This window comes from Clarias gariepinus, chromosome 16, assembly GCF_024256425.1.
Source record: "Clarias gariepinus isolate MV-2021 ecotype Netherlands chromosome 16, CGAR_prim_01v2, whole genome shotgun sequence".
NCBI classification, from domain to species: domain Eukaryota; kingdom Metazoa; phylum Chordata; class Actinopteri; order Siluriformes; family Clariidae; genus Clarias; species Clarias gariepinus.
The window spans coordinates 3,563,442-3,851,799 of record NC_071115.1 but is presented as its reverse complement, the minus strand read 5'-3'; the positions used below and the strand labels follow the sequence as shown (position 1 = coordinate 3,851,799).

At 39.7% G+C, this 288,358-nt stretch overlaps 4 protein-coding genes and 2 long non-coding RNA genes across 7 annotated transcripts; 4 read left to right on the top strand and 2 right to left on the bottom strand.

Annotated features, from left to right (window-relative positions):
• The first annotated feature begins 2,257 nt into the window (after positions 1-2,257).
• On the top strand, positions 2,258-4,812 carry LOC128544938 (deleted in malignant brain tumors 1 protein-like). Its single transcript, XM_053515252.1, has 5 exons — positions 2,258-2,287; positions 3,047-3,176; positions 3,784-4,062; positions 4,200-4,523; positions 4,606-4,812. Exons 1-5 carry the CDS (start codon positions 2,258-2,260, stop codon positions 4,755-4,757), a joined length of 915 nt encoding a protein of 304 aa, XP_053371227.1. The 3' UTR covers positions 4,758-4,812.
• Positions 4,813-51,730: 46,918 nt separating this feature from the next.
• LOC128544936 (scavenger receptor cysteine-rich type 1 protein M130-like) lies at positions 51,731-61,567 on the top strand. The gene is made up of 3 exons (XM_053515249.1): positions 51,731-51,941; positions 58,631-58,759; positions 60,904-61,567. The coding sequence occupies exons 1-3, from the start codon at positions 51,731-51,733 to the stop codon at positions 61,092-61,094; spliced, it is 531 nt and encodes a 176-aa protein (XP_053371224.1). The 3' UTR covers positions 61,095-61,567.
• Positions 61,568-65,635: 4,068 nt separating this feature from the next.
• LOC128544935 (deleted in malignant brain tumors 1 protein-like) lies at positions 65,636-283,586 on the top strand. Its single transcript, XM_053515248.1, has 30 exons — positions 65,636-65,770; positions 75,775-75,804; positions 80,317-80,631; positions 82,254-82,568; positions 82,682-82,960; positions 83,086-83,385; positions 95,960-96,078; positions 98,548-98,743; positions 98,815-99,186; positions 130,103-130,115; positions 140,177-140,475; positions 140,562-140,840; positions 140,986-141,285; positions 167,531-167,845; positions 177,147-177,154; positions 239,808-240,111; positions 240,269-240,561; positions 242,533-242,587; positions 242,708-242,980; positions 245,165-246,488; positions 249,305-249,518; positions 257,223-257,475; positions 257,588-257,866; positions 257,986-258,309; positions 273,646-273,960; positions 279,641-279,955; positions 280,083-280,361; positions 280,900-281,199; positions 281,279-281,413; positions 283,281-283,586. Exons 1-30 carry the CDS (start codon positions 65,653-65,655, stop codon positions 283,370-283,372), a joined length of 8,013 nt encoding a protein of 2,670 aa, XP_053371223.1. The 5' UTR covers positions 65,636-65,652; the 3' UTR covers positions 283,373-283,586.
• Positions 217,164-218,771, bottom strand: LOC128544330 (uncharacterized). Its single transcript, XR_008365775.1, has 2 exons — positions 218,271-218,771; positions 217,164-217,520 (listed from the first exon to the last, which is right to left on the bottom strand). It is a non-coding gene; the product is annotated as an uncharacterized LOC128544330 (long non-coding RNA).
• Positions 241,949-243,701, top strand: LOC128544329 (uncharacterized). 2 transcript variants are annotated; one of them, XM_053514336.1, is made up of 6 exons: positions 241,949-242,099; positions 242,192-242,248; positions 242,369-242,428; positions 242,533-242,607; positions 242,711-242,980; positions 243,077-243,701. In XM_053514336.1, exons 1-6 carry the CDS (start codon positions 241,982-241,984, stop codon positions 243,223-243,225), a joined length of 729 nt encoding a protein of 242 aa, XP_053370311.1. In that variant the 5' UTR covers positions 241,949-241,981; the 3' UTR covers positions 243,226-243,701. The 2 variants fall into 2 exon arrangements, with proteins under 2 accessions (XP_053370311.1, XP_053370310.1); XM_053514335.1 differs by having other exon boundaries at positions 241,952-242,099; positions 242,708-242,980.
• LOC128544332 (uncharacterized) lies at positions 263,698-264,982 on the bottom strand. Its single transcript, XR_008365777.1, has 3 exons — positions 264,875-264,982; positions 263,977-264,023; positions 263,698-263,793 (listed from the first exon to the last, which is right to left on the bottom strand). It is a non-coding gene; the product is annotated as an uncharacterized LOC128544332 (long non-coding RNA).
• Positions 283,587-288,358: the final 4,772 nt, after the last annotated feature.

The window sequence follows — 288,358 nt, the reverse complement described above, 5'->3', positions numbered from 1 at the left end:
ATACTACTAAATTAGGGAGAAAATCCTGTAAAAAAAAAAAAAAAGAACATGTTGGCGCATCAGCCAACTTTTTTTATTTCTCATCAATATAATAGGCTGGTCTGACCTTCATGGGGATCCAGTCATCACATAACAACATGTCTAACCATAATTAGCTTGGAATGCTTTTGGAGATTTTGGGTTGAATAACAGTGCTCCCTGGAGACATGGGAACATTGCTTGATATCTCCTGGGTCAGTGATTTTGGTTTGGACAGTATGTTTTCAATGATATATTTTAATATAATAATTTTTGCTTCTGCCTAACTGAGAGTGCATGCCATAGGTCCTGAACCAAGTGTACGGGCATGTTATTCCACAAGTTCTGACGCGTATCTTTCTTGTTGCATTTTTACTCACGACACGGAAGTCCATGATCTCTTTGTCTCTTGTTTTATTTTTAGCATCAAAGATTCACACTTCATACAGTTGCCTTGAGTAAATCCACTGTGGTACAACTACCTATCCGCTGTATTTCATTACGGTTTCCTTAAGTTTACTACAACCTATTTGCTGCATCCTATAGATTACATTCTTAGCTTGTGGTCAAAAGCTTGTGTTCTCCACACTTCCGTATCTTAACAGCAACTAACAACTAAAGTGCGTGATAGACATGCAACTACACAACTGTGGGATGATGTCACAGAACAAGTTATAAAATTATGTCACAATACAACTTACAAGTACTGTATAATACTAAATGCTTAACTAATAAACTTAATAGACTTAATGTAAAATGCTTAACTAATAAACTTAATGTATAATGTTTAACTAATAGAATAAAGATAAACACAACAACAAATCACAAGAATGAAATATGGCCCTTACACTAAGCATTCATTTAAAAAAGTCATAAAAATGCTATGTTGTTCTGTGTCTCATGCCAAGCATGAAAGTTGTTCAGCACATCTATGAGAGAGGCTTCACCATTATAGGCAAGTGATGTTGTCCTGGTAAGGGGAGGAAAGGATTGTGAATTGACTCTGTGAATTGGCTCTTCTATGGCATTTTGGAGCAGCAGAGTGAATGCAAATGGGATGATGTGCTTATAGGTGAGCAAGCAGATAGACTGGCATTGTTGCTTGAGGCTGCGGCCCACCCTCTACATGGTCATCTACTTCAACACAGTTTATTCCAGTATGTTTATGACAGAAATCTGATGAGTTTTGAGCTGAGCTTTGCCAGACAGCTGTGTCAGAATGCCCACTGTGATTTGGGTCATTGCTACAGTGATAAAGCATACAAAAAGCCCAGTGAAGGCCTTTAGATCATTGAGCTTTTTGATCTTAGCCAGGGTAAAGGTGGTGATGGTTGTACCATCCATTGGAGCACTCTGATTGGTCCTGGGCCTAAGCATGAAACAGGGTCTGGAAGTGTAGATCTTTAAATTTTTGCACTTGATTGCACTTGTTAGCATTCAAAAAAAATCATAATAATGAATCAATATGATAAAAATCTTAATGTTTATGTATATGTCTACTCAAAATGGTCAAAACTGTTTGTTGAATGGATTATTCCGATTCGTAGTGCAGTTTTATATACTTAATAGATAGTGTCTGTGATGGTCTGTGAAACTCTAGTAAATCTTTGATGTCTGTAATGGTCTGTTAGTTCTATCCCTGTTTACACAGCAGTTTTAAGGCTGGAATATTGGATGTGGAATTTAGGGTCAATGTTGCCTCACTTTTAATTCTGGAGTGACCTGGTTGTGGAAAATGCCATTTCTAATCCGAACAGAAAGCCACATGCTGCACTGAAATCATGTGTTCTGTGTGAATTAAAAACATATGCAATATTGAGGGAGTTTTATTATCTTATTGTATGATATAGCATGATTTCTGTGTGAAAAGGGCTTCTGTCACCTAGAATACATGGAATGTTAGGAAATTATAATGAGAAATGTATAACAACATTCATTTTGCTGTTTGTCTTAGATGGCGCTAACATTCGACTCGCTGGTGGCAGTAACTCCTGCTCTGGTAGAGTGGAAGTCTATTATAATAACCAGTGGGGAACAGTGTGTGATGATGACTGGGACATAAATGATGCACAGGTGGTGTGTACACAGCTTGGATGTGGTAATGCTGACAGTGCTCTTCATGGTGCCACTTTTGGTCAGGGACGTGATCCAATATGGATGGATGATGTTCGCTGTTCTGGAAGTGAAAGCAGCATCATACAGTGTTTTCATAAGGGGTTTGGAAGACACAACTGTGGGCATGGTGAAGATGCTGGTGTTATTTGCTCAGGTACAGAAAACTCCTAAAACATGATCTTGTCATTTATCTGTGCTTGTGTGTTTGTGTGTGATTATGTGTATGTGTGTGAGCCTTTTCTTCTCATTAAAACAAATACAGTAATACAATAATTTTGTTGACAAAATTTGTTATTTTAGTACAGTAGATGGCAATCAAATTAAGCAGATGGAGTTCTTCAGAATTGGAAGCAAATAATTCCACCATGTGTTTTTGACAAATGGATAGATTATGTATGAAATATTTAAAATGTTATGCCAAATAAATCAATAAATACATACGTTTGTTGGTTTGGCTTGCCAACTGCTGTAGATAACAAGAATAATCACATGGGGGTGTGTGATTATTAATTAAGATACATTATTTAAGATACAAGTATATTTTAGCGCATATTTGACTGTTCAATTAATTTTGGGAAATAATAGCAAAATAGCATATTTACTAAACTATTTACTCAACTAATTTTGTTTTTATTATTGCTCCTTTTTATTTCTCATGAGCAAACTCATCAAGAGACACAAAAATCATACATTACTTAAACCTTTTCTACTTTTATATAATAAATCAGGCCATTATCCAATCAGGCTGGTGAATGGTCCGAGTAACTGTTGTGGTCGAGTGGAGATCCAGTTCAAATCCCAGTGGGGAACAGTGTGTGATCATTCCTGGGACTTAAAAGATGCAGAGGTGGTGTGTCGACAGCTTGGATGTGGTAAAGCAGTCAGCGCTCCTCATAATGCCCGCTTTGGTCAGGGAAGTGAACCAACCTGGCTGGATGATGTTCAGTGTACTGGAACTGAGAGCTCCATAGATCAGTGCTCACACAGAGGATTTGGAAATGAGAACTGTGGATATCATGAAGATGCTGGAGTCATGTGCTCAAGTAAGTCTTAGAGCAATAACCTGTTTGAGGTAAAGATCATTACCAAATTGTTAAATACACTGCATTTCTTCACTCTAAGATTTACAGAGTCCCACACTGACTCGGATCTCCCCAAACTCTGTGGTCTCACCTGGAGAAGTCCTTCAGTTTAGATGTTCCACACCCAGCCCAACATGCATCTCTGTAGACTTCAGTTTGTATAAAACTGGCTCATTAATAATAAATCAAACTGCAGAGACTACAACAACATTTACTCTGACTGTAGATGAATCACATCAGGGCCAGTACACCTGTGACTACACATACAGGGAAAGTAACTCTATATCATCCAGGAGCAGCTCCATTACCATCACTGTGGGTAAGAGCAGAGAATGTTCCTGTATACTCACTCTCACTCACTAATTGTTCTGCCAGTCCATTGTCAATTCCCACAATCCAGGTGCTGCTAGAGTGATTTTGGTAATTATTAGTTATAGTGTCAACATTACAGCTTATGGTTACTTACTGACAGTTTACAGTATTTATATGCAACAGAAAACTGCCTGAGCTGGAATTGGATATTTTTCATCTGTATCTTTATTTATTTATTTTTATTTTTTATTATAAGATTTACAGAGTCCCACACTGACTCAGATCTCCCCAAACTCTGTGGTCTCACCTGGAGAAGTCCTTAAGTTCAGATGTTCCAAACCCAGACCAACATGCATCTCTGTAGACTTCAGTTTATATAAAACTGGGACATTAATAAAGACGCAAACTGCAGAGACTACAACAACATTTACTCTGACTGTAGATGAATCATACCAGGGCCAGTACACCTGTGACTACTCATACAGGGAAAGTAACTCCACATCATCCAGGAGCAGCTCCATTACTATCACTGTGGGTAAGGGACATTTTTCAGAATTATTTTCCCCAATAATATATGCATCTCTGTTTGTCATCTAGTTCTAATTCTTCTTTGGTTTTGTAAGGCTCACAAAGACTGGCAAACCCTGAGAAACCCTGCCTGTTGTTTTCTAGTAACCTTACAGCAGCCCAGTATCTCTGTCAGTGCTGGTGGTGGATGGTTCTATTGCAAGACTGACGGACCAGAAGTTACAAGAGGCTACAGCTTCTCCATCATCTGCTCCACTGAACCTCAGTATCCAGGAGGTTCCTTCCACTTAAAGCTCAGTGGATCCAACATCACCAGGACTCAGTCAGCTGTTTACCACTCAGCTGTCTTTCTTTTTCCTGAGGCAGATTTTGTCCATCAGGGAAACTACAGCTGTACTTATGAAGTGAAGGTGTTTTTACGCACCTTTAGCTCCACTGCCACTGAACCCGTATTCATCACTGTAAAAGGTACAGTAAAACAAGCATTTTTTTTTGTTTCATTTTCTGTAGTATACATAGATAAAAGTTTGGATGATGATTTTTCTCTCAGCATCTCCAACTCCCTACATTGGTGCTGGAGTGACAGCAGGACTGCTTCTCATCTTAGTTCTAATCATCATTTGCATTTTGAAGACACGGAAAAGACGGAAATATCAGGTGCACGACAAGGAACAGTTTTTCCAAAACAGTAAATTTAAGTAAGCAAATTAATGCCACAATAATGTAAAATTCTTGATTCAAGAATTTTTTTTATAGCTTGAGGTCTGATAGCAACATCGCTAGAAATGGCAGCATTATAAAACTGACAGGTAATATTATATGACAGGATTATTATTATTATTATTATTAAGTTCATTTGAATATTTGAATTCTTTTGAGGATTTGTCACCATAGAACTGTTAACAGTTTTATGGAATGTGTTACACTTTCAAACCAGTTCTATTACAAACATCATGTACTATAAATAATAATAATAATAATAATAATAATAATAATAATAATAATAATAAACAGAACAACAGCAACAACACTAACCGTAATCAATGTTATAATGATAAAAAAAGAACAATACTATTAATTGCCATGAAGGATGAGGCAGGATGTAGTTGCTGTAAACAAAAAATATTTGGGCAGCACACAAGGCCGCCACAGGCATTTATGCGTTATGATGTATATAAAAATAATTAATTCAAAAAAGTATTTGTTACATGGTACGAACTTAACAGCCACACTGCGAGATTTAATAGTGACTGTAAGAGCACTAGTGCAGGGTTTCGGGGGAGCGTCTAATATATCCCTCTACTGTTATGTAAGCTTGCTGGAGTGATCATGAGCACTTTCTGGAAGATCTTCCCATTCAGAGATAACATGGGATTATTAAACACAAAACACTAAAGACTCCAAATGATAATGAAAATAAAGCTCTAGCACGAAACTCAAAACACAAGGTGTGTCTGCTCAGAACAGCATGGTGCATTTTACTGCGGATCTGCCCCTTGTGAGACCTACGTCATTAAAGTATCGTCTTACTGTTAGTTTATTAATTTCCAAATATATGTCGTCGGGCAAATACACCTCCTGTTCGGTAATCAACGAATAAATCACAGCTGAGAGATCAGATAAAGAAGTTTTGTCTTTAAACGACTCCAGGTCTTAAGTAAAAATTCACTTTTATCACTTCAGCACTGTTATTTTAGGGGTAAAAATATGAACTAATCCCAGTAAAAATATTTAGTTTAGCTTTTCTACTTAATACTGTATCTATTAGTGCAGAAGTTTGTTTAAATTGAGCAAGCAGCGCACTAGTAGCTTATAAAGTAGATTAAAGTAGATTTAATTTATGCCGCACAATCGACTTCAGGCAAATACTGCCAGTTTTAAGTTTTATTTAATTCTGACCAGCTAGTTTTGCATGTTGCTGTGATAAAATCTGGCTGGGCAGACAGACAGACAGACTGACAGAAAATTTTCTGAGACTCCAATTTATGAAATATAAAGCTAAAGAGCAAGTTTTGACAAATATACAAACAAATCCTTTCTTTTATTCATATAGATTCTCGTTTCACAAAAAAAAATGAAATAATTGTGCAGAGTCTGATGGATTATTAATACTAATTTATATTAATTATTAACTAATTATATTATTTATATAATAAACTGAATTAAGTCTAAGTTTTAAAAATATATTTTATTTATTTTTTTATTTAATGTTCATAACATCTATCTATCTATCTATCTATCTATCTATCTATCTATCTATCTATCTATCTATCTATCCAGTGTATCATGTTATTTAAATGTCATATTTGGTGAATAAAATCCTTTGAATTGTGTGTATTTAAGACATTTACTTTTATTTTCTTCTATAATAATAATAATAATAATAATAATAATAATAATAAAGCAATAACTAAGATCTATATTTTTATTATTGTGTTGAACCTTACATTTAAACAAAGTGGCCAGAAGTGAATGAACACTTGACTACTGTTTTTAATTCACAGCTCTTTAAATGATTTAATACTCAATTTTAAGTAGAATGCCAAACTACGCCATCAGGGGACTTTCACCCCAATATACTGTATAAGGTGCAAGGAAAATTTACTTAAATTAATTTTCCGGGTAAGTATAAACCAATAGAGGCAGAGGGATGTCTTGTAAGTTGACTTTTACTTTAAAGGCAGGACCCGAGGTTTCCCAGCAGAACATTGCTTAAACATACAGTACCAGGACCTAATCCCCAAACACAATTATGCAGAGCTAAAGCTTATATAACGTTAAGTGCTGACTTCATTCAGACTCTATATGAGGAAAAAAGTGTAAAGTTAAAGTCACAGAATTCTCACAGCTATTTTTGTACTCTCAATATCAATTTTTTTTTCAAAGCTGCATGGTGACAATGTCATTTATAATAAGTAGGAGTTAAATAAGGATTCAGCAGGTGGGGGAACCCTAACCCACAGTGTAGAGGTGCAGCAGGGAAAATAACTCACCTTAAAATAACTCCCATATTGATTTGCAGAGCCATTGCTAAGCATACAGCGCTAACTGGACACAGCCCACACCCCCACTCAAAATACACTCTTTTACAGTATGTCTTATGAATGTACAGTATAAAACATGCTAATATGTGCCATACAAACTTCCCTTCTTTGGCCCACAATTACTGCTACTGTCATACTGCTGCATAAACTGATTTATAATTGTGTTTTCTGCATTCTACAATAATAACAATTAATAAAACGAATTGGGGCAAAGAAAACATTTGGTAGACCTGTACATAAGTTAGATGAGCGAGTTATCTTGTTAAACACCAACTACAGCCATATGTTACTTCTCTCGCTTCCATTTCTCCCTTCTTGCTGTTTCTTTGTCTCTGCCTCGTCTCAAGAATTTGCTGATGTCCATCTACTGGAGTCAATATTATTTGACTTAAAATAAAATTATTATTCATATTGAATAAAACTTACTTCCCATCATGGGCTAATGTTTAATTATTCTTCTTTTGGCTACTGATATATGGTTAAGTGCATGCTTGCTTTACTTTATGTACTCAGTTTACATTTTGGGTCTTGCTTTGACATAAAAAAAATCTGTGATTATCAATATAAATGAAACAACTTCCAATTATTAGCTTATTAAAACTCAAATGTAAAATACTTGGGCACAGCAGATGAACACTGTGCGGTATAAGGGGTGTAGAGACTCCGATGGTTCAACCAAATAGTGTAGTGCTTAAGAATCTTTGACATGAAGTAGCAAAAGTTTTTTTTTTTTTTTTTAAACTCATTTTAACTCCAGGTAATGACCATAAGTTGTTCAAATCTCAGTTGATGCTGGAGCCTCTCGCAGATAGCTTATGATAGTGGAAGGAGTGGATAGGGCTGTCCTCTGATAGTCTTTGTCCATCCCTCACTCATTTTATGTATGGTTCTTTTAGTGTAATTTTTCATGTGTGTAGTCTCATGTATTACTGTGTTATTTTTATGGAGCACCATGGTCCTGGTGAACATTGTTTAATTTCACTACATACTGTATATGGTCAAATGACAATAAAAGCCACTTTCACTTGACTTTGACTTTGTGGTTGTATCTCTTGGAAACTCCAGCAAACTTCCTGGCCAAAGCATTGTCAGAGGTGCCACTTCCAGTAAACAGCTTGTCTCTTGTCACAATGCAAACAAAACCGTCTCCTTAAGCTGTCTTCAATAATTCCCTTCATAAACTCCAGCCGCATTCTTTCACATTCTGTATGAAAGGAACAGGGGTGGAATTGGTGGTTGTTTTTGGCTCACCTTTAATCCTGGAGTAGAGGTAACAACAGGGGCGAGATGAGATCTGTGTGAAAGGGAAAACCCTCCATCGTTACCTCAGGACAGGGGTCTGACATTTTGAAATGAGTAAATTGTGCAACACAATGTCAGGAAGTTTTTAGCAGCTCACTGTTAGCAGTTCACACGCTGATATCTTATATAGATCAGATATATCACTGCATTTAATTAGTGCCAAAGCTGTAATGCATCCAGAACAACAAACTGAGAGATCCGCTTAGATTGAGACTCATCAGCAGGGCCAGGCTTTAAAAAGTACTGCCAAACCATGTGCTCTGCCTGGAAGCAAACACTGAGCCAGCTTGGCACTGAATTCTTAGGTTCTGTGTGAATTACAAAAATGTGATGAAAAGTGCAATATTTAAGGAGTTTCATTGTCCCCTTTACAGCATGATATCTTTGTGAAAGGGTATTCTGTCATATCACCTAGAATCCATATGAAGGGGGATAATGGAATGATGCTTTTTTACAGTTGTGTTAGATTTGAGATGATTTCTTGACAGAAGTCTAAAACTAGTAATTCAAGTGACAAACCATCATCAATGCTTTGTTAAGGTCTTTTCTTATTTGTTAATTAGAACTGATATATTTTTTTCCTGGGAACACAAGATGTTGTATTACTTTGTTAGGCTAATGGATAGATATGCAACTTTATACATATTTTTCTCTAAGTGGATAAAATTGTCTTAAGTGATTTTCTATTTTATTTTAAGTTTTATGTATATATATATATATATATATATATATATATATATATATATATATATATATATATATATTTTTTTTTTTTTTTATATTGTAGATTGAAAGATAACATATTGTTTATAGAAAGACAGCTTGGTGTTTGGTTTATGAATTGCAGTCGTGTTATTTTATGTTGTCATTATGCTATGGTTAGAGTAATTTAATATTGTGTAAAGGTGTGTGTGTGTGTGTGTGTGTGTGTGCTTAAATATACATTCTGTCTTGGTTTAAGAGTTTGTGCACTGATCATTATGTTCTAATGTAGGCTTTTAATAATGTTGATCCATTTCTGGTGAAATTCCCCTTAAGAAGCAGTTGAGACCTCTCTGTTAATGTAGAGTTTGTCTACCTCTAGTGACAGACCCTGAGTGTCTGAACTTATTTTTTTTATCTCCCCCTTTACTTTCTTTTTTTGTCCCTCTTGTTAAAGTTGTTTTGTATTGTTCATTAAAAAAATCTTAGTGGTTTTATCATAATCAAAGTAAAATATTAAATACCCAGAAAATAATGTTTATTATTGTTATAATTATTTTATATATAAAGGAGTAATTTCTACTCTCTTGCTCTCTTCCTCATAGATCTGATATTAACATGTTAAATCTATCCTGCTGCTATCTTCCTGTCTCCTCTTACATCTGCTCTTTAAGGTGTGAACGCTCCTACGCTCACCTTCCCATTTTTTCTTTATGTCTCTCTCCCCCCCTCTCCCCCCCCCCCCCCTGTCTCCTTCCCCCTCTCCCCCTAACTCGAGCCAACATCTTGTGATCTGTCTCTGGACGGACACCTCTCTATCTTCCTCTCCTTTGATTCTTCAGGATCTCACCAGGACATTTACAATGGTTCATGTTCTTTGTAGTTACATATGTTTATAGCACAGGCGTTTGGTCAAACATATATAAACCCCATCTTTTGCTGTTCATAAACAGAGACCTTTCTGACAGACAACGTGTGTGTGTGTGTGTTTGACTGTCTCTCCTGGCGCCAGAGAAGCTTACCGAAGCACAGCGGACAGACCGAGCAACTCGCCTCTCCTACTACGTAACTTTAGAAAAACTTTACAATCTGGGGGCTCGTCTAACCTTTTCTCTCCAGGAAGGTAAGTTAAGCATTATTTTTTGCTATTGTACTTCCTTCTTTGGTCAGAAAAGTTTTTTAACCAATAGTTCATTTTATGTAGTAAATTGCTGTATATTTGGGGTATATTTTGGAAAAAGAAACTTTATGCATGTTAATTCGTTTTTGGATTGCGTTGTTTTTGGCATTACTCGCGTTGATTTATTGATTAAAATTACAGCGGCTGCGATTGTGGTTAATTGAAAGATATAGATAAAACTAGATGTTTAACTGAAACTGAACCGTTGTTGTTAGCAATAAGCTAAAAACATACACAGCGCTGTCGTCGCAAGTACCTATGTCATCAAACCGTGTCCCGTTAGAGGAGACGCGCTACTTCGGGTGTGTTTTAAAAAGTTCTACGTTCACTAACTTCTGTTGTTGACGTAATTTATGCATTACAATATTAGTAATTTAGTGAGGCATTTGTAGCGTGCACTTTGTGTATAAGCTGGCCCTGGCGTAGAGGCGCGTGGTTAGAAAATAAATAAATTAATTGGTTATAGCCATATTCTTTAGAGTGTTCTTGGGAACAGGGAGCGGTGTGCAGTTGCAGTTATACACGTGGGATGTGCATGAGTTTTATTGTCTCCCTGACGTAGAGGCGTGTAGACTCAGCCCTACCTCAGAGGTTCATTTTTCTGAAAGTGTTCTCAGAAACAGGGTAGATTGACCGAATGCCTTTATCGCCACCTGCAGCGGAAACTCTAATCAAACTCTTGCCGCTGTCTATGATCATGGTTCACGACAACATGCCAGGTGCAAACGCTGTAATAAACTAGCGCACTGGGAACGGCAATGCAAACAGACAATATGCAATTATTGCAATTCAGAAGGACATTGGGCATGTGCCTGTAGACAAAAAAAAAACAATATGGAAAATGGGTATGTCTCTTCTAGTTACAGGCTCACTAAATGCATCAGACCACACCATCAGATACTATGGGCCCAACCAGGCCTACACATGTTCAAACACAATGGGAATTTCGCCCATAGGGCTGCCCACAGAGCAGGAACCCCACAGTGAGTATGTTGAACTTGGTACTGAATAATGATCCACAAAACCTACACATTTTAATGTTAAATATCAATGATACTCCTTATGCTTTTATGGTAGATACTGGAGCTACATGCTCTTCTTTTAGTGGTTCTCAGTACCACGGACCTGTTTCAGCATCCACTATCAGCTCTGTAGGGATTGATGGGGTCCCAATTTCATGCCCTAAAACTTTTCAACTTCCTGTAACTAGCCCAGATGATCCAAATTTGCATTTCCGTCATCGATTTGTTGTGATACCCTCATCTCCGTTCAATTTACTAGGCCGAGATGTACTGTCTAAATTAGGCTGTTTTATATCTTTTGCAGAGGGCAAAACTGTTTTAAAGACCCCTAATAATCTGACTATGTTCTCTGATGTGATCTCACAGGTTGATTCTACTGGTGAATCTACTGTCATCCCATCCTACTTGTCTTCAGTACCTCCGAGGTTGTGGTCTAGTCATGCTAATGAAGTGGGCACAGTTTGCATTACACCATACACAGCAAAACTTGAAACACTGACACCTGTGTATTGTAAACAGTACCCTCTTTCACCAGATAAAGAGGCAGGCATTGAGAAAGTGATTTTTTCATTAATACAACAAGGTGTCCTAGTTCATACCTAATCTCCATACAATACACCTGTTAATCCTATACAAAAGGGCAGGTGGAAAGGTTTGGAGATTTACCCAAGATTTGCGCAAAATTAATGATATTGTAATTTCTGCCAGTCCTATTGTTCCAGATGCCCCATCCATCTTGACGTCAATACCTCCAAATCATCTTTGTGCCACACATAATCTAACTATTAAACCAATATCGATACCCAACACTCCGGCTGTACTCTTACACCGGGTTATGACACTCTATGGCCCAGATCAGACCCAACCAGAATGGGCTGATCATGACTGTTTACATGAGATCACCACTACCTCGGCAGTACGCTCCGATTAATCTACCACTCCCTTAGAGCATGGCACCCATATTTATGTTGATGGCTCTTGTTCGAGGCCTAATAATAATGTGACATATTGCGGCTATTCTATCTGTCAACTGCCCAATATTGTATTAGAAGCTTATTCGTTGCCTTTTCTTTCAGCGCAAGCTGCTGAACTTACCGCTCTTACTCGTGCATGCCTCCTATTTAAAAATCAACCTGTTACTATTTTTACGGATTCGCATTATGCTTATGGTGTCACATCAATTTTGGAAAGATTTATGCTTCGCGAAGTTTTAAATCAGCTGATGGAAAGCCTATTTCACATGCTACTCTTGTAACTGATCTTTTACAAGCTAGTTTGCTTCCCTCACAATTGGCTATAGTGAAGGTCAAAAGTCATGCATCTGGTGACTCTGAAGAGGTTTTGGGTAACTGTTTAGCTGATAAAGTTGCCAAATGGGCTGCTAAAGAAGCACCTTTGTCCCCACAGGTTTGTAGGGATACAGTATTTCTCTCTGACGTCCCATGTCTCCGTCCCAAGTTTCTCATCTGACATTGACATAGCCTTCTTGCAAACCCATTCATCACCCGAAGATCTACATTTTTGGTCCTCCCGTAAGTGTTCACCTGGCAGCGATATGCTAATTCGGGATGAGACCGGCCGTATAGCTCTTCCAGCATCTGTCCTCCCGTTATTAGTGCGACATTTTCATGGTATTTCACATGTCGCAAAACAGGGGGTAATCCGTACGATCGAGGACAGATTCTGCATTCGCGATATCAAACAGGCTACATTATTTTTATTAGATTCCTGTTTGATCTGTGCTCGCGCAAATACACAAGGACAACATGTTAAACATGATGCCTTGCCGATGCCTATTGCACCATTTCAATGTTTACAAATTGACTTTACACACATGCCACCTGTCAGAAATCTTAAATACATGCTTGTGGACAGATTTTCTAAATGGGTGGAAGCATTTCCATGCTCAAAAGAAAATGCAACAATAGTAGTTAAAATTCTGGCTAAAGAAATCATTCCTAGATATCGTATTCCAACATCTACAGTATTGACAGTGATAATGGCAGGCCCTTCGTCTCCAAAGTGACACAAAAATTGTGTAAATTTTTAAGCATTGATTGGAAATTTCACACCCCCTACCATCCCAAGTTCTGGTGTGGTAGAAAGGATGAACAGAACAATCAAAGATAGGTTGACCAAAGCCATGATGGATACAGGTAAGAACTGGGTTGACCTGTTACCTTCTGTGCTTTGTGAAATTAGAATGACACCCAATTCTACAACCAAACTTTCACCATTTGAGAATATAATGGGACGACCATTCCCCACTCCCTGGGTAAAAGGTAACCCTGGTGTTTCCCTTACAGGTGATCTGGACGTGATTGTCGGCGATTATACGCAAGCACTCATTGAAAAACTGAACAGTGTTCATGGTAATGTCTCTGCTTCTCTCCCTCTGCCTACAGACAAGCCTACTCATTCTTTTATCCCAGGTGATACAGTGCTGGTGAAAAGTTTGAATCCCAAGAAGGTGGGGGACGCTGCCTACAGTACACTTAAAACTGTAATTGCAGTGACTCGCACAGCTGTTCTCACAGATTCACAGCCACAGTGGATTTATGCCAGCCGTGTGAAGAAGGCACCGCAGATGACCCTGACTGCTTGAGATAATCCACCACTACTTCACAAGATCTCCTAGCCTGCACCAAGTGGCTAGTGGAGCGACACACGTCGTGAAGACACCTCAAAAGGGGGCTCTCGTCGCTTCTCACCTTTTTCACAAACACATATAAGTTCAACTTTGTATTAGCTCTTTTTCCACATTTTATTTTATTTCGTGCCAACGCCTGATGACCTATGTACTGTTAATTTAATTTCTACTTGTGATTCTAGTAGTGATTTAATCCTGACCATCTTCTCTATAAGTCTTCTATCTATTCTCTTTATCATCCTTCTTATCATCTTTGCTAACTTTACTAATTATGAGTCTATGTTTCTCCACGGTAATATCTTTTGCTATGTTGAGTGCAACAGTTTTGTCCCTAACAATAGCCAGCTTTCCTAAAAACTCATTTTGGCAATATGCGACTTTTATTGCTAAACAAACTAATGTCAATAATGGGTGCTTCGTTTGTACCTCTCTACCTCACTCAGCAAACCATCTATTTAAGCATAAACTGCTACCAAAGTCAGCTAACTACACTGTCTGTGCTGCTTCGTTTGCCAAACCAGGTCCCTTGTTTTTTTATAGACGGTCATATTTTTGAACGAACAGGTTATACGCGTGGCCCATATTTAACTAATAATAGTTGTATGGAAACCTGCAATAATGGTTCTTACTGTGAGGATGTCTGTGTTTCTTTCCAGGACAATTACACTGTCACTCTTCCTCTTAATTATTCCATGCCTGTTTCTGTCGTGACTTTAAAACCCACAATAGTTTTTCCTTTATGCTTTCAGAGAAATGGCACAAACTTTGTAGGGACTTTACCAGAATATATCTGCCAGACAATTTATATTCCCTGCACAGGTAGGGACTGTATCTGCTCCCCACCGTGTGCCCAATATAACTGTTCATTTACAAATCCTAATGAGAAAGGCACCCAGATGCTTGTAGACTGGTGGTGGATATGTGGTGGCCTTGCCCATGATCATTTGCCTCATGATTGGTCAGGTCGGTGTGCCCTGGCTCCTCTACAGGATCCCATTGCTCTCATTTACACAAATCCCCATAATAATCATGGAAGAATGAAACAATCTATCTATGACTCTTTGGATGACGATTTTCCACCACCTGAGCATCAACTTAAATCTAAATTTGCTAAAATTTGGGAGGCACTTTTTTCACAATATGGTATAACACAATTGTGGAATCAATTGGAAGTAACCCATTATCGCCTGCTATATTTTGTGAATGCTACCAGCTTCGCCATTTCTGGCATTAAGGAAGAATTGACGGCTCTTTGTTTGACCGTTATACAAAACAGAATGGCTTTGAATATTTTACTTGCTAAGGAAGGTGGTGTTTGTGCTATGGTTGGTAGCCAGCGTTGTACATACATACCCCCTAACGACGACGTTCATGGTAACATTTCTATTGCCCTTGAACAAATGCATAAAATCTTTAGACAACTAAACAATGATGAAAGGGTAACACAAACTGGGGACTTCTCTACTCTTTGTTTGGCTCACTTGCTCCTTACTTTGCAATGATTATTCCTGTACTTTTTGTCTTCCTACTTCTCTTTTTGTTTGGCCCTTGTAGTTTCAGCTGCCTACGGTCACTTATCTCTCGTTATGTTTCCGCCTTGCTTAATGGTTCTTATGTGGCTCTTCATGTGCAGGACCTTAATCACCTCGAAGATAGTTTAACTAACTGACATTCACAAATTCTTTTAGAATTTAAGGGGGCAACTGTTAGAATTATTTTATATATAAAGGAGTAATTTCTACTCTCTTGCTCTCTTCCTCATAGATCTGATATTAACATGTTAAATCTTTCCTGCTGCTATATTCCTGTCTCCTCTTACATCTGCTCTTTAAGGTGTGAACGCTCCCACGCTCACCTTCCCACTTTCTCTTTATGTCTCTCTCACCCTCTCTCTCTCTCTCTCTCTCTCCCCCTCTGTCTCCTTCCCCCTCACCACCTAACTCGAGCCAACATCTTGTGATCTGTCTCTGGACAGACACCTCTCTATCTTCCTCTCCTTTGATTCTTCAGGATCTCACCAGGACATTTATAATGGTTTATGTTCTTTGTAGTTACATATGTTTATAGCACAGGCGTTTGGTCAAACATATATAAACCCCATCTTTTGCTGTTCATAAACAGAGACCTTTCTGACAGACAACGTGTGTGTGTTTGACTGTCTCGCCAGAGAAGCTTACCGAAGCACAGCGGACAGATCGAGCAACTCGCCTCTCCTACTACGTAACTTTAGAAAAACTTTACAATTATTCATTATATAAAAATCCTAATTACAAAATAGTATAGAGAGTTATGTATATTAATTTTGCATTTTGCTGTTTGTCTTACATAACCCTAATATACAACTCGCTGTTGGCAGTCACTCCTTCGTCCACTTCCCAGAGTGGAAATCTATTATAATAACCAGTAAAAAACAGTGTGTGATGATGACTGGGACATGACTGATGCACAGGTGGTGTCTAGACAGCCCCTATACACCACCTGTCAGCGCTCCTCAGGATGCCATCTTTGGTTGGGGAAGTGGCTCAATATGGATGGATGATGTTCAGTGTTCAGGAAGTGAAAGCAGCATCACACAGTGCTCTCATAAAAAAAAAATATTGTGTTCATGGTAAAGATGCTTCTGTTATTTGGTAAGTTATAGGAATTTTCACTTTTTAGCTTTGGTAAAGAGGTGAATCTCAAAGAGTCTCTGGAGTACCTAGCAAATGTGCACTTTTGTTAGAAGATATCACACAGATGAACAAAGATAAAAATGTTGACCAGGGCTTGAAACATTGCGGGTGCATCGGCCAGTCCAAATGGCCTGACCAGATATTTGTAGTGGCCGTAAGGACTGCTGAAGGCAGTTTTCCACTTGTCCTTTTCTCTCATTCTGATCAGGTGGTAAGCACAGCAAATGTGCAGCTTAGTGAGGACTTGGCCCCTCGGTAGGAGGTCAAAAGCTGTTGATATCAGAGGCAGGGAAAAGAAGTTCTTCATTGTGATGTTGTTGAGACCTTGTCAACAAAAGAAAGTCCCATCTTGGCCCCAAAGAAGAAGGTTCCCCTGGCAGGTGATGATAACAACCAATGAACAGCTAATAAATTAGAGATGTATTTATCCATGGCGGGGCTAAACAATGATATAGGTGGGGAGTCCACAAACAAAGAAGTGGAGTGTGAGAAAAATCCTCTTGAATTAAATGACAAATTCGTGCATGGATGAAATGTGCACAATTGACAGCCCGATATTAATCCACTATGCAAAAAAGGATGAAAATGCCCAGAATAAAGTGGGTGCACTAAGTGAGCTTTCTCTCTTAAAATGTTCACAAATGCTTAAGCGCTTTACACATGGAGTTAGTGATACAGCATGTGCAGGTCAAGCAAAGAAGAATAATTAGTGTCCTCGTACCAGATCAGTCACAGGCACAGGTTTGCGGTGGAAAAAGGTTCAGCACGCCAAGAGAAACTACGGAGTGGAGTTAGGAGCTGGAAGTGCTGAGTTGATCTTGTTTGCTTCATCAGCATTTAAATTACACTGCCTTTTCCGTTTATACTAAATAACAATATTAACTAGTTTTACGTTGTAACACTTGGATTTAATTAAACCACTACTTACTTTGCTACGGGGTCGAGAATCAAAATACGGGTTTTTAAACTGCACTTCCGGTATTGCGCAATCCAGACAGGACAAGTAAAGACGCGACACAATAACTATGTATAAACCAAAACAAAGTGTATTAAACCCAACAAACCAACAAACAAACAAACAAGGTGCACCAAAACCAATATATACAAAATATATACAAATAGAAACAATGTGTGAGATGTATGCGGGTGTGTGAGTGCGTGTATGATTGTCCAGAGTTAATGATATTGCAGTGTGTGAAATGATGCACGGGAGAGATTGGCTCGGCCTCACCGGTATAGATGACAAATCCGGGAGCTCGAGCAACGGAACGAGAGGTGAATTGTGAGTGTCTATGAGGAATAATCCAACCGGGGAAAAGTACTCCTTTAGAATCATCAAACAAACTCTCTCTCAAAAATAAACAGCGCGCTGGGTAAATCTCTCCGTTTCGAGCCACTTGCCGGTTCCGGCTTTATACCGGCACACGTGACCCGACGCCGCTTCCGGGTTCCCTCGCGCTGCGATCGCGCATGCTCGCGAGAGCTTACCCTGTGACCAACACTGTCAATGGGGACAAATAAAACCAAATCGGGCAAATTTACGAGCACAGGTGAGCCGCATTAGCTCTTTAATCCATTTCCCTGTTAGTTAAAATGCCCTTTTATGTGGCTGCGCTACATAGACCCCCCCCCCAAGCCTCCGGCGTCTGAGGAGAACGTCCGTAAAAGCGCTTCAGATTAACCACGTTCATTATATCAGTTTTTTGTGGATTTCCCCAAGACACTGTGTAGTTGATTGGTCCTTTTTTGGTTTTTATTTCTGCTGGTCCCTCCCACTTGGGCGCTAGCTTGGCAGAAAATCTTTTCGCTGCGGAGGAGAGTGGGTGAGTTTTTATCCAAACTAGATCTCCCGGTTTAAAGTGCGCATCTTTTCTCCGGGCATTGTAGTATCTAGCTTGTTTGGACTGTTGTTGTTTTACTCTTTGTCTCACCTCCTCCGTGATAAGTCGTTGTCTGTCCAGTAGTGAGTAGGCGGTGTGATCAGGTGTTGGAGGGTGATTCATGAGCCTTTCGAGTGGCCCTTTTAGTTGCCGACCCAGTGTGAGTTCTGCAGGTGTCTTTCCCGTAGTTTCCTGTTGGGCTGTATTGATGGCGAATCTGAGCTCTGGTAACCATTGGTCCCAGTTTTGGTGATGGTCCCCGACGTATGAAGCGATCATTGTCTTCAGAGTTCGGTTAACTCGTTCCGTCAGGTTCGTTTGTGGGTGGTAGCTCGTAGTTAGCTTTTGGACGCTCCCCCAGGTTTGGCAGAGGTGTGCCAGTAGCTGAGACGTAAACTGGGGACCTCGATCAGAAACTAGATATTTGGGGACTCCCCATCTAGTAAAGATCTCCTCTCTTAGAACCTTCACCAGTTTTGGCGTCTTTACATCCCTGAGGGGAAACATTTCCACCCATTTGGTGAAATAATCTACCACCACCAGCAGATATTCATTTTGCCTTTTACTTCGGGGAAAAGGACCCATGATGTCCAATCCCACGGTGTGTCCTGGCTCTGGAACCTCCGTGCTCTGTAGTAGCCCACTAGGTCTAGTGTTTTCTGTTTTATACTGTTGACACACACTGCAAGTTCTCACATAGTGCCAGACGTCTTTCCGCACCGTGGGCCACCATGCCACATTTAGTAACCTCAGCAGGGTTTTTAGTTGCCCCAGGTGTCCTCCCAAGGGATTGTCATGATAGTAATGTAAAACGTTTTTTATTAATGACTGGGGGACAACTAGTTGAAATTTTTCTCCGTGTCTTACCGGTACCCGGCGATATAACGCCCCTTAGTGATGTTCGAACGAGACCCTCTGCTCCCTTGTTCTTCGTGGCTGGTCTTTAGAGAGCAGCTTCGTGATGGTGGGGTCCTCATGTTGGGCTTGAGTTATTTCGCACAGGTCGTTTGGTAAGTCGGATGAACATTTAGAGGTTGTGATGGCGAGACATGGAGCGGTGCCCACTTCTAACGGCGGGGGCGCCCGGGATAGCGCATCTGGTCCCAGATTTAAGCAGCCTTTTCTATAATGTACTGTAAAAACGAACTGTTGTAGGCGTAACGTCCATCAGGTGAGACGAGAGCTGGTTTTCGGGCAGTTGAAGGCCCATGACAGGGCGGCATGGTCGGTAAAGTCCTCGAAAGCACGACCTTCTAGATAGTGCCTCCATTTTTCTACAGCCCAGACCACGGCCAAACACTCCTTTTCTGATGTGGAGTAATTCTGCTCAGCTCCTCTCAACGTTCGCGAGGCGTAAGCTACTGCTCGTTCTCCTTCTGCTGAAGTTTGGGTGAGGATGGCTCCCAGGCCCACTTCGCTGGCGTCGGTGTGCAATTGGAATGGCAGATTTAGGTTTGGTTGTATTAGTACTGGTGGGTTTTGAAGTGCGTGTTTGATGACATCCATACTGTTCTGACATTCTTCGGTCCACTCCCATTTTACTCCCTTCCTTTTTAAATTATTTAATGGAGCTGTTATGTCGGCAAAGTGGGGAATGAACTTGTGATACCAGCCCGCGAGACCCAGAAAACGTTGAAGAGATTTTAAGTCTTGTGGGGGAGGATATTCTGCCACCGCCTTGGTTTTCTCCGGGTCTAACTGCACACCTTCTTCAGAGATGACATGACCGAGGAACTTCAGCCGCCTTTTGAAGAAATGACACTTCTTCATGTTGAGGGAGAGATTGGCTTGGGTGAGTCTGGAAAATACTGCGTTGAGATGCATTCTATGTTGTTCTAGTGATGGTGAGTAAATAATAATGTCATCTATATAGACGAAGCAATACTTTCCTCTTAGATCCGCCCAGACTTTCTCCATCAGTCGTTGGAACGTTGCAGCTGCGTTTCTGAGTCCGTAGGGCATGGACCGGAATTGAAACAGACCTTTGGTAGTGATGAAGGCGGTCTTCTCACAGCTGTCTCTCTCCATCTCCACCTGCCAGTAACCGGATTGCAGATCCAATGTTGAGAACCAGGAGGCGCCATCCAGTGATTCGATGATGTCTGGTATTAAAGGCATTGGATATGCATCAGGTTTGGTTTTGCTGTTCAATTTTCTAAAATCTACACAGAAACGGTAAGTCCCATCGGGTTTAGGTACTAAAACAACAGGTGACGACCATGATGAACATGAAGGTTCGATGATGTTGTCCTTCAGCATCTGGTCGACTTGATCTTCTATAATTTTTTTCTTTAAGGGTGATACTCGGTACGCTCTGGATCTAAATGGGGTGTCGTCAGATAAAGTGATTTTGTGTCTCTCTAATGCTGTTTTGCCCAAGATGTTGGAGGTGGTGCGGGGCCAAGCGGCCATTAGTTTCAGCAGCTCCTCTTCGTTGTCGGTGTCCCATGATGTCACACTTTTTAAGTTTTCCTCCGCACATAGGAGATCATCAGGAGTCACAGGTAAGGCTAGATACAGGTTAGCTGTAGCCAGGAGATGTGTGTGTGTCCTTGGAGCTGACTTCGATGGCGCCGAGTGGGGTTGGGACATTATGAAGGGATGATAAGTGACTCCCTCCTCTGTTTTCAGCCCGTACTCCCCGCGTGCGACGTCCAAGGTGGCTCCTGTGGCTTTTAAGAAGTCCAGCCCCACGATCAGAGGGAAAGCCAGGTGAGAGTTGCTCATGACGTAAGTGTCCAGCTCACATTCGATCGTGTGCCAGTTGTAACTCAGCCTTCTCTGGGTTTGCGCCTGGTGTGTTTTCCCATCAGCCATCACAAACTTCTGAGGAGAAGGAACATCACACCTGACTTCCCGTTCGCAGAGCTGCCTCCATAGATGTTCCCTCATCAACGTGTAGGAGCTTCCTGTATCGACCACAGCATTCACCTTCCTTCCTTGCACTGTTACTGGAACCAGGAGAATCGAAGGAGTTGCCAGAGGTTGAGCAATGGAGAGTCCCGCTGCGTGCTTTGAAGGAACTCGCTCACCTGCCTTCTTATGACTCTTTTCCTTGTTGTGCTGGGAGTCCACCTTCTGCCAATAGTCTTTGGAGCTCTTGCAGTCTTTTTCCACCCTAGAACCTATCTTCACAAGCTGTTCCACGGTGTTCACTGTTCCTCTCAGACATCCTGCCACTCTTGGGTTGATGTTATTCAGGATTCGCCCCACTAGTTCTTCCTCGGAGATATCAGGCTTCCACTTCATACAGAGGGCGCGGTAGTCATAGGCGAAGTCTCTAAGGCGTTGACTAGGCTGCTTTACCAGAGACCTTAAGTTTTCTTCAACTTCCGTAAGGTAGTCATCCGGTAAGAAAGCCGCCATAAATGCCTGTTTAAAAGACTTCCAGTCCTTCAACTTGCCTTTCTCCGCCTTCCACCAGCTCAGAGCAGGTCCTCGTAGCACCGTGCTGAGGGTTCCTAACAGTTCTGGGCTGGGCAGTGGTCTGATCTCCAGATAGTTTTCACACTGTTCGATGAAGTTAAGAACATCCGCCGTCTCTGAAGCGTCCCCAAAGGCTGGAAACTCCAGGCGGATGGGTGGTCGGCCATAAAAGGAAGAAGAAGAGGGTGAAACTGAGGAGGTAAGCTGGGCAGAAGCGTGTGGTTGGACACAAGGAGGAATGTCGTATGTTTCATGACTGCTTATGTGCTTTACCTTTGCCGTAGATGCTGTGATTGCCGTGCTGGGAGAATGTAGAACAGGAGATTGGGGAGATGCAGGGGTGTAGGCCTTTAACCTTTGGATGGTGGGCGTACTTGTGAGCCGTAGTTTTTTCATCTGGTTTTCCCAGAGTACGTCACGTCGCAGAAAACAGTCAGTGACAGCTCTTTCCAGTTTCTCCAGGGCCTCTTGGCAGTAGCGCTCCAGCCCTTCTAAGCTGGCGTCCACTGCGTCCCGAAAACTGGTTTCTCTGTTCAGACTGCTGTTTACGGATTGTCTAAAATCCTGCTCCAACGTGTTCACTTTGTCTGTAAGCGCCCCCATATCCTCCTTGCATTGATTCAGTTCAGTTTGCAATGTATGCACAACATTAATATCAGACCCAACATCATCATCATCATCATCATCATGTCTGTCAGATATATATAGTGAACTAATCAATGAGGTTATTTCAGCTGTAGGGTTACGGCGTGTAACAAATGCATCATCTACATCCTCCAGCACATTATTAGCTACAGCAAGGTCGGCCTGCACGGCACCACTAGCATTAGCAATGTTAGCATCCATTTTGTTCTGCCAAGACACACAAAACCGGAAAAAACCCGAAAATACCGATTCCCCGTACGTACGGGCCACCACTATGTAACACTTGGATTTAATTAAACCACTAGTTACTTTGCTACGGGGTCGAGAATCAAAATACGGGTTTTTAAACTGCACTTCCGGTATTGCGCAATCCAGACAGGACAAGTAAAGACGCGACACAATAACTATGTATAAACCAAAACAAAGTGTATTAAACCCAACAAACCAACAAACAAACAAACAAGGTGCACCAAAACCAATATATACAAAATATATACAAATAGAAACAATGTGTGAGATGTATGCGGGTGTGTGAGTGCGTGTATGATTGTCCAGAGTTAATGATATTGCAGTGTGTGAAATGATGCACGGGAGAGATTGGCTCGGCCTCACCGGTATAGATGACAAATCCGGGAGCTCGAGCAACGGAACGAGAGGTGAATTGTGAGTGTCTATGAGGAATAATCCAACCGGGGAAAAGTACTCCTTTAGAATCATCAAACAAACTCTCTCTCAAAAATAAACAGCGCGCTGGGTAAATCTCTCCGTTTCGAGCCACTTGCCGGTTCCGGCTTTATACCGGCACACGTGACCCGACGCCGCTTCCGGGTTCCCTCGCGCTGCGATCGCGCATGCTCGCGAGAGCTTACCCTGTGACCAACACTGTCAATGGGGACAAATAAAACCAAATCGGGCAAATTTACGAGCACAGGTGAGCCGCATTAGCTCTTTAATCCATTTCCCTGTTAGTTAAAATGCCCTTTTATGTGGCTGCGCTACAACGTTCTTTTACTACTGGACTTTTGCTTTTTTCCATTTTTTTGCGCTTTTTTGGAGATCACGTGTATCTCCTCATCTATGAACAACAAGCAGAATCCATCACCAAACAATTACTCCAACATAGAGGTACGTTATCATGTCTACAATTCAGCTTTTTCAATGTGTAGAGTGCAGGATGCTTAGACCTTCTTTCTCAGTCATTAGCAATAACTTTAATTGTAATAGGTGTGTTTTAGTGAGCACTCTGACGGAGAAGATATTAGGGTTGGAGGAGCGCATCCAGACTTTAAGGAGGGTTAGAGAGTGCAAGAGCAGCGTTATTCCCGTAGCAGAAAGTCTGGGTGCCGCGGTACTGAGGGACAGCAAAAAAAACAGAATCGTAAGAACGTAGTGCTTGCTAATTGCACTAAATCCGGCTGGCATCGGAGACCCAGTTGTATTTCGGTCTCTAAACATCCCTGATGAGATACGGAGGAGGACACCGAGAGGACGCAGAGGTGGAAGAAATCGGCGGAGGGGATGCAAAGATGAGGAGAGACGTAAAGAACAGAAAGAGAGGATAAAAAAGTACAAGCCGTATCTTCCGTCTCTTATCATGGGCAATGTGAGATCTCTGGACAATAGAATGGATGAGTTGGTAATGTGCCTGACTCTAATATTACACTGGATGGCTTCAGTGCTATACGGAGTGACAGGACGACGAGTGAGAACGGTAAGAGGAAAGGAGGTGGGCTGGCTGTTTACATCAACAACATGTGGTGTAACCCCCTGTCATGTGACTGTTAAGGAGCGTGTTTGTAGTCCGGATATTGAACTGTTGGCTATCGGACTTTGCCCATATTATTTACCCAGAGAATTCTCTCATGTTATAATAGCTGTCGTGTACATTCCTTCGTCCGTGAACGTCCCTGCCCCGTGGAAAACATCCTGCATTGTTCCTGTCCCCGAAATACCATGACCCTTTCCCAGAACGACTATAGGCCCGTTGCTCTAACATCACATATTATCATCGGACATTAAATATAATTCAGAATCATGACATCAACAGAAGTTCTCTGACGACTCTGTGGTGGTGGGATGTATTAAGGATGGTAACATCTCCGAGTACCAGTCTGTGGTGGATGACTTTGTTTTCTGGTGTGAGCATAACCACCTACAACTCAACATCAAGAAAACGAAGGAGCTGGTGGTCGACTTTAGTAAAGGTGGAACCACCGTGACTCCCATATCTGTCCAGGGAGAGACAGTGGACATGGTCTCTGAGTACAAATACCTAGGAGTGCATCTGAATAACAAACTGGACTGGACCTCTACAAGAAAGGACAGAGCAGGTTGTATTTTTCCTTAATTTTTATTTCTTTAATTTTATTTTTTCCTGTCTAATACACTCAACAAAAATATAAACGCAACACCTTTGTTTCTGCTCCGATTTTTCATGAGATGGACTCTCATGATCTAGAATTCATTCCAGATACACAATATTACCATTTCTTTTAAACATTGTTCACAAATCAGTCTAAATGTGTGATAGTGAGCACTTCTGCTTTGCTGAGATAATCCATCCCACCTCACAGGTATGCCACATCAAGATGCTGATCTGACATCATGAGTAGTGCACAGGTGTACCTTATACTGCCCACAATAAAAGGCCACCCTGGAATGTGCAGTTTTTTGCTTTATTGGGTGTCTGGGGACTCAGAACCGGTCAGTATCTGGTGTGACCACCATTTGCCTCATGCAGTGCACATCTTCTTCGCATCGAGTTTATCAGTTTGTCAATCGTGGCCTGTGGAATGTTGGTCCACTCCTCTTCAATGGCTGTGCGAAGTTGTTGGATATTAGTGGGAACTGGTACACGCTGTCGTATACACCGGTCAAGCACATCCCAAACATGTTCAACGGGTGACATGTCCGGTGAGTATGCTGGCCATGCAAGAACTTAGACATTTTCAGCTTCCAAAAACTGTGTACAGATCCTTGCAACATGGGGCCGTGCATTATCTTGCTGAAACATGAGGTGATGTTCATGGATGTATGGCACAACAATGGGCCTCAGGATTTCATCACGGTATCTCTGTGCATTCAAAATGCCATCAATAAAATGTACCTGTGTTCTTCGTCCATAACAGATGCCTGCCTATACCATAAACCCACCACCACCATGGGCCACTTGATCCACAAAATTGACATCAGCAAAGCGCTCACCCACATGACGCCACACACGCTGTCTGCCATCTGCCCTGAACAATGTAAACCGAGATTCATCCGTGAAGAGAACACCTCTCCAATGTGCCAGACGCCATCGAATGTGAGCATTTGCCCACTTAAGTCTGTTACGGCGACGAGCTGGAGTCAGGTCAAGACCCTGATGAGGACGACGAGCATGCAGTTAAGCTTCCCTGAGACGGTTTCTGACAGTTTGTGCAGAAATTGTTTGGTTATGCAAACCAATTGTTTCAGCAGCTGTCTGAGTGGTTGGTCTCAGACGATCTTGGAGGTGAACCTGCTGGATGTGGAGGTCCTGGGCTGGTGTGGTTACACGTGGTCTGCGGTTGTAAGGCCGGTTGGATGTACTGCCATATTCTCTGAAACGCCTTTGGAGACGGCTTATGGTGGAGAAATGAACATTCAATGCACGAGCAACAGATCTTGTTGACATTCCTGCTGTCAGCATGCCAATTGCACGCTTCCTCAATGCTTGTGGCATCTGTGGCATTTTGCTGTAAGACAAAACTGCACATTCCAGGGTGGCCTTTTATTGTGGGCAGTTTAAGGTACACCTGTGCACTACTCATGATGTCAGATCAGCATCTTGATGTGGCACACCTGTGAGGTGGGAGGGATTATCTCAGCAAAGCAGAAGTGCTCACTATCACACATTTAGACTGATTTGTGAACAATGTTCGAGAGAAATGGTAATATTGTGTATCTGGAATGAATCTTTAAGTCCATCTCATGAAAAATCGGAGCAGAAACAAAGGAGTTGCGTTTAGATTTTTGTTGAGTATATATATATTTTTCCCTAATCAAATTTTTCCTTTCTTCCTGGGATTTAATTTAATCAGAGCAAGTGTATTACCAAGACAAAGCAATTTCCCTCTGGGAATAATAAAGTTCTTTGAATCTTAAATCTTGAAAAGGGCATTACAGAAATCTATGCGAGATGAGATGAACGCATGGATAACAGTTTCAGTATCTTTGGTACTGATGAAGGGACATAGTTGGGCAATACGTCGTAAATGGAAGAATGCAGATTTGGTGACAGATTTAATGTGAGACTGAAAGGAGATTGTGGAGTCAAAGATTACTCCTAAATTTTTGATAGAAGTGGATGTTTTGATGTGAGAGCTAGCAATCTCACAGGTGAAATTGCTGGAAATGTTGCTGGTGAGTGCTGGGGTTCCAATGAAAATTATCTCAGTTTTGTTTCAGATAATAAGATAAGTTTCAGAAAATTTAAGCTAAGCCAATCTCTAATGTCCTTCATGCAAGCAGAGATTTTGTCAATTTGGGCAGATGGAGTATGTGTACAGATAGAATTAAGTTAAATGTCGTCAGCATGAAAGTAATAGTTAAAACCATGATGTTGAAGGATCAGACCGAGTGGAATTATGTGAATTGTGAATAATAGTGGGCCAAGAACAGATCCCTGGGGAACACCTCGCTTTAGGGGGATGGTGGGCGATCGAAAATCCTTAACAAAAATGTAAAATTGTCTATCTGAAAGATAGAAAGAAAACCAAGAGAGAGCATTACCAGAGATACCCAGACCTGAGAGACGAGAAATAAGTAAATCATGGGAGACAGTATCGAAGGCAGAGCTAAGATCAAGTAGCAGTAGAATAGACAATGAGCCAGAATCACCAGACAGCAGTAGATCATTCACTACAAGTGCATTTTTAGTACTATGGAGGGGGCAAAAAACAGACTGAAAAGGGTCAAAGAGATTATTATCAACTAGAAAAGACTGGAGTTGGGCAGCAATAGTACTTTCCAGTAATTTACATACAAATGATAAATTAGAAATGGGACAATAATTAGATAGAACTGATGGGTCAAGGTTGGGTCTCTTAACACTAGAAGCGCCGCGCCAGTGTCACCTACTAAAAACGCGGTTCAGCGGTCATTTGACCGCCTATTGTTTTGAATGGGAAGCTGCTGCTGACACACAATGATCGCTAGATGGCGCTTTCACCCAAAGCAAATAGTTTAGCTCCAAGATCAACTTGCACTTGGACAATGCGCCATTCATTCCCGCGTTGATAATAAGCGGTATCTTTTTTTCATATTCAACTGAGAAAACCTACTACAGAGTCTCTAAGGGGACAAAGGAAGAGGGAAAAAACAAGTCAGAGGGAAAAAACACGTCATGTTTGGAATTATAACCCAAAGTTTTTGACTTTTTTCTGCCGTTTTTCTCCTCCTTTGTCCATCTAGGGGCTTCGTACTATAACAAAAAGGAAAGCTCTACTTAATTTTATATCGTATGGAGAAAATGTTATTAGTTTGTTCATTCTATTCGAAGCTTCTGAACGTCTCGGAGCAGCGATTTAGTTCTGAACTCGCTTCCGTGAAATTATCGCTAAAACAATATTAAATTTAAATAAATCAGATCTACTACAGCAGATAATAAACTATGCTATGGCATAACCGAAGCAAACACCACGAATATGTCTCGTTTCGTTCAGTGTTGCTAGGCAACGGACCACGCGCCTAATCGGTTCACTTGGCCGCGGTGTATTATAAACCTGCGGGATGTTTCACTGCTTATGTTCATGTAATAAAAGCGAGGGAAATGTGGAGGTGATGTGTGGACACTGAATGAGAACTAAATCAAAGATTTCGGTAAGTACACTGAGTGTAACATCTGCATAGTGACACTAAACAGCTGAACAACTTCACTTTTTCGTTTACCTCTGAGCAAAAAAAGCTGTATTTTGTTTGTTTATATGTTTATAAAAGTACACGAAGTAGGCGCGCACACACACACACACACACACACACCTCCCCTGAGCCCTCGGTCAACATCTAATGACCGTCGATATGCAAATGAGTCAAGACGTAACCTAATGTGGTGTCGTGTCGGATTTCAGCGGTCACGGAGAGGAAAGACTTTGAAACAGTTGCAGCGTTTTTTTCAGTTACAACAAGCACAGCGATGAGTCCACATTGTTTCACTGGTTATGACATAGTGACACTAAACAGCTGAACAACTTCACTTTTCTGTTTACCTCTGAGAAAAAAAAGCTGTATTTAGTTTGTTTATATTCAGAGTAACACCTTCCAACCACCTCTCATAGTCTATTGTTAGTTTTAATGATTTGGCAGAAACTAATTATCACTACATAAGTACCCCAACACCATTGATCATGAGTTTCAGCTGAAACTAATTCTATACATGCAACAGAAAATGTAGATGCAGATTCCAAATGTATAAAGATACATGCTATATATATATATATGTGTGTGTGTGTGTGTGTGTGTGTTCGATGCATGCTATATATATATATATATATATGTGTGTGTGTATGTGTGTGTAATCGAGGCTGGCTCTATTCAGGGGAAAGAGGGGCAGCGCCCCATCAACTAAATGTCTGCACATGTTAATATATTCCTAAAATTAATATATTACAAGTTGATAAACTGATCTGAGGTAAACAGAAAAGTAAAGTTGTTCAGCTGTTTAGTGTCACTATGTCATAACCAGTGAAACAACGTGGACTCATCGCTGTGCTTGTTGTAACTGAAAAAAACGCTGCAACTGTTTCAAAGTCTTTCCTCTCCGTGACCGCTGAAATCCGACACGACACCACGTTAGGTTACGTCTTGACTCATTTACATATCGACGGTCATTAGATGTTGACCGAGGGCTCAGGGGAGGTGTGTGTATGTGTGTGTGTGTGTCTGTGTGCGCGCGCGCCTACTTCGTGTACTTTTATAAACATTCTACATATAAACAAACAACATACAGCTTTTTTTCTTTCTCAGAGGTAAACAGAAAAGTGAAGTTGTTCAGCTGTTTAGTGTCACTATGCAGATGTTACACTCAGTGTAGTTACCGAAATCTTTGATTTAGTTCTCATTCAGTGGCCACACATCACTTTCACATTTCCCTCGCTTTTATTACATGAACATAAGCAGTGAAACAATTCGCAGGTTTATAATACACCGCGGCCAAGTGAACCACGTTCCCGCCGATTAGGCGCATGGTCCGTTGCCTAGCAACACTGAATGAAACGAGGCATAATCGTGGTGTTTGCTTCGGTTATGACATAGCATAGTTTATTATCTGCTGTGGTAGATCTGATTTATTTACATTCAATAATGAGGCTTTATATCCTCAGGAGGGGTCATTACATATGTAATATGTAAAACAATATTGTTTTAGAGATAATTTCACGGAAGCTTCTAATAGAACGAACAAACTAATTAATTTTCTCAAAACCTTATAAAATTAAGTAAAGCGAAATTCCCTAAATGTCCTTATAAAATATCGCTGATTATCAACGCCAGAACGAATGGCGAATTGTCGATATTTTACGGAAGCATAAACTGCATATATGGAATGAAACCTGAGATAGTTACATATACGCACTGAATGACGCATAAATAGTATGCGCGATTCCTTGCGCCATCTGCTGAGAGAAATGAGAATCGCAGGTTGGAAAAGACAGGAAACGTCATGCCGCCGCGCAGCTGTCAGCGATTTCACGTAAATAAGAGCAAAATAGCTTTATACTGGCTTTTACTGGTGCGATTTAAAAAATTTAAGCATACAGGGTGATTAAGCTCACAGAACTAGGAAAAGTCATGAAAGGAGGGTCCTGAAAATTGATCGAGTGTGAAGTTTTTTTTTTTTTTTACCCCCTTGCGGTCAAATGACCGCTGCTCGGCGCTTCTAGTGTTAAGCACAGGTGTAACTGCAGCAGTTTTTAGTGGCAGAGGAAATGAAGCAGAGGTACTGTAAGAGATGCGTTGATGAAATGAGAAATAGGTGCAGAAATGGCAGAGTGGCAAAGTTTCAGGAGAGAAGTAGGAGCAGGATCAAGGTGACAGGATGAAGAGTTGGATTTCAGGATTAGCTTAGAGACGGAATCTGGGGTCTTCAGAGAAAAACAAGACAGAGACTGACTAAATAGATTTGTTGTATGGCTGAGCTCTCTATCAGTAGGGAAACATTGGTGGACAGCATTAGTTTTTATGTGTCCAACAGGTTTTCTCTCCTCAGTGATGCACCCTCTGAGAAACCTGAAATAGCTCTGGTTATAGGAGACTCTATACTGAGTGTCCATCCCACTCTGGTGTCCATCCCACTCTGGGAGGTGCTGCTCTTATTTCCTGTAGTATAGCACATAGTCTCAGAAGAGGCCTAGTTAATCGGTTAATCGGTGACATTGGAGCTGTGGTCCTTCCTGCTGGCAAGAACGACACCGGGCTGAGGCAGACGGAGATCCTAAAGAAGGACTTCTGGAGCCTGGTTGAGATAGTCCACAGCACATCACCCACAACAAGAATCGTCGTATCTGGACCACTACCCACATTTCAGCGAGGAATCGAGAGATTCAGTTAATTGTTTGCTTTTAACGAATGGTTACAATCTAGGTGTCAACAACAGAGATTACCTTTTGTTGATATCTGGAATGTTTTCTGGGAGCGTCCTAGGCTCTACCACACCGATGGCCTCAATCCTAGCAGAGCTGAAGCAGCATTCCTTTTTGACAACATCTCCAGGACACTACAAACCATCTGACTTGTGGTAAGTCCTTACCTTAGATTCCTTAGATATTGGCCACATTACATCTCACCATATTGATGGACGCACACACATAGCTTGCCCTATAGAAATTGTGTCTGTTCCCCGAATAGTGAGAAAAAAGAATAAATTTGTTAGATTCTTCCGAAACAATCTGATAATCAAAAAAACAGAAAAAGGCCAAATAAGTAATCGAAAACTACCTTTTCAGTTTGGACTTCTCAAAATCAGATCCTTTGCGCCTAAAGCACTTGAAATGATCTCAGATTATTGACATGACGCACTCTACCTCATCGAAACCTGGCTTAAACCAAATGAATATATTGGTCTGAATAAGTCTACTCTGTCAGGATATTTCTATAAGCACGAGCCCCGTCTAACTGGTTGTGGTGGTGGTGTCGCCACTATCTACAATGATGTACTCACTGTTACTCAGAGAACAAGTTCCAGGTTTAACTTATTTGAAGTCCTTATCATTAATGTTGCACTCAGAGAGATACATAATAAACCCTTGCTATATTTTACAATGGCCACCGTGTACAAACCCCCGGAGCCATATGTCTTCTTCTTCCTAGCGTTTATCCCGCAGGGCAGGGTCCGCTTTGCTGCAAAGCCGTCTCCATTTGGCGCGATCGAGGGCGTCGTCCGGGGTGGCGTTGACGGTCTTCATGTCTTCCTTTATCCGATCCATTCACCGCTTCTTTGGCATACCTCATGGGCGGTGGCCACCAGGGTCGAGTCGCATAGCCGTTTTTGCCACTGTGGTGTCGTCTGCTCGCACAACGTGTCCGTACCACCGTAGCCTCGCCTCGCGCCGCGCATTTTCTCTGTGGTTGGCGCGATACCAAGTCGCTTTCTGACGTCTTCGTTCATGACTTGGTCCCAACACGTAAGGCCTAGGCACCATCTAAGCATTCGCATTTCCATTGTGTGCAGGGCCTGTTCATGCTTGGCGGTGGCTGGCCAACATTCCGATCCATATAGGGCGACTGGGCGGACTACTGTCTTGTAGACTTTCGCCCTGAGATGATCCGACGGTCACACAGTACGCCTGTCACTTGACACCACTTCGCCCATGCGGCATTGACCCGGGCTCGCACATCCATGAGGGTGCCCCGTCACTGCTGATCGTCGATCCCAAATACTTGAAATCCTTGGTCTTCTTTAGGTCCTCTCCGTCGATGCTGATGGTGCCGTCGGTTTGGGGGCCGGCCTCCATATATTCAGTCTTCCTGGTGTTGAGTCTCATGCCGTGGTCGGCCAGGCGTGTCTTCCACTGCTGCGTGTGTCCTTGCAGCTCTCTTCTGGTTTGATTTGCCAGGAAAACATCATCAGCGTACAGGAGTGACCACGGATGTGGGGTTTGGAGATCGGCGGTCACAGTGTCCATACATAATACGAACAGGAGCGGTGAAAGAGCCGAGCCTTGGTGCACACCAACATTGATGGTGAAGGGCGGTGAGGTTCCCACGGGGCATCTGACTACACTGGTGACGGTTGTGTAAAGGAGTTTGATCCAATCGACATAGGCCTCTGGGACTCCGTGGGATCGCAGGGCGTGCCATATAAGGTCGTGTGGTACTCTGTCGAATGCCTTTTCCAGGTCCAGGAATGCCATATGGACCGTTTGGTTCTTCTCACGGTGTTTCTCCACAAGCAGCCTCGCAGCATGTATGGCGTCGGTGGTTCCGCATCCTTTGACGAACCCACATTGGTTTGGCGTGATCGTGGCGAGCTGTCGTAGGCGGGCGTCTAGGATTCTTTCGAATATTTTCATGGTGTGGCATAGGAGACGGATTGGCCGCTAGTTGTTGCAGTCGGTGACGTCGCCTTTGGCTTTCCAAATGGGGACGGTGATACTGGTTGTCCAGGCCGCTGGTATCCTGCCGTCCCTGATGATAGTGTTAAAGAGGGTGTTGAGGGCGGTGGCACCTTGCTGGCCAAGGATTTTCCAGACTTCGGCAGGGATATCGTCGGGGCCAGGCGCTTTTCCGTTCTTCCGTTTTCTTTTCTTCACAGCGGCCTTGATCTCGGCGGTCGTAATCGGCGAAACTGGGCCATAGACAGGGTCGGCGCTGCGAATTGGTGGGTGGGGGAACTCTTCGTTACTGATCTGGGAGAAATGCTCACTCCAGCGTTCGAGGAATGCGGGTGGATCACGCAGGACCTGTTGATTGGCGTCTTTGACATGTTTCACTTGGCCGATGTCTTGCATTGAACGTTGTCGGCTGCTGGCCAGGCGGTATATTTTGTTCGCCCCACCTGGCTCGTCCAAGTCGTGGTACAGCTGGTCATAGTGCGCAGTCTTCGCCACTGCCACTGCCTTCTTCGCCTTAATCTTCAGGTTCTTGTTCCGTCGGTAGTCCTCGCCTTCTCTGGATTGACGCCACTTCTTCAGTGCCGATCGTTTCTCTTTCACAGCACTTTGGACTTCTGGGTTCCACCACCATATCTGCCTGTCTACAAAGCGCTTTCCCGGCTTGGTCTTCCCCAGGACGGTGGTTGTCGCTTCTCAGATTCGGCCAGCTATGTGGTTCCACATGATCTCCACTGGCTCGTTGGGGTCGATGTCCAGGGCGGTTGTTTCCAGTGCCACTGCGAGGTCTCGTTTGCATTCGGGCGCCCGCCACCACTTGATCTTCTCGTCTGCGGTGTTTCTCACTTGTTTCTGCTGGCCAAGGTCAAGCTTGAGGTCCATGACTAGGAGCCGATGTTGAGGGCCTATGTTTGTCGATGGGATGACCTTCGTGTTGATCACCAGATTCAGGTGCCACCTTCGGATTAGCCAATAATCGATCTGGGTGTCTCTTCCTCCACTGGAGTAGGTGATTAGGTGCGCTAATTTCTTCTTGAAGAAGGTGTTTGTTCTGGTTTGAAGGAGTGTACGTGGTCGTCTAGACCACTCGCATGACGGCAGTGCCAGTGTCGATCTTGAGTGACATTAATCGGTCCAAAATGCGCGATACCTCAACCACGTTGTCTCGTAGCGTCTGGTTAACCACTATCCCGGAGCCATATGTCGATTTACTTAAAGAGTTTGGACATATGCTATCAGACCTATTGGTTAACTCTGACAAAGTGTTGATAGTAGGAGACTTTAACATTCATGTAGATGATTCTAACGGCGCTTTAGCACATTTATGGATTTACTAAATTTCTTTGGGGGTAAACAAACTTTGGGGTTTAAACAGCATTATAACCATTGCTATAAATAGAGCAACTCACTGCTTTATTCATACGCTAGATTTAATTATATCTCATGTTATAGATGTCTCTAATATAGAGATTTTACCTCAAAGTGATGATATCACAGATTATCACCTACTGATATATACTCTATCTGTAGAATAGATTAGCTGTGTCTCCCCACGTTATCTATTTGTTAGAAATATGAATCCGACTACTAAAGACAGATTCACAAGTAACCTTCCGGATCTGTCCCAATTTCTTATTAGACCCCTAAATGCAGATGGTCTAGATGAAGTGACTAGCAGCATGGGCACTATTTTAACCAGTACATTAGACAGTGTTGCTTCTATCAGATTAAAAAAAAGTCATGGAGAAAAACTAAATTAGAAGGTTTTAGAATTGCGTATAAAGACAGTATGTGCAGCTATAGACAGGCTCTAAAAGCTGCTAGGGCCGAGCATCTGAGCCAACTGATTGCAAGACACAAAAACAATCCTAGGTTCTTTTTAATACAGTGGCTCGTCTAACAAAGCCAAAGATGCCTGCAGAGAGTATCCCATCACAGTTTAGAAGTGAAGACTTTATGGACTTCTTCAATGAAAAAATCAATAGTATCAGGAAAAAAATAACAAAGGTTCAACCTGTAATAGTTCTCATAATCCAGTTCAGTCTAAAGCTTTTCACATTTAGATTTTCAGTGCTTTACAGGTATAGGACAGAAACAGCTGTATAAACTTATCACATCTGCATGCTTGTTAGATCCAATCCCAACCTGATTTTATTTTTTTTTTTTAAAGTGACGCATACGGTTGGAGAGCCACTTCTAAACATTATTAATTCCTCATTATATCTAGGTCACGTCCCTAAACCTTTCAAGTTGGCAGTTATTAAGCCTCTTCTTAAAAAATCTAATTTAGACCCGAATGCAATAACAAACTACAGACCGATTTCAAACCTTCCGTTTATATAAAAAATATTAGAAAAGGTAGTATCAGCTCAAAATGGCACATTTTTGCAGGAAAACAACATCCTCGAAGAATTTCAGTCAGGTTTCAGGCCCCATCATAGTACAGAAACTGCACTAGTTAAGATTGCAACTTTTTTTTAGCTTCGGACCAAGGCTGCATCTCAATACTAGTCTTACTTTATCTTAGTGCTGCATTCGACACTTTAGATCATAATATTCTCATAGATCTCTTACAAAACCACATAGGTATTCAGGGACAGGCATTAAAATGGTTTGGATCATACCTGTCTGATCGATAGATCTAAATGAAGAACTGTCTGGTGTAATGCCAGTGAAATATGGGGTCCCACAAGGGTTGGTTTTAGGACCTCTGCTGTTCTCAATATACATGCCTCCCTTGGATAACATTATTAGAAGATATGGGATTAGTTTACATTGTTATGCTGATGATACCCAATTATACAGTATATCTCAACTAAACCAGACGAAATACCTTAGTTGTCTAAACTAACTGAGTGTGTCCAGGACATAAAAGATTGGATGATCAATAACTTTATTTTACTAAATTTAGATAAGACAGAGATATTACTTATTGGCCCAAAAACCAGCACACAACAGCTTTCACAATTCAGCCTGTGTTTAAAAGGATGCACTGTTACTACCAGCTCACAGTAAAAGACCTGGGCGTAATATTAGACTAACTTGTCCTTTGAAAATCATATTACCAATATCACAAAACAGCCTTTTTCCATCTTAGAAATATTGCCAAACTTAGGTGTATCTTATCCGTATCTGTTGCAGAAAAGCTAGTTCATGCATTCATGACCTCCAGACTGGACTATTGTAATGCTTATAAGCTTCAGTTAGTCGAAAATGCAGCCGCCAGGGTTCTCACTAGATCCAGAAAATATGATCATATAACCCCAATATTATCATCCCTGAACTGGCCACCTGTTTAGTTTAGAATCAATTACAAAAAAAAGCTGAATTCCGCTTTATGATGGTTGGAGCCACACATGCTGCTTCTGTGCTTCCAGTGATCCAGACCCCATCTGCCCTTTGCACCTACCTACTCCCTCCTACATCCCTATGCTGACATGAACTTCATGTTAATTTAAATAACTTCTGTTATATTGAAATGTTATAACAGAATATACAGTGGTGTGAAAAACTATTTGCCCCCTTCCTGATTTCTTATTCTTTTGCATGTTTGTCACACAAAATTTTTCTGATCGTCAAACACATTTAACTATTAGTCAAAGATAACACAAGTAAACACAAAATGCAGTTTTTAAATGATGGTTTTTATTATTTAGGGAGAAAAAAAATCCAAACCTACATGGCCCTGTGTGAAAAAGTAATTGCCCCCTGAACCTAATAACTGGTTGGGCCACCCTTAGCAGCAATAACTGCAAACAAGCGTTTGCGATGACTTGCAACAAGTCTTTTACAGCGCTCTGGAGGAATTTTGGCCCACTCATCTTTGCAGAATTGTTGTAATTCAGCTTTATTTGAGCTGAACTGCCTTTTTAAGGTCATGCCACAACATCTCAATAGGATTCAGGTCAGGACTTTGACTAGGCCACTCCAAAGTCTTCATTTTGTTTTTCTTCAGCCATTCAGAGGTGGATTTGCTGGTGTGTTTTGCGTCATTGTCCTGCTGCAGCACCCAAGATCGCTTCAGCTTGAGTTGACGAACAGATGGCCAGACATTCTCCTTAAGGATTTTTTGGTAGACAGTAGAATTCATGGTTCCATCTATCACAGCAAGCCTTCCAGGTTATGAAGCAGCAAAACAACCCCAGACCATCACACTACCACCACCATATTTTACTGTTGGTATGATGTTCTTTTTCTGAAATGCTGTGTTACTTTTACGCCAGATGTAACGGGACACGCACCTTCCAAAAAGTTCAACTTTTGTCTCGTCGGTCCACAAGGTATTTTCCCAAAAGTCTTGGCAATCATTGAGATGTTTTTTAGCAAAATTGAGACGAGCCTTAATGTTCTTTTTTCTTAAAAGTGGTTTGCACCTTGGAAATCTGCCATGCAGGCCGTTTTTGCCCAGTCTCTTTCTTATGGTGGAGTCGTGAACACTGACCTTAATTGAGGCAAGTGAGGCCTGCAGTTCTTTAGATGTTGTCCTGGGGTCTTTTGTGGCCTCTCGGATGAGTTGTCTCTGCGCACTCGGGGTAATTTTGGTCGGCCGGCCATTCCTGGGAAGGTTCACCACTGTTCCATGTTTTTGCCATTTGTGGATACTTCTCTGTGTCAGGTAGCTCCTATTTAAGTAATTTCTTGATTGAAACAGGTGTGGCAGTAATCAGGCCTGGGGTTGACTACAGAAATTTATTTAATTTATGTTAATTATTTTTTAACAAGGGGGGCAATCACTTTTTCACACAGGGCCATGTAGATTTTGAGTTTTTTTTTCTCCCTTAATAATGTAAACCTTCATTTAAAAACTGCATTTTGTGTTCAATTATGTTATCTTTGACTAATAGTTAAATGTGTTTGATGATCAGAAACATTTTGTGTGACAAACATGCAAAAGAATAAGAAATCAGGAAGGGGGCAAATAGTTTTTCACACCACTGTAATTCAGATGCATAACACACATGATGGTATATAATTTCTATCTGTTATCACCCAAATGAGGATGGGTTCCCTGTTGAGTTTGGTTCCTCTCAAAGTTTCTTCCTATTACCATCTCAGGCACTTTTTCCTTGCCACTGTCGCTGTTGTCCTCAGCCTGCTCATCAGGGACAATCTTATCATTTTGATTTACATTTTTGATGCACATTGACATTTCATACAAACTTAAATATTTTTTTTGATTGTGTAAAGCTGCTTTGCAACAATGTCAATTGTTAAAAGCACTATTCAAATAAAATTTTATTTATTTCATTTATTATGCTTAGTTACATTGTTTTTTTTAAGTATATTGATAAACATGTGCACATTTAATCAGCCAGAGAAATTATATGTTGGTTTCATGTTCTTTTTTCTTTATAAATAATTCATTTGGTTCTCATTAAAATTTTGTTGGTGGTGCAGATTTCAATGAAGATGTTGGGGAACGGGACAGAAGTGATGACAATGTGATAGGCAGGTCTGTTTTTCAAAACAGGAATGCAGAAGGACTGGTGGTAGTGTAAAGAGGATGGTAATGGCAGGATGGTAATGGCAGTAGTGAATACTTTTATTCCCTTTTATCCCCCTACCAATACTTTACCAGTGATGGTAAGTATTGGTAGGGGAGAGTGTTGCCAGACACAATAGTATGGTGGTATGTAAAATGACCCTGGTGGTGAGGAAGGGGAAGAGGACTAGAAAACTATAGCTAATGTGATTAGGGAGACAGGTATGAGGGTACTTTGTATATCATCAGAAAAGGCGACCGTGGACAGGGAGACTTGGTGGTGGAACAAGGAATTTCAGGAGTGTATACAGAGAAAGAGGTTAGCTGGGAAGAAGTGTGACACTGAGAGGTCTGAAGAGAGTAGACAGGAGTACAGGGAGATGCAGTGTAAGGTGAAGGTAGAGGTGGCAAAGGCCAAACAAAGAGCATATGAGGACTTGTATGCTAGCTTTGACAGTAAGGAGGAAGAGGGGTTTCTGTACAGGTCGGTGTGGCAAAGAGATAGAGAAGGGAAGGATATGCAGCTGATTAAAGATAAGGATGGAAATGTACTGACATGTGCCAGGCGAGTGATGGGAAGATGGAAGGAGTACTTTAAAGAGTTGATGAATGAGCAAAATAAAAGAGAATAAAGCATAGAAGAGGTGACTGTTGTGGAGCGGGAAGTACCATAGCAAAAGTGAGTAAGATAATAAGCATGAATCTAGAAACTGCTTTGTTTGTGTTTTCACCTGGACATGTCTCAGCAAAGGCTCACGGTGGTTGCTTGTGTGTTTACATCAACATTCTTAGCTACCCAAAGCTTTACAGAGATCACATCTCTTGTAATAGTAATTCTAGCATGCATACCTCAGGTGCTCCGAACTAGTTCTGTAACAGGTCAATTCCTGGCCAACAGGAGCCACCTTTGCATTTGAGGCCTTTTTTTGAGCACATGACTGACACATGTTCATGAAAGCTGCAACAAATTGCAACTCCATTAATGGGGAGGTATGTATGACATCAGTGACCAGCAACAGCAGTAAGTTCCTTAAAGGTTCCCTGTTTATAAACAAGACCTCCATTTAATGCTGGAAACAGAAGCCATGGATTATAGCAGAGGTGCATGTGAACTGCTGAGAACTAAGAGATCTGTCTTCAGAGCAGGTGACAAAGCAGCCATAAGACTGAACAGCATTTTTACTTCCTTAACAGTGCCACATAATAAAAGGTCCGTGCTACAACATGAGTCAAATAATCACATTGTTACAACACTCATTAAATTTGGCAGTGTATGCAGGCCTTCATAAGCTACAAGACAAGTCTTAAGGATACGCTTAACAATTTCTTTTCTTTTCTTGAATTTTCCTTAATTTTCTCCTTAATTTATCGTATTCAGTTCCTCCCTGTGACTGGGGGCTCCCACAATAAGGCTACTATGAACATTCTGTTGGGAGGGCCGAAGACTATCACATGTTTCCTCCAAACCATGTGACGCCACAGACTGTGCCCCTGATTGGGTAGAGCCAGCTGTAGAGCCGTAATTAATGTGGGAGCATGAAGTGACTCCTATCCCAGCTTGGCCAATTAGGTCTTAACATTCCGAGCTCTGAAACCATGTACCGATTGCAGAGTTGGTCTTGGGAACAAGTCATGCGTTTCCGAGCATGGTAGGTGAGACATATGTATGAACTCATGATCATGTACATAAACAAATGCGGCTGCTAAAAAATCTCTGTGAAATAATGCTAAAGGAGTTGGGACCACTCTGTCCCATGACACCATCTACCTTTTTTTTAATCTGAACCGGACAGCATGGGGCATGGTCCAGCAGAGATCCTGCAAGCTAACAGTAAGTTAATATTAAGTACTAACATTATTAATGTAGTTAAAGAGTGTCCCCTATTATCACGGCATCTCCTGGTAATTGTTTGTGGATCTTGTGTTAACATTTTAAATACAGATAATAAGAAATACAGGATGATCCTTTGCAACCACTCGATAGTCTACCTGAGCCTTCAACAATGAACTGGACTCCATATTAACTTAAACACATTTTCTGTTATATAACGTCCAGCCTCCTAACACACAGTTTGACTGCAGATCAATCCCTGCTATCACCCAAATGAGGATGGGTTCCCTGTTGAATTTGGTTCCTCTCAAGGTTTCTTCCTACCGCTATCTCAGGGTGTTTTTCCTTGCCACTGTCGCCATCGTCCTAGGCTTGCTCATCAGGGACAGTCTTGTCATTTTGATTTATACACATTTCATACAAACGTCAATAATTCTTTTCATTATACATGATACATGATTGTGTAAAGCTGCTTTGCGACAATGTTAATTGTTAGAAGCGCTATGCAAATAAAATTAAATAATCTTTTTATGTTAGCTTGTAATAAAGTTAGTTTCAAATGCTCCAGATAATTTCTCTGTTTGAAAGAGTAAAGGGTGATGAACACAAGTGTTGTGGTTATGTAGCTATTAGAGTTTACTCTTTACTCATTATTTTATGTATAATAGTAATATAGTAGTATAATTTAGTTTATACTCCAACACATCTCAGAGACACTTATAAGAGACATGCTGATGATCCACACAAGCAACACATATAATTTCACAGTAAATGAAAAAAATAATTTAGACGATTTCATTTAGACTAAGGGAAAAAAAGAACTTAATTTGTGCAAGCTGTTATGGTTGCAGCCTTCAGTTAATTTCTTGCTTCTCGCTTCTATACTTTCTTGTAGACAGCCACTGGAGGAAATACAGACTGAAACCTTTGACAGTGACACAAGAGCAGCAAACAACCACAGAAAGAGCAAAATGTGATGTGCAAAAGCAAGAGCAGGAGACTCTTGATGCCTGGATAAAATCTTAAAATTAGACAGAGGAGCGCTGACTACTGATGCAGAGGAACAAAGATCAAGAGGTCGACTCAAACATCAAGAGATCGAATCGATGCAGTTGATGGACAAACTGTTTAATTTCATAGTGCCATTGTCTTAATTTTAGTAACACACCCTATTGCTATGCAAGTACAAGTAAATATAGAAATACGTTACATTTTAATGTTTTTTCTTGTATTTGACAGCTACTTTTCTGTTACAACACTTACTTAAAGGACATTTTACTTAAATCATTTTAAATAAAAGATTTTGCACTCTTTAACTAGTATTTCTGTTTCAAATTACTAAGATCTTGCCAATGTCACCCCATAGGCTCCCGACGTACAGTAGGTGGCACCCCCGTCTGCCTGTATGCAAAGGGACGGGGTTGCCTATTCGGGCAGGCTGGTGATAATCACCATTAATGGGATCTCGGGCTCCGCATTATAAAAGCAAGGAGTTGAGTCGGCGAAGTACGTGATGCGGTGGAGCAGGAACGAGTGGCATGCGAGTGGGGCGATATGACGCGCCACAGGGACTTTAAAAAGAACACTGGATTTCCGCCCTTTGATCTCCGCGCTGAGACGGCGCGAGAAATAACTGCGAGAGCTCCTGCGGCACCTTCACGCCCGCGCCGAGCCCGCCATCGCAGCCCCACCAATGAAGAGGAAAAGGCCGTGAGGTGGACTGCGGTAAGGCCCCCGATCCCAGCCGGGAAAGCCGCCCAGCCGGCGAACGTCAGCGAAAAGGACCAGAAGAACCGTTGAAGGAGCGTGTAGGAGCACTACCTCCGCGTGCTCCGTTCTGCCACTCCGCTCACCGCCACATTTTGCCAGCTGTGTGCCCGCATGCCAGCTGAGGACTACCCCGGACCTGCATGTGCACCTTTTTACTTTATTCCTTCCCTTTCCTTTCATCCTCCCTCCTTTAACCCTTACCTCCCCCATTTATCATAAATAAAATGACCCTTTTTCCCATAAGACTTTGCCTCGTGTTCATGTTTCATGGTGCTGCCCGTGCACATAGGGTCGCACCGTTACACCAATATCACTCGTGTAGGAATGTTGTCTTCATAGGAAAATTTGGCAACCATTCCTGGTCTCTCCAGTTAACAATGACATGCGGCCATCCACACCACCCATCTCTTGAACTCCGATGATCCTGGATAGAACAGAAAATACATGATTAAGTATTTATTATTTGAACTTTATTGCAGCATGCATTTTATTTATATGTAGCATTTCCTGTATTTCACTGTACTTAACTGTATTTCTTATATTTTTTACTCATTATTTACGCGTTAAAGTTACGCCGTATCCATGCAGCGCATGCTAATTTTCCCCTTTGAGCTGTGCGATAGATGTGGCAATAGGCATGTTGTTCACAGGGTCGTTGTTTTTGTCACAAAGGAAAGTGCCGCACAGTTTATAACTCGAGCGGCTTCTTCTTCTTTCTATTTACCATCAGGACAGCTTTACAGAACAGCCATTTTCTAACATCGTGCTCCCGGACTGATTCATTTAAACCGATGATGCCGACTCATACCCCCCACCACACACACACACATACAATATACCAGACATTGGACATTTTATGCATTCACTTACACACTGAAAATATTGTATTTATTTGTAAATATTGGTATCTGGTGCATTGCAGTGTCTATTTATTGTACAATATACGTGAGCTACTTCCGCAATTACAAATGTTTGTAGATCTGCGGTCCGTTCGTTTCTGCGGAAATTCATACCTCGAATGTTTGTAAGTCGTAGACTTAAAAATACAGTATGTTTTGTTGCACTTTTACTCACATCAGAAGGTTGTTGTATTGGTTTGTTCTGCACTTTTCCTATTGTCTTGCACATTGTCTTTTGTATATCTGGCATTGTTTTGTGCACACTTGCACTTACACTTCATGTAGTTTGGAGTTTTGTGTAGTTTATGTTGTTTTTTGTACAGCCATGGTCCTAAAGGAACATTGTTTATTTTCTCTATGACCTGTACCTAGCGTATACAGTATGAAATGATGATAAAAAAGCCATTTTGACTTCATATTTTAAAGTCCATATTTCCTAAAGTCATAGCTCTTTTCTCTTTGGCACCACTTTGGTCTTTACTGTCTGTCCACATTACCACCACTTAGCTTTTGCCCCTGAGATAGTACTTTTTCTGCTTTATATTTCTGTCATTTTAACCGCTTATATATCAGTAAATATATAAAGCTTATAAATATATGTAATATATATTGGTTATGATTTACATCATCAATAGTTCACACATCAAAACATCTAAGCCTTACACCCACAGGAGTTTTTTGAGATGTTGATTTTAAAATTTCACAATTGAGGCTATATCATTTGGAAGAATGGCGTTCAACTCAGTACATTTCCAGTGAGGATTTTTTTTTTTTTGGCACCCATCTGTGGGTACATTGGCTAATAGGAAGTACTACGGTAAGTGGTATTTTGACACTTCAGACACTGCCTTAATTTCAAAAGCTTCCGCTACAAAAGTGAGCTTTGGGCTGTTTTCCACACTTTTAGTATTGTATGTGAAGCAAATCAGTTTTAGGATTTCTGCATTTCATTAACAGGAACTGGTTACCAAAGTAACTCCACCTCTTTAGATGCATGCGAAAAAAAAAAACATCAGCCAACGTGACCTCACGGTAATTATCACCAAACTGAACAACACATCAAGGACCAGAATGCTGATACTTCATCTCACTTTAATGCTTGGTAATAATATTTATTTCTTAATATTATTACACACACACACATAACTACCTATGATCAATCTATAACGTACGAGTCAAAAGTTTGGATTTTTTTTTAAGTGCCATGACATGAAAAAAAACAGAAAATAAAATGGAATTTTGTTTTTATTTTTATTTTACTCAGAGGATCCTGAAATGGTCCAGCTTCTGACTGGTACTGTATAGATAAATATTTAGAAAAAAATCTTATTTTTATTAAAATTTTTAACGAAACACAAAAATGATTACCATTTAGTGAAATGCGAAAGTTTCTAAATAGAAATAGGAATGCCATTTTTATGGGACATAAAGTGTTTCTACTCTGGTAGATCATCTTACATAAATGCTTGGTAAATTCATCTGGCTTGGGTCTTAATATTATTATGCACACACACACACACGGCTCTCTCTCTACTTATACAAAGTCAGACACAGAAAATGTGTACACGCTTCAGGAAAAGAACATGTACAGTATAAATATTTTACACCACATTTATTGCAATGAATTATATATTAATATACTGTATATGATAATATTATAATGAAAATTATTAAATATATTTTTTTTAAGTGCGTATACAGTTTTTTGGCCGACTGGCTGTTTTATACACAGACTGATGAGACTGATACTGCAATTCATGTTTATTTTTAATTAAACATTCGAAGAAAAAAAAAACTTTAAAAAGCTTAAATTTTGTGAGTTTTATGTGAGTAAATTTAAATGTGAGTTTCTAAATAGAAATAAGAATGACATCTTTATGTGTTTCTACTTTAGCTGATGCAAATTATAAAATTTGTCATTTGTACAGGGGGATGGTATAATTTGACAGATACACCATATTTTAACTATTAAAGATGAAGAAATGTAAAAATGTAAAAAAAAAAAATAATAATTTAACCAGTCAGGCAGTGAGTTGTTATTTTAATACATATATATATTAATACAGAAAAAGAGAGAAAAAAAGGCAGTCTTCTGGAACAGTTCTTGCAGGACCTGTATTGTAAAATGACTTGCAAAATCGAACACGTATCATGATGAAACCTCTCCTGAAGTCCATATAAGGAAAAAAAAGAGCAACGCTCACGTCCCTAGAGGAGAAGTACGTGAGTTCCTTAAGATTTCAGTATAAAGCAGACAATACAGAAGAGGAACCTAAGACAATACAGAGAGGTTGCACTAAGACAGTTACCATTATAAGTTGTTAGGCGCTACACAAACAGAACAAAAGTGGGTGAACAGACACTAAACCTTAAAGATAAAGTAATGTAAGAGATAGAGAGAGTGACCTGCAATTAAATAATCTAATAATTAATCAGGGCCGAAATCGTATTAATCTGAGAGCATTAATTAAGTAATCTTTTTAATCATTTTGCAATCCATGCTCTTGATTTAGTAGTGGTTGGCTTTGTTTTTCTGACCATAACACATGCTAGGTTCCAAAGTAAGACAATAACAAATATACAGGCTGCACACACACGCACACACACACACACACACACACAGTAATTCTTCTTTATTTTCTCCCCTTAGTCAGTGTTCTTGCAGCTTCTCTGTTGGCTGGTAAGTGTATTTTTCATTTGAATAACTTTGATTCACTCTCTGCATCAAACTCAAATTCTGCATCAGGTCTCATCAGCAAATCATAAACCTTTATTTCATGGACTACATCTATTAAAGATGCATTACACAAGGTTAGTCAAAATAAGTCAAATATCAAGTTCAAGATCTGTGATGGTGCTTTTATATAACAGTCCCACAAAAAGCATATATTATAAACAAAGTATGATTTGTTTGTTTATTTAACCAGCTATTTTATTCCACCAACATGTGTCCTTCTGAGACGAGTGGAACCAACAGACTGCGACTGCAGAAGCTGTTAACTGACAGTTATCGGCCAACAGTTAGTGTAATTGACAGGGGTGAATATAGTTTTAAATTCTATGTGGGCAAAAAGTGAGAAGACTAACCCATGGAGGTGGTGGACAGTCCTGGTAACTTACAAGATTAAAAAAAAATATATTTCCACTTATTCCACTTTAGAATATCAGCTAACGCACATTTCGGGGTTAAATTGCAAATAGTGTTTAATGGAAATCTAAAAAAATCAAATCTTTGCTAAAGTGGCAAGAAATTTCACTTTTTAATTTTAAGATTTTTCTACATTAATTTGTCATAAAATGTGATTTTATCTTTTTATCTTTCAAGGGTATTGACAAATATAATCTTCTTTCATGTCTTTTTGAGAACAAGCATAAAAACCTCATAGTGTTAATGAAAAAAGTATGTGAATCTTTGTGTTAATGATCATAAAAAAGATAATTAAAGTCAGGTGTTAGCATACCTGGAGTCTTGTTAATAAAATACGTTTGGTAGTGTGGACATGAGCTAATTTGCTTAATAAAAAACACTCAAACTTTTTGAGTTTGTTCCAGACAAGAAGAATACGCTAATGTAAGACATGCTTTGCCAAAAAAGAGCTTACGATCAAGAATAGTTGATTTTCATAAAGCTGGAATGGGTTACAGAGTGATTTCTAAGACTTTTTTCACCAGTCTATGGTTGGGCAAATGGAGACACTTAGGGGCTGTACTCCAAACTTATTAATGAGGTAAAGAAACACCCCCAAATGACATCCAAAGACTTAAAGGCATTACTGGGAACTTCCGAACCGTAGTCCAATGCCTTAACTAACATCTATGTTCATAAGTCTACATTTCGTAAAACATTAAACAAGTAGGGTGTCCATGACAGGACACCACAAAGGAAGCCACTACTTATTATAAATAACATTGCTGCATGCCTTAAGCCAAAGAGCACATTAATAAACTTTTTGTGCATTGACTAAGATTGAACTATTTTGAACATGCAGCTTCACATCTGACATAAAAGGGCACTGCATATAATCATTAAATCATCCCAACCATAAAGTATGGTGGAGAAGCCATCATGTTTTAGGCTCAGGATCAGGGCCTGGCCAACTTGCAGTCACTGAGAGTGAATTTTCAGACAACTTCTTCAAAATATTATCTGTATGTCAGCTGAAACTCTGTGGAATTTGGGTGATGCAACAGGACAAGTCCACAACAGAATGGCTTCAGAAAAACAAAATTTAGAGTGGCCAAGTCAGAGCCCAGAACTCAACCCAATGGAGATGCCATGGAATGAATTGTCATACACATAAGATTTCCAAATAATATGACAAAGCTAAAGAAGTTCTACCAGAAAGATTGGGCTAAAATTTCTCTTGAACAATGTACAGGTCTGATCCACAGCTACAGAAAGTGCCTGGGTGAGGTTAGTGCTACCAAGAGGCAAGTGGTAGAGGTTTTTCCACCACCTTTTTGAATGATGAATGATTGGGTTAAATATAAACAGAAAAGCTCAGATCAGATCACATTTTATGACAAATTAATGCAAAAAAAAAGATAAAATTCCAAAATTTTCACATACTTTTTTCTTACCCCTGAATAAAAGAAAGTTTTTTTTTTAATATACATTAGTCAGAACTTGCTCTTTTAATGATAACTTAACATTTTATGTTTGTCTGTTTTTGTCTATAAGTTTCAAATCAAATTCAAATTTTATTTGTCACATACACAGTCATACACAGTACGATATGCAGTGAAATGCTTAGGAAACTGCTCATGACCTAAAATAAAGACTAATATGAGAATTAAAATATAGGGTACATAAAACTAGAAAATAATAAAATAAAATATAAAAACTAAAGTTAAAAAAATAAAATAAATAAAATAAAATAAATAAATAACTGTACAGCAAAAATACACAATATAGAAAATATTTGAAGAATGTATAATGAAATATAAAACAATAAGAGCAGCTGAACGGGCAGGTATATTTATGTAATTTTTGTATGGAATGGTAGTTGTAATGGTAATGTGATGTCCACTGTTTGTGCAATTCACATATTTAAAGTGACTAGTGCCGTGCAAAAAATGCTTAAAAAGTGATTTATGTAAAGTGACTTGTGACTTGTGACCACCAGGTGTAGTTGTGCAGTGGCCACTAGTGTAAACGAATGTCCAGAATGTCCAGTGTATGTGTGTAAAGACCATATGTGTGTCAGTACTGTGTGGTGGTGTGATTGAGAGACCTTATCGCCTGTGGGAAGAAGCTCCTCCTCAGTCTCTCTGTGTTGGCCTTCAGGGAGCGGAATCGCTTTCCTGACCTCAACAGAGAGAACAGTCCATTGTTGGGATGGCTGAGCTCCTTCACAATCTTCCTGGCCTTGGTGCAGCACCGCCTGCTGTAGATTGAGTGCAGGTCAGGGAGCTCGGTGCGGATGATGCGCTCAGCTGATCGCACCACCCTCTGTAGAGCTCGTCTTTCCTGCATGGTGCTGTTCCCGAACCAGGTTAAGATGTTTCTCGTCAGGATGCTCTCTATGGTGCAGAACTCTTGCAGGAGTGAATGTTCCTGAGCACCTTGGAGGGAAGTCTAAAGTCTCTCAAGCGTCTGAGGTGGTAGAGACGCTGCCGGGCCTTTTTCACCATGGTGTTGACCACGGAGTTTGTATGTCGGTCCAGCTGAATTTGTCAAAGCATCACGCAAAACTGCTGTAACAGAATTTAATAAAACTTTACCCGTCCTTTGGTATTTGCCTAAAGTTAAATCTGCACCATAAATGAAATAAAAATCTTGAGTAGAAGGGACATTATGAGCAGTTTTTTACGCAAGCACTTTTTTTGGATGAAATGGTTAGTGGTAAGGCTTTGCTCAATGTGGCATGTCTGTGCCATTGTCCTGGACTTCTTCTGGTGGTGTGGCCTCTTTGCAGTGCTGGCTCTGGTGGGAAAATGTTTTCTTCACTTTAGAGTAGAGGAAAAAAAAAAATTGCCCTAAATCTTTATAACTGGTTGTGTCACCCTCGGCAGCTACAACTGCAATCAAGCATTTGCCATAACTGACAATAAGTCCTTTACGTTGCTATTGAGGAATTTCGACTTACTTATTTTAATTGTTTTAATTCAGTCACACTGGATGGTTTTTGAGCATGAATGGCTTGTTTAATAGTGTCAACCTGATTTAAGTCTGGACTTTGTCTAGGCCACACTTTTTTTTGTTTCTTTTTAAGCCATTTAGAGGTGGACTTGCTGGTGTATTTTAGATTATTGTCCTGCTGCTTAAGTGCTTGAGCTTGAGGTTAATGAACTGATGGCCAGACATTCTCCTTCAGGATTTTCTGGTTGAGGACAGAAGTCAGATTTTATGAATTATGGAAAGGTGTCCAGGTCCTGAAACAATTACTTTTTTTCACATATGACAGCTTTTTTAACCTTATAAATGAAATTAGCATAAAAAAATGAATTTTGTATTTATCCAAGCAAATGGAGATGCATGACAATAGAGAGCAGCAGCTCATGCATGTGCACCTATGCTGCAGTAAGATAAAAATTTTGTCCGTCTTGATCAGCTGGGTAAATTTCCAGTGTTTTTATGCTAAAAGGATGGTAAATGGCTAGAACACGAGCAGAATAAAAAAATAAAAAAAAACTATAAAAAAGCACATATCGGCGTGCGCCTGTGATGGACATACACCTCACCCTGTTATCGCTCCTTGCTCACTCTGTAGGCTCACTTCGTAGGCTTTTTCCATAGGCTCACTCCATAGGCTCCCTATAATGGCTCCCTACGATCTGCTCAAGCTGCTCAAGCTTCTCGTGATCCCAGCTGGTAAAATCATTCAGCAGACATCCAGAGACTCCCTCCACTCTTTTACTTTCCTTTTTCCCTTTCTTCCTCCTTTAACCCTTTTCTTCCCAATTTGCTCCTAAATAAAATTGCTCCTTCCCATAAGACCTCGTCTCGTGTCTGTGTGCCACCTGTGCACAAAGGGTCGAACCTGTTACAATCAAATTATGACATTAAGTAACAACAACGAAAGTAAGTTGTTATTTAAGACATGATTGTCAGCTGTTCAGGAACAGCTCTTGCAAGTCTTGCACATATTTTTCCAATTGCATTTGTAAAACCCATAATTTGTTTAAAAAACCTTCCCAACCGTGTTTGACTGGTACTTAGTAACCTAATAACTCAGTGTAAGGATCTATGTAATGACAGAAACTTAAGCACTTTTGTAAGTCTGCCAAATGACTATATGTAAATCAATCACAAGATGAAACTAGTTCTCATGCAAACCTTGCAAGGAAAGCAAGACCAAAAACTACCTCTGGTGCTAAGGAGAAGTTAATTTAGAGTTACCAGCCTCAAAAATCACCCACCTAACGAACAGCACCTCAGATTAGAGTCATTATGGCTTTAAAGAGCTGTTATTTTTATTATTATTTTACTTTTCTGTTCTCTTACTTTAATAATTTATGCACATAAAGGTAATTTATAGTTCTAATATTATTTCTCCTTATATCTCCACAAAAAAAGTTATTACAAGCTTACCTTCTCCCTTTCATATAATAAATCAGGTTGTAATGAAATCAGGCTGGTGAATGGTTCAAGTAACTGTTGTGGTCGAGTGGAGATCCATCACAATAGCCAGTGGGGAACAGTGTGTGATGATGACTGGGACTTAAAGGATGCAGAGGTGGTGTGTCAACAGCTTGGATGTGGTAAAGCAGTCAGCGCTCCTCATAATGCCCGCTTTGGTCAGGGAAGTGAACCAACCTGGCTGGATGATGTTCAGTGTAATGGAACTGAGAGCTTCATAGATCAGTGCTCACACAGAGGATTTGGAGTAGAGAACTGTGGACATCATGAAGATGCTGGAGTCGTGTGCTTAAGTAAGTTGTTACTGGTTGTTGCAGCAAAACTCTGTATAAAATGCATACATTTAAGAGGCAATTCAATTATTTTCTTTTTTTTTTTATAAGATTTGCAGAGTCCCACACTGACTCGGATCTCCCCAAACTCTGTGGTCTCACCTGGAGAAGTCCTTCAGTTCAGATGTTCCACACCCAGCCCAACATGCATCTCTGTAGACTTCAGTTTGTATAAAACTGGGACGTTAATAAAGAAGCAAACTGCAGAGACTACAACAACATTTACTCTGACTGTAGATAAATCACATCAGGGCCAGTACACCTGTGACTACACATACAGGGAAAGTAACTCTATATCATCCAGGAGCAGCTCCATTACCATCACTGTGGGTAAGGGACATTTTCTGAATCACTGTCTGAATATTTCATGAAAACCTGGAAAATCTTATTTTAGTATTTTGCTTTATGTAGTAATTTAACTTTGATATACTCGTTTTTTTGCATGTTTATCATTTTTTATGTAAAAGGCTATGATACTGAGTTTTAAAAAGATTAAAGAGTGATTGAAATTGATTTATATTGTTTCAAGTCCTATAAATTAACTATCATTAGTTAATATTAACAATTTTCTGTTTGGCGCTTAGATGGCACTAAAATACAACTTGCTGGTGGCAGTAAATCCTGCTCTGGTAGAGTGGAAGTCTATTATAATAACCAGTGGGGAACAGTGTGTGATGATGACTGGGACATGACTGATGCACAGGTGGTGTGTAGACAGCTTGGATGTGGTAATGCTGTCAGCGCTCATCAAAGTGCCCACTTTGGTCAGGGAAGTGGCCCAATATGGATGGATAATGTTGGGTGTTTTGGAAATGAAAGCACCATCACACAGTGCACTCATAGGGGATTTGGAACACACAATTGTAACCATGGTAAAGATGCTGGTGTTATATGCTCAGGTACAGAAAATTTTAATTTTTAAATAGTAAAATGTAACAATTGCTCAGGTACCATAAACCATTTTAAGATCTTGTAATGATTGTGATAATATTTATATTGCATTGCGTATAATGCATTTTAATATATAGAGATATTGCTGATATGCTGCTATGGAAACTAATTGACTCCTTACAGAATACTTATCAGCACTATATTATCAATTACAGGTTTTTTAAAGACTTGTGTAGAAGGTGTCTGTGAAAACTCATTCCCACAAAAATTATAATACATTATTTTAATTGTATAACATAATTGTTTGTCCAAGACTCAGTTGTTTACTTTTAGTTTTCTTGTTTAAACTACACATATTCTATATTCTATATTTAGCATACATGGGTGGAAAATAGGGTTGGTAAAAGTTTCGTCAAATGGTTTTGCTTCTAATATTATTTCTCCTTATCTCTCCACAAAAATAATTATTATAACATAACCTTCTCCCTTTTATATAATAAATCAGGTTGTAATGAAATCAGGCTGGTGAATGGTTCAAGTAACTGTTGTGGACGAGTGGAGATCCAGCACAATAGCCAGTGGGGAACAGTGTGTGATGATGACTGGGAGTTAAAGAATGCAGAGGTGGTGTGTCGACAGCTTGAATGTGGTAAAGCAATCAGCGCTCCTCATAATGCCCGCTTTGGTCAAGGAAGTGAACCAACCTGGCTGGATAATGTTCAGTGTACTGGAACTGAGAGCTTCATAGATCAGTGCTCACACAGAGGATTTGGAGTAGAGAACTGTGGACATCATGAAGATGCTGGAGTCGTGTGCTCAAGTAAGTTGTTACTGGTTGTTGTAGCAAAACTCTGTATAAAATGCATACATTTAAAAGGGGAATAAAATTATTTTCTTTTTTTATAAGATTTGCAGACTCCCATACTGACTCGCATCTCCCCAAACTCTGTGGTCTCACCTGGAGAAGTCCTTCAGTTGAGATGTTCCACACCCAGCCCAACATGCATCTCTGTAGACTTCAGTTTGTATAAAAGTGGGACATTAATAAAGAAGCAAACTGCAGAGACTACAACAACATTTACTCTGACTGTAGATGAATCACATCAGGGCCAGTACACCTGTGACTACACATACAGGGAAAGTAACTCTATATCATCCAGGAGCAGCTCCATTACCATCACTGTGGGTAAGGGACATTTTCTGAATATTTTTTGCCAGTATCAGAAAATATTTGAGGCTCTGACAGCAGTCTAGTTCTGTAATTTATTACAATTAACAATTCGACAAGTTACGATTTACAATTGTCAGTACACAATTCATGTGTACTGGCATTTATATTTGAAGAAAAATCAAGATGGCGCCGGTGAGGTCGGCTGCCGTCACGACTGCTCCAACCACCTTTTCTTTGTTTTTGTTCTTTAAGTTAGTTTACAGCGTTTTAAAACCGGCAAAATTACCACCATGGGGTACATTAGTTATGATAGAGACACTCTTGTTTCTATTGGTATACAATGTACTCACAAGTCGACGTTTTTAACTCCGGATCTGAGCTGGCCGAGTGAGATCCTGAGGGACAACAAAGGACGCGACGCGAAGCGGCGGCCCCGAGGGAAACGAGCCGGCGTCAGGAACAGGCTGAGAGCCCGTGCACACCGCACACCTCTGCCTAGCATCCTGCTCGCCAATGTCCAGTCACTGGAAAACAAACTCGATGACCTCAGGGCCAGGATAAAGTTCCAGAGAGACATTCGGAACTGCAATCTCCTCTGCTTCACCGAGACATGGCTGAACCCAGCGGTGCCGGACCACGCCATTCAGCCGGCCGAGTTCTTCTCGGTTCATCGCATGGACAGGACGCGGGACTCGGGGAAGTCAAGGGGAGGCGGCGTGTGTTTAATGGTGAACAGCAGCTGGTGCAACAGCGCGAGCGTTGTTCCTCTCACACGCTCCTGCACACCACATTCCACCACAAGCGGACACGGACACTGCCTTATGCGAGCTGCATGAGGCACTCACACAGCACCAAACACAACACCGGGACGCTGCGCTTATTGTGGCGGGGGACTTTAACAGTGCCAACCTCAAACGCGCAGCGCCGAACTTTTATCAGCACATCACCTGCCCCACCAGGGGCGAAAGGACACTGGACCACTGTTACACTACAGTCAAGGATGGCTACAAGGCACAATCTTGCCCACCGTTTGGTAAATCCGACCACGCCGCCATCTTCCTCATGCCAAAATACAAACAAAGGCTGAAACAGGAAGTTCCGGTTCAGAGGGAGGTCGCGCGCTGGACGGACCAATCGGTGGCCGCGTTCCAGGACGCACTTGATGACGCAGACTGGGACATGTTCAGAAACAGCTCCGACGATGACGTCAGCGTGTTTACGGAAGCGGTTGTGGGATTCATCGGGAAACTAGCGGACGATACCGTAGAAAAAAAACTATTAAAACGTTTCCCAACCAGAAGCCGTGGGTGGATAAAACCATCCGCGACGCTCTGAGATCTCGCACTGCTGCCTACAACACGGGACTCGCGTTGGGGGACATGGAACCGTACAAGGCTGCGTCATACAGCGTCCGGAAGGCAGTGAAAGAGGCGAAGCAGCGCTACGGGAGGGAACTAGAGTCACAACTCCAACAGAGTGACTCTAGGAGCCTGTGGCAGGGATTAAGGACAATAACGGATTATAAAGCACCAATATCCGGTATGACGAACGCGGACGTGTCTCTGGCAGACGAGCTGAACACCTTCTATGCTCGCTTCGAGGCTGCAGCTAAAGACGCTAGCGATGCTAATGCTAGCGGCGCTAACGGCTGCAGACAGGAAGTCACTGCCAGCACCGGAAGCGCGTTAATCATCACCGAGCATGACGTGAGGAGAGCCTTCAAGAGAGTGAACACCAGGAAAGCAGCAGGACCAGACGGCATCTCAGGCCGTATTCTCAGAGCCTGCGCAGACCAGCTAGCACCTGTGTTCACTGAGATATTCAACATCTCTTTATCTCAGTCGGTGATCCCCACATGCTTCAAAGAGTCCATCATTGTTCCTGTCCCAAAGAAACCTCATCCTGCTTCCCTCAATGACTATCGCCCTGTAGCCCTCACTTCAGTAGTGATGAAGTGCTTTGAACGCCTGGTCAGAGACTTCATCATCTCTTCACTACCAGACACACTCGACCCACTACAGTTCGCTTATCGTCCAAACCGTTCCACGGACGATGCAATCTCTCATCTCCTCCATACATCTCTCACTCACCTGGACACTCAGAGGGGGAATTATGTGAAAATGCTCTTCATCGACTACAGTTCTGCATTTAATACCATAATTTCCTCCACACTTACCACCAAGCTGGAGCACCTGGGACTCAGCTCATCCATGTGTCAGTGGATCTCCAATTTTCTGACTGGCAGACCACAGGCAGTAAGGATGGGTGGACATGTCTCAGCCTCCCTCACTCTCAGCACTGGAGCCCCCAGGGTTGTGTTCTGAGCCCCCTGCTGTACTCTCTGTACACCCACGACTGCGTGGCCACTACCAGCTCCACCACCATCATCAAGTTTGCTGACGACACTGTTGTGGTGGGCCTGATCACGAACAACGATGAGACGGCCTACCTGGAGGAGGTTGGAAATCTGGAGAACTGGTGCCAGAGAAACAATCTCCTCCTGAACGTCAGTAAGACAAAGGAGCTGATAGTGGACTTCAGAACAAAGCAGGTGAGGAACTACCAGACCCCCGTCATCAACAGGAGCCCAGTGGAGAGAGTGGACAGCTTCCGATACCTCGGTGTTCACATCACGCAGGACCTGACATGGTCCTGTCACATCAACACCGTGGTAAAAAAGGCCCGGCAGCGTCTCTACCACCTCAGACGCTTGAGAGACTTTAGACTGCCCTCCAAGGTGCTCAGGAATTTCTACTCCTGCACCATAGAGAGCATCCTGACGGGAAATATCACGACCTGGTTCGGGAACAGCACCATGCAGGACAGACGAGCTCTACAGAGGGTGGTGCGATCAGCTGAGCGCATCATCCGCATCGAGCTCCCTGACCTGCACTCGATCTACAGCAAGCGGTGCTTGACCAAGGCCAGGAAGATCGTGAAGGACCTCAGCCACCCCAATAACGGACTGTTTACTCTGTTGCGGTCTGGGAAGCGATTCCGCTCCTTGAAGGCCAACACAGAGAGACTAAGGAGGAGCTTCTTCCCGCAGGCGATAAGGTCTCTCAACCACAACCACACCACTATGCAGAACTACACAATCCTTTCATAATTGATCAAATCTATCAATCCTTTTACATCCATGAACACTATGGTCAATCACACGCTCACCTTCCTTCATATCTACACTACATGTTGTACGTTTACATCCTGGACCATTGCACAAAGATACTTTAATAACTTTGCACACCTACCCTCACAACTACACTACATGTTTACGTTTACATCCAGGACCAGTGCACAAAGTCACTTTAATAACCTCTGCACAAAGACACTTTGTTCTACGCATATTGCACACCCAGTACAGTATATTTCAATTTGTACAGTATATTTCTATTTTTATGCACATCATATTTCTATGTACAGTATATTTCTATTTTTATGCACATCATATTTCTATTTTTATTTTTAGTTCTATTTTTCCTAGCACATTTCTACTTTTATTTTTAGTTCTATTTTTTCCTAGTTTAATTAAATTTTTTAATTTAATTTCTATCGTGTTCTTTATTTATATTTATTTCTTATTTGTAAACTTTAATTCTCTTTTAGGGTCAATGGCAGTCGTATAATGCATTTCACTACATTTCGTACTGTGTATGTTTGTGTATGTGACAAATAAAATTTTAATTTGATTTGAAGTTCCTGATAATCTGTGCGTGTTGGTTTTAGTGAATTTGCAGCAACCTAGTATCGCCTTCAGTGCTGCTAATGTATGGTTCTTCTGGGGGTCTGAAATAATTAGGGGCTACAGTTTCTACCTCATCTGCTCCACTTGGTGACCCTCACCATTCTTTCACAAAATAACGATAATACCTGATAAAACCCAAAAAAGTGGGCAGAGGCAGTTAGCTACCATTTTAGCTACTATCTGGATCAGTAAAGACATCTTATATGTCATGCCCAAGTTCCACACTTCCTGCTAAAAAACAGACATTTTGTGCCTCAGCCTTAAGCCATTCTGAAGAGGCTGGCCCAGCACCTAGGGTGACGTAGACTCGAAAAGAGATACTTACTGCAATGCCGGTACAACAGACTCTGGGCCTTATATACTGAGAACAGCTAAAAACATGGTCAAGTCATTTTGTATAGAAAACCCCCTTTCTAATTGTTCACATTCATCCTCAAAACACCAGGAACTTGAGGACATAGATTACAAGAGGTATCTTTAACCAACAGCATAACACACTGGTGAATAAACTTTTTATAGAGTTCAACATCTCACTCTAGGTAGCCAAAAGAGCGAATAGCCAACCGATTAACCACATAAGCCTCAATCTTTAATACAGTTTAATGTGTTCTTGACCTCACGGCTAAAGGATCTGTTAAAAATGCCTGCTGTGACTGTAGCCACCATGGGCATGGTATCTCAAACAACATATGAGACCATTTATATGTGGAATAGCTGTCAAAGGAAACAAACTCCTTGTGTGTTCAAATACTTGATCAACAAATCAGTTTCTAATCAATTAAAAAAATATGGACTCTCTCTTTATCAATCTCCCTGCCTCTCCCTCTGTCTCTCTCACATTCACTCACTTTCTCTCACACAAATGCACATGCACTTACATCTTTTGCTTTTTTTCCCAGTGAAATGGGCTGTGTGTGGGCTTTATGAAAGGTATATAGGCAGAGGTGATCATGTGGAAAAAGGTCTTTCAATAAAGGAAACATAGACATCTACATAAAGGAACTAAGGAGGAGCAATACGGGGCATACGAGAAACCAAAGGCTACACTTAACAGGATCTAAACTAATGAGCTTCACCAAATGAGAGCTAAGCTACACATGAATTACGCCAAACAAGAAGTCACGCCAAACAAGGAGTTACTTTATACTGGCTAGACACAACAGGCTAGGAGCTAAACACAAGAGGCTAAACCTTACACGGAGCTAAACATAGGCTAGGCTAAGGTATAACAAAGTAGGAATGAAAAATAACAGTGCATCAACAGAACAAAACCAAAGACAGGACAAACCAGGAGCTAGGGGAAATGGCGGGACACCGAGAACGAGGAAACATAAACACCCACTTAACTAAACAGATGCCAGACAAGGACCAATGGAACAAAAGGCTATTTATAGTTGAACTAATTAGCTAACTCTCGGTTCAGGTGTGCTCCCATTACCTGACCGAGGTGCACTCTGGGAACTGAAGTCCAAAACTAAAAGAAAACAAATAAAAACAAAATGGAGTCTGAGAGCATGGTGCCCTCTGGTGTTCAACCGTGACACTGGCTGAGTGTAATAATACATAACATAGTACATAGTATTTTTTAATGTACTAATACATAACCCAGTCATTTTATTTATTTATTTATTCATTCATTTATTTATTTATCTTTTTTTATTTTATTTTACACACGTCGATTTATTGTGGAGGGAAATTTCACATGTCCCCAAGACAATCTTACTCATGTGTGCTTGCAGGTTAAACTTTGAAAAGGTTAATAAAACTGATTTCTCTTTCAGGATCTCTGGCTCTCTACATCGGTGTTGGAGTGACAGCAGGACTGCTTCTCATCTTAGTTCCAGTCATCGTTTGCTTGGTGAAGAGAAGGAAAAGTCAGAACTTTCAGACAGAGAAGAAGGATACACAGTGTGAGTTGCAAAAGTCATAAAGTTTAACTATATCAAATAACATCTATTTAAAGAGAGAAATATGTTATTTTACATGAAATGTTATTTTACATCACACAGCTGTTGCAGTGGTAAAGGTATTTTTTTCCTTTAACAGAATTTCTCACAGGTTTTTTTATTTCCATCTTATTTATCCTTGTTTCTCTAGTTATAACCCAAAGAGTGACTTGTAAAGTGGACACTTCATATAAATATTTACAGCCCGAATTCCAGAAAAGTTAGGGCATTTTTTCAATATTAATAAATTCAAAACTAAAAGACTTTCAAATCACATGAGTCAATATTTTAATCACAATAGAACATAAAAAACATAAGAAATCACACAACGCAACGGCACTCTACAAGAAAGTACAGAGCCTGTTGTACTTTCTTCGAAAGCTCCGGTCTTTCCACGTCTGTAACATCATTCTACGGATGCTTTATGAAACCGTTGTGCGAGTGTTATTTATTACGCTGTGGTCTGTTGGGGCTGTAACATGGTGTATAACAAGGTGTCTGATTGGAACAGACTGGACAACGCAATTAAAAAGGCCGGATCTGTGCTAGGCATGGAGCTTGACTCTGTGAATGTAGTAGCGAAGAGGAGGATTCTGTCCAAAGTACAATGCATTTTGAACAATCTTTCTCACCCGCTAAATAGTGTTTTCGCTGACCAGAGGAGCAGTTTAGCCATAGACTGATCACCATCAAGTGTTCCACAGAGCGCCACAGGACATCTTTTCTCCCAACGGCCATAAAATTATACAACTTTTCTCTGTAACTTATACACACATGTATGTGGATATTCACTTACAGTAACACAACAGGACATTAATACTTACCTGTATGAATAATATGATAATTGCAATATTCATTCTCAATAAAATATGTAATACAATATTACATATAATAATACAATATTACATACATATATTAGACTACTGTGCAATATTTACAAATGCTCTTGGGTCATATTTTTGGCACTTTTTTTAACCAAATTTTTTTTGGTAGTTATTAATTGTATTGGTAGTTATTTCCTTTAGATAACAACTGTGAGCAACTGTAACCAAGAATAAGCAATTTCCCTCTGGGATTAATGAAGTTCTTTAAAATGTTTAAACTAAGAAATGTACAATATTATGCAGCAAATGAGCACATTTCACATTTGATGCCTGCCACAGGTTTTAAAAAAGTTTGTGCTAGTCTTTGAGAAATTTTTCGTTTGAAGATGTGGCAAGTGTTCTCTACATGTAAAAGATCTGGACTGTAGGCCGGCTAATTCAGCACCGGGGCTCTTCTACTACGAAGCCATGCTGTTGTAATAGCTGCAATATGTGGTTTTACCTCGTCCTGCTGAAAAACACAAGGCCTTCCCAGAGATAAACGTTGTCTAAAACCCTTATATGCTATTTAGCATTCATAGTGTCTTCCAAAACATGCAAGCTGCCCATACTGTATGCACTTATGCCCCCCATACCATTAGAGATGCTGGCTTTTAAACTGAATGCTGATAAAATGCTGGAAGGTCTCCCTCCATTTTAGCCTGGAGAACATGGCGTCCATGATTTTCATCAAGAATGTTAAATTTGAACTTGTCTGAAATGGAACACTTTTCCACTTTGAAACAGTCCATTTTAAATAAGCCTTGGCTTAAAGGACACAACAGAGATCTTTGCATGATAGAGCTTTAGTTGGCATCTGCAGATGGCACGGTGGACTGTGTTTATCGACAGTGGTTTCAGAAAGTATTCCTAGGTGCATTTAGTAATGTATTACTAAATAAAGGATTCCACAATTTTTTTTACAGATTGGAGAGCCTCTGCCCATCTTTACTTCTGAGAGACTCTGCCTCTCTAAGACATCCCTTTTATAGCTTATCATGCTACAGACCTGATGCAAGATGTTCTTACAGCTGAACCTTTTTTTTACAATTTCAACAACATTTGTTATGTTCTTTATGGTCTGTTGTGAATTAAGTTTTTTTAACTCATGTGAAAGTCTTTTAGTTTTCTTTTTATTCAAATAAAAAAAAAAAACATCCCAACCTTTCCAGAATTTGGGTTGTATGTATTTATTTATCTATGTATTATGTATTTATAATTGTATTTGGTAAAATTCATTTATAGGTGCTAAAATCACAAATCAGAGTCCCCAAGGACAGATTGGGACAGATGATGGTGCTTATGAAAACGCAGAAATCTTCTACCAGAAAAAGGATTCAGAGGACTCGGATAATGACTATGTTAATGTTGATGCTAATAAACACAGAGTTGACATGGACAATGACTATGAGGATGTAGATATCTATGAAAACTAAATGTAGTGTGAAAAACAATCCAGAAATGATAACATGGTTAGAATGAATAGTTTTCTATTGTCAAGATATCATTGTAGATTAAAGATTGTGTAATTTGTACAGACTTCATAAACAGCTTGATCATTACTAAAGGATGATTTACCCAAAACAGGCCCCCGAATATTCTGTAATAACTCTTGCTTGTCAATGTGTGACAAATTGCTCCGTCTTGCTGGAAGTAACGTTCTATCAACTCACGATCATCCCAGAATGTTCAAACATGTTCAAAACACTGTATGCTGTTTCGTTCAGATTGCTTCATCCTAACAAGACTTATTACAGAATATCCGCGGCCTCTTTTAAATGTTCTGTAATAACCTCTTTTCTCATCTGTTTAATAAAACTTTTCTCACATTTTCTTACTTGTTAAACTAACATTCATCTTACTACTGATGTTACAATTGTTTGATATCAAACAATTATATTAACATGAAATTTCCTATTGTAAAACACATTTTCCATATGAAATAATGTAAATGCAGATAATCTGTTCCAGCCACCCAAAAATATTAACAATATTATCAATTTCCAACACTATAATTTGATTATATTGTTGGAAATCATATAATTTTGCATGTAAAAACTATTGATACATTTTAAAATAAGATAAATAAGGTATAATATAATAAATAAGGTAAACAAAAGAAATAAACAGACGTTAATCTTCACTTAACCTTAATTTATGATTCCTCTTGGCACCGGCTGCTTGAAAATACTGAGTTTAAGTAAGAGCGGCTCCCTTTTCTTATTGCTGCTGTCCTTGATAACATTCTAAAGACCTGTGGTGCTATGTCTTCACTAAATCTTGCACAAAATAAAAAAGAATTAATTAGTTAATTAATAGCCTAATAAAAAAACCTACAGAGGCCCAGAGAGAGCTGATTGGCTGAGCTCTCTCACAGGGGAGGGATGAGAGGTACTCGTGCTCCCACATTAATCATGGCTCTACTAGCCAATCAGGGCGTCTGTGAGCTCACGTAAGCAGAGGGGGCGGATAGCGCTGTCCTCTGAGTGTGTTACTCCTCCCCCAACGGTACATGAGCGAGCAGTTCGAAAAGATGGTCGGTGACATCACGTGGGTCAGAGAAAACACGTGATAGTCTGCGTCCCTCCCGACTGAATGGTGGTAGAAGCTTAATGTGGGAGCCCCCTAGTGACTGGGAGGAATTGGACACCACTAAATTAGGGAGAAAATCTTGAAAAATTGTCAAATTAAAAATAATAATAATAATAAAAAAAACAACTTCCTTTGCTTGGTTTTGTGTTTGTTTTGGTTTTAAAGTGAAAATTTGCCTGAAGGGGCATTTATGAGGTACCAAACATAAAATATAAAATTTACGTACATAATGTCTATGTGACTTTATACAGTATATATTATATAATATAAATTTAGGTCATTGTTTTGAAAATGGAATTAAAATTTTATTTATTAAACAGATTTTGCATTTGCAGCATTTTGTTAATAATTTAGGTATTAATGTTTTGAAATAAGTCTTTTTAATTCAAGATATATTCTCTATTATATTTCTATACTACTTGATAATTCTTATAAATATCATATTGGGATTTTGTAAAATTTAAATAAATGGAAATTTATATTTTTATTAAATGGCCAGTGACTAAAATGCAACAGAATATTCCTTGTTTGCCATTTTAATTCAATTTTATACCTTCTTGCCAGTTGCATTATGCTACTATTTTTATTCATCTTTGCTATATACATTATCTTATAATTTCATGTATGGTATACTATACATACTGTATACAGTGGATATCTTACAATGTGAAATATATTTAAAATATATTAAAAGGGAAAAAGATTAATTGATCTGGCTTTATAGGTGTGCACACATGGCTATTGATCTCATGGCTATACTTAAAACTAACCAACCACATTCAAATTTATGTTTGAAAGTAATTAAACCTGTTATTAAAAAGTGATTCTGATTAACCCCAAATAAAGATTTATATTTAAATGAAGACATTTATATTTAATTTTCATTTTATCTTTCAAACTGCTTAAATGAGTAATTTATTGTTGTAATTCAGCCTTTTAACTTAAAATTTTAAGACAAATAGAAGAAATTTGATTTTATGCACCTAGTGTTTCTACCAGGAGTGGCTTCGATGTTGTTTCCTGAGCTGATCAAAATGTTTGTTCTTTTTGCAAGCCTTCCACAAGGCTTTGTTAAGGATAGGCATCTAGTCTATTTCAGATAAGAGTCGCTTATGAGACATGTGTACAAGCAGCAACCCACCAATTAGGTACATGTAGCACATTCCTTATGAATATTTATATCTGCCCAAAGCTGCTTGTTCTGTTGGACTGCACAGTGCATTTGGATTAGGGTAGAAATGAAATAGTGAATCACCTCCATCTGTTCAACTCACCTGATAGTCGTCTCCACCAACATCCTGTGTAATCTCAAGGGTTTTACAAGTAGTGCTACTTCACAAGTAGTATAAACCTTAAAGTGGGTAGTGATAGAAGCACTTTATCTGCCAGTGCAAATTTACATTAGTGTTGGAATGACAGCAGGACTGATTCTCATCTTTGTTCCAGTCGTCATTTGCATTGTAAAGTCACATAAAAGATGGAAATGTCAGGTGCACAAAACAAAAAGATTTTTACATTCATAAAATCACTTGCTGAAAATTCTATTTAACTAAACACATTAAAAGCACAATGAGGCAATTACAGTATAGCAGCAGCCCTGATAGCAGTGTCACTAAATATATAATATAACTATAATAGAAAAAAGATATATATGTATTATATATATATAATATTAATCTCTATAATTAGAAGGATTCATCTTTTTTTATCGTGCAAAGTACATATACAGAGCGAATGAAATGCACTTAGCATCTATTCAGAAGTGCATAAATGGCCTATTTACAATAAATAATAATGTATTATAACATTGTGCAGTAGAGAGACATGTCTAGAAGACAAAAAGGTAACATAATATACTGTACATATGTACATATATGAGTTCTGAATTATATATTATATATGGAATAAATACAGGTGACAGCAGGACTGCTTTTCATGGCCCTGGCAGTGTTTTCCCTTACGTTTTGTTATAGTTGAACCATCTTTATTCATATAGGAACATTCCTGAGAACTTTTTTTTTCAATAAAGGTTCAACATGAAACATTGTCTTTATTTCCATATGAATACTAATAACGAAAGGTAATGGTCAAAGGTAAAAAAAAAAAATTTAATTCAGAGTTTTTTTTACTTTCAATCTAAACATTTGTTTCATTTTATCGGTACAGTAAGCACACAACAGGCTATCCAATGGCATTCACCCACATTCTGTGGAACTGTCAACTTTCTAGCACTAGAGAGAGTGGATAGCCACCTCTTTATATATAACAACTACTGTAAATGTGCTGATAGACAGCATATGTTCCTACCAACTACTTGAGAGTGCAGTAAGTTGCACATACTGTATGGGTGCTGTACGACCCCCTTAAGTAAAAAAAAAATCATAAGATCCACTTATGTATGCTGTGCGAAGGTGCTCAGGCAACCTTAAGCCAAATGTAAGAACTCTTAGACTCCTGTATGATAGAAGTATAATAATAGTCAACTTTTATTCTCAAGAATGCATCAATTTGTTCTTAAGAATTCAACGACAACCGTACCAACTATGATCTCCACCACAAATGTTAATAAACTGCAGTAGGAACAGAGAGATTCGTATGAACCCGTCATTCTTGAGAATATTTCTGACCAAGGTTTACATGAAGAAGTACATGACATCAGTGAGGAGCTACAGCAGCAGTCTAAAGGACACACTCACACACTCACACAAACTATCCTTCTTATAATTTCTCTTTTTGCCTATTCATGGATTTAGGAGAAACAAACAAACAAACAAAAAAAGATCTGCATCATGGCTGTCAAGAAGCATATTTTCTTTTGCAGTTTTACTCACATTAGAATATTGGACTGGTCGGCTATGCACTGTCTATAATTTTTCTAATTGTCTTGCTCATTGTCTTTTGTACATCTGGCATTGTTTTGTACATATTTGCATTCATGTAGTTTAAAGTTTTGTTTAGTTATGTGTTGTTTTTTTTTGTATGTAGAACAATAGTTTTAAAGGAACATGTTTTTTTTTTTACTTATGACTGCTACATCTATCAGCAAATATATAACGATAATGTCTTCACATAACACATATGAGAGCATCTGGAGGTAATCATAAACATAATATGTCAAATTATCAATATAGTAATTTATGAAATATCTTTTGGGAGAATGGCATTCAACACTTCACTACGACTCCAAGGCTCTTCTAGCATGTTTTTTTTTTCACTGTTTTGTTGGTAGATTAGCGTAAAGGAAGTGATAAGAGGAAGTGGTTATTTTTGACACTTTATACACTAATAGCTTTCCTAAAAAAAAGTGTGCTTTGCGTTTTTCTTTTCACACTTTTAGTATTGTATGTGAAGCAAATAACTCCACCTCTTTAGATGCCTGAAAACATCAGCCATCGTGTTTTCATGATGAGAAGAGCTGAGTTTCATGGTGAAAAGGCAACAGCAGTGAACATGGGAATTATCACCAAACTAAAGACCTCAAGGAACAGGATTCTGAGTCTACATCTCACTTTAATGCTTGGTAATAATACTGATTTATTAATATTATTACACATATCTATCTATCTATCTATCTATCTATCTATCTATCTATCTATCTATCTATCTATCTATCTATCTGTCAGTCTGTCTATCTGTCTATCTACAGTCAAAAGTTTTGATTATTTTCTAAATGTGATGTCAAATGCAAAAAACATAAAATAGTGGGGATTCTAAAATAGTCAGATTTTGACTGGTGATGTAATTATTGTACATATTTTATATTATAAATATTTACAAAAAAACTTTAACAAATATTATATTAACAAAACACAAAAATTATTAACATTTAATGAAATATATATATATATTTCAAAAAACAAATTTCTTTTTTTTTGTTTAGTGATTTATTTTCTACATTCTTCAACAATACTGGTATTTCAAAACTATAAAATAACACATATGGGATTAGGTAATTACATAACAACAACAACAAAAACAACAGTTAGTTGTTATTTTAAGACACAGAGGTCGGCCTTTCTGTAATAGTTCTTGCAAGAACAGTATTGTCAAGTGCATTTGCAAAATCCGTTAATGCATTTTTTGGATGCCTTTAGCATTCCTTTACAATGTAGAAAGAAATAAAAATCATGAACCATCATGGAGTTAGAAAGTGACCCCAAACTATTAAACATTAGTGTGTATATATATATAGATCTACATCTCAAGGATTAGCATTACATGATCTCATAATTGTGACAATTCTAATCTTATTTTGACATGTATAAGAGTTGGCAACTTCTTTCACTTCATGTTTGAAGAATTGCTGATTGCAGTATAAAGCTGTCAGTACCGAAGAGGAACTTAAAAAGACAGTTACTGTTATGGTTTTTTTTGTTTGGACGGTGTCAAAGATACATACTAACAAATCTTAAAGATGACACAAGGTTGTGCTTAGAGGCCAAGGCATATCAACATATTACAATCCAAGATCAAAATAATAGCTTACTAAATCCAAGCAATCTGCATTTCAGGGTTAGAGAGGGGTGAGGTTAAATGTGATAACTCAACTCAACTCAACTTTATTTGTATAGCACTTTAACAACAAGAATGCCCCAAAGTGCTTCACATAAATAATTAAATAATACATTAATATAAAAAACATATAATTAAAATAACATCACACACATCTAATTAAACAGAATATATAAAATCAACGTTTCATGTTGGTTTAAATGCCAGAGAAAACATGTGAGTTTTAAGATGGGACTTAAACACCCTCAATAATGTGGCCTCACGAATAGTCAAGGGTAAGTCATTCCACAATTTTGGTGCCGCTACAGAGAACGCCCGATCACCCCTTAGCTTGCATTTGGTTTTAGGAACAGTCAGCTAAAGTTTATCTGATGATCTGAGAGACCGGGGTGGGGCATAGGGCTGAAGCAGATTCAAGAGGTAGGCCAGGGCAAGGCCATGTAAACATTTAAACATCACCAAAAGAACCTTAAAATCAATTTGGTACTGTACCGGGAGGCAATGAAGGGAAGCCAGAACTGAAGAGATATGTTCTCTTTTACGGGTAGACGTTAATAGTCGAGCAGCAGAGTTTTGGATCAGCTGTAGTCGATGTAATGCTGCCTGGGAAACTCCGAAATACAAAGCATTACAGTAATCGTATGAGTGGTGATAAAGGCATGGATGGCTATTTTAAATTGCTTAAGGGACAAAACAGGCTTACGTTTTGCCAATTGTCTTAGTTATAGGAAACTGGACCGAACCACAGCACTGATCTGTTTATCAATGTTAAGGCTATGGTCAAAAATAACACCCAAATTTGACGCTGTGGCTTTAACATACTGCTCCAAGGCGCCTAAATCCAGAGGTTAACCATGTCTTTGTCATTTACACATGGTTACAGAGGCTTGACAGAGTAGTCTTTCTTCTGTTTTAACAGGAAATAAATCTGTCTATCATCTGCATAGCAGTGAAAGGAGATGCCATGTTTTCTCAGGATATACAAAGAGAAAAAATGGGTTTAAGGATGGACCCCTGTGGGACTCCATACATTAGAGGAGCTGATGAGGACTCAAGATCTCTAAGACTAACAGAAAATGTTCTATCATTAAGATAGAACCAGTCTAGAGCTGTCCCCCTAATTTCCACCCAGTGTTCTAACCATGACAGAAGGATGTCATGGTCTACTGTATCAAAGGCAGATGTTAAGTCAAGGAGCAGAAGAATCACAGAATTACCAGAATCGGTAATACGATAAATGTCATTTAAGACCCTTAACAGAGCTGTTTCGGTACTGTGAAGGGCCTTAAAACCAGACTGAAAAACCTCAAGAATTTCATGCTAATTAAGATAACTTATTATTTGTGTATTTACTACTTTCTCCAGAATCTTAGACAAAAATGATAGCTTAGAGATTGATCTGTAATTAGAAAACACAGACGGATCAAGGTTTTTTTTTTAACAAAGGCTGCACAACTGCATGTCTAAAATTTCTGGGTACCATCCCAGATCCCAAGCTGCTATTTATAAAATTTAAAACTATAGGACCTAAAATGGGAGCCAACTCTAAAAATATGTGGAGAAATGGGATCAGCAGGAGAACCTGCAGGCTTCATAATATTAATAACCTTTAACAGAAAAGAAAGAGAAATGGGCTCAAACTGGTTAAAAACGGCAGAGCTAGAGCCAGAAATGGAGATAGATGGGTCACATGCAGGAGATGTAATAAAAGCCCTTGTAGAAAAAACCTTATCAATAAAAAACTGAAGAAATTTTTTACACACTGCATAACCCCAGTGGAAAAAAAATACACTTTAGTGTATTACAAATATATTGAAATCCTCGATAGTACATTGCAAATATACTGTGGCGTGGGCAACGTTTCGATTGGCAACCATCATGCTTTGCGGGAGGGGTTGTTATGTGTTCACCCTGTTGGGGAAAGGTGTTCACGAGCAAAGAGCGGCGACCGGAGCGGAGCAGCGTGTTTCATACTCCGGCACTGGACCTTGGAGGGGATTCCTACGGTGACGCAGCGCAGGCGTCAGGTCCGTGCGCCGTCAGCCGGCAAGGTGACCTGCACCGGCGCCTGCCTTCCTACAATGGCTTTCTTCCAACTGCCGGATTTAACTTCCGGTCAGGACGTGTAGGAAATTGCGCGGGGGTATACATGAAGTGTGGCCTGGACAACGTTTTGCTACGGGCGCTCGTAGACACCGGCTCTACAGTTTCGCTGCTGCACTGGGGATTATTAGAACAAGGCGAACGCGGTTGTATGCTGCCGGACTCAGCCGTGAACATTCGCTCCGTGTTGGGGAGCTATTTGGAGATACGGGCCTGTCGCACAGTGCGAATACAAGTAGGTGCAATCATTCTTTTTCATCCATTCTTTGTGACAGACATTGAGGATGATTGTATCTTGGGGTTGGACATTTTGAAAAGGTGGGGTGCGGTACTGAATCTCGCTGACGGAACTTTGCGTGGTAACTTCGGGTTAGCCAGGTTGCTAGTGCCCAAAGCGCAGCCGGACGTGTTAGTAGCGCGCACCAGGGGGGTGGAACTTCCTGTGGACGTGCCATGTAAACATCTGGTTCCAGACCGAGCAAGAATAATGGCCGAGCTTATGCAGCGTAGCAGCGTGGGACACAGACCGACTCAACTTTAAAGTTGACCGACACGACTCAAGTCAAACACAGACCGACACCGGGAAGTCCCTTTTAAACGAGTTCTCGGACATTTTCGCGGTAGATGAGCGCGAGTGCACTAATACCAGTTTGGTGCAGCACACGATCGATACGGGTAACGCAGCTCCTGTTCGGTTACGTCCGAGAAGCCTTCCCTTAGCTGCGTGAGATGGCCGACTCGGGCGTCATAGAGCCAGTGTCCGGACCGTGGTCCTCACTGGTTGTGCTGGTGCGTAAAAAGGACGAATCGTGGCGGTTTTGTGTTGATTAAAGGCGGTTAAATGAGGTGACGCGCAAAGATTCTTATCCGTTACCGCGAATAGATGATGCGCTCGTTAGATCTGCGTAGCGGGTACTGGCAAGTAGAGCTCGCCCCGGAAGCACGACCTAAAACCGCATTCTCGATCAGGCAAGGGCTATGGCAATTTCGGCGCATGCCGTTCGGCCTATGTAACGCTCCAGCTACGTTTGAACGGTTGATAGAGAAAGTGTTGGCTGATATTGCTCGCAACCGTTGTGTCGTCTACCCGGACGATTTACTGGTGCACGGCAAAGAGTTTGAGGTCGCGCTAGCTAACCTACTGGAGGTATTTTTGGCTATCCGGCGGGCGAATTTGCGGCTCAATCCCAAAAAGTGCCAGCTGTTGCGGCGAGAGACCGGTTTTCTAGGACACGTAATTAGTGCTCGAGGGATTGCCACCGATCTAGCCAAAATTGCTGCGGTACAGAATTGGCCTGAACCGACAAATGTGTCGCAGCTACGCACCTTCCTCGGGTTAGCCTCTTACTATCGCCGGTTTGTGAAGGATTTTGCCATGATTGCCAGTCCGCTGCACGGGCTCACGAGAAAGAATCAGCCATTTCGCTGGGACAGGGTGCACGCGTGTGCTTTTACTCGGTTACAGAAAACTCTGGTCACGTCGCCCGTTCTCGAATATCCTGATGCATCTCGTATGTTCATCCTCGACACGGACGCAAGCGATGTAGGGCTAGGGGCTGTCCTGTCTCAGGTCTCCGAGGGCAAAGAGCATGCTATCGTCTACTTCAGCTGCGCGTTGTCTGGACCGGAGAAGAATTACTGCGTCACACAGCGCGAGCTGCTAGCGGTCGTCGTGGCCCTTAAACATTTTAGGCCGTATTTATACAGGCAATCCTTCTTGCTGCAGACCAATCATGCTTTGCTGGTGTGGCTGCTTAGTTTTAAAGAGCCCGAGGGGCAGTTAGCGCGCTGGCTCGTATAATTTTAGCGCGCTGGCTTGTATAATTTTACTGTTCAGCACCGAGCGGGAAAACTGCATGCTAACGCCGATGCTTTATCCCGCCGGCCGTGCAGCAAAGAGCGTTGTCGGTACTGCGAGCGGGTTGAAGAGCACGTGGGTGGTTGCGACATCGAACACTCTACGAACCCCGTGAATCCGAACATTTTCCCTGCGCAGTCCTCCGGAGCCCCCGTAGGTAATCAGCCGTCCGAGCCGGCGTGCAGCCAAGTTACTGCGTCGTCTAAGCAAATGCCTGTAGTTGTTTCGCCTGTGCCACAGCTGGACTGTGATCAGCTAATCGCCGAGCAGGAGAAGTATCCAGCGCTGCAGCAGGTACTAGGTTGGGTTAAAGCGGGCCGGAGACCGGATCATACCGTGGTCGCTCACCTGGGCGTAGAGGTAAAAGCTCTCTATTGCAGTTTAACCGAATAGCGTTGCGGGAGGGTTTACTCTACCGCCACTGGGAACGGCCGTGTGGCGCTGGCGAATATTTTCAGCTGCTGGTGCCGCGGACTCTGCGGGCTTGTGTGTTAGGGATGGTGCATGGGCACGCAGGCGCAGGACACTTCGGAGTAACGAAAACTCTGCGGCGGTTGCACGCTCGCTTCTACTGGCCAGGCTGTCATACGGATAGCAAACTCTTTGTGCACAGATGCGACGTCTGCACGGCAAAGAAGGGCCCTACCCAGCGCTCGCGAGCACCCCTGCAAGACTTTCGGGTGGGGGCACCTATGGAGCGTATGGGCGTGGACATTCTCGGGCCGTTTCCCATCTCCGATCGCGGGAATCGGTATGTGCTGGTGGCCATGGACTACTTTACCAAGTGGCCGGAGGCGTTTGCTGTTCCTGACAAGAGCGCTTCCACCACGGCTCGAGTGCTGGTGGATGAGATGTTCAGCCAATTGGGCGCCCCGGAGCAGTTGCACAGCGATCAGGGGCGTAACTTCGAGGCGGAGGTGTTTGCAAGCACCTCGGGGTGAAAAAGACCCGCACCACACCCCTCATCCACAAAGTGACGGCCTCGTGGAGCGTTTCAATCGAACGCTCACCACCCAACTCGCCGTGCTTACCAGCGACCGGCAGAAGGATTGGGATGAACATTTGCCTCTCGTGCTTTGGGCCTATCGCACAGCAGTGCAGGAGTCCTCACAGTTTACGCCAGCGGCGTTAATGTTCGTTCGCGAGTTGCGCACGCCCGTGGACCTTGTGTTCGGGCCACCTCCCCAGTTGGATTTACCCACGAAGCCGGGGTTGGATTATTTTTGTTCGCTGAAAGACAAACTATTCCGTGTCCACGAGTTGCCGTGTAGACACTTGGTGAGCCGACGCCGGTGTTAAGCAGCGCTGCGTGTATGATACCCACAGCCGGGGCCGAGATTTTGCTACTGGGGAGCAGGTTTGGGTGTATTCCCCTGGAAGGAAAAGGGGGCTCTCGCCTAAGCTCATGTCTCACTGGGTGGGCCCAGTCATTGCCCAGCTCTCCGATGTAGTCTACCAGGTGCGGTTGACGGGGCAGTCGCGAGTGGTCGCTCCCTATTGCGAGCGACCGTCTCGCTCCCTATCAGCCCAACGCCAGTGAAACATCGAACTCTGTGGAGGCCGGTCCGCCTCAGGAAGAGGGCTGCGCCCCTCCTTCCCCAGCAAAAAGACTCCGGGGTTCACAACGCCAGCGCCGAGCACCGTCACGCCTCCTAGACTGAGTTCGCCATGGTGACCGGGGACGGTCACTGCTCAGGTGGGGGCAGTGTGGCGTGGGCAGGGGTTTTGATTGGCAACCATCATGCTTTGCGGGAGGGGTTGTTATGTGTTCACCCTGTTGGGGAAAGGTGTTTGGGTTAGTGGCTTCGGCCAGGTTGTGTGTGTGTGTTAGAGGTGTGTTATTGACTGTGGAATGTGCTGTTTGTGCTTTTTTGTGCCTTAGCTGAATAAATTACTCCCAGCCATTTGCATTGGGCAGCAGGGTAGCTCACTCGTCTCTCCAGGTTCCTTCTTAGTGGTGAAAAACGCTACAATACTAACAAAAAATTGTACCATCAGTTAATATATAAAAAGTATACTAACATCATGCTTTTACCAAATTTTGGAATTAAATTTTAAATATATCTAAAAATAATTGTATTATAGTACACTTTCCAAAAACATATTATTGGAAAATATACTTTAAGTGAAAGGTTGGTCTAATTTCCAAAGTATACTTATTTAAACTTGTTTTTTTAATTTATTTTTGGTATATTTTTTTAAAAATATGCTCGAAATAATCATTGTACAAATGTACAGAAAGTATACATTAGAAAACAATTTTTAATATTCGGTAGTCTCTGTATATTATCAGTTAAATTTAAAAGTACTTAAATTTAGTGCACTACTCTCTCGTGCTTTTAGACTCGTTTCTGCACGTTGAATCTCTCTCCCGCGCGCGATGTTAAACTCGTTTTTGTGCGCTGAAATTCTTTTTTTCCTGTTCAAGATAATTTATGTTTTCACTCTCTCACTCTTCTATGCGCTCACAGAATAAAGTGACACACTGCAGCAGTGTGATACAGTATCTCTGTATCTATTCCAGCCAACCATAGACTAGAATCGGCGCCACATCAGCTAATCAGAGATTGTAGGCGGGCAGATTCGGACTGTCCGCTTTCTGATTGTCTCCCCAGTCCTCCACTTCTAGTTTGAATTAACGACAGGAAGCTGCATCATCGCATGCGTTAGTTCGTATCGTTATTATTTTATTTTCATCGGCATAAGGTAAATTTAACGGTTTGTGTTAGGTAATTTGTAATTAAGTCCATACTTTAAACTATAGAATGTATTGTCTAATGTGTTGTTGCTAAATCTCATGTACTTTGCTTGTGGTATAATGGCTCCGTAGCTCTCGGCCTGTTTTCAGTCTCTGTGTAACAGAATCAACACACCAGGTTTAAACTAATACTGTACCTGTATACTCTAATACTGATGTCTGTCTGTGTCCACACACCAGGTTTAAACTAATACTGTACCTGTATACTCTAATACTAATGTCTGTCTGTGTTCAGACTACAGTTTAAATTTTAGTTTGTGTGTTTGTTAAATACAAATAAACTATAGGACAGTTTTTTGTAACCTTGTGCAAATTAAATCTGTTGAACTCATGAATAAAATCTTCCTCATAATTACTGTATTAATGTAATGTGTTTTAAAAACATGTTATAGTGTAGAAAATACATTTAGCATTTGTAAATTATCCTAAACACCTTTAGTGTACTGGTAATACATTTGCAATACTGTAATATAGAAGGTTTTATGTACTGTATGATATAATAAAGTATATTTGTATTAACCTCACGGTGTACTTTTTTAGTATTTGTAATTGACCAGAAGTATAACAGCTACTGCTGTAATAAAAATATATACTCATAGTATATTAATCATGTTTTGTAACACAGTAAAAATAGCTGTAATGTACTTATAACATATTAAATATATACTTAAATTGTATTAATTACTGTCAGGTATGTACGTTAGTACACACACAGGCATATACTTTAAGTGTACTAAGTATACTTAAAGTTGTTCCACTTTAGCACACAAAAGTATACTTAATACACTTAAAATTGTGCTTTTGTACAATTTAATTACAACTTAAATACACTTAGTACAAAATTAGTTCTTCCAAAATAGCAAACTTCAAGTATACTAGTCATTAGTCTGGCTGCAAGTACATTTAAGTATGCTTTGGCATGCTAGGATTTAATATACTTAGTATACTTTTTTTTTTTTTTTTTTTTACTAGGGAAGAGCTGTCAAAACTGACAATTTGGGGACCATTAAGAATTGCATTAAAGGACTGAAATAAATTAAAATTTGATTTGTCACATACACAGTCATATAAGTACAATATGCAGTGAAATGCTTAGACAACTGCCTGTGACCTTAAAATAAATTACTGTAAATAGGAAATAAATATGAAAAAGAAAATAGAAGGTGAATTTAACTAAGAAAGAATAAAATAACATAAAATAAAATATAAAATAAAATAACTACAAAATATAAGAAAAATATATAAAAAATTTAGAAAAATAAGAAAAACAGCTATACAATATAGAAATATAGAAAATGGAAGAAATATGGAATTTAGCAATCCACGCTCTTGATTTAGTAATTGTTGTGATTGCTTGGTCTTGTTTTTCTAACCATGACACCTCCCAGGTTCCAAACTTACAGTATGTGTTTCTCCTATTTTATATGAACATCTTTTATTTTTAGAGGAACCAATTCCTGTACATGAACAAACACAGGTCCATATACAAAAACAAGACAATAAACAGCATACTGGCTGCAAATTTCCAACAGACTGATCACACACACACTCGCACACACACTATAGTTTTAACAGGACTGTGTAACCGAAGCACAGAGCTTTTATTCCCCCAAACTGGATCAGTGATGTGTTTAATTTCTTTAGCAGAACTGCAGAGGTTAATTAAAACCCTTAAAACTCAAGTGGCACAGATGTGCTTATATGAAAGCCTTGCTGGTGTGTGTTAACAGTGTATTTCTGTTTTCGGATATTTCAGGTAAAAGGAAAAGTGTTATTACTTTTATAAAGGGTATATACCCTAGGGTAAATAGGGTATATACCCTAGGTAAATTTACCATTACCAAAATACGGCATTGCAAATACGGAATGGCATTGCAGAAATGTACCACTCTTAAATTATATTGTTATTATGGTCATAGAAACAACTAAAAACAGAAAGAAAATACATGATAATATATATCTGTGCTATTTCTTTGCCTATGCAACCTTTTTTTTTTTTTGCCCAGTCATGTTTGTGTAGTTGCTTACAATTAACTACAATTAACTTCATCATACTGCCTATCTAGAGCTAGTAAAAAGTATGTCACTCTATACTGCACATTCCTGAGCCCTTTATATTTGTATTAAATAAACAGCAAAACAAATTATGGCTAAAATGCTCAGTTTTTTAAGGGCTATAGTAACACTGGTGTTTGGGTTGTGAATAATATGAAAGCACAATCTAATTCTAACACAGCATTAGGTTTTTACACCATGATTTTAATGAAATTCTCCTTTTTTATTTGCTCCCCAGTCAGTGTTCTTGCAGCTTCTCTGTTGGCTGGTAAGTGCATCTTAAATAACTTAGATTTACTCTGTAGATCAGGTGTATCAAACTCAAATTATGCCCAGGAATTTCATAAAGATTTATTTAACATTTTATTTTATGTCGTGAACTACTGCTATTAAAGATACAGTACATAAGATGAGTCAAAATTGGTTAATTAAGCAATATCACAGACCTTGAGCATGATATTTCTTTCATACAACAGTTCCACAAACACCATGTACAGTATTATCAACAGACTATGATTTTATATAATTATTTATCCAGTTATTTTGTTCCTCCAGCACATACTGTAGCCTTCTGCAACTGGTGTAACTCACTAACCGCGACTGCAGAAGCTGCTGACTGACAGTTAGTTACTGAGAGCTGGTGTAATTAACATGGGTGAAATTAGTTTAAAATCTTTATGGGAATTATGTAGATCTCTGCCTAAAGTTTAACCTGCACCATAAGTGCATAAGTCAAAATGTTAAGTAAAAGCGATGCTATGAACAGTTATGTGCTGGATTTAATAATCGACTTAAAAATAAGCTACTAATGCGCTACTGTCTCAATGTAAACAAACACCTGCACCACTCTCTCTCTCTCTCACTCACTCACTCACTCGCCTTCTTTACCGCTTTATCATGTATTCGTGGTCGCGGAGTCTATCCCAGGAGGGATAACCTATCCCAGGAGGCTTAGGGCGCGAGGCAGGGGTACATCCTGGACAGGGTGCCAATCCATTACAGGGCACACACACATACACAAACTCATTGGCGATGCCAATTAGCCTAACCTGCATATCTTTGGACTGGAAACCAGATTACACCTGCACCAATAGATATTACAGATTTTTACAGACGCTAGGACATATTTCTCAATACTTAGGTCACTTTTGCAAAACTCTTCACACAATTCTCCTAACTGACTTTCAGCTTGGCAAAGCAGTTCATTTTACATTTAAAATGCACTACAACTAGCAAAACACTTTATTCAGGTCTCAAATAAACTCATTCTTCCCGGACACTAGCAAAGGTCGACAGCCGACAAACACACTGTCACCCACAAAACAATGATCTAAAAAACACTAACAACATGCAGCATTACACAATGTTTTCTTGTGTAAAATAAGGACACATCTCTGTTATAATTGCAATATTCAGCAATACAAACCTATTCAGCAGTTGTCTCCGTTTGTAATGAAATTAAAAGAGTAACACCTGTGTAGATGTTCATCTACAATGAGAATCAGCTGTGGCTGGTTTAACTGCATTTTTAGATTTAAAATATGTTTCAATAAAATATTGCTGTTGAATTTTGCTGTTTTGTTCAGTTTTGCATTATGTTATTGTTTTGAATATAAGTTTAACAGTTTTGAAAACAGTATGTAAGCACGTGCAAAATGTCCTGTACGTACAAAGATTTTTGGCAGTTGTTGTGTCTGAGTGAGAAAAGAATTCATGAAATTTGAGAGATGTAGACATTGGATGCATTTTGTGCCAAAACAATAATAATTGATCCTCAGTTTAGCCCACATAGACTCCTGTTGTGCTCACTGCGTGAAGAGTTTTGCAAAAGTGACCTTAGTATTAAGAAATGTGTCCTAGCGTCTGTAAAAAACTGTAATTAGAAAAGAGGTGTGTTTTTTTGTGTGTGTCTAATGTGTGTATGAGTGTGTGCATGTGTGTGTGTTAACATTTGTGATGTGTGTGTAAGTATGTACAATAGGCCGTAGATGCTGGGCAAAAAAGCATCACACTATGATATTCCTTAATGTGATGTCACTGAATGTCACTTGTGTATGTGTGTATGTGTGTGTGATGTATGAGATGTGTCTGCCAATTTTCATGTGTTTTTGCGCATGTTAAGACCCCTAAAAGCCCAAAAAGGTAGAAAAACTAAAGGCTATAGTGCTTGGGCAATAATATAGTTGTAAGCAACGATGTGACCAAGCACCCTGTGCCATCGCCACGTAACGGCTTGAACGCTTCACACATTATAGGGCTGATGTCAGTTTAGCCCCTAAATATTTGTTGAATGCGTTACTGTGTGTGTGTGCGCGTGTGTGTTTGTGTGCGTGTGTGTGTGTGTGTGTTTGAGAAAGAGAGAAAGGGTTAGTGTGTGTGTGAGAGGGGTGTGTGTGTGTGTGTCTGTGTGTGAGACGGGTGGGTGTGTCTGTGTGTGTGATGAGTAAATGTGTTTGTGCATGTGTGTGTGTTCTGTGTAGTCTGTGTGTTAAAATTTGTGATGTGTGTGTAAGAAATGTGACACTATGATGTTACTCAATGTGATTTTACTCAATTTGATGTCATTGAACATGTCACTGGATATAATGTCACTCAATATAATGTCACACAGGAAGTTATAAATTACTTTTCACCTTTTCTGTTAAGTAGAGCCCATGACATGCAGTGTGAAATTGTTTAGCTGAACTCTAACTGTGTACCTGGTTTCGTGTGCTATGCAGCTATGAGCTATGCAGAAAAATCTCTTGTGAGGGCCCCACGGGCGTAGCCTCTTATGCATCCCAATGGCAACAGATTCTACACTGTCTGCCAATTTTCATGTGTTTGTGAGCATGTTAAGACCCCCAAAAAGCCCAAAAGGGCTTAAATCCTAAGCAAAGCAAGAGGGTCCTGTGCACCCTATAGTGCTTGGGCCCTAATAATAATATTAATATAGTATCACTTATTTTATTGAAGCTGATCAGCTTATTTTAGGTTTAACCGTTTAACTCTCTCTACAAACTTTTTACCCAACAATGATGGATAATTACATAGTTTAGTGTGTAGTTTAGTTGTATAGTATAATACTTAATATAGTTCTCAGCGTGCCATATACAGTAGGTAATACTAAATACTCCAAAAATTAATTAGCTTGTAGAGCAACCTTTAACACCATTAACTCCCAGTAAGCATTTCCTGTTTGACCTTATCAGTCTCTTACATCATTTTTTATTTTTTTATTTAGACAAATTCTTCTTTTCAGCTTCGTTTCATTGAGGTTTTTGGGAATTTACATTTGCACACCTCTCTTAAGGTCCACAGCATTTACGTTGGGTTGAGGTCTGTGTTTTGACCGGGCCATTACAAAACCTTTATTCTTTTGTTTTTCAGAAACCATGATGTAGTTTTACTGGTGTGCTTTAGTTCATTGTCCTGTTGCATAACTTAGCTGTTGGACAGATGACCTCACATTTACCTCCAGAATTCTCTAGAATACAGAGGAGTTCATGGTTGGATTATTGACCGCAAGGAGCCCAGGTCCTGTGCATGCAAAACAAGCCAGAATCATAACTCCTCCACCTCTGTGCTTGGCAGTAGATACGAGGTGTTTCTGCTAAAATTCTGTTTGATTTTCCTCACACATGGCACTGGCCAAACAACTCTCCTTTCATCTCATCTGTCCATAAGACATTGTTTCAGATGTCTGGTGCTTTTATTAGATGGGGTTTTGCAAATCTTCCGTGTTTTTTTTAAACAGAACAGGTTTCTCCTTGCAACCCTTCCAAACAAACCATACCTGTTTAGTCTTTTTCTAATTGGGCTGTTATGGATTAAGATTTAGCATGGTGAGTGAGGCCTGTAGGGTCTGAGGTGGAACTTTTGCACAATGGATTGAATGTCCCAGCACCTTCACTGGAAACATTTTTAAATAAGATGTTTGAAGATGATTTTATAAACCTTTTTAAATTGCTATGCAGCAACAATTGCTTCTTTTAGACCATAAAGCCATTGCTTTTATTTTGAAGTTACCAGCCTCACAAATCACCAGTTAACAGCACGTCAGATTAGAGCCTTTATTTATTCAAATATAGTAAATTAATAATAATAATAATAATAATAATAATAATAATAGTAATAATAATAATAATTCTCATTATTATTATTATTATTATTATTATTATTATTATTATTGTTGTTGTTGTTGTTATCATTATTATTATTATTATTATTACCTGTATTAGTAGTAGTAGTAGTAGTAGTAGTAGTAGTATGATTAGTATACATTAATATATTTTTAAAACATTTATTTGTAATTTTTCTTTTCACATATTGAGTCTTTTATTTCTTTTCATTTCAATGTTGTACAGCATTTTGGTCAGGTTTTTCGCTTTTAAATATGCTTTAAATAATTTTGACATTGACTTTGTCTCAGCTTAGTAATCTGTGTTTGCAATTAAGATTTTAATTCCTCTAATTCATTCACATGGAATTATTAAACCAAGAGCATAAATTTAATACTCCATTGTTATTGTTATTCTTGTGCATGGTTTAGTGTTTTACAAGGCCAACTGTATAGCCAGCTAAATATTTAAAACTGGGAAATGTTATTTTAAATGTTAACTTTAATATATGTATTTAATCACAGGAGATAAAGTTCTACTTTAAATAATGTTCATTATTCATTATTTAAAAGCCCTGAAATAATTTTGAGAACAGTTTAGGAATGATAGAAATTGATTCATATTAGTTAAATTAGATTAGTTGTTCATTCATAATATAAAAATTGTGCCGTTTTTCTCAGATGGCGCTAATATACGACTCGTGGGTGGCAGTAACTCCTGGTCTGGTAGAGTGGAAGTCTATTATAATAACCAGTGGGGAACAGTGTGTGATGATGACTGGGACATGAATGATGCACAGGTGGTGTGTAGACAGCTTGGATGTGGTAATGCTGTCAGCGCTCATCAAAGTGCCGCCTTTGGTCAGGGAAGTGACCCAATATGGATGGATAATGTTCAGTGTTCAGGAAGTGAAAGCAACATCACACAGTGCTCTCATAGGGGATTTGGAATACACGACTGTGGCCATAATGAAGATGCTGGTGTTACTTGTGCAGGTAAAAAAAAAACAAAAAAACTATATAATGACCTTGTATGGCGTATAACATGAAATTTAATTCTTTCATTACCAAAAACTAAGAAAATTAATAAAATTATAGCAATAAAACATGAATTTTACATACAAATTACTTTATTTTTCATTGTATATAAGTGCCATCTTATCTTGTTTCTATTCTTGTTTTTTAATAGCACATGGTAGACACAAAACTTGATCATTAGTAAAAACCTTCTTTTTTTCACATAATAATGAAGCTCAGAGTAAGATCAAGCCGGTGAATAGTACACATAACTGTTGTGAGGAAGAGGAGATCCAGCACAGAGTCAAGTGAGGAACATTTCTAGGCCTTAGAGAAAAAAAATGGAACCAGAACACTCAATGCAGCACACACACAAAAACACACACACGTAAGAGTTTAGTGTCCTTTTGGAACTTTTGGAACTCAAAGGAGATCAAGCTGTTGTATTTATATCACCAAAATTGTGGAATAGTCTATTCCTCCTGATTAGGGCTGCACCAACCTAGCAACGTCCAGACTAAAATTACTGTACAAGAGATATTGTATTTTAATAATAAAATTATGTTTATAATAATAATAATAATAATAATAATAATAATAATAATATTTTGTAAAAACTGTGAAATATTTTTTTGTATTTTGGTTTAATGTAATAACTTTGTTATCCTTGTTTTTCACAAGTATCTTGTCTAAATTATGTTCATTATTCATCATATAAAAGCCATGTCATCATTTTAAGAACAGTTTAGGAGTAATACAAATTGATTTATATTAGTTCAAGTCCTGTAATATTGCAATTATATTAGAATCATTATCATTAATTGATATGAAACCTTTCTTGTTTGTCTTAGGTGCTCAAATACGACTTGTTGATGGCAGAAACTCCTGCTCTGGTAGAGTGGAAGTCTATTATAATAACCAGTGGGGAACAGTGTGTGATGATGACTGGGACATGAGTGATGCACAGGTGGTGTGTAGACAGCTTGCATGTGGTAATGCTGTTGGAGCTAATCAAAATGCCGCTTTTGGTCAGGGAAGTGGCCCAATATGGATGGATGATGTTGGCTGTTCCGGAAGTGAAAGCTCCATCACACAGTGCTCTCATAGTGGATTTGGAAAACACAACTGTGGCCATGGTGAAGATGCTGGTGTTACTTGCTCAGGTACCAAATACTCTTAAGTTAAAAGGCTAAAGCAAAAATTATTTATAGTGATATTTAATACTTTTCTTACAGAAAACTTTACCATGTCATCAATTACAGGTTTTTAACTTGTTCATGTGGTTTTTATTGAGAGTCTCTGTGTAAGTTGTTACTACAAAAAATATAACAGGCACATTACTATCTAATAAAAAAATTGTTTAAAGGGGCCACATCACTTTTTGTGTTGTATCTACCTAATTCATAATTCATTGTTTTTTATAGCTCATGATCAAACTGGTAGACACAAAACTAAATCATTAAGAAAACCCTTCATTCTTTTTATGTAATACTTAAGTCTTTTATTACTTAAATTTCTAATAGTTTACTTTATAACTCAAGAGCAAAACTTCCCAAACAAATCTAGGAAGGTAAAATACTTTTCTTTTCTGCTAAAATCAGTTCATGATGAGATCAGGCTGGTGAATGGTGCGAGTAACTGTTGTGGTCGAGTAGAGATCCAGCACAAAGCCCAGTGGGGAACAGTGTGTGATCATTCCTGGGACTTAAAGGATGCAGAGGTGGTGTGTAGACAGCGTGGATGTGGTAAAGCAGTCAGCGCTCCTCGTAATGCTCGCTTTGGTCAGGGAAGTGAACCAACCTGGCTGGATGATGTTCAGTGTACAGGAACTGAGAGCTACATAGATCAGTGCTCACACAGAGGATTTGGAGTACATAACTGTGGGCATGGTGAAGATGCTGGGGTGGTGTGCTCAAGTAAGTTGTTATTGTCTGTTGTAGAAGAACCCTGTTTGAAGTGAACACATTTACAAATACATTTAAATTACATATTTAATTTAGAGTAATTAAATATATTACTGCATCATAAGATTTGCAGAGTCCCACACTGACTCGGATCTCCCAAAACTCTGTGGTCTCACCTGGAGAAGTCCTTCAGTTCAGATGTTCCACACCCAGCACAACATGCATCTCTGTAGACTTCAGTTTGTATAAAACTGGGACATTAATAAAGAAGCAAACTGCAGAGACTACAACAACATTTACTCTGACTGTAGATGAATCACATCAGGGCCAGTACACCTGTGACTACACATACAGGGAAAGTAACTCTATATCATCCAGGAGCAGCTCCATTACCATCACTGTGGGTAAGGGACATTTTCTGGGCATTTTACTTGCACCTCTGTTTGTAGTCTGGTTTTGTTATTTTTATTACAGTTCATTTTTAACAAGATTCACACATTTATATTTGAAGTTCCATGTTATTTTCTAGTTGACTTGCAGCAGCCCAATATCTCCTTCAGTGATGCTGATAAACCAGAAGTAACAAGAGGTTACAGCTTCTCCATCAACTGCTTCATGGAACCTCAGTATCCAGGAGGTTCCTTCCACTTGGAGCTCAGTGGATCCAACATCACCAGGACTCAGTCAGCTGTTAACCACTCAGCTGTCTTCCTCTTTCCTGAGGCAGATTTTGTCCATCAGGGAAACTACAGCTGTACTTATGAAGTTAACGTGTCATCACGCACTTTTACCTCCACTGCTACTGAACCCCTGTTCATCTCAGTGAAAGGTATAGTAAAATAAAATTATTATTTTTTGTAAGTGAAACAGTGAAATCCTGAGGCAAAGAAGAATATGTGCCTGTAGTGGTGCCTGGTAGGAACATTGTTTAGAAAGGAACTGTGTGTTGTGAACCTCAAATGTACATCATGCACCAAGAAGACCGGCATCCACTTCCTACAAAGTGACCTTACTTGATCTTGTTCTTTGAAAGCCAATTGTGACAAATCCACAGCATCTATCTGTTCTTGTACATCAGGTGAAATTGATTACGATGCCTTTTAGTAGTACATGATGGGACTTAAGTGCAAAAAGTTAACAACATGTACATGATACAATGTTCCAATAAAAGTAGAGTGATAAAGCAACACATCATCAGTTCATACAATAACAGTGTGTGTGTGTGTGTGTGTGTGTGTGTGTGTGTGCAGCACAATAGAACCTAAATACAACAAGCCATTCTATCTTAGACTTTAACCTTCTTTACTGTTTCTTAATTAGCCTGTACACTATAAATATGACATTGTTGCAACAGACTCTTGGGCCCACATACTGAGAACAACTCAAACAATGGCAAGTCATCCTGATCAGGAAGGTTCTTTTAAAAGATCACATTCATTCCAAAAACACCAGGGATCTTTACCCACTAGCATCCCTCAATGTGGCATTAACCTTTAGTTCAACATCTCACTCTAGGTGGCCAAATGGGACAGTGGCTAACTGATTAGCCACCCCATGCCTCAATCTGTAATACAATTGAATATGTTCTTGACCACATGTCCCCCCACCCCACCCCCCCTACACACACATTCATGTGAAAATATTGGCATCTTTTGCTTTTTTTTCCAGTGCTCCAGTGAAAAGCTTTCTTTCAATACTGCCTTCACCTGGCTGAGTGTAATAATACAAAGCACAGTACATTTTAAAGGTTTTCGTTTTTTGAAGCCTGGTTGTGGGATGTCAGTTTATTGGGGAGGAGAGTTTCCCTCTTTCACACATTGACTAGAAATGGATCCTTGTTCTCCAAGGCAATTTCACCCCTGTGTGTTTTGCAGTTTAATGTTTGAAAAGGTTGCTAATGATGATTTCTATTTTAGCATCTCTGACTCCCTACATTGGTGCTGGAGTGACAGCAGGACTGCTTCTCATCTTAGCTTCAGTCATCATTTGCTTGTTAAAGAAAAAGAAAAGACAGGACTTTCAGCCAGAGAAGCAGGAAACACAGCGTGAGTTGCAAAAGAAATAAATGTTTTACAATATAAAAAACATCTATTTGAAAACAGAATTGACCCAAAGAGTGACTTGTAAAGGGGACACTTTCACAAGGGGATTTCACAGACACTTTCACAGTTAATTAATTAATTAAACTTTAGTAATGGTGTCATGGTGAAAGTTTCTTCAACATATTTCTTTAGTCTTTCTGGAAGGAATCTCCTGTGTCACCACTTAAAAACTCATGATTAAAACTATTTTGGCTAATTGACTTTTTTTTATTAATAAAACCTTCATGACCATAAGACCATAAGAGGGCAAAGGCATCTACAGGGCGGAGAACACTTTGTGCTTTCTCGGTTACATGACAAGCTGGGTTTGTTTTTTGTTTATTTGTCTTAATAATTACAAGAAATAGAAAAGAGAGGCTGGTGAGGAAACATCTGTTTTTAGTGGCTTTAACATACATGATAACAGGAACTAACTTGTGAGGCAGAACCTTTGCACAGCAAGTAACTATAAATAGATAAAACATAATAAATAGTACATTTCTGTGGCATTAGAGCAGTAAAAATATGTAAGATGTTATGTGCATTAATTGATTCATTTCATTTTACTGATTGATTGTATTTGTTGTTGAAATTAAATATATATTTTTGAATAGGAAAGCAATTTGTAAACTTGGGGATATTCTGACACAATTCATTTTTAGGTGCCAAGAACACATATCAGAGTCCCCAAGGAGAGATTGACACAGATGATGAAGCTGATTATGAAAATGCTGAAACAATTTTTCACCAGAAGGAGGATTCAGAGGACTCAGATAATGACTATGTTAATGTTGATGCTGATGAACAAAGAGATGACATGGACAATGACTATGAGGATGTGGATATTTATGCAAACTGTTTAATGTAGTGTAAAAATAACCCAGAAATGATAACATTGTTAGATTGGATAATTTGTTTAGACATCATCATTGTAAATTATAGATTATTTAATTTGCACAGACTTCATTAACAGCTTGTTGTTTACTCATTAGTCTTTTCAGACATAACTATAAAACATTTCTACTATTTTCTTACTTCCTACTGATATTACAATGCATGTTATTATGTTGTTAATATATACAATATTAAAATTATAACTCTGTGTAATGTATCATGTAATATAATCAATTAGGTCATTGTTTTAAAAAGTTACAATTTTGAATTAAAAAATTTAATTCAATTATGTAAAAAAATATTAAACACAAATGGTTTTGTTAATGATCATAGGCGTTAATGTTTTAAATTATGTTTATTTAATTAAATTTATATTCTCTACTTATATTTCTGCAATATTGAATCAATCATTCTTATGAATATCATATTGGAATTTAATGAATTTTAAATAAATTGGCAGTGACAAAATTGCAACAAAACACAATGTTCTTTATTTGCATTTTTCTCAAATTTTGCACCTTGCCATCAATTGCACTATGCTACTGTTTGTATTCAAATTTTCTATATAAATAGTTTTACATTTGCATACTATACATAATATATACAGTGGCAATTTCATAATGTGATATATTTTAAATGTTAGCAAACAACTCAAATTAAGGAAAACAAATATTAAAGTTTTAGGGTAAAATTTATATTATAAATATATATTTACATATATATTCACATGCACACATTTTTATAATTGGTAATGTAACTGTGCTTGATTAATTAATCAATCACATTCAAACTATGTTCTAAGGTAATTGACAATTTTCATCAAGGAGTGACTCTAATTAACCCAAAATAAAGATTAGCATTTTGTATTCACATTTACTTATCAATTTTTTTTTTTAATGTTATCTTACAAACTAATTTTTAACTTATTTTTACTTTCCTGTTTTCAATGTTTATTGTAATACATTTTACAAACTTTCCACAGGCTCATGTTACACAAGATTGGCACATTACTTAAAAGCCCGCAAGCCTCTGTCCATTGGACCACGTCTGGTGGTCCCTTTTTAATGCGTTCAGCCAGTAGCATAGTGACATCCCAAAAAATTAGGCATAAACCTCCTGCAGTAGTGAGCCAGCCCAAGGATCTGCCTCACCCCAGTTATAAGTGGAAGCCCTGATATCATACTTTCACCCATTCAATTGCACACTTCTTTGTGTTTGCCGTGAGCCAAAGTTTGTATCTTGTTCCAGCTGCATCCTCTTGGGAACTGTCATTGCCAGAGCCACAGAAACCTCCTCTGTTCATGGCTTAAATCAATGGGGCAGCTAACACATCGTGCATGTGACCTAAATGTTGTGCCCTGGTCAGTCAGAATATCATTTGGGATTACAACTTGGGAGATGAAACAAAAGAGTGCTTCCGCATCTCAACATGCATAAATGTTGTAAAGAGTTGTGCAGTCCACCATGACTAGCACAAAGCAATGCCCTTGTGTAGTTCAATCTAATTCTTTCAAAGGGGATCTCAATTGGGTTTACTAGTTGGCACTTGGGACACAATGTGGATCACTGGCATATATGCAGGCCAATGCCAGTCCAATAAATAAGGTTTAGTGTCTCATCCATGTCTATGTGCCCGGACATCAGATTTTAATGAGCATGGAAAACATTTTCTGGTGGCTTTTCAGTATTAACAACTGTTTCACTTCCTTTTGTGACCAAGTGTCCTGTGTTACTCTGTAAAACTTGTGGTGCCTTTTGCCCCCTGCCTACTCTTAGTGCAGGATACAGTGGTGTGAAAAACTATTTGCCCCCTACCTGATTTCTTATTCTTTTGCATGTTTGTTACACAAAATGTTTCTGATCATCAAACACATTTAACTATTAGTCAAAGATACCATAATTGAACACAAAATGCAGTTTTTAAATGATGGTTTTTATTATTTAGGGAGAAAAAAAATCCAAACCTACATGGCCCTGTGTAAAAAAGTGATTGCCCCCCTTGTTAAAAAAATAACTTAACTGTGGTTTATCACACCTGAGTTCAATTTCTGTAATCACCCCCAGGCCTGATTACTGCCACACCTGTTTCAATCAAGAAATCACTTAAATAGGAGCTACCTGACACAGAGAAGTAGATCAAAAGCACCTCAAAAGCTAGACATCATGCCAAGATCCAAAGAAATTCAGGAACAAATGAGAACAAAAGTAATTGAGATCTATCAGTCTGGTAAAGGTTATAAAGCCATTTCTAAAGCTTTGGGACTCCAGCGAACCACTGTGAGAGCCATTATCCACAAATGGCAAAAACATGGAACAGTGGTGAACCTTCCCAGGAGTGTCCGGCCGACCAAAATTACCCCAAGAGCGCAGAGACAACTTATCCGAGAGGCCACAAAAGACTCCAGGACAACATCTAAAGAACTGCAGGCCTCACTTGCCTCAATTAAGGTCAGTGTTCACGACTCCACCATAAGAAAGAGACTGGGCAAAAACGGCCTGCATGGCAGATTTCCAAGGCGCAAACCACTTTTAAGCAAAAAGAACATTAAGGCTCGTCTCAATTTTGCTAAAAAACATCTCAATGATTGCCAAGACTTTTGGGAAAATACCTGGAAGGCTTGCTGTAATAGAGGGAACCATGAATTCTACTGTCTACCAAAAAATCCTGAAGGAGAATGTCCGGCTATCTGTTTGTCAACTCAAGCTGAAGCAATCTTGGGTGCTGCAGCAGGACAATGACCCAAAACACACCAGCAAATCCACCTCTGAATGGCTGAAGAATAATAAAATAAAGACTTTGGAGTGGCCTAGTCAAAGTCCTGACCTGAATCCTATTGAGATGTTGTGGCATGACCTTAAAAAGGCGGTTCATGCTAGAAAACCATCAAATAAAGCTGAATTACAACAATTCTGCAAAGATGAGTGGGCCAACATTCCTCCAGAGCGCTGTAAAAGACTCTTTGCAAGTTATCGCAGGTTAAGGGTGGCCCAACCAGTTATTAGGTTCAGGGGGCAATTACTTTTTCACACAGGGCCATGTAGGTTTGGATTTTTTTTCTCCCAAAATAAAAAACTATGGTTTAAAAACTGCATTTTGTAATGCTAACTAATAGTTAAATGTGTTTGATGATCGGAAACATTTTGTGTGACAAACATGCAAAAGAATAAGAAATCAGGAAGGGGGAAAATAGTTTTTCACACTACTGTACATCTACAAGTATTCTAAGTATTTAAACCACAAAACTTGAAATATACCCAAGCAAATATTTGTGCACATCCCTGTGATTGCACCTCATAATCAATTCTGCATTCCCCAAAGCCCTTGTGTACACACTCTCACATCATTTTTCTTAATTAAGGATGTTTACAGCACACAAAGACTGGTATTTTGTATATTTTTTTGCACCTTATTCATACAGGAAAGTCACTTGCAATCTTCAAGCAAAGACTAAAGACCTATCTGTTTCTAAAGTAATTGGGACCACAACAATAAAAAAAAATCCTTTCTTACAGTGTTTGATTTATAGTAGTCCCCCTGGTAACTAGTGACCTAGTATAAGGATACAGGTATATATTTTATAATGGAAATTTCCAAGTATTTATGCATGTAAGCTCTATATAAAAGTGTCTGCCTTTGTAGAAAGAGAGGACATTAGATAAATAAGGAAAATAATAGTGAAGAACTAGTGGGTCAGGGAGATAAACTCTGACTTGGTGGGCTGGTGTCTGACTGGGGGACCCTCATTTCTGGGAAGTGGGGATAGGACAGGAGGAAGGATTTATAGAGAGGAGTTGAGGAGTGGCTTCCATGAACGTGCAAGGTCAAATGCAAGCAACACTGGATGATGAATTCTTCTTATTATTATTAAAAAAATTTAATTACTTTTATTAGCCTGTTTTGATTCCTTCTTCCATTTTAATAATGAATTGACTCCTGTTCAAAAATGTGTTTAAAAATCAGCAGGAAATATATTTAATCCTGTCACATTTGTATTTTGTTACTAATTAAAATTTTATGTTCTTTGTAGGATATGTGTTTTGAGGAATTAAATCTTTCGAATCTTATTTTTAGAGCATGTCAGTTAAACCTCTTGTTTCAATTTCAATTCAATTCAATTTTATTTGTGGAGCGCTTTTAACAATTGACATTGTCGTAAAGCAGCTTTAAACAATCAAAAGAATTATTTAAGTTGGTATGAGACGTGAACTTGTATGAATCAAAATGATAAGATTGTCCCTGGTGAGCAAGCCGAGGGCGACAGCAACAGTGGCAAGGAAAAACTCCCTGAGATGGTAGAAGAACGCAACCTTTTGAGGAACCGGACTCAACAGGGAAGCCATCCTCATTTGGGTGAAATGGATTGCAGGGATTTATCTGCATCATACTTCATTAAGTTAAAATTGAGTCCAGTTTGTTATTGGAGGCTCAGGTAGACTGTAGGAAACTACAGTCAACTATTACAGCACTACAACTACAACTCCTTAACTATCGAGCGACTGAAGTCACAAGTCCTCAGAGAACAGCTGTCTGCATCAGCCGAGGACAGAACCATTTTCGTGGAAAAGTAGAACCGTCCCAAGTCACCACATACATGCCAGACAGACCACAGGGGGGATTCATGAGAATAGATGCACAACAGCAGGACACTAGGATGAGTCAGACAGCTCCAGGGGGAATGGATCACTGGCAGATCACTATTATTTCTACCCCCAAGGGTGCATCTTTCATCTCAGTTTCTCTACCAGAAGTCTGTCACTGCACTCCTCTGGACAGAAAGCTTTTCTGGAGCTGCTCTCCAAATTTCACATTGAGTCCACTTCTTTTTCAGGCCATGTCTCTTTGATTTTTTTTTATTGATATTTGTTACTTATGATTGCTACATCTATTAGCAAATACCGGATATAATGAGGATTGAATTCACACCATCAACACTCAACACAGCTTAACCTAGTTTTACACCGCTGGGAGGGTATATCTTTTGGAAGACTACTGTTCCTCCCTCCAGGACAGTTTTAGAGGTTATGTCCTAGAATCTTGTCTTGGACAGAACCCTGACAAGTACCTTTACTGTTTCACTTTTTTATTTGTCTTCCTTTATTATGAAGTAATAATTATTAAATGAAGTAAAAACAGGAAGTGTGTATTTCGACACTTCTGACACTCTGGGGGTTTCAAGAGCTTTTACTACAAAGGGTTCAGTGGGCTGGTCTTTTACCACTGTTACTGAAGCGAATCAGTTTTAGGATTTCTGAATTTCATTACAAGTGACTCTTCTGTTCAGAGACATGAAAAAAAAAAAAACTTCATGACCTTGTGAGTTTCCATATAAGAAGACAGCAGCGGTGAATACTGTATTTAATACCAATCTGAACAACTTTACAAGGATCAGGATGTTGAGACTTCATCTCACTTTAATGCTTGGTAAGTTTATCCAATACATCAGGCTTGTTCTTAATATTATTACATAAACAGACTGAAAACAAACAAATTAACAAGCAAAAATAATATCACAATCATTTATTATCTATTGCTTATAATGATTTTTTTTTTACTGAACTTTGGGTGACTTTAGAATTTAAATATTTTTTTACTATAAACAATTTCATTAGAGAAACAATTTAATAATGCATGTTTACAGTACTTACTAAAACATTATCATAATTCAAATACAATATCAACATTTTGTAAAATTCTTGACATAATGACCTTCCAAAACAGGAATAGGAAGCACTTTTTCATGAAAACTAACATTCTGAAAGTGAGATCCGGAATATGAAAAAATGGTTGTACCTTAAAGCACAGAGCATTTTAGCCCTTATTGTTTTGCTGTTTTTTTTTTTTTTTTTTTCAATAAATATATTTAGGGCTCAGGATTGTGCAGTATAGAGTGACATTTCCTTTTTTCAGCATAATTTGAATTTTAGTTCATTTTAACCAAAAATTAAAAACTGGGTCATATAGGCAAAGGAATAGCACAGATACACATGATCATGTGTTTTTATAGCATTTTTTTGGTTGTTACTAAGACCCAAACTTAATATGCTCATTTGAGAATGATCTACCTTTTTTTTTACTACATCATTCCTATATTATGGTAGTGGTAAAATTTACCTTTTATAAAAGTAAGAAACTATCGTTTTACCTGACATAGCCAAAAGAGAAAAAAAAACAAATGCACAGTTTAAAGTCTTGAAGTCTGACACCTCCCCAATAACACACACCAACAAGGCTTCTAAATAAGCCCTTTTTTTAAATCATCATTGACCTTGCTGTGTTGCAGCACATATCTGTGCTACTTGAGTTTTAAGGGTTTAAAATTATGATGGTGTTTCTTGTGTTTCTACTCTGTATAACTAGTGCGGTTTCTCAAGGGATATGTATTTTTTCCATGCCAGTAAAATGAAAGATTTTATTTAGTATTTTAAGGAGAAATCTATACAGTAGCAGGTGGTTTTTACCTGTACATGGAATACATTTACAAATTTACTAGTTTACTTTATAGTTTTTATTTAACATGACTTATTTCATTTTTAACAAATGTCATTCCAAAACCATCAGCATACTATAACCATTGTCGAATGTTGCATTACATGGACATGGCCACTTCTTGGAATTCTACAAAAAGATCAAAAGGGGATTTTATTTTTAGTAGACTGTTTCCCTACTTCTAAGAGCCTTGGATATTCTCTCAAGACCTTTTCCAATGCCATGACTGTAACTCTCTTTAGCTTTCTGGTTTGTGCATATGGAAAACTAGCTAACTATAAAAAAATACACAGCCCTGTGCATAGTTTGTGTGGACTTCAGGGTATGAGTTAAATCCAGAATAATAATAATAATTAAAAATAAATAAATAAATGCTACTACTACTACTACTAATAATAATAATACATTTAAAAATGACCCCTATTTGGTTTGTATTTTAATCCCTATCTAAAAAAATAATTCATAGCGCAATGTCTGACAACTAATATGTAAAATATTTGAAACCCAAATTTGACTTAAAACCGTAAATATGTAAAAATTAACAGTCTGTAACTTCCAAAAATTTAATTAGTCAAACATACAGTACTGTGCCACGTGGTGTGCCATGTTTCTTAAAATGTTTAGTTAGGTATTCTTGGTTAACTTTGACGTTTCTTAATTTTATTGGCAATATTTTATAAACATTTGAATATACAGATTGTACAAAAAACTAGGCCACCCTTATTATTATTTTAATTAAGCAAAGTTAAAAAATAAGTATTTTAGATAAAGTATTCTTATTTTAATGGGCAAAACATGTTGATCTCAAAAACCATTTTTACCATTAAAAAAAAAAAATCATTTTTAAATTTTTTTTTAATTACAGCATTAAAGATAAAATATGGTGCACACTTATGTTGTAACTGGTTAGAAGGGAACTCTTAATGCTTCAACATACCAAGACATTTTGGCCAATTTCAATCTCCCAACTTTCTGGGAATAGTTTGGGGACGGCCCCATCCTGATCCAGCATGACTGCACACTAGTGCACAAACCAATGTCCATAAAAACATGGATGAGCGAGATTGGTGTGGAAGAACTTTTCTGGCCTGCACAAAGTCCTAACCTACACATACTGTAGAATGAGTACACACACAGATAGGACTAGTTGGTTTGCAGTATCTCAGTATTGTGACAATTTTGATCTCACTTTGAAATGTTTTTGCAATATGTTTGACTGTTTCACTTCTCGATTAAGGACTTGCTGACTGCAGTAAAATGCAGAAGAGGAACTTGCACACTGTTGTACCCAGACAGAAACCTTTAACAGTTGATACATTTTATTTCATGTTTAATTTTTTATTTTCTGGTATTTGTAGTACTTTCATTCACCCAGACGTTCAAGAAAATGATTTATCTTTCGTAATAACTATAAAAAAAAAAATATATTTGCCAAATTGTCTGCCAAACACCTGAAAGCAAAATGTAAATGTATTTATTTTATATTAGCAATAAATAAAACACGAAATGCATCACGAGCAGTATGCAGTAATACCTGTCTATATTCCAGTATAGCCAAGGTTTATTTAAATAATCTTTTAATTTAAGGTAATTAAAAACAACATAGCTTTAAGTTTTATATTACATGTTTAATGAAGTTTCTCATATTTGTTTCTTGTTTTCTTTAGATAGTCAGTGTTCTTACAGCTCCTTTGCTGACTGGTGAGTGTATTTATATACTGTATGAAAAAGTATTCATTAAGATTAACATTTATTATCCTGATTATAGTTGAGAGATTTTAAACATTTACATTGTGTAGACAAAATGCAAGCTGGTTTCACAAGCAACAAGAGAGAAAATGTAGCACACTTCTATTAATGTTTTTTTTTGGAGTGACCTCCTGGTTTACAGAAGACATACTGTATTTAGGAAGTAAGAACAAAAGCATGTTCAACTGGTCTTTCTTTCAGGAAACAGATTATTTCCTGCACTAAATGCAAACTGCACAATGTAGAAAGTCATCCTTTTGTGTTCTTTTTTTTTTTTAAATAATTCATAATTAATAATTCATAAGGAATTCATAATTAATTGACATATATAATTAATTAAACCTTTACCCTTAGCATGCATGATTTACTGAAAGTAAATTCTGAATAAGACACAAATACAAAACCAAAATACATAGTGTACAAAAATATATTCTTATGTAAAGGAATCTATTTTTTTTAAACATGTTATCCATTGGCACAGAATGGTGAAAAATGATCTTTATATTATTATAATTATCTTTATATTATTTTGCGAAATCATACAAAATTCACACAGATATGCCCAAAACTATTTCGACAAGTGGGAAGTGAGAGAGGACTCTCTCTCTCTCTCTCTATATATATATATATATATATATAGAGAGAGAGAGAGAGAGAGAGTTAATTAGTAGATTCAGAATTAGTAGATTCAGGTCTGTAGCTGACTTCATTTTAATTAAATTGAATTCAAATTCACATTAAAAAAACATGTTATTTATCACTAGGTGAAAATTACTTCCTCATTAATATTAGAGGATGTGGATATGAGGCAGTTTCAATCATCAGTGGCTTTGAAACATCCATGTAATCTAATAATTCTATCCCTAGTGAACTGTTTTCACTACCTTCTCTGATCTGCTATGCACTTCTGTAGTCTATGCTGGTGCAAACAGTATGATAGTCAGAAGATCTCAGTGGGAGGAGAGCAACAGATCTATACAGTATGCATTTGGAACTGAGCCACAGCATTTGTACAAAGTCTTTCCAAGGTGGGTTTTGCGTGTAACATAGGTGAAAACCTTTCAATGACTTGTCCACTGAGCAGTGATTGAAAGCTTCCAGGATAAATTTGGAAGACTTGGGAGATATAGTTTCTGTATAAATCTGTACTCTTTTAATATTGACTGTGGCTGTTACTGCATTAGCTATGTATAGGGTGTAAATAAACCAGAAGGGGAAAAAAAGCTGTGGAAATTCCCAGGAAAGATAAAATCCTGGTGGGGAAACCTGTCAGTTCAATGTCTGTGGTGCATAGTCTCTCCTTGATAATAATTGTTGAACACCAGTGTGTGTTTACATAATTTACAATGCCACATTGTTTTCCTGTGAGGTCTCTATCACAATCAAGTCTCAGGGGGTCCTGAAAACATCTATATGCAAATCTTTCTAGTTGAGCCAAGTCTCAGTAAATGCAAGGAGTGAAGCTGTCCTGTATTCATGCATGTACTTTATGTTTGTCTGAAGTTTATCTGTTTTATCACGCAGGAAGCGCACATTAGCCAAAATAACAAGGAAGCGGACAGTGTTTACCTCTCTCCCACTCGAGTCTCCACCTTTTTCCCCCTTATTATTTTCTTATTTTTGCAGTGAGAAGATTCCTCTTGGTATTAAAGGTCCAGTTGGTCCATGCTGGCCGCCAGCAATACAGTGGCCATTTGCCATGACAAGCACCAGGAATTAATTTATTAATCATGTTTTGATTAAAGATCACATTTACCGCCACATACTGTAACACTGCAGAACCTATATCTGAGCACCAGAGACTTGTACGGTTGTATGGTTGCATCGTGTCATGTGCTTCTCTTCATACCCTGACATGCACATCTTTCTGGAATAGGGTCAGTCTGCACTCATCAGATGACATTACCTTTTTCATTGCTCCAAAGTACACATTTTGCATGTGTTTAAGTGGTTCACTGATTTCACTTGACTGCATTTCCTCTGTGGTTGATAGTTTCGCACTATTCTTCTAGTTTTAAATAATGTTATGGACAGTTCTTAACCTAATTGCAGTCATTTTAGTGATCTCGCTACTTTTATGCACATGCAGACCAACAATTTGACCCTATTAACATATAAAAAAAATTACCAATCAGTGTACTACTGAGATTTATTATTGTCAATACTAACATACATTGTGCTGTTTGTCTTAGATGGCGCTAACATACGACTCGCTGGTGGCAGTAACTCCTGCTCTGGTAGAGTGGAAGTCTATTATAATTACCAGTGGGGAACAGTGTGTGATGATGACTGGGACATGAGTGATGCACAGGTGGTGTGGATGATGCACAATATGGATGGATGATGTTCGCTGTTCTGGAAGTGAAAGCTCCATCACACAGTGCACTCATAATGGATTTGGAACACACAACTGTAACCATGGTGAAGATGCTGGTGTTACATGCTCAGATAGACACAATGTGTCATCATTGTGATCTTTACTGTATATTGTATTGGATATAACACAAAGATTTAATGTATTTATAGACACATTTAATGTTGCTAAAATATTACTGAGATCTATTACTCTCTCATTTATACAGACAACAAGGTTTACACATTTTTAAGTTGGAGGGTTAATAAGTTCATAAAGTTGTTATCATAGAAATTGTAGAGATGTGTAAAATAAATAAATATATACATATAGTAAAACTGTAAAATTGCCATCTCTGTACTTTGAAAATATTGGTGAAAAAATTATTTAGGTGGACAAAAAATGAGTCATATAACACATGTTTCAAGATTTTTAATGAACATTATTATGCTTTTGTTAAAATTTTAGTGATTTTGGTAACTGCCATTTAACTTTAGTTGATACTGATCTTCAAATAATCATTTTGTAACATTTTATTTTCTCTTTGGTTAGTTAAATGAAGACACATTGCATATTTTATGTGTAGTATTTCAATTCACATTGAATGTTGTGGAATGTCTTAGAAGTTAATTCATTTAATCATATTATATTTCATAGCAGAAAAATGCAGTTTTTATTATTTTTATATGAAGGCACTTTATGGATAAAGTGTTATTAAGAAATGTTAACTGTAGATAAGGGACATTACTATAAATTAGAAAATGTATAAATGATTTAAGTCATTTATATACAGTTTTAGCCATTTTTTTGTTTTGCTGATGTTTTATTAATTATATATGCTGTATATAGGGCTTAGGATTATGTAGTATATGTAGTATTCTTTCAGTATACTAAATTTTATTTCATTTTTACCAACCATAAAAACAATAATAATAAAAAAAAATGTAAGGAATTGCCACTAGAGGGCACAGTTAACCAAGTATATCGGCATAATGCTTATGTTTTGTCCTATAGCCTGGGTATTGGTCAGTTATGGGTTGTAAAATTTGAGTGTTTGTTTCTTTGATTCCTGTTTTGTGTTACATCCTGATTAAAGACTCTTTTGTTGAAAAACACCCCTCTGCGCCTATGCCTTCCCTTTTTCTGCCCACGCATTAACAGCCGATACCACCCAATCATGACCCAAATCAAAAATTGCACGTATACACACAATCTCCTGTTTTTCCTGGGGTCTGTTCTTCATACGTCGCTTAACACATCCGAGATGAAGTGAGACATCTAAGATGAGATCATTGTGCTAATTACGATCCGGCTAAGTTGGTTCTTTGAACACACCTGTTAATGATTAGTATAGCTGGATTGAGTTGTCTAAGATTATTGTGTATTAGTTTTAAAAGGCGATATGCATCGACAGTAGAAACACTGATCACAACCCCTATGATTGGTTCACAAAAAGGCAAAAGAGCAGCTAAACTTCTTTTGTAACACATGTTATGCGCTGAAATGCCCCTTGTCATGTATTGCCCCCCTAACATAATCGCTATCAAATATTATATTAGAACAGAAATTCATTGGTTAATGGTTTACAAATCACATGGACAATAAAATAAGCAATATGAAAATATATATGTTGGATATTTTTTAAATACAACATGTATACTTTTATGTTGTTTGTTATATTAGTTTCGTCCAATTTATTATTATAAAAAATATTTATTTTTATTATATTTAATTATTTATTTGCATATTCATGACAAACCCCTGAAAAATAAATGTTATAAAATAAACATACAAGAATTTGTATTAATGGTCTTGACGGCTGTCACGTGCCTGGGGTTTATTATAATATAATATTTGATATTAATAAACTTATGAATTTATGTTTTAATATAATATTTGATAGCGATTATATATATATTGGTATATATGCAAGATACTTTTCTTTCCCTACGTGAGTCAGTTCACGTCAGTCGTGCTCTTTAACCAATCAGATGTGACCTCGCCATTTCAACCAATCATACCCCGCCAGGAGCGCAGGCTAAATCCTGTTTACATAAAATAAACCTGCTACCGAGCAGGTTCAAGCTTACGGATATGTTGCTATGACAACAAATGCTAGAAGCACATTGAAGAACAAAACAATCCAAGATCAGGACAAATCCACAACAATCAAATCCAGCTAACTGAGTTAGCAACGTACAAAGAACGGACCCCTGGTTGTTTTAGATTGTTTCTATAACCATAATAATATTAATAATAATATGCTAATTGTCTAATTCCCATGGTTCTCAGTAGTGATATATAAAATAAATGCTAACTTTTATTCTACCTGAAAAAAACACAAATTCACAGTTTGATGTCTGAAGCTACCCCTTCCATATAGGGGGAACAGTGTGTGATCATTCCTGGGACTAAAAGGATGCAGAGGTGGTGTGTCGACAGCTTGGATGTGGTAAAGCAGTCAGCGCTCCTCATAATGCCCGCTTTGGTCAAGGAAGTAAACCAACCTGGCTGAATGATGTTCAGTGTACTGGAACTGAGAGCTACATAGATCAGTGCTCACACAGAGGATTTGGAGTAGAGAACTGTGAACATCATGAAGATGCTGGAGTCGTGTGCTCAAGTAAGTTGTTATTGTTTGTTGTAGCAAAACAGTTTAAAGTAAACACATTCACTAAATAATTCAATATACTTATTTACAGAGTCCCACACTGACTCAGAACTTCCCAAACTCTGTGGTCTCACCTGGAGAAGTCCTTCAGTTCAGATGTTCCACACCCAGCACAACATGCATCTCTGTAGACTTCAGTTTGTATAAAACTGGGACATTAATAAAGAAGCAAACTGCAGAGACTACAACAACATTTACCAGAGGTTTCTTTCACTTGGAGCTCAGTGGAGCTAATGTTACTTGGACTCAGTCAGCTGTTAACCACTCAGCTGTCTACCTTTTTCCTGAGGCAGATTTTGTCCATCAGGGAAACTACAGCTGTACTTATGAAGTCAATGTGTCTTCTCATGCTTTTACCTCCTCCACCACTAAACCCCTAATCATTAGTGTGAAAGGTTAAGATAAAATGACCTACAAATCTGGCCTTTAAAAACGCACGTTTTGAGAAATGGGATCCCGCGACTTGCCGCGGCTGCGCGCGGCAAACTGTGAAAATGCTCTTCATTACCTGTAGGGGGCAGTCGTGTTTCAGGCTGAAGTATTGTGTGTCTACTGAAGCCGAAAATGTGTTGTGTCTCTTAGGCGCCCATTGACAGCAAGCGACAGAGCTCATAAACGTGTCAAGCTCAAACTGTTATGTATTTATTCTTCAAAAAGACTACAAAGATGTATGATATGTTAGCCTATAACATTATTGTTTTATTGTTTTTATGCGCTCTGAATATACAAGGGCACTGGTGGCTCAGTGGTAGGTGATTCGCCTGTCATGCGGAAGACCCGGGTTCTAATTCCCAGCCAGTGCTCAAAGTTCCAGTGTTATGCGCTAAAATGCCCCCCTGCCACCACCAGGCAAGTTGTGAATAGCTGGCACTCGGTGACAGCCAATGAAATTGAAGCATTTTTGCGGCTTTCCACGTGGTGTGGCGTTGCTCAACTAATAGCATAAAATCGTCCAGACCCTGGTTCGAATCCCGCTCTGGGTGAATATGTAAATTCTTTGTTTTATACTTTTTGCTTATGATTATTATAAAATTATAGTAAGGTGAGTGCTAATGTTTCATAGCTTAAGAAAAAAAAATCTCAATTGCAAACATGCATTTAGTACTGAAGCATAACTTGATAATGTAATGTCATGATTATATCCAAAACTCGGTTTGTGGCTGTTAAATAATAAGACTGACTTCACATATTCAGCCGAAACACTTTTAATTGAAATTGCAATTAAGTTTTTACAATCTCCACACTCATTAATTTATTTTACTTCTCACTATACATTATTCACTTTTCTTAATAAAGCATGCAGAAATTATTATACTGTATTTTAAACACTCTTGGCAACAATAACAAAAACTATAAAGAACAAGAAGAAGAAAAAAAATACACACTTAAGAAACCACGGTCAGTCTCCCCCTTTCTCACATTATCATTTCTGTCTTTTCCCATTTTTGTCTTTTCATCTCATTGAATTTATAGTCCTGAAATTCTCTCCATTTCATCTCCTTCTCCATGCCCAGATCCTTCCTTCTCCATAATTCTACAGATCCTTGTACAAAAAAATACCTTTGCAGTTCTGTAATCTACTTCCCTGCCATTCCAGTGTAACCCGTGTGTACAAGTCGGCTGTTTGGGATGAGAAGGAAAGATTTAATTGAAGATTTAGTTTGGGAAAACGACTTGTGGTCCCAGCGCAGGAGGACGTTTGGTTAGACAGCTCTTTCAGGTCCCGATGCCTGTACCTTCTCTGGCAGTCGATGTCGTTTGCGGCATAGCAGAAGCAGAAGCAGGAGCTGAAGCTAAAAGAAATATGGAAAAATTATAATAAAATAAAGACTACATAGGCATGCACATTTCATAATAGGCATACTGATCAGTTTTTAATTTAAAATACATGGATTCAAACTCGTTTGTGCATTTTACCGGTTACAAAGAAAAAATATTTTGTTTAATTAAGCATCACAAGCAAGCATAGTTTTTATAACATGTTATATAAATGCTCAGTGGACAACAAGGATTATAAAGATTAAATATCAGTACAGGTACTTTTACTGTCTGTACTATCTAATTCTAACTGTCTAGGTTCCCTTTTACACAAATTAAACAAACACACATTATCCGTAATGCTGGCAAAGGCCTGACACTGGCATGAAAATCCATCAGATACATAGAAGCTATCACAAAAACTATACATTTTTCACAATACAGTTTAACTTACTGTGCACAAACAGTACAAACAGTTATGGTTCTGTTATGGTTCCCTCCAAAGGACAATTCTGTGAAGACCATGGTACTACAGTGGGTATTTAATATGATACTGCCTGTGCTTTACCACACCAGCATTGTGTACAAACATACAGTATCCACTGTGGTACTGTATGAACAAAAATACCATATTAGGTACCTGCTGAACTGAAGTAAGTACCATGAAATTCACCCAAAGTGGATAAATATACTATATAACATTTCTTATGAAATAAACACATTAGAGTTAGATGTAACAGAATGAAATTTAGCGTTTTTTTATTATTAAATTTAGCGTTTTGTGTGTTGCTACTTCATCTAAATGCCCCCTAACTAAATGAATGAATGATGTGTTCAGTGTGTTTAGACGTGAGCACGAGCGTTCAGTGAATGATGATGGCGGCGAGAAATGTATAGGAAGAGCTAAGATAATGTCTGTTCATCTGTCAGTGTCTTATTCAAGTTAAAATTAATAATAATAAAAGAAAAAAACTTACCGATCAGCGTGGTCTCCGTCTGTCTCACTCAGGTTCCCAGCTCGACCAATCAGTGCGCGGAATGGGCGCCGGCGGGCTCCGCAGCGGCCACCGGCGGCCGAAAATATATCGCATCCGTAGTGGTTTAGCACTACCATTGAAAATGAATGGGAAACCGTTTAGGGATTTTTAGCTAAAGAATCCGCGGCCGTTCGATTCCCCGACTGGGAGACATTTTGCACTTTGCCGTGACTCGCTCAGGTCCCGAGGCTTGTGTCTGCTCCCCTCAGCACCAATTGCTCTGCCTTAGACCTCCATTTCAACACAATCTTTCCTACATGCTCATAATTTCTCTGCTCACAAAACACCCAAGTAAAATAATCCACTAATTAATGGCCCCCTTATTCGGAAGACTAATTTGGGAATGTTGAAGACGAATCCCCCAGCTGTATTCTGTATCAGTTCCAGAGTCTCAATACAACTGAGAGGCAGACCTGCCTGGAGCAATTTGCCCTGGTCCAGGTTTGAAAAGCCAACGTGCCGAAAGAGCAACCGACTGGTGAGTGTGGAAAGAAATGCTTAAATCCATTTCAGACTCAGAATATCAGAGGGTGTGGCACAGTTGTGTAGTGGTTAGCATTTTCGCCTTGCAACTCCAGGGTCCGGGATCGATTCGAGTTTGTCTTTTTAGCGTCCTGAATGACGTGCCGATTTGTATGGCCTTTTTCATTTTCCCTGAGAGGCAAACCTGCCTGGTGCAAGCTGCCCTGTTCCAGTCTCAAAAAGCCAATGAACTACGACGTTTGCGAGAAAGAGCAGCCCTGAGGAGAGGGCGTAGCCATTGCAGCTACAATCTACGAGGTTTGAGAGCAAGAGAAAAGCCAAAGTGGAGGACATAGTAATTGTGTGGTTTGGACACATTTTGGAATGTTAAAGACATTCCTAAATGTGTCCATGCAGATTAGGCCAATTGGGATTCAGTAATTTCCTGCAGTGGGTGAATGAGCATGTGAGTGTGTATGCGAGTGTGCCACGCAATGGATTCAACATCAGACCCAGGAGGCTTATAAACAGTTTCACAGCAAAATATATCATTTACAGGCTGTTAGAAAATATTCTGTGCATTGTCTTTTATTGAGTCACAAGGGTGCTAAAAAGCATTCATCATTCAAAGTTATTTATATCAGTGTAACGTTAGTGTGATTTTGAAAGTGCTATAACTCCACCTGGCACAGTTTCATCAGTGGAACAATCTGACTACATGTGAAGTGCCATTTGTCACAAGTATTTGCCCCTTCCTATTTTTTTTTTTTCATATTTGTCACACTTGTATAGGTGGAATTTCACCTAAACACTTTATAAGGAAAAGACAAATTGGCCTTTTTTTGTGAGTTATCATGAACATTTTGCATTTCGGGGGTATCATCTTGATGCATTGTAAGACAAAAAACTATTGTAAAAACAATGCAATTTATGCTATCATAAGGAAAATATCAATTTCTTTCATTCCAAGGATTAAAAACGGTAACAATGTCAACTTGAGAATCTAGAATCCAGAAGATTAAATTTACACAAATTTAAAAAGAGGCCTGAAAGTCTTCAGAAAAGCCTCAGCTTCAAGAGGTTTTTACAGTTTGGAGAGGTGCATTACAGATCCTCTAAATGTTTAGGTGAGAACAGCTGATTCACACTTGGGGAGAGTGAATAGTTTGCATTTGAATGTTGTCTGGCATTGTAAAGCTCACAGTGACACTAAATGAACAATAGGATTAATAGGAATAGAAGGCACTAAAGAGGAGGATTTTAATTTAGATTTAGAACAAATATTTTAATAGGAAAAAAAAACAATAGCCCACGTTTAGAAACCGTTTATAAATTCTTTTCCGACATGAGTTGGCTCGGTGTTATGCGCAGAGCGCCGGGAGATTTCCTGAAGCTCCGAAATCACTGGGGCATTTTTTCTAAATAGATGCTATCGTTAATAACTGATGGATGTTTTGGGCTGTATACACACACATTTTTAAAGGGGTTTAAAACGAATTAGTCCGAGCAGACCTACATAAAAGGTGAGAAGTGAGTAACTGAGCGCGCTGTCGCATTGTATATACTGTACAACACCGTTTATCAATCGTTTATCAACGTTTATCAACGTTTATCAACCTTTTAATAAAACGCTGCCTTTTGTAAAGAGAAAGTACTTTACAAAAGACGAACAGCTTTATTTCAGTCATAAATTCACAATCACATCACATTCCAGCTATTATTTCCAGCCGTGATTAAATAATGGATGAAATAATTATTCAATGCTGGACACAAACAGCAAATATAATGATTATTATAAAAAGTCAGAAGAACTTTGTGTTCTTAAAAAAATATTTACTTTATATATATATATATATATATATATATATATATATATATATACATACAGTGGTGTGAAAAACTATTTGCCCCCTTCCTGATTTCTTATTCTTTTGCATGTTTGTCACACAAAATGTTTCTGATCATTAAACACATTTAACTATTAGTCAAAGATAACACAAGTAAACACAAAATGCAGTTTTTAAATGATGTTTTTTTTATTATTTAGGGAGAAAAAAAATTCAAACCTACATGGCCCATAACTGGTTGGGCCACCCTTAGCAGCAATAACTGCAATCAAGCATTTGCGATAACTTGCAACGAGTCTTTTATAGCGCTCTGGAGGAATTTTGGCCCACTCATCTTTGCAGAATTGTTGTAATTCAGCTTTATTTGAGGGTTTTCTAGCATGAACCGCCTTTTTAAGGTCATGCCACAACATCTCAATAGGATTCAGGTCAGGACTTTGACTAGGCCACTCCAAAGTCTTCATTTTGTTTTTCTTCAGCCATTCAGAGGTGGATTTGCTGGTGTGTTTTGGGTCATTGTCCTGCTGCATCACCCAAGATCGCTTCAGCTTGAGTTGACGAACAGATGGCCGGACATTCTCCTTCAGGATTTTTTGGTAGACAGTAGATTTTTTGGTAGACAGTAGCAGCAAAACAACCCCAGACCATCACACTACCACCACCATATTTTACTGTTGGTATGATGTTCTTTTTCTGAAATGCTGTGTTACTTTTCAGATGTAACGGGACACGCACCTTCCAAAAAGTTCAACTTTTGTCTCGTCGGTCCACAATTTATTTCCCCAAAAGTCTTGGCAATCATTAAGATGTTTTTTTAGCAAAATTGAGACGAGCCTTAATGTTCTTTTTGCTTAAAAGTGGTTTGCGCCTTGGAAATCTGCCATGCAGGCCGTTTTTGCCCAGTCTCTTTCTTATGGTGGAGTCGTGAACACTGACCTTAATTGAGGCAAGTGAGGCCTGCAGTTCTTTAGATGTTGTCCTGGGGACTTTTGTGGCCTCTCGGATGAGTTGGCTCTGCGCTCTCGGGGTAATTTTGGTCGGCCGGCCACTCCTGGGAAGGTTCACCACTGTTCCATGTTTTTGCCATTTGTGGATAATGGCTCTCACTGTGGTTCGCTGGAGTCCCAAAGCTTTAGAAATGGCTTTATAACCTTTACCAGACTGTTAGATCTCAATTACTTTTGTTCTCATTTGTTCCTGAATTTCTTTGGATCTTGGCATGATGTCCAGCTTTTGAGGTGCTTTTGGTCTACTTCTCTGTGTCAGGTAGCTCCTATTTAAGTGATTTTTTTTATTGAAACAGGTGTGGCAGTAATCAGGCCTGGGGGTGACTACAGAAATTGAAATCAGGTTTGATAAACCATAGTTAAGTTATTTTTTAACAAGGGGGGCAATCACTTTTTTACACAGGGCCATGTAGATTTGGAGTTTTTTTTTCTCCCTTAATAACGTAAACCTTCATTTAAAAACTGCATTTTGTGTTCAATTATGTTATCTTTGACTAACGGTTTTTGATGAGCAGAAACATTTAAGTGTGACAAACATGCAAAAGAATAAGAAATCAGGAAGGGGCAAATAGTTTTTCACACCACTGTATATATATATATATATATATATATATATATATAAATATATATATATATATATATTGTTTATTCATGTCTTCTGATGGTGTCGACACATTTTTACATTTTAAATAAAATATGTTGCCATATTCACGAATCAGGACATTCGCATTGTTAACACTATCAGATAGCCTACTATCAAGAAATTTAATTAATTTCAACACCATTTAAACCGAGACAATGCCATGTCTTTTACTGTTTTGTCCCTGTTAAAACATTACAAAAACCTATATAAGAAATTTATTAGGAATTTTAAAGCATGAATTTGGTCATCTCATTTCATTATTATGAAAATAATATAAAGCACATATACACACATTTATCATGAAAGATCTGTTGTAAAACAAAATAAAATTCATGTTTGCTTCAGCACTGGAAACAATATTGTTTTGAGCTAAGTAATTATACACAGTTCTTTGTTGTACAGTACTTGGTCCGGCTTTTAGATAAAGTCCTTCCATGCGCCATCTGGCGGATACTCAGTGAAGCACAACACATTTATTTAAATTCCCGATTGTTGCTCACGGCAAGCTAAATTGCGGCATCTCGCGGGAAAACACACGCAGTCTTAATGGCCACATCTGTATTTCTTTTTTTTGAAGGTCTACAATAGTGAAATCCTCGGACTTCAGAGGGGACAAAGTGAAGAGTTACCTGTTACCTTGTGTGTGTTTAGTGATTTATTGGAGGTAGACAAGTCAAAATGTTGCAGAGCTTGTTTCTGCATCATATAGAAAATTTACTGATCATATATTAACAATTTTTTTTTACTTAAACTAAATTAAAATACTAACACCAATATGAGATTTATTAATTAAATGATTTAATGTTGAGATTAACACTGTGCATTTGAAATTAAAAGTTCAGCTCATAACTCATGTTTCCTTTATTTTGCCTAAAGGGATAAAAATGTTTTCACCCAGAAAATCTGTAACAGGTACAGACCTGGCCATTAAAAACACATGTGTCGAAAAAAGGGATCACGCGACTTGCAAGCTGTTAAAATGCCCTTTATTACCTGTAGGGGCAGTCGTGTTTCAGTCTGAAGTATTGTGTGTCTACTGAGCCAAAAATGTGTTATCTCTCTTTGGTGCCCATTGACAGCAAACGACAGAGCTCATAAACGTGTCGAGCTCAAACTGTAAATACTAATGTGTTTATTCTTCATTTTCTTCTCTCCTTAAATGATGGTACTTCTTTGACTGCGCTTTTTCCATTCAGTATTATAACTATTAGTAGTAGTGCTCTGAATTTATTATTGTTATTATTCTAATTATTATTGAAATGCACCCGCGCGTGTGTGCAAAAAGACTACGAAGATGTATGATATGTTAGCCTAAAACATTATTGTTTTATTGTGTTTATGCGCTTTAAATATACACTAAACAATAAACACTGTCTTGTGCAAAGTGAAAGTGAGTTACGCGTGCGGCTTTTTGATCAAAAGGCTGCTAAACGCGTGCGCAGATATAAGCAGATTTATCAATAAAACAACAGACATAAAATGAAAAAAAAAAACACAAAAATATGTACTACTCTTTAAATACAACGCGACAGCACGCAAAATCCCCGGGCTTTGACTGCACTTTCTCTATTCGGTGTAGTAAAAGTACTATATATATATATATATATATATATATATATATATATATATATATATATATAAAATGAAAATATTATGTATAAAGAAAATATAATTTGTATATTTGTGTTTAATTAAATTCCTAACATTTTAATGGCAAGATGGCGATGGCGCCGGTGAGGTCGGCTGCCGTCACGACTGCTCCGACCTATTTTACTTTGTTTTCGTTTTTTAAGATATCTTTCAGTAACTTTAAACCGGCTAAATCATCACCATGAAGTACATTAGTTATGATAGAGACACTCTTGTTTCTATTGGTATACCATGTACTCACAATTCAAAGTTTTTAACTCCGGATCCAAGCTGGCCGAGTGAGATCCTGAGGGAAAACAAAGGACGCGACGCGAAGCGGCGGCCCCGAGGGAAACGAGCTGGCGTCAGGAACAGGCTGAGAGCCCGTGCACACCGCACACCTCTGCCTAGCATCCTGCTCGCCAACGTCCAGTCACTGGAAAACAAGCTCGATGACCTCAGGGCCAGGATAAAGTTCCAGAGAGACATTCGGGACTGCACTCTCCTCTGCCTCACCGAGACATGGCTGAACCCAGCAGTGCCGGACCATGCCATTCAGCCGGCCGAGTTCTTCTCGGTTCACCGCATGGACAGGACGCGGGACTCGGGGAAGTCAAGGGGAGGCGGCGTGTGTTTAATGGTGAACAGCAGCTGGTGCAATAGCGCAAGCGTTGTTCCTCTCACACGCTCCTGCACACCAAACCTGGAACTACTGTCCATCATGTGTCGTCATTTGGACACGGACACTGCCTTATGCGAGCTGCACGCCGCCATCTCCCTTATGCCAAAATACAAACAAAGGCTGAAACAGGAAGTTCCGGTTCAGAGGGAGGTCGCGCGCTGGACGGACCAATCGGTGGCCGCGTTACAGGACGCACTCGATGACGCAGACTGGGACATGTTCAGAAACAGCTCAGATGATGACGTCAGCGTGTTTACGGAAGCGGTTGTGGGATTCATCGGGAAACTAGCGGATGATACCGTGGAAAAAAAGACTATTAAAACGTTTCCCAACCAGAAGCCGTGGGTGGATAAAACCATTCGCGACGCTCTGAGATTTCGCACCGCTGCCTAAAACACGGGACTCGCGTCGGGGGACATGGAACCAAATAAGGCTGCGTCATACAGCGTCCGGAAGGCGGTGAAGCAGCGCTACGGGAGAAAACTAGAGTCACAACTTTAACAGAGTGACTCTAGGAGCCTGTGGCAGGGATTAAGGACAATGACGGACTATAAAGCACCAACAACCTTTATGACGAACGCGGACGTGACTCTGGCAGAAGAGCTGAACACTTTCTATGCTCGCTTCGAGGCTGCAGCTAAAGACGCTAGCGATGCTAATGCTAGCGGCGCTAACAGCTGCAGACAGGAAGTCATTGCCAGAGCCGGAAGCGCGTTCATCATCACCGAGCATGACGTGAGAAGAGCCTTCAAGAGAGTGAACACCAGGAAAGCAGCAGGACCAGACGGCATCTCAGGCCGTATCCTCAGAGCCTGCGCAGACCAGCTAGCACCTGTGTTCACTGAGATATTCAACATCTCTTTATCTCAGTCGGTTATCCCCACATGCTTTAAAGAGTCCATTATTGTTCCTGTCCCAAAGAAACCTCAACCTGCTTCTCTTAATGACTATCGCCCTGTAGCTCTCACCTCAGTGGTGATGAAGTGCTTTGAAAGGCCTGGTCAGAGACTTCATCATTTCTTCACTACCAGACACACTCGACCCACTACAGTTTGCATACCGCCCCAACCGTTCTACTCCTCCACACATCACTCACTCACCTGGATGCTAGGAAAGGGAATTATGTGAAAATGCTCTTCATTGACTACAGTTCTGCATTTAATACCATAATTCCCTCCACACTCACCACCAAGCTGGAGCACCTGGGACTCAGCTCATCTATGTGCCAGTGGATCTCCAACTTCCTAACTGGCAGACCACAGGCAGTAAGGATGGGCGGTCATGTCTCAGCCTCCCTCACTCTCAGCACTGGAGCACCCCAGGGCTGTGTTCTGAGCCCCCTGCTGTACTCTTTGTACACCCACAACTGCGTGGCGACTACCAACTCCACCGCCGTCAAGTTTGCTGACGACTAGGGCTGCAACTAACGATCATTTTGATAATCGATTAGTTGGGCGATTATGTTTTCGATTAATCGATTAATCGGATAAAACCTAACCACTTCTTTAATTTGATATTTCGCTTATAACTATATATATATATATATATATATATATATATATAAATCAGGGTATTATTTATGTATAAAAATAAACTTTTAAAAATGCAAAACCACATATAGAGTTTAATAATCTTTAATTTTGACATTTTTAACCTTAAATAAAATCTAGTGTATATATATATATAGAGTTTAAAAAATACACTGATATATTCAGTTGATGTTACGTTATTAATGCCCCGGAACTACGACTTGCTTCAACTTATAATGTTTTTATTCCATAAGCACACACATTGTATTCCACTTCTTAGTCTGGTGCATCAATCAAAAACTGTCCGGTCTCCAACACCGAACCGGAACTCTAAATGTTATCGGACATAACATCATATCTTCCCCCCTTTAAATGTAAATAACGTTCCTTTGAAATCTTATGTTCTATCAATTTGTTCTCATGCCAAAAGTAACATTTCCATAACAACATCACACCAAAAGCATCACAGACTTTTGACAATGAACATTTTTTTTTTTTTTTTTTTTTTAAACAGATCTCAATTAACCTTTCAGGGGGTCTAACAGTGCGTTTTTGTCTGCAACCCTTCCCAGGTGAAGCAGTAACTTCTTTTGTCAGATCAGAGTCAGTATAATCCACAGAACATTTGTCAACCTGTTCGCTTGTGGAAATTTGAGACACATCATGTTCATTTGATAGCGACTCGACATCTTGAACAGTCACTTGTGGTCTTATGTCCCCTCTGTTCCTTCTTAGAATTGCACCATTCTCGGTCATAATCTTGTATGACCGTGGTACCATTTCTCTTTCAACACAACCTTGTCGCGTCCATGTCCCTGTTGCATGGTTCAGGATACGAACTTGATCTCCAGGATTGAGTTTTCGCAGGGTCTTTGCTTTCTTGTCATAGTTCTCTTTTTGTTTGCTTTTGAGTTGTTGTTTTGCTTCTTTGATTCTGTTTGCTCCTGCAGGTGTCAACAAGTCCTGGTGAATGGGTAAGTTAGTGCGTATCCGTCGACCCATTAGCATTTGGGCTGGAAACCCATTTTGAAGCGGAGCACTCCTGTAAATCATTAGGCTCTTATGGAAGTCTGTCTTTCCATCATGACTCTTCTTCATGAGAGCCTTCACAATCTTTACAGAACTCTCTGCCAGCCCGTTGGACCTAGGGTAGTTTGGGCTCGATGTAGTGTGTTGAAATCCACACTCTTTAGCAAAGGCATCAAACTCCCTACTGCAAAATTGTGGGCCATTATCAGAAAACACTTCACATGGAACTCCATGTCTTGCGAAGACTGTCTTCAGGAAAGCAATGACAGCCTGACTAGATGTCACCTGAAGTGTTGCAACTTCTGGATAGTTGGAGAAATAATCAGTAACTACCATGTGGCTCTTACCATTGCAGTCAAACAGGTCTACCCCAACCTTTTGGTATGGATAATCGGGCACTGGATGAGGCATGAGTGGCTCTGCTTGTTGCCTAGACCTGTATGTGAGACATATTTCACATGAAGCTGTAGTCTGACTGATTTCATGGTTTATTCTTGGCCAGTACATTACGTCACGGGCCCTGCGCTTACATTTCTCTTCACCTAGGTGTCCCTCATGAACCTTGTGCAGCATTTCCTTCCGCATCGATGCAGGGATGACAAACTTGTTTCCCTTGAATATGATGTCATTCACTACTGAAAGTTCAGCTCTGCATGACCAGTAGTCTTGAATTTGCTTTGGACAGTCACTTTTCTTTTCTGGCCAACCTTTCAGTATGGTCTCTTTGAGTTGTGTCATTGTTTCATCTGCATCAGTTGCATTTTTAATTTGTTCGGTTTTCTCTGGGGACACAGGAAGAGAGGTCACTATCATGTCAACATACGCTTGTATGTCTTCACCTTTCTCACTAATAAGGCTTTTATGCTTGTCGACAGCCCGAGAGAGTGTATCAGCTGCAAACATGAACTTTCCTGGTGTGTAGATCATTTTGACGTCATATTTTTGGAGTCTGATGAGCATTCGTTGGATTCTCATTGGGCAGTCATTTAAGACTTTGGACATTATGGACACCAGTGGCTTATGGTCTGTTTCCACTTCAAAGGACTGTCCGTAGACATACTGGTGAAACCTTTCACAGGCATATGTACAAGCCAAAAGTTCCTTTTCGATTTGTGCATAGTTGGTTTCTGCACTCGTCAAGGCCCTTGAAGCATAAGCTACTGGTTGCCAGCTCTCTCCATGTTGCTGCAAAAGCACAGCGCCTAGGCCGTATCGTGAGGCATCTGCTGAAATTCGTGTGGTCTTGTGTGGGTCATAATATCTGAGCACTGGCTCCTCTGTGATGATGAGCTTTAATTTTTGAAAGCACTTTTCCTGCTCGTGAGCTCACATCCACTCATTCTTTTGTTCGAGGAGACATCTGAGTGGAGCAGAATGTGTTGACAGCTGGGGAATGAATTTGGCCAAGTAAGTGACCATTCCAAGGAATCTCCTCACTTCTTCTTTATTTTGAGGCCGTTCCATGTTAACTATTGCTGAAGTTTTTCTTGGGTCTGGCCTGACCCCTTCCTCAGACAAAACATCCCCAACAAATGTTAAGCTCTTGACTGCAAACTCACATTTCTCCTTGTTCAATTTCAGATTTGACTGTCTTATTAGCTCCAGGACCTTCCTCAATCGTGCATCGTGCTCCTGCCGGTTAGAACCCCACACGATTATGTCATCCATCATAGTCTCTACCCCTGGTAAGTGTTCAAATATCATGTGGATTGTTTTATGGTATACTTCAGGTGCCGACAGAATACCATACGGTAGACGGAGGAAACGATATCTGCCTTCTGGTGTGTTGAAGGTACAAAGTTTAGAACTTGCCTCATCAAGCTTCAACTGCCAAAAGCCAGACGACGCATCAAGCTTACTAAACCACTTCGCTCCAGCAAACTGAGACATGATCCCTTCCCTGGTTGGCAGTTTGAAATGTTCACGTTTTATGGCTCGGTTGAGATCCCTTGGATCAAGACATATTCTCAGGGAACCATTTTTCTTGAGCACAATGACTAGTGAGCTCACCCAGTCTGTTGGTTCATCAATTTTCTTTATGACATCCAGCTTCTCCATGCGTGCTAATTCCTCTTTAAGTTTTTCTCTCAATGCAAATGGAACTTTTCTGCATGCATGCACCACAGGAGCTAGCGTGTCATCAATGCTTATTCTGTGCTCCCCAGGCAGACATCCGAGTCCTTTAAAAACATCTTTGTACTCCTCCATGAATGAAGTTTCATTTGCTTTGAACTGTGATGTCACTACAAACACTCTCCTTACTAAGTCAAGTTTTTCACATGTGCTCAGTCCTAGAATTGGCTGGACACTCTTTTCCACAATCAGCATGTGTATCTTTAACAGCTGCCCCTTGTGTTGCAGGGTCACCATGCAGCTTCCTTTGACAGTGACATCCTCACCTGTATATCCTGTTACTTTTATTTTTGTTGAGTGTATTTTGTTTTTAACTTTGAGAGTTCTCTAGTCATCCACAGACATCAGGTTAACTTGTGCACCTGTATCTAATTTGAATGGAATTATTGTCTCATTTACAGTCAGTGGTACAATCCATTCAGCTTTGTCTTCCATGTTTGTTTGAACAGAATCAACAAAGAATTCCTCTGGCTGCTCTTCAACGGTGTGTACTTTTTTCTTTGCATAATCAGCTTTGCAACACTTCGCAAAATGATTATTCTTCCCACAGCTGTTACAGGTTTTCCCATAAGCAGGACAAGATCGTGGCATGTGTGTCCCTCCACATCTGCTGCACTTGCTTCTTAGGGTTTTCATTCTCTGTTTTTGTTTTGTTGGTTGTTTTGTGTGTTGCTCCTCTCTTTTTACTGCATGCACTGCAGCATCATTTCTATGCAGCTCTTTGGCTTGAGCACGAGTTATTTCCGCAGCTCTACACATGTTGACAGATTTCTCCAGTGTCAAAGCTGGTTCACGTAGCAGTCTTTCCCTGAGACCATTATCGGGAATCCCGCGGACTATTCTGTCTCTCACTAGTGAGTCTCTTAAATCTCCAAAATCACAAGTCTTACTCAGTGTGTGCAGTTCAGCAAGATATTGATCAAAAGCCATTCCTTGTTTCTGATCAGCAGAGAAAAATTTGTATCTCTCAAATGTGACATTCTTGCTTGGGACAAAGTATTCTTCAAACTTTGTCATGAGAACAGTCAGTGTTAAATTTGCCTCGTCAAGTTGGAAGCTTTTATATATATCCAGTGCATCCTCACCTATCACGTGCAGAAAGATTAATGCTTTTAACTTCTCATCATCTCCACCCGCACCACTGGCATCAAGATAGATGTTGAATCTCTGCTTGAAACGTTTCCAGTTATCCGCAAGATTACCAACGAGCTGCATAGGCGATGGTGGATTTAACTTCTCCATGACGGGAAAAACACTCGTTCTACTCCTGCACTCGGCTCGCGGGCGCTCGTCTCCCGTATGCCTCTCCCCGGCCGCTCTCCGTGCAGCTGTTTCTCCGTGGGTCTCGCTGGCGTTTTTTTTTTTTTTTAATCAATCAATCGCCAATCCCTATTTCTGACACCATGTTACGTTATTAATGCCCCGGAACTACGACTTGCTTCAACTTATAATGTTTTTATTCCATAAGCACACACATTGTATTCCACTTCTTAGTCTGGTGCATCAATTAAAAACTGTCCGGTCTCCAACACCGAACCGGAACTCTAAATGTTATCGGACATAACATCACAGTGGATAAGATATAAACAGCTAAAATAATGTAATTTTGTATAATAAAATGATGTATGCATAAGTAAAACCACAGTTAATTACAAGTTAACTTTGTAGTGGACTATAAAAAAACTGTAGAAATGCAAAAATCTAATAGTCACAAATATACTGTTTTTGCATTCGCTGAAAACCACAACAATCACTAAATGTAATATTCCACTGTTATTCACAACGTGTAAATTAAGCTGATCTAAAATAGCGCCATTTAACTAATTACTATTGCTCATGAGGTGATTGCGCAATGTGATGCTCGCGAGTAGCTCGTGAACAGATCTAGCGCGACTGTCCCGAAGTCAGCAAACAGTTTAAACAAAAGCACTTCAACTTTTACACGATGGAGATACAGTTTTTACTGACCCCGCTGACGTTTCGCCATCCGTAACACCAACATGTTTTTTTTTAAGTATTCGTGCATGACATGTCATGAAAGCTCGGTCTTGCATAGCGTGCAGGTTACCGTCTTCTTAGAGGCGTTTAATGTAAATCACTCCCACACCTTGGAGGACTCGGGGCGCGCGCTTTTTCCTGCAGACGCTTCTGTAACCTCCATTGCGCGAGCGGCTATGTGTATTTGTGCATCTTGTGGTCGCGCGCCTCAGTGACGTGAGCAGCCCAACTAATCGATAACGGCATTCGTTGACAACGAATTTCATTATCGATAATTATCGATTTTATCGATTAGTTGTTGCAGCCCTACTGACGACATTGTCGTGGTGGGCCTGATCGCCAACAACGATGAGTCGGCCTACCTAGAAGAGATAGGAAATCTGGAGAAATGGTGCCAGAGGAACAATCTCCTCCTGAATGTCAGCAAAACAAAGGAGCTGATTGTGGACTTTTGTACAAAGCAGGAGAGGAACTACCAGACCCCAGTCATCAACAGCAGCCCAGTGGAGAGAGTGGACAGCTTTCGATACCTCGGTGTTCACATCACGCAGGACCTGTCATGGTCCTGTCACATCAACACCGTGGTGAAAAAGGCCCGGCAGCGTCTCTACTACCTCAGACGCTTGAGAGACTTTAGACTGCCCTCCAAGGTGCTAAGGAACTTCTACTCCTGCACCATAGAGAGCGTCCTGATGTGTATGACTGTGTACGTGACAAATAAAATTTGAATTTTAATTTTTGGTTAGTGATTGTCTTTGGGGAAGAGCTTGGCTTGTACAGGTTACTATACGCTGATCAGCAGTTGGCGCCCCGCCGTAACCAACAGATCAAAGGAGCAGTTATCGGCTATGACACGTAGCCTTCTGAGTTTGGAGGCCAGAGTTGGTTGGTTGGAAGCACGTTTGAAGGTGAAGATAACGTCACAAACATACACACAAACTCTACGTGCAGATACACCGTGCAGGGAACAGGTCTTCACTTTGTAACACACCTGGCCATAATTAAAAAAAGTACAATCGCAAGTAAATTATAAACTGCATGTGATGTTGTAAAATATGAATAAAACAGTATTAGACACAAATATATGATATATGGTAGTATATATGCAATGAAAAAGCTATTTACACATGAGTGCTCAAATGTAAAGCAAATGCAATTATTAATTTATTGTGTATATTTAACTTAAGTCAGCCAAGTTATAGGAAAAATAACGTTCCTACCAGCCCACTATTATTTTCTGTTCCCATTTAAAGATGCCCGCGTGTGTGTGCAAATAGACGAATTTTACAAAGAATACAAAAGTGTATAATCTTAAATAAAATTAGCCTAATACAATATTGTTTTCAATGCTAAAGCAAACATGATTTTGCTTTAGTCTATTCTTTGAATACAACGCAACACCGTGCTCCGAGGTGAAGCGCACCCACAGAACCCCTAGTTACTGTAATGCCTCTTCTCACCTTTCATTCACAATAGGTTTGTGTGTAAGTTATTAAACCGGTTTCACTGATGGGGGGGATTCGCAGACTTGAGGGGTTTAAAACAAATTAACAAGTCCAAGCAGAGCTACATCAAAGGTGAGAAGAAGGATTACAGTAACTGAGCGCACTGTCGCGTTGTATATACTGTACAACACGCATTTATCAGCCTTTTGATAAAAATGCTGCCTTTTGTAAAGTGAAAGTACTTTATAAAAGCTGAACAGCCTTATTTCTGTCATAAATTCACAATCACATCACATTCCAGCTATTATTTCCAGCCATGGTTAATAATGGATGAAACAATTATTCAATGCTGGACACAAACATGATGATTATTATAAAAAGCCAGAAGAACTTTGTGTTCATAAAATAATTTTTACTTAATATGATAATTGTTCATTCATGTCTTCTGATGATGGCGACACATTTTTACGTTTTAATGTTGGCATATTCATGAATCAGGACATTCGCATAGTTAACACTATCAGATAGCCTACTATCGGGAAATTAAATTAATTTCAAGACCATTTAAACCGAGGCATTGCCATGTCTTTCATTGTTTTGTCCCTTTTAAGACATTACAAAAACTATATAAGAAACTTTTAAAGCACGAATTTGGTCATCCCATTTCATCATTATGAAAATAATATGAAGCACATATACACACATTCATTATGAAAGATCTGTTGTAAAAGAAAAATAAAATTCATGTTGCTTCAGCATTGGAAACAATATTGTTCTTGGCTAACAAATTATACACAATTATTTGGTGTACTTGATCAGGCTTTTGGATAAAGTCTTTTCATGCGCCATCTGGCGGATATTTAGTGAGGCACAGAACCTTTATTTTAAAATTTCCGAATGTTGCTTACAGCAATTCGCGGCACGCCACGCGCCAAATTGCGGCATCTCGCGGGAAAACACTATATTATAATCATATTATCACATATATCACACACACACACACACACACACATATATATACATATGTATATATTGAGTTAGTGGCCGAAGCCACTAACTCAAACACCTTTCCCCAACAGGGTGAACACATAACAACCCCTCCCGCAAAGCATGATGGTTGCTAATCAGAACCCCGCCCACGCACATTCCACAGAGTTCGAGGTTTTGCTGGTGTTGGGCTGGTAGGGCGTGAGACGGTCCCGGTGGAGCACGACCACTCGCAACCTCACCCGGTAAACTACATCGGAGAGCTGGCCAATTACTGTACAGGGGCCCACCCAGTGAGACATAAGCTTAGGCGAGAGCCCCCTTTTCTTTCCGGGGGAATACACCCAAACCTGCTCCCCAGTAGCAAAATCTCGCCCCCGGCTGTAAGTATTATACACGCGGCACTGCTTAACACCGGCGTCCGCCAAGTGTCTACGCGCCAACTCGTGACCATGGAACAGTTTGTCTTTGAGGGTAAAAAAAAAAAAAAATTCAACCCAGACTTCGTGGGTAAATCAGATTGTGGAGGTGGCCCGAACACAAGGTCCACAGACGTGCGCAGCTTGCGGCCGAACATTAACGCAGCTGGCATCAGCTGTGATGACCCCTGCACTGCTATGCGATATGCCCAAAGCACGAGAGGCAAATGTTCGTCCCAATTCTTCTGCCGGTCGCTGGTAAGCACAGCAAGTTGGGTGGTGAGTGTCCGTGTAACTGTGTAACTGCTCCGGGGTGCCGAATCGGCTGAACACCTCATCCACCAGCACTCGAGCCGTGGTGTAAGCGCTCTGGTCAGGCACAGCAAAAGCCTCCGGCCACTTGGTGAAATAATCCATGGCCACCAGCACATACCGGTTCTTGCGATCGGAAATAGGAAACGGCCCGAGAATGTCCTCGCCCATACGCTCCATAGGTGCCCCTATCCGAAAGTCTTGCTAGGGTGCTCGCGATCACTGGGTAGGGCCCTTCTTTGACGTGCAGACGTTGCATCTGTGAACAAAGAGTTCACTGTCAGTGTGACAGCCAGGCCAGTAGAAGCGAGCGTGCAACCATCGTAGAGTTTTTGTTCCTCTGAAGTGCCCCGCACCCGCATGCCCATGAACCATCCCTAACACTTGTGCCCGCAGAGTCCGCGGCACCAGCAGCTGAAAATATTCGCCAGCGCCGCAAGGACGTTCCCAGTGGCGGTAGAGTAAACCCTCCGGCAATGCTAGTCGGTTAAACTGCAAGTGGAGAGCTTTTTCCTCTAGTCCCAGGTGAGCAACCACGGCATAATCTGGTCTCTGGCCCGCGTTATCCCAACCTAGTACCCGCTGCAGTGCCGGATCCTTCTCCTGTTCGGCACTTAGCTAATCACGGTCCAGCTGTGGCAAAACGACTACAGGCGATGGTTTAGGCGACGCAGTAACACGGCTGCACGCTGGCTCGGACGGCTGATTAACGACGGGGGCTCCGGAGGACTGTGCAGGGGGAATGTTCTGATTCACAGGGTTCGGAGAGTGTTCGACGTCGCAACCACCCACGTGCTCTTTAACCCGCTCGCAGTACCGACAACGCTCTTTGCTGCATGGCCGGCGGGATAAACCATTAGCGTTAGCATGCAGTTTTCCCGCTCAGTGCTGAACGGTAAAATTGTAATTCTGCAACCGCTTGAGCCAGCGTGCTAACTGCCCCTTGGGCTCTTTAAAACTAAGCAGCCACACCAGCGAAGCGTGATTGGTCCACAGCAAGAAGGATTGCCCGTATAAATACTGCCTAAAATGTTTAAGAGCCGCGACTACCGCTAGCAGCCCGCGCCGCGTGACGCAGTAATTTTTCTCCGGTCCAGACAACGCGCGGCTGAAGTAGGCGATAGCATGCTCTTTGCCCTCAGAAACCTTAGACAGGACAGCCCCCAGCCCTACATCGCCTGCATCCGTGTCGAGGATGAACATACGAGATGCATCAGGATATTCGAGAACGGGCGACGTGACTAGAGCTTCCCGTAACCGAGTGAAAGCACGCGCGTGCACCCTGTCCCAGTGAAACGGCTCGTGAGCCCATGCAGTGGCCTGGCGATCGTGGAAAAATCCTTTACAAACCGGCGATAGTAAGAGGCTAACCCGAGGAAGGTGCGTAGCTGCGATCACGTGTTCTAGAAAACCAGTCTCTCGTCGCAACAGCTGGCACTTTTTGAGATTGAGCCGCAAATTTGCCCGCCGGATAGCCAGAAATACCTCCCGTAGGTTAGCTAGTGCGACCTCAAACTCCTTGCTGTGCACCAGTAAATCGTCCAGGTAGACGACACAACGGTTGCGAGGAATATCTGCCAACACTTTCTCCATCAACCATTCAAACGTAGCTGGAGCATTACAGAGGCCGAACGGCATGCGCCGGAATTGCCATAGCCCTTGTCCGATTGAGAACTTGGTTTTAGGTCGTGCTTCCGAAGCGAGCTCTACTTGCCCTGGCCAGTCCCCGCTACGCAGATCCAACGAGCTAAACCACGCCGAGCAGCTAAACCACGCCGAGCCCGCAACGTGTTCCAGCGCATCATCTATTCGCGGTAACGGATAAGAATCTTTGCGCGTCACCTCGTTTAACCGCCCGTAGTCAACACAAAACCGCCACGATCCGTCCTTTTTACGCACAAGCACAACCGGTGAAGACCACGGTCCGGACGCTGGCTCTATGACGCCCGAGTCTGCCATCTCATGCAGCTTCTGTTCGGCGATAGCTCGTTTAGCTAATGGAAGGCGTCCTGGATGTAGCCGAACAGGAGCTGCGTTACCCGTATCGATCGTGTGCTGCACCAAATTGTGCACTCGCTCATCTCGCTCATCTACCGCGAAAATTTCCGCGAACTCGTGTAAAAGGGACTTCACGGTGCGGAACTGTAGAGCCGGTGTCCACAAGCGCCTGCAGCGAAACATTGTCCAGGCCACAGTTTACGTAGACCCCAGCGCGATTTCCTACTCGTCCTGTTGAATTCAGCAGTTGGGGAAACAAAGACAGCTATGGGAGGCGGCTTCCCCTCGGCGCCCCCTGGAGCTAGTTTAACGGCTGCTGGGGTACGCTGTCCTCAGGCCTGAGAACGTTGCAGCGGTAATCCGGCGGTCCCTGGCCTCGGCGCGAAATCTCGGAGGCTGGTTCGAGGCCTAGCCGCGACGGGTAGCCCTGTCCCCGGCTAGGTTCACCTACCGAGCGGCCCTGAGCCACGGGAGATCGCTCTGCTCTTCCGCCGTGGTGTACTGTCATGATGGGCTCAGCGCGCTCGGCCTTGCGCAGCGCCTCAGACAGGAAAGCCGGTGCCGCTAACCGGATGTGCTCACGAAGCCGCGACGGCCGAAGTCCCCGAAGGAACACACGATGAGCTAGCTTTTCCTGCTTGTCGTGCTCGAATTCCGGGTAGCCCCAGCGCGCGAGACACCTTAGGTCCATGGCGAACGCCCCCAGTGGCTTGGAGGCACGCCGCTCACGGGTTGCTAGCTCCTCGCACGCGGCCTCTTTACGGTCACCCGTGCCAAACCGGAAGTGGAGCGACTCCCGCAGCTTCACCCAGTCCCTCCGCTCATCAGCCCGGAGATCTTCCAACACCCGGAGCGCAACAACCCCTCCCATATATATATATATATCATATCCTAAAGTCTTTGTGTGTTTTGGCAGATTGAGAAGACACCGCAGTATGAAGCTGTTCTTTTGCAAGTGAAACATGCTTTATATGATGCCTGGGGTGCATCATATTTTTTGGGATGCATAAAAATGTACAACACATATGTTGCCGATTAATTCTCTACTGACATACACTTATATATTCATAGACTGTTAAAGTAACATCATATGTACATTGGTTGGTACATATTATGTTATCTGCCCATTGCATTCTTTATAGGCTACTCAGGTGCTTGTTCAGTCCCTTGTTTTTTTAAGACTGGACTACTGCAACTCACTCCTGGCAGGTCTGCCTCTGTCCACCATTTGTCCTTTGCATCTGATCCACATAGCAGCTGCAGGTCTCGTTTTCAAACCTTTCCAAGTTCTCCCACACCACACCACGTCTTCCCTCCCTGCACTGGCTTCCTGTACAGTATCCTTCTATGTTTTATTAATGGACTGGATGGTTCTTAACCTAAATCATAACAGCCAGACTTCTAGCGTGCCCAGTATGACTTGCACAAAACCGTGCACTCACACACAGACAACCATCTGTGTGGTTTTGTGTCATCATTTCATTCATGTAACCATCATCAAAAATGTATAACCAGGCATTTAATCTGTAACAAAGAGATTCATAGCCTATCCATGGCCTAGCAAAATATTCAGTAGGCTACATTTACTTAACACATGACTTGTGAACTCTGTTATATGAACAGGAGCCTTACCTGATTTGTTTATCCTATGATTTTTAACTAAGGGAATCCAATTTCACGAAAAGTGTAAAAGTGCAATACCGTGCAACACCACACATTCACCACATTGCCTTGAGGGGTCGCTGTTTTACTTACTGACAAATAGAGAAGAGATAGGCCAGCAGCAACGGCACAGAGGAGATTATTACTGCAACAAAATGGTGTGTTTTGAAGTTAAAATGCCATGTACTGTCACAGTAAAATTCACAGAATATATATTAAAATCACTTTTTTGGCAGCTTTTGCTTTATCTTGTATTTTATCTTCTATTCTAGCTTTATATTGGATTTTAGCTTTTGTTTTGTATGTTTAGATTTTTGCTCCTCATAAAAAAATTTAGTATTGCATGTAAAGATAATAATTAAAGTAAACAAATTAAATAGAAATGCCAATTAAGTGAAGGGGGTTTGGAGGGGAGCATTTATTTATGTATTGGGTGAAGCATCACTGCATATGAATATGACTTCAGTTCCTTATTTATTATTATTATTTATTATTATCCAGTGAAACATTTTTAAGTATTTTCAACTTGGTCTCTTCCAAGATGACTTCATCTCACGCTCTAAGTCTCCTGGGACAGGCTCTAGGCCCCACACAACCCCATGTATAGGATAAAGTAGTAAGACAATGATCTACGAGATATTTTGGGATAAAGTATATCTCTATCCATTCATTATACTTTCATCAAAGCAGTTCTGAAATTGTATCATAGTCTGGAACCTTGTTAGCACCCTTTTTTTTCTTCATTTGTCACACATCTTGAGGGCACTTGGTAAGAGGAAGTACTAAGAGGAAGTGGGTAGTTTTGACACTTTAAATATTCTGGGGACTGCAGTGGCTTTCACTAACAAGTGTACTTTCGGGTGTTCATTAGACTTTAGATGTTGTGAGTGCAGCAAAAACAGTTTTAGGATTTCTTTGTTTCATTAACAGGAACTGCTCAACTCTGCCTCTTTAGAGAATGCGTGAGAATAAAACATCAACTATCATGAACTTTAAGTTTCACATGAGAAGACAGCAGCACTAAAGACACTCTGAATGAAACTGCAAGAACCAGGATGCTGAGACTTCACACTTTAATTCTTGGTAACTTTAGCATTTGTATAAATTAACTTTTAATACCACATATTATTTCTGATTTAAGATTTGAAGCAATTTAAGATGACATAACACAGGATTGTACGAATATAGATAGAAATATTAATATTTGTTTTCATTTAAATACTTTCTTCAGAGAAAGACTTTTCCTGAGCATGTTTACTTTTACACCTTTTACACAAAATCATACATAATTCAGTACAATAACAGTCAACCGGTTGGAAAATGCCGATCTAATCTTTTTTTCCAAAAAAGAAAGAGGAATCGTCTTTTCATGAACATAGAAACTGAGTACTCACTTCTGACACTCTGATCCTAAAATAATAATAATAATAATTTAGTTATTTTTCACGTGATGGTGTGTTATGTTTCCATTCTAGCTATTGCTGTTTATAAAGGTATTAGTACAGTTTAAGATAAATATTGCAGTTGTCTATCCTAAAATGTGTTGCTTAAAATACAATAGAAGCAGTCTGCATTTTAATATAAATGATGATAATTTTATATATATTTCAGGGGTTGGTATTACATGATCTTAGGATTAAATAAGTTATAATCCTATTTAGAGACCTCAGAGATGTCCCAAACTTCTGTTTAAGGAAATGCTGACTCCACTAAAATGCAGTCAGGCCTAAAGAAAAACTGATACACTGTGATATACTCTTACAGTTACATTTAAAAATGCTTAGACTTATTTTCTGCATTCCTGAAAAAATAATGAATAAAAGTAAACAAAACAAACAAACACATAAACAAACAAACAAATAAATAAATACACATTTATTCAAAGGGTAGAGCATTTGCTTATCTTTTTATTAGCTTTAGAATGTGTAAAAAAAAAACTGTGATTTACAGCTACTGTCAGAGTTAATAAAAATCCCTGACTCTTAAATCCTTAAATCCCTTCTGACCAATTCAGGATTCAACAACCCATTGGTGTAAATAAAATAATACAATATTGCTCTATGAGCTAAAATATCACTTACTGCATGTGTTACTCTTTTAATATAGGGATGCTTAATAATTTTTAAAAATTGAGCAAGAATACAAACATACATACATATATGCAAATAATAAACAAACAAAAAATAAGAGAACAAATATCATGTTAAAAACACATTTTACGAGAACTGTCCGGGCTGTACGGGCATGTTATTCACAAGTTCTGACGCTATCTTTCTTGTTACACTTGGTTACTCACGACACAGACGTCCGTTGTTTTCTTTGTCTCTTGTTTTACTTTCAACATCAAAGTTCAACAGTTCTTACAGTTTCTTGCATAAATCCACTGTGGCAAACACGTTTGCTGTGTTCTGTAGCTTACGGTCTTGAATTATCGTTACACCAACTTATTTGCTATAGCTTTCAGCTTACGATACTATAGCAGATTACGGTTTCTTAATTGCGGTCAAAAGCTTGTGTTCTTCACACTCCCGCACTTAACAACAACTAACAACTAACGTGCGTGATAGACATGCATCTACACAACTGTGGGATGATGTCACAGAACAACTTATGAAATAATGTCACAATACAACTTACAAGTATAATATTAAATGCTTAACTAATAAACTTAATAAACTTAGTGTATAATGTTTAACTAATAGAATAAAGATAAACACAACAACAAATCAAAAAATTAAATATGGCCCTTACATTTCCAGCCCCTAAATGACAGGCTGTTGTTGTTTTGTTGTTTTTTTGTTTTTACAATAGAGCCACAAAATTAAACCTTCTTAACCTTTTAAACATTTTTGTTTACTATTTAACTTAAGGTATTTATATCTTTACGTACTAAAGAAAAGGAACATAACTACTTATAATATAATTCACAGTCTATTTCACATATGAGGCACAACTTGTCGATGGGTCTTTCCAGTGTACTGGTTTTAGTTTTGACCAGCACGCGTCTCAGAAGTCCTTTTTTATCAGGGAACACTTTCGTGATTCGTCCGATGACCCATGAATTTCTTGGAGAAGACTCATCAATTATTAAAACGACATCTCCAATCGAGAGTTTTTTTTTTACTTGAGACTATTTTTTGACGCCTCTGAAGCAAAGGCAAATATTAAGCATAAGTGTCCTTTTTTTTTAAAGTCCAGGAGGCAAGTTTGGCTGTTTTTTCATCAGCAGCAGGTGGTTAGGTGTCAGGGGCTCCAGGTCTGTGGGATCATCCGTAGCAGTGGTAAGGGGACAGTCATTCATTATTGCTTCCACCTCACACAGGAATGTATGCAAGCTCTCATCGTTTAGTGTTTGTTCTTTTAGTACGGATCTCAGGATCTTTCTGACTGATCTTATCCGCCTTTCCCATATTCCATTGAAATGAGACCCAGCAGGAGGATTGAATATCCATTGTATCCCCTTTTGCATGAGGACGCCTTAAATTTTTGACTGATTCCACTGTTGGATAGCTTTACGCAATTCAGTCTCAGCACCTATAAAGTTTGGCCTCTTCTGCACATAAAACGTTGAATAGCATTTAAGCAGGAGTCTGTATCTAATGACTGCGCGACTTCAATGTGCACAGCTCTTGTTGTCAGACAAGTAAACAATACACCATAACTTTTAACATTACTTCTACCTCGTTTGACCTCAAAGGGTCCAAAATAGTCTACTCCTACGTTAGTGAACGGGGGGTGATCTGGTATTATTCTATTACGTGGCAGTTCTGAAATTTTTTGTTCACTAGTCTTTGGTCTGATCTTTCTACATGTCACACAACTGGAAAGCAGTTTTCTTACCAGGGAGTTAGCAGTCGGAATCCAGTATTTCTGCCGCAATTTTAAAAGCGTGTAATTCCTTCCACAATGTCCAACCTCTTCATGAATGTCTCTTAAGATTAAAGTTGTGATGTGTGAGTCTTTGGGTATGATGACTGGGTGTTTTACATGCTCAGGCATTGCAGACCTACCAAGACGTCCTCCAACTTTCAGCACTTCATCCTGCAGTACTGGATCCAGTTTGGAGAGGCAACTGTTCCTTTTTACGGATGCATTACCTTTTTGCAACGTGGAAATTTCATCTTTGACTTTTTGGTTTTGAACAAACTTAATGACTCCGTTTTCTCGTTTTCTTCATTAAGTCCCTAATGGTTAGAGACTTATGGTTTTCTATTATTAGTTCATCTGTGCATTTTCTAGCCTTTTTTGTTCTCTGTTTAAGCATGTTCTTGATACGAAGAATCCAGGCGACAGATCTTTTTAACTTGTACCAGTCAGAGTGATAGTTAACCAGTTTACTCACGGCATCTGTGCTCTCTGTAGTCTTTACGAGATTCACTGAAGCTAAATGTTTAATCTCAATGTCATCCTCTTTTATTGACAGATCATGGATGTTCTCAGGCCATTTACACTCTGGTTCTTTGAGAAAGGAGGGACCATGGATCCAATTGTTGTTTTTCATACATTTTTCACAGGAAACTCCCCTGGATACAGCGTCAGCTGGTTTTTTTGAAGTGTTGACATACCTCCACTGCTGTGGCTTGGTTGACTCTCGTATAATGGCAATTCTGTTAGCAATGAAGGTTTTAAAGCGAAGTTTTTCATCGTCAATGTATCTCAAGACAGTTGTACTGTCGGTCCAAAACATAGAGTCCAGCAATTCTATTTCCAGTTGACTGTTCAACATTTTTTATTGTTCACAGCAACCACTGCCGCTGTCAATTCCATTCAGGTAATAGTGGTTTGTTTCAAGGGCGCTACGCGAGAATTTCCCATCATAAATGCACAGTGTGTAAGTCCATCAGCATTTACCAACCTGAGGTACGAGACAACTCCATATCCCATCTTACTTGTATTTGAAAAGTGATGAAGTTGTGCCGTAGCTGTGACTCCAAAATCAACTGGTTTTATGCATCTTGCTATGCTAAACTCAGACAATTGATGCAACTCTTGTAGCCAGGCCTACCATCTTTTTGTAAACTGTTCGGAAATGTCATCATCCCAAGCGAGTTTTTCTTTACATAGCTGCTGCATTAAGATCTTAGCTGGCAGTATGACTGGTGCAAGGAAGCCTAAGGGGTCATAAATTGAACTAGTGATTGACAAGATTCCTCTTCTAGTCACAGGCCGCTCTTTTAAACTAATCTTAAACTTGAGTGTGTCTGAATTGATACACCACAACACCCCTAGAGCTCTCTCGACATGGAGTGCGTCTTTACTCAAATCTAGGTCCCTCATGTCTTTGATTCTTTCATTCTCCAGAATGGAAGTTAGTATTGTATGACTATTACTTGCCAACTTGGTGAGGTGAAACCCTCCACTTGCACAAAGGTTGGTGAGATTGTTATATAAAGCAACTGCTTGATTATGACTAGAGACAGACTTTAAGCAGTCATCTACATAAAAGTTTTTAAGTACTGTGTTGACTGCCTCAGCAGATGCATTGCTGCGGTTTTCTTCTGCTGTTTTTCTAAAGGCGAAGTTAGCTATACTTGGAGATGATTTTGCACCAAACAAATGAACGACCATCTTATACTTGACCAAGTCCTGACTCACATCTTCATTCGACCACCATAGGAAACGCAACAAATCTGTGTCCTTTTCCGGAACTCCAACCTGATAGTACATGGCTTCCACATCTGCCATCATGGCAACTTCCTCTTGTCTAAAGCGTGTAAGCACTCCAATGAGTGAGTTTGTCAGGTCGGGTCCCTGCAGGAGCTCGCTATTTAATGATACTCCCTGATAGCTAGCAGCGCAGTCGAAAACTACCCTTAGCCTTTTCTTTTGAGGATGATATACACCATGGTGAGGTATATACACCACACTTGGCCATCTTATCGACTTAGATGAGGTGTAGGGACCTTGACTGCATGACCTTCTTCAAACATGTCGTTCATGAAGTTTGAATACTCCTCATGAAAGGAGAGGTTATTTTTAAACTTCCTTTTGAGGTTCAGTGCACGCTGCATGGCTGCACTTCGGTTATTGGGCATTTGAATAGCTGCCTTCTTAAATGGAAGGCCGATGTAGAAGTGATTATGAGTAAACAGCAGAGAGTTGGTTACAGAGTCTAAAAACTGATAGTCCTCTTGTGACAACTCAGCTTTGTCATCACAATTCCGTTCAGGAAAATCATGGTTGTACTGTTGTATCAGCATTTGCTCTACACTTTCAATGGAAACTCTGTTGACTGTAACGCTCGCTTGCTCATTGTCACACGTGCCTTCCTCAACCGACTCTAGAAGAGGTCCGTTTATGGTCCATCCAAGAGCGGTCTTTACTGCATATGGCCCATTGTGTCTGCTGTTAATTACGTGCCATGGTTCTAGGAGCTTGTGCTCTTTATTACCTATGAGAATTTCGACTCTAGCATTAATCTGAGGCAATTTTACTTCGCTGAGGTATGACCACTTATCAATGTCGTGCTGTTGTGGAATGTTTTCCACTGAGACTGGGATGCTCTTTTGTGTGAACACTTTGGGGAGTTCAACAAAGGTGTGTTCTTCCAGACCGCTAACCTCTAAGTCAGTAAGCACATAACTTTCTACTTGTAATGTCAATTTTTTTACCTTGCACGTTTAACCGTCTTGCTAATGACTCTGTTCAAAAAGTAGCAGAACTACCTGGGTCCATAAAGGCATACACTTCTACTGTCTTATTACTTTTCTCTGACTTTATTTTAACAGGTAAAATAGAGAGAATACAATCATCTCCAGCCCCAGTTCAAGCGCTTGTTCCATGACTCACTGTAACAGGCAAGGTAGCAACTGTTTCAGTCTCATCAACTTTTACTATCGCCTGAGCTTTATCTTGTGCGTCAATGTGTAGCATGCAAGGATGTTTCTTTGAGCACAACTGACATGTGATTCTTCTTGTGCAGTCTTTGCTTAAGTGTCCTTTTATTAAACAACCATAGCAAAATCCATTCTTTCTCAAAAAGTCCAATTTGTCCTTATATGTCCTATCGTTAAACTGGTGGCATTCGTCTAAGGTATGGCCTTTAGCGCAGAATGCACAAGGTTTAGTAAAAGCACTGACAACTAATGAGCCACTACTCTTTACTGTAGTTGAGTTTTTATGGGTTTCACCAACCTGTTTTATTCCCGTTGCGAAGCTGACCCCTCTTTTTCCTTCCCTTTTTTGCTTGAGTCCTTGGGGATATTTGTCACAGTGCTTTTTATCACTAGTTGAAATGTTCAGGTCACCAAAAAGTGGGTTGGACATTACCATTGCTTCTTGCGCTACGAATTCCATCAACTGCACAAACTTGGCTCTTTTCTGGCTGCACCTTTCGTGCTTGTATGCATGGTTCCTCCATATTTCACGCAATTTGTAGGGCAGTTTTGAGACAATAGTCCTCAGGTTGGTAGCATTATCTAGCTCATCCATGTAATCGATGCTTAACATAGTATTGTAGGGTTTTAACGTAATGATGACAATGAATGGCTGCTGGCATTCTTTATCATTAATATGTAGTGTTTACATAATAAAAACAATGAATGATGGTTGCATTGTCCACCAAAAAGTGTAGACATTTTACTGTGGACACAATGCTAACGCATCCTTCATCATTAATAAGTAATGTTTAGCTCTGGGTCAGAGTTGTTTCGAATCTTTAACAATTTGGGTTAATTTGATTAACTGAATCAAAATTTATAATGTACACTTTATCGACTACCCGTCCAGCGTTTCGCACATGGTCAACGCTGATAACACAAAATCTAGTATTTAGCAATCATGAGCAAGGTAACAAGATCTGGGCAAATGTTTAGACTTTAAAATACATGACCAAGACAACAGTTCTTTATAAAGAAACAAGAATTTATTTGACTAATCTACAATACAGTACATGAAACTACAGTTCTTAAACGCGCACACACACACACACACACACACACACATACCAACAGACACACATTCAAACACAAACAAACAGTTTGGCAAGTAAAAATGAATGAAGTTATTCTAGTACTGTTTACTAGATCAACGAAAGTCACTAGAGCAGAGTCTTGAGTTTAATCTTACAGTTTAGTCATGAAACGAGCACCGACTTCAGCAAGGTATGCAGCTTTGTTTGTTTACTTGCGCTATGTTTCGTTTTCATCCGTTGGTTCGCCTCCAGCAAAGGGAATCACGGCGTTACTGATTCGTTGGTGCGCTGTTGTAGAGATGACGTCAGTCGGGAAAGCCCTTCGGTGAGGCGTTGGTTGCCTGGTTACCGATGGCTGCGCTTTGGAACTTCTCCTGGGGTTTCCTTCGTTGCAGGACTTTGGAGTTCTGTTACGAAGTCTCGTTGAGAGTTTTTGAAGAGCGGATGATGCCAGCAGCGGCGCAGCGCCCGCAAGGGCGGGAGCCCGAGCTGCTTGGAAGATGTTGTAGGTTGCAGTTGTGATGTTAACTTCTCCTCTTTCCTTACTACTACATTTTCTGTAGACTTCCTTAGGGTTTTTGTCCCTTCAGGGTCAGTCCGTCCCACGGGTGATTGGTCCAATCGGATGTGGTTGCGGGGCTTAGCGGGGATCATTTCTGTGACTTCCGTCTGACGTTGCGGCATGCTCTAAAATTCTACTGTATCAGTATTATAAAATGAATGTTTGTTACCTTGGGTAGGCCGTTCCCTTGAGGTGCTTGTCATTATGGGTTTGGCACTTACGAGCACACTTAAGTGTGTTGCCTGGAGTTGTGATGGCAGTCCGAGATATTCCGTTGATGAACTGTGCTTGTAAAGTTCATCATATTTATGTGCACCACTCAGTTCGATGGTCACGTCCTGTCTTGCAAGACTTTGTCGTTTTTCACAACCCTGATACACTTTTATTTTTGCATTAATCTTTGCAAGGTTTCGATTTTCAGCTTTTCTTTTTCAGCCTTTAATTGTGCTTGTTTAGCCTTTAGTTGTGCTTCGTTGCGTGCTTCCTCCATTTCTAACGCCTGCCGTTGGTTTAAGGTTGCTGCTTCAGCCAACAGGTATGCTCTGTCAGCTTCTGCCCATTTTAGCCGAGCCAAGGATGCTGTAGATGTTGAGGACCTTTTGGATGCTGCCGTCACTATGCTTCCGTGCTTGTTAGGCGCAAGCGTCTTTAATTCCACCATTGACACACTGTCGTCTGGCGAAACTCCCTCGTCGAATGTTTAAGGCGGCTTAGAACGGTTCATAGTTTCCGCAATCCACATCTCTTTTCGTCCTCTTTTCGCTTTTGGTTTCAGTTGCTTGTCGATAATCACCGCGTGTGTTTTTGATATCGCACGCCACAGTACACTTTCACATGCAGATAAGATGCACTCTTAAGTCACTCATCTTCACTTGAACGACGGAGTAAGCTTTTGACTTTACATGTACATGCATGTTATTCAGCTGTGTTCTGTAGCTTACGGTCTTGAATTATCGTTACACCAACTTATTTGCTATAGCTTTCAGCTTACGATACTATAGCAGATTACGGTTTCTTAATTGCGGTCAAAAACTTGTGTTCTCCACACTCCCGCATCTTTACAACAACTAACAACTAACGTGCGTGATAGACATGCAGCTACACAACTGTGGGATGATGTCACAGAAGAACTTATAAAATGATGTCACAATACAACTTACAAGTATAATACTAAATGCTTAACTTATAAACTTAATAAACTTAATGTATAATGTTTTACTAATAGAATAAAGATAAACACAACAACAAATCACAAAAATGAAATATGGCCCTTACAATACAATACTGTAGCTGGCCAAAATGTAACCCTTGAGTTTAATATGTAAGAACCTTAAATAGAATAATTACTGCAATTATTTATGATTTCTTTGGAAACAATTTTAATGCTAGCAGATGCAGTGATTATCTTCTCATTATATAAACAACCATGTAAGAAGATGTATACTGTGGCCATGAAAAAGATATGAAGGGTCGAAATATTGTACTGTTCCAGCGAAGGAGATTGCTGAGATTACTAGCTCTGGGTTAAGCACTGTCATACTGGATAGTGCTAAACTGCCAATGTCACCTAAGAAAAGTGTTCAGAAAAAGGTTTCTTTAGTTGCTTAGGTCTACGTTCTCCACCTTATTCGGCAATAAAATGGAGTTAGCTAATTATCTAAATGTACTTTAAAACCAGGTTATCACATTTATGTAGTTTTTCTTCCCTGAGGCACAGCCATATTCCAGGATAGCACGGATTCCTTAGTGAATTTTTACACATAAAACGCTAACCTTTACCCCACTGAGACATGCTGGAGAGGACAGAATGCTTCAACTCTCCCTTCAACACTTCATCAAGCAAAGATTATCTGGACATAAGTAAATGTTTTGCACTTAATTAAAGCTGAAGGCAATTTAATTAAATGTAGAGCTATGTTTTAAAGAGAATTATATAGCAGAAGTACAAGGGTGTTGGCTGAGCAAAGTTGAATACACACAAGTTTCCAGTTTGTGTTACAGTTACTGTAGGTGCATACATTTTGGAACAAAAATATGTTTCTTGGCATTTGGTCTCCACCCCACATTGGATTTAAAATGCAATGGATGAAAATCCTTTTCACTCAGTAACTAACAGAAGTCTAGAACCCATGACTAAATGCTTCTACTTTGTTAGGCCTTTGTCAAGTGCTTTCAGTTTCTGCTTTTTTGTTTGTTCAGTCTACTCTTCAGTAAGTGCAAGGCATGCTCTATTGGGTTGAGATCAGGTCACTGACTTGACCAGTGAACATCCTGTTCTTAACCTTGGGTAGTTTTTACTGTACTGTATGTAGCCTTTGGATCAGGAGCTGTTCCATTTTTTCTACACATTTTTTTTCTTCCCATCATTCTGTTATAAGTTAATATATATATATATATATATATATATATATATATATATATATATATATATATCAGTCTAAAGAATCTGACAAGGATTTCTGGTAGAGTCTTCTATAGCTGTCATGTTCTTGAGCATTTTAACCCTGTTGTGAAGACTTTATTTACTTGCTAAAGCCATCTCTTGACTGTAGACATTGACGAAAACATGCCTACATCCTCTTGACTTGGCTAAATGTTGTGATGTTCTTCTTAGTTGTCTTCCATGGTTCTAAAAGCCCCAAATCGTATCTTTGTTCCAAAATAGTAGTGCGAACACAATAGAATATATCCCAATATAACGGATACTTACATATATTTTTTTTAGTTTAATTTAAGATTATCGGACAAGAGACAGCATTGAATTAAAAAAAAATCATTGTAATTAAATTTCTCTTCTTTATTTTTTGTCCCTAGTCAGTCTTCTAAGAGCTTCTCTGTTGGCTGGTAAGTGTATTTTTTTTTTATTTATTTTTTTTTATTAATTTGACTTATGACCTGTGGCAGGGGCATAAAATTTCTGTTTCAGGCCACATAAGCACTTTTTTTAAAATACTCCTAAACAATTAAAATATGCACAATAATAAAGGTTCATTAAGCTAATTAAAATGACTACATACCATTCCTCTAACAGTAAAGTAGGTGGATACAACAATGTTTCTATGTTGTTGTTTTTTGCCTCTTAAGTAAGTTTAATTTAATTACTTATAAGTCAAACAACACTGTATATACATGAGCCCCATCTCACACTGATTTAACAGAATGGCCAGGATAATATTTGTACATACTAACATATGAAACATAACCACAGACTAGTTATTAAAAATGAATAAAACAATGTCTACTGCACATTAAATTTAAAGTTATAAAATATAAATGAAAGAATACTTGGCCAGATCAGTTTATAACTTATTATGTTTTTTTTGGTCCAGGCTATTTTTTTAAGTGGTAAGATTTGGTTTTATCTTACCACATAAAAAAATAGCCTGGACCGAGAAAATTCTGCATAAAACACACAAGATAAAATCCAGCACACATTTTGTCTTGATCATTCTCATGACACGGAGTGAGACCACTTTCAGCTTGTAGAACAAAAATATTAAGCATGTAAGAATGTAAGCGTGTGAAAGAGCGTATGTAATTTGTCTTCCCCCCAGGAAATAGATAATTTCCTGCATTAAAAGCCCACCACGCAATGTATAAGGTCACATTTTTATATCTTCTCTTACCCGTAATGGTGATACAAATACATTACCTACTGTAAGCACCACAAATTGAGGAAAAGCAGGATGCAAGTGCAGACATTTCTTTAATAGTGTGAAGTAAATCATAATGAAGAGCTACACAAAAATCTTAAAAAATAAATAAATAAAAGAACAACAAGCTGAGGGCCAATGCACAATACAATACAACACAATACAAACTGGCAAAGCACTTCAGGAAACTGAGGAAATAGCAGTAAAAACAACAGGTGTAAGACAGAACAAACAGAAACTATGTTGTGTTCTGTTCAACAGTACATGAGCAGTACACCACACTCCTTACGTCTAAAATAATACCACGAAGAAATTCTGATATTTTATATCTTTATTGAACACACTAATTTAACTTTCAAAATGGTAAAAAAAAGTGAGTAAACCCTTGGAATTTATAACTACAGTAGTTAACCCCACCTCACCCCCCCCCCCCCCCGCACCCCCCATTGCTGCCTAAACTAATTTACAAGAAACTAAACCTGTTTTTCAGTGTTTCATTGTGTTTTATTACACAATGCACAAATCAAAAATGTATTTGTGGTCAGTTTAATGGTATTTGTTGATAGATTACATCTAAAATCAAGGTCATTTTTTCAAGGTTATTGCAATGGACCTAAAGATGTTTGTACACATCACTGGTTATAGTTTGGGCATAAAATGAAATTGGATTAAAAGGTGTTAGCATACTGTACCACATTTACTAAGATAAATATCCTACTGAAAATCCTGCTATTTACTGATTATATCCTGACATCATATTTGAGAAATGATTAGGAATGATAAAGATGAACTCATGTAAGTTAACCTCCTGAGAATCGGATCCCAATGTTGGTTACCTGATAATTCCTCCTTATGTATCTCCACTTGTTTCTGTTTATTAGCATTTGTTAAGGATTAGGAATTAACTTAAAGTTCAGAAAAAGAGTATTGTTGTAATAATGCAATTAAGTAATAAAATTAATTTACATTAATTAATATTAACATGCATTTTGCTGTTTGTCTTAGATGGCGCTAACATTAGACTCACTGATGGCAGTCACTCCTGCTCTGGTAGAGTGGAAGTCTATTATAATAACCAGTGGGGAACAGTGTGTGATGATGACTGGGACATGAAAGATGCACAGGTGGTGTGTAGACAGCTTAGATGTGGTAATGCTGTCAGAGCTCTTCAAAGTGCTGCTTTTGGTCAGGGAAGTGGCTCAATATGGATGGATGATGTTCGCTGTTCAGGAAGTGAAAGCTCCATCACACAGTGCACTCATAATGGATTTGGAAATCACAACTGTGGCCATGGTGAAGATGCTGGTGTTACTTGCTCAGGTACAGAAATCTCTTAAATCATGAACTTGTCATCAAAATGATTATATTTACTGTATATCGTATTACATATTGTCTTAACCTTAGGTTTCATGACCCTCTTACCCAAAATTCATAGTAAAGAAAGTCGTCATGCACCATGAGTTAATTGTTATTATTATTATTATTATTATTAGTAGTAGTAGTAGTAGTAGTATAAAAATTAAGTCTAGTTATTTTAATTAACATCACTATGTTTTTGTTAACATTATGATTTTGGTAACTGCAAATTAACCTTTGTGGATTCTGATCTTTAGATAATAATTCTATAACATTTTCTTTTCTTTTTGGTTACTTAAATGAAAACACATTGCATATTTTATGTGTAATATTTTTAATCATATTAAATGTTGTGGAAAATCTGTGAACTTAATACTTTGAATCATATTATATTTCATAACAGAAAATGCAGGTTTGTAATATTTTTATATGGAGGCAATTTACTATAAACTAGAAAATTTTATATAAATGATTTTAGTCATTTATATACAGTTTTAGCCTTTTTTTGCTGATGTTTTATTAATTATATATGCTGTATATAAGGCTAAGGAGTGTGCAGAATGGAGGAACATAACCTTTTTTCAGGACAACCTAGGCAATATGATAAACTGAATATAATTGAATTAATTTAGTTTTAATTTGATTTTTTTTTTTATTTTAACTAACCATAAAAACAATAAGCAAAAAATAGGTCACAAAAGGAAAGAAATAGCACGTATACACACAATCACATGTTTTTCCTGGTTGTTTTAGATTGTTTCTATGACAACAACAACAACAATAATAATAATAATAATAATAATAATAATAATAATAATAATAATAAGCATTCTCATACACTAATAGTATAACACACTATAAAATTAATAATAACTTTAGTTCTACCTGACAAAAACTCAAATTAACACACACTAGCACATATACAGGTGTATCTTAATTAATTAGATTATCATCAAAAGGTTGATCTATGATCCAACTTTTAATCCAACCGGTGGGTAAAATTGACACACACACACACACACATATATATTGTGGCGTGGGCGGGGCGGCGGCTGACGACCAGCATGCTTTGCGGGAATGTCGGTCTCTCCACCATTCCTTCCGGCGTAAAAACGCTACATTGGTGTCAGAAGTGGGATGGAGAGTAACGGGTTCGAGCGCACAACGGAGGACCTTCAGAAAATCCAAGCGGGCCGCCGAGTAGCGGAGCGACTACTCGCGCAGAAGAAGCGCTTTCCCGACGGCGCTAAAGCGAGCACACCACGGCAACCAACACGGAGCGGCCAGGTGAAAATCCCTCTCGGGGCGGAGGCTGGCACTGCGCAAGCGCCGGAGCAAGATACAGCTCTGTGCGCCGTCAGCCGGCAAAGCGACCTGCCGCTGCGCGAGGCCGAGCGCGCTGAGCCCATATCGGCGGTGCATCGCGGCGGAAGAGCCGAGCGGCCGCCCGCAGCTCAGTGGCGCTTGGTTCGTGAACCTAGCCGGGGACAGGGCTACCCGTCGCGGCTAGGCAACGAGCAACTCTCCGACGTTTCGCGGCGAGGCCGAGGCACGGGACAGCGTACACTAGCAGCCGCTAAACTAGCGCCGGGAGGACGCCTGGGAAGCCGCGCGGGGCTTTACATTGACTGTCTGCTGGATGGCGTCTTACTGCGGGCGCTCGTGGACACCGGCTCCACTGTTTCGCTGCTGCGCTCTGGAGTACTGGGGCAAAGCAAGCGTGTTCGCCGACGGCCTGATCCTGCCTTCAGCATCCGCACCGTTGCTGGGGGCTGCGTCAAGGTACAGGCGTGTCGCACAGCGCGAGTCCAGGTGGTTGGCCGAACTTATTCCCACGGGTTCGTTGTAGGGAATGTTGAGGAGGACTATATTTTGGGGCTGGACATTCTGGAGAGATGGGGTGCGCTGCTGAATTTGTCCAGCGGAACTCTGCGTGGTAACTTCGGGGTAGCCAGGTTGCTCGGACCCAAACCACAGCCGGACAGGTTAGCAGCACACACCCGGGGGGCGGAACTTCCGGTAGCAGACCGAGCGGGAAATCTGCGCGCTAACACCGGCGCTTTACCTCGCCGGCCGGGCAGCAAAGCGCGTGGCCGGTACTGCGAGCAAGTGGAGCGCCGTGTCGACGTAGAACCCTCGACGCAGGACGTTCCCCCTGTGCAGTCCTCTAGGTCCTCCGGTGGTGATCAGCCGTCCAAGCCAGCATGCAGCCGTCTTACTGCGTCACCCAGAGCGTCACCCGCAGTCGCTCCGCCGGGCTCGCCGGTCTCACAGCTGAACGGTGAACCGCTCATCGCCAGGCAGAAGGGCCCCACCCAGCGCTCGCGGGCACCGCTGCAAGACTTTCGGGTGGGGGCACCTATGGGGCGAATGGGCGTGGACACTCACAGCCAGGGGCGAGATTTTGCTGCTGGCGAGCAGGTGTGGGTGTGTTCCTCCGGAAGGAGAAGAAGGGGGCTCTCGGCCATGCGTGTGTCTCACGGGGTGGGCCCCTGTACGGTAATAGTTCGGCTCTCCGATGTCATCTACCGGGTGCGCCTTGCCAGCCGCACGCCGGGGAAACATTGAACTCTGAGGAGGCCGGACCGCCTCAGGACTACGTTTGCGTTCATCCCTCACCTGCCAAAGGACGCCGGCGTTTCCACCGCCAGCGCCGACCGCCTCCACGCTTCCGAAACAAGGTTCTTCATGGTGACCAGGGACGGTCACAGCTCGGGTGGGGGCAGTGTGGCGTGGGCGGGGCGGCGGCTGACGACCAGCATGCTTTGCGGGAATGTCGGTGTGTTCACCATGATGGGGAAAGGTGTTTGGGTTAGTGACTTCGGCCCTGTTGTGTGTGTGTTGAGGTGTGGGACGTGTGAAATGTGCTCCAGTTTAAGCTGATGCTGAATTGGATGTAGGCTCCTGAGTGAAGGTGTTGCTCATGCCTTTACATGCTGTGTGCTAAATAAAGTACTCCCAGCCATTGCATTGGGCAGCAAATAAGCTCACTCGTCTCTCCACCATTCCTTCTGGCGTAAAAACGCTGCAATATATATTTTTACCCACCGGTTGGGTTTAAGGTTGGATTGTTTTTTAACCCAGCAGTTTTTAGGCAAGGCAAGACAAGGCAAGTTTAATTGTATAGCACATTTCATACACATAGGTAATTCAAAGTGCTTTACATAAAAGAGAAGAAGATAGTTATAAAAAGACATAGAAAATAATAGCACTCAAACTTTTAAAATTATTTAAATTTAATTTAAAATAAAAATAAAAACAGCTCGGTATGACACTTTTAAAACTACTTAAAATTTTATTTAGAAACAGTTCAAAGAAAATTATATGATAATAATATTAAAAAAAGAAATAAAGTAAATATAAAATACAGTACAGTCAGTTTGGATGTAGCACAGTGCTTATTTACTAAATGCACAGCTAAACAGATGAGTTTTAAGTCTCGATTTAAATGTGACTAAATGTTCCAAGCTGGTTCCAACTGCGGGCAGCATAATGGCTAAAGGCGACTCCCCTTGTTTTGTGTGAACCCTTGGTATTTCTAACTGACTCGATCCTAATGATTTTAACGATCTGCAATGTATTTAGGTCCTAGGCCATTAAGTGATTTATAAACAAGTAAAAGTACTTTAAAATCTATCCTAAATGTTACAGGAAGCTAGTGTTAGGACCTGAGGACTGGTGTGATGTGCTCAGATTTTCTGGTTCTAGTTAGAATTCTGGCAGCAGCGTTCTGGATAAGCTGCAGCTGTCTAATGGTTTTCTTGGGAAGGCCGGTGAGATGACCATTACAATAATAGAGTGTGGCTTACAGATAATGAAAATCGAGAGTTCAGTATCACAGAAAATTATAATATTACTTAGAACTAATAAAAAAAATATTTTTAACACAGAAATTTTGGAATACTGAAAAGTACTGTATGAACATGTACAACACTCAAAACATGGTCAGGACTCCCTTTGCATGCATTACTACAGCAATGCGGCATGGCATTAAGTGCTCCAAAACTTTCTGGTAGACAGCTACGCTGACCTTGGATCTGATAAAACACAGTGGAACACCAACAGATGACAGGGCTCCACAAATCAACACTGACTGTGCAGACCTCAAGCAACTTGGATTCTGTGCCTCTCCTCTCTTTCTCCAGACTCTGGGATCTTGATTTCTAAATGAAATGCAAAATTTACTTTTCTCAAAAGAGAACTTCGGCCCACTGAGCAACAGTCCAGTCCTTTTTGTCTTAGCCCAGGTAAGACGCCTCTGATGTTGTCTCTTCTTCAAGAGTGGCTTAACACAAAGAAGCCTGTGTCCTGGATACATCTGTTTGTGGTGGCTCTTAAAGCACTGACTCCAGCTGCAGTCCACTACTTGTGAATCTCCCTCAAATTCTTGAATGGGCTTTGTTTCACTACCTTCTCAAGGAGGCAGGTTTACCTTTTGCTACCTAATTATTTCCTTACATTCAACTTTCTTTGCTTGGATACAGCACCCTGTGAACAGCCAGCTTCTATAGCAATGACCTTTTGTGTTCTGCCCTCCTTGTGCAGGGTGTCAATGACCATCTTCTGACAAGTTAGCATTCTTTCCCATGATTTTACTGAACCAGATTGAGAGACCAAAGATAACCTTTGCAGGTGTTAGTAACCTTTAAGTTAATTAGCTGATTGCAGTGTGACAGCATGAGTTTCCAATATAGTACTTTTACTTTTATAATATTCTTATTGTCAGCGATACAGATTTTTTGGTTTTCATTAGCTGTAAGCCATAATCATAAAAAAAAATTAAAAGAAATAAACACCTGAATATATCAGTCTGTGTGTAATGAATCTTTATAAAATATGAGATAATTGATTTTTAATCGAATTACTGAAATAAATCAACTTTTCGATGATATTCTACTTTATTGAGATGACTTCTGTACTTTTTATCTAATCATCATTGACCTATTCTGTGTTGCTCGGGTTTTCAGTGGATGGTAGTGCATTATTCAGATTATTATCTGTTTATTTCATTAATCTAAATGTCTCATTGTTTAATCTTTTTTAATCCTGTAAAAAATAATTTTGCATTAAAGGAAATTTAACTGCTAAACTTTTCACCAAGCCGTAGGACCAACCACTTGTCATTAAGCTGAGATATTTTGTATTAATGTTAGTTTTTTTTCATGCATAATCCATTGTTCGAATTCAGTTTTAATTTTTTTAGCTTTTACATCTTAATATTCTTAATCATCTATAGAAAAAGCTAACTTAGAAAACACAAAGATTTGTCATTAGTAAAAAACCTCCTTTGTTTTCATAAAAATAATCAGGAAGTAACGCGATCAGGCTGGTGAATGGTGCAAGTAACTGTTGTGGTCGAGTGGAGATCCAGCACAATAGCCGGTGGGGAACAGTGTGTGATGATGACTGGGACTTAAAGGATGCAGAGGTGGTGTGTAGACAGCGTGGATGTGGTAAAGCAGTCAGCGCTCCTCATAATGCCCGCTTTGGTCAGGGAAGTGAACCAACCTGGCTGGATGATGTTCAGTGCACTGGAACTGAGAGCTACATAGATCAGTGCTCACACAGAGGATTTGGAGTAGAGAACTGTGGACATGGTGAGGATGGTGGAGTCGTGTGCTCAGGTAAGTTATTATTGTTTGTTTTAGCAAAACTGTTCAAGGTTAGTATACTATGTACAAATGTATTAATTACATTTTGTTATTATAAGATTTGCAGAGTCCCACACTGACTCGGATCTCCCCAAACTCTGTGGTCTCACCTGGAGAAGTCCTTCAGTTCAGATGTTCCACACCCAGCCCAACATGCATCCCTGTAGACTTCAGTTTGTATAAAACTGGGACATTAATAAAGAAGCAAACTGCAGAGACTACAACAACATTTACTCTGACTGTAGATGAATCACATCAGGGCCAGTACACCTGTGACTACACATACAGGGAAAGTAACTCTATATCATCCAGGAGCAGCTCCATTACCATCACTGTGGGTAAGTAACACTTTCTTAGACATTTTTACAAGTACTAGACAATATTTGCAGCTTTGTTTGCAGTTCTAGTTCTATAATTTTGTCATTTATTAAGACTGACTTCTTTTATATTTAAAGTTCTTGACAAACCCTGCCTTTCATTTAGTCAACCTGCAGCAGCCCAATATCTCCTTCAGTGATGGTGATGGACCGGAGGTGACAAGAGGTTACAGATTCTCTATCATTTGCTCCACTGAACCTCAGTATCCAGGAGGTTCCTTCCACTTGGAGCTCAGTGGATCCAACATCACCAGGACTCAGTCAGCTGTTAACCACTCAGCTGTCTTTCTTTTTCCTGAGGCAGATTTTGTTCATCAAGGAAACTACAGCTGTACTTATGAAGTCAACGTGTCTTCACGCACCTTTACCTCCACTGCTACTGAACCCCTGTTCATCACTGTGAAAGGTATAGTAAAATAATGTAGATACAATTCCAGGAGCTATTGTGGAATAGAGGCACAATGGGACACCTCTTTTCCTCATTTTAACACATAGTTACAAAAATATGAGTCTACATATTGCATTACATTTCAGGCAGTGTGTATGTAAGTCAACCGGGCGTGGCTGCTTCTCTGCTCCTCCCCTGCACACAAACTCACTGACACAGAGAATGTTTCAAGCATAAATTTCAAAGCCATTACAACTGTGTTAGTTTTACTTATATCAGAGAAACCGTAGGTGCTAGAGCTTTTGTTTAAAAATTAGCATTATGATGATGATTATGTTGATAATTATAAAGATGGTTTCTATCTCAGCGTCTCTGGCTCTCTTCATTGGTGCTGGAGGAGCAGCTGGACTGCTTTTCATCCTAGTTACAGTCATCTTTTGCTTTGTGAAAACAAAGAAAAAAAAGCCATTTCAAGTGGAGAAGAAAAAAGATTCACAGCGTGAGTTGCAAATTTTTCTCATGCAAAATTGTATAACTGACTTGTCTGAGAGACTCATACACATTATTGATGAGGGAATATCTACGTATATCTGTTATACCAAGTGAAAATAGGAAGTATCCTGCAAAATCTTCCATGACAAGTAACAATTAATGAATTAAAAAAGTGTATTTGATTTGATTTAGAATAAAAAGGTAATCAGCAGCTATCTATTGCCAAAGCATAAGAGGACTAAAGACATTTGGCATGTAATACCCACTTATTGCTACCTTTCCCCCTGAAATTTCTTTCCAAGAGGCAGAGGTTTTATGTATTACTCTTATTCTTCTTATTGAAATTAAGTATATTGTGTATAAATATTAAGTTATAAATTTCTATGTGTTTTGACACAATTTATTTGTAGGTATGGGAAACGCGTATGAGAGTACCCATGGAGAGATTGAGACAGATCCTGAGGATGATTATGAAAATGCAGAAACTATTTTCCAACAAAAGGAGGATTCAGAGGACTCGGATAATGACTATGTTAATGTTGATGCTGATAAGCAAACATGGGACACAGCAAATGACTATGACATTGAGGAAATTTATGCAAACTGTGTAGCATGACAAGGAAAATTATTAAATCAATCTTCCAGTTAAAATACCTTTTCTTTGTTAATATATTATTATTATTCATTATAAAAGATTTAATTAAATGGATTTCAGAAACATTTTTACTCATTAGTCTTTTCAGATGTTTATTTTAAATACTAAATAAATACTAAATAAATACAAAAAAAAAAAATTCTCCTAACTGCTTTATACACATAAATTTACTACTAAAAGACATTAGTAAATGTTTAGAAAGAATATAAAATATGTTAATAATAGACATTGAAATGCATGAAGTAAAATGATTATGGTTTTTGCAAACTCCCAAAACACTTATGCAAAGTCTGTGGATAAATTGGTCAACTTTGGTCAACATCTGTTTTTTTTTTATTTTTATGTGCTATACATAAATTTGACTTGACTTGGGTTGTTCTGTAAAAATCTTTTTTTTTTTTTTAAATAATAATTAGCTCTTTTCTGGTAACAATGTGTTTGATAAAAGTATAATTCTCTGACTAACTATATTTTGAATTGGATTTAAACAAAATATGGAATTCTCTATTCAAAGAAAAGCAGTTCCTTAAGATGTTTGTATATATATATGGATGTATGTATGGATGGATGGATGGATGGATGGATGGATGAGTTGCTCCTGCCAGTGGGTAAACTGCATCAGAACTTATCTTCTTTTTTCATATTTTGTTTAGTCTTTCTTATTTTTTTCTGTATAATGCCTTATTTGATCCACTGTATGATTTTTCTCTTTGCCAAATTTGCCATGCATCTTACCTTATAATTTATTGTTTTGCATCAATATACTGTCCATACAAACTATATACAATAAAAATAAAGTCTACACTTATCTGTCATGATTCTGTTATGATTCTGGCTCCTAGTCTGAGACACCATTTTGTTCTTCTCCAGAGCACCTCTTCTCAGATGGTTCATCCTCTCTCCCCCAGGTCTCTACAAGCTATACTTGTGTCTTAACAACCCTTTTACTTAGGCTTCTCTCAGGTGCTGTTAAGTGACAGGCTGTTTAATATTCTGCTCTGCTCAGCCTTTAATGAATTTAAGGAAGAGGAGCTAGATTAACTTCTGGTATTCCCCGCTAACTGCTTCTGTCACATTACCTGTCTGTTCCTTGCTTGTGATTTTGGTTTTGTGTGTATGTAATAGTGATGAGAGTGATATGTAATAGTGATCTGCCTGATAACCTGGACCTATTTCTTTTTTAACCAGTATCTAACCAACATCTTATCTGTAAATTTGCTTGTCTGCCTGCTGGCCTGGCTGCTTATGCATAACTATCTGTATATCTTATAACTAACATAATATCTGTTCATCGATACTCTGAATTAGTTACTGGCCTTCATTTGACTGTATGGATTTCTGACCCTAATCTTTAAATACCATCCCCATCTGTTCCTGAATTCTCCCTCGCTCCCTGGCGAATTCTGGCTCCCTGACCTCTGTTTACTGTGACCTATCTGTTCTTGACCTGCTACCGGTTTGCCCCTAGGTGTTACCCCTGTTTGCTTCTTCATACTGATTGTATCCTGAAATATCCTTTGTATCCTTAACTTTTTTTTCTACTTTAATTTAAAAGGTAAAACTCTCATTCTAGGTCCATTACATACTATACAGTGAAACTGCAAATAGGCTATGACATTAGGTACAGTATAGAGAGCTATTTACAGTCAAACTGATATTGGAGAAATGGTATCACTGAATTTATGCAGTGAGCCAAACATCTTTTCACCATATTCACTGAAGATAAAAACTTTGACTATGTCGAAACACCTACATGTCAAAACCATGTGAACCTCGTTCTTGTTCTCATATATAAGGGCTTAAAAAACATCAACACCAACTATAAGTGTGACACTATTCCAATTTGCCTTCCAAAAATGCCCTACACCAGCACAATCAACTTCACAGAGTGTTTAAGGCCTGCCAAGGTTACACCCACTTTGCATAGTACAGCTTACTGTATGTACCTGCACTTAAAATATAAATATAACAATTTAATGAAATATGGAAGACTAACAGAAGTAACAGGAGGAAGTTAATGGTTTTGACACTTTAGATGCCATGTGGGCTCTAACACATTTTTTAAAAACTTTTTTTCCTCATCACTTGGTTTCCTCAAACTTGAGAGAGATCGAATATACAACATACAAAAAATTAGGTGTGAGTACAATAATTTCAAACTTTTTTAACTGACGTTGATGCTGAATATGGGGACCTGCTCTACCATTTAGAGTGTGCTAGCTAAGTCGCGGCTATGTGCTGCGGCAGTTTCATTCTCTGAGATCAGAGATCGACCAGTTTTTGAAAGAAAAGGACCGACCCCTTGAAGAGCTGAGTGATCCTCTATGGTTGGCAGACCTGGTGTTTTTAGTTAATCTTACTGGACACCTCAACACACTCAACAAAAACCTACAAGGCAAAGACCAACTCGTACTTTAGCTTCAAGCACACATGAATGTTGCACACTTCCCCACACTGTCCAAAATCAGATCTGCGTTTCCAAAGGCCGATCTCTCTGATAAAAAGGGGAAATATGTTATACTATATAAGGGGAAATATGAGCTACACATGTTGCTCCTGAGCTGCTAGTGATCCAGACTTCCTCTGGCCCCACTTCTGGTTGGAGATCTCATGACATGGATGCCCTGTGTGTCTATGTTGAAATGCGTTTGGGGTCTGGGAATGGTTCCACTTCACCTGCAGTGAGTGGCCTGGCTGTTTGTGTATTTTACTGCACATGGACCTTCGTGAAAAAAGTTTAATAGGAAATAGGGTCCCGACAACAAGTGATAAAAGTGCCTGATATAACTAAAATTGTTAGTAGAAAACAAACTTACAAATGTAGAAATAAACAAGTGTAGACATATTGGGCTTACAGGAATACCTAAATTTGGAAAAGCCATACACAAATTACAGAACGCGATAAAGGAAAGGATAGACAGTTTACTGCCCATTAGCAACATAGAGAACAACATGGGCCTGGGAGCGAAAGGAGAATTCAGGAAGGACAATAAACACCAGTTTAACAGTATAAGAGAAGATAATAACATAGTCTGCAAAAAGCAGGAAAAAGTGAAAGAATGCATAAATTCGGCTCAGTAAGAGAAGAAGCCGACATTTGGACATGTTCAGAGGAGAGATTGTAAATATATCGGTAGAAGGATGCTGAGGTTAAAACTGCCAGGCAGGAGGTCTAGAGGAAGACCAAAGAGGAGATTTAGGGAGGCAGTGAGGGAGGACATGAAGTTAGTTGGTGTGAGAGAAGAGGATGCAGAGAATAGGGTCAAAAGGAGGCAAATAATTCGCTGTGGCGACCCCTGAAAGGGAACAGCCGAAAGACAAAGAAGAAGAAGAGAAGGAGCCGAAGAAGATGCAACATCTATGATCAAGTTTGTTGAAGACTTGCTAACAACAGGTTTGTTAAGACTTGCTAACAGGTTTGTTAAGTTGCTTCAACAGTGTTAAACATTAAGAGCTCATGTCAGGCTTTTGCCCTGAAACCCTTGGCTCATCCTCAGCCAAGATCAAGCCACAAGGTTAAAGAAGAGGAGCTCAAAAAATCATGGCAAAAAAACAACAACTGAATTTTCAAGTAAAAAGAGTATATGTTGACCATGACTATGCACCGGAGCTGATGAGGAGGTAGAGGGAATATGCAAAAGCAAAAAACAACGTTGAACAAAAAAAAAAGATTCCGAACTTCTGTCTCAACCAAACTGAGAGTGTTTTATGCTGAGGGAATAATGATCTTCAATTTGGCAGAAGTAACAATAGCAGACATGGCAAAAAGCGGGGATACAAGTGAAGAGTTTCCCCTTCTTGGACAAAGGTGTTGTTACTTAAGGAGGGTAATGATAAGCTTGAATGTGGAAATAATCAAATCAAGTATTTTAAATCAAGATTACAAAATTTACCCACATTTTGGCAAAACTATATGAGGTAATCCTCCCCCAAATAATATGTTTAGATCAAACAAGTTTTATCCAGGAATGACAGACAAGATAGCAGCCGCAGAAAGTTACATTTGATAGATCACATAGTAAGTATAAATTCGAATCAATATTAATAAGCCTTGATGCAGAAAAAAAAAATTTGATAGAGGTAATTGGGAGTTTTTATGTAAAAAATGCTACAAAAATTTGGATTCCATTAGAGTTTTGTAAGAACTATTCAAGCAATATATTAAAGGCCAACAGCTTTTAATAAAATAAAAGTAAATGGAGCCATATCAAATTCTTTGCGCACATAGAGATAAACATAACAAGTATACTGAGCTGTTTATAAAGTAGACACTGTTATACACAGTTATACACAGTACGATATGCAGTGAAATGCTTAGACAACTGCTCGTGACCTTAAAATAAAAGACTATGAATAAAATAAAATAACAGGTAAATTTAACTAGGAGGAATAAAATAAAATATAAAGTTAAAGTTAAAATAAAATAACTATACAACAAAAGACAATATAGAAAATATATGAAAAAATATAATACAAAAAAAAAAAAAACAGCTGTACAAAGTAGGTATGTGTAACATCTCTGCCACCTCAGGTTTAGATCTGGGTCACCGGATTACTGAGCCGCCGCTTTGTCTCCCCCTAGTGTCTGTGTGTGCATGTCTTCCTGTATTGTTATTAGCACAAAATTAAGATCACCTGTCTACCCCTGTGTGTGCCTCTATATAAACCCTGCCGAACCAGTAGCCCGTTGTCTGTTCACTGCTGTGCACCATTGTGTTTGGCCTGGTTACTTATCTTATGTGTGTGTGTGTTCTTCTAGGACTGATCGTTGTCTGCAGGGACGGGTGGGTTAAAAGGGACCGTCTTCACAGTCAAGGTCAAGGCTGAGTGAGACTCAGTTTGCGGGGTTTCAGCCTCACCAGAGCTCTTAGTTCTGTTATATGTTTATGTTGCTTAACATTGTCTAACCCCACCTGTCTGCAGACCCAAATTCAGTAGTTTTTGTTTTCTTTTGTTTTTTTGTGGTAACTTGAAACAAAGAATAAACCCACTAATACTTTATCCTGCATCTGCGTTCGCGTCCTTATCACACAAACATGACAGTATGGATTTATGTCATTTTTTGTAGAATGAAGTTAAAATAAATGGTAAAAAGAAAATAGTAATGTCCAGGGTTGGGTAATCCACATATTTAAAGTGTCTTGTGCAGTGCAAATATGCTTAAAGTGATTTATTTAAAGTGGCTTGTGATGGAGTGATTTAACTAATGACCACGAAGTGTAGTTGTGCAGTGGCCACTAGTGTAAATGAATGTCCAGAATGTCCAGAGTGAGTGTAAAAGATCATATGTGTGGGTCAGTACTGTGTGGTGCACTAATTAAAAGACCGTATCGCCTGCGGGAAGAAGCTCCTCCTCAGTCTCTCTGTGTTGGCCTTCCGGAAGCCGAATCGCTTTCCTGACCTCAACAGAGGGAACAGTCCATTGTTGGGATGGCTGAGGTCCTTCACGATCTTCCTGGCCTTGGTCCAGCACCGCCTGCTGTAGATCAAGTGCAGGTCAGGGAGCTCGGTGCGGATGATGCGCTCTGCTGATTGCACCACCCTCTGTAGAGCTCGTCTGTCCTGCATGGTGCTGTTCCCGAACCAGGTTAAGATGTTTCTCGTCAGGATGCTCTCTATGGTGCAGAACTCTTGCAGGAGTGAATGTTCCTGAGCACCTTGGAGGGAAGTCTGAAGTCTCTCAAGCGCCTGAGGTGGTAGAGACACTGCCGGGCCTTTTTCACCACGATGTTGATGTGACAGGACCATGACAGGTCCTGCGTGATGTGAACACTAAGGTATTTGAAGCTGTCCACTCTCTCCACTGGGCTGTCATTGATGACGGGGATCTGGTAGTTTCTCTCCTGCTTAGTGCTGAAGTCCACTATCAACTCCTTTGTCTTACTGACAGTTAGAAGGAGGTTGTTCCTCTGGCACCAGTTCTCCAGATTCCTAATTTCCTTCAGGTAGGCCATCTCGTTGTTATCAAAGATCAGGCCCACCACGACGGTGTCGTCAGCAAACTTAATGATAGTGGTGGAGCAGGTAGTAGCCACACAGTCATATGTGTACAAAGAGTACAGCAGGGGGCTCAGAACGCACCCCTGGGGGGCTCCAGTGCTAAGAGAGATGGAGGCTGAGACATGTCCGCCCATCTTTACTGCCTGTGGTCTGCCAGTTAGAAAATTAGAGATCCCAGGTGCTCCAGCTTGGTGGTGAGTGTGGAGGAAATTATGGTATTAAATGCAGAGCTGTAGTCGATGAAGAGCATTTTAACATAATTCTCCCTTCTAGTGTCCAAGTGAGTAAGTGATGTGTGGAGGAGATGAGAGATGGCTAGTAGTGACTGTAGTGGGTCCACTGTGTCTGGTAATAAAGAAATAATAAAGTCCTTGACCAGGCGTTCAAAGCACTTCATCACTACTACAGGGCTACAGGGCGATAGTCATTAAAAGAAGCAGGATGAGGTTTCTTTGGAACCAAAACAATGATGGACTCTTTGAAGCATGTAGGGATCACCAACTGAGATAAAGAGAGGTTAAATATCTCTGTGAACTCAGGTGCTAGCTGATCTGGGCAGGCTCTGAGGATACGACCTGAGATGCCGTCTGGTCCTGCTGCTTTCCTGACTTCCCCGAGACCTGTGTCCTGTCCATGCGGTAAACCGAGAAAAACTCAGCCGGCTGGATGGCGTGATCCGGCACCGCTGGGTTCAGAATTTATGAATTACTGTAAATGAACTACAAATGCGGTTGACTTTTCTGTTTTTTTTTGTGTGCTAAACTAAACTTTAGGATCAAGTAATAGCGATTTTATTTGAAAAGTAGTGAAATATATATATATATATATATATATATATATATATATATATATAATCATGCATATTTATACATTTGGAATTTGCATCTACATTTACAGTTACATGTATAGAATTAGTTTCAGCTGAAACTCATGATCAATGGTTTAGGTTAGTGTTAATTCGTTTCAGCCAAATCATTAAAACTTAAAACTAACAATAGACTATGGCACTCTCTTGAGAGGGGATTGGAAGGTGTTATTTATTTATTTATTCTCTACAAGGGCACTAACTGCACAGACAAAACTGTTATCTTCTTGTACTGTTATAAAAATTCTAAATATAAACAAACAAAATACAGCTTTTTTCCTCAGAGGTAAACGAAAAAGTGAAGTTGTTCAGCTGTTTAGTGTCACTATGCAGATGTTACACCCAGTGTAGTTACCAAAATCTTCGGTTTAGTTCTCATTGAGCAGTCACACATCACTTCCACATTTCCACATTCCCGAATAGGCGCATGGTCCGTTGCCTAGCAACACCGAATGAAACGAGGCATAATCATGACGTTTGCTTCGGTTATGACATACTGTAGCATAGTTTATTATCTGCTGTGGTAGATCTGATTTATTTAAGCACAATAATAAAGCTTTATATCCTCAGGAGGTGTCATTACATTGTTTTAGCATAGATCTGCTCCATCTAAAGCACTGTCACACTAAAAAAAACCTCTGACAGTTCAGAAGCTTCAAATAGAATGAACGAACTAATAAATTTTCCCAAAACGTTTTAAAATAGAGCTAAATACCTAAATTTCTTTATAAAATATCGCTGATTATCAATGCGGGAATTAATGGCGAATTGTCGATATTTCATGGAAGCATAAATGTGTATATATATATATATATATATATATATATATATATATATATACATACACACACACACACACACAGTGGAACCTCGGATTGCTAGCATAATTCGTTCAGGAAGTGGGCTTGTATGCCAAAAACACTCGTAAACCAAATTAAATTTTCCCATAAGAAATAATAGAAACTTAAATTATTTGTTCTACAGCCCAAAAAAATTAACACATAAAAATAATTAATACAAAATATTAAGTTTTTAATTAAGTAAAAATAAAACAAATTAACCTGCAGTTTACCTTTCAAAAAAAGTAAAAAATAAATCCCGGCAGATAAGCATTTCCCTTTGTGCAAGCAGGCGCTGTGTGTGTGTGTGTGTGTGTGTGTGAGGCTAGATTAAGTGGAGACTCTTGCTTTCAGCCCCTCCTGTCTCCCCCTCCTCATCTTACACATTAAAACTTTTCTCCTCTCGTGTAAACACACTCACACACACATTAACGGAAAGACTGTTGTTTTCCGCTAAATTATTAAAGCTTCTCCGCTTTATTTTAATGTTGTTCGCGACAGTGTAACAGCCCGTTAATTCATGCTCGTGTAATGATGAGATGGACAAACTGGTCGATGCCGGTTCTTTTATTTTCTGCATTGTCAGGTTATAGTACAAACTTTCGGGTGGATCCTGCACTGAGAGAGAAAAACCGTTGGCTCAGTTGTGATCACGTGACGCTCGGCGTCAAAACTTGGGTGCTCGTAACCCAAGACAATGCTCGTTTTATAAGTTAAAGTTTATTAAAAATCTATGCTCGTCTTGCGGAACACTTGCATTACTCGTGATCCAAGGTTCCACTGTATATATATATATATATATATATATATATATATATATATATATATATATAAACAGCATATATGGACTGAAACCTGAGATAGTTATATATACACACTAAATGACACATAAATAGTATGCACGATCACTTGCGCCATCTGCTAAGAAAAATGAGAATCGCAGGTTGGAAAAGGCAGGAAACGGCATGACCGCCACGCAGCTGTCAACAATTTCACATAAATAAGAACAAAATAGCTATATACTGGCTTTTACTGATGCGATGAAAATGTAAGCATGCAGGGTGATTTAGCTCACAGATCTAGGAAAAATCATGAAAGGAGGGTCCTGGAATTTGATCGAGTATGAAGTATTTTTTTTTCTTTGTTGCGGTCAAATGACCAGTGCTCGCTTGTGTTACAAGAAGCGCCGAGCACAACAAGAGCTAAACCAAACAGGGAGATTTACAGACCAGGAAATACACCAATGGCAATTAAACATAACAGCACTTTAACTAAACAGATGCATGACAAAGGGCCAACTAAACACCAGACTATTTATAATCAACTTTTTTGAGTTACCTTGGTTCAGGTTAGCGCTCCCAGCATTCTGGGAGATGTAGTCCAAATCACAAAGAAACAGAAAATGCAAGGAGAAGTCTCTGGGCACAAAGGCACCGTCTAGGGTCTCTGGCTTGGCTGAGCCCTCCACTGGGCTCTCTGGCTTGGCTGAGCCCTCCACTGGGCTCTCTGGCTTGGCTGGGGCCTTCACTGAGGCTCTCTGGAGATTCTGGGCCTCCTCTGTCTAACTGGGCGAGCTGGTCCTGAAGCAGTGCACCTATCTACAGCAGGGTCGGAATGCAGTTATGATCATTTGTCGCCCGACACAAATTGATCTGCTGGACGAGCTCGCCAGCCAGCTGTTGGAGCATTAGCCTTTGCCGTTGCTACTTCTCGCCTTGCACGCTCCTTCCTCCTTTTTCCTGGCTCTGTTGTGCTGTGTCCTTGGGGACATGCGTCGAATAGCCAGCCAGCTGCGTCACTCCAGTCCAGCTGCGTCGCTCGCTCACCCTCTCCAGTCTTTCTCCAAAGTGCTCCACAGGCAGTCACTCCACTCACTCCTGCGCGATCCAAGTTGTTCCGCCGGATGGCAAGCCGATTGTTCACAAAGCCTGCTTGCCCCGGCGTTACAGTTAAAGCCCAACCCCTGCCCCATACACACAAAATTTTCCAGAGGAGGCCCCTCCGCTATGCCACTTTTGGGGATTGTGCATTCTGTCATGGGTGCTTTGTGTGAGCTTTTGGTGAGGCATATCATAGAGGGGAATAACTTTGAAACTCTTATAATAATGAAAACTCAACAGAAACATAAATCAACTGGAGCAAAGCTAAACTAAACAAGAGCTAAGCTTAACAAGCTAAACTAAACAGACTACATATGTTTGTGGAGATTTATTTATCCAGGTAGAAGTTTCTTCTAAATAAAGTTTAATTTACAAAAACACTGGACTTACAAACATACTTTAAAACACAAGACGTTTCAGTGTTCATCCAAACACCTTCATCAGTTGTTTGGTGCACAATGTGGTGCAAGCAATGACTCCGACAGGACTAACTATGACAGCATAACTAAATAGGAGAGCCAGAAGGAAACGCAAACATGAGGGCTTCCTGGGATGTAAAGCAAACCTCACCTCACCGTCAACAAACCTGCCGGTGAAAGTAATTAATGAGAGTGGGGAGGACAGCATCTAAACATACTAATTCACCATAATACTCTACGTCCATGAGTCCCCCAGATCTGCTCCTTTACCTAAGGCAAATATATATATTTAAAAAATGTCTTTAGCCTGGACTTAAAGCCTGGACTTAAACACTGAAACTGTGTCTGAGTCCCAAACATTATTTGGAAGACTATTCCATAACTTTGGGGCTTTGTAAAAAAAAGCTCTGCCCCCAGCTTCATAATTTTTCATAATATGCGGTACTGACAAGCAGCCTGCATCCTTTGATAGGCTGTGGCGGATCGTAAGAGACTAGCAGTGCGGTGCGAGACCATTTAATGCTTTATATGTCAAGAGTAGTATTTTAAAATCAATGCGAAATTTCACAGGGAGCCAATGCAGTAAAGATAAGATGTGCTCATATCTTCTGGTTCTAGTGAGGACTCTCGCTGCTGCATTCTGGACTAACTGAAGCTTGTTTATGCACCTACAGTACTGTAGTTAAACAACCAGACGGTAAGGCATTACAATAGTCCAACCAGAGGTGATAAAAGTATAAACTATTTTTTCTGCATCGTTTAGCGACAATATATTTCTTATCTTGGCAATATTTTTGAGATGAAAGAAGGCTATCCTGGTAATATTATCTACATGAGCTTCAAATGAAAGGCTGGAATCTATAATCACACCGAGGTCTTTTACTGTTGCACTTGATGGCAATTAAACTGCGACTTATTTTACTTCCTGTTGGTGACGAAGCTTCCTGTTTTTGTATCGTTCTCGTTTGTACAAGCATTTAAATCATAAAGGTTTTCCTTTATACAATAATAATATTATTAGCAACTATTTCTTTACATCTTCATACTATTGGACATCGCCTTTTTCTCCCGTTTTTTTGTCTTCTAAGAACAACAAATGGAATTTAGCTCCAAACAACTAAACTCCGACTTAGGTATGATATAATGGATATTATTCAGCTTGTTTAGTGTGTGGAGTGCAGGATGTTTAGACATTTTTCCTCCGTCGTTAGTGGTAATTTTACTTGTGATAGGTGAATGTCAGTGAGCACTCTGACGGAGAAGATACTGTATTAGCATTAGAGGAGCACATCCAGACATGTCTGTGTTTCCTTTAGGCTCTCCCATTTAGTTATGCTGTTATAGTTAGTCCTGCCGGAGTCTCTGCTTGCACTCTATATAAATATACATTCACATTATACATTATGTGACCATACCTAACTGTTATCACCCCTCTTCTGCTCTTCCCTCTGCTGTTCTCTCTCCCCCTCTTTCTCTTCCCTCTCTCTGTCAAGCTACACATGTCGTTCCTGAGCTGCCAGTGATCCAGACTCCCTCTGCCCTCCGGACCTGTCTGACCCATCCTGGTGCCCCGCTTCTGGTTGGAGATCTCGTCACATGGATGCCCTGTGTGTCTCTTTGGGATGCGTCTGGTGTCTGGGGATGGTTTCAATCTACCATGAAGACAGTTCTGGCCTCGACTAGTGTTGGCAGATGTTTCTCTGAGGACTTGGCTGCAGTTGCTCGATATTTCAGGACTGGAATTTCCTACAAGTCTACCTGAGTCTCCAATAACTACCTCGACTCCATATTAACACCAATTAACATCAACTGTTATAGCTGATCACTATGGCTGCCAATTAACACACAGTATGAATGCAGATCAATACCTGCTTTCTGTTTCACCCAAATGAGGATGGGTTCCCTGTTGAGTATGGTTTCTCCCAAGGTTTCTTCTTACTTCCAACTCGGAGATTTTCCTTGCCACTGTTGCCCTCGGTTTGCTCACCAGGGACTATCTGACCATTTTGATTAATGCACACTCACATTCCATACAAACTTAAATAATTCTTTTGATTGTGTAAAGCTGCTTTGTGACGATGACAATTGTTAAAAGCGCTATACAAATAAAATTTATTTGAATTAAATTGAATTATACAGGATAAAGCGGTATAGACAATGATTTATAAGAAATTTTAACATCTATTATACTTTCATCACAGCAGTTCTGGAATTTTATCATAGTCTAAAAGCAGTATTATAAAATACTATTAGCATCTTTTTTTTTCTTTATTTGTCACACATCTCTAGGCCACCTGGTAAGAGGAAGTATTAAGAGGAAGTGGGTAGTTTTGACACTTTAGATATTCTGGACTTCAGTAGCTTTTGGTAGCAAGTGTACTTTGGGGTGTTGTTTACACTTTATATGTTGTGTGTGCAGTTTTTGTATTCAATTCATTCATTCATGTTTCATTAACAGGAACTGATCAAAGTAGCTCTGCCTCTTTAGATGTATAAGAATAAAACATCATCCTTCATGAACTTGTGAGCTTCACATCAGAAGTGAAAATTAACACTTACAGCAGGATTGAAGACTATATGACACTGCAAGGACCACGATGCTGAGACTTCATCTCCCTTTAATTCTTGGTAATTTTGCCATTTTTATAAACTATCTCGGTTCGTTCTAAATACTGCTATATTATTTTTAATTTAAGATTTAATATGCTTTAGATAGATAGATAGATAAATAGATAGATAGATTTCTTACCAGTTTTGTTTTTCTGGTTACTTAAAAAAAATGTTTTATTTATTTTAATTTAAAGACTTTTTTGAGAAAGGACATTTCCTGAACATGTTTACTTTTACATAAAATCAAACATAATTCAATATACTGTAATAACAGTAAACTCTTTGGAAAATGCTGATGTAGTGTCTTTTCATGAACAAAGAAACTGAATACCCACTTCTAACACCCTGATCCTGAAAATAGAAATTATTATGTTTTTTTTTAATGTGATGGTGTTTTATATTTCCATTTAAACTGTTGCTGTTCATTAAGTTTGTTAATTTTTATTATGCATAAAATGTTCACCAAAATTTTTGCCAATTCCTTAAAATAAATAAATAATTAAAAATAAATAAATAAATAGTAGACATGTTTTATAAAGGAGTAGTTTATAAAACATGTCTACCAGTTGTTTATATTTCGTATTAGCATCAGAGTGTGCTAATAGAAACCTATGATGGTAGTATGAGTGTGTTGTTATAAACCTGTGATTAACAGCTACTGTCGGAGCCAATAAAAATATTCAACCTTGTGACCAATCAGAGTCCATGAATTTCCAGGCATATCCTAGTATGACATACTGTAGATTCCTTAAGCTAAGACTGAAAAAGACTGGTCCTGGGAACATGAGAAATCATTCTTACACATGGAATGGCTGACCTTAACCTCTCTGAAATGCTGTGAGACATGCTGGATAATACAGTACTTTAAAGAGTGCTTCAACTCTCCCCTCATTAAGACGTCAACCAAAGATTATCTGGACATAAATAAATGTATTGCAACTAATTAAAGCTAAAGATAACTCAATTACATTTAAAATATGTGAGTTTCTTAAACAGAAAGTATGGTTTTAAGAGAATTATATAGCAGAAGTACAACTGTGTTGGCTGAGCAAATTTGATTATACATAAGTGTCCAGTTTCTGTTACAGTCAAATGAATACATTTTGGAACAATTATATGTTTCTTGGAATTTGGTTTCTGTCAACATCCACATTGAAAATCCATTGCAGTCAGTAACTGCAATGTTACCATGTTACTGTCCCATGGACACTATGTTGAGTCCACTAAATGTTAAGTTTCTTCCCCCAACATACTTTCTCATGCCTTTGTCAGGTACTTTCAGTTGCTGCTTTTTTGTGGGTGCTCTATTGTGTTGAGATCAGGTTACTGCCTTGACCAGTGAACATTTCATTACTTTGCCTTGGGTAGTTTTCACTGTATGTTTTGGGTCAATGTCTATCTGCAATATGAAGCAGTGTACCATCAGTTTTTCAGTATTTGGCTAAATCTAAAGATAAAATATAGCCCTTTTCAGGCAAAATGCGATAATACTGCCTTCATCATTTTGACAGATGATGCTTTGGATCTATTCCTTTCTTTCTCCACACTTTTTTCTTTCCACCATACTGTTACAAGTTAATTTTGGTTTAATCAGTCCAAAGAACCTGTGCAACTGAGACAGATAATGGGAGACGATTCCCCACAATTCCACAGTGCGAGATAGAGAAGACGCATTAACTCAGTTGTGATCACGTGAAACTCATGCGTGCCACATAATATTCGATGATATTTGGATACTCATATATCAAGTCAAAAATTATTAAAATTTTTTGCTCGTCTTGCACAATATTCACAAACCAGGTTACTCACAATCCAAGATTACACTGAATTTACCTGATAAAGCTGTCGCTTATTTGCAGACTTTGACAAAGATACACCTATGATTAAATCCATATTAGTTCTCTAACAATAAAGTGGATAGAACAACATTAATAGATTTTCTTATTAAATATGTTATTAAATATGAATAAACTATAAACCTTTAAAAGTAATCAAATATAAATGCAAGAATACTTGACCAGATCTGTTCATAATTTATGAATTTGATTTTGTACAATATTAATAGATTAGCAAATATCTGAACTTCTTTTTATTAACCACAGAGTGTACTTTTTAGTGTTTGAAATTGGTCAAAAGTATAACATTCTACTGATTAAGTAAGAATATATTTATTGTATATAACTCATGCATTTCTAACACAGTAAAAATTTATATAATGTACTTATAATACATTACACATATACTTGTGTACACACAGCCATAAACTTGTGTTCTAAGTATTCTTAAAGTTGTTCCACTTTAGCACACACAAGTACACTTAATACACTTACACATACACATTGTGCTTTTAAATAATTTCATCACAGCTTAAATACACTTAGTACAAAATCACTTGTTCCAAAATAGCAAACTGCAAGTACAGTGGGACCTCAGATTGCGAGTAACACAGTTTGCGAGTGTTCCACAAGACGAGCTGAAATTTGTAGACACCTACTTCCTCAAGCGTGTTCTTGACTTGCCTAGATATTGTGATGTTCTTTTCCACAGGATTTTGCAGTCATGTTGTTTAGCTGTCCTCCATGGTTCTAGAGGCCAAAAGTCATATCTTTGTTCCAAAATTTATGGGATTGCTAACGCGATTTATTATATTTAAATTTAATTTAATATTATAAGACAAAAGACAGCTTTTGATTTTTAAATAATTGTTTAAAATAAATGTTTTTTCTTTATTTTCTGTCCATAGCCAGTCTTCTACGAGCTTCTTTGCTGGCTGGTAAGTTTTTTTTTTTTCTTCATTTAAATAAATTTGATTCATGAGCTGTGACAGAGACCTGTCACAAGGCCACATTAGCACTCAAATAAGAAAAAGTTTTCAATTATTAAGTCCATATTAATCCTCTAACATTAAAGTGGATACAACAACATTTATAGATTTTCTTATTAAATGTTATGAATATAGTAAATGAATAAAGTAATTAAATATAAATGCAAGAAAACTAGACCAGATCTGTTTATAATTTACGAATTTGATATTAATTATAATAATATTAATAAAGAAAATATCTGAACTTTTGCATAAAACACACATGTTTTAATCATTCTCATGATATGGAGTGACCTTTTTTAGTTTGGAGAACAAAAATATTCAGCATGTAAGAGTAAAAGCATGTGAAAGAGTGTATGTAAACTATTTTTGCCCCAGTAAACAGATTTTTTCCTAAAGCACACCACATAAGGTCATATTTTTATAGCTTCTCTTCCCAGCAATGGTGACACAGATACATTACCAAAGCTCTCAACATCGCCACGAATTAAGAAAGAGCAGAACAGAAGTGCAGACATTTATTTATTAGGGAAAAAACCTGAACTCTTTATGGAAGACAGAAACTTATAATTATTAGTAACCATGTGCAAATTAAATTTGTTGAACTTATGAATTAAATCTGCCTCATTATCACTGATGTTCAAAAACATGTTTATACAAAATGCATGTGTAATGATAATGCATTTAAAATACAGTATAGAAGACTGTGTACTATAAAAAATACCAAAGTATATTTTTATTAACCACAAAGTGTACTTTTTAGTGTTTGAAATTGGTAAAAAGTATAAGATTCTACTGATTAAGTAAGAATATATTAATTGTATATAACTCATGCATTTGTTACACAGTAAAAATTGCTATAATGTACAGTTACTTATGATACATTACAGATGTACTCGTTTACACACAGCCATATACTTGTGTTCAAAGTATTCTTAAAGTTGTTCCACTTTAACTACACTTAATACACTTAAAATTGTGCTTTTGTATAATTTCATTACAGTTTAAACTTAGTACAAAATTATTTGTTCCAAAATAACAAATTTTAAGTACAGGGGAACCTTGGATTGCGAGTAACGTGGTTTACGAGTGTTCCACAAGACGAGCAGAAATTTTTAATAAATTTTAACTTAAAAAACAAACAAGTCTTGGTTTACGAGCACCGAGTATCATGTAGCACGTATACACTTCTTGTTTTGACGCTGAGTGTCACAACAGAGCCAAAGGTTTTTCTCTCTCTTGTGCTGCGGAATTGTGGGTAATCGTCTCCCTTGCTGGGTCTTAGTGCTCGTCTCTTACTGGTATAATCAACATCCATGCACGCTTGTACTGTTAACTATAACAATGTGACCACGTGCGTGGGTAAAACATATTTTATTTTGTGTGTGTGCGTGTGTACAGTGCACATGTACTGTTTATTATAACACACCTGTGTATGCGCGTGTAAACCAAAGGAAAGTCTCATTAGGGAAGTAAAAGATCCATTTTCTTTCTCTCTGGGTCAGCCAGCACTTTGTGTCTGTGTGTGTCTTTGTGTCTCTCACTCTTACACACACACACACACACACACACACACACACACACACACTCTTAAAGGAAACACTGCTCTGTCGCGATTCATGATGTCATGAGTGCAGGTTTTGTTTAATTTTTTTTTTGCAGCAGTGATTCACTTAGCAAGAGCTCACTTAAGCGTCATTAGCGATGTTGTTAATTTTCCCTGATAAAACAGTCTTTCTGTTAATGTGTGTGTGTGTGTGCATGTGTGTATGTGTAGGTATGTGTGTGCGTGTGTAAAAATCAAATAAGAGAGAAGAAAGTGTTACTGTGTAAGACGAGAAGAGGGAGAGGGGAGGGGCTGAATCATCTTCTCCTCTTACTTTAGCTTCACACACACACATAAACAGAGCTGTGCACGCACAAACACTAGCAGAAACACTTATCTGTCAGGATTTTTTTTTTAAGGTAAAGTGCATGTTAATTTGTTTTATTTTTTTAATTTAATATTTTGTACTAAATATCTTTACGTTTTTATTTTTATTTATTTATTTATTTTTATACGAGTCTGCTTCTGGAACGAATTATGTTCGTTATCCAGAGCTCCACTGTTGACTAGTCATTAGCAATACATAAGTGTACTTGTAGCCAGACTACTTAAAGTTTTCTACTTTGGAACAACAAATTTAAGTCCATTTAAGTTGTAATTAAATTGTTTAAAATTACAATTTTAAGTTTATTAAGTATACTTTTGTGTGCTAACATGGAACAACCTAAAGTATACTTAGTACACATAAAGTACAGTATATAGCCGTGTGTATTAATGTACATACCTGACCTGTATATAATGAATATATTCTTACGGCAGCAGTAGCATGCTGTTACACTTCTGGCCAATTCTAAATACACTTTATTATTTTATACAGTACACACAGTTTTCTATAATACTGTATTGCAAATGTTTTATCAATACATTAAATGGTGTTAAAGGTGTTTAGGGTAATTTACAAATGCTGAATGCATTTTCTACAATATAATGTTTTTGAAACACATTACATCAGTAATTATGCGGCAGATTTTACCCATGAGTTTAACAGATTTCATTTTTTTAAGAAAAAAAGCAATACTATATTTTATTTGTGTTCAACATTATGTTGCCTCACAAACAAATTTAAACTGTTGTTTAAACCACGACAAATATTAGTATTAGAATATACAGGTACAGTATTATTTTAAACCTGGTGTGTTGATCCTAGCTGTTAATCAAAGACTCTGAAAACAGACCGAAAGGTCTACTAGAAGCAAAGTAAATTAGTAAATCAGCAAAAGATTTAGCAACACCACATTAGACAATACAGTCTATAGTCTAAACTATGTACTTAATTACAAACTGACTAACAAAAACCATGAAATGTACCTTGTGCAGGAGAAAATAAAATAATAAAGATATGAAGTAACGCGCACAATATGACACAACCATGAATTCAAACTAGAAGCAGAGGACTGAGGAGCCAATCAGAAAAGAGATTTGGGCTGGTATTGCCCTTCTTCTAGCCTCTGGTTGGCTGAAATAGTTCTAATGTGTCACAAACCGCCAAGCCACAGCTCTGCCTTAATGTCTGAAGCACTCCTGTTCCACGTTCCCAATCACTCCTTACATCTCACTGCCTCACCTTCCGCTCGCCACACACCTGTGTGGCATCTGTAATCATCCCCTGGTGTCCAGAGAACGACATCATCCCCACACACTGACACCACCTCATTGCCAGATTATTGTGTGCCTTCCATAGCCCAATTCTCCAGCGTTTGTTCCATGCCTTGACTCTTCGCTACCGACCACGCCTCGTTTTTCTCGACCTCGCTTTTTGTCTCACGTATTGGACTTCCACTCTCACGGACTTTGTTACCGACCATTGGGATTGTTTCAACGATTACGAATCTGGATCACGGACTTTTCTCTCGTCTTTTTGACTCTGAACTCTGCGCTCCCTCGACCACGAGTAAGATCAACAAAACCAGCCACCAACCTGCGCGATTTCGTCATTCTCTCACCGGCTCTCCACATCATTGCATCCCGGCACAAGTCACGCTACAAATAAAGTACTTTGCACCGGCTCTTTGCACTTCTGCATTCCTGCGCGGGACACACAGGGCGCTCACGCCGGCTCACGGCACTTCCGCATTCCTCCCAGGCTCACGGCACTTCCGCATTCCTCCCAGGCTCACGTCACACACAGAGCTCTCACTCCGGCTTCCGCATTCCCGCGCCTCTCGCTCTCTCTGCACACGCAGCTTCCCGACACAGAGGAGCGAGCGCCCCAGCTACAATCACAGTCATCAAGAAACCTCGCTGTTAGCGAGTTCCCAATCTCACGTCCGGCAGTTTATAACATAATAGATTCATAGAAGTTGCGCCACTGCACTTGGAACCATCTCGTCCTGCACTCCTAACAGTATAATCTGGCCATATATGGATCCAGCAGAGGCAGTTCACCTGAGGGGGGCACTGGAGAGCCAGGGAGCCCTCCTAGGCAATCACCAACAAGAGATCAGGCAGATCACCTCCACCCTTCAAACCATCACAGAAACCTTAGCGTCACTTACCACTCAGCTACAGCAAACACAAGCACCCCCAACACCTATTCCACAGTCTTCTTTTCCTTCACATGCCACTGGTCATGAACCACGCCTACCTGCCCCACCCACTTATGATGGTGACCCTTCTACCTGTCGCTCTTTCCTGTCACAGTGTTCTCTCGTTCTTGAACTGCAGGCCGCTTCATTCCCCACTGAACGATCCAAGGTGGCTTATATAATCACGCTCCTCTCAGGGAAAGCAAGGGAGTGGGGAACAGCATTATGGGATGCCCAGGTCCCTTGCTGCTTTACTTACAAGACATTTACTGATGAGATGAGGAGGGTTTTCGACCGTTCGTTCTCTGGACACCAGGCGGCAGGACAGATACTTCTATTACGTCAGGGATCGAGCTCTGTTTCCAACTACGCTATTGATTTTCGGACGCTGGCGCCCTCCTGTGGCTGGGACGAAAGGGCCCTTTTTGATTGTTTTCTCAATGGACTCTCGGACTCAATCAAGGACGAGCTTGCGGCCCGGGAGCTTCCATCAGACCTGCACGGCCTTATTGACTTGGCGACACGCATTGATGCCCGTAAACGATCCTGACGGGAGGAGCATCGGTCTTTTGGGAAGTTTTACACTCCAGCGTCCACAGTTACTACCCCTGAGTCACCTCCAGAACCTATGCAAATAGGTCGCACACATATTTCTCCAAGGGAGCGTCAGCACCGTAGTGATGACGGGGCTTGCTTTTACTGTGGCCAGGTAGGCCATGTCGTACGGTCCTGCCCACTAAAAGGTCGGGCCCCCCAGTAGTTCTGGGGCTACAGGGGGGTCCTGCTTCCACTTTTTCCCCGGATCAGCGTTCATGTTTTCCTGTCACCCTGACCCTGGGCAGTCACTCCTACATCACCCACGCCCTAGTAGACTCCGGGGCCGACCAAAACCTGATCTCAACTTCTGCCGCTTCCCAATTCAAGATCCCGCTCACTTCTTTGTCTCGACCGTTCATTGTTCAGGCCCTCGATGGCAGTAGACTTGCTCCGATTACTCATTGCACCACTCCCGTTACGTTACAGTTTTCCGGCAATCACATTGAGACCATCACTTTTCTCGCTGTCCAAAATGCTCACGCACCCATTGTCTTGGGGCTCCCGTGGTTAAGACTACATAACCCTCACATAGATTGGCAGAAACAAAGCATCCTGGGCTGGAGTCCCACCTGCCTCACGTCATGTTTGCGCTCTGCTACCACGGGGCGAATCTCTCCCACCTTCCAAGAGGAGATCCCTGACCTGAACAAAGTACCCACTGAATATCATGATCTCCGACAGGTCTTTAGCAAATCACAGGCTGTCTCTCTACCTCCTCACCGCCCCTATGATTGTGCTATTGACCTTCTCCCTGGCACTTCCCCTCCTAAGGGCCGATTATATTCTCTCTCTCGTCCAGAGAGAGAAGCTATGGAGCAATATATTAGCGAGTCACTCGCAGCAGGCATAATTCGCTCCTCGTCCTCACCCGCAGGGGCAGGATTCTTTTTTGTGGAGAAAAGAGACAAGTCCCTCAGGCCCTGCATCGATTACAGGGGATTAAACGAGATCACGGTCAAGAATCGCTACCCCCTTCCACTAATGTCTTCTGCCTTTGAACTGCTCCAGGATGCCCGCATGTTTACTAAGCTTGACCTAAGGAACGCCTACCATCTGGTTCGAATAAGGGAGGGCGATGAATGGAAGACTGCCTTCAATACCCCTACTGGCCATTATGAATACCTGGTCGTCCCGTTTGGCCTAACCAATGCCCCAGCAGTTTTCCAGGCACTCATCAATGACGTCCTGAGAGACTTCCTCAACGTCTTCGTGTTTGCTTACCTCGACGACATTTTAATCTTTTCACGTTTGGAAGAGGAACACAAGCTCCACGTCCGTCAAGTTCTGCAACGTCTGCTAGAAAACAAGCTATATATCAAGGCAGAAAAGTGTGAATTCCACTGCACCTCCACCTCTTTTCTTGGCTTCTTTATCTCACCATCCGGCATCCAGATGGACCCCACCAAGGTTAAGGCGGTAACTGACTGACCACTACCATCTTCCAGACGTGATCTTCAGCGCTTCCTGGGATTTGCCAATTTTTATCGCCGCTTTATTAAAAATTACAGTATGGTGGCATCCCCACTCACCTCACTCACGTCGACGAAGACCCCGTTTCACTGGAACCCCCTGGCAGGCAATGCCTTTGAGGAGCTTAAGCGTCGATTTACCACGGCACCCATCCTCACCCTACCCGACCCCTCCCTCCAATTTGTAGTTGAAGTAGATGCTTCTGAGACCGGCGTAGGGGCCATCCTTTCACAAAGATCACCTAAGGACAACAAACTTCACCCTTGCTCCTTCTTCTCCCGCCAACTCACACCCCCAGAACGAAACTACGGCATTGGAGACCGGGAACTCTTGGCAGTCAAACTGGCCCTCGAGGAATGGAGGCACTGGCTGGAGGGAGCGGAACACCCTTTTCTTGTCTGGACGGACCATAAAAACCTCGAGTATTTAAAGTCAGCCAAGAGACTTAATTCTCGTCAGGCGCGGTGGTCACTTTTCTACTCTCGCTTTCGTTTCACACTATCATATCGGCCAGGCTCCAAGAACATTAAACCCGACGCCCTCTCTCGGCAATTCTCTACCTCCCAGCACACTCCCACTGCTGAAACCATCCTTCCCCCTCCATGTCTTGTGGCTACTATGCGGCTGGAAGTAGAAAACCTGGTCCAGCGGACCCTCGACCAGGAACCAGGCCCAAGTAATGTTCCCCCCAGGATGCTTTTTGTCCCTGCATCAGTGAGACCTCAAGTACTTGACTGGGCCCACAGCTCTAGGTTGGCTTGTCACCCTGGGGTGGCACGCACACTTTCCCTCCTACAACAACGGTTTTGGTGGTCTACTATGAAAGAAGATGTCAAGGAGTTTGTAGCTGCCTGTGACATCTGTTCTAGAAACAAGACAACTAACCGCCCCCCCGAGGGCCTACTAAGACCCCTTCCCATTCCCCATCGGCCCTGGTCTCACATCTCTATTGATTTTGTCACTGGACTGCCACCTTCCGACAATAACACATGCATCTTGACCATTGTTGACCGGTTTTCCAAATCAGCCCATTTCATTCCGTTACCCAAGCTTCCGTCCGCCAAGGAAACAGCCGAACTTCTGGTTGACCATGTTTTTCGTCTCCACGGACTTCCGCTGGACATCGTTTCTGACAGAGGGCCTCAATTCTCTGCTCGTTTCTGGAAGGCATTTTGTGGCCTTATTGGCGCCACCCCCAGCCTCTCATCTGGTTTTCACCCCCAGACCAATGGACAAACCGAGCGCATGAACCAGGAACTGGAAAAGACATTAAGGTGCATGGCCTCTCGGGACACAGCTTCCTGGAGTCGCTTCCTACCCTGGGTGGAATACGCCCACAACTCGCTCCCCACATCTGCCACAGGGTTGTCCCCGTTCCACTGCTGCCTCGGGTATCAGCCACCGTTATTTCCCTCCCAGGAGGAGGAGGCTGCAGTTCCCTCTGCCCAAGCCTTCGTCTTATAGACGGGGGTGAAGCCTTCACTGTCCGTAAAATCCTCAAGTCTCGCCGCCGTGGACGTGGTTTACAGTACCTGGTGGACTGGGAGGGCTACGGCCCTGAGGAGAGAAGTTGGGTACCAGCCAGGTTCATATTGGACCGCTCCCTCATTTCTGATTTTCACAGACTCCACCCTGAGGCACCTGCTAAAACGCCAGGTGGCGTTCATGGGGGGGGGGTACTGTCACGAACCGCCAAGCCACAGCTCTGCCTTAATGTCTGAAGCACTCCTGTTCCACGTTCCCAATCACTCCTTACATCTCACTGCCTCACCTTCCGCTCGCCACACACCTGTGTGGCATCTGTAATCATCCCCTTACCTATTTAAACCACACACTGACACCACCTCATTGCCAGATTATTGTGTGCCTTCCATAGCCCAATTCTCCAGCGTTTGTTCCATGCCTTGACTCTTCGCTACCGACCACGCTTCGTTTTTCTCGACCTCGCTTTTTGTCTCACGTATTGGACTTCCACGCTCACGGACTTTGTTACCGACCATTGGGATTGTTTCAACGATTACGAATCTGGATCACGGACTTTTCTCTCGTCTTTTTGACTCTGAACTCTGCGCTCCCTCGACCACGAGTAAGATCAACAAAACCAGCCACCAACCTGCGCGATTTCGTCATTCTCTCACCGGCTCTCCACATCATTGCATCCCGGCACAAGTCACGCTACAAATAAAGTCCTTTGCACCGGCTCTTTGCACTTCTGCATTCCTGCGCGGGACACACAGGGCGCTCACGCCGGCTCACGGCACTTCCGCATTCCTCCCAGGCTCACGGCACTTCCGCATTCCTCCCAGGCTCACGTCACACACAGAGCTCTCACTCCGGCTTCCGCATTCCCGCGCCTCTCGCTCTCTCTGCACACGCAGCTTCCCGACACAGAGGAGCGAGCGCCCCAGCTACAATCACAGTCATCAAGAAACCTCGCTGCCAGCCAGTTCCCAATCTCACGTCCGGCAGTTTATAACATAATAGATTCATAGAAGTTGCGCCACTGCACTTGGAACCATCTCGTCCTGCACTCCTAACATAATGCTGCTGCAGTTTGTGCAAGTGTAGCTTTATAATAATGAACGCATAGAAGAGACACAAACACATAAATGATCTTGACCGCACAAAAGTGAGTTTCAGCATGCAAAAACGAGTCCGAAAGCAAGAGAGAAGTGCATGAAATATAAGCATGATTAAGTACATATGAATAAGTATATTTAAATTTAACTCAAAATATACTGAGACTACTGTATGCTAAAATTTGCATTTTAATATATACTTTATGCACATTGGTACAATGAGTATTTTGTATATTTTTATATATTTAAAAATTAAAAACTATGCCAAAAATAAATTGAAGAACAAAGTGTAAATAAGTGTGCTTTGAAAATTACACCAACCTTTCACATAAAGTATATTTTCCTATAATACATTTTTGGGGAAAAGAATATAATACAATCATTTTGAAGTATGTTTAAAGTTTAATTCCAAAATTTGGTTAATGCATGATGTCAGTATATATTTTATTTATTAACTGATGGCCCTTTTTATTTATCAGTATATTTGCAATGTACTATCGAAGATTTAAATATATTTGTAATACACTAAAATGTATTTCTTTTTTAACGAGGGCAGGCATGAGTTTTGAAAAACAATTAGAAAATATAAAGATGGATTCATGTTCGTTAACCTCCTGAGATTCAGACCCTAATGTTGATTACTTGGTAATTTCTCATTACTGTTTCTGTTTATTAGCATTTGTTGAGGATGGACTTGGCAAAAGGAAAGCTTAGCTAAACAGTAATGCCCAATGGTCCTCCTATGAGGATATCACAAGAATATACAGTGCACACAATGTAGAAAATGTGATGTCCATGTGAGGACATTGGGTCTCAAGAGTTCAAGTGTTGTAATATTAAAACGAAGTAATGAAATAAAAAAAAAAGATTAATATTAACATGGGTTTCGCTGTTTTTCTTAGATGGCGTTAACATACGTCTTGCTGGTGGCAGTCACTCCTGCTCTGGTAGAGTGGAAGTTTATTATAATAACCAGTGGGGAACAGTGTGTGATGATGACTGGGACATGAATGATGCACAGGTGGTGTGTAGACAGCTTGGATGTGGTAATGCTGTCAGCGCTCATCAAAGTGCCACTTTTGGTCAGGGAAGTGGCCCAATATGGATGGATGATGTTTGCTGTTCTGGAAGTGAACAGAGCATTACACAGTGCTCTCATAGGGGATTTGGAACACATGACTGTGGCCATGGTGAAGATGCTGGTGTTACTTGCTCAGGTACAAAAACCTGACCTTGTTTTCAATGTGATTTATATTTTTTGTATACTGCATTACATTATGCTTTAACCCTTTGTTTCATGACACATTCCTTTTACCCAAAATTCAAAGTGAAGAAAGTGGTCATGCTTATTGGAGTAATTGTATTGTTGTTGCTGTTGTTATTATTATTATTATTATTATTATTATTATTATTATTATTATTACTGTATTAATAAAGGTAATAATAATAATATAAAAATTTAGTCTAGTTTTTATATCATTTTTATGTATGTGTTAACATTAAAGTGATTTTAGTAAAGAAAGTAAAGATTGCAAGTAAAAATTGTGGATAAAGATCTTTGAAACTATAGCTTATTTATAGCTTACCCAAAAGACATTTATTTTATGTTTAAAACAAATAAAAGAAAAAAAAAACACTGGTTTTAACATGTTGACTGTGCATGATAAGAGTTTAAAACTCCCTTAATTTCTCTATTTAATCCCCTGCTACACTAATGCACTCAGTGTTATATCTTTATGCAACAAAAATTTTTATCACATGTTCCAGTGTGACTTGAACACCTTTCTTTGTTTAAAAAGTTTAATTAAGTAGACTGACACATTAACACTGTTACTGAGTGATGGTTGAGTAGGTGGGCTGAAATGTCCTTCTACTTAGTAAGCCTGTGCTGTTAAAACTGTCTATAGCCTTTTTTTTTTATTTCGACTATCATTTTACTTTATAACTCAAGAGCAAACTGTCAAAAAATCTAAAATTAGGTAAATTATATATTTTTTTCTGCTAAAATCAGTTCATAATAAAGATCAGGCTGGTGAATGGTACGAGTAACTGCTGTGGTTGAGTGGAAATCATAATGCCCGCTTTGGTCAGGAAAGTAAACCAACCTAGCTGGATAATGTTCCGTTTACTGGAACTGAGAGCTATATAATCTTATATTCTAGGTACATTACGCACAAAGTGAAAATGCAAACTTTTTATAGTTTCAATGGTTATGACTTGCAGTTCAAAGTCAAAAGTCTTCTGGTGTTGGTCAACTGTGTCCAAATCTGTCTACTGGCGCATTTTTTTTTTAGTTTAGCCATGTACAGTAGAAAAGAACCGAGGTCTTTAAGTTCAAAAAAGAACCAAGGTACCGAGGTCTAACCAAGGCCATTAGAAATGTTTGCCTCCTGAAAAAGTCCAACACAGTCAACTTTACACAGTATTTAAGGCCTCCAAGGTAACTGTGAAATAAGGCTGAATGTACTCTATATTGTACTGTATAGTACAATGTACCAGCACTTGGCATGCTTTGATAACTATATTTTGCCATTCATATTTCTGACATTGTTTTGCTGAAAGGCTCTGATTTTGGGTTTTGCCTTAATGTTGATGTTTACCGATGACCTTTTTTAGTGCCTGGTCCAGAGAAGCTGTTCCAGATAGCTTATCAGGGCCTCATACTTTATTCTCTATCGAATAAAATAGCTAGGTAATATAAAAGACTAACAAAAGTAACAAGAGGATGTTAATGGTTTTGTCACTTTGGACACCCTTTGGGCTCTAACAAGTTTTTTTTTTACTTCGATTTCTCAAACTTGAGACACATACAGCGCAACATTCTGTAGACTCATTCTATTAAATTGTATTTATATAGCGCTTTTATCAGTGGACAATTCTGTATTTAATAAATATATATATATATATACACACACATATATACATTTAGCAGTTGGTAGTGTCATGAACGAGGTGTTACTGGCTGATGATGATGCCGTGGGCAGAAAGGGCAGGCATTAGGCGCAGAGGGTTGGTTCCAACAAAAAGAGTCTTTAATATCAAAATATAAGACAAAACATGGAATATCATAAAGAGAAACAAAGACTCTTTGCTGTAGTATAGAACACAGGTTCTATGGTAAAACAGGCTCTTTAGCTGTACAACAGGAAACACAGGTTCTATGGCAAAACTAGAGGCTAAGACCTCCAACAAACCATGCATGAAGCTAAAACAGGTCTAGACAAGACTAGAAACACGGAAAGAGACTAGAGACAGGATGGGTTAGTTGGATAAGTAGCTACACTGGTTATTGTAACGTTGGGTGATGACCTAACCGGGTTAGTATCTAATGGTGTTAATTCAATTTTATTTGTATAGCGCTTTTAACAATTGGCATTGTCCAAAAGCAGCCTTACACAATCAAAAGAATTAAAGTTTGTATAGAATTTGAATGTGTATGAATCAAAATGGTCAGATAGTCCATCAAGTCAATAGTCAATCAAAATGGCAAGGAAAAACTCCCTAAGATGGTAGTAGGAAGAAACCTTGAGAGGAACCAGACTCAACAGGGAACCCATCCTCATTTGGGTGAAACAGAGAGCAGGAATTGATCTGCATTCATACTGTCTGTTAGTTGGCAGGCAGTTCAGCATAACATTTGATGTTAATTGATGTTAATATGGAGTCCAGTTAGTTATTGAAAACTCAGGTAGACTTGTATAAAGTTCCAGTCCTGAACTATCGAACAGTCAAGTCCTCAGAGAAACAGCTGCAAAACCAGTCGAGGCCAGAACCGTCTTCTAGGTAAAGAGAACCATCCCCAGACACGAGACGCATCCCAAAGAGACACACGGAGCATCCAAGTGACGAGATCCCCAACCAGAAGCGAAGCTGTGCAAGCAGAGACTCCGGCAGGACTAACTATGACAGCATAACTAAAAGGGAGAGCCAAAAGGAAACACAGACATGAGGGCTCCCTGAGATGTAAAGCAACCAATCACCTCACCGTCAACAAACCTAAGTGATCAATGAGAGTGGGGAGGACAGCATCTAAACATACCAGTTCACCATAATACTCAAGGTCCATGAGTCCCCTAAATCTGCTCCTTTACCTAAGGAAAATCTATTTATAAAAATGCTTGATTAAATAAATAGGTTTTTAGCCTGGACTTAAACACTGAGACTGTGTGTGAGTCCCGAACACTAATTGGAAGACTATTCCATAATTTTGTAAGAAAAAGCTCTGCCTCCAGCTGTAGTTTTTATAATTTGCGGTACTGATAAGCAGCCTGCATCCTTTGATCGAAGTAGGCATGACGGATAGTAAGAAACTAGCAGTTCACTCAGATACTGCGGCCCGAAACCATTTAATGCTTTATATGTTAATAGTAGTATTTTAAAATCAATGCGAAATTTAACAGGGAGCCAATGAAGTGAAAATAAGATGGGGTGATGTGCTCAAATCTTCTGGTTCTAGTGAGGAGTCTCGCTGCTGCATTCTAGACTAGCTGAAGCTTGTTTATGCACCTAGTTGAACAACCAGACAGTAAGGCATTACAATAGTCCAACCTAGAGGTGATAAAAGCATGAACTAGTTTTTCTGCATTGTTTAGCGACAATATATTTCTTATCTTGGCAATATTTCTGAGATGAAAGAAGGTTATCCTAGTGATATTATCTACATGAGCTTGAAATGAAAGGCTGGAATCTATAATCACACCGAGGGCTTTTATTGTTGCACTTGATGAAACAGAAAGGCCATCTAAAGTTATGGGACGCCTTTTTCCAGATGGCAGGAAGGTGAAGAGTGAGTAAGGGGGGTGTGTCCGATCAGTCACAATGTTGGTGGCTTTGTGGATGCAGTGTGTGGTGTAGATGTCTTCGATAGAGGGAAGAGAGACCCCGATTATCTTCTCGGCTGGTCTCACTATTTGCTGTAGGGTCTTTCGATCTCGTTGGACTTTCTTGCGCAAGGAGCTGGTAAGATTCTCTGCCAGATGGCCACCCAAGAATTTGGTGCTGTTCACGATCTCCACAGAGGAGTCATTGATGTTCAGGGGAGTGCCTGTCGCGCTATCTGGTAATTTGCACATCAGCTTCTGCTTTTCTCTTCTATTGAGCACTATAGTAATTAAATCAAATTTCAAATAACTCAGATTTAAGTGATAATCAGTCCTTCGTATAAGTAATGAGTATTATCATTTCATCAGTGTCCCTGAGATGACCAGCAGCCAATGCGCTTCCCCGTCTTACATGTTACTGACTGCAGTCTCTTGACTTACACAGGTTTTTATACACAGATCTTATACTGTACATTATAGTTACTTAAGATTGTAAGGTGGCGATTCTCTGTCACAGATGGTGCTTATATGTTGTCTGTACCTTTGGTTCATTAGTGACTGTGAGGTGATGAATAATGTGACGTCATACTCTGACAGTTTCTTGTCCAATTACTTCAGCTTCATCATTTCACTTATTTTAGCTACAGTGGTCGTTCAATGTCTTCCTAAAGTTAACAACCATCTCTTTTGTTTTATCTATATTTGAAGATTCAAAGGTTGTTGTCTTTACACCATTCTGTTAGCCTCAATACTTCTTCTCTGTATACTGACTAATCGTTCTTGCTGATAAGACCCACCATGGTTTTGTCATCAGCAAATTATGATATGGTTAATGATGTGGTTGGATTGGTGTCTCGCTAAACAGTCATGAGTCAGCAGTGGAAACAGCAGCAAACTGTGCACACAGTCCCAAGGGGCCCCAGGGTTCAGTGTGGTGGTGCTGGAGATGCAGTTCCTGAACCACACTAACTGAGGTCTTCTGGTCCATGATCCAGTGACAGAGGAAGGTGTTCAGGCCCAACAGGCTTTGCTTCCTGATAAGGTGTTGGGGATAATAGAATTAAATGCTAATACAAAAATTCATGATGATGGGTGTGAGTGCAACATGATGGTAGTCATTGAGACAAGACACAGAAGACTGTGCTGGGAAGATTGTCCTGGGCTTGAAGCATGTGGCTACGACCACCTCAGACCACCAGTCTTCCCAGGATTGGATGTCCCAGGACATTCACCCTAAGGCCAGACTGTGCAATGCTCTTAGACATACAAAAACTTAATAGCTACATGTCAGACCCTACAGGCATCACTGAGACATGTTAAATGTTAAAGTCCATGGCAGCACAATTAGAAAAAGACTGAACAAATATGGATTGTTTGGAAGGCTTGCCAGGAGAAACCTCTTCTATCTAAAAAAATATTTTACACAACTGCATCTAAACAAAAATTTCTGGATCAATGTACTATGGACAGATGAGACATTAATGTAAAAAAAAAATAATGCCATGAATGCCATGTTTGGGGAAAACCAAAGAGCATAGAATATTTCACTAGAAATATACAGTATCGCATAATGGGGTGATAATTTGGGCTTGCTTTTGCAGCCACAGGACACGGGCACCTTGCAGTCATCGAGTCGACCATAAACTCCTCTGCACTCCAGAGAATTCACTTATTGTCTATACCCCTTTGTTCTGTTTACAGGGTCACGGGGGATGATGGAGTCTATCCCAGGAGACTTAGGGCACAAGGCGGGGTACAGTCTAGACAGGGCACACACATACACACAATTACACACACATTAATGAGCAATTTGACTAATAGACTAATTACCCAGAGGAAACCCAGCAAGCACGGGGAGAAGGAGAGGGGGGGTGTTGAGGGCGGGACATGCAAACTCACAGACTCAAGGTGGTAATTAAACCCGGAACCTGGAGGTGCAAGGTGAGATAGTATTCTAATACTATGTGTTATAATACATAAATTTAAGGCCATCTGAAATCCTGTGTTAAGACCTTCTATGAGGACATCTCAATGCCTAAAAACCTTAATGAACTGCAGCAATTTTATAAAGAAAAATGGGCCAAAATTCTTCGACAATGATGTGAAAGACTGTAATACAGTGAACTATTACTTCAAGTTATTGCTGGTGGATCTACTATCCATTGAATCATAACAAGTCTCCTCCTTTAGTCCTACATTTGGGTCATTGTAGCCATCATCCTGAGGGGAGCCACTCAAATGCAGGGAACAGGACATAAAAGGGGTCCTATAGAATCCTGCCATCTGACCTCAACTTTTCTACCATTGCGATATGCAAACTGCAGGTTCAGAGGGTCCATCAGTAAGTTTGTCATATTGATGATGTGATTCTTGACAGCCCTTTCCATTGCCTTCATCACCAGACAGGTGAGGGCCACAGTAGTGATGGGTCTTTCGTAAACAATTAGTTATTTTAGAACAAATCTTTAACGTGACTCAGTTATGTACAGGAAACAGAATTGAACGATTCTTTCTTAATAACTCTTCTACTCCGAGTCGTTCATTATTTTGTCACGTGACTCCCATAGACGCTATGCGGTGCAATAGATTAAAAAAAATAATAATAATAATGAAACAGACTGGAAGATATGAGAGGTAAGCTACTCATTTTGTTCTCCTGGTAAAGGAGGCAGTATCAACAGCTACCTAATGCTTGAGGCTCTGCCAGGCTGAGTGGAGGTTACCTTCAGCAAATGATTGCTCCATTTTGCTCTTATATTTTAGCTTCCCAGTTTAATGCCACTTGTGACCTCCTTCGTTTCCATCTAGGAGCCAGTGAAGAAACCCCCCTTCTTTTTTTTTTCTTTCCTTAAGTTCTTTAGTTACCCAGAGTTTATTTTTGGGGAAGACTGTGACAGTTTTAATCTGAAACATAGAGTCTACACAGAAATAAATGTATGATAAAACTGTGTCTACTTACTCATAATATTAGAGGATGTGGCTATGAGGCAGTTCTAACCAGTGGCTTTAAAGCATCCATTCAAGATTAGTCAGGATTAGGTCTCTAACTGGAATGCAGACAGATTCAATAACAATTGAATGATATTTTTCACTTTAGAGCTGCCTGAAAGCCAAGTTATAACAATCTAAACACATGATCTTTGTTTCATATGGATATGAATGTAATTTTTTCTTCTCCCCTGCAACCTGGAATCAGCTTTAATGTGTTTAAAGCACATTACAGCATTTGAAAATAGGTATCATGTGTTGTTTGTAAAAGAACAAAATTTGGTGTTTAGCTTATTATTTACAGCATTACACTTTTCCCCATGTACTGTACTGTTGGTGCAATGCTTAATCTAGATTTGATTTGGTTGTTCCAAAAAAAGTGATCCTGTTTTGGCACGAACTTAGATTTGTGCCTTCAAAATCATGTCCACGTACAGTAATTAAGCAGGGGTTAAGACCTAAAAAGAAGAAGAATTAAAAAATGACATCCAAAAGATGCCCAAAAACCCATCAACACAGGATGGCCAAATGAATGCTACATTGGTATGCTACATTGGAGGACAGCTACAGAAAGACGTTTTCTCCACAAATTGGTCAGGAACTACCACGTCTAGATTGCATGGAGGATTAGTTATAAAAGCAATTATTTATTTTATATAATTATGAGATATGAAAAGGCATAACTTTAAAAACATTGTATTAAACAAGGCGGCACAGTGGTGTAGTGGTTAGCACTGTCGCCTTGCACCTCCGGGTTTGATTCCCGGCCGGGCTCGATTCCTATCTCTGTTTGTATGTTCTTCCTGTGGTTGGTGGGTTTTCTCCGGGTACTCTGGTTTCCTCCCACAGTCCAAAGATATTCAGGTTAGGCTAAATAGCGTTCCCAAATTGGCAGTATAGAAGATGAGTGAGTGAGAGAAAAACACAAGGGGGTGTAATTGTATATAGGATTAATTTCACAGGAATTTACTCTTATAACCCGCTTTTATATGTCAATTCACAAATAATGTCAATAAAATACAATTTATTCATTAAAACATCACATGTTTAATACATTTAAAGTTGTTGTCATATTGTTATTATATGAGCAGGTATACAAACTGTGGGGTGTGCACCTTCGAGCAACACCTCAACCACCCACCCACATAAGGAAAGATGTATTTTTGAAAGAAGTTTAAAATATAATTTAAACAGAGCTAAACGTGTGAACTCTGACACTTTAACAAGTAATGTTGATAATATTTAGAATTTTACAGTGGTTTTAAATGCTGTTTGTTTACTGCGTTAAAAAAAAACATAAAAAAAGATGAAATTGTGATAGCAATATGTCTAGAACAACCTTTAGTTTTTACAATTTCCAGCATCCTGAAAAAAGTGCCATTGGGTAAGACAAACTAGTTCAAAAGTATGTAGAGTAGTTGTTCATCAGAAACATAAAAGACTTTTCCATATTCCCAAACATTTTGCTAGAGCATTCTAAATTTGGCTTGTTGATAGTTGTTTGTTGCTCAATTCTGTGACATCACATTTTATAAAACACCTATGAATTGATTAAATTTAAGTACTAATCTATTCTGTCCTCCAGTGTGCGTGGTTTCCGTGCACAAGTTGTAAAATAGCTAAACAGTCAGTAACTATAGGTTGAATGACGAGTCAAGACGTGGGGAATAAAGTGCAGTCTCCTTTACTCGTAAATGTCTTGAACACAGTTTCTTAATTACTGAATCTGTGAAACTAGTCACACAATAAACTTTTGTTTTAGTCTAATCACTCTATTACCAGTACAAACAATGTATTCTTATACAGAGACACTGCAAAACAGGTGAATAGGCTCTGAATATAAAGTTTAAGCACCAGGGAAACAACATAGCTAAGATAACAGGTGAGCTGCTTATGGTACACAGCCTCACAAAATGTACAAAGTGCACAAAATCACACAATACATGGAAATGCTGGATCATTAAACTTAGATAACTACATTACTTACAAGCAATGCTTCTAGAAAGCTTTAAACAAGCAGATGATTCGAGATTGTAAAAAACAATGCTTTCCAGAGTAACTCTTGTGATAAAATGGCTGAACAGGAAGTTTGTACTTTGGGAATGACAAAATTAGCCAGCGGGTGTCATAATAAACACGGAACGATTTTCTCACTAATAACATGACACAACCGTTACAAAGTACCTAATACACTTAATTTGTCAAGACTTGTCAAAAACTGCTATGATTTCTTCCCTGTTAACAGTGACCTGGACACCTGTGTTTTGGAAACCTGTGAATATAACTGCGACAATCCTGCCAAATACTACTGTAATAGATACCACTGTAACAGGACACCTTGAGGAAAGTACAGACAGATGTAAGTAAAAGTTGTATTTATATATACGTTACCATACGAGCAGATATACAAACTGTGGGGTGTGTACCTGGGCAAGTGTGTTGGCGCCACTCTCTATTTAGCAGGCTGAGTCACTGGGTGATAGGGATAGTGATACTTCTCTTATAACATGTCAATTTGCAAATGACATCAATAAAAAGGTAATTCTGCTCATAAATACTTTGTTTTATCAATTTAAAGTTTGTTTTACCATAAAAGCATGTGTTACCATAAGAACAGGTTCACCAACTGCACGGTGAGCTAGCAATACCCACCACCCCCAAATGTGAAAGTATGTAATTTTTTTAAAAATCCTGATACTTTATAGATGAGTTAGACAAGTTGTATTCTTGTAACTTAAAACTGCCAGGTGGCTGTACAATTTTCAAATTCAGAAAAACTGTGAAATGAAGAATAAACAAACCTCACAAATTGTTGTGAACACAGAAAGGAGTTAATGAAAGTCTTGGGTGTGTTCCCATAGCAAAACAACAACATTTATATAGTTACAAGCAATGATGAACGGGGTCCATGCACCAGTGCCTCCCGAGTGCACCGCACAATCTGTGTGTTATTTGAGTGTGTTAAGACCCACCGCACAATGTTTGTGTGTGAGTGTGTGTGTTAACATTTGTAATGTTTGTGTTAGTATGTGTGTGATGTGTATGTGAGACATGTGCCTTTCTGTTGAGTTGAGCCCATGACATGCAGTGTGAAAGTTGTTCAGCTCAATACAAATGTATACCGGTTTTTGCATGCATACATGCAAGTATGTATGAGCATCAAACTCTTGGATGAGGGCCCCTGACTCTCAGGCATCTAAGGCATCCTAATGGCAGCAGATTTCAACCTGTCTGCCACTTTCCATGAGTTTTTAAGCGTGTTAAGACCCCAAAAAGCCCCAAGCGCTGGTAAAAAATAATCCTTAGCAAAACAAGAGGGTCCTGCGCTAGTAGTATAGCGCTTGGGCTCTAATAACACTCAGAAAGACCTTTTATTTGGGCTAAGGTGACTGATGTGCCTAACTTTTTTTTAGCAGAGCCTCTGTTTTACTGAAACACCATACACTTATCAGGCTCTCTTAGGATAGAGAAAATTATAAAATCTGCACAGAGTTTATATACATGCCAACATTTAAACAATATTATGTGTAGCGTATGATGGCTTCAGCATACATTCCCACTGCCAAAGCTCAGAATCAAGTCACTAAATAATAAAAAAATAAAAATAAAATAAAAAATAATATATATATATATATATATATATATATATATATATATATATATATATATATATATATGCATTTGACTGTGCAGGCAAACATAAAGTGACGCTAGGGATGAAAACCAATGAAGAAGGAAAGCAAAAACAAAGGTAATAATAATAATAATAATTGGATAATTGGATAATTAAAAAAAATTTTTTGCAACGTGTAAAGTGCTGTTGATGTGAGTAGTATTATTTAAATCAAACTATACTTAGATCACAAAACATAGCAGGTGCATATTGAGGTCATTATCATATTGTTAACACCTCTGTAGTAGTTCGGAATATGATGGTAGGGTCCTTTCATTATCATTTTCATTATCATTAATTTAGGTCTCAGTAGAACATTGTTAAATTCCTTAATGGCTGTCTATTTAAACATCATTGTGTCAATAACATGTCCTTATTGCTTGTATTGCTCATGTCAAATTGCCCGGTAGAGCTGTTTTCATGTCCTTACAAATTTGTTTGTGTTGTTAACAGCTTGATAAGGAGTCACTGCGCGTGACAAATTCCCCGTACTGATAAAGACGGCAAGGACTTTAAATTGGGAGACCTTGGGGGAGGTCAGTGGCTAATTCGGCGCAGTGGAATGGGAGCGTTAGATATTTTTTAAATTGATGTTGTGTTTGTTTTTCTCATAGTAGCAACCTACAGATGTGGCCAATAAGAATGCGGAATGTGTTTGCTGATAGTGCAGCGTGTTGAGGTCAAAGAAATTAAAACACTCTGTTCTCATGCACACATAATATGATGAAACACACTAACGAAAGAAATATCAATACAGTGCTTTAAAATTTATGACAAAAAGATTGTTATATAGTTTTTGTAATGTATTTTGTAATGTTTTTCTCATGTTCTTAAGTTGAGTTTGGTGTTCCACAGGGTTCTGTTTTAGGCCCAGTGCTTTTTGCTCTTTACATGCTTCCTCTGGGCAACATAATTCGTAAACATGGTATTAGTTTTCATTGTTATGCTGATGACACACAATTATACGTTTCAGCAAAACCAGACGAGAAAAACCAGTTTACTAAAGTTGAGCAATGTGTGCAGGACATAAGAAAGTGGATGTTAATTAATTTCCTTGTACTTAATCCTGATAAAACAGAAGTTCTAGTCATAGGACCACAAGCAGCTAGAAGTAAAGCTTTCTGATCACACTGTGATTTTAAAAGGCCTTTCTGTTCTATCAAGTGCAACAGTAAAAGACCTTGGTGTGATTATAGATTCCAGCCTTTATTTGAAGCACATGTAGATAATATCACCAGAAAAGCATTCTTTCACCTCAGAAATATTGCCAAGATAAGCAATATATTATCACCAATGATGCAGAAAACTAGTTCACGCTTTTATTTCCTCTAGGTTGGATTATTGTAATGTTTTACTGTCTGGTTGTTCAACAACTCCAGTACTTGGACTATGCGTGTGGTGACTGGGGATGGTTTCACTTTTCCATGAAGATGGTCCTGTCCTCGACTGATGCAGACAGCAATTCTCTAAGGACCTGTGACTTTAGTCGCTCAATAGTTCATGACTGGAATTTCCTACAGTCTACCTGAGCCTCCAGGAACAAACTGGGCTCCATTTAATTTTACACATCTCCTGTTATACTGAACTTCCAGTCCACATAGTATTATGCAAATCAATCCCTGCTATCTGTTTTGACCCAGATGAGGATGGGTTCCCTGTTGAGTCCGGTTCCTCTCAAGGTTTCTTCCTATTACCATCTCAGGGAGTTTTTTCCTTGCCCCTGTCACCGTCGTCCTCGGCTTACTCATCAGGGACAATCTTATCATTTTGATTCATACACATTCACATTTAATAAACTTAATTCTTTTAATTGTGTAAAGCTGCTTTGCGACAATTTAAATTGTTAAAAGCACTATACAAATAATATTGAACTGAATTATATATTAACAGGGACAAAACAATGAAAGACATGCCTTGGTTTAAATTGGTTTAAATTTACTCATTTTCCTGATAGTAGACTATCTGATATTGTTAAATATGCGAATGTTGTGATTCGTGAATATGTCAAAAACAACGAACCTTAAAAATGTGTCGATATTGAGCCCAATCAGAAGACATGAATAAAGGAGCAAAAAAATTCTAATTTTTCAAGTAAATGTTCTTTTATGCACATACGAATCTTTCCCCGATAAAATGACTCGTTGAATCCACACAAAACTGCAAATGTAAAACTCTGTCTATGCACAGGTGTAGCACTGTTGTATAGCATGCTGTAATACTGGCTGGCTGCTTGAAAATATAATATTTATTGTATTAATAAAATTACTTGATTTGTTTATGAAAGCAGAGCATCCACACCAGCACGGATGCAGTAAGCTTAGGTGTTTACTGCTAATCTGCAACATGCAAATGTTGAAGCATGTATTTATGAAATTAAGTCTAAAAAGAATTTAATAGAGTTAAAAGTGTGAACTGACACTTATCAAATAATTATGATTGTATTTAAAATTAGACAGTGGTTATAAATGTTGTTTGCTATGCTCTTTTGCACTGTAATCATCTGTTCTTCGGAATAAGCTGCTTAAAAAGAGCTGCAAACTCTAAGTTGTCTAAGAACACCTTTAGCTTTTACAATTTCCAGCATGATGGAAAACAACTGTTCCATTAAGGAAGACAAACTATTTCAAAAGAATGTAATGCCGTTGTTACTTAAAAACATTATTTTCCACATTCCAAAACGTGTTTGCCAAACTAGCAAACCAAATTATCCCAAAAATGTTCAAATGTACTTATGAATATTTACCTACAAACGGTTACAGAGTACCTACTGCACTTCATGGTTTGCTATGAATTGTAAAGATTTGATATGATTTCTTACCTGTTAACAGTGACCTCGACACCTGTGTTTGATAGACCTGTAAGTACAACTGTGCCGAACCTCCCAAGTACTACTGTAATGAATGTTACTGTAACAGGACAACCTGCTAGAAGTACAAAGGAACCAGGTCACAGATGTAAGTAAAAGTTTTATTATTTTGTATGTTTTGTGTTTGGTAAAGCTTTTCAGCATACACACATACACACATGCATGTGATCCTATGAGTAGTGTCCCTTAATGCTCCCCCCAGATAATGCAAACAGATAAACAATAATTTGGCACATTCTCATCAGGTGTGAGTTCTTTCCCACCCACACCACACTTGCATCCTTCACATACCTGCACCTTACCCAGCATCCTGCCAACACATACCCCTGTTGGGGAGTTATCCTTCTGCAGCTGACTCCACCCCTCATGGCAGGAGAGAAAGTAAGTGCCCCCAGCCTGTGGATCAACTTAAAGGAAGGTCTAGATTCTAGTTTTAGATGTGCATGATGGCATCTTTTCTACAGTAGAGATCACTAGAGTGGGGCATAGACTAAACCATGAAAGAGGAGGTTTCTTTAGAGCAGGTAAGAATAGAGGGTGAGGACTGCCCACAGGCTGGCCGGAGCCTCTTAATCTCAATGGTGTTGTACAGTGAGTTTCTGACTGATGAACAGGATGGGATTCTCTGTTACCATATACAGTAAGCATGTTTACAAACTGTGTGGTGTGCTAGCAACACCCACCACCACCAACCAACAAATGTGGAAGGATGTTATCTTTGCTAGTTTGCTAGAGCTAGAGAACCCTGACACACTAGCAGAAACTGCTATGATTTTTCATCTTTTAACAACCACCTGGATAACTGTGCTATGGGGACCTGTAGAAATTATGAACATCACCATATGCAGAGTAGCATATATTAGGGTATATATTCTACTAAATAAGTGCATTTTTTTTTTTTTTTTTTAAAATCAAGGACATTTAAGTTCATTTCGATTGCAATTCTGTCATATTTCCAATAGCAACATACATTTTGCTGTTTGTCTTAGCTAGCGCTTACATATGACTTGCTGGTGACAGTCACCCCTGCTCCAGTAGAGTGGAAGTCTATTGTAATAAGTGGAAAACAGTGTTTGATGATGACTAGGGCATTAATGATGCACAGGTGGTCTGTAAACAGCTAGAATGTCGTATTGCTCTTAGCGCTCGTCAAAATGCCAGGGAAGTGGCCCAATATGGATAGACGATGATCACCGCTCTGGAAAAGGAAGCACCATCACACAGTGCTTCATAATGTGTTTGGAGAACATGACTGTGGTCACAGTGAAGATGCTAATGTTATGTGCTTACTTACTTATAATATGACCATGCAATGAATGCGATTCTATTTCTATTAAACTAATTAATTTGTAATGGATCATGTTCAAGTAGATTAAATACCCTAGCAAAGATTATATCATTAACCAAGTTAATATAGTGTTTTCAGGAGTATTACAACTGTTTGTGTAGTTTGAGTGCAGAGATTGGGTGGAGCGCTCAAGTTAAGTTAGAAATAAAACACAAGGGGGTGAGCTTGTACAAAGGATTAATGGCACAGGGATTTACTTATCTTATAAAATGACAATTCGCAAATAATGTCAATTAAAATTTATTTTATTTATTAAACCTTTAAAACAGAGCTAAAGTAGCAAACTCAACAATTTTTACTAACAATGTTAAAACTCCCTAAGATGGTAATAGGAAGAAACCTTGAGAGGAACCAGACTAAACAGGAAACCCATCCTCATTTGGGTGAAACAGAAAGCAGTAAATGATCTGCAATGATGTTAATAGCATTTAGGAGTAGATGGTGATTTTAAATGCTGCATGTTTGCTTTGCTCTTTTGCACTGTAATTATATGTTTTGTGGAATGCACTGCCTAAAAAATCTGCAAACTCTCAGATCTTTATGACCACCTTTAGATTTGATTGTGGTGCACAATATGATCCCAGGACCACTCTTTTATTATTTTTTTCTAGAGCATGGGGAATTGACCAAAATTTGCATTCTTGATGGAATGTTCTTTGTTGCTAAACTCTGACATCACATGCTATAAATAACATTTTAATTGACCATAAACAATTTACTTACCAGCTATTACAACCAATGAGAATGATTTGCTATAATTTGTCAAGACCTAACAAGACCAATCATCGCTATGATTTTCCACATCTTAACAGGGACTTCTGGGACACCAGTGACTACAAAAGCAACAAACCTGCCAAATACTACTGCAAACCTTACTGTCACAGGACAATTTAAGGAAAGGACAATAGACACAGGTCACAGATGTGAGTCAAACTTTTATTTATTTGTTTGTTTTGAATTTTGAAAAGCTTTGCTCCTATAATGCTCCCCCAGCCAAACAATAATTAGCCACATTATCTAATGTGGGTTCTTTCCCACCCAAAAGACCCTTGCATCCTTTACATACCAGCACCAAACCATACCCAACCACCACATACCCCTACCACCAGTCTGACGTGGTGGAGCTTGTGCAGGCAACTCAATGACCTGGTGGGAGAGAACCTCATCCATCTATTCAATTCAATTTTATTTGTATAGTGCTTTCGGCAATGGTCATTGTCGCAAAGCAGCTTTACACAATCAAAAGAATTATTTAATTTTGTATGAAATTTGTGTGGATTTTGAATGTGTATGAATCAGAATGGTCAGTTTTTCCCTGGTGAGCAAGCCGAGGGCGACAGTGGCGAGGAAAAACTTATAGGAAGAAACCTTGAGAGGAACCAGACTAAACAGGGAACCCATCCTCATTTGGGTGAAACAGAAAGCAGTAAATGATCTGCATTTATACAGTGTTTTATGTGACAGGCAGTTCAGCTATAATAGCTGATGTTAATTGATGTTAATATGGAGTCCAGGTAGTTATTGAAGACCCAGGTAGACTTGTAGGAAGTTCCAGTCCTGAACTATCGCACTGTCAAGTCCCCAGAGAAACAGTTGCCAACACCAGTCGAGGCCAGAACCATTTTCTAGGTAGAGAGAATCATTCCCAGACACCAGACGCATCCCAGAGAGACACACGGGGCATCCATGTGACGAGATCTTCAACCAGAAGTGGGGCACCAGGATGGGTCAGACAGGTCCAGAGGGCAGAGGGAGTCTGGATCACTGGCAGCTCAGGAATGACGTGTAGCTCGACAGAGAGAGAGAAAGAGTGAAAAGGGAAGACAGGAGGAGAGAGGAAAGAGAAAGAGGGGGAGGTATGGTCACAGTCACACAGTGTATAATGTGAATGTATATTAACTGTAGAGTGCAAGCAGAGACTCCATATTTAATGCTTTATATGTCAAGAGTAGTATTTAAAAATCAATGCGAAATTTCACAGGGAACCAATGAAGTGAAGATAAGTATCTTCTGGTTCTAGTGAGGAGACCTGTTGACATTATGGACGTCACGATATGCGAAGTAGCATTTATTAGAGTATACAATCTACAAAATTTGTGCAATATTTTAGATTTTAAAATCAAGTATATTCATTTTGTTTTTGCTTGCAATGCTGTCATATTTCTAATATCAACATACATTTTGCTGTTTGTCTTAGATGGCACTAACATACGTCTTGCTGGTGGCAGTAACTCCTGCTCTGGTAGAGTGGAAGTCTATTATAATAACCAGTGGGGAACAATGTGTAATGATGACTGGGACATGAATGATGCACAGGTGGTGTGTAGACAGCTTGGATGTGGTAATGCTGTCAGCGCTAATCAAAGTGCCACTTTTGGTCAGGGAAGTGGCCCAATATGGATGGATAATGTTGGCTGTTCAGGAAGAGAAAGCACCATCACACAGTGCTCTCATAGTGGATTTGGAATACACAACTGTGACCATGGTGAAGATGCTGGTGTTACTTGCTCAGGTAAAGGAAACTCTTATAATATGACCATGCAATGAATGAGATAAAATTTCTGTTGAACAAATTCATTTGTAATATATCAAGCTCAAGTAGATTTTTAGAGTAGAGTTTTAATCTATTTAATATAGTATTTTCTGGATTATCTCAACTACTTGTATAGTTTGAGTGCAGAGATTGATTGGAACCCGCAAGCCAACTCATATACCCCAAACTTTCTTGTGCTTGCCAGCTGCTGGAAATAAGTCAGAAATAAAACACAAGGGGGTGTGGTTCTACTGTATATACTGTGGAATTAATTCTACAGGAATCTACGTCATTCATGACATGTCAATTTGCAAATAATGTTAATTAAAAGTTATTTTATTCATCAAAACCTCAAATGATTTATTTAATCCATGAAGAATTGTCTTCATATCATGTTATGATATGAGCAGGTATACAAACTGAGGGGGGTTTGCACCACAAAGCAACCAGCCCATGTCCCTCCCCACCTCACTCACCCACCCACACATGGAAAGAATTAAACAGAGGTAAACATGTGAACCCCAACACTTTACAAATAATGTTTATGGTATTTAGAATTAGACAGGGATTTTAAAGGCAGGTGTACACACTGTGACAAGTACACCATCAACAATCTCCACAGTACAGTACAAATTCTGACAATTTACTCTGAAAAACGTACTAACAATGTTAATATTTAAAAGTAGACTGTAATTTTAAATGCTGTTTGTTTGCTTTGCTTTTTGCACTGCAATTGTATGTTTTGTGGAATGCAGTTAAAAATAAGAAATTTAAGACCACCTTTAGCTTTGACTGTCGTGCACAGCTCACAGTGATAACCAGTTCATATGTGAAAATATTTATTTCACAATTTGAGTCCCACATTCTTAAACTTTTTTTCTAGAGGATGAGGAATTGACCCAAATTTTAATCACTTTTGAATCAACTGTGAACAAATAACTTGTCAACTATTACAACCAATAAGAATGATTTGCTAGGATTTGTTAATACGAGTTAAGAACTGCTGTGATTTTTCTCATGTTAACAGGGACTTGGACAGCTGTGACTGACACGGGCGACAGACGTGAGTAAAACTTTTATTAATTTGTTTGTTTTGACTTTTGTAAAGCACACACACACACACACACACACACACACACACACACACACACACACACATGCATATTGTGCTATGAGTGTAATTCTCCCTTTTCTCATCCTCATACTCATCCTCATCTTTCAAGCACTGTCACAATTTACCTAATAACCTTTAGAAAGTACCTCCTACACACAGAGGGGAGTAGAGTACCCAGAAATGTACTCAAGTAAGTGTAGGTGTACTGCAAAATAATATTATTCAAGTATAAGTAAAAATATAATATTACCCAAAGAAAGAGTAAAGAAGTATTTGTTTAAAAAACTACTCAAGTACAAGTAACTGTTTCATCGTAATGTCCGATTTTTTTTTGGAAATTATAATAATTATATATTATACTATACAGTATATTGTATATAATTATAATAATTATATATGCTAACATTGCAACATTCAGTGAAACATGTTAGAGGTCAGGTTTTATCTCCTGAAATGTCTGTCTGTCTTGGCAGACAAATGATACACCGCAGTATGAAGCTGTTCTTTTGCACTGTGTATAAGCGGAACAGGCTTTGTTTATAAGGCCAGGGGTGTTCATCCTCTTCTGTTGTAGCATTGGAGACAGACGCCGCTGCTAATTTTGTTTTCATTGTTTTCATTTCCACAGATGAAGATTTTTTCCTGCTCTGCTGTCAGTTTGTGTGTAATCATGTGACTACATGTAGTTATTGTTATTGTGACTAATTGGTCAAATGGAGTCATGTGATTATTGTTGCTATGTTTAATTGGTGAAACACTGTCATGTGGTACAGTACCACCGGCATTCACAGGCTCCATGTGTAGAATGGTTAGAAATGTAACGAGTCAAGTGTAGCCGAATGTAGCGGAGTAAGAGTAGCGTTTTTTTTTCACAAATCTACTTAATTAAAGTAAAAAGTATGGTGCACGAAAAACTACTCATAGAAGTATTTTTTTTTAAAGTTACTCAAATAAATGTAACAGGGTAAATGTAACGCATTACTACCAACCTGAATTGTCATGACCTGCCAAAAACATTATGATCTTCACCTGTTAACAGTCCACTGGATATCTGTGCCCTGGAAACCTGTAGGAATTATAAACCTTCTGTGCATTACCATATTAAACATCACCACAGGCAATTTATATACTATTGATAATATACTATTGACTAAATTAGTCAAATTTAGTGAACTACTCTTTGCTCAACTCTGTGACATTACATGCTATAAATAACCTATGCTTTGAATGTGCGTTAGTAACTGTAAGATCTTTGACTCGGGTGACCCCACATACACAAAGCGAGGTCTTATGGAAAAATATTTTAATAGAAAGAATGGGAGAAGAAAAGTGTTTTAAGGAGGGCAAAGGGAAGGAAAGTAAAGAGGGTCTTCACATGCCAGTCCAGAGACAGTGCCAAACGGGCATGTGGGCACTTGGCGGGCTCCTTAATGCTTCTTAATGCAACTCCTTGCGGTGTCTTGGCTAACTGGCGAATTCGAATATACGAATATACAATATTCTTATCATGATGACAGTTCCAAACATAAAACCCATTGCTAATGTTAATGCATGTATGTTAGCATGATTTAGTCTGCTTTGCTGTCGCATGGTGGTGGACTTATTGTGTTTTACTGTGTGGTTGTGTATGTTTACCAATGTCCAAATAATTTCTAGTAGCTGTTTTAGATCCTAATTTGACAGAGTTGTGGAATTTTCCCACTTTCTTTATAAAGCTGTTGGTTGTGTGGCTTTTACTCGTGCTCGGGTACGGTGTGCTGGACCATGTTCTTCATTTTCACTATCATTGTCGTTGAAATAGTTGTTTTCTGTGGACGGGATTTCTATGTCCTTTGGAGGAGCTTGGAGGTCTCTAGGACCTTTTGCCTTGCAACAGTGATTTAAGTGATACCAGTGCTCTTTACCTTCTACTTTGATGGCTGTTGGAGTAGCAAGTACCACCTTGTATGGTCCGTCTCTGCGACCTTGTGCCCAGTGTTTTCTTTTAAATACTTTGATATATACCCAGTCTCCTATTTCTGTTGATAGAAGTCCTTTCTTGTTAATTGTTCCTCCGTGAGTTGCTGCGTTAGTCTGTGAAAATAGAACTTTATGAATATCCGTTAAGTGTTTGACGTAACTCTCCATTTCATTTTCAAGTTGTTCAAGAGTAGGTCCATCATATGGTGTGCGAATGTGGGGGACAGACATTGGTCGTCCGGTAAGCATTTCATGTGGAGTTAAGTGTGTCATGCGATTGGTCTGAGACCGCATCTTCATTAGTGCTAAGGGTAGCGCATCAATCCAAGATAATTTTGAGCTTGCACAAATCTTAGCAATTTTGGTTTTTAATACTCCATTAGCACGTTCTACCATTCCTTGTGATTGAGGGTGATAAACGCATCCTAATTTGTGTGTAATGCATAGAGCCACTGTGATATGTTTTATAATGTCATTTACAAAGTGGGATCCATTATCCGAACTCAATATATCTGGGATTCCAAATCTTGGAATTATTTCTCTGACTAGAAATTTTGCTACGGTTTTTGCATCTGCTTTAGCAGTTGGAGCAGCCTCTACCCATCGACTAAATCGGTCTTCCACTACTAAAATGTATCTTTTTCCACTTTTGCGCTCTATCATGTCTACAAAATCCATTATTAAGTGTCTAAATGGGCCCATAGGTTGAGGAATATGTCCTAGAGGTGTTGTTGATGCTTTTCGTATGTTATATTGACCACAGATTTCACATGTTGATAGATAGTTATCGACCTGGCTAGCGAGATAAGGAGACCACCATTCTAAGCGTATTGTTCGCAGGATTTCCCCCCTGGCGCAGTGATCAATTCCGTGCGCGGACTTTATTAACATGGGAAGGTATGACGCAGGTGCTACAAAAAGTCCTTCGACATTACGCCAAATATTAGTATCTTGATCAAATTTTGCTCCGCGCCTTATCCAGATTGCTTTTTCGTATGCAGGGGCTGAGTTTTGCATTTCTGCAATGGTTTTTAAAGTTAATTCTGTGTCACACGGTTCTACGTCTTCTGCAATTACTGGGACCATACTGCAAGTAGGTCCTAAGGCTGCTTTCTTTGCAGCTTCATCGGCTGCAGCATTGCCTTGTGAAACAAATGACCCGTCTGACTTGTGGGCACGGCATTTTACAACAGCTAATTTTAATGGGAGTGTCATAGCATGTAAGAGGTCAGATATTGCTTGTCCATGGGAAATTGGCGACCCGTCAGTACGCAAAAATCCTCTCTGCGCCCATATTGTTCCGAAAACATGTATTACCCCATATCCGTATGATGAATCAGTATATATGGTGCACCTTTTTCCTGCGCCGAGGTTACAAGCGGCTGTTAATGCTTTAATCTCCGCTAGTTGAGCAGAGCATGGCTGAGGGATGAAAGCAGAGGAAACGACCTGATACGTTTTACCGTCTGCCGATAGGGACACTACAGCGTGTCCAGCTTTATTTACACATTGGTCTCGGAAACATGATCCGTCTACAAAGAATACCTGCTCTGCTTCTTTTAGTGGTTGGTTTTCTAAATCAGGTCGGGCTTTAACAAATTTATTAGACTCTTCTGAGCAATCGTGAGGGGTTCCGTCTATTGGCAGCACCATTAAGCTAGCCGGGTTTACAGTTTTACATCGTTCAATGGTTAATTCAGACGCGGATAAAATTACATCATATGCTGAGCGTCTAGCATTAGTTATTACAAACATTTGACTAGTTAGTAACGCGTGTATTGCATGAGTAGTATATAGTGTGGTTGGATGCCCCATGGTAATACTTGATGCCTTTTCATACGCAAATGCAGCTGCTGCAAGACCACGGTAACAGGGGGGCATCCCTTTTTCAATATTATCGAGGGCGGCAGTATAATATGCTATGGGCTGTTTGCCCATTCCGTGTTGAGCTTGGGTTAGTACGGCAGAAGCAAATCCTTGTCGTTCTGACACGTATAATTGAAACGGTTTGGTATAATCAGGACTGGCTAGAGCAGGCGCTGTGGCCAATGCTGTCTTGATACAGTTAAATGAAGCTAATGCTTCAGGTGTCCAGGTAAGAAGGGAGTTAGGTTTAGTTCGATCAGCAGCTTTAATTAGATCTCTCAATGGTTGTACTTGAGATGCAAAATCGCATATCCAGGGTCGGCTAAACCCTGCCATTCCCAGAAATGATAACATTTGTTTTACTGTTTGGGGCTGAGGTGCCTTTAGGATGACTTCAATGTGGGTTGGTGAAATTTTTTTGTTCGTTCCTTCTAACACTCGACCTAAATATTCGACTGTTTGTTTACAGAATTGTAACTTGTCTTTGCTTACCTTATGTCCATTTTCTGCCAGCATAGTTAATACTTTTATTGTGTCCTGTTGACATTGTTCTTTTGTTGGACTGCAAATCAAAATGTCATCAACATATATTAACAGACGACTTGGTATCGAGAGCGTCGCTAAATCGCGTGCTAACACCTGGTTAAAGAGGGAAGGAGACTCCACATATCCTTGTGGTATGGATTTGTACTTATATTGTTGCTCTTCGTAAGTGAATGCGAATAAGTACTGTGAGTCAGGATGTAGAGGAATGCTAAAAAAGGCAGAGCATAAATCAATAACTGAGTACCACTTAGTTCCCTCAGGGATATTTGACAATATTGTCAAATAGTCTGCAATGACTATATTGTTAATAGCTCTGAGATCGTGAACTAATCTCCACTTTTGTGAGTTTTCTTTTTGAAGTGGAAAAATAGGGGTATTACAAGGACTTGAAGTGGGAATAAGTACTCCAGCTTCTACTAATCCTAAAATTGTGGGTCTGATGCCTTCAATTGCCCTGGACGACAGTGGATACTGTTTTATGTATGGGAGCCGGGCATTGGGTTTAACCTGGATTTTTTACTAATCCTGCTGGTTTGACTAGTCCTACATCTATATGATGCTTTGACCATACTATTTCTGGAACTGCTTGAAGTATTTTATCTTCTGTTTCTTTTGCTTCCTCTTTAATCATTGACATCTGTGAAATTGCTATGTCTTTATCTTGCAATTCTATGTCTACATGGGTGGCAACAACTCTGCCTATGTTTTCTTGTGATATATACATGAACTTTTTATCAGGTGATAAATGTATGCATGGATTTAACGTTGGTTCCCTATCATTTATTTGTTTGGCTTCCTCAACCATCTTACCTAAATCTTTTTGTTCAAAGTTTTCCGCGATCATCAGAGAGACATGTGGCGCTGCATGTTCAACTTGGTACCACTCTTGAATTCCGATTATAATCTCCATGGTTTTCATGTCCATTTCACGGCCTTCTATTAAGTCTTCCCACAATGTAGCGAATTCCTCATCATGTTGTGAGTCATATTTTATGGTGCAATGTAGGGGTAAGTCTGTTTCTTGACAATCTGGACGTAAGTGCGTAATCCATGGTTTCCATTCTTGATAAGTGTTCCAAAGGCCAGATGGTTGGTTGTATTCTAACCAGTATACCACATTAACTTCTTTCGGTGTTATATCTGGGTTATGAATGAGTAGACATTGCGTTACTAAGGTTTCTGGAAAAGTTACCCAGAGTCCTGTTGGTCCACAGTGTATTTTTGCTCCTAATTTACATAATGCGTCTCTCCCCAAGAGATTCATAGGTGCATGTGGGGAATACAGCAGTGAAGCATTGATAGTTACTCCGTCTAATGTTAGTTCTTGAGGTTCAGTAAACCGTAAAGTCTGAGTTTTTCCCGAGAAGCCCACTGTTTGTATTGCTTTACGGGTCAGGGGGAGTCTAGAGCCTGCTTGTCCAATTGAGTACGTAGCTCCGGTGTCAATCATAAATGGTGCCTCTAGATATTGTCCTATTTTCACTGTCACCGTTGGTTCTTGGGCCGGATACAAAGTGGTGACAAACTGCATAAGTTCCCCCTTATTAGGCTTCTCTGGGCATCCTCAATAATTGGGGTTTTGGCCTTCTGAGGGGCCTTCCCATTGTCCACTTTGAATTGGTGGAGGTAGTTGATCATGTCTTTGGTTTGGTTGGTTTTGTCCCTTCCATGTATCTGACCAGCCAGATTGTTGTGTAGCTGGCAATGGCGGGGACATTTGGGCTGTCTGCGGTCCTCGAGGTCCTCGGGGTCCCAATGTTTGACCTTGTTGTTCGGCTCTTTCCACTCTGTCTCCCCATAGGAATTGAACATGGGGACAGTCTCTTCTAAAGTGGCGTAAATCACCACAGGCCCAACATCCTCTTCCTCTGCCTCTGCCATATTGGGGTGGTCTTGTCATTCGATATCTTGGTGTAAATGAAGTCATTGTTTGCATTGGGGGGTTGTTTTGATAAGGCTGAGTCACGGGTGGGGAAGTTGGTTGGGGATTTACCATAAGTGCAGCCTGCTTGGTAGCCGCTTCTTTTTCTTTTTTCTTTTCTTTTTCTTCTTGTTTGTTTCTAACTATTTCTCCCAGTTGCGATTTACACAATTGTGTCATCAAATTATTTGACATTTCTTTCGCTTCGAGTTTTGCCTTTCGATATTGATTGACAAAATGGATTATGTGGGCTTGGAAGGTTTTCCAGGCCATGGTGTTGAGGCCAATCACTCCATCCAATTTCTCCTGCACTGAGAGTGGCAAAGTTTTCTTCAACATCATTCTAAACAGGCCTCTACTTGTATCATTTTCATCCCAATGACCACCAATTTCATCTCATCTCTCCAAGCATCTTGGAAATTTTGTATGAACTTAACTACATTTTCTTCTTCAGCCAGTTTAATAGTTTCCAATCGTCCTGGATCCATCTTTGTTGGGTACATTTTCCTTAGGGCTCCCCAGATTGCATTTCTGTTGGGTCCCAGTGGGTAATGATCATATCTAGCATCTTCGGCCTCAGGTGGCATTCCAGCTTCTTGCAAAACTTCAGTGGTTTTATTTTTCCCGATAGTTTGACCTAATATGGCCTTAATGTCTCCAAGGGCCAGTTGGTGGCCCATTGTTTTTTCTTCAAATTGGGTGATCCATCTCTGTGCCCCCTCGCATAGGTCTGGAAGTCTACCTATGAGTCCAGTCACATCCATAAAGCTCCATGGCACATAGTGTAGTGCTGTTCCTTTTACTATTAGTGGACACTGGGATGAAGAGGTTGTAGGTTCATCTTCATCCACTTGTCTTTTCCTTTCCTCTTCTCTTCTGCACCTTTCATGTTGAACGCAAGCGAGTGTTGTACTGCTGTATCGATCCGGTTGTCTCAGAGTGGATCTGTCTCTCAGTGCTCTAGTAGTTTGAATGGCTTTTTCCCCTTCCACCTCCATATCTATCTCTATGAGGCTTGTTACATTTGAGTCATGATTTTGTGCCCTTAAGCTATGTGGAAGCTTCTCTCTTCTTTGTGGGTCTTCATTTGCACCTTCTCTGTTATTAGGTTCTGATACTTCCTTGGTTGCAGTCCAGCTATGTTCTTGCGTTGCATTTAGTCGAGTTATATTTTTAATACTGTTGGCCATTTCATTTAAAACTTTTACTAGGCTTTGACTTTCTTTAAGGGCTTCTTTTTGTGTCTCTATCAGTCGTATTTGTCTTGTTAAGTGGGTAGTGTTTCTTCCATTAAGATCTTCAAAGACTCCATGAAGTAACTTATCTTCCTCTTCTAGTGGAGTTATCTTCACTTCTCCTTCTAGCTTGACTAATTTTCCCTGATTGTTTTCTGTCATATTCTTTCTCTCTTCCAACTCGGAACGAGTATGGGCAAAACTCTTTGGTCTTGTGCTTGCTTCACCTTGCTGAGAGATAGGTAGTTCTTTTTTCAGGCATGAACTTTCACCAGGACATGAGACCCATCGAGGTTTTATTTTAGTGTCTTCGGTTCCTTGCCTTCGTGGTGAACTAGTGCTCGGGTATTCATTCCAGTATGTCTGAGCATTTTTATTCATCATGTTTTTCCATGACTGCTCTTCAGGGAAAATTGAGATTTCTTCACTTGGTAACCTTTTTTCTGCAATATTTTTTGAACCTGGGGTTGAAGATTGAGCTCTTCTTCCAGCTCCTCTGCCAGCCGACATTAGATTTGGTTCCTGCTCCTTTGACCGTGCTAATCCTTTCAGCGTACCATTAACTTGTAATTCTACGTTTGTCCATTCATCTTCAATTGTTGTTACTCCCATCATAGGGATAGTAGGATACACTTTATTCTCCTGGGGCTGTTCAGTGTTATAGGGTGGTGGCCTCATGCACATCTCTGGTGGTGGCGGAAATGTTTCTTCCTGTCCATCTTGAATTTCTGTAGTTTCTTCATGTTTGGCTTTGTTTTTTTGTTCATTTTCCTTGATTTCCTTTTCTCTTTTTAATATCATGTTCATCATTTGTTGTTCAGTTTTTTCTTGTTGCCTTTTCTGCCTTCGTTGTCCTTCTTCCTTAAAATAATCTATTATCATTAACTTAAGTTTGAGTTTTTCTTCCATTTCTTTTTTCTTTTTTTCCGCTCCCCAGCTTATGATCTTTTGCCTTAATTGGGTACATGTTTCTATGTTAAACGACCCATCAGTAGGCCATTGGTTTGAATATCCTTTTGTTTTATCATGCCATTTTTTCATATATTTTCTGATCTCTTTTTCGAGTAGACGGTGTTGTTCAACTATGATTTCTACTGGTTTTTCCATTCTAGTTTAATTATTTAAATGATCTAAGTTAAGTCTTGTTACTGAAGTTTACTGGACTTTTTTTTTTTTAAATCCTTATTTATTATCAAATTTTTATTGAAAACTGGAAAAAATGACAATATATTTATTCCTTTGTTAGTAACAGTATCCTCTGTCATCCACACCATGAAAGCAAGTCCCTTTTTTGAATTCAACAATGATTTGCAATTTTTTCTATGGTACACTAGATGGCGCCATAGAAAATTATAACATAGCAGTAAAGCCTACATCAATGGCGCTTCATTGCAGTTTCCTCACGTGTTTCCTCTATTCCGCCTCTTAAACGTTTCTAAATTAAGATCTAACACACATTTTTACAGAAGCTTGCGAGCGGTTTGTTCCGCTTTTTCTTAGCTGGTTGACTTTAACATATATTTGTGCACAATTACAGATTTATATTTCAGTAATAAGTCTATCAGTAGCAGTCGTCTTACATTATGTATATATGCATATAAAACAATTTTTATGTTACTATGTGAAGTCTTCTCCCTCAGCAACCAGGCGTCCAAGTTGGTTCCCATTGTTCCCCTTGCTTGTCACTGGAGATTTTCTTCTCTCAATGTTCGTGGTGCATGTGATTCGTGTGCGCTGCGGTGTGCCGTTTCCTGATTCACCCACAGCCACGTCTGCTTCAACTCAAACACAATGTAACGGATAACGGTTATAATTTTAATTAGATTATTTCCTTTTATATCAGTTATGTATTGCATAATATGAGCATATATCATTTTATTATTATTATTCTAATTAATACACATATTCAGTTCAGTTTCTCATTTCTATACGGTTGTTTAATTAAACAGTTCAGTTTATCTACCAACATTTAATATATACGTTTTCTTTTGCAGCCTACTTTCTCTACCCAAATAATATCGCCTCACAAACATGTGTCCCCCCCGAGTATGTGGGATTGAAAATATTATCTGCATTGGCAAGCATATCAAATCTACGTTCATAGCAGTTAATGCAAGAGCTATTAAACGTTCTGGAAATGGTGCGTTCCTAAATAATTGTTCTTCCATCATGCGCTCCGTGCCTCGTGATATTCTGAGTAAGTGCTGGTTGGACATAGGTGCTTGTGAGGGAACCATTTGGTAATAATATGGAATCAAAAAATTGGCATGTGTGTGTACAGGGTTGGTGCTTGGTGACTGTGTTCCTCGTCTCCTTCTTCTCAGATTATTGTGTGCTCTACTATCCCTCATTACTCTATTTGTCTCTGGATTATCTCTCCAGAGCTCATATAATATACTAATGTGTTTTGCTATGTCTCCGGATTATCTCTCCAGAGCTCATGCAGCCTCTGCCCTCGTGCGCAAATACTTCTAGCCAACTCTGCCAGATCCCACTTAAGAGATGTTCCAGGAGTGGTATAGCTGTATTTGTCACCACAGACAGGAAGCTATTCTATCTATGTCTCCGGTTTATTTCTCCGGAGCTCATGTAACTTCTGTCCTCGTGCGCAAGCACGTCTATCCAGCTCTGCCAGATCCCACTTAAGGGATGTTCCAGGAGTGGTATAGCCGCACTTGCCACCACAGACAGAAAGTTATTCTACTTATGTTACTTATGTTACTTATTTTACTAACATTACTCTTATTTACTCTTATTTCTATTCATGTATATGCTAATACACTATATATATATATAAATATATTGTATATTTGGAACTAATAAGTACAGTATGAATATGTTGACATTAAATTTATTACATATATTTTTATAGCACTATATGAGTGTACTTAATCAATTTAACCAATAACCATCTTCTGCTACCACATATTCAGAAATTCTATTTTTATCCGGTTCTTTCTTCACTTGCCACACGTTTCACAATTCAAGACATTATACCAATCACAACATCATAAAATCACAGAGTTACAACCACAAATCAAACCTATCTATTCTAATTTTCTAATCATGCATTCCCACCAGCCACCTGATCAGGACTTTTCCACCTGTCACCTAAGCCCTGCTAAAGGAATTTTCCAGTCCCTAGAGCAGCGGTTATACAGGAATTTTCCGCTGGAATTTTTCCACTCGCCCGTTCAGCCCTATCTATCATGCCAATCATTATACCTGGACGTACTATGGTATCATGATGATAGCGGTATCCACGAGATTTCCTTTCACACCGTAGTTGTATACTACATATTACCACGGTACCTAGGTATATTGTAGTACACGGTTACTTGTTCCATGCCAACGCATGCATGCACCTACACAATCACACACCCTACCTACCAGTATTTCTTCTATCCACTCTTCCAATCAACACTATTTGTTAATTGAAGGCAGCCCTACTTGTAAAATGTTACAATTCAAGACAATCACAACAGACTTACACAATACAAATAACAACCAACAAGCCAACAAGCTCAGCTCAGCAAGCACAAAAGCACAACGCACATTAATCAACATCAATTTATAAGCGCATACTTTTTTGCTATTTCTTCAAATTGCATTTAACATTACATTATTACACATTACATTACTCAATTTCCACATAATTTGGTTCCCGGGGCCAGCCAGCCGTCCCCCAAGAATCAACCGACCCCCACAGACAGCAGAAAACTATAGCAGAATTTGAATAACAGGTTTCTGCTTACCTTGTTCCTATTGCCGCGGCAGTTCCGCTGACTGCGTAGGGTCGCCGACCCCCAAGGGGCTGCAACGACCAGCCGGGGTATCCTATGCCGACAACGCCAATATGTCGTGGCAAATTTGTTGTATTTTCAAAACAAAATCAATAACTACTCAAGCACTGAAACAGCAAAAGAGTTTATTGCAGCCAAAAGTAAATGGACAGCACTGGGCCAGCCAGACAAAAGACAAACAGACAAACTGCGAAGCTGTCTATCTCTCACCTCCTCTAACTTCCCTAATTTTACATGGTTTATATACCTTCATTTAACACTTACATCATTGTTTGCTCCTCCTTAAGTCAAGAAATCACTTAATATTTATTAGATGTAAGCCAATTTTGCCTAGGTTAGGTTGGTTAGGTTGATGTAGCGCCTCCCAATTGCATAATCTCCTTTTTTCCTTTTTTTTTCATCTCATATTTATTTAAGTCTGGGCCTACGAAGTCTTATGCTTTCCCTTTTTTGGAGAAAATTTGGTTTGTTCCTTTTTCTTGACCAGAGCATTGACCACCGCTGGTGACTTGAGGTTTTGTTGAAGCCGCAATCAATTTTTCTGAAATTTCCTCATCAAGATGTGTAAGTGTTTTATTTTCATAATTACATTTAATTTTTTATTATTCTCATCACAGTATATTTTGTCTTATTTGTTTTTAACTGTCCATTATATATTTTAGAGATTTTAGCTATTCTAGAGACATTTATAGAAATTATTTGTCTATTGGTACTTTAACATATGTTCTGGTTATTCCTTTAGATTATGCTTATACTAATTACTTTAACAGATTATTTTAATGATTTTTTCCCTTATATTTTAACTGAGATAAGCATTGAAGTATATTTAATCAGCTTAAATCTGATTAAAGTATTGAAATGACTTTAATCAGATTAATTCAATCCATTGATCATGTTTGTTAGTTAGTATTTAATTTTTGTTTACTTACTATTCCCATATTACGTGGGAATATAAGGTTAGTTTAAACAATCACATTACTCTGATCATTGCATGATTATTTGTGATTATTTGCCAGTTTTGAACTTACACTACTAAAATCAAGATTACATGATTACATGTATACATATATGTATATTACAATATTAGTTTAATTTGGTTACTGGTTGGTAAAGAGATAATTAATTTTTTAGTTGTGCATGTTTGCTTTCTTTCTGTATGCTTTGTTTTGTTATATTTCTTTTAATATGTGCAAAGTGCATTTGTTTCAGATTTTCTTATTGTTCTAGTTTGCAGGCAGCGCTCTTCTCGTCTACGATTCTGGGAGCAGGTGGCTACACCTTCCCTTACCCAAATCGTCACCATTTGCATCTGATTCGAGCTCTGATGGGCCTAGTCCGCCACCTGGAAATTGTGATTTACTTCAACAATTTACCTGATATACTTCTTATATTTTTCTTAACAATTTGATAAATCTGATCTTGTTTATCTGTTTTTCAAAGCAGAAGTCTGGCTTTTTTGCACTTTGTCCCAATTAAAGCGGAACCGAAAGTTTATTTTTATATTTTGGATCACTGCCTGCACTTTCTGAATTTTCCATTCCAATAAAGTTGCACAACTTCTTGCACTCTGTGTGTACGGGTTGTTCTTGGGTCACACTTTGCACATTTTCTTTAATTTACATTACCCAACCATCGTTAATCATCTTAAGCGTAAACGTAGTAAATATTATTAGTATTATTATTAAAGATTACAGATTATTATTTTTCCTGATGTTAGTTTTCTTATCTTATTGCTCTATTATCTAACTCCTGCCTTCTGCCTGCATGTTTTTCTCACTTCCTCAATTTGTCGTGCAGGCTGTGAGGATTAAGGCCTCTTGAACTAAGGCCTTCTGAGTATTTGGTACCTTCCACTCAACTTCAATTATAGTTCAATAATTTTTTTCCACACAAGATTCAAGCGTAATCTCAGCCAATATCAGCTGTCACTCCTTTGGTTACCGCAGTGGCGATCCCAGCTGGGAAAAGGGGCCTTAAGGTCAATTGCAGCGGCCTCTTCCTCTTCAGCTGCTGAATCTCGAAGCGTTGTTGTTAGAGTTCCTACTGCACTTCATGATTTGCTATGATTTGTAAAGATTTGATATGATTTTTCACCTGTTTACAGTGACCTCAGTGATCTCGACACTTGACTTGACTTTACTGTTTGATAAAACTGTAATGAACTCATCAAGTACTACTGCAACAAATGTGGCTGTAACAAGACATCTTGAAGAAAGTACAATGGACACTGGCGACAGATGTAAGTAAAAGTTTTATTGTTATGTACGCTTGGGTTTGTTAAAGATTTTCAGCATACACACATACATGTGGTCCTATGAGTGGTATTCATGCTTTTTTTTACTCTTTATCATTGCTCGTTTAATGCTCCCCCAGCTCATGCAAACAGACAAACAATAGTTAGCCACATTCTCATCAGCTGTGAGTTCTTTCCCACCCACAAGACCCTTGCTTCCTTTACATAAACCAAACCATGCCCCCTGCCACCGCATACAGTACCGTTTCCATCGGTCTGATGTTGGGAAACCATACCCATCAGTGCCCTCAGCCTGTGGTTCACCTCGAAGAACTAAATTCTAGTTTTAGATGTGCATGTTGGCAAGCTTTATACAGTAGAGTCACTGGAGTTTGGTAAACCTTGAACCTTGAGAGAGAAGGCTCTCTAGAGTAGTAAAGCAGTAGTAATAGAGGGTGAGGACTGCCTACTTTGATGGCCAAAGACTCTTAATCCTAATGTTGCTATACAGTAAGTTTCTGACTGATGTACTGGGACTTTCTTCTCCCTCCACTGCCCTAAGACCATGTCCACTCGTAGCCAGGTATTTTTTAAAGATTTTTCTTTGTGGTTTTCGCCTTTCGTCCACACGCAAACGCAGTTTTGGTCGTTGAAAACTGAGCTTTTGGAAAATTCCATCCAAAGTGAAGTTTTTCCAAATCACTGTTTTTAGTGGTGTTGTGTGGACACAGGGAAACGAAGATTTTGGCTTGTTGTAACATCACCTTGATCACCATTTGATGTCAGCTTTGTTCGTGGGGATATTTTGTGCAGTAGTGGATGTACGTACAGTAAACTAGTCACTGTGTTAACGTTGCGTACTGGACGTTTTACATGCGAGTACATACACGCGCAGTTACTCACACATTATGTTAACACTAGAAGCGCCGAGCAGCGGTCAATTGACCGCAAGGGGGTAAAAAAAAAAAAAAACTTCACACTCGATCAATTTCCAGGACCCTCCTTTCATGACTTTTCCTAGTTCTGTGAGCTTAATCACCCTGTATGCTTACATTTTTAAAATCGCACCAGTAAAAGCCAGTATAAAGCTATTTTGCTCTTATTTACGTGAAATCGCTGACAGCTGCGCGGCGGCATGACATTTCCTGTCTTTTCCAACCTGCGATTCTCATTTCTCTCAGCAGATGGCGCAAGGAATCGCGCATACTATTTATGCGTCATTCAGTGCGTATGTGTAACTATCTCAGGTTTCATTCCATATATGCAGTTTATATATATATATATATCGGTCAACATCTAATGACCGTCGGTATGCAAATGAGTCAAGACGTAGCCTAACGTGGTGTCGTGTTGGATTTCAGCGGTCAAAGAAAGTGGAAAGACTTTGAAGCAGTTGCAGCGTTTTTTTCAGTTACAACAAGCACAGCGATGAGTCCACGTTGTTTCACTGTTTATGACATAGTGACACTAAACAGCTGAACAACTTCACTTTTCTATTTACCTCTGAGAAAAAAAGCTGTATTTAGTTTGTTTATATTCAGAGTAACACCTTCCAACCACCTCTCATAGTCTATTGTTAGTTTTAATGATTTGGCTGAAACTAATTATCACTACATAAGTACCCCAACACCCCTGATCATGAGTTTCAGCTGAAACTAATTCTATACATGCAACAGAAAATGTAGATGCAGATTCCAAATGTATAAAGATACATGCTATATATATATATATATATATATTCCGCTTCAGCGTGTTTCTTAATCTTTCCCTATATATATATTTATATAATTATATATAAATCAAGTGCATATGTAGTTTATTCACAGCAATTCATTAATAAAATGAATATACATTGTACAGTAAAAGGTAAACACGAGAAAGATTACAAAATAAAAAAACAAAGAGTGTCTTCTTTACAAACACTGTGCGTCGAGATGCTAAAATCCCTTGCATGTTGCCCCTCAATTTTGTGCTTCCATTTCAAGTGGAGAGATATTTGACCGACAGCTTAGAACAAAAGAACTGTAGGTGTGATCACAACCCCCTCCGAACGACCGTGCCATCAATCACTGACCACCTCAGAAGTTCCCTCCAATGTATGCTACTGTTTTGCAAGTATTTTTGCAAAACTATGGCACTCTATTGAGAGGTGGATGGAATGTGTTATTCATTTATTTATTCTATACAAGGGCACTAACTACACAGACCAAACTGTTACCTTATTTTATTCTTATACTCATCGCTGTGCTTGTTGTAACTGAAAAACGCCGCAACTACTTCAGGGGAGGTGTGTGTGTGTGTGTGTGTGTGAGCGCGCGCGCGCGCTGCAGCCTGTGAATGAATACGCACAGCAGAGGGACAGAGACATGAGGGACATCTAATACCTTATTGTGTAGTGTCCCTTTTTCAGCGGATTTCTCTGCCACCGCAGATCAGTTTATCAACTTGTAATATATTAATTTTAGGAATATATTAACATGTGCAGACATTTAGTTGATGGGGCGCTGCCCCTATTGCCCCTGAATAGAGCCAGCCTCGATTACACACAAATACACACACACACACACACATATATATATATATATATATATATATATATATATATATATATATATATATATATATAGCATGTATCTTTATACATTTGGAATCTGCATCTACATTTTCTGTTGCATGTATAGAATTAGTTTCAGCCAAATCATTAAAACTAACAATAGACTATGAGAGGTGGTTGGAAGGTGTTACTCTGAATATAAACAAACTAAATACAGCTTTTTTTCTCAGAGGTAAACAGAAAAGTGAAGTTGTTCAGCTGTTTAGTGTCACTATGTCATAACCAGTGAAACAACGTGGACTCATCGCTGTGCTTGTTGTAACTGAAAAAAACGCTGCAACTGCTTCAAAGTCTTTCCACTTTCTTTGACCGCTGAAATCCAACACAACACCACATTAGGCTACGTCTTGACTCATTTGCATACCGACGGTCAATAGATGTTGACCGAGGGCTCAGGGGAGGTGTGTGTGTGTGTGTGTGTGTGTGCGCGCGCGCCTACTTCGTGTACTTTTATAAACATATAAACAAACAACATACAGCTTTTTTTTTTCTCAGAGGAAAACGGGAAAGTGAAGGTGTTCAGCTGTTTAGTGTCACTATGCAGATGTTACACTCAGTGTAGTTACTGAAATCTTTGATTTAGTTCTCATTCAGTGGCCACACATCACCTCCACATTTCCCTCGCTTTTATTACATGAACATAAGCAGTGAAACATTCCGCAGGTTTATAATACACCGCGGCCAAGTGAACCGATTAGGCGCGTGGTCCGTTGCCTAGCAACACTGAACGAAACGAGACATATTCGTTGTGTTTCCTTCGGTTATGACATAGCATAGTTTATTATTTGCTGTAGTATATCTGATTTATTCAAATTTAATATTGTTTTAGCGATAATTTCACGGAAGCGAGTTCAGAACTAAATCGCTGCTCCGAGGCGTTCAGAAGCTTCAAATAGAATGAACAAACTAATAACATTTTCTCCATACGATATAAAATTAAGATCTTTCCTTTTTGTTATAGTACGAAGCCCCTAGATGGACAAAGGAGAAGAAAAAACGGCAGAAAAAAGTCAAAAACTTTGGGTTATAATTCCAAACATGACTTGTTTTTCCCCTCTGACTTGTTTTCCCCCTTTTCCTTTGTCCCCTTAGAGACTCTGTAGTAGGTTTTCTCAGTTGAATATGAAAAAAAGATACCGCTTATTATCAACGCGGGAATGAATGGCGCATTGTCCAAGTGCAAGTTGATCTTGGAGCTAAACTATTTGCTTTGGGTGAAAGCGCCATCTAGCGATCATTGTGTGTCAGCAACAGCTTCCCATTCAAAACAATAGGCGGTCAAATGACCGCTGAACCGCGCTTTTAGTAGGTGACACTGGCGCGGCGCTTCTAGTGTTAATAAACAGAGGAGCCTGAATGTACTATTAAGCTCACTGCTGCTACATACTCTACAAAACTTTGACCACACAGACCCCGCAGACAGTGATGGTGGTTCTGGACGAGACAAACGCAACAGGTATTGACACTTTGTCTAGGCTTCTGATTGGCCTCCTGTTGATGAGGGACGAAAAAATCTTCGTCCTATGTTTTGTCTGTAAAAGAGATGGGAGAAAGAAGTCATGTGCATGTAATGGTGGGATTCTGGAAAATGCTGCTTTTACCTTTCATCTGGACAAGAATGTTGCCATCACTCTATCTTGAGTAGCACCAGTCAGCAGGCTTGTGATAGGAATTTACTTTTCTTCTAACATGTAACCCTTCCTCCTCTCTTATTTGAGTTTTAAACACAGAAACACACACTAATGGAAACACTGCCTATCAGAAAAAAATAACAAGGAACATCTCTAATATGCGACACACTAACGGAATCACTGCTGTAAAGTAAAAAAAAAAAAAATTAACATGCACTTTACCTTCGAAAAAAATCGCGACAGAGCAGTGTTTCTGTTAGTGTGTGTGTGTGTCTGTGTGCATGTGTGCGTGCATGTGTGTGAAGGCGAGAGGAGGAGGGGTGTGTGTGTGTGTGAAGATGAGATAAGGGGTGAAGGGGCACGCCATGACGCGCGTGCACACACACAAAGTGCAGGCTGAGAGAGAGAGAAAATGGATCTTTAACCTCTCTAATGAGACTTGCTTTTGCTTTACAGGCACGCACACACAAGTGTTATAATGAACAGTACACGCCCATTGTACACACACGCATACAAACATAAAATAAAATATGTATTACACGCACACACGTGGTCACAGTGTTTTAGTGAACACGGTTGTTGAAAACCAAAATTTGCTCGTTTTTCAAGTAAAAATTTATTTACATTTTTTTCTTGTTCAATTTTCAATTTTATTTATATAGCGCTTTTAACAATGGTCATTGTCCCAAAGCAGCTTCACAAAAAAAATTAAAGATTTTCTTTTTTTTTTTTTTTAGAAAAGAAAAGAAAAGAAAATATTTGGAAGTGTGTATGTGTGAGAAAAATGTGTCTAGATAATAATGAAATGAATGAATGATGAATGAAATGTCTCTGATGAGCAAGCCAAGGGTGACGGCGACAGTGGCAAGGAAAAACTCCCTGAGATGGCAATAGGAAGAAACCTTGAGAGGAACCAGACTCAACAGGGAACCCATCCTCATCTGGGTGATAACAGATAGAAATAACATCAAGTGTGTTGTGCAGGTGAAAGTTCAATATAACAGAAGTTGTGTAGATTCAGTTCAGCAGTAGGTGCAGAGGGCAGATGGGGTCAGATCACTGGAAGCACAGGAGCAGGATGTGTAGCTCCAGCCATCATAAAGCAGAATCTAGCTGGAGCAGGTCCTTCTCAAGATGCCTTAGAAACCTCGCAGGGTTGGCCTTTGTCTACTGAAGCTGGCACAATCTCCAGATGTCTCAGGATGGGTAGAAAAATACAGAAAAGATGGAGAGAATTAGCGTAGTTGCCATTCAGGATAGGTGTACTGGAGTATGAGGTTATGGGATGAGTTACGCGTATGCCAGATTAAAGAGATGCGTCTTGAGTCTACTTTTGAATTGGGAAACCGTGTCTGCTCCCCGAACAGTGTCTGGAAGGCTATTCCAAAGCTTTGGAGCCCCTTTCTTGTCTTGCGGATCACTCGCAAACCAAGTTACTTGCAATCCGAGGCTCCACTGTATAAATGAAATGCGCGTGCACACACAAACTTTCAGTTGTTTCAGCACTTAGTAGTATATATGTATGCGTGACTGTTTCTTATATAGGTATATGTTTACATTTACATTTTTTTTTACATTTTTTATAAATGTGTATTAAAGTGTTTAATTTGTGTGCATGAGTGAAGTTTGATTTAAGCCTTATATGGCGCCTCATGTAAAGATGACTGTGCTTGTAAAATCCCATCATTGCGCGTGCCAACCACTCCTGATATGCCCCATGCCATGACCCGGGAAATACCGTTGCTCATACGATAATGAATGAACATCATAAAGACAGATGTTTTATTAGTTTGAATTTTTTAAAAACACATTTTAGTCTCGTCTTTTTCTGTCAACGACGTTGCGTGCTGATTTCATCATCACTGTTAATTCATATCTGTGACTTTTTGTTATCATCTTGTCTTAGTCTTATGAAAAAAGGTTACCAAATTAATATTTTTTGACATTATTTTTGTTAATAAAATTAACACATAACAAGGATGCTATTTCTTAAATAAACTTTTAAAATGATTTGAACAGAACTAAACTAGAGAACCCTGGATACAGTGGAACCTTGGATTATGGACATCATTCTTTCCAGAAGCGAGCTCGTATTTCAAAACACTTGTAAACCAAACCAAATTTCCACATAAGAAATAATGAAAATTCAAGGTATACCAAGGCATAAATTAGGTGTTAATGTCACGAGGGGACTGGGATAAGCCATAAGCGCCGTTATTGAGTCATTATTGCTTTTATGCCCAATTATGGAGTCTTTATTTTTATCACCTTCTTACCTGTTCAGCAGCATTCAGCAGCCCAAAATCCTCTTATTAAATGGGGACAGTAATGACAAAATTAAAAAAGTGGTATTTTAGGGAAAACAGTCATGATTAAGCACAGTTGAAAAAATACGCTACCGTTCAAAAGTTTTAGAACACTTGCAAATTTCTTTTCTTTTGTTTAGTAAACAACAATACTGGGGATTTCAAAACTATAAAATAACACATATGGGATTAGGTAATTACGTAACAACAAGAAAAACAACAGTTAGTTGTTATTTTAAGACACAGAGGTCAGCCTTTCTGTAATAGTTCTTGCAAGAACAGTATTGTCAAGTGCATTTGCAAAATCCGTCAAGCACCATAATGAAACTGGCTCTCACGAAGGCCGTCCCAGGAGGGCGAGACCAAAACCTACCTCTGCCACAGACGAGAAGTTCATTTAGAGTTATCAGCCTGAAAAATGACCAATTAACAGCACCTCAGATTAGAGGCGTTATGAAGTCTTTACAGAGCAGAAGTAGCAAAAACGCCTTCACACATTTTTTGGTTATATTCACGGCAATATTTAATGGATAACACACTTGATTAATAGAGAATCCTACAAAACGCACGCAATATTATGATGGCTCCAGCATACATTCTTACTGCCAAAGCTCAGAATCAAGTCACAAAATAAAAGAAAATTATAAAAAATATATACACGCATTTAACTGTGCAGGCAAACATAAAGTGACGCTAGGGATAAAAACTAATGAAGACGAAAGCAAAAACAAAGGTAATAATGATAAAAATAATTGGAAAATTTGACAATCATTTTTGCAAAGTAAAAAGTGCTGTCAATGTGAGCTGTATTATTTCAGTCAAACTATACTCAGATCACAAACAACAAGAAATACAAAAACATAACAGACGCATATTGAGGTCATTAACACCTCCGTAATAGTGAAACGTCATTGTGTCAATAACATGTCCTTATTGCTCGTAATTCTCATGCCAAAATGCACATGAGATAGACTGACTTTAGGCTGCCTTTGAACTGCGAGGACATACAGAGGTTTTGATCAGAATTGCCAAGTCGGGAAAGAGCAATGGCTTTGTATGCATCTTTGTTGTTAGCATATAGAAGGTCCAATGTTTTTTTTTTTTTTTTGTGTCGGACAGTCAACAAATTAAAGTCACCAGTAATAGTCACAAATGCCTAAAGGTGTTCACACTGTAGCCTAGCAACAGTGCCATTTATAACGTCACACACTACTGTCGGATCAGCTGTCCGCGGAATGTAAGCACCAATTAAAATGGCAGAGGAGAATACCCTCGGTAAATAATATGTGCACTTCTCACAGCTAAAAGTTCATTATCCGGAAAGCAAAGACGTTCATTTATGGTAAAATTCCAAAATTACATCTCTCATTCACATATACAGCTAACCCACCACCTTTTTTTTCTTACCACTGAGCATCGCGTCTCTGTTCGCCCAAATAAGTTTAAAGGCGGTATGGAGGCCCTGTGATCCAGGAAGTCTGTATGTAGCCACGTCTCTGAAAAGCAAATTAAGCTGCTCTCCCGTTATTCCTTTTAGGTCCGAATCAACGCGAAAAGTTCGTCGATCTTATTACACATGAACCACACGTTATCCATGATGTCAGACAGGACTGGTGGTTTAAATCTCTTCCATTTCACTCTCAGCTTTGTACCGGCTCTGCATCCACGACGTGTTTTTCTAAACTCCGGGGGAATCTAGTGCTTGATTCCGGTAAGATGGAGGGGGCAGTAACTAAAGAGCTCCTGTAACAGGCTGCTGCTCTTACAGTGCCAAGGTGATTTTGGGTTGCTTCTGTTGGTTTAGGTTCAGAATTTTTATGTGCTCAAAAAACAAAGTCAACTGATGACCTGAATATACTGAATGACCAGGTTTTTATACCTGGGGAGCATAAGCCATCATTTCCACACATGTATTGACCACCACAGAATCTGAAACTTAACCCATTTAGAATATTTGGGATGTGCTGAAGAAGACTTTATGCCAGGGTCTGACTCCTATGATCAATACATGACTCCAAATTGTTGTGTTGTATAATAATAAAATAAATGTTGTGACCTTACATAAAATTATCAAAATAATGCCTAAATAATAATGTATGCATCCCATAATCAAAGCAAAATGTATTTCCACAAAATTCTAGTGTGTGAGACTTTTTTTTTTTTTTTGGCAAAGCAGTCTATATGCATAACATGTCCTACAATAGTTAAACTGTATACTGATTTAGGATAAAAATGTTTGCCCCATATTGCAAATGTCAAACTCTGTCTATGCACAGGTGTAGCACAATTGTTCAGCATGCTGTAATATTGGCTGCCTGCTTGAAAATATAATAGTCAAGTCAAGTAGGCTTTTATTGTCATTTCAACCATAAACAGTTTAGTACACGATGAAACAAAACAACATTCCTCCAGGACCAAGGTGTTACATATGTTACATCCCTGATGTAAAAGTCTAGGGGAAGGGACGTAACAGTGAAAAGTAAAAATAAAATTGGTTGGGGTGAGTGCGTACCCGTCCCCTGCCTCACACAACAGACACAGTATATTTCAAATGATCTGTTTTTTTTATTGAAAAAGGGTATGATTAACAAAGTAGAAAATGGAAGCAAAAATAGACTTCAGGAGGGGAAAAGGCCAAAACAACAAACAAAAGGACCCTCTAACTAGTTAGGGAGTAAAACTGTCTAAACTGACAACATAAAAGAAAATTAACAACAGAAATATACACTAACTCCCTAACTAAACCAAAAACAGGAGAAAAGAGTTTCGCAGAAATAAAATGGCACCCACCTCCTTACAGCTTCCAATACACACAAACTTAAACAACAGATCAAAAAGGGCTACAATAAGCCGTAACTTGTAGTTTTTGGACAAGACCAAAGTCTGTGACCCAACAAACAGCAACACAAGGCAGGCAAGGGGAACAGCACTCTGGAAGGCAAGCTTCAATGTGGCTGGCACGCCGAGCAACCTTTGTTTGCAACCTCAGCCCAGTAACGAGCAGCAGGTGAGAGCGATCACCTCCCTCTCTTCCACACCTGGTTGAGCAGCAGGTAGAGCAGACACACAAAAAGAGAGAGAGAAGAGCACACCACAGCACATAGCATCCAACATTATACAAAATAACCACGGAAAATAACCACGGAACGTAACACATACGACACAAAGTTACAACAAAACTAATTAGCTAACTAACTAAGAAAAGACGAACCAGATTAACATTATAAATGAACAGAAACTATCCTATCTAAAGTCCTATACGGAAAAGACAAAGACAACAAAGTGCACAAGCAAATGTTCAGACAAAAGAGACAACATAACAACATTCTATGTTTCAATGCTCTGTGGAAGTTATATGAGGTAGTGCAATGAGAAACAGTAAACATAACTTGTAGATGTCAGCAAAAAATGAGACTTTTGTGCAAATAACAAATAATGTGCAAATATTGTGCGAAAGAGCAATTCAGGTTGGTACAAACATTTGTAAGATGGTTGTTGATCAGTGTGTTTGTGCATGTGTGTTTATCAGTTCAGTCCAATGATATTAAGGTGAATAATTGTGTGTGTGTGTGTGTGTGTGTGTGTGTGTGTTTGAGTGTTTACTAGTCCAGTCCCTTTGTGTTGAGGAGACGGATGGCATGTGGTTAAAAGCTCTTGCACAGTCTGGATGTGAGGCCCGAATGCTTTGGTACCTTTTTCCAGGTTGCAGGAGTGTGTGAGAGGGGTGTGTCCGGTCAGCCACAATGCTGGTGGCTTTGCGGATGCAGCGTGTGGTGTAGATGTCTTCGATAGATTGGAGAGAGACCCCGATGATCTTCTCAGATTTCCTCACTATCCGCTGTAGGGTCATGCGGTCTGATATGGTACAATTCCCAAACTAGACAGTGATGCATCTGCTCAGGATGCTCTTCATAGTTCCTCTATAGAAGGTGGTGAGGATTGGTGGTGGAAGCTGGGCCTTCCTCAGCCTTCTCAGGAAGAAAAGACATTGCTGTGCTTTCTTGTGCAGAGAGCTGGTGTTGAGGGACCTAGTAAGGTTCTCCTCCAGGTGGACACCCAGGAGTGTTGTGCTCTTGATGATCTCCACAGAAGAGCCGCCGATGCTGAGCGGGGAGTGATCGCTTTGTGTCCTTCTAAAGTCAACAACCATTTCTTTTGTCTTATCGACGTTCAGAGACAGGTTGTTGTCTTCAAACCAGTCTGTTAGCCTCTGCACTTCCTCTCTGTATGCTGACTCATCGCTCTTGCTGATGAGACCCACCACGGTTGTGTCATTAGCAAACTTGATGACATTATTGGAGCTGTGTGTCACTACAAAATAATAAGTCAGGGTGAACAGCAGGGGACTGATCACACAGCCCTTTAGGCCCCAGTGCTTAGTGTGGTGGTGCTAGAGGTATAGTTCCCGATCCGCACTGCCTGAGGTCTTTCGGTCAGCAAGTCCAGGATCCAGATACAGAGGAAGGTGTTCAGGGCCAATAGACTCAGTATTTTATAAATAAAAACACATATGTCTAATGATTTAAAGTTATCTCTTGTTACCATATGAGCAGGTATACAAATTGGGTTTGCAAACCCAGCAACACCCCCCACAACCCACCCAAATGTGGAAGGTTTTATCAATGAAAATAAGTCTAAAAAAGAATTAAAGAAATTAATAGAGTTAAAAGTGCGAACTGACACTTTTCAAATAATGATGATGGTATTTAAAATTAGACAATGGTTAATTACATTGTAATTATCTGTTCTTCGGAAAGAGGTGCTTAAATAAAGAAAAAGCTGCGAACTCTAAGATGTCTTAAAGACACCTTTAGCTAAGAACACCTTTTACAGCTTTTACAATTTCCAGAGTAGTATTTTTAAATCAATGCGAAATTTCACAGGGAACCAATGAAGTGAAGATAAGATAGGGGTGATGTGCTCATATCTTCTGGTTCTAGTGAGGACTCTCGCTGCTGCATTCTGGACTAGCTGAAGCTTGTTCATGCACCTAGTTGAACAACCAGACAGTAGGACATTACAATAGTCCAACCTAGAGGTGTGTGTGTGAAGATGAGATAAGGGGTGAAGGGGCACGCCATAATGAAACTGGCTCTCATGAAGGCCGTCCCAGGAGGGGACCAAAACCTACCTCTGCCGCAGACGAGAAGTTTATTTAGAGTTATCAGCCTGAAAAATGACCAATTAACAGCACCTCAGATTAGAGGCGTTATGAAGTCTTTACAGAGCAGAAGTAGCAGAAACGCCTTCACACATTTTTTGGTTATATTCACGGCAATATTTAATGGATAACACACTTGATTAATAGAGAATCCTACAAAACGCACACAATATTATGATGGCTCCAGCATACATTCTAACTGCCAAAGCTCAGAATCAAGTCCCAAAATAAAAGAAAATTATAAAAAATATATACACGCATTTAACTGTGCAGGCAAACATATAGTAAAGTGACGCTAGGGATAAAAACTAATAAAGACGAAAGCAAAAACAAAGGTAATAATGATAAAAATAATTGGAAAGTTTGACAATCATTTTTGCAAAGTAAAAAGTGCTGTCGATGTGAGCTGTATTATTTCAGTCAAACTATACTCAGATCACAAACAACAAGAAATACAAAAACATAACAGACGCATATTGAGGTCATTAACACCTCCGTAATAGTGAAACGTCATTGTGTCAATAACATGTCCTTATTGCTCGTAATTCTCATGCCAAAATGCACTCCTTGTGGAGATAGACTGACTTTAGGCTGCCTTTGAACTGCGAGGACATACAGAGGTTTTGATCAGAATTGCCAAGTGGGGAAAGAGCAATGGCTTTGTATGCATCTTTGTTGTTAGCATATAGAAGGTCCAATGTTTTTTTTTTTTTTTTGTGTCGGACAGTCAACAAATTAAAGTCACCAGTAATAGTCACAAATGCCTAAAGGTGTTCACACTGTAGCCTAGCAACAGTGCCATTTATAACGTCACACACTACTGTCGGATCAGCTGTCCGCGGAATGTAAGCACCAATTAAAATGGCAGAGGAGAATACCCTCGGTAAATAATATGTGCACTTCTCACAGCTAAAAGTTCATTATCCGGAAAGCAAAGACGTTCATTTATGGTAAAATTCCAAAATTACATCTCTCATTCACATATACAGCTAACCCACCACCTTTTTTTCTTACCACTGAGCATCGCGTCTCTGTTCGCCCAAATAAGTTTAAAGGCGGTATGGAGGCCCTGTGATCCAGGAAGTCTGTATGTAGCCACGTCTCTGAAAAGCAAATTAAGCTGCTCTCCCGTTAATCCTTTTAGGTCCGAATCAACGCGAAAAGTTCGTCGATCTTATTACACATGAACCACACGTTATCCATGATGTCAGACAGGACTGGTGGTTTAAATCTCTTCCATTTCACTCTCAGCTTTGTACCGGCTCTGCATCCACGACGTGTTTTTCTAAACTCCGGAGGAATCTAGTGCTTGATTCCGGTAAGATGGAGGGGGCAGTAACTAAAAAGCTCCTGTAACAGGCTGCTGCTCTTACAGTGCCAAGGTGATTTTGGGTTGCTTCTGTTGGTTTAGGTTCAGAATTTTTATGTGCTCAAAAAACAAAGTCAACTGATGACCTGAATATACTGAATGACCAGGTTTTTATACCTGGGGAGCATAAGCCATCATTTCCACACATGTATTGACCACCACAGAATCTGAAACTTAACCCATTTAGAATATTTGGGATGTGCTGAAGAAGACTTTATGCCAGGGTCTGACTCCTATGATCAATACATGACTCCAAATTGTTGTGTTGTATAATAATAAAATAAATGTTGTGACCTTACATAAAATTATCAAAATAATGCCTAAATAATAATGTATGCATCCCATAATCAAAGCAAAATGTATTTCCACAAAATTCTAGTGTGTGAGACTTTTTTTTTTTTTTTGGCAAAGCAGTCTATATGCATAACATGTCCTACAATAGTTAAACTGTATACTGATTTAGGATAAAAATGTTTGCCCCATATTGCAAATGTCAAACTCTGTCTATGCACAGGTGTAGCACAATTGTTCAGCATGCTGTAATATTGGCTGCCTGCTTGAAAATATAATAGTCAAGTCAAGTAGGCTTTTATTGTCATTTCAACCATAAACAGTTTAGTACACGATGAAACAAAACAACATTCCTTCAGGACCAAGGTGTTACATATGTTACATCCCTGAGTTAAAAGTCTAGGGGAAGGGACGTAACAGTGAAAAGTAAAAATAAAATTGGTTGGGGTGAGTGCGTACCCGTCCCCTGCCTCACACAACAGACACAGTATATTTCAAATGATCTGTTTTTTTTATTGAAAAAGGGTATGATTAACAAAGTAGAAAATGGAAGCAAAAATAGACTTCAGGAGGGGGAAAGGCCAAAACAACAAACAAAAGGACCCTCTAACTAGTTAGGGAGTAAAACTGTCTAAACTGACAACATAAAAGAAAATTAACAACAGAAATGTACACTAACTCCCTAACTAAACCAAAAACAGGAGAAAAGAGTTTCGCAGAAATAAAATGGCACCCACCTCCTTACAGCTTCCAATACACACAAACTTAAACAACAGATCAAAAAGGGCTACAATAAGCCGTAACTTGTAGTTTTTGGACAAGACCAAAGTCTGTGACCCAACAAACAGCAACACAAGGCAGGCAAGGGGAACAGCACTCTGGAAGGCAAGCTTCAATGTGGCTGGCACGCCAAGCAACCTTTGTTTGCAACCTCAGCCCAGTAACGAGCAGCAGGTGAGAGCGATCACCTCCCTCTCTTCCACACCTGGTTGAGCAGCAGGTAGAGCAGACACACAAAAAGAGAGAGAGAAGAGCACACCACAGCACATAGCATCCAACATTATACAAAATAACCACGGAAAATAACCACGGAACGTAACACATACGACACAAAGTTACAACAAAACTAATTAGCTAACTAACTAAGAAGAGACAAACCAGATTAACATTATAAATGAACAGAAACTATCCTATCTAAAGTCCTATACGGAAAAGACAAAGACAACAAAGTGCACAAGCAAATGTTCAGACAAAAGAGACAACATAACAACATTCTATGTTTCAATGCTCTGTGGAAGTTATATGAGGTAGTGCAATGAGAAACAGTAAACATAACTTGTAGATGTCAGCAAAAAATGAGACTTTTGTGCAAATAACAAATAATGTGCAAATATTGTGCGAAAGAGCAATTTCAGGTTGGTACAAACATTTGTAAGATGGTTGTTGATCAGTGTGTTTGTGCATGTGTGTTCATCAGTTCAGTCCAATGATATTAAGGTGAATAATTGTGTGTGTGTGTGTGTGTGTGTGTGTGTGTGTGTGTGTGTGTGTGTGTGTGTTTGAGTGTTTACTAGTCCAGTCCCTTTGTGTTGAGGAGACGGATGGCATGTGGTTAAAAGCTTTTGCACAGTCTGGATGTGAGGCCCGAATGCTTTGGTACCTTTTTCCAGGTTGCAGGAGTGTGTGAGAGGGGTGTGTCCGGTCAGCCACAATGCTGGTGGCTTTGCGGATGCAGCGTGTGGTGTAGATGTCTTCGATAGATTGGAGAGAGACCCCGATGATCTTCTCAGCTTTCCTCACTATCCGCTGTAGGGTCATGCGGTCTGATATGGTACAATTCCCAAACTAGACAGTGATGCAGCTGCTCAGGATGCTCTTCATAGTTCCTCTATAGAAGGTGGTGAGGATTGGTGGTGGAAGCTGGGCCTTCCTCAGCCTTCTCAGGAAGAAAAGACATTGCTGTGCTTTCTTGTGCAGAGAGCTGGTGTTGAGGGACCAAGTAAGGTTCTCCTCCAGGTGGACACCCAGGAGTTTTGTGCTCTTGATGATCTCCACAGAAGAGCCGCCGATGCTGAGCGGGGAGTGATCGCTTTGTGTCCTTCTGAAGTCAACAACCATTTCTTTTGTCTTATCGACGTTCAGAGACAGGTTGTTGTCTTCAAACCAGTCCGTTAGCCTCTGCACTTCCTCTCTGTATGCTGACTCATCGCTCTTGCTGATGAGACCCACCACGGATGTGTCATTAGCAAACTTGATGACATTATTGGAGCTGTGTGTCACTACAGATAAATAAGTCAGCAGCGTGAACAGCAGGGGACTGAGCACACAGCCCTTTAGGCCCCAGTGCTTAGTGTGGTGGTGCTAGAGGTATAGTTCCCGATCCGCACTGCCTGAGGTCTTTCGGTCAGAAAGTCCAGGATCCAGATACAGAGGAAGGTGTTCAGGGCCAATAGACTCAGTATTTTATAAATAAAAACACATATGTCTAATGATTTTTAGTCATTCTCATGTTACTCAAGTTATCTCATGTTACCATATGAGCAGGTATACAAATTATGGGGTTTGCAAACCCAGCAACACCCCCCACAACCCACCAAAATGTGGAAGGTTGTAATAATAAAAATAAGTCTAAAAACAGAATTAAAGAAATTAATAGAGTTAAAAGTGCGAACTGACACTTTTCAAAAAATGATGATGGTATTTAAAATTAGACAATGGTTAATTACATTGTAATTAACTGTTCTTCGGAAAGAGGTGCCTAAATAAAAAAAAGCTGCGAACTCTAAGATGTCTAAGAACACCTTTAGCTAAGAACAACTTTTACAGCTTTTACAATTTCCAGCATGATGAAAAACAACTGTCCTATCAGGAGGGACAAACTATTTCAAAAGAATGTAATGCCGTTATTCATTAAAAACATTTCCCACACATTGACTTTGATTGCTCCTTTAATGCTCCCCCCAGCCCATGCAAAAAGACAGGCAATAATTTGCCAGATTCTTATCTGGTGTGAGTTCTTTCCCACCCAAAAGACCCTTGCATCCTTTACCCGCCCACATTCCAAAACTTTTTGCCAAACTAGCAAGTCAAATTATCCCAAATTTAGATTCTTAAGGGTCCTTAGTTGATTATGCTTTAGCTACTAAATGTTCAAATGTACTTATGAATATTTACCTATAAACTGTTACAGAGTACCTACTGCACTTCATGATTTGCTATGAATTGTAAAGATTTGATATTAGTTCTTACCTGTTAACAGTGACCTCAACACCTGTGTTTGATAGACCTGTAAGTACAACTGTGACAAACCTCCCTATAGTAATGAATGACACTGTAACAGGACAACTTGATAAAAGAACAATGGAAACAGGTGACAGATGTGAGTAAAAGTTTTATTCTTTTGTAAGTTTGGTAAAGCTTTTCAGCCATTCACACATACACACATGCATGTGATCCTATGAGTAGTGTCCCTTAATGCTCCCCCCAGCTAATGCAAACAGATAAACAATAATTTGGCACATTCTCATCAGGTGTGAGTTCTTTCCCACCCACACCACACTTGCATCCTTCACATACCTGCACCTAACCCTGCGTCCTGCCAATTCAATTTAATTCAATTTTATTTGTATAGCGCTTTTAACAACTGGCATTCTCCCAAAGCAGCTTTACACAATCAAAAGAATTATTTAAGTTTGTGTGGAATTTGAATGTGTATGAATTGAAATGGTCAGATAGTCCCTGGTGAGCAAGCCAAGGGCAACAGTGGCAAGTAAAAACTCCCTGAGATGGTAATAGGAAGAAACCTTGAGAGAAACCAGACTCAACAGGGAACCCATCCTCATTTGGGTGAAACAGAGAGCGGGAATTGATCTGCATTCATACTGTGTGTTAGTTGGCAGGCAGTTCAGCATAACAGTTGTGGAAAAAAATTATCGATCTATAATTGAAGTTGAGTGGAAGGTACCAAATACCCAGAAGGCCTTAGTTCAAGAGGCCTTAATCCTCGCAGCACTTGTTTAAAAAGGCGCCTGCACGACAAATTGAGGAAGTGAGAAAAACATGCAGGCAGAAAGCGAGTTAGGTAATAGAGCAATAAGATAAGAAAACTAACATCAGGAAAAATAATAACCTGTAATCTGCAATAATAATACTAATAATATTCACTACGTTTACGCTTAAGATGATTAATGATGGTTGGGTAATGTAAATTAAAGAAAATATGCATAGTGTGACCCAAGAACAACCCGTACACACAGAGTGCAAGAAGTTGTGCAACTTTATTGGAATGGAAAATTCAGAAAGTGCAGGCAGTGATCCAAAATATAAAAATAAACTTTCGGTTCTGCTTTAATTGGGACAAAGTGCAAAAAAGCCAGACTTCTGCTTTAAAAAACAGATAAACAAGATCAGATTTATCAAATTGTTAAGAAAATATAAGAAGTATATCAGGTAAAGTAAAAAGTAGATCAATGATCTTCAGCTGTATCATCATCCTCGCCCATCAGAGCTCGAATCAGGCGCAAATGGTGACGATTTGGGTAAGGGAAGGTGTAGCCACCTGCTCCCAGAAGGAATCTTAGACGAGAAGATGTACGAGAAGAGCGCTGCCTGCGAACTAGAACAATAAATAAAAATCTGAAATAAATGCACTCTGCACATATTAAAAGAAATATAACAAAACAAAGCATACTGCAACATGCACAACTAAAAAATTAATTATTACTTTACCAACCAGTAACCAAATTGGACTAATAGTGTAATATACACAATAATAATAATTTATATATATGTATACATGTAATCACGTAATCTTGATTTTAGTAGTGTAGGTTCAAAACTGGCAAATAATCATGCGATGATCAGATTAATGTGATTGTTTAAACTAACCTCATATTCCCACATGCAATGATCAGATTAATGTGATTGTTTAAACATGCAATGATCAGATTAATGTGATTGTTTAAACTAACCTTATATTCCCACATAATATGGGAATAGTAAGTAAACAAAAATTAAATATTAACAAATATGATCAATTGATTGAATTAATCTGATTAAAGTCATTTAAATACTTTAATCAGATTTAAGATGATTAAATATACCTCAATGCTTATCTCAGTTAAAATATAAGGGCAAAAAATCATTAAAATAATCTGTTAAATTAATTAGTTATAAGCATAATCTAAATGAATAACCAGAACATATGTTAAAGTATTAATAGACAAATAATCTCTGGGAAATGTCCCTAAAATAGCTAAAGTCTCTAAAACATATATAATGGACAGTTAAAAACAGATAAGACAAAATATACTGTGATGGGAATAATAAAATTAATTAAATATAATTATTTAAATAGAACACTTACACATCTTGATGAGGAAATGTCAGAAAAATTGACTGCGGCTTCAACAAAACCTCAAGTCACCAGCGGTGGTCAATGGTCTGATCAAGAAAAAGGAACAAACCAAATTTTCTCCAAAAAAGGGAAAGCATAAGACTTCTTAGGCCCAGACTTAAATAAATATGAGATGGGAAAAAAAAAAGAAAAAGAGAGATTAGGCAATTGGGAGGCGCTACATCAACCTAACCTAGGCAAAATTGGCTTACATCTAATAAATATTAAGTGATTTCTTGACTTAAGGAGGAGCAAACAATGATGTAAGTGTTAAATGAAGGTATATAAACCATGTAAAATTAGGGAAGTTAGAGGAGGTGAGAGATAGACAGCTTCGCAGTTTGTCGGTTTGTCTTTTGTCTGGCTGGCCCAGTGCTGTCCATTTACTTTTGGCTGCAATAAACTCTTTTGCTATTTTAGTGCTTGAGTAGTTATTGACTTTGTTTTGGAAAATTGGCATAGTACACAGCAAATTTGCCACGACACAGTTGATGTTAATTGATGTTAATATGGAGTCCAGTTAGTTATTGAACACTCAGGTAGACTTGTATGAAGTTCCAGTCCTGAACTATCGAACGGTCAAGTCCTCAGAGAAACAGCTGCCAACACCAGTCAAGGCCAGAACCATTTTCTAGGTAGAGAGAATCATTCCCAGACACCAGACGCATCCCAGAGAGACACACGGGACATCCATGTGACGAGATCTTTAGCCAGAAGCGGGGCACTAGGATGGGTCAGACAGGTCCGGAGGGCAGAGGGAGTCTGGATCACTGGCAGCTCGGGAACGACATGTGTAGCTCAACAGAGAGAGGGAAGGAGAGAGAGGGGGAGAGAGGGAAGAGAAAGAGCAGGAGAGAGAGCAGAAGAGAAGAGATACCAGTTACAGTAGGTCTGGTCACGGTCATATAATGTATAATGTGAATGTATATTAACTGTAGAGTGCAAGCAGAGACTCCGGCAGGACTAACTATGACAGCATAACTAAAAGGGAGAGCCAGAAGGAAACACAAACATGAGGGCTTTCTGAGATGTAAAGCAAACAATCACCTCACCGTCAGCAAACCTGAGTGATCAATGAGAGTGAGGAGGACAGCCAGTTCACCATAATACTCTACGTCCATGAGTCCCCCAGATCTGCTCCTTTACCTATGGCAAATCTGTTTATAAAAATGCTTGATTAAATAAATAGGTTTTTAGCCTGGACTTAAACACTGAGACTGTGTCTGAGTCCCGAACACTATCTGGAAGACTATTCCATAACTTTGGGGCTTTGTAAGAAAAAGCGATTTGTGACGCGGTACTGACAAGCAGCCTGCATCCTTTGATCGAAGTAGGCGTGGCGGATCATAAGACACTAGCAGTTCACTCAGATACTGCGGTGCGAGACCATTTAATGCTTTATATGTCAAGAGTAGTATTTTAAAATCAATGCGAAATTTCACAGGGAGCCAATGGAGTGAAGATAAGATAGGGGTGATGTGCTCATATCTTCTGGTTCTAGTGAGGACTCTCGCTGCTGCATTCTGGACTAACTGAAGCTTGTTCATGCACCTAGTTGAACAACCAGACAGTAAGGCATTACAATAGTCCAACCTAGAGGTGATAAAAGCATGAACTAGTTTTTCTGCATCGTTTAGTGACAATATATTTCTTATCTTGGCAATATTTCTGAGGTGAAAAAATGCTATCCTGGTAATATTATCTACATGAGCTTCAAATAAAAGGCTGGAGTCTATAATTACACCGAGGTTTTTTACTGTTGCACTTAATGGAACACAAAGGCCATCTAATGTTACAGAGTGACCTAGAATCTTACCTCTAGCTGTATGCGGTCCTATGACTAGAACCTCTGTCTTATCTGGATTAGGCAGAAGTGGGTTAATTAGTATCAAATTTCTTATTTCCTGCACACATTGCTAAACTTTAGTAAGCTGTTTTTTTCTTATCAGGTTTTGCTGAGACATATAACTGTGTCTTCAGCATAACAGTGAAAACTAATACCATGCTTACGGATTATGTTGCCCAGAGAAAGCATGTGAAGGGAAAAAAGCAGTGCGCCAACACATACCCCTGTTGGGCAGTTATCCTTCTGCAGCTGACTCCAGCACTCAGGGCAGGAGAGAAAGTTAGTAACAGCCATCTGTGCCTCCAGCCTGTGGATCAACTTGAAGAAAGTTTTAGATGTGCATGATTGCATCTTTTTCTACAGTAGAGATCACTGGAGTGGGGCATGGACTAAACCATAAAAGAGGAGGTTTCTTTAGAGCAGGTAATAATAGAGGGTGAGGACTGCCCACAAGATGGCCGGGGCCTCTTAATCTCAATGGTGTTGTACAGTGAGTTTCTGACTGATGAACAGGACGGGATTCTATGTTACCATACACAGTAAGCATGCTTACAAACTGTGTGGTGTGCTATCAACACCCACCACCACCAACCAACAAATGTGGAAGGATGTTATTTTTCGAAAGAAACTCTAAAGATAACACACTAGCAAAAACTGCCATGATTTTTCACCTCATCACAGCCACCTGGATAACTGTGCTATGAGGACCTGTAGAAATTATGAACATCACCATATGCAGAGTAGCATATATTAGGGTACAGAATCAACTAAATAAGTGCACTTTTTTTAAAGTTCATTTCGATTGCAATGCTATCATCTGTCCCATAGCAACATACTTTTTGCATTTAGTCTTAGCTGGTGCTAACATATGACTTGATGGTGGCAGTCAGTCCTGCTCCAGTAGAGTGGAAGTTTATTATAATAACCAGTGGGGAACAGTTTGTGATGATAACTGGGGCATTAATGATGCACACCTGTGGATGTAGTAACGCTTTCAGCGCTCATCAAAATGCCAGAGAAGTGGCCCAATATGGATGGACGATGTTTACCGCTCTGGGAAAGAAAGCATCATTACACAGTACTTCACAATGTGTTTAGAGCACATGACTGTGGCCATGGTGCAGATGCTGGCGTTACTTGTACCCCAAACTTTCTTTTACCGTGCCAGCTGCTGGAAATAAGTTAGAAATAAGACACAAAGTGGTGTGCTTTTATAGAGGATTAATTGCTCAGCGATATACTTCTTTTATAACATGTCAATTTGCAAACAATGTCAGTAATTTTATTTATTAAACCTTTAAAAGTGAGCTGAAGTAACAAACTCTGACAATTTTTAATAACAATATTAATAGCATTTACGAGTCAACTGTGATTTTAAATGCTGCATGTTTGCTTTGCTCTTTTGCACTGTAATTGTATGTTTTGTGGAATGCACTGCCTAAAAAATCTGCACACTCTCAGATCTTTATGACCACCTTTAGCTTTGATTGTGGTGCACAATATGATAGCCAGTTTATATGTAAAAATGGTTCCCAGGACCACACTTTCATATTTTGAATCCCACATTCCCAAACTTTTTTCTAGAGCATGGGGAATTAACCAAAATATTGCATTCTTCATTGAATGTTCTTTGTTGCTAAACTCTGACATCAGATGCTATAAATCACTTTTTAATTGACCATGAACAATTTACCTACCAGCTATTACAACCAATGAGAATGATTTGCTATGATTTGTCAAGACATAACAAGACCAATCATTGCTATGGTTTTCCACATCTTAACAGGGACTACAAAAGCGACAAACCTGCCAAATACTACTGCAACTACTGCAAACATCACTGTCACAGGACAATTTGAGGAAAGGACAATGTACACAGGTGACAGATGTGAGTGAAACTTTTATTTATTTGTTTGTTTTGAATTTGGTTAAGCTTTTCACCATACACACACGCATATGGTGCTATGAGTGGAATTTTCCCTTTTCTCACTCATTTGGATTGCTCCTTTAATCTTTCCCCAGCCCATGCAAAAAGACAAACAATAATTAGCCACAATCCTATCTGGACCCTTGCATCCTTTACATACGAGCACTAAACCATACCCAACCACCACATACCCCTACCACCAGTCTGAGGTTGTGGACCTTGTGCAGGCAACTCAATGATGCGGCGGGAGAGAACCTCATCCATCTGAGCTCCCAGGCTGTGGATCACCTTATTGAAGTTTATGAGAGCTAGGTAATCATGTTAGTATCCTTTATACAGTGGAGTCACTGGAGTGGGGCTTAATCCAAACAATTACGGTAAAAACTCTCTAGAGTAGGTGGTAGTAATGTGCGAGGACTGCCCACACCTGCATTTATTTTACGTAATGAAGTGAAAAAGTGTGGTAAAAGCAGGTGCTTTTACATGGAAGTTTGTTGTCACCACTCTATCTTTAGTATGATTACTTAGCCTGCTAGTGACATCAGAATAATTAGGTACAAAATCTGTAATAATACTTAACACATGGCCCAATATGGATGGATAATGTTCACTGCTCTGGAAGAGAAAGCACCATTACACAGTGCTCTTATAGTGGATTTGGAAGACACAACTGTGGCCATGGTGAAGATGCTGGTGTTACCTGCTCAGGTAAAGGAAACTCTTATAATAAGACCATGCAATGAATGAGAAAGAATTTCTGTTGAACAAATTTATTTGTAACATATCATGCTCAAGTAGATTTAATGATCTAGCAAAAAGTATAGTATCTGGATTATTTCAAAAACTTTGAGTACAGAGTTTGAGTGGAACCCACAAGCCAACTCATTTACCCCAAACTTTCTTGTGCTGGGCAGCTGCTGCTGGACATAAGTCAGACATAAAACACAAGGGGGTGTGGTTGTACTGTATATACTGTAGGATTCATTTTACAGGAATTTACTTTCTTCATAACATGTCAATTTGCAAATAATGTCAATTAAAATTAATTTTATTCATCAAAACCTTAAATAATATGTTTAATCCATAAACAATTGTTGTTGTTATGATATGAGCAGGTATACAAACTGGGGTGTGTGCACCACAAAGCAACCAGCCCAATTAAACAGAGCTATCCGTGTGAACTCTGACACTTAACAAATAATGTTTATGTTATTTAGAATTAGACAGTGATTTTAAATGCAGGTGTACACACTGTGAAACGTACACCATCAACAATATCCAAATGTGGAAGCATGTTATTTTTGAGAGTTTACGTCCAACCTTTGAGAATTTACTCTGACAAACGTACTTACAATGTTGATATTTAAAAGTAGACAGTGATTTTAAATGCTGTTTGTTTGTTGTGCTCTTTTGCACTGCAATTGTATGTTTTGTGGAATGCAGTTAAAAATAAGATATTTAAGACCACCTTTAGCTTTGATTGTCGTGCACAGCTCACAGTGATAACCAGTTCATATGTGAAAATATGAATTTCATAATTTGAGTCCTAGAACCACTCTTTCATAATTTGAGTCCCACATGCCTAAACTTTATACTAGAGCATGGGGAATTTACCAAAAATTTGCATCCTTGATGGAATGTTCTTTGTTGCTGAACTCACATGTTATAAATCACTTTTAAATTAACAATTAAATTAAATAAACAATTTACTTGTCAACTATTACAACCAATGAGAATGATTTGTCAAGACTAGTTAAGAACTGGTTAAGAACTGCTGTGATTTTTCACATGTTAACAGGGACTTGGACACCTGTGACTGACATGGGCGACAGATGTGAGTCAAACTTTTATTCATTTGTCTGGTTTGAATTTGGTAAAGTTTTTCACCATACACACACACACACACACACACACAAACACATGCATATGGTGCTATGAGTGTAATTCTCCCTTTTCTCACTGGACTTGAGGTTGTGCAAAAGTCATCCACATATTTCAAGCACTGTCACAATTTACCTAATAACCTTTACAAAGTACCTCCTACACACAGAGGTGGTACTCAAAAATGTACTCAAGTAAGTGTAGGTGTAATTTAAAATAATATTACTCAAGTATAAGTAAAAATATAATAAAAATATAACTTAAAGAAAGAGTAAAAAAGTATTTGTTTAAAAGACTACTCAAGTACACAGTAACTGATTCATCGTTATGTCCGATAAATTTTTTTTATTATAATGATTATATATTATATATTTTATATAATTATAATATTTCTAATAATTATATATGCTAACATTACCACATTCAATGAAACATGTTTCCTCAGGTTAGAAGTCAGGTTTTATCTCCTGAAATGTCTGTCCGTTTGTCCGGCAGACAAAGAAGACACCGCAGTATGAAGCTGTTCTTTTGCACTGTGTATAAGCGGAACAGGCTTTGTTTATGAGGCCAGGGGTGGTCATCCTCTTCTGTTGTAGCATTGGAGACAGACGCCTCTGCTAATTTTGTTTTCATTCGTACAGATAAAGATTTTTTCCTGCTCTGCTGTCAGTTTGTGTGTGATCATGTGACTACATGTAGTTATTGTTATTGTGGCTAATTGGTCAAATGGAGTCATGTGATTATTGTTCCTATGTTTAATTGGTGAAACACTGTCATGTGGTACCACCGGCATTCACAGTGTCATGATAAGGCTGTCATGTATGTGGCATAAATTCAGAGGCTCAGACAAGTAATTCCCTTTTTAATCTTTTAAATCTTTCAATAACCTATTGATATACTAAGGAAAACCTAAAACAAACCAAAGCTCTTATCCTAGAGCCCTGTGAAAACTTTAATATATCACTTTAATATATTAAGTTAAGGGCTTAACTTAAATTGACTATTTATACTAAATATCACTAATTAGTCGCCTCGGCTCAGGTGAGAGTTCCCATCAATGCAGTTCTTTAGCTTAAATAAAACAACAAAAACACAGAACAAGTCTGGGCGTTTATCGCCCTCTAGGGGTTAACCCTTACAGTACCCCCCCCCCCCCTTAAAAACGCTCCTCCGGAGCGCCGATGGGGGTCCAGGACTCCCTCTCCAATGTTCTGAGTCTGGCCTCCTTACACAGAAGCTGCAGTGGCACACAGTCATCCAAGTCGAGCGGAGGAGCCAGAGGAGAAAACTTGTCTTCCTCGCTGTCCAGCGGAGGCGCGTAGTCCTCTCCGTCAAGTGGAGAAGGTGGAGGAGGAAATGCGTCTTCCTCGCTGTCCAGCAGAGGTGCGTAGTCCTCTCCATCGAGCGGAGGAGGCGGACGAGGAAACGCGTCTTCCTCGCTGTCCAGCAGAGGAAGCGCGACGTCCTCGTAGTCAAGGAGCGGCGGAGGAGGAGAAATAAGATCAGAGCCTTCTGCCTGGCCCTCGTGATGATCAGTGTCAGCAGCACGGCCCCTGTGGAGACTGAGCTGGCCAAGTAGTCTCTGAAGCTCCTCCACCTGCTTCCGCACGTTGCGTATGCGCTTGAGGCTCTCCTCCGCTCAAAGCACATATTCGTTCATTCTGCTCCCATAACCTCCTGCGCACTCGGCTGGTCTCCATTCCTTTGGCACTTGTGTGCCCCCCGAAGCTGTGTTGGTCTGCCAGCCGACCGCTCCTAAAGTCTGCTCACTCCGGCTCCATCCTCGCTGCTCCCCCCAAAAAAAACATTTAGGGGAGACACCTCTACTATGCCACTTTAAAGGTGTAGCATTCTGTCATGATGAGGCTGTCGGCGTGTATGTTCCCATCACCTGACCGAGGTACATCCTGGGACATGCAGTTCTTTAGCTTAAATAAAACAACAAAAACACAAAACAAGTCTGGGCGTTTATCGCCCGCTAGGGTTAACCCTTACACACAGGCTGCATGTGTAGAATGGTTAGAAATGTAACGAGTCGAGTGTAGCTGAATGTAGCGGAGTAAGAGTAGCGTTTCTTTTTCACAAATCTATTTAATTAAAGTAAAAAGTATGGTGCAGGAAAACTACTCATAGACGTAATTACTTAAATAAATGTAACAGGGTAAATGTAACTCAAACAGAGGATTGCCAAAGAGGACTGGGTGAGGACGGCCAAAGACTCTTAATCCTAATGTTGCTATACAGTGAGTTTCTGACTGATGTACAGGATGGGACTTTCTTCCCCCTCCACTGCCTGGGACAACGCCTCCCTAACCCTAAGGCCATGTCCACAGGTAGCCTTCAGGTATTTTTAAAAAATTTAAATTTTAATAGAAACAAAGGGAGAAGGAAAGTGTTTTAAAGAAGGAAAAGGTAAGGAAAGTGAAGATGGTCTTCACACGCCAGTCCAGAGACAGTGACGGCAGAGAGGCAGAGTGTACCTGCATTGGCAGTGACTCCTGTAAGCTCCTTAATGCAACTCCTTGCGCTGTCTTGGCTAACTGGCCCCACCCAGCCCTTTTCGGGGGCGGCGCAGACAGGAGTCAAATGTGAGCGCAGCCAACATCAGCTGTCGCTGTAACGTTGGTTACCGCAGTGGCGATCCTGGCTGGGGAAAGGGAACTTAAGATCAAGTGCAGCGGCCTCATTATCTTCTGCTGCTGAATCTCGAAGCTTGGTTGTTACAACGTACCTAAGCACTTTGCTTTCCTACTGATTTGCTATGATTTGTAAAGATTTGATATGATTTCTCACCTGTTAACAGTGAACTCGACACTTCTGTTTAATAAAACTGTGAGTACAACTGTGATGAACCCACCAAGTACTACTGCAATAAATGTTGCTGTAACAAGACATCCTGAAGAAAGTAGAATGGACACTGGCGACAGATGTAAGTAAAAGTACACACATGTATGTGGTCCTCCGAGTGGTATTCTACCTTTTTTCACTCTTTATCATTGCTCGTTTAATGCTCCCCCAGCTCATGCAAACAGACAAACAATAGTTAGGCACATTCTCATCAGCTGTGAGTTCTTTCCCACCCACAAGACCCTTGCTTCCTTTACATACACCAAACCATGCCCCCTGCCACCACATACCCCTACCATCAGTCTGAAATTGGGAAACCATACCTTCTGCAGCCAACTCCACAACAGAGTGAGAGACATAGTTGGCAGCAGTCATCTGTGCCCCCAGCCTGTGCTTCACCTCGAAGGAACTTCTATTTTATAGTTTTAGATATGCATGTTGGCAAGCGTCATGCAGTAGAGTCACTGGAGTTTGGTGAACCTTGAACCTTAAGAGAGAAGGCTCTCTAGAGCAGTAGAGCAGTAGTAGTAATAGAGGATTGCCAAAGAGGACTTGGTGAGGATGTCCAAAGACTCTTAATCCTAATGTTGCTATACAGTGAGTTTCTGACTGATGTACAGGATGGGACTTTCTTCCCCCTCCACTGCCTGGGACAACGCCTCCCTAAACCTAAGGCCATGTCCACAGGTAGCCAGGTATTTTTAAAAACTGAGATTTTTCTTTGTGGTTTTCGCCTTTCGTCCACACGCAAATGCAGTTTTTGTTGTTGAAAATGGAGCTTTTAGAAAACACACCAAGTGGTGTTGTGTGGACAGGGGAGACGGATTTTAGCTTGTAACGTTACCTTGTGTGCTCGTCTCCTTGATTTAATGTCAGCTTTGTTTATGAGGATACACTGCATGACAAGAGGTGTATCTGTACTAGAAAACTCCTGTATATACCACTTAGCGTATACATCAAATTCCACCAAGCTAGGATACTTCCGGATCGATACCAATTCGGATATATCTAGTTGAGTAACCCTTCCATGGTACAGCCATTTGTTGCCATGGCAAATAATCCACTCAAGGATTTTGTCAGGAGACATTTATACCTCAAGCGCCATTTGCATTTTACACCTTTGCACAACTCTGCTCTTCCCTATTGTTTTTTTTTATCTCAACACTTCCAAAACTCTGACATCTATTGGGACATTACCCAGTCATTACTTTTTATTTAGCCCAACCCAAGCCCTTATAACTTAGTGACTTGATTGGTTATTGGGTGGGTATGTAGATACAGTAGACCCCCCCACACACACAGTACTATATATATATATATATTTATTATTAAAATTAAATCAAACACTAATAAATATACAAAGCAAAGTAAAAATAAGGGAAAAAAATATGAAGATGCAAATAAATTAAAAGCAATACTAAAACAAACATGCACCAGTGCTTGTTAGATGTCCAATACTAAAGCAATACTAGCTTGGTCCCATTAGGTATTACACGCTGACAGCATGGCACACAATGCCATCCTCCTCATCGGACATCCGTTCCAGCATTGCAGTCTTCCACAGTTCTCTCTCATCTGTTTGAATGACTCTACACCTGGACTCCAGGAAATGCAAAACACACCCCTAAAAACACCCAGAAATGTACAGAACTTAATACATAGATGAATTTGTACACTTACTAATCATAGTCGGTTTTTAGCCCCTGTCTTAATGGAGTCTCTTAGTTGGGACTTTCCTGGTCGAGACAAAGAGTATTTCCTCTGCAATGTCTCATAGTAAGTCCTGTTACATGCTGGATTAAAAAAAAGAAATCAGATAAGTGATAGAAACAATTCAAATTATTAGTGGGACAAAAATAAAGGGATATAAAAATAGATACCATAACAATTTCTGATTACCCTTTATACACTTAGGGTCTGCATCAGCAAAAGTCACCTTTAATTCCTCCAGCAGATATGTCATCACTGCCTGATCATGAAGTAAACTCATTCTGTGTGGAAAGAGAGTCGTGTCATTAATTACATTTAAAATGATTATGTAAAACCCCATACATAGCATGTAAAGAAACAACATTCTTACACAGTTTGTGGATTGTATTTATGTGGGTTGTTTTCTGAATTATGGAGGCTCCTTACAGCTTCCTGTAATGTGGACTTAAAACCGCTTTAATACATACATTTTAAAACAACATTGTATAATTCAAACATGAAAAACTGTTAAATAAGCTGGACATCTACAACAATGCAAGTAACGAAAAGTAGTTGTGTAGCCAAGTGCTTAGGCTAACTTGGCAAGGTATAATTTACTACTGTTTTGTCAGCTAACATTAAACTTGACTTACTGCAATGCCCACGTTTTGTGCCCTCTTAGCTCTTTTATGCACATGGCTTGACTCCTGCGGTCAGAGGTGCCTAAATGTACTACTAAGCTTACTGTAAAACAGGTATTGACGTTTTGTCTAGGCTTCTGATTGGCCCCCTGTTGATTAGGGAGGCTCCTAACAGCACTTAACAGGGCGTTTTGGTTTTCATGTGAAAAAAAAAAAATTAAAACGTAGGTCATGTGGACAGAATTATTTTTAAAAATAAAGAAGAAAAATCTCCATTTTTAAAAATACGCGGCTACGTGTGTTATGTCTGTAAAAAGAGAGGGGAGAGAGAAGTCATGGGCGTGTGATAGTGGGAGTCTTGAAAATGCTGCTTTTACCTTTTACCTGGACAAGAATGTTGCCACCACTCTATTGTAGCGTTTTTCACAGCTACCAATGAGCGTGGAGAGACGAGTGAGCTTCCTTGCTGCCCAATGCAAATGGCTGGGAGTATTTTATTAGCACACAGCCAAAAGTCACACAACAGCACATTCACGTAACACTCAACAAGACACAGTTCTGACCCACACACACACACCCTGGCCGAAACCACTACCCCAGACACCTTTCCCCAACACGGTGAACACATAACAATCCCTCCCGCAAAGCATGATGGTTGTTACTCAAACCCCACCCACGCCACACTGCCCCCACCCGAGCTGTGACCGTCCCCGGTCACCATGGCGAACTCAGTCTAGCAGGCGTGACGGTGGACGGCGCTGGCGTTGTGAACACCGGAGTCTTTTTGCGGGGGAAGGCGGGGCGCAGCCCTCTTCCTGAGGCGGACCAGCCTCCACAGAGCTCGATGTTTTGCTGACGTGGGGCTGGTAGGGAGCGAGCCGGTCCCGGTGGAGCACGACCAATCGCGACCGCCCCGTCAACCGCACCCGGTAGACTACGTCGGAGAGCTGAGCAACGACCGTGCAGGGGCCCACCCAGTGCGACATAAGCTTAGGCGAGAGCCCCCTTTTTCTTCCGGGGGAATAGACCCAAACCTGCTCCCCAGCAGCAAAGTCTCGCCCCCGGCTGTGAGTATCATACAAGCGGCGCTGCTTCACCCCGGCGTTCGCCAAGTGTCTACGCGCCAGCTCGTGGACACGAAACAGTTTGTCTTTTAAGGAACAAAAGTAATCCATTCCCGGCTTCGCGGGTAAATCCACTTGTGGAGGAGGCCCGAACACAAGGTCCACGGGCGTGCGCAACTCGCGACCGAACATTAACGCAGCTGGCGTGAGCTGTGAGGACTCCTGCACCGCTGTGCGATAAGCCCAAAGCACGAGAGGCAAATGTTCGTCCCAGTCCTTTTGCCGGTCGCTGGTAAGCACGACGAGTTGGGTGGTGAGCGTTCGATTAAAGCGTTCCACAAGGCCGTCACTTTGCGGATGAAGGGGCGTGGTGCGGGTCTTTTTCACCCCGAGGCGCTCGCACACCGCTGCGAATACCTCCGCCTCGAAGTTACGCCCCTGGTCGCTGTGCAACTGCTCTGGGGCGCCGAATCGGCTGAACACCTCATCCACCAACACTCGGGCCGTGGTGGAAGCGCTCTGGTCAGGAACAGCAAACGCCTCCGGCCACTTGGTGAAATAATCCATGGCTACCAGCACATACCGGTTCCCGCGATCGGAGATGGGAAAAGGCCCAAGAATGTCCACGCCCATACGCTCCATGGGTGCCCCCACCCGAAAGTCTTGCAAAGGTGCTCGCGAGCGCTGGGTAGGGCCCTTCTTTGCCGTGCAGACATCGCATCGGTGAACAAAGAGTTCACTATCAGTGTGACAGCCCGGCCAGTAGAAGCGGGCACGCAACCGCTGCAGCGTTTTGGTGACTCCGAAGTGTCCCGCACCCGCATGCCCGTGAATCATTTCCAACACTCGTGCCCGCAGAGTCCGCGGCACCAGCAGCTGAAAAGATTCGCCAGCGCCACACGACCGTTCCCAGTGGCGGTATAGTAAACCCCCCCGCAACGCTAGTCGACTAAACTGCGAGTGGAGAGCTTTTTCCTCCTGTCCCAAGTGAGCAACCGCGGCATAATCCGGTCTCTGGCCCGCGTTAACCCAACCCAGTACCCGTTGCAGCGCTGGATCCTTCTCCTGCTCGGCAATGAGCTGATCACGGTCCATCTGTGGCACAGGCGGAACGACTACAGGCGATGCTGTAGGCGACGCGGTAACTCGGCTGCACGCTGACTCGGACGGCGGATTACCGACGGAGACTCCGGAGGATTGCGCAGGGAGAATGTTCCGATTCACAGGGGTCGGGGAGTGTTCGATGTCACGACCATGCACGCGCTCTTCAACCCGCTCGCAGTGCCGACAACGCTCTTTGCTACACGGCCGGCGGGATAAAGCGTCCGCGTTACCATGCAGTTTTCCAGCTTGGTGCTGGACGGTAAAGTCGTAGTCCTGCAACCGCTCTAACCAGCGCGCCAACTGCCCCTCGGGCTCTTTAAAACTAAGTAGCCACACCAGCGAAGCGTGATCGGTCCGCAGCGAGAAGGATTGCCCGTATAAATACGGCCTAAAATGTTTTAGGGCCGCGACGACCGCTAACAGCTCGCGCCGCGTGACGCAGTAATTTTTCTCAGGTCCAGACAATGCGCGGCTGAAGTAGGCGATAACCCGCTCTTTACCCTCGGACACCTGAGACAGGACGGCCCCCAGCCCTACATCGCTCGCGTCCGTGTCAAGGATAAACCTACGAGACGCGTCAGGGTATCCGAGAACGGGCGACGTGACCAGAGCTTCCCGTAACCGAGTGAAAGCACGCGCATGCGCCCTGTCCCAGCGGAACGGCTGATTCTTTTTCGTGAGGCCGTGCAGCGGACTGGCGATCGTAGCAAAATCGTTCACGAACCGGCGATAGTAAGAAGCTAACCCGAGGAAGGTGCGTAGCTGGGACACATTTAGCGGTTCAGGCCAATTCTGTACCGCCGCTATTTTTGTTGGATCGGTGGCAATACCTCTAGCACTAATTACATGTCCTAGGAAGCCGGTCTCTCGCCGCAACAGTTGACACTTTTTAGGGTTGAGTCGCAAATTCGCCCGCCGGATAGCCAGAAATACTTCCCGTAGGTTAGCTAGAGCGACCTCAAACTCCCTGCCGTGCACCAGTAAATCGTCCAGGTAAACGACACAACGGTTGCGAGGAACATCGGCTAATACCTTCTCCATTAGCCGTTCGAAGGTAGCTGGAGCGTTACACAGGCCGAACGGCATGCGCCGGAATTGCCATAGCCCTTGCCCGATCGAGAACGCAGTTTTAGGTCGCGCTTCCGGGGCGAGCTCTACTTGCCAGTACCCGCTTCGCAGATCTAACGAGCTAAACCACGCCGAGCCCGCAACGTGTTCCAGCGCGTCATCTATACGCGGCAACGGATAGGAGTCTTTGCGCGTCACCTCGTTTAACCGCCGGTAATCGACACAAAACCGCCACGATTCGTCCTTTTTGCGCACCAACACAACCACGGTGAAGACCACGGTCCGGACGCTGGCTCTATGACGCCCGAGTCGGCCATCTCACGTAGCTTTTGTTCGGCGATAGCTCGTTTAGCTAAAGGAAGACGTCTCGGATGTAACCGAACAGGAGCCGCGTTACCCGTATTAATCGTGTGCTGCACCAAATTGGTATGTGTGCACTCGCGCTCATCAACCGCGAAAATGTCTGCGAACTTGGTAGCAGGGATTTCACGGTGTCGGCCTGTGTCTGACTGAGCCCTACGCTGCTACGCTGCATAAGCTCGGCCATTATTCTTGTTCGGTCTGCTACCGGATGTTTACAAGGCGCGCCCGCCGGAAGTTCCGCCCCCCTGGTGTGCTTCACTAACATGTCCGGCTGCGCTTTGGGCACTAGCAACCTGGCTAACCCGAAGCTACCACGCAACGTTCCGTCAACGAGATTAAGTACTGCACCCCACCTTTCCAAAATATCCAACCCCAAGATACAATCATCCTCAATGTCCGCCACCAAGAATGGATGAAAAAGAATGATTGTACCTACTTGTATTCGCACTGTGCGACAGGCCAGTATCTCTAGATAGCTCCCCGACACGGTGCGAATGCTCACGGCTGGGGCCGGCAGCATACAACCGCGATCGCCTTGTCCTAGTACTCCCCAGCGCAGCAGCGAAACTGTGGAGCCAGTGTCCACGAGCGCCCGCAACGAAACGTTGTCCAGGCCACAGTCAACGTAGACCCCCGCGCGATTTCCTGCACGTCCTGACCGGAGGTTGAACCCGGTAGTTGGGGAAACAAAGAAGGCTGTGGGAGGCGGCTTCCCCTCGGCGCCCCCCGAAGCTAGTTTTAACGGCTGCTGGGGTACGTTGTCCTCAGGCCTGAGAACATTGCAGCAGTAATCCGGCGGTCCCTGGCCTCGGCGACGTCGCGGAACCTTGGAAGCTGGGTCGGGGCCTAGCCACGACGGGTTGCCCTGTCCCCGGCTAGGTTCACCTACCGAGCGGCCCTGAGTCACGGGAGGTCGCTCGGCTCTTTCGCCGTGGCGTTCGGCCATGATGGGTTCGGCGCGCTCAGCCTCGCGCAGCGCCTCAGCCAAGGAAGCCGGTGCGGCTAACCGGATGTGCTCGCGCAGCGGCCACGGACGGATTCCCCGCAGGAACGCACGGCGCGCTAGCTCCTCCTGCTGGATGGACCCGAACTCTGGATAGCCTCTACGCGCGAGAGACCTCAGGTCCATGGCGAACGCCCCCAGTGGCTCGGAGGCGCTCCGCACGCGGGTTGCCAGCTCCTCGCACGCGGCCTCCTTACGGTCACCTGCGCTGAACCGGAAGCGGAGCGACTCCCGCAGCTTTGCCCAGTCCTTCCGCTCATCAGCCCGGAGGTCTTCCAACGCCCGCAGCGCGTCACCCTCCAACGAGAGGGCCACCCGGACGGCTGTTTCCACCGAGGACCAGCCCGCGAAGTCGGCGGCTAGTTCTACCTGGGCGAGGAACGCGTGGGGATCGACGGCGCCGTTGTAGGCCGGCAGGCGCAGCTGCAGGTCGCTTCGCTGGCGGACAGGGCACGGAGCTGTAGCTTGCGCCGGTGCTGCGTCACTGGAAGAATCCTCTCCAAGGTCCAGTGCCGGAACCTGGAACGCGCAGCTTCGCTCCGGTCGCCGCTCTAACCCGCTACTTTCCATCCCACTTCTGACACCAAATGTAGCGTTTTTCACAGCTACCAATGAGCGTGGAGAGACGAGTGAGCTTCCTTGCTGCCCAATGCAAATGGCTGGGAGTATTTTATTAGCACACAGCCAAAAGTCACACAACAGCACATTCACGTAACACTCAACAAGACACAGTTCTGACCCACACACACACACCCTGGCCGAAACCACTACCCCAAACACCTTTCCCCAACACGGTGAACACATAACAATCCCTTCCGCAAAGCATGATGGTTGTTACTCAAACCCCACCCACGCCACACTATTTTTAGTAGGACCAGTCAGCAGCCTTGTGATAGGGATTTACTTCTCTTGTAACATGTCAATTTGCAAATAATATAATTAAAAAAAGGTAATTTGTCCATAAAAAAAACAAGACTATATTTAATCAATTTTTAAGTTTATTTCTTGTTGCCATATAAGCAGGTCGCATATAAACTACTAATTACAAACATAATTCATTCCGGTTTACAAACAATTGATGGTATTTAAAATTAGATAGTGATTTTAAATGCTGTTTGTTTTGCTCTTTTTCACTGTAATTGTCTGTTCTTTGGAATGCACTGCTTAAAAACTGCACACTTCAAGATGTTTTAGACCACTGTTAGCTTTGATTGTGGTGCACAATGTGATGGCTAGTTCATGTGTGAACACAATCTGAGTCTTAGAAGATGGCTGCTGCAATAGGGATGAAAAACTAGTGTAAAATAATGCAGGACTTTCCAACATTCCCAAACTTTTTGGCTAGAGCATGGGGAATTGATGCAAATTTGAATGGTCTATGATTGTCCTTTGTTACTGAACTCATTATACTGTATGATATGATTCACCTATTCATTGATTACTCATACAAAATGATAAAATGTACTTGCAAAGCTTTACCTACTAACTGTTACAAAGTACCTATTACACTTAATGATTTGCTATGAATTGACTTGTCAAAATCTGCTATGATTTCTCACCTGTTAACAGTCACCTGGACACCTGTGTTTTGGAGACGTGTAACTAAAACTGAAACAAGCATGCCAAATACTACTGTAATAGATACCACTGTAACAGGACACCTTGGAGGAAGTACAACGGACACAGGTGACAGATGAGAGTAAAAGTTTTATTCTTTTGTATGTTTTGAGTTTGGTAAAACTTTTAAGCATACACACACATACACACATGAGTGTGGTCCTACTTTTATTATCAAACAATAATTAGGCACATTTTCATCAGCTTTAAGTTCTTTTTCACCCACCTGACCCTTGCATCATTTACATCCTGGCACCAAACCATGCCCCCTGCCACCACATAGGCCTACCATCAAACTGAAGTTAGAAAGCCATATCTCAAAGCTCAGTCAATCCCCCAACAGGCCATGAAAGAAAGTCAGCAACAGCCATCTGTGCCCCCATCCTGTGGATCACCTTGAAGGAGGTCATGTGTGGTGTGCAAGCAACACTCACCACCACTACCCCCATAAAGTGAAACCTCGGATTGTGAATAATGCGCTTTGCAAGTTTTTCGCAAGACGAGCAATGATTTTTGAATAAATTTTGACTTGAAAAAAGTCTTTGTTTATGAGTACCGAGTATCATGTATCACGTATGCGCTTTTTGTTTTAACACCGAGCATCACGTGATCACAACTGAGAAAACGTTTTTTCTCTTTCTTGTACTGTGAAATTGTGGGTAATCGTCTCTACTGCTCAGTCTTGCTGCGCGTCTCTTACTGGTATAATCAACCTCTGTGCGTGCGTGTACTGTTTACTATAACACTGTGACCACATGTGAGCGCGTGTGTTTGTATACGTGTGTACAGCGCACATGCACTGTTAATTATAACACGTGTGTGCGCACGTGTGAAGGAAAAGAAAGTCGCATTAGAGAGGTTAAAGATCCATCTTCTCCCTCTCTGTGTCAGCCTGCACTTTGTCTGTGCGTGCGTCATAGAACACCGTGCCCCTTCACACACACACACCCCTCCTCCTCTCGCCTTCACACACACACACACACACACACACGCACACACACACACACACACACACACACTGCTCTACACAGAAACACTGCTCTGTCGCGATTTTTTAAAAAGGTAAAGTGCGTGTGTGTGTGTGTGGGGGTGGGGGGGGAAAGGTTTACTGTGTACAATGATGATTCCTCCTCTCCTCCTACTTTAGCTTCACACACATACAGAAACACACACACGCACACACACACACACTGCTCTACACAGAAACACTGCTCTGTCGCGATTTTTTAAAAAGGTAAAGTGCGTGTGTGTGTGTGTTTGGGTGGGGGGGGGAAAGGTTTACTGTGTACGATGATGATTCCTCCTCTCCTCCTACTTTAGCTTCACACACATACAGAAACACACACACGCACCGCATGCGCGCATAAAATGTCGGGATTTATTTTTACTTTTTTAAAGGTAAAGTGCAGATTAATTTGTTTAATTTTTACTTTATTTGTATTTTGTATTAATTATTTTTATGTATTTTGTAAGCTGTGAAATGAATAGTTTGATAAAATGTACCCAACTGTTACAAAGTACCTTTAAGATTAGCTATGAATTGCTCAACTGTGTGATCTCCCATGCTATACATCACTGATGAATTGAGTAAATTTACCTACCAAATGTACCGAAGTACTTATTATACAGTACTTTACAGTTTGCAGGGACAGGACTGCAAATTAGCCCTGTGCTACAGTGGGGGAAATAAGATTTGATTCCCTACAGATTTTCTAAGTTTGCCCACTTACAAAGAAATTAAGGGTCTATAATTTTTATCATAGGTTTATGGTGAAGGATTAAGACAGAATATCAAGCAAAAATCCAGAAAAGGCACATGATACAAATGTTATAAATTAAGTTGCATTTCAATGAGGGTTACAGCTCTCTCCGTGAATTTTCTATTGGTAAATGGTAAACCCAAACGCGGAAGAACGCGAGTAGGCAGGATAATCACGCTGTTTAGTCTAAAGACTCTCACAAATGGGGAGCAAGGGAAAGACACAATCTAACCCGCGTCCTATAAACACACACTTAATCTGAAAGCAAACTCAAAAAAGTGAGTACTCACGAATCCGAACGAATCTGAAGTGGCATGGGCGAACTCAATGACTGAGAGATGTGTTGTGGTTTGTTTACTCTTTTTATACTTCCGGGTCTTTGTGCTGGTCGTGGACCGAGTGTGCATGACAGAAATCTTGCATATAGGCCATTAATGATTACTTTGTATTTCTTCCATTTGTAAATAATCGCTCCAGCAGTTGTCTCCTTCTCACCAAGCTTCTAGCTGATGGTCTTGTAGGCCATTCCAGCCTTGTGCAGGTCTAAAAGCTTCTTCCTGACTTGCTTTGACAGCTCTTTGGTCTTGCGGATGGTGGTGAGGTTTGAATGGAAGATAGAGATTTTGTGGACAGGTGGCTTTTATACACACACCACATTGTTGTTGGGAGCACCTTTTTAAATTTATATGTGTACCACAAGAGCACATAACCAGTCTGTGAGAGGCAGAATTATTGTTGGTTGGTAGGGGATTAAATACTTATTTCCCTCATTGAAATGCAACTTAATTCATAAAATTTGTATCATGTGCTTTTTCTGGATTTTTGGTTGATATTCTGTCTCAATCCCTAAACCTATGATAAAAATTATAGATCCTTCATTTCTTTGTAAGTAGCCAAACTTAGAAAATCTATAGGGGATCAAGTACTTATTTCCACCACTGTATATGCCCCATGTATGCGGCATCGATTGCCTGTGTGCAGCAATGTTTAGTTTGGATCCTAATTAAACTATAAATAAAAAAAAATAATAATAATTTTTAACTTTTTAATTTCTCACATGTTAAGGCAACCTGGATACCTGCAACTACAACAGTAAATAACCTGCCAAATACTACTGTAATAAATGTCAACTTGAGGGAAGTACGATGAACACAGGCAAAACATGTGAATCAAACTTTTCTCTTAACTTATTCTCTTTTTCATTTTAAATTGAGTAAGGCTTTTCACCATACACACATATCTACAAGGGAAATTCTATCGCTTCTCACCCATTTTGATTGCTCTTTTAATGCTCCCCTAGTCCATGCAAAAAGACAAACAATAATTAGGCACATTCTCATCAGGTGTGAGCTCTTTCCCACCCGTATGACCCTTGCATCCTTCATATGCCAGCATCAAACTATACCCCAATTCACAGTCCTACCACAGTTTAGGAGCCATCCTTTGTGAAGGCAGCTTAAAGGACTAAACACATTGATATAATTGTCACTAGTTACTAAGCGGGGAATAAACTTTGTGGAATAATGAAGCAAATTTGAAACGTGCAATTAACGTTAGCCAACTTTGGTAGAGAAGTCACAACAATACACCCAATTGCTCCTAAGTTACAGTGGAAACCAAAGCTTAAATAATGAAAGAAACAAATTATAAAAAATATATACATGCGATTCAAATAATGAACTCAATAGTGAGAGCCATGAGTGGAGCTTAAAGCAAATAAATAAATAAAACATAACACCTTCTAACTTTGACATTAGAATCAATCTAATCTAACAAACAAAAACAAATTCTGGGCATAGGATGGCCGCTAACTTCCAGCTAGTGTTTTTTTGCAGGTTTTCACTCTATGGCATACTAACCTTGACTTGAGTCCAACAACTTGTCCTTAGTAAAGAAATAATAATCAACACATAGTGCAGTCTAATAAAACAATGCGCAAAGCAAACAGAGCATGGATACAAGCTAACGCCAGATAACCGCCTCAACATTCAAAAACAGAAAGTATAACGAATCAACGTAAGTGATGGATATTTGTTGCTATCAGAGCATTCAGGGCCATCAGAGCCTTCAGAGCAAACAAGACCTTCAGAGCAAACAGAATATCCAGCGGTAACACGTTCTTCAGGGCAAACAAAGCCTACAGGGCCTTCAGGGTTATCAGTGCTAACAAGAATAACAGAGCAAATAGGACCATGATCACCACGACTCCTTTCCACAGTCCCTTCTGCGGCTTTAGTTTTGCTTCCTCATTAACGGGCTTGAGCACACCAGCTCCAGATTTTCATTCATCACTTTAATCTATATATGTCTCACACAAGCAACCACTCATTACCGAATAATTGTGCGCTCCAAGCTTTGTGCTTTTCTGTGTCTAGATCTTGCCTAGAATACTTTGTTACCCTTAATGCTCTTGACCTCCTTTTGCCCCCCAGTTACCTCTCTTCGCTTTACGATTTGGTGCCCACCATAGACAACACTCCAAGAACTAGTTCGCTGCTTAAGCTTCTTCTTTTTCTATCTTTCACATTGTTCATTAAAAACTAAGTTCAGTTTGTTGTGTCTGCTTTTGGGTCCTCCAAGCCTGCCCTACACGGGCACCACATAACATACTTGTATTTTAAGGCTTGTGGGTCTAATGAATAAAGAGACAAATCAGTCATTAGTGTCTTTCTATCTAATAAATCAGAATATCATCAGATCAGGCTGGTGAATGGTCCGAGTAACTGTTGTGGTCGAGTGGAGATCCAGCACAAAGCCCAGTGGGGAACAGTGTGTAATCATTCCTGGGACTTAAAGGATGCAGAGGTGGTGTGTAGACAGCTTGGATGTGGTAAAGCAGTCAGCGCTCCTCATAATGCCCGCTTTGGTCAGGGAAGTGAACCAACCTGGCTGGATGATGTTCAGTGTACTGGAACTGAGAGCTACATAGATCAGTGCTCACACAGAGGATTTGGAAATGAGAACTGTGGACATCATGAAGATGCTGGAGTCGTGTGCTCAGGTAAGATATTTTTTTCCTTTTTTTTTGTAAGATCCTGTTTAAAACAAATATATTAATTACAGTTATATAATAATGATAATGATAATAATAATAATAATAATAATAATAATAATAATTAATAAAAACTGCCATATTTATTAAATCTTTTTATAAAAAGATTTACAGAGTCCCACACTGACTCAGATGTCCTCAAACTCTGTGGTCTCACCTGGAGAAGTCCTTCAGTTTAGATGTTCAACACCCAGCACAACATGCATCTCTGTAGACTTCAGTTTGTATAAAACTGGGACATTAATAAAGAAGCAAACCGCAGAGACTACAACAACATTTAATCTGACTGTAGATGAGTCACATCAGGGCCAGTACACCTGTGACTACACATACAGGGAAAGTAACTCTAGATCATCCTGGAGCAGCTCCATTACCATCACTGTGGGTAAGAGCAGAGAAGTTGTTCATATGAACCGCTTTGAGTCATTAGTTATTTTTTGGGGGGGCTTAACTTTGATTATTTTACTGTATAACTCAAGCAAAACTGCCAAAAACATCTTGTATTAGTTAAAAAAAAACATTATTTGTTATAAATTAGTTCATAATGAGATCAGGCTGGTGAACGGTGCGAGTAACTGTTGTGGTCGAGTGGAGAAAAATATATCCTAACAACCTTTCGTCAAACAGAATCTTGACAGTTTTATTGCCCCTTTGGGATTTTTTTTATGACCCTAGGAATGTGCAGGGAGGGGTGGGGGTGTTTCACCTAAGCATTCCTAGACATTCACTTATTTCATTTATTTTTATTTATGTACGTATTTACTCATTTATTTAATCATCGTTTATTTTATTTATTTCATATACGTTTTTTTCATTTACTTTTTGTAAGAATTTGTTCAGTGTGTTTTTGTTTTATTTTTTGAAACAACATGCTTAGTGTGTGAACTCATTTCAAGATGTTTGTGCTTAACTATTAAGACGGGGAAGTGTATTTATTACCAACGGGAGAACATGGAAACGTTTATTCAGTGTGATAAGAAAAAACGTGCATCACTTTAAATGACTGAGGCCAATAGAACTTGTTACTTTTTTTAAAGTTACTTTTTAAAAAAGAAGAAGAATAAGCGTTACCGGAGGGTGAGAGCCCTGAACCTTTGAGAAGGAAAAACTATTGCGGCGTGAGCTTGTCCGATGTTATACGCATGCGAGGCGTGATCAGCGTTGTCTCGTATGGTACGGAATGAGCGCTGAGTTTGTCGAGCGACTGAACGAAACGAAATGGCCTTCCCTTCAGATGCCGCGATTGGCCGGATCTGTGCGTGACGAAACTCCGCCTCCTCTTTTTTTTTTTTTTTTTTTTTTTTAAAGTAAGTTTCTCTAACGTTCATCTGAAAGCTTATGTTTTTTTTCACTAATAAAAAAAATAGTTTTACAACTTTTTTAAAACAATTAGAGCTAAAGAAGGTGTCTGAAATAAAATACTAATAAGAGAAAGAGAAGCGAGCCAGGATCCGTGAAATATCAAGGTAAAATGTCTTACGACCTAATGGGACAGAAATGCTCTGATGGTGAGCAGGGCGTCGCTCTAAGGAGATGGGTTGTAGGCCTAACTGTTTTTTTTTTTACCTATACTTATAAGTCAAAACTAGAGTAAAAAATAAATAAAAATAAAAAAAATATATATAAAACATGCTATTTTTTATAACTTTAAGAAAAAACTTTCACCGTTAGTGTTAACAACCACTATGTTATGATCGATCTCTAGGGAGCGATTATGGCCATTGGGTAGACTTGTATGTTAAAGAAATAACAAGGTAGCGCAAAAGTTCTTGACGTTTATTTTACGACCGTTTATGTTTTATGTTCTCGAGGGTGTGCTATGAGGTTGTATAAAAAAAAACCTACAATTGAGCGAAGCCGCAAAAAAACTCCGGCATTTCTCCGTGGGTCTGCACAACAACGTGTCTTCGCTTCTCGCGTCTTCGCTATGGCTCCAGGTAGAGACTAGATTCAAATGTTATTTATCTACACTAGTTTTATGTTGTCCTTTTTTTTTTTAAAAAAAAAGAATTCGTTTTAAACTCCGCAGTAAACAACCTGACTATTGATTCTTACGACGTTGTATCAGAAGCCGGCTGGCAAGACGGTGAGTTTTTTTTTTCTCTTATGTATTTGTGTATATATATTTATTTATTTATTTATTTTTTACCTTCTAGAGAGATTGTTGTTGTAGCTAAACTGAATTTCACTTTTTTTTTTTTTTTAGAATTAGAAACGTTGATTTTTAAAACAACGGAGCCGTCGCGATCTACGCCTAAGGTTATCGGTGAGTTTACCGTGATTTAGAGGGGATATATATATATATATATATATATATATATATATATATATATATATTAACCTAAAATATTAACCTATATGATGTTTCAGAAACTGCTGCTGACGGAATATCCGATAAAACGTCTGGTCCGCCTCATCTACAGAGGCAATCTGATCCTAGTTACGGTGGGTTATTTTCTACTCGTTTATTTATTTTATTTTTATGTTGATGCAATGAAAAAAAAAAAGGTTACTCTTTTTTTCTTTTTTTTTCCTTCATTGGTAGTAGAAGACGTTGAGCTGATGAGCGTCCTTGAGCCCGAACCCTTAGAGGTGACAACATCAGGGGAGGCGGAAGCCCCCGAGCAAACTTTGAACGGGTCTACAGCAGGAGGAGCGGAGGTCTCCGAGCAAACCTTGAACGGGGCTAAAAGCAGCTCCTTGCCGGGTGCGCTTCCTCTTCAAGCTCGAGGTGAACAAGAGGGGTTAAGCGAAAGATCCCGACCAAGTCGTCGTCGAAGAACTTCGGCTTCGCCCTCTTCATCCTCATCATCACACGGTGAGTTTTTCCCCCAGGGGCTGTATCTTTATCACATGAGTAGAAAAAAAAAAATTCCACAACCTAATTTCTGGCGCTTCTGATATTCCTACATAGAGAGTCATATTCGACGAAGAAGAAGAAGAAGATTGAGCTACAGGAGCGTTTCAGCACCGTATCGCCGTTATCACCAGCCTCCGAGGGAAGAGGTTCTCTGGGCAATCGGTATTACGTTTAGCGCAACTTTGCACTCGCTTCTCCGTTGATTTTTTTTTCTGTACCAGGGTGTTTTTTATTTTTGTGTTTAAACTGTGTTGAAAAGTATGGCCTTTCATGTAAATGTTGATGATGTTGATGTTGCTACCATTGACTTTACAGAAATGTTAGATATGGAAAATGAGCTAGTAAATAATGATAACCAACACTCTTTGACGTCGTCTTTGTCTGATTCACGGGGTCCCCAACCAGAGTTACACACACTATCAATAAACGTTCCCTCGGTTCCTACCACCGACGCTGCGGATCAGCAACAATATCAAGTGTTAATAAATCAGATATTATCCCTTCACCGTCCAGACTCTGTAAATACTCATAACACAAACTCTATAAACAATGAAACAGATAAAGAGTCTCTGACATTTCAGCTTTCTGAAATAGAAGCTGCGCTATTACAGTTAACAAACGGTTTACACGGCTCGGAAGATGACGAGGTAACCTCTACAACGAATCATCAGCAGCAAATAGAATATCAGTGATTAATAAAGCAGCTAAAATCCCTCCGACAGCCCGAGTCTGTAAATGAGGACGTGCAACATCACCAATCACAGACATCAACAGATCACGCGCATCACCAATTATTATCAGATAACGAGCCCGAGTCTTTAGCTTCACGACTCGCGCAAATAGAAAACACGTTACTTCATTTGGCAAGCATAAACAATCTTATGCAGGAAGCTTCCACAGATCAACCCTGTTCTGTTTCTCCCCCTTCTCATTCCGTAAACTCAACGGTAGACATTATCCAGAGGCTCGAAACAGAGCAAATAGGAAGAGGAGGTGACGATCTCGACACCTCGGTAGTAGAACCCCCCGCTAATCCCCCATGCTCTAATGATCAAAGTAGCGCTAATAACCCATCGGAGACTGCCTCAGACGAACCCCGGGTGGTGACGAGGTCACGATTTAATAATATAGAAATAAGACAGTTATTAAATTTGCCGCAGAGCGAGGTAGCAGATTACGGCTCTTTTTACGGGGACGTGATGGGTGGCGTGTTTGACATAGTCAATAAAGCGCTTTCATACGCTCAGGAGGGAGACGTGATACAGCTAGAGTTAAGAGGCGAGAGTCTGAGAAACGGTCTCTCTTCCATGCTACAAGTCTCCGAAGGAGCCGATCTGTCGGTTTTCCAGGATTTACTAGACCGCTTAGTTCAATCTAACATGTCGGTGTTATGCGATAAGACCCTAGAGCTTGTTGTTCAGATTGTTAGAAATCATCGGGGCGGGGGGAAGAGGTTGTTGAAAAAAACGTTGGACTGTGAAATCCTTAAAAAGAAGCAGAGATTGCTCTATTTAGTAGAAAATCCGTCCGATCAGTTATGCTTCGCCATCAACCTAGCTCATTTGATTCAACCCGAGATCACTGATGCTGCAGCCCAAACGCTCGGTCGGGAGATTCAGATAAAAGCGGGATTGTCTGAGCATACCCCTGTATCTTTTTCAGACATACCTAAATTCGAACGTGTGTTGGATTGTAAAATTGTAGTGTTTTACAGAACCGATGAGAGAGAGACACTGGCTAATTTCCATACTTCTACCCCTCAAAAATCCACCACGTTGTTCTTATTTCTCTTTGAGAATCATTACTACGGTATAAAAAATGTCGCGGCTTTTCTAGGTGTGCGTAAGGTCTGCGATTTCTGCTACAAGGGCTACGAAAATGCTCTGTCGCACATGTGTGAAGGTCATTGTAACGTGTGTCTGGATTCGGGGTGCAGCCATCACGAACCGGAATATATAACGTGTCACGAGTGCAATAGATCCTGTCGCTCTCTTTACTGCTTAACCATGCATAAGGAGAAAAATTGGCATCCGAGAGCCGGTGTCTACGCGAGTCAATGTGACACGGTCAAGAAATGCTTAACGTGTAAAAGATTGTATTCTGTGAGTTTAACTAAACCTTCAAAACCTCACGAATGTCCAGGCTTCAAGTGTCAGATTTGCGGTCAGAAAACAGAGTTTATTTCAGAAGCAGACCAGCACCAGTGTTACATACTCCCTACGCTCATCGATATACGTTACACGAGGAAAATCGTGTTTTACGATTTTGAAACCTTTCCAAGCCGGGACGGCACGCACACACCTTTTTTCGTGAGCACAAAAACACTGGCGGGTAAAGAGTGGTGTGCTGACGGGGTTGACTGCGCCAAAGAATTCGTTCTGCGCTTCAGGAGGCCCTGCTACACCCGAGCCATCTTTATCGCTCATAATTCAAAAGGATTCGACGGGTACATTATAATCAACGCAATGATCGACCTTGGCATAAAACCAGAGATCGTTATGCAGGGGAGTAAAGTGATTCTATTCACAGAGCCCGATTATAAACATAAATTTATCGACTCCGCGTCTTTTCTCCCATTCCCTCTCTCGCAGCTTCCAAAAGCCCTGGGTTTTTCCGAAAAGGTTAAAGGCTATTTTCCACATCGTTTCAGCTCCGAGGGGAATCTGACCTATGTAGGTGCTTACCCTGGCCCCGAATATTACGGCGTCGATCAGATGACCGAGAAACACAGAAGCGAGTTTCTGACATGGTATAGCACCGTGTGTGAGGGGACTTTCAATTTTAGGGAGGAAGCCAGGTATTATTGCAGGAACGATACCGAAATACTCAGGATGGCTTGCTCAAAGTTTAGAAAAGAGTTTGTAGAAGAGGCCGGGGTCGATCCCTTTAAGTCAGCCACCATAGCGTCGGCCTGTATGTCTGTTTTCTGCACTCATTTCCTACGAGAACGCACAATCGCTATACCTTCCCCCGACGATTACAGGAAACAGTATAAACGATATTCGGATGCTGGTATTCAATGGTTAGAATGGGTAATGTTCAGCGAAAATATATTTATCCAACATGCTCTGAACACGGGCGAAAAGAAGCTGGGGCGGTATTTTGTAGATGGTTACTCCGTGGTAAACGATGTGCCGACAGTTTATGAATTCCAGGGTTGTTTTTATCACGGCTGTACGCAATGCTTTTCTCCACAAGACGTTAATCCTTTAACGGGTAAAACGTACGAATGCATGAACGAGGAGAGTGAGGAGAAACTGCGGCGCTTACAACATACGCACGGGGTGAAAGTCGTAGCTATAAGAGAGCATACGTGGGTCGAGATGAAACAGACCCATCAAGGTCTGCAGAGTTTTCTTAAAAGCTTTAATCCCCCTCAGCCGCTCTCCCCCCGCGATGCGCTGTACGGTGGCCGGACCTGCCCCGTAAGATTGCGTTACACGACGGGTCCCTCTGAAAGCGTGAGGTATGTAGACGTGACGTCCCTCTACCCCTATGTAAATTATTCATTCACGTATCCGATGGGTCATCCTGAAATAATCTTTAAGGATTTCGGAAACCCCCGCGAATATTTCGGATTAATAAGAGCTCGAGTTTATCCGCCAAGAGGTTTATTTTTCCCTGTTTTACCTTATAGATCGGCGCAAGGCCGTTTGGTTTTTACTCTCTGTCGTACATGCGCCGACCTGAATTTCCAGCGAGGTTCTTGCACACACACTGACGAGGAACGCGCATTGACAGGGGTCTGGGTAACGCCAGAGTTTACTCTAGCCTTAGACAAGGGTTATGTAATAGCTGAGATCACCGAGGTATGGCACTTTAATGAGAAGAGTGCCGACCTTTTCAAGGGTTACATTAAAACTTTTTTAAAAAGTAAACAAGAGGCAAGCGGATATCCATCGGAGGTTACGGACGAGGAGGGTAAACAACGTTACATAGCCGACTATAACAGTAATCAGGGAATTCTGTTAGACGCCACCAAAATCGCCTTTAACCCTGCCAGAAGACAAGTGGCTAAACTCTGTCTGAACAGCTTCTGGGGTAAATTCGCTCAGCGTTCTAACATGATTAACACCGAACTCATAAACGATCCTGAAATCTTTTTTAATTACATGTTTTCAGGTAATTACAATGTTAACTATTTTAGTTTTCTAAACGAGAACGTAGCGATGTTACAATGGCAGCACAGCGAGCGTTGTATCGCTCCCCCCAACAAAACAGATAATGTTTTTATTGCGGCCTTTACAACGGGCTACGGCCGAATGACACTGTATGGTTATTTGGATCAGTTGCAAGAGCGAGTCTTGTATTATGACACCGACAGCCTGATTTATATAACCAGAGAAGGCGAGACCCCTCTCGAGCTGGGGAATTATTTAGGCCAGTTAACGGACGAGTTGGACGGTGATACGATAAAAGAATTTGTTTCTGCCGGTCCTAAAAGTTACGCCTATCAGACTAGAGCGTCTAAAGTAGTGCTGCGTGTTAAAGGCATCACACAGACGTACGAATGTTGTCAAAGAATCAACTTCGACACCGTGAAAGACCTCGTTGAAGATTATATCGGTGGTTCACGCGAGAGTTTTCTCACGACGCCGCAACACACCATCGTTCGCGAGAAGAACGGTTTTCGCTTAAAAAACTCCTCGATCGATAAAAAGTTTCGTGTCGTTTTTGACAAGAGACGTCTCTTGACCGGAGGCGCGAGCTTACCTTTTGGTTACTGAAAGAATGTCGCACCTCGAAGTCTCAGAGCAAATGGTTTTCGACCCTAGACTAAAATTACCATTTTCCTGTCTGGTTGTGGGACCCAGTGGGTCAGGGAAAACATTCTTTGTTAAGAACGTGTTGGAAAATTGTAAACATGTTTTGGATACACAGCCTGATAATATTGTATGGATATACACGTGTTTCCAGCCAATGTACAGTGAAATGCAAAAAATCTTGAATAAAAGGATAACATTTTTAGAAGGTCTGCCTGATTCGTTTGATGATAAAACAATTTTTCCTCAAGATAAAAATCATCTGATTATTTTGGATGACGTCGTTTTGGAAGCCTCCGATCATCCCGAAGTTGTTAAAATTTTCACGCAGTATCGTCATCACAGGAATATGTCCGTTATGTTTCTGACTCAGAACATTTTTCATAAAGGTAAATACAGTAGAACCCTCAACTTAAACTGCACTCATCTTATTTTATTTAAGAACCCCCGTGACAAGCTACAGATGTCTATATTAGCAAATCAGATATTACCGAGGCAGAGGGCCTTCTTTTTGGAGAGTTACGAAGACGCTACAAATAACCCCCATGGCTATTTATTAGTAGACTTGACACCCTCTTGTCCAGACCGCTTCAGACTGAGAGCCGGTCTACTACCCGCAGAGACGGCTTGTGTATATTTACCCAAGAAAAAGTAACCATTTAAAAATAATAATAATAAAATGTCTGCTCGTATGAAAAGAAACATGCCCCTGCTCAGATCCTTAGTCTCCATTCCTCCGCGTCAGCGTAAAGCTATATTGGAAACGTGTTCAACTGATGTCATTAGAGCTCTGTGCGAGATTGCTTTAAACCTCTTGAAAGGGAATATCCCCGTGTCGAGACAACAGTATAATAAACTCAAGCGACAGAAGAAGCACATTAGACTGATCGTCGATAAGAAGACGCCCGTATCGCGGAAAAGAAAAATTCTTCAAACAGGCGGTTTTCTCCTACCTTTACTTACCACGGCTCTACCGTTCGTAGCGCAGCTGATCGGCGGTGCTATTTCTAAATAAAACAATGACCTCGCGCAAAATGTATCTCATCACCCCTGAACAACTAAACCAACTAAACGACAAGGTTAAGCACGGTGAGAATATCAGAGAGACGGCCGAGAATGAGCTGGATCAGAAGATGAGAGAGATCCTGGATCAGAAAGGCTTATCACCCGACGAGAAAATAAAAAAGTACAACGTTCTCCTGCAAAGATACCTAAATTTTCAGAAACAGAAGCAAGGGGAGACTCGAGAGATCACCCTTACTTTACCTAAAGAATCTGAAGGGCGCGTCGAGGACCGGAAAGAAAAGAAAGACGTTATTTTAAACGACGTTATCGACTGCGTTAACCCTCGTTTCAAAAGGAATGCAGGTTATATTTTACAAAAGATATCAGAGGCCTCAGGGCCTGGGGAGTGGAACGAAAATGGGGAGTTTATTTTTAAGAAGCGTGTGATTAACGGTTCCCACATAGTCGATTTGATGAAACATTTAACAAGTACACGGAAGATGTCTCTTATCAGGCGCCCTGCTGGTTGGAACGCCTTTACACAGACACTCTCGATCCTGAATATCCCCTTGTCTATCATCCCCAACAACCAAGCGCGGCGGGACATTGAATCGCTTAAAGACGGTGGCGCGGACGTCTCGTCGGGTAAAAGTTACGACGCTGATACCACCGCCTCGCCGCCTCATCAGGCAACGCGTGCGAAAATGGCCGAGACACCACCGCTATCGGTATTTGAAAAGAAGAGGAAGAAGCGACGACTCGCAAATATCTCGCCGCGATGGCTTAATATTTCATGAATGAATTGAGTGCATAAACAACACATTGTTTTTATCCTTTTTGAAAATAAAATCTTTATTGATTCGAATACAATATATCATGTCTTTTTTTTTATGTTCACTCTTTTAATTATATATCAAGGTATATGAAGAATAATATTAGAAATAAAAAATAGAAATTGAAAAGGGGTATTTTTATGTTCACTCTTTTAATTATATATATCAAGGTATATGAAGAATAATATTAGAAATAAAAAAAGGGGTAACACTCTTTTGAATATATATCAAGGTAAATGAAGCTAAAATATTAGAAATAAAAAAAAAAAGTGGGTAACACTCTTTTGAATATATATCAAGGTAAATGAAGCTAAAATAATAGAAATAAAATAAAAAGGATAGCACAGTCTTTTGATTATACTGCATATCAGGGTTTATAAAAAAAAAATAAAAAAAAAATAACACACTCTTTTTTGACTATATAGGTTTACGGAAAAAAAAATATTAGAAAATAAAGGGGTGTAACACACACACACACACACACACACACACACACACACACACACTTTAAAAAAAAAAAAAAAAAACTATTACATATTATGACACTCGGTGAACATCTTTAGAGAGCAGACAGTGTGATTAAATAGAACCGCCCGACGATTCCTTATACAACTCTGATATCTGTTCATAAACTCAGAGACCATCCTGTCATTTTTTATCACATCATCTCCGTAAAAAGATAGCACGTCTTCGTACGCCACTCCGCATGCCCTATGACACAGATAATACACGCAATGTTCCCCGCAGACAGCCGACACGGGGCTCTGCAGCTGTCTGTTATGATAGAAAATGTTTTTCACCCCTCTCTGATTTTCCAGAAAATCCAAGATTGTTTTTGGGTAATACATAAAGTCCGGAGGGAAACCGAAAGAGTCGAAAAAGCTCGCTTCCCCGTCGGCGCCCAGAGAGAGAGCGAGCCAGTGTTCTCCGGGCATGTGTCGCGGGTGCGTGTTAACTATGAAATAGGCCGGTCGATGAAAACTTTTAGGCAGCATTGGTAGCTCGTCAGAGCCATTTTTTTTTTTTTCCTCCCCCGTCGGTACAGACTCAGTAATAGTCAAGTAGGACGTTTCTTTTAGAGTTTATTTCAAGAATTGAATTATAGCACGCGTACACTATCAGCGTGGTTGTGTGAGGTAACGGGGTGCGAAAACGTAACTCCAGTCTGAGAGAACCGTTGGATACAGGAAAAACAGCCTCTGTGTCTTCGGAGGGGCTGAGGTTAAAAACGAATAAAGCGTAACCCTCGTGGAAATCCTGTCTGTCGATGGCGAGTGGTAGATCTTTCAGATGTCTTCCTGTAGCTGTAAATATGTTGTAAAACTCTCTGACGGCCAAGCCGTTGTTGAATTGAGGTTGGAACGCTTTGGCAGGGATTTGTCTACCGTCTTGACACAACGCTAGATATTCGACGTCGTTATGCATGAAATTAAACGGTGAAAGGTCACATTTACCTGTGAACGCTTCGTGATTCACCATCGCCAACACCACGTATTTTGGGGTAGCCCCTAGAAATAGATTCTCGTGGTTACATACGCGGGAATTCTCAGGGATCGAGTAGGTCTTCACGTTTATACGCGAAATAGGATACAAGGCATTGCCTCGTGCCAAGGCCGTCTCGTGACCTAAACGTACAGCGGCGGCGACCGAGACCTTCTTGACAAAGAGAGACGCTCCCAGTATTTTTAGATGGTAAATACGATTGCTCGGATGCATGAGGGAAAATTCTTCGCTAGAGCGAATCAGCCTGATTCGCAAATCCACACCGTTTAATAGGAGCCTTTCGCAGAAGAAAATGTCTGCATGAAGGGCGCCTAGCAGATGAATCTCCCTAGATTCCTGACTGAATCGGGCCCTCTGAACAAGGCCTCGATTTGGGCCGTTTATCACCACCACTGAATCCATGGCTCCCGCTGTGTCTTTGTAAAACAGACCGGCGCTGAATTGACTTTTCAGAGTGTCCTCTGAATAATTCAGCAGAGTCTCTATAATAGCCCTGTAAGGATGCGTGGCGCTGGCTTGGGAGATCAATCGGTCTCCCAGTGTAACGTCGCATTGTGAAAAAATTGTGTTTAAGGGGTAATTCACTAGCCCCACGGGCGCGTCGGGTGCGATATCAGATCCGTCTGGATTAGTAATTTTTAATCTTAAAAATAATAATGTTTCAGAAAGGTCCAGATATTGATGTCCGCTACCGTTTATTATGAATTCTATCGGACCTCTATCGGTTATTGCGGATAAAGGTTGAATCTCTATGCGTTGGCTCTCTTCGATAGAGAGCTGGGTCATAGGGGCCGAAAATAAATCAAGCTCCGTCATGGCGCATTCGGCCGATTTCTCGTGTAAAAGAGCCATGACTGATTTTTTGTTTCTTTTTTTTTTCAACTCTGAAATATGTCTCTAGACCTCGCCGTCGACCTCCTTCCCGCAGATCTACTTTCACCAACTGATTTCCTCTTCTTAGATACTCTTCGTTTTTTAGACTTTGATACACGCTGACCGGGCGGGCGTTTTAGAGCTCTCCGAGATAGAATTCCGATTCCTGACCCTTCCTGATCTCCCGAACCTTCGCCTGTTTTCCTGACGGCTCTGCTAATCACGTCCGAGGCGATGCCCTTAGCAGCTGTTTTTAGATGAGGCTTAGCAACGCTAAAACCCTTTTTTACCAGAGGTATTATAAAACGAAACAGTCTCGAAAAAACCGACCCGACTCCTCGTCCGTACATAACCGGGGCGCCGGTAAACCCCGGTAAGCCTCCTACCTGGTTTTCATAGTAAGTTACAAAGCGCCTGGGGTCCGCTCTGTAAGTTAACGAGGCCATATTGACGTTTTAATAGGCCTGAAATGGAGCGTGAGTATCGTCTTACCGTAGGTGAAGACTACTTGTTTATTCTGATCAGATTTAATCTCCACGTGTATGTTTTCAATATGGTTCTTAGCCACTGGTACGTATTGGGGAGTGCCGTACGAGCGAGTGATAACATCACCATATTTACCCTCTATTTTAACCGCGCGGAGCAGAGGCGCGTATGCGTCACCTACAATCTGAGGGGTGATAACGTCTGTATAGAAATAGAGATGATAAAATCCCGCTTTCATGTCGGCGGGAAATGGGGAAATTTTTGGTCCTGGGCCTGTCGTAAACCATTTAGCAGGCTTCACACCTAACATGAAACACAGAGGCGCTGTAAAACGCAGACGATAGCGCCCGCTCCCCATCCATTGGAAACTCTGTAGGTTTCTGTTAAAGCTCAACCCAACGTCACATCCTATCAGTCTAAACTCCTCGTTCAGAGTTTTCATGAGGTGATCTTTATCTTCATAAACACCGTATTTTATTTTTGCTCTGTGCGGGGTAAAGGCGCTCAAATCCAGCTCGTCGGCGCCACCGCGGCCTCCGTGTTCCCATGTGTCTATCCACGTAAATTCCGCTCCCTCTCTTGGCAGGTTATGCCAGGAATGCGAATATGATACATCGGTTAGCGCCACTTCCCAAGCACCGTCAAGGACAATATGCTTCGCCAGGTCGACACGAAAACTCGAGTTTGTATTATTTTTAAACACGTCGTAGCTGGCGTTCGAGGGTAAGGTGATGTAAAAAGCCTCTCTGCTTGAGCGTTCCATAGCGTGAATGATACTGCATCCTCGAGTTTGATATTTTATACATTGATCAGATCGCAGGCTTTCACGTAGCTGTTGAATTTCTCAGGCCAGTTTCGCCATTTCACTAGATAATGTTTCACCCCCCTTATCATACGCTCACCCCGAATTTCTTCTATTTGAAAGACTCTGTCTTTTGCGACCTTTACTTTCTGTAATTCGGCCTCGTAGAAAGTACCCTCTAACGCTTCACCGTCGTAATCCTTTAATCTATACACGGGAGGGAAACGCGGTATGCATTCGGATACCTTAAATATCTCGTCCGTGAAACTCTGTGTATATTTTTTCTCGAAAACACCTCTCAGCTTGGATATTCTGACCAGGTCGCCCTCTTTAAAATTCATCTTTAATTTTTTCTTATGCCGTAGAGGGAACGTACCGTAGAGGTTTTGAAAAACTTGGGAAGTGTTTTCGGAGGTCACTTGCATAGGGGTCATTTTTATACTGGAATGGTAGGTGTTATTATAGCTATTGACGAAATCCTGCAACACGTCAATGTATCTTAAAGTGTTTTTAGCGGTAAAATAGCGAAAGAGTTTCGATTTCAACGTCCGATTATATCTCTCGACCACGCACGCTTTCACATCGCTGGACGTGCTGAAAAGCGTGATATTATTCTTTTTCAATAAAGTTTGAAAGGTTTTATTGTAGAATTCGCTCCCCTTGTCAGTTTGAAGGAAACGTGGAATCCCGCTGTCTTTTAAAATCGACGCAAAGGCGCAGGTTACTTCGGTAGCTGATTTTTTCTTTATAGCTCTTACATATGCTTTCTTTGAAAAAATATCTATCACCGTCAGTAAATACTTAAAACCGTCGTTATAGGACGCCAGTTTTTGCATATCACAGAGATCTGCTTGGAACTGATTGAGAGGTCTTGAAGTAAAAACTCTATTTCGCGGAAATCGCGTCCTGGCCGTTTTATGGAGTGTGTACGCGTCTTGTTCGGCTAGAAAATCCTTAACCCTCTTGATATTTATTTTCTGCCCAGACTCGTTCTGTACGGCCATATGCAGCCTCTGCACCCCTCCGAAACTAGCGGGGTGCGATGGATCGTAATATATTTTTTCCATCAGCCTATCGAGGTTTCGAGACATCTCTCTCTCTCTATCCGATTAACTTTATCCTTGATCCGAGTGAGTGTTTATGGTTAAGACTCCGTCTACTCTTGTCGTTTAAGGTGTGTGAGTTTTTATTTTTTTTATTTTTTTAAAAAAGATCTGTTAGGCTTAAAACCGATTCATGTTTTATGACACTCTAAAGTGTTTTATGACCCATTTAGCTTTATCACTCGTCTAGGAAGTTTGTTTACATGTTGTGAGAATATCCTTTATTTTGCTAAATGCTCAATTAGGAAGTGTGAGTGTGTTTTTTACGACCCTTAGGAAGTTTGTTTACAGGCTGTGAGAATATCCTTTATTTAGCTAAATGCTCAATTAGGAGGTGTGAGTGTTTTTTTTTTTATGACCCTTAGAAAGTTTGCTTACACGCTGTGAGAATATCCTTTATTTTTGCTAAATGCTCAATTAGGAGGTGACATGAGAAGACATGAGAGTTAAAAAAGAATATCCTTTATTTTCAGAAAAACAACATACAAGAAGAAAAAAAATCACGTATCCCTTCAAACCTTGTGTAAGGAATACATAAAAAAAACATACAAGAAGAATCGCGTAGTAATATTAACAGCGTTTGATTACGTTCAAAAGCTTGTATAAGGATTACATTTATATATATATAAAAAAAGAAGAATCACGTAGTAATATTAATAGCGTTTGATTACGTTCAAAGCTTTTATAAGGAATATATTTATATATATATAAACAGACAAACAACAAAAAAAAACAAAAAGAAGAATAATCACGTAGTAATATTATTATTAGCGTTTGATTACGTTCAAAGCTTGTATAAGGATTATATTGCCATTTCTATATAAAACAGCATCATGTATTTTCCGCAAGTCGTTAACAACGTCTACAGAATGATTGTTTTTAAAAAAAATAACCATAATATCGATAAACAACGCATAAAGTGTAAACATATGATGCATGTTCATTTCTTTTTCATTCAAAACATCAATAATCTTACAAAAAGTAATAACTGGGGAATTCTCGTTCATGTGTAATACAGCCTGCACAAGCTCGTCCCAGTATGTAGAACCGGTTACAGATTTAATAATACATAGAATCTCTTCGAATCTCTTTACCTCGCCGGGTACACAGTTGAAATTGGATTTAAACTTTAAAGCGTCGTCGACTCTGTTTTCGATTACTTTAACCACCAGTCTCTGCAACTCGCTGATCACCAGATACTCGTGCATATACGAACTCCATTTTCTCAAGCAGTTACCCATCTTCTTCAGACGTCGTTCCCGTACCAAAAGTTCACAACTTTTTCTAAGCTTCGGTTCTTTGGCGTTGTATCGTCCTGTCCGGTTAACGCACTCTGTATTTGTATAAGCGTCTCTTCGACGCCCTCGGTGGTTCTCAACTCGTGTAGATAGGTCTCGGACACCGCGCGCAGTTTGGTCTCGTCCGCTGGAGACAGACTGCAGGCTTCCAGAAAGCGTAGGATGGACGGAATAAATCGATCAGTCCATAGTCTCTTACGCACTTCTTCAAAGTTATTTTGGAAAAATTCGTCCGTAAAACCCCACAGACACTCGTGGTGTTTCTGGCTAGGATGGTCTACGATACAGCCGTAGCAGGTTTCCTCTCGGTAGCGATACAAGACTATACTCAACAGCCTTGTCACCACAGTTTTTATCGCGTCCAAATGAAAAGTGGAAAGCCATCCGTCCGGCTCATCATTGTCACGCACCGTAACCGTCGCGCACTCGCAGCCCTCCCAATCACACGGCTGACTTTCAGGCATCGAAGTTTGTGTTGAGTCGCTCGCCATGACACCGATGACATAAATTCGGATAACTTTACGGATGTTCCGAGGCTGTGAAACTAGAGGGATTTAAAGTAACCACCTAAAGAAGAGGCGGAGTTAGAAGGAGAGAGCGCGTCTCGTCACGAGCTGATCCATCCAATCACGACTCCTGTGGAAAAGTCCTGTGATTCGTCCGCCGAAAACTTCGTGCATTCGGATCCAGGCGTCGACAGGGATGCTCAGACTTGTGTGAAAAACACCACACTCGGTGTTGAAGCGCTCCACGGTCACCGAACCCTCAGGCTCGTTCTTGCTGGTCAAACCCCAACTCACGCGGTAGAACCATTTTCCCGTAGCTGATGCTTTTGTCTCCCATATTATTCTCATCAGTCTTTTCTTAGATTCGTTTTCCACCACCACACTCTTTGTAGCCGTTGTTGTTTCATCAACAGGAATTTCTTCTTCAATCTCGTCCCACAGATTTAGGTTCTCACTCTCTGGTAAGGATCCTTTGTTCTCGTTCCTTTCTTTAAGTAGACTAATAATCAGTAAACTCAACACACCCCAGTCGTTCGATGTGATCGTTGTTTTTTCAACACAGGGGTTAAATGTTTCACCGTTCTCCAGTTGGTAAAAAAACATCTCCCCGTCTAAGTATTTAAACACAAAGCCCCACTTACGCCCCTGATCCAGACTCATCTCTTCCCGAAGCGAATCACGCGGCGGGCGCTGAGTTCGACGCAGATACATAAAGCGTTTCTTCGGAGCCCTAGTTAAAGACGATTCACACACAACCGTCAAAGGCAACTCAGAAATTATACCCTCATGAGCGTTCATTTTTCCACTGGTAATAATATTAGTAATAATTAAAAAATCAACTTCTCACATCAACATAAAAAAAAATGAAACGATGTCTAACGCATAAGCACCGTTACTAACCCCTTTTATCGAGCACCACCTCCCTGCACATTCCTAGGGTCATAAAAAAAAAATCCCAAAGGGGCAATAAAACTGTCAAGATTCTGTTTGACGAAAGGTTGTTAGGATATATTTTTGTGGAGATCCAGCACAAAGCCCAGTGGGGAACAGTGTGTGATGATGACTGGGACTTAAAGGATGCAGAGGTGGTGTGTAGACAGCTTGGATGTGGTAAAGCAGTCAGCGCTCCTCATAATGCCCGCTTTGGTCAGGGAAGTGAACCAACCTGGCTGGATGATGTTCAGTGTACTGGAACTGAGAGCTACATAGATCAGTGCTCATACAGAGGATTTATAAATAAGAATTGTGGACAAAATGAAGATGCTGGAGTCGTGTGCTCTAGTAAGATTATATATATTAATATAGTATAAATATATATATATTAATTACAGTTATATAATGGTAATAATAATAATAATAAACATTAATGTATTTATAATATTTTTATTATAAGATTTGCAAAGTCCCACACTGACTCGGATCTCCCCAAACTCTGTGGTCTCACCTGGAGAAGTCCTTCAGTTCAGATGTTCCACACCCAGCACAACATGCATCTCTGTAGACTTCAGTTTGTATAAAACTAGGACATTAATAAAGAAGCAAACTGCAGAGACTACAACAACATTTACTCTGACTGTAGATGAATCACATCAGGGCCAGTACACCTGTGACTACACATACAGGGAAAGTAACTCTATATCATCCAGGAGCAGCTCCATTACCATCACTGTGGGTAAGGGACGATGTCTGAATTTTACAATAAGTAAAATTACAGTAAGTGACAATGTTTGGATTTTACAATAACTGAGCTTCCTGAGAAAACCTGCCTTATGTTTTGTTTTGTTTTCTTAGTGAACTTGCAGCAACCCAACATCTCCTTCAGTGCTGCTGATGGGTGGTTTTCTTTGGGATCTCATGGACCAGAAATAATGAGGGAATATAACTTTTTCATCATCTGTTCCACTGACCCTCAGTATCCAGGAGGTTCCTTCAACTTGGAGCTCAGTGGATCAAACATCACCAGGACTCAGTCAGCTGTTAACCACTCAGCTATCTTTTTTTTTCCTGAGGCAGATTTTGTCCATCAGGGAAACTACAGCTGTACTTATGAAGTTAACGTGTCTTCACGCTCCTTTACCTCCCCTCCCACTGACCCCCTGTTCATCACTGTAATAGGTATAATAAGATAAATTTGTTCTGCTTTTTTTTTTTTTTGTATGTGTGTGTGTGATGGGGATAATTTCTCTTTCAGCATCTCTGGCTCCCTACATTCGTGTTGGAGTGATTGCAGGACTTCTCATCTTAGCTCTAGTCATCATTCGCTTTGTGACGACACAAAAAGGAGGTAAATTTCAATATAATACAATTTCAAATACGGACAAATTTGTTTCATACCACAGGGCCATTGCACTTTTATTTATTGCTTATTTTCCTTTTAATAATTGGTCTGACAGTAGTTTGACGGAAAATCTAAGCTTTTCAAGCTCACTAAAGTATGTTGCTGTTTCTGTAGTAACAGCCTAAACAGAGACTTGTATGCGTACATGTCACATACATTTTTTCAGATTTTTCATGTTTGTACTTGTAAAACCATTATAAAAGTTTATGCAAAGACATTTTTCTTTTGATGCAAGAGAGGCTACAAATTTTATGAGACTGGTAAAGGAACAACTGATTCTAACTGCTATAAAAAAAGTAAGAACAAAAATAGGTTTTGTTACATATCTTACACAACAAATACGTATAATAGATGAATTTTTTTTTTTATTAAAATAGAGGCTGATGAATTGTATATTACCAAGGCACAAGAGGACTAAAATATTTAGAATGTAATCAACATATATTTTCAACATTGATTGAATATTTTTCCATAACAGCACGACACAGATGGTTTTATTCTTCATATTTTGTTGTTGATTTTATAGAAACTGAATATAGTTATACCTTGGATTGCGAATATCTTGGTCTGCAAGTGTTTTGCATAATGAGCAAAATAAAAAAAAAACATTTTAACTCAGTAAACGAGCGAGGTCATGAAATACGAGCAGCATTGTGGGTAATCGTTTCCCATGTTCGTTCTCATTGTTTATTACAGTCTATACTGTTTACTATAACATTGTGACCACGTGTGTGTGCGCATAAAGCAATTTTTATTGTGTGTGTGTGTGCTTTTGTGCGAGTGAAAGTCTCCGTGAGCCACCTACCCCCCCTCGTCTGCAAGCTTTCTAGTGCGTGTCCATGTGCCTGTGTGTGTGCGCGCGCTTGGTCTTTACTGGTAGACTGATATGTGCTTGTGTGTGTATGTGTGAACACACAGGTGTGTGTGTTCTAAACAGGAGATCCGCCCCCCTCTTCCCTCTCTTCCTCCTCCCCTCCCTCTGGTCTCAATCACTACAGACACGATTCTTTTCAAAAGTAAAGTGCAGGTTAATTTGTTGTTGTTAATTTTTACTTTATATTTTGTATAATTTAAATATGAATATTATTTGGGTTGTGGAAATTTGCTTTGGTATACGAGTGTTTTGATATACAAGCAAGCTTCCGGAACGAATTATGCTCGCAATCCAAGGTCTAACTGTATGTCTTTTCATATAAGTAAATAATGCAGTAAATTTGTGTGTATGTTGATACAATCAATTTGTAGATCCCAGAAAAACATATAGGAGTCCCCAGGAAGTTACTGAGACAGATGACGAGGCCCATGATGAAGACGCAGAAACCAATTTGGACCAAAAGGGGGTTTCAGAGGAGTGGGTTAATAATCCCATTACTGTTCATTCTGTTAAACAAAGACGTGATGTAGGCAATGACTATTATGATATGGAAATTTACTCAAACTGTATAGTATAGTGTGGGGAACTAAAATAAATTTCCAGTCCAGATAAGTACAATGGTTAAAGGTTAAATTAAATAGTTTTGCATTGTCCAGATTCCATCATTATTAATTAAATGGTTGATAATTTAATTCATGTGAACTGCTGAACCAATTTTTAACTTGACACACACACACACACACACATTATATATATATATATATATATATATATATATATATATATATATATATATATATAGTTAAACCTAGACCTATATAGACCTATATATATATATATATATATATATATAGTTAGACCTAGACCTAGTAAGACCTATATATATATATATATATATATATATATATATATATATATACACACACACACTACCGCACGTTTGGACCAGTATTTCTAACTCCATGCTCAATCCTGATGTTTATTTCTTTCTACACTGTAAAGCATTGCTGAAGGCATCCAAAATACACAATTATCTCCTTTGAACAGTTGATACTGAGCTGTATCTGCTACACTACTTATGTAAATCCTTTATAATGGCTCTAATCTGAGATGCAGTTTCATCATGGAGAAATGATTTCATTCTTGCAAGAAAGGGTGACCTCCATATCTCAAAATAACTGACTGTTGTCCTTACATAATTACTTAATTTCATATGTGTAATTTCATAGTTTTAAAATTCTAGAATGTAGAAATCAAATCACCAAACAAAGAAGTTTGCAAGTGATTTCAAAAGTTTAAGTGGTAGTGTATGTTGTTAGTTTTTTGGCTGCTCCTGTTGAGGGGTCGCCACAGCTGACCATCAATCCGCACAACAACTTGCCGCAAATTTTACGTGGACTGCCCTTCCTGACACAACCCTCTCATTGTATCTATTCTTGGGACCAGTGATTGGGTAGGATGGGGCTGGGCAATTAAATATTAAAAGTGATGACAATTGTAAAACATAATAACAATTATAGTTTTTATGGTTATTTTAAACTATAGAAAGTCTCCAGTCATAAAAAGTGTTTCTTTGTAGTATGTTTAGGTCAATCTTTGTAAAATTTAATTTCATTTTTAATTAATTGAGTTCCTTTTTGCGCAGTTTTGTTTGTTTGATTTGATGCTGAAACTGAAGTATATTTAATTAATTAATTTCATGTACTTTCTCATTTTTCTACAAAATGTAACCTTAAAATAGCAACTTGCTATTGAATGCCAGCACTTTGCATGAATCTTGCTTGTAGTTCTCTCTTTACAGTTCTGTCACAAATGTGTTGCTCTCTGTTGTATTATTTATTAAAATTTGTTACATAAATTACTTTATAATGAAACATGGTCAAGTGTGTCATTAACAAGTGGAGAAAACAGAGCAACACAATGACATCGCCTTTAATATTCTTGGCACCAAATAACTAGACAAGAGCTTAAACTTTTTAACGTCCTATACTCGAAACATTCTATTACACACTCTTGCTTCAGGTGTTACTCAATTCCAGGGCCGCATATCATGGCATTCAGACTAACGTTGTCCCATGTCGAAGACTGCTCCAAGCTTGGCATTGTTATTTTTTCTCTGAGAATGATCGATGTAACAGTGTATACAGTACTTTGCTCCCCAACCTATCTCAAGATTTTTTGTGAGCTATGAAGAGATTATGGCAGGCACAGGGCCTGAGGATACTTACTAGTGGAGTTATTTTTAGGGGTAGCAGAGTAGACCTTCACTATCACTATAGCTTAAACCACTTAATTACTAATAAGAAAATTTGGACTGATATTTGACACCATCATCTAAGCACCACTTTTGGAATGGCAGGGTTTATGCCTCCAGTGCAGCTCCAGGAAGGCTATTCCAGGGATGAAGGCAAAGGGGCAACCTCCAGTTCTGAAAAATAAGTCCAATGCAGAAGTGCCAAAATATGCAGTTGCCCAAATGACCACTAAAAGGATTTTAAAAGCTTCATTGAGTCTCATGTTAAAATATCCAACATTACAACAGAAATAAACAAATAAAAAAATCTTTTGGTCTCCATGGCTAGATTTCCCATTTATAAAAACTGTACAGGGGTGATTTTTTTTATGTAGCTCATCAGTTTAAATTATATTAATCCATAAAATTATGCACAATTAGAGGTGTAGCTGATTGGACTGTCAAACTACTATCTGTCTCTAAAGTGATTATGAATAACTTTGGCTAACCAGCTAACTGAAATCATTGTAGTTCAAGTTACAGTACTGCAGGGAATGTAGGAGTTGACACAGGATGACATGTAGGGTATGGATGATGGAGTTCAATCAAATGCAAAGTATTATATAAATGAATGCAAACCATCTTAGCATTTTGTCTAAGCTATAGCTACGCTAGCTAGCTTGTGTTAACTGTGGTTAAGGCATAGTCTAACCGGGATTTACTGTAGGTGGCATCAGCTCCTGCCAAGATGGAGAGCTCAGCTCCCGCACTTGAGTTTTAAAATTACTATAGAAAACCTATGAGTGATGTCACAGAGGGTTTGTCTATTTTTTATGCATCTTATACTGTACATCTGCTACATTCACTGTAATTTGTTTAAAACCTGTTTGATACAAACAGTTTCACCTGCATGGTCATGGTTATCACCTAAAGTGATAAATATTACATATCAATTTAATTAACTCTGTAAGGTAAAACAAACTTCTCTTACTCTTTAACAGCAGGAATACACTGTAGGTTCTTGAAATACACACACATTGATACAATGGGTTGGATTACCCAGAGTGTAGCAAGCACATTGCCATGCATAATGATCAAGTGAGCATTAAAAAGGAGCAGCAACTTTTGCACACAATAGCTAAGGGAAAAGTATGTAAGTATAAAATAATGCCACAGGGTTAATGAATGGTGGTTAAGCTTAGTGTGGCAGTACCTTCAGAGCAAAAACAGTATTCAAATAACTTATAAGGTCACAAAGTTAAGCAATGCACAAAAAAGGGAGCAAAATATAGGAAACAAAAGACCTAAAAAGAAACCCCCATATCTGTAATAATACCTACACTCTAAAAAATAAAACTGTGCTGTACTCAATTCTTTTGGTGAAACATTTTTACACTTAAAAATATTGAGTAAATATAAAAAAAATATAAAAATCATGTAAAATATACTTCATGAATTGAGTACAAGTCAGTAAAAAAATTAAGTAGACCTGAATAACTATATTTAGTACAATGATGTACAAAATTGGGTAAATGTAATGAAAATTAGAAGTTAATGAAAAGTGAAAATGAGTAAAATAATTGAGTAGATATAATTGAAATGGAAGGTAGAAGATACTGAAAATTATACTATTATTTAATAAACAAATGTGCTACATTTACTAAATATTTTAACTGAATGAAAGAAACAATACACACATTTTCATTTTAATTAAACATTTATTTGCCAAATTTGACAAGACATGAAGTCTAAACTCAACCTGGTTTACTTTGCAAATGACATGTAACAAGATCATAAAGCAAGAGCTGAATTTATGTTATTAGTAAACAGTCTCAGAAACAATACTCATGCCACAAGTATTATACAGTTAACACATGGAAAGTAAACTTTTGTATTAGAATCTAATAAGTCACATTTTACATCTGAAAGATTGCACACCTTCATACTTAAGTTTCCTGCAAACTGTGGGATCCATACAAATGTGTGTGCAGATCTTCTCAAATCTTAAAGAAGCAACGACAGTCTAAATGAAGACAGGACACAACAGTAAATATCCATGACCAACAGTACCATGCTTCACTCGATAATGATCGAAATTCCTTTTGATGATGCGACAAATGCACAGTTTACACCGCCATCCCATAATGCTGGCACCTAAAAAAGGAACAATAGTATACAAGTAAGTACAAGTGTGACTGTTACTGTAAAGTCTACCAGACTGGTAAAATAGTACTTCCGTTCAAATACATACTTTTTGGACTAATAGTCTATTTCTATCTTTGATTCAATGGTTACACATTTAATACTTCTGTAACATTTAAAAAAGTTGACATTTACCTCCTGTTTTATCTCCATTCAACTTCTCTTCATTAGTGGTGTTGGTGCTGTGAAAGAGATATAGAAAATATATAACATGTTTCACACAAATACACACACACAAAATCAATCAGTTTTAGGTTCTTTTACTTACATATCAGAACATACATAATGTTTCACTTTAATATTTTAATTTCATATTACTTTCTCCCAATTCTAATTCTGAGAGAAATTTTCACTAAATCTTTATTTTTCATAGCTTTAGTTATTAGTACAGTACTTAGCACATTTATTTTATAATATCTGCTGCTGCTTGCTCAGTTATAACATGCTTAATCATGTTAAAAATACTCATATACAGTAACGAATAAAACAGTGCCCGAGTCCGGACACTGCACCTCATTTCTGCTGTTTAAACCGGATTTGTTCTGAGTTTCTTCCTTAAAGTGTCGGAATGACCGAGCAGACTCGCGGTTCAGTGTGTGAGGTGGGCCGTTACAAATGCGTTAATTACTGTATTTGAACATGCTAGTTTTATATCCTCGCCACAGTGGCGGTTGGCTGCACAAAATCACCGCATTTGGCGGGAGAAATTCAAATATGGCGGCACAACCGCCGCCGGTTACACCGAGAAACCCGGAGGAAACCCGGACATGCACGCGCTGCTGCTCGGTGTTAAATCTCTCCTTTTACACCAGAGTTTAAGTGTCTGTATTAAACGCGCTTTAGCTGAGCAGTTTGGTGGTTGGAACAAACAAGCTAAATCACACTGAACCCCAGGACTGGCCTGTTGCTAGCTATCGTTAGCTCTGTAGCTCGGCTGTGACAGGATTCAGAACAGTAACTCACACACTATAAAGTTGTGTGTGCAGGCAGACAGAGTCATTATTACAGTAACTTGTGTTAGCTGTTTACTCACCAGGATTTGTAAGGAGTGTTCCAGAATGTTCCAGGTGCTTCATGTCCATTCTCACATCCTCACAGCCTTCTTGTCTCTGATGTTACACCAGACTTCCCATGAGCACTTGCACAGGGCAATTTACTCAATTATTAAGTTTTTGTTGTTAAAAATAAAGAATATTGAGTTGGAATAATTTATAATTGTAGTTCTTGAAACTAATCAGTACAATTACTCCATAAACAGATATTTTGATTGAAATGTATCAAAAAATATTAAGTGCATGTTAAAAATATAATTAAGTTAGTCAAATACTGATTTTTACTAGTGAAGTAAACTTAAATTATAGTGTAAATTTAAGACAAAATGAATAATTGTTTTTTTAGGCATTTATTTTGATTTGTCTAACTCAAACAATCATGTATGTGACTTTTAGAGATTTTATTAAGGTAACATAACTTTTTTATAACTGTGAAATTTACAAGGCCACAGAATAATTTTTTAGAGTGTAAAGGCAGATAGTCTATCTATCCCTCAGATAGGGGGATGTGGTCACTGTGAGCTTTCACTTAAGACTGAACCTACCCAATTTACAGTGTAAAGTTCTATGTGATTTTCTATGGCTTACAAATAAGTATAAAACAATCAGGCAAAGACTACACATGAATGCCAAAATATCCACCCAACTACAACTGGTTTGGACCCTCACAGTTGACATTTTTCATCCCTCCAGTCCAAGTCCAGAGAAGCTGTTCCAAGCAGCTCAATCTTAAAGACAACTTTATGTTAAATGTCTATGGAGTTACTATAGTAAATGAACAGGAGTAAGGGGGAGTTACAATTTTGAAAGTTTATGCGCTTTATATATTAAAGATATTAAAATCACCACACCACACTATTTTGTCATGTAAAGAACCTACAACAGCTTCTAAAATAACTTGACTTAATTTTTCACATGGATTATAATAAACAATATCCATGTTAAATTAACAATATCCATGCTCCCTTTTTCAGTCCATATCTTAGTTATAATTGATTCATATTCTTTATTTATTTGTTCTACCTTATATTTTATCCCATTTTGTACAAATGTTGCTATTCAATCAATCAATCAATTTTTATTTGTATAGCGCTTTTAATGATTTAAATCATCACAAAGCAGCTTTACACAATCAAAAGAATTAAGTTTGTATGAAATGTGAATGTGTATGAATCAGAATTATATGACAGTGGCAAGGAAAAACTCCCGGAGATGGTAATAGGAAGAAACCTTGAGAGGAACCAGACTCAACAGGGAACCCATCCTCATCTGGGTGAAAACAGATAGCAGGGATTGATGTGCATAATAATATGCGAGACTGGAAGTTCAGTATAAGAGGAGATGTGTAAGATTAAAGTCCAGTTTGTTCCTGGAGGCTCAGGTGGACTGTGAGAAATTCCAGTCCTGAACTATTGAGCGACTGAAGTCACAGGTTCTCAGAGAACAGCTGTCTGCATCAGTCGAGGACAGGACCACCTTCATGGAAAAGTGGAACCAACCCCAGTCACCCACGCATTCCAGGCAGACCACACAGGGCATCCATGTGATGAAATCTCCAACCAGAAGCAGGACTCCAGGATGAGTTAGAGAGGTCCAGCAGGCAGAGGAGGTCTGGATCACTGGCAGCTCAGGAGCGACATGTATAGCTCGACAGAGAGATAGGTAGAGGAAAAAGGAGAGAGGGAGAGAGAGAGAGAGAGGAGAGAGTAGAAAAGGAGAGAGCAAAGAGATGAAGAAATAACAGTTAGGTATGGTCACAGTCGAACAATGTAAAAAGTGAATGTATATTTCTCCTCCTCTACCAGATTCTCTATCTCGTCTAATTATACTAAAACCATTTATTATAAAACCAACTGTGGTTTTAATCATGTTTCCTGAATACATATTACATTAGGTTTCACTGTTAGCATATCTATGTATTTCATACGCTCTTGGCCATTTGCAATTAGACTCCTGGCATTCCACTGTAGTATGGTCAATAACATTAAGGGGATCCAACACATGCCTGAGAAGACTGTGTCTCTTCAGTCAGAGAGTCTCTTACGGTCTCCCATTGCAGCCCTTTAACATCTCGATATCTAGATATTTCTCGGCAGATTTAACAATTATTTTAATCCTTTCATTTCTGCTTTTTGTCTGTGCAGAACAATTTATTATTCCTGCCATGAACATTACAAAATCATTCTTTTTCACTATCAAAGTTTCCTTTTTCAATTTATTACATCCTTGACATTTCTTTCCTTGATTCATTTCTTTTCTGATAGTTTCTGGTTGCTTAACCACTGTCACATTCCCTGAAACCTTCTTTGCAGCTTCTGCATAACTGATCCCCTGGACAACCTTGATTCGTTGCATTTCGGCCTGCCTCTTCCTAACCTCACATCCTCTGTAAGCAGAACTGTGCCCCCCTCACACACACACACACACACAATTACAACACTTCAGCTTTGTACCCTCCTGGCAACTTCCATACTCATGTTCTCCACTACATTTTCCACATCTCTGCTTTCCCTTGCATACCGCCGCGACATGCCCATATCTCTGACATTTAAACGTCATAGCACATAAAGCCAATGTAAACTTTTTCTGGAAGTTTATCTTGATCAAAGTTGATCATGACCGACAGACTATCCTGAATATTTCCATTCCTGTTCGTTTTTAGACATCTGACTTCATTTACTTTAGCATTTGTTATGTTTCTCTTCACATCATCATCTGTTACGTTTACCGGAATCCCTGTAATGACTTCTTTTGTAAATTCCTTGGAACATTCTACTTTCTTTCTGTTAATTATGTTCATTTTAATTGCTTTTCCTTGTTGTTTCTCATCTTTACACACTCATCAGAGCTCTATTTCTTAGTAATTTAGCACTCTTTATTTGACCAATTTCCTTATTTAACGATTTTGTCAGTTGAATTGGATTCATACCTCCAAACGAGTTCCATTCATTCACAAGTTTTGCAAAAATTACATACTCATCCCTCTGCTTCTCTCCATAGTTGATCGCCTGTCTGAATCACTTTCATTGGTTTTCTTTTTCAAGCTGGCAGATGGAAGAAAAGGATGAGGAGAGAGAGAGAGGGAGGGAAAAAAACAAAGATATTATTACACATTTAACAAAATGTCTGCAGGAAACAGCAAGGCAGGGGACAGAGACAAACTAACAGAAAGATGTTGAAAAAATTGACCACAGTGACATCATAGACAATGTAGGGTCATGGCCTAAAAATGCTTTTATAAAGAGTTCTTAAGAGTAATTTAATCCAGTCCCATCCACTAGGCAAGGTTGATGTTAATCCATGATATTTAGAAACACACACACACACACACACACACACACACACACGCACAAAATAACGGATCAAAGTGAGTAAACTGGGTGGGGTCCAGTACAGTCATATAGTACAATGCATTTAGTTGAACCATTCCATGTTCCATATATGGGTTGCTGCAGTATAATTCCGCCGGTTAGGTTGTTAATTATGTTAGTGTATAGTTTTTATCGTGTAAGTCTTGTTCCATGTGTCCTTTGCTACCTTTGCACGACTCTACTCATTACAACAGTTTAGTGCAGTAGTATAAAAAACTGTTTATGATAGAGTGGAAGTGATATTAACTTTACATTTTAACTGCTCACAGAAACAGGAAGTGGACAAAACTCCACCTCTTCAAGTGTATAGAAAAAGACCATAAGCCTCATCACCTCATGAGTTTCACTGTGAGAAGACGGAAGAACTGGGACCCCTAATTAGGACCAAGTGACACCTCAAGGAACAGGATGCTGAGACTCTCTCTCCATTTATTTTTTGGTAAATTCTACAATTTTATTAAGACATGAATAAATGTTTGTCTATAAGTCCTAGTCTTTGTATAGTGTTACAGTTTAAATATTATATTTTTAAAAATTTAAAATAATTATAATAATTAATATTTTAATTTTATTATTAATAAAATAATTATTATAAATAATGTAATACAATTCCACTATAATTCCAGTCCTGAAATAACATAGGTTGCAATATACACAGCTTTAGTTTAGTGTATTTTGTTTTATGTGTATTATATTTTATGTGTATTATTTATGTGTATCATATTTTCTTATAGTTAATGTTCATGCACAGTTCATGCGATTAATGATAGGTTTCCTCCAGCACTTAATGATGTAGTACTATAGCTCTCAAAATAGCTAAAGTTCATTTATATTACAGTTAATTTAGCTTATTGTTACCAAGATTATTAGAAAAAAATAAATATGAATGGTCTGGTTCAATATTTTTTTCCTTTATTTTCTCTCCATAGTCAGTGTCTTTAGAGCTTCTTTGCTGGCTGGTAAGTGACCTTTTCATTTGAATATAATGTATTGACTGTAAAAAACTTTTGCTGATGTAAGGATTTTTTTTCCAATTATGATCCTCACATTTTTAAATTAATTATAATCTAAAAATAAAATTCTACTTTAAAATTATTGGTTTTATATAAAATATATATATCGGTGTAACACCAAAAACCTAATTTCTGAAAGTAGAAAAAGACTACTATATTACTGTATACTACTCATCAACTATATGCACTAATTATGATTACTATCAAGATTTATTATACTGATTGAAGATTTAAAATGTATAAATAATAATGATAATAATAATAATAATAATAATAAAATACCGTAAGCTGCTTATGTAAATGTGCACACTTCTAAATATGTTTTAAAGCACATTAAGCTTGTAATGCATCACTTCTCTGAATTTTCTACAGTAGTAAATACCTGCAAAAAAATTCAGATGACAGATTTTAATATGGGATGTAGCACATGATATTAATTTCAATGTTAATATACATTTGCAAAAGCCAACTTTATTACAGACAACAGTTTATGACAATGTTTAACTTTAAATTTTTAATTATGCTGAGCATAAAAATTGCTACACTTACACTTTGCTTCAGAAAATCATGACAAATCACTGACTTACAATAAAGAGGAACATTTAACAATCTTACTCCATCTTTTAAAATGCATGTCTGACAGGTTTCATTTCTTCTTCTTCTTTTTTTTCTTCTTCTTATCATTCTCTCTTTTACCTGTTTTGGGATTTGTTTCCTATTTCTTTTTAACTTAAAATGTTTATTTTTGTGCCATGTATTGTTTCCTGTTTTTATTTTCCCCTTTTTGTTCTCTTTTCTTTTATTTTCATGTTTAATTCATGATTTTATTTCCTTTTATTTGATTTTCATTCCATTTCTTTATATTTATACTCTTTCTTTATCCCCCCCCCCCTCACTTAGATGTGGCAATCCATAATTATTTATTACTACATTTCTAATAATTGACTCAACAAGCTCCGAATGGGGGTTGGGGGGTTGACATGTTAAACTTTAGGCAGTACAGAAAAGTTTTTTTTATTCATTATGTAAGTAAATTTTTAAGAAACAAAGTGCTGACAGAAATAAAATCAACCCATATCACGTGTATGGAAAAACTATCAAGATTCTATTCAATTCAATTTTATTTTATTTGTATAGCACTTTTAACAATTGACATTGTCGCCAAGCAGCTTTACAGCTTTACACCAATCAAAAGAATGATTTAAGTTTATATGAAATGTGAATGTGTATAAATCAAAATAATATGATTGTCCCTGATTAGATTCACTATCATTAATTAATATTGTATTTTGCTGTTTGTCTTAGATGGCGCTAACATACGACTCGCTGGTGGCAGTAACTCCTGCTCTGGTAGAGTGGAAGTCTATTATAATAACATGTGGGGAACAGTGTGTGATAATGACTGGGACATATTCGATGCACAGGTGGTGTGTAAACAGCTTGGATGTAGTAATGCTGTCAGCGCTCATCAAAGTGCTGCCTTTGGTCAGGGAAGTGGCCCAATATGGATGGATAATGTTGGCTGTTTTGGAAGTGAACGCAGCATCACACGGTGCTCTCATAGGGGATTTGGAATACACAACTGTAACCATGGTGAAGATGCTGGTGTTACTTGTGCAGGTACAATAAAAATCCTTAATTTATGATCTTCTAATAAATGTGATAAGTTTTATATTAAACAACTAAATTTCAGTAGATTGTAAAAACAATACATAACTGTAGCACAATTACTTAGCTTTTTGACATTTGTGCATGTACATGTATTGATAATATAGTGTTTGCTGGATTATTAAAACTACTTGAGCACTTTGTGTGTAGACAGAGCAGAACCCAAAGACAACCAGAATGCAGATAGTTTGTGTGTTTGCTGATAATCTTTATGCAGTAGAGTCAAGCAGAAGAGCCAGCACTCATCAGTGTCTTAAAAACCATGAATACAATACCACCCATAGGGGAGGGAGCAAAGTCTTTAGGGATTGTGATTGTGTAGGACTCATTTCACAGGGATTTACTTCTAACATGTCAATATGCAAATAATGTAAACAAAAAGTATAATTGTATCTATAAAAACAACATATATTTTACCCATTTAAAGTTATTTCAGGTTACCATATGAACAGGTATACAAACCGTGGGGTGTGCACACACAACAACACCCCTCACCCTCCACCCAAATGTAGAAAGCTCTATTTTGAAAGAGAGTCTAAAAAATGATCAGACAGAGCTAAACATGTGAACTCTGACCTTTACAAATAATGTTAACAGTATTTAAAATCAAACAGAGATTTTTAATTAGTTTTTTATTTTGCTCTTTTCTTCTGTAATCACTTTTTTTAGAATGCACTGCTAAAAATAAAAAAACGATTTGAGTCAGCTGAATTGTCCAAAATTTGGATTCTTGATGGTTCTTTGTTGTTAAACTCTTTGACATTACATGCTAAACATCATTTATGAATTAACTATTCATTAGCTATGAAATTTTAAAATGTACTTGCAAAGATATACCTTTAAAATAACCTACTGCACCTGACATTTTGCTATTAATTGTCAAGATTTGTCAAGAAATGCTCTGATTTTCCACTTGTTAACAGCAACCAGGATACCTGTGACAACAGCCACAAACCTGCCAAACTCTTCTGTAATAAATGTGACTGTAACAGGACAAATTGAGGGAAGGACAATAGACCCTGGTGACAGTCGTGAGTCAAAATTGTATTCTGCAAGTGGTATTCTCCAGCATATTTAATTCAATTCAATTAAATTTTATTTGTATAGCGCTTTTAACAATTGTCATTGTCGCAAAGCAGCTTTACACAATTAAAAGATTAATTTAAATCTGTATGGGATATAAATGTGTATGAATCAAAATGGTCAGATAGTCCCTGGTGAGCAAGCCGAGGGCAACAATGGCAAGGTAAACTCCCTGAGATGGTAGTAGGAAGAAACCTTGAGAGGAACCAGACTCAACAGGGAACCCATCTTCATTTGGGTGAAACAGAGAGCAGGATTTGATCTGCATTCATACTCTGTGTTAGTTGGCAGGAAATTCAGCATAACAGTTGATGTTAATTGATGTTAATATGGAGTCCAGGTAGTTAAGGTAGACTTGTATGAAGTTCCAGTCCTGAACTATTGAACAGTCAAGTCCACAGATAAACAGTTGCCAACACCAGTCGAGGCCAGAACCGTCTTCTAGGTAGAGAGAATCATCCCCAGACACCAGACGCATCTCAAAGAGATACACTGGGCATCCATGTGACGAGATCTCCGACCAGAAGCAAGGCACCAGGATGGGTCAGACAGGTCAGGAGGGCAGAGGGAGTCTGGATCACTGGCAGCTCAGGAACGACATGTGTAGCTCGACTTTAAAGTAGGCGTGGCGGATCATAAGACACTTGCAGTTCAGTCAGATACTGCGGCACTAAACCATTTAATGCTTACTCACTCATCTTCTATACCACTTTATCCTGTATTCATGGTTGCGGGGACCTGGAGTCTCTCCCAGGAGGCTTAGGGTGCAAGGCAGGGTACACCCTGGACAGGGTCCCAATCAATAGCACACACACATACACACACTACGGGCAATTAGGGATACCAATTAACCTAACCTGCATACCTTTGGAATGTGGGAGGAAACCGGAGTACCCAGAGGAAACCCCTTCAAGCACAGGGAGAACATGCAAACTCCATGCACACAGAGACAGGAATCGAACCCGGACCATGGAGGTGCAAGGCCACAGTGCTAACCACAACACCACCATGCCACTTACAGCACAACAATTCTTTTTTTTTTTTAATTTTTCATGGTTCTTGGTTGCTTAACTCTGTGACATCTTTTTGCTCTTTGTTTGTCTTTGACCCCTTTTAGGGGTCGCCACAGCGAATCATTTGCCTCCATCTAACCCTATCCTCTGCATCCTCTTCTCTCACACCAACTAACTTCATGTCCTCTTTCACTGCATCTATGAATCTCCTCTTTGGTCTTCCTCTAGACCTCCTGCCTGGCAGTTCCAACCTCAGCATCCTTCTACCAATATATTCACAATCTCTCCTCTAAAGATGTCCAAACCACCTTAGTCTGGCCTCTCTGACTTTATCTCCAATGCTTAACTCTGTGACATCACATGTCTAAATCAGATATGAAATGAATACATGTTAACTGCAAAGATTAAAAATGTACTAAAAATCACTATGATCTTGTGCCAAACTGATGCTGATTTGTCAAGAACTGTCTAAAAACTGTCATAATTTACCTACCAGCTGTCACATAGTACCTTCTACACTTCACAATTTGCTTGGAAGTTCTTTTTTTTTTTTGCATTTCTTTCATATTTCTAATATCAACATACATTTTGCTGTTTTTCTCAGATGGCGCTAACATACGACTCGTTGGTGGCAGAAACTCCTGCTCTGGTAGAGTGGAAGTCTATTATAATAACACGTGGGGAACAGTGTGTGATAATTACTGGGACATGAGTGATGCACAGGTGGTGTGTAGACAGCTTGGATATGGTAATGCTATCAGTGCTGATCGAAGTGCTGTCTTTGGTCAGGGAAGTGGCCCAATATGGATGGATAATGTTCGCTGTTTTGGAAGAGAAAGCAGCATCACACAGTGCACTCATAGTGGATTTGGAACACACAACTGTAACCATGGTAAAGATGCTGGTGTTACTTGCTCAGGTACAATAAAAATTCTTAAATTGTGACCTTGTAATAAATGTGATATGTTTTATATTAAACAACTAAATTTCAGTAGATTGTAATACAAATAATGTTAACAGTATTTAAAATCAAACAGAGATTTTTAATTAGTTTTTTATTTTGCTCTTTTCTTCTGTAATCACTTTTTTTGTGAAATGCACTGCTCAAAAAAAGACGATTGGAGTCAGCTGAATTGTCCAAAATTTGGATTCTTGATGGTTCTTTGTTGACTGGTGACAGTCGTGAGTCAAAATTGTATTCTTTTGTTTATTTCGTGTTTGGTAAAGAACATATATGTGGTGGAGCTGTAAGTGGTATTCTCCCTTTTCTCACTCTGATTCCTCAGTTAATGCTCCTCCAGCATATGCACACAGACATTCATTAATTAGGCACATTCTCATCAAGTGTGAGTTCCTTCCCACCTGCATGATCCTTACATCCTTCACATACCGACACCAAACCATGTCCTCACCATCACTTACTCCTACTATCAGAGGGGAGTTGAGGAGCCATCACTAATGCATATGTAGCACCCTCACCGCCTGATGAGGGGAGATATTATTGTTAAAAGCAACACACAACACACGGAGCTGCTGCTTCACAACGAGAGTCTGTGTATTTCTTTTTTGAATCAATAAAACGGACATTAATGTAAACAGTTCAAATAATGTCATATGTATATATGTACATATGTCATACAGATTAATCGAACTCAACTTGAAGTGACAAAACATTGGTTTAGCGTCATCGGTTAACTTATATTGCAAAGAAAGAAAAAAAAAGTTAACTTACATAATTACATTACATTAAATAATAATCACCTACATCTCCAGGAAACATGTTACACTACATGTAAACATAACTGTCTTCATCATGCTTAACAGGATGTTAGCCAAGAATAACCACTGAAAATGTAGCACAGACAGATACACATACTTAAGGTGCATATTGGACTCATATGGTCGTACTTGCAACTTTACTATGAATTTCTCTTGAACATAAAGTGACCAGTGAAATCCGTAACTTACACAGTTAAACACCACAACATTCATGTACATATACATGTTACTTCTGAGACTGTGTGACATCATTCATTAGCCCAGAGCACATGTTGAGCATAGACAATATACAGGTTGAACAGGGTAAACTTTCAATTACTTAACAACAATAAATTAATCACAATATAGCAATAACTCTTTTCTACCTCATTCTCTAACATCTCAGGAATGGGTTAATGTGTTATTTTTTTAGTCCATACCTGATGAGGGGAGATATTATTGTTAAAAGCAACACACAACACATGGAGCTGCTGCTTCACATCGAGAGTCTGTGTATTTCTGAGCAGCACGCCCCTGCCCCCCCACAGGTGAATGCTCCCAGGGAAGAGTAATCAACTACCTATAGTTGACTTCTTAGTTCAGGCAGAACAAAGCGAAAAAGACACATGTTTTTAACACTGCCTCTATTAGTATACAATACACACATTTTTTAGCACATTCTCTTTGTTTCTCCCGTGTACTCCTCCCTTCACATCCACACCATTTACATTCACACATTGGTCTCATGAAATCCAAACCACTAATATATCCATCCATACATCAACATCTTGTAGCCATTACACATACAACTCTCTCTCTCTCTCTCTCTCTCTCTCTCTCTCTCTATATATATATATATATATATATATATATATATATATATATACACACACATAAATACGCGCACACACACACACGCACGCACACACACACACACAGAGGAAGCAGAAAGCAGCTTAGGTGTTCTGAGGGTAGAGGACCCAGTCTTACAGTTGTCAAGAACTGTCTAAGAACTGACAATTTACCTACAAACTGGTAAAAGGTACCTCCTACACCTCCTTTTTGTATTTCTTTTATGTTTCTAATATCTACATACATTTTGCTGTTTTTCTTAGATGACGCTAACATACGGCTCATTAATGGCAGTAACTCCTGCTCTGGTAGAGTGGAAGTCTATCATAATAACCAGTGGGGAACAGTGTGTGATGATGACTGGGGCCTTATGGAGGTAAAGGTGGTGTGTAGACAGCTTGGATGTGGTGATGCTGTCAGTATTGATATAAATGCTGCCTTTGGTCGGGGAAGTGGCCCAATATGGATGGATGATGTTCGCTGTTCTGGAAGTGAAAGATCCATCACATGGTGCTATCATAGTGGATTTGGAAAACACAACTGTGGCCATGGTGAAGATGCTGGTGTTACCTGCTCAGGTACAAAAAACTCTTAAATTATGACCTTAAATTATCATTAATGTAATTTTTTTTTCATATTTACCAAAATAATTTTATTGGAATGTAAAAAAAAAAAAAAAAAAAAAAAACAGATTACACAATTATTTAGCTTGTTAGCATTTGGACATCAAGCTTGATATTATACTGTTTGCTGTGTTATTAAAAATACTCGAGCAGTTTGTCTGTGTCGACAGAGCAGAATTCAAAGACAACCAGGATGCGGATAGTTTGAATCTTTACGGATAATCTTTGTCAAGCAGCAGAGTCAACACACCAGTGACTGAGAAAACATGACAGAGGAGTTATAACTCTAATTTTGTTCCTGAAGCTTAAAGTTGACTGTTTGCTATGGCTCGTGAACAGTGACAGAACTTGAGTATATCCTTTATCCATGCATCGAGTGCTCACCAATCTAAAGTACTTTTGTTTTTGCACAGTGTACTACAGGATAATATGATGGTTGTTGTCAACCGATGAAAGTGCGATTAGCATACATGCAAGAATACCATAGCAACCAGAGCAGATGGAGCAAAGACTCATTAACCCCAGTCTTGATCATGCTTGCCAATCACCGTAGGTCATAAGTAAGATATATGAGAGTGTGTTCGATTCAAAGTGGGACTTTTGATTGAATAGAATAAAAGACCACAGTTACTCTATAAGAGTTAAAAACTCTCTTTATTTATAAAATTACGAAACTGCGATTACAAAACATGCCTGTAGGCCTCCGGAACTAACTTATATGCTCTGAGTATGGACGATTTAACTGCATCATATTTCAAACCATCTTCCAATGTCAAGATAAAATACACTTCTAAAGCCTTGCTAACTAATTTGCACTGAAGTAGCAGTGACCAGACGTCTTTACTCCAACCCAAAGAAGTCGCTATTCGGATCAGTCTCATCAGTTAATTTTAAAATTCCCAATTCACATAGCCGATCTTCGTTCACTTCGGCTTTAATTAGTTTTTTTAAGGATTGCTTTGAAACAGGAATCTGTTAGTGGGTAGCTATTATAAACAAATCATCTTTTCTAAATTTCTAAATTACTTTCCATAAGGGATTCTTTGCAAATTAAATGCCATGGTCAATAATAATAATAATATGCTAATTTATATTGACATACTTCTTACTAAAACAGGAACTCTGCTTAAGTCATGTTATCCACCTTTAAGCTGCATTTGCATCAGGATGGCACATGAGTCACTTAATTTAAAATTTGAATTCAAAGAGTACCTCCCCAAGTAGAGTAAAAGGTGACCTTTTTAGGATGAGCCATCAATTATGTTACAGTTTACTATTTAGTTATTATTCTCACTTTTGATGTCTATGGGAAATAGGATGCCGATATATGGGGAAAAAAAGAATATTAATACAATAAAGGCTGTTACTGAATGAGGCAAACTCGAAATTTGCGAAGAGCATCAGCATACTTTAGTAAAAAATGTACAATACACCCAATTGCTCCATAGTTACAGTGGAAACCAAAAGTACAGATAAAGAAAGAAATAATATTTACAAAACTCAACAATGGGAGCCACGAGCAGAGCTTAAAGCAAATAAGTAAATAAAACAAAACACTTTCTAACCTTTTTGTGGCAGCAAATCTAATCTTATTAACAAAATAAAAACAAAGTCTGGGCGAAGGATGCCCCCAAACTACACTGACCAACCAAGCACAAGTACAACTATTAGCACTTGCTCCTAACTAGTGTTGCTTACACCCTCAGGCATATTAACCTCGAAATTTAACACTACGGACATTAAATATTGAATATTGATTGACCAATAACTGATATATTATAAAACATAATATTGAAACGTCTATAACTTGTAAATAAATTATTGATTAATAATAATAATTGTTTAAAGATTTTTTTTTATAGATTACTAGCTAACATAATACTAATGACTTCTTAATTAAATAAAAATTTATTTTTTTGTCTTTTGTAGCTCCTTTAATATGATGTCATCTCGATAATAATGATAATAAATATACAAATCCTTTTTTGAGCTCCAGCGAGACACAATGACTTATGTGAATTTTTTTATTCTCTTTTCTGGTGAAGTGAAGACCTGTTGTTCCCTTTGAACTGAACATTTTCGTTCCCTGTGGTTTGGAATCACACTTAACATGGTTGAACACCCTGTGTAGTATACTTCGCAGAGTAATTCAGGTCGATCGTCGTCACTTCCGGGTTCTTATACTAGACTACAGACTTTTTTTTAACAGACAGATATCTAAAAATGTGTGGTGTGCATTTGTATTCAGCCCCCTTGAGGTGGTACTTTGTGGACCAACTTTTTGCTGCAATTACAGCTGCAAGTCTTTTGGGGTGTGTCTCTACTAGCTTTGCAAATCTGTGAAATTTTTCGCCCATTCTTTGCTAAATAGTTTAAGCTCAGTGAGATTAGATGAAACAGCAACTTTCAAGTCTTGTCACAGATTCTCAATTGGATTTATTTCTGAATTTGACTGCGGCATTCTAACCCATCAATATGCTTTGATCTAAACTATCTGGCTTATGTTTAGGTTTCCTGCTCTGCTTTAAGGTAAACCTTCACCCCAGTCTCAAGTTTTTTTTTTAGATTCTAAATGGGTTTTTTTAAAGACAGCCCTGTATTTGGCTCCATACATCTTTCCAACAACTCTGACCACCTCCCCACCTGTGGATCTCTGCAGCTTCTCCAGAGTTACAATGGGCCTCTTGGCTGCATCTCTAATTAATGCTCTCCTCTCATTTAAGGTGGACGGCAATGTCTTGGTAGATTTGCAGTTGGCTATACTCTTTTCAGATGATGGATTGAACAGTGCTCCGTGAGAAGTTCAAAGCTTGGGATATTTGTTGATTATTGGGATATTTGCTGCTTTAAACCTTTCCACAAAACGTTTTTTTTTTTTTTTTTTATCCCTAAACTGTCTAATGTGTCCCTAAGGCTTCATTTTGCTGTTTGTTCACTAATGTTTGCTAACAAACATCTGACGGCTTCACAGAACAGTTTTGTTTAACAACCACTGGATGTTACAGGTATTAGAGTAAAGGGCTGTATACAAATATAATTTGTAACCATTTTTAATATAGCAGCACTATTTAATATATTGGTTTGGGGTATCGCCTGTTAATCAAACTCCACATTCCCCAGGGCAGATAAGAAGCACCAATGCCCATATGGCCGGCACTATTATTAAAGATTAATTATTTTAACTAAATCATCATTTGGAGGGGGAAAAATTTGTTTTTTTTTTCAAGAATACAAGATTTGTTTGAAGTACATACTTTTTTGCTTGTGGTGTGTGTGTGTGTGTGTGTGTGTGTGTGTGTGTGTGTGTGTGTGTGTGTGTGTGTTTAAGACTGGGGAGTCATTAGTGTTTTTTATCTAATAAATCAGGACTAAATCAGATCAGGCTGGTGAATGGTTCGAGAAATTGTTGTGGTCGAGTGGAGATCCAGCACAATAGCCAGTGGGGAACAGTGTGTGATCATTCCTGGGACTTAAAGGATGCAGAGGTGGTGTGTAGACAGCTTGGATGTGGTAAAGCAGTCAGCGCTCCTCATAATGCTCACTTTGGTCAGGGAAGTGAACCAACCTGGCTGGATGATGTTCAGTGTACTGGAACTGAGAGCTACATAGATCAGTGCTCACACAGAGGATTTGGAATAGAGGACTGTGGACATGGTGAAGATTCTGGGGTCGTGTGCTCAAGTAGGGTTTTCTTCCTTTTCTTCTCCTTAAGGACTACTTTACTGCTTTAACAATAGTAATACAAAAATGTACATTTATTATTATTATTATTATTATTATTATTATTTTAATTATTTTTTTTTATAAGATTTGCAGAGTCCTACACTGACTCGGATCTCCCTAAACTCTGTGGTCTCACCTGGAGACGTTCTTCAGTTCAGATGTTTCACACCCAGCCCAACATGTATCTCTGTAGACTTCAGTTTGTATAAAAATGGGACATTAATAAAGAAGCAAACTGCAGAGACTACAACAACATTTACTCTGACTGTAGATGAATCGCATCAGGGCCAGTACACCTGTGACTACACATACAGGGAAAGTAACTCTACATCATCCAGGAGCAGATTCATTACCATCACTGTGGGTAAGGGATTTTTTTCTGGATATCTGTTCCCAGTACCAAACAAGTTAATTAGGCTTTTTTTTTTTCATTTCAACCATATACAGTTTAATACACAGTGAAATGAAACAACATTTCTCCAGGACTAAGGTGCTACAGTACATACATATAAATATAAATTAACAACATACATTAACAAAACTAACTAGAAACCTACAGTAATTAGCTGACTAGCTGAGACAAGACAGGGTGACATTTTTAAATTGACAGAAAACTATCCAAGTCCTGTACAACAAAAAAACAAAAAAACATGAAATGCAAATGTGCATACAGGAGTGACAACATGACAACATGACACATTTCAATACTTTGTGGTGATAAGCACCAATTTGTCACTAGATTGGCTGCTGTGTGCTCATGCTGCCCCGCCATCTTGGATCCATTTCACAATGTTTGCAAGGTTGATTGTATTCTATCTTTGAAATTTTTTCATTCAGACAGACTCACATTGGCAGGCTTTTATTTTTGAAGTTACCGACTAATCATGTCTGTTGTTTCCTAGTAAATTTGCAGCAACCAAGTATCTCCTTCAGTAATGCTGATGGACCAGAAGTAACAAGAGGCTACAGCTTCTCCATCATCTGCTCCACTGAAACTCAGTATCCAGGAGGTTTCTTCAACTTGGAGCTCAGTGGATCCAATCTCATCAAGACTCAGTCAACTATTAAAAATGCAGCTGTCTTCCTTTTTCCTAAGGCAGATTTTGTCCATCAGGGAAACTACAGCTGTACTTATAAAGTCAAGATATTTTTTCACATCTTTACCTCCATTGCCAGTGAACCCCTGTTCATCACTGTGAAAGGTAAAGTATAAATGAATTATTTTGTAAAATGTTCTGACAATTATGATAAAGATGATGATGATGATGATTTCTCTCTCAGCATCTCAGCACCTGGCTCCCTACATTGGTGTTGGAGTGACAGTAGGACTGCTTCTCATCTTAGTTCCAGTCATTATGTACTTTGTGAAGACACAAAAAAGACAGACATTTTGTGTCAATAACAAGAACACACAATGTAAGTAGCGAAGGTCATAAATATTTCACCCTTTGAAGATGTAACTAATATACTTATGTTTTGTACCGAACTGTTTTAATGTTAAAGCTGACTGATTTTCTTTAGCAGCTACATGTTTACTGTATGTTTACTTATTTTAGTACAAACCGGATTCCAAAAAAGTTGGGACACTATACAAATCGTGAATAAAAACTGAATGCAATGATGTGGAGGTGCCAACTTCTAATATTTTATTCAGAATAGAACATAAATCACGGAACAAAAGTTTTAACTGAGAAAATGTATCATTTTAAGGGAAAAATATGTTGAATCAAAATTTCATGGTGGCAACAAATCCCAAAAAAGTTGGGACAAGTAGCAATAAGAGGCTGGAAAAGTAAAGAAGCTCTCAGAAGCCAAGATGGGTAGAGGATCACCAATTCCCACAATGTTGCGCAGAAAGGTGTTACCCAGCGAAAAATTGCAAAGACTTTGCAGTTATCATCATCAACTGTGCATAACATCATCCGAAGATTCAGAGAATCTGGAACAATCTCTGTGCGTAAGGGCGTCAAGGGCGTAAAACCATACTGGATGCCCGTGATCTCCGGGCCCTTAAATGGCAATGCACCATAAACAGGAATGCTACTGTAAAGGAAATCACAGAATGGGCTCAGGAATACTTCTAGAAACCATTGTCAGTGAACACAATCCACCGTGCCATCCGCCATTGCCAGCTGAAACTCTACAGTGCAAAGAAGAAGCCATTTCTAAGCAAGATCCACAAGCTCAGGCGTTTTCACTGGGCCAGGGATCATTTAAAATGGATTGTGGCGAAATGGAAGACTGTTCTGTGGTCAGACGAGTCAAGATTCGAAGTTCTTTTTGGAAATCTGGGACGCCATGTCATCAGGACCAAGGAGGACAAGGACAACCCAAGTTGTTATCAACGCTCAGTTCAGAAGCCTGCATCTCTGATGGTATGGGGTTGCATGAGTGCATGTGGCAAGGGCAGCTTGCATGTCTGGAAAGGCACCATCAATGCAGAAAAATATATTCAGGTTCTAGAACAACATATGCTCCCATCCAGACGTCATCTCTTTCAGGGAAGACCACAATCACCACAAAATGCATCAATCACAACATCATGGCTGCATAGGAGAAGGATCCGGGTACTGAAATGGCCAGTCTGCAGTCCAGATTTTTCATCTATAGAGAACATTTGGCGCATCATAAAGAGGAAGGTGCGACAAAGAAGGCCCAAGACAATTGAACAGTTAGAGGCCTGTTTTAGACAAGAATGGGAGAGCATTCCTATTTCTAAACTTGAGAAACTGGTCTCCTCGGACCCCAGACGTCTGTTGAGTGTTGTAAGAAGAAGGGGAGATGCCACACAGTGGTGAAAATGGCCTTGTCCCAACTTTTTTGGGATTTGTTGACACCATGAAATTTTGAATCAACATATTTTTCCCTTAAAATTATACATTTTCTCAGTTTAAACTTTTGTTTCGTGATTTATGTTCTATTCTGAATAAAATATTAAAAGTTGGCACCTCCACATCATTGCATTCAGTTTTTATTCACGATTTGTATAGTGTCCCAACTTTTTTGGAATCCAGTTTGTATGTTATGGTATCTATAGTAACAACCATAGATAGATAGATAGATAGATAGATGGATGGATGGATGGATGGATGGATGGATGGATGTACTGTATATGGTGAAATCAATATTGATTGCTCAATTAACAGCACAACACAACAGGTTAAACACAGATAGTTGTATTTAGTACTTGTATTATTCTATTATTTTATTCTATTATGTACTATGTTTAAGTAAATATATTTGTCTCTATAGCATAAATATATCTAACACTCTAAATTTGTAGGTGCCAGAAACACTGAGATGGATGACAAAGCTGATCATGAAAAAGAAACCATTTTGGACCAAACAGAGGATTCGGCCGACTTTCTACATTGACCACATTCACCTTGATGTTGATGAACAAAAGCATGACATGGGCAATGATGAAGAGGATATAAGTGTACTGTAGAGAGCTAAAGAATTGAAACTGGTGGTGGTGGTAATGTTATGGCTTACTGAAGTTTATGAAAAGTCTTACTGATTTTATCCAAATTTATCTTACATCTAAATTAACATAATAACAATTGTAAAAAAAAAAAAAAAAAAAGAATGTTTGAGATAAGCTGTTTAAGATGACCCTAAACAAGCCATCCATATTTGCAAACTCTCCAATGTGACTAAATTAAAATAATATTGAAAAAAGAGTGAGCCAAAATTCCTCCAAAATATGATCGATATCAGTTTTTTGCTGCCAGGGAGGTCACACCCAGTAATAAGGTTCAGAGGCGATTACTTTTTCACATAGGGACAGGTAGGTTTGGACGTTTTTTTTCCCATCAAACTATAGTTAGTCTTAATATTAAAATTTTTTATTAAGAATTTCCATCTGATTTACAGTGAAACACTTATTAAAGATAAATGAATGAGAGTTGTGTTTATTCCTAAATTAAAGCTAGTGAGTAAAATGCAACAAAACATCTTTATGCTGTTCTCCTTACAACCTTTTCACAATTTGCATTTTGTTACATGTATTGTTCTACATTATTATACAAATATACTAAACAGTATGTAATGGATATAAAACAAAACATTTAACCATTGTTAAAATTGCATAGTTTTCTGACATAAGTAGCTAACAAACTAACTAAATAAATAAATGAATTCTTTCAGTATTATATTATCTTTTTATTTGTTTGTTTGTTTGTTTGTGTTAGTGATTCCAGAAATGCATACAACTTTTTTCTAATGGGTCATGTGACTCAAACTCATGTTAAAAGATTCAAATACATGTTTTTTTTTATCACACATCTGGGATAAAGAACATGATTATGATTAACTTTGTATAAGATTTATAAATTATTGCAATAAGACATTGCTACATGGTCAGTAAAATGGTCATTAATTATCTAAAACTTTGTCAGGAACTAACCCGAGGAGACCAGAAGACTTAGCTTTAGCGGTTAGCCCTTTGTAGCGTGAATGGTAAACCCAAACGCGGAGTGACATGAATAGGCAGGATAATCACGCTGTTTAGTCTAAGGACTCTCACAATTGGGGAGTAAGGGAAAGACACAATCTAACCTGCATCCTATAAACACACACTCAATACGAAAGCAAAACCAAGAAAGTTAGTACTCACGAATTGGTGAACACACCTGAGGTGACATGGATGAACTTAATGACTGAGCATTGTGCTGTGGTTTGTTTACTCTTCTTATACCTTCTGGTTTGTGACCGCATTAATTCCGGGTTCTAGTGCCGGTCGCGGATTAAGTGATTGAAGTAAATAACGTGATTATGAATAAATTTGTATAAGATTTATAAATTATTGCAATAAAACATTGCTACATGGTCAGTAAAATGGTCATTAATTATCTAAAACACTGTCAGGAACTAACTAACAGGAACTAAACACTGTCAGGAACTAACCCCCCTGACAGTGAAACCCCACTGTCAGGGTGGTTTCGACGGCGGTGTTGAGAGATGTAATGGTTGTTGGCATTCTGTATAGCAAGGTTGGCTTGATTCCAGAGCCGTCGACACCTACGGACCAACTGTTGGGCCGATGGTACGTCAACCTCTGGTTCTTGATGGGCGAACATCGGAGGTTGGAAACCATAGCACACCTCCAATGGGCTTAGGTTGGTAGCAGATGAGACGTGCAGATTGTGAGAGAGTTCTGCCCATATGAGGTAGCGGGCCCAGGAGCGCTGGTGATCAGCAACAAAACACCTTAGGTAGCGCTCCAGTTGTTGGTTGGTTTGTTCCATCTGACCATTAGTCTGGGGATGGTATCCAGATTACAGACTACTGGTGGAATTGATCAGATGACAAAAGGCCTTCCAGAACCGGGCGGTGAAGAGTGAAAGAGAGGGCGACGGGCAAAGAGTGAAAGATTGAATTTCTTGGAAAAAAATAACACAAGGGTGTAGTTTCTGGTCTGGACCTCGTTGGGAGAAAATGGCGCTGGCGTCCACATCCGACGCATCCACCTCCACATCAAAAGGTTTGTTGGCATCTGGGTGGAGAAGGATAGGAGCGGTGGTGAAGCGATGACACAGTTCCTTAGAAAGAGGAGATGGCGGCGGGTGTAAGTCGAAACGGGTGAGATGAGGGCCTGGTCAATGCGGTTAATAGTGCTGCAACTGTACTGTAGCCCCAGATAAAGCAATGATAGAAATTCCCAACCCAAGAAACCGTTGAAGCTGGTTGAGGGTCCTGGGTAGGGGCCAGTGACGCACAGCTTCGAGCTTCTGTGGGTCTATGGCCACACCCTGGGGCAAGATGACAAAACCCAGGAACGTGGTGGAGTGCTTGTGGAAAGCACATTTTTCCAGCTTGAGGTACAGTTGGTGAGCGAGCAATCTCTTGAGAACAGCCCGGACATGTTGGATGTGTTCTTTGATGTTGTGGGAGTATATGAGGATGTCGTCTAGGTAAACAAACACCCATCAGCCCAGCATGTCCCTGAGGACATTGTTGATAAACTGTTGGAAGGCTGAGGGTGCGTTGCAGAGTCTGAAGGGTATGACCAGGCTCTCGTAGTGTCCACTGGGTGTGATGAATGCCGTCTTCCACTCATCGCCCTCTCTGATACGCACCAAGTTGTAGGCGCTCCAGAGGTCCAAGTTCGTGAAGATGCTGGCACCAGAGAGGGCATCCAGGGCTGAGTTGGTGAGTGGCAGCGGGTGTCGTTTTTTTTATAGTGATCTTGTTTAGCCCCCTATAGTCGACACACGTGTGAAGTTTGCCCCCTTTCTTCTTTACAAAGAAGAACCCCGCGGCCGCTGGTGAGGAGGAGGGCCTGATGGTGCCATGGCGCAGGGCGTTGGCGACGTACTCCTCCATGGCTTGTGTGCCAGGTCTCAAAATTCCAGTGGGATGGCGTCGGTGTCGACGTCGGGGGCCTCGGACTCCTTGGAACACGTCCCAGCCTGTGCCCGTAGGCAAAGTTCGGTGCAGGTCGGCCCCCACTGGAGGATTCGGTTTTGTGTTCATGAAATGAGAGGGTCGTGCTGTAGCAGCCAGGGATAGCCGAGTATTACAGGAGGCAATGCGATGGGGGTGAGGTAAAACTGCAGCTGTTCCTGATGTTGGTCAGTAGTAAAAGTGAGAAGTTGGATCTGGTGAGTGACGGGGCTGGACGAAAGGGGACGAACGTCGGCTGATGTGATGTGAATTGGCTGGGATAATGCCACGATCCTCACCCCCATTTCTTTGGCATAGGTGGAGTCAATTAAGTTACCCACGGCACCAGAATCGATGAACGCGGTACTTCAGACCCGTTTGTGGCCAAATTAGAGGGTTACCTGAACCGTGAGGTGGGGGGTGGTGGCATTGGTAGCAGTGGAGAGGTGGATGGTGCCCGGTGAATCTCTCCACCTGCAACGATACGAGAAGAGCAATGCGAAGCCGATCGCTGGAGTACTTGGTGGAATTAAACTCAAACACCAGATCTAGCGCTGTCAAGAACACACTACATCTTCCGTGCCATCTCATTTATCTGGAAATGCAAGAAAGACATCTGAAGAGGGGGCCGGCTAGATGCGTCAGCAACAGCTGCATGGAGATCCGCGTTCTCCTGCCGGAGCTCCGCCACCTCCCAGCGCAAGGCCGCGATGTCTTGGACGCCAGTGAGCGAACCAGAGTACATGGAGGAAACACAGCGGAAGAACAGATGCAACTCCACACCAGACCTGAGTTAAGGAAACAGCCCTCTCCTGGCTTTGATCTTACTATACTGTATATGACAGGTCATGATACATTTTTCAATGAAAATAGTGACTATTCTATATAAACTTCTGCCCATCTTTCCTTCTGACTCCCTAAGACGCCCTTCTTTCCTTCTGACTCCCTAAGATGCCCTTTTTGTGCCCAATCATGTTACTGACCTGTTACTAATATAGCTAATAGATCGCAAAATGTACTTTATGTTGCCTCTGTCCTAACTCTAACAGACTCTGTCTGTTTTAATATGTGTTGCTGACAAAGCATTTTAAATTTTAAACATTTGATATGTTTTCATTATTGCATTTCATTTTCTTTTTATGTAGGTTTTACACAGCATTGCTTTTTTGGAATTCGGGTTGTACAATATAATAACCTTACTCTGCTAATTACATTAATCATTATTCATTATTATTAATTGTCATGAATAATAATTAATTTGCCACATTACACTTCAATAACATTTTTTTATCCCTCATCTTGTGTTATGGTCATATCTGACCGATTTACAAGTTTCCTCTCTAAAAAAGTGCAGTAAATTTTAAACATTTTCCATGGGGTTCAGAGATTTTGTTCAGACATGGCATTTGAACACGAAATAAATTTGTAAAAAAAAAAAAATCATACATTTTTATGGAACTTATATACACTAATGTTGTTCCTGGTCAAAACTGACCGGTCATTGGAAAAAAACAGGTAAGAATACAATTAGTATTTGAAATCAAACATGTTTCTTCACTCCTTTCCCACAGCTAAACATGAGATGTCTTTGAGCAGACACTCTTTTTCTCTCTCTCTCTCTCTCTCTCTCTCTCACACACACACACACACACACACAGACACACACATTTCTTCTGCCCCTTTTCGGCTTCCATGGCAACCTGCATGAGAACCTATCTATAACATAATTTTTACCACACTTGGAACATGCAAGTTACACAGGCAAATGCTGCTCCTGAGAAAAATAGTACTTACTACTTGAAGTATGGATCAAGTATTATATTTGTAATATAGTTTCTCCTGTGTGCATTTGGGCTTTTGTTTTCAATAAATACATCCTACCTACATCAGTTTTGACCAGGAACACAAAAGTTATTTTGTGCCACAGTTTAAAAAAATTGACTTGTTTCAAAAAAGTGACTTTTCAACACAACA

Excerpts from the sequence above, each read along its gene's own strand:
- LOC128544936 (XM_053515249.1), top strand. The coding sequence starts at position 51,731 with ATGACTGATGCACAGGTGGTGTGTAGACAGCTTGGATGTGGTAATGCT. Across the intron at positions 51,942-58,630 it reads TGCTGGTGTTATATGCTCAG|GATCTCTGGCTCTCTACATC; the intron begins GTACAGAAAATT and ends TTTCTCTTTCAG. Across the intron at positions 58,760-60,903 it reads AGAGAAGAAGGATACACAGT|GTGCTAAAATCACAAATCAG; the intron begins GTGAGTTGCAAA and ends ATTCATTTATAG.
- LOC128544329 (XM_053514335.1), top strand. The coding sequence starts at position 241,982 with ATGAGGTTGTATAAAAAAAAACCTACAATTGAGCGAAGCCGCAAAAAA. Across the intron at positions 242,249-242,368 it reads AGAAGCCGGCTGGCAAGACG|AATTAGAAACGTTGATTTTT; the intron begins GTGAGTTTTTTT and ends TTTTTTTTTTAG. Across the intron at positions 242,429-242,532 it reads ATCTACGCCTAAGGTTATCG|AAACTGCTGCTGACGGAATA; the intron begins GTGAGTTTACCG and ends ATGATGTTTCAG.
- LOC128544938 (XM_053515252.1), top strand. The coding sequence starts at position 2,258 with ATGGTGAAGATGCTGGTGTTATTTGCTCAG. Across the intron at positions 2,288-3,046 it reads TGCTGGTGTTATTTGCTCAG|GGAAGTGAACCAACCTGGCT; the intron begins GTACAGAAAACT and ends CGCTTTGGTCAG. Across the intron at positions 4,063-4,199 it reads CTCCATTACTATCACTGTGG|TAACCTTACAGCAGCCCAGT; the intron begins GTAAGGGACATT and ends GTTGTTTTCTAG.
- LOC128544935 (XM_053515248.1), top strand. The coding sequence starts at position 65,653 with ATGATGAGAAGAGCTGAGTTTCATGGTGAAAAGGCAACAGCAGTGAAC. Across the intron at positions 140,476-140,561 it reads TGGTGGAGTCGTGTGCTCAG|ATTTGCAGAGTCCCACACTG; the intron begins GTAAGTTATTAT and ends TGTTATTATAAG. Across the intron at positions 240,112-240,268 it reads TGCTGGAGTCGTGTGCTCAG|ATTTACAGAGTCCCACACTG; the intron begins GTAAGATATTTT and ends TTTTATAAAAAG.